We start from the raw sequence: 288358 nt of genomic DNA on the forward strand, positions 1-288358 counted from the left end.
ACCTTTCTAAATTTGTCTCCCCTGTCGCCCATATTATTCCCGAAGCAACCAGGACGCGGCAGTCCACAGCAACCAGATAATAAACATGGGTCTTAATTGGAATAAATATGGATATAGCTTATATATATAAACACGATATTTTATTTAATTTTATTCATTTATACTTACTTTTATAATGTTTTTAAATGGGATTATTGTGTTTGAATTATAAAATGTCTGCATATTCCTATGAATAATTCAGGAAAGCCAAAAAAGGAATAATTGGAATAGGAATAAGTATAAGCAAATACAATATATTAGTAATACACACCATTATGTTAAAGTTCCTGGCCTGGGCAGTTAAAATTATACTTGAGGCCAATATTACCAATAGAAGTAAAGAAGGCTGCTTTATTACCCTATTATTACTGGAGCGTCATCTCTAGGACCATTCTCACTTCCAAATGACATGCATGGTGGAAACCCTGGATCCTCATTTAACTATTGAATTCATGTCCATGACCACCTTCTCCTACCCCATATTCAGTCATGTAAGAGGTCATTCAAAAGTATTGCAGGGGTCTTCAGGCACCACATTACTCCCATTATATGCAAGAAAAGAGGGAATGTTCAACAGAGAGGGTAAAAAAATCCCAGGTGGGAACAGGATTTAGGAGCCAGGACAAGATAGCATTCTACTGATTCTGGCAATTGCCAGAGGGTCTGCTTGGTACTCATTTATTTGGCCTGTAAGAAGCTTTTTTTTGCAGTCTTTATAATGTGTATGGGGTGGGGTCCTGCTCCTATTCCTGCCCAAGGGCACCCAACCCCAGCCTTCTTGATGCAGATGCTTAAAGTAATAAAAAGTTGAAAACAACCAGCAGTAGCCTCTAGTCTCCTAACTGTTTGAAAGGAGGGTTTGCATTATGAAACAGTTGTTACATGTGCTAATTGTGTTATAGAAAGGGCTAAACAAATACACCTGCATGGCTTAAGGGAAGTAGTGTGTTCCTTTCCAAGGGCCATGTCACAGGGACTATTAATAATGCATTATGTTTTATTTTCAGGCAACTACCCAGGATTGTCCCTTGCAACATGTATTACATGCAGAGATTCCAAGTAATGTAAACGGGCAGGTATTGTCCAGTGCTTTATTAGCTGTGACAGGGCCCCAAAAGAGGAGCAGCACACAAAATATGTCATTAACATGCATTGTTTACGGGGTTACCATCATACCACTGAGTTAAAATTGGAATCGTAATCATGGGCCCCATACTAAAACTTCAATGGCACCCGATCAAAATCTTTTAACCTGGCCAATCGACAAGATGACTGATATCCGCAGCCTTTTGCAATATCGGTCGCCTCCTGGAGCCGCCATACACAAACGAGGTCTTGTACAATAATAAGGGTGTGTGTATGGCTGGCTTAAGGCTGGTTAGTAATTAATACAGATAATTACTACATGGCAGCCAATCAGCAGAACAATGGAAAGGGAGCAAGATAGCAGCTCCCAGTAGATATCAGAATATTCAAGTCTGGCTTGTGACTCTTCCAGTTACATGGAAGTAGGAGAAACAATAGGTTACCTGAAAGCAGGTCTAATGTGTAGCGCTGGCTCCTTCTGAAAGCTCAGACTCAGGCACAATGCACTGAGATGGCTGCCTAAACACCAATATTACAGCTTAAAAACTACATTTGTTGGTTTAAGAATACAATTTTAAATGGTAGAGTGAATTATTTGCTATGTAAACAGTGTAATTCAGAAATAAAAAGTACACCATAAAAATCATTACAGAATCACTTAAATATACTTGAAATACAGGGTCTATTTTGAATATCAGCCTAATTTTTCACATTTTGCACTCACTTCCAACCAACAGGCAGTACTTTAAAGTAAGAATGTTGTAAAGGTAATACACTGCTAAGGAGCAGGATCAGCAGCATGGAGAGGGTATGAGGTTCATTCAAATGAATGTGATGAATGAAGGTGTGGTTGACGTTGCAGTCAAGGTATAACTGTGCCCACTCAGCAACATGCAGGAAAGGCTTACCAGAATGTTGTTGAGTATTAGTCATTTTTGTCTCAGCTAGCCATCCAAACCTGGCCCTACCTTTTACAATATATACTGATGGCCTGCTTATTAATCCTGTGGATTCAGCACACTGCCTTGGTTAATATTACTAGCACATACTAACATCACTGATAAAACCTGTTGCTTTGTCCTTCATAATATTGGAGAGATCTATCCCTGTCTCTCTCAAGCGATTCCCCTAGACTATAACAACATATTACTAACCAGCCTCCCAGACTAATCTCTGCTGCTAGCTCTTGCCTATGAGAACCAACTCCTTCTCTGTTCAGAGGTTGCCTAGTACTGGTCACAGGTCGCTGGAAAATCTATTCAAGAGCAAATAACATGGGCACTATTAGTGATACTAATCCTTATGAACACCTCACATAAATGGAAAAACAGTTAGCTCAACGACTGGCGGCAGCAGCCCTAAAGACAATATTACATAAATGGCTATGCCCTGAAGCTCCTTCTATCACAGTAGTTAAACAGAAACTACACCAAATATTTCATATGGGTTGGATAGGAACAACTAAGAAAGAACAAAACACCACAAAATTCTCCGACACCTGGACTGTCTATATAAGCTCTTTTCCACATACTCTTAAATAATTAATGATTCACATTTTCTAGTATATAACATGGTATGACATAGAATCTCTAAAATGCAAACCACTCATTGTGGAAATGAAACAATGCACGTACCATAAGGCTATAACCCCAGGACTAACTACCCTAACTGAAGTACATTAACTATTATGTAAAGTAAACATGTTATGTTTTGTATATTAAAAGTGTTTTATTTCCATTATTGTTTATGAACGTAACAAACTTGTCTGTATGCATTTTACAAAACACATGAAAAGCTCAAATATAAACACCTTCTGCTAAACTTCACAAAGCCCTGCACCTTGCAATATTTCTTCATTTGTGTCTCCATATAATACTGGTTGTTTCCTTGTTTCTTCTCAGAGCACAATCTTACCACACCAGCCACATCAACTGCCATCTCAGCTGCACTATACCCCCTGGTATATGTGAGTTCAATAAATAGACCTTGTGTTGAAGATCTTTTTGTCTGTTTTTTTTAATTACAAAATATCCATGGTATGTGTTATTGTGCTAAAAAGAGCAAAGAATAAAAATGAAAATAATGCACATTTTACTTCCAGTTCTTACAAGCACAATCAGGCCAAACTCCATTAAAAGGCCCTCTGTAAAAAAACAAACTCCTTTAAAAGGCCCTCTGTATAAACAAAGCCCCCCTCCTCCCAGCTGCAGCCTTTGTTAAAGGAGAAGGAAAGGCTAATAAAGAGTTAATCCCAAGCTGCAGGCATACCTTAAGTTGTCTCAATAGTGCCCTTAAGTCTCCCCATATTTCTTCTGTTCAGAAGATCAGAAGCCAAACAGGAAGAAAAAATGCTGAGCTGTGTAAAGAAAGTTCCCATAATGCCTCGCTCCTGCACTGACACCGGGACCAAGTGAACATGCTCAGCTTCCTGCTGATTGGTTCAGATACACATTCCTAAGGGGGGGGGAGTGAGCTCTTAGCATTCTTGAGGGAGAGGGGAGCAGGAGAGAGCAGGAAGCTGAAAGCTGCATGTCTGTGGCAGAGGAAAACAGACACAACAAATCTTTTTACAGAGAAGTCAGTGCAGCTTTTCTGTGAGTGCTTATGGCTGTATTTACATAGACCTTTCTGATAAAGCTTACTTAGTTTTTACCTTTCCTTCTCCTTTAAGCCCTGAGATAAGGAACAGCTCATTATTGAGAGGGCTTCTCAGTGTATTGCTGATTTGCTTTTCTGGACTAAATAATAAATGTTTCCTGAGCAAAGCTGACATGGTGGCATACATAGAAGTTATGCTGCACCCATTGCAAAACCTGTCTGGGCTCTCTGCCAAAAGCCCACTTATTTAATTAAGTCTGAAAATAATGTATCTAAGTGCAGGTGAAGCTTGTTAAGATTTCTGGGCTCTCTGCCAAAAGCTTTTAGCAACTTCTATATGAGCTTAATTTTTATTTCTGTTTTTTTATAACTTTTTATTTTTTTGTTAAATGTTCTTTTTTTTTTAACAATACAGCTCAATACAATGTTAATACAGTATTGAATACCAAACATTTCTGACTCTTTCCAACTGAAGGACACTTCAGCATCAGTGAGGCTATTTTATTGCTATTGTTATTTTTTATTGCTTATGTTTCTATTTGGTCCCTTCTCTGTTCATATTCCTTGCACTTATTCTGACCTAAGAAGACCATTTTAAAAATGTGCACACAAGTTCAAACTGTGCACACAAAGGATTTTTTTTGCACACATAGTTCAGAAAAAATTAGAGGGAACAGGGAAAAGGGAGTTGCTTTTAAACCTTCTAACACTGAACAGTGGTTAACAGTATTCAAACATCTGTTTGTTAAGATGGTTTGTTCTATCTTTTTTTCAGTCTTCATTATCTTGCTGATAGCACAAATATATTTTGCATTGATGCTGTTTTCTGTTGCCGTGGCAACCTGTTTTCTTAATGATTGTCTATGGTAACAGCTATTTAACCTTCCACAGAGGCATGTTTTCAGTAGCTGACACCTACAGAATTTAGAATTGCTGGGTTGCTAAAGTAGCACATATTTGCTAGACACGTGAATTTCTTAAAATAAAAAAGGATACTATCAAATCAACAAGACAAATCAATGTTGGTTTATAAAGCAGAATATACATTTTTCAGTCTACATAGATGACGCAGAAATATACTCATCAGTTACATAGCTAAATGGTTAGATTACCTGAAGCATATTCTTAACATAGTAACACAATGTTAGCTAATGGAAGAAGCCATGCTGCATCTGCGTGCTTCTGTGCTAGCCATGCTGCATCTGCGTGCTTCTGTGCTAGCCATGCTTCATCTGCGTGCTTCTGTGCTAGTCATGCTGCATCTGCGTGCTTCTGTGCTAGCCATGCTGCATCTGCGTGCTTCTGTGCTAGCCATGCTTCATCTGCGTGCTTCTGTGCTAGCCATGCTGCATCTGCGTGCTTCTGTGCTAGCCATGCTGCATCTGCGTGCTTCTGTGCTAGCAGTGGAGAATATGCCCTATATCCCAATTTTTTTGTACATTCTAGAAGCATTTATAGATTAATAGATTTTATTTTCCTTCCCTGACCCCGTAAATGACACATTATTTTCTTTATCAATTGCCCTACCAATGATTTACAAAGAAAATACATCTATTTCATCATTAAAGAAATACTGATACCAGAAATGAAACCTTTTTGTTTACAGCTATCATAACATTGTCCTTGAATGCTATTTATAAGTTTAACCTAAAAGTATTTACCTGATGCTTTTATATTACCTGTCTGATCCCCTGTGAGAGGGCTGCTATATTTGTGCAGCTGTAGTCTGTTGCATTAGGGCTCTGGCACATGGCGACAAATTTCCCTTGTCACGGGCCACTAATCTCCCAGAACTACCATTCCACCGGCGAACATGTAAGTCGCCGGTGGGATGGTACACGCTGCGCAGACGATTTCGGCAAATCGCTGGGCCCGCTTACTTCAAATGACCAGTTTCCTTTTCCTGATGGCCGCCGCCGCAATCCTTGTCACCTTGCTGGGCCCCCTACCACCCTTAATGCTGTCGCTTTGTTGGGTCCCATACTGCCTTCGGAGCCGGCACTATGCTGGGCTTTCCACCATCTGCCTAGTACAGGAAAGATGGCCGTGCGTTTCACAGAAGAACTCACGGCCATCTTTCCCATACAAGGCAAGCGGTGGAAGGCCCAGCAGAGCGATGTCTCCAAAGGTAGTATGGGACCCAACAAAGCGACAGCATTAAGGATGGTAGGGGGACCAGCAAGGTGACTGTAATTTTTCTTATTTCTTCTGGTCCCCCGCTGCCTGCACAACCATTCTGCTTGGCCCCTGCCGACATCCCTTTCATTTTGCTTGACACCCCCACCGTTCTCCTTATCACCCTGCTGGACCCAGCTGCTCTTTCTATCACCCTGCAGACCTTCTACTTGTGTAGTGGTTTTGGTAATGTTTTTAATATATTATTTTTCTTGCTCCTACTGGCATGTGGGGTTAATTTGTTTATTTCCATATTATGAAGTGATATGGCTTGTGTGGGGTTAATATGGTCATTACTAACAGGGCTAAGATTAAGTTTCTCATTGTTCATTTCTTACTGGCTTGTCTGGGGTTAATATGTTTAATGGCCATTTCTTCATGGTATGTCTGGGGTTAATTTGCTCATTGTCCATTTCTTACTGGCATTTCTGCAGTTAATGCTTATTATCCATTTCTGCATTAATTTTATTTGCATGTGTGGGTCATTATGCCTTCAGGGTGTAGCAAAGAGCCTAAAAATGTTGGCAACTTGTTAAGCACAGTGCATGATTTGAGGTCCCAAGCTTTATTTTCACTTTAGGCCCCATATTATGATGCAGCAGTCACAGCGGCTGCACTTATAGGTTTGGTGGGCCCCTGGGGTGAGATTTTCTGGTGGGCCCCTGGGGTGAGATTTTCTGGTGGGCCCCAGGTACCCCAGTCCGACACTGAATACTGACACACTACCATGATAGGAACCTTGTTAATATCCACATAAATACATAAACACCCCAGGCCAGAATTACCTGCAAGCTTCATTAACTCCATCAAGTCCAACCCCTTTAAAGGAGAACTACACCCCCCCAGCTATAAATACCCCCTTAACCGGCCTGCCTCGACCCCCCTCACCTCTCCCTTATCGCATAGGGATAAGGGAGTGGTGAGGGGGGTCGAGGAAGGCCAGTTAAGGGGGCATTTATAGCTGGGAGGGGGGAGTAGTACTCCTTTAAATGACCCTCAGTGTATATATATATATATATATATATATATATATATATACATATATCAATACAGACCTATCATTACACATATATAAAAATGTTATAAGCATATTTATACTAAGCTAACTATAGATCTAACTGTAGCCTTGGATATTATGCTTGTACAAGAAGTAATCCAAGCCAAAGGTATAAATTGTATCTGCAAATACAACATCATCCAGCATAATATATTGCAGTTAAAACAATATACCAGGCTACAGAAAGATTTTTCTGTTGCCCGTTGAGCATGACCTAAAGATTAAAATCTCCCAGGAAGCATGTTAGAGAGTCAGGTTTAGCAGGTAAATACAGTTGAGGGATAGACAACTGGTATATTGATATGGTTCCTAGTGAGAAGGCATAACAACATATCCTTAAATGTGAAAAGTTTAGACACATAATTGTATTACGCCCCTGATATTAACATATTAACTGGACATCCATAAGACACATTTTTTTTAGAGTACTCAAACATAGTTTATGTAATGCTTCTGCGTTTAGGGGATGCATCACTGTCCACAGCAGCCTTTGATGGTTTCTCTCTCTTCTCCCACAATAGACTGTCATACTCAGACAATGTTTTTATAGGTGCAGCCTGTATTATTTGTATTTGTTATATAAAAGTGTGAAAGTAAAAAGGTTTCTAATATGCTTTACAGAGATACAGGGTCAGACTGGGGTGTGTAAAGGTCCCCATACACCATAAGATTTCCTTTGCGGAAATCTCGCAAAAAAAAATCTTGGTGATGTTGCCAAGCGAGCAGATCTTCTCCCGATATCCCCCACCTATGGGTAGGTGATATCGGAAGAAACCAGGATAATTCGATCGTTTGGCCCTGGGGCCAAGCGATCGAATTATAACGGCAGGTATAGGAAAAGTTGGTCTGGGGACCGCATCAACGAGCCGATGCGGTCCCCGATCCGACTAGATTTTCTAACCTGCTCGATCGAGATCTGCCCCATTTGAGGCCAGATATCGGTCAGGCAGGGCACTCGGGAGTGCCCATACACGGGCCGATTAGCTGCCGAATCGGGGGACCGATATCGGCAGCTACTATCGGCCCGTGTATGGGGACCTTAAGGTCCACTGGGGCTGCCATGGGGTCTCTATTGTCTTCATTTATAAAGTTACCTGCCCCTTTTCTCAAGTTCTACTATGAATGAATGACACATTCATACTAAAGACAATGCTAAGCACTGTCTGTAGTAATCATTCTACCAAAAACCTTATATTATTGTATAACCTTTTTATCGCACATTGAATTGGCCTATCAGAGTACAAGAGAATCTCCCTGTGGGCCCCAGCCTAGGATAATTTCTATTAGCTACTCCTTTTTGTTGACTGTGGGATACCATAAAAACCTATGCAATTTGGCACAATCTATATTTAATTGCTATGTGAGTGGGGCCTGGGCATCAGGTTCTCCAGGGTGCCCTAGGAGACCCGGTCCAATGCTGTTTCTTAGCATGATTTGCCTCACAGGTAAGCTCCTAAACTTGCTGTATAAACTGCCTTAAAATTACAGAGTTTTAAAAGGGATGCTCACTCTAAAATTAAGATTTAGTATCATAGTCTTAAGGTGGCCACACACATGGCGATTTTCGATCTTTTGTGTGACCATTGGTCTCACAAAAGATCATTTCAACCCTCGTCACAAAACTTCACACATTGGCAGTGCACTCCAGGTCAGCATAAAAAAGCAACAGGTGATATTAAAATCGATCAACCTTTATTTGCACATCTAAAAAACACAGCTTGAGGTCTCTAGACCTGGAGTGCACTGCCAATGTGTGAAGTTTTGTGACAAGATTTGTCCCCTGGCTACGGACTCGGGGCAGGAGCACCCGGTTCAACAGGACTGTCTGGTAAGCATAATGCTTTCTTATTTGGAAGTGAGTTATCCCTGGCCGTGAGTTTTTTCACCTGAGCGCAGGGTCCAGGGCAGGTTGCACCTGGACCAAAGGATTTGTGTGGGGGAACCTGTATTGCTTTTTCCAGACAGGCACCTGTATTTTTAAACTAATTTCTATGTTTAAATTAGCCCTCAAATTGTGTGCTGTGGATATATATTTTCTTTCGTGTGATCATTCCAACCCTCCACTGACGTTCAGGGCTGAATCGTCAGATACGGAGGTAGAAACAATAGGATTTCTACCTCCTTCTGCCGATTCAGCGCTGAACATAGATTTTGCTTGGGCGCCTTCAATGGCGCCCGATCAAAATCTTCTAACCCGCCCGATTGGCGAGACGACCGATATCAGCAGCCTCCTGCAATATCAGTCGCCTCACCGACTTGCCATACACGCACAGAATATAGTACGAAAGGTGCGTGTATGGCCAGCTTTATACAAATTATAGCAGCAGAGTGTTTAGAACAAAACCAGAAAATACAGAGTAGGTAGTACATTTTATTGGCTAATCACTAATCATTTCTCACTCAATAGAAGTCGGTGAATGTGACCTCTGAGGATTTTTGCAAGATTCTGGGTGAGTTATCATTCTGACTGGACTAATAATGAAAATAGAGAAGTGGACTATGCCTTTGAAATTCAAGTGTTATACTATATGGCACTTCCCCTGGCTACCAGGCAGCGGCTTGAATTACATATTGGTAAAGAAATACAAATTGGTCTGCACAAAAAGATATGTAATGAAAATATTAACAATGAAAGGAATAAATAAGAATAAATATCTAGCCTATTACTCAGCTTTCTGGATGTTATGGTATCTGATTCTCAGCAAGATCTCGGTATTTTACATTTTATTTCTTTATTTAACCCTACTAATTCCCTTTTTGTATAGATGAATGGTTGTTCACTTCTTTTAAAAATGTATGACATCTGTTTTTTCTATGGTCAATGTCTAAAGTTCAAAAGTTAAAAAATAAATGAAAGGGATAAAAATTAGAATTAACAGGCTTCCTGCAGAGAGATGCACAGCATTGTGTATACCAGGAAAGGTGTATGAGTAAGCACAGACTCCTAGCAGCTTAGCCTCTGTACAACTAAACACCTCTTACTGAAGGAAAACTGGCCCATAGCACATAAATATAAAAACAAATAGTAGTTAATATATTTACAAATAACTCATAAAAGAATGAAAACGTTTAACGTATATTATAAAGGTTCTTTTATTCCGCAAAAGGAAAAATGTTAGGTGGCGATCCCCTGTGAAGCATAATAATACCTGCGTCTTCAAAACCCGTGATCCATTTTTTTTAAAAGCAAGCACTACTTCCAACAATCATAGGAGGGCGCTAAGGACCCCGCTACGCCTTGCCAAGCCTCCGGTCCGGCCGCACAAGCTGGGATCTATGTGACGCCATAAGGGCACGCCCACTAGGAGAGAGATTGGGCTCACTCGTAAACTAAGCAGCGCTTCAGGGCTCGGTAGCTGAGTTGGCGCATGCGCAGCGCAAGAGATCCGGGTATTTGGCAGGATGAGAGCTGCTTTCCAAGATGGCGGCGGAGGGAGGAGGGAAGGAAATGAACGAAATTAAAACCCAATTTACCACCCGGGAAGGCCTTTACAAGCTCCTCTCTCACTCCGAATACAGCCGCCCCAACCGGGTGCCGTTTAACTCGCAGGGTTCTAATCCGGTCAAGGTCTCCTTCGTCAACGTCAACGATCAGTCCGGGAACGGGGACAGGATCTGTTTCAATGTGGGCCGGGAGCTGTATTTCTACATTTACAAAGGCGTCAGAAAGGTAACGTTAGGGAAAAGGTGCATGCTTTTGCCTGCCCTTTGGTGCTGTGCCGGGCACCGTGAGGTGCAACAGAGAAGGGTTACAGGACAGGGCAGAGGGTGTGGGGCGGTCCCGTGTCACCTGCTGCCATAGGTTGACACCTCCTTCCTGCTGGGAGAAGTGACATGGCCCCATGTGGAGCGCTCCCACTGGGTGACACAGTGCCTGCTATTAGCAATACCAGCTTGTGCTGCTCCGTATTTCAGTCGGGGTACGACATATTTCAAGCTCAGTTGCTAAAATAATTGCAAACGTGCTCTAGTGCCGTAACCCCTAGCAATCTGTTAGGGATTGGCCGTACTAGCGTGATGAAAGCTAATGCATGATTGGCCTGCCATGGGTTACACTACTCCTGCATCTCTCATTGTATAATATACCCCTTGTGCTCTAGTGTAAACATGGCTGAAACTACCGACAGCATAAAGGCAGGGCAGAGATAGTGGGACATGTAGGCCAACCACTTTGCTGTGATTCTGAGTATTGCAGTTTAACAACTTGTGTGTAGCAGGTTGGATGTCATAAGGTGGTAGAAATACCCTTTAACATCACTTCCCAGCATACTCTGCTAGCAAAAAAAAAGTGTTGGACTGAATTTGAGAAGAACATATTGAGCACATAACTCTACAGTAGCTACTGTTTTGGTTTTGCAGTCCAATAATGTTAGTGATGTCTTCTAAGGCAAAAGCACATTTCTTCTACTGGATTAACTAGTGACATCACATATTCAAGTGGAAAAGATCTTTGTTAGTACTGATACAGGGGAGATTAACCTTTGTACCTCTAGCAATTGTCACACTCCCAAATGTAGCTCATAGGGGAATTTTGAGAGTTGTAGTTACGCTTTGATTGATGTGTAAGGGACGCCTGTTTTTGCATGATTGTTTACTAAAAATCTTGAGCCTATTATGCAGAACGTCACAATTTTCTTGTAGTGTCAGATTATGTGTTAATGATTCAGAGTTGATTCTGGCTTTAGCTTTCACACTGTAGATCAGAGATTAACATAACCTGTCAAATGCTGTTAAGAGGCTAAGTTTATCCCATGCCCGTTGTAAGGAGTTAAGGTATTTCTGCCAGAGCTCAATTGAGTTGATAACAGTAAGTTTGTGTGCACAGTTAACCCTTGTTTACCTCCAAAGTCAAGTTTGCATTCCGAACATGGGCACTGTAGAGTTGCGTGCCCCTACACTGCAATCAGCAAAATGTAACCTCTTCTTTGTTTTTTTTTTTTTTATTGGATGAACACTGAACGTCTTTGTCTTCTTTTTTTATATAGGGTACATAGCTTGTTTAGTGGCATATCCTGACTTAAATTAAATTATTTAAAATAGGCACTGACATTTCAAGTAAACAGAGGCCCAGACAGCACTCAATCAGCCCAGTAAAAAGTGGCTTTCTGTGGCATTGTACAGCAGCCTCCTTATAATTTGCCAGAATTTACAGATTGCCAGTCTGGGTCTGATTAGTGGTATGTAATGTGATATCTTGATGCTGATTTATTTAGATATTAGATATTACTTACTGTTATTAAAGTGTCAAGTGTTTCATTGTTGGAAATAGCATCTTGAGATCTAAATTTTGCAAATGCTTACAAAAATATGTAGCAACATGTTATGCATTTTTATATGCAGTAGTCTGTTTCATTGTTCTATATTAAGCTTTTTCCATTAAATGTTCTTTCTATGAATCCATGGAATATATTCATGCCACATTACAATTATTTAGGCCGATTTTAATTTATTTGATATTTTATTCTCTTTTAGACAGGGTCCTCTTTACCTCTTGCATTGGTTGTTTTCTTTGTGTAATATATATGCTGTGTATATACCTATTTGTTGTATAGTGCTATGGAATGTGCTGGTGCTTTATAAATACCTGTTTAAAATCATGTTACCACTCCCAGCTGATTACCCATACCCAGAGAGGGTATGCACATTCCTAGGTTGTCCATTTGCCTTCAGAATTGTGCAGATTAAAAAATGACGGATAGCAGTGCTCTTCTCCGATAAAAAGTCACTCTTAATAATGACCAAGTAAAGTAAACAGACCCTGTTTATTAGTAATCATTTTTTTCTCCCTTTATCTTCTATGTGCTCTTTTTTGCACAATTCCAGCACTGCTTACAATCGAAAAGGTTGTTATGAGAATAAATGTTAATTTAAGCAAATCTTCAGCATGTATAGTTTTTTAAATGCTGATTAGAGCAAGAGGCCTCTTTCTCCAGTATATAGAGAGCTATATTAAATATGTTGTTGCTTTAATTCTTTAAGATTTATTCATAATACCTGAAAATGAATATGGATGTGTTGTAGTTTATATACTGAACTTACTGTTACAGGCCAGATGTTCAGGAGCCCTGTAACACTAATGATACAAGCTTTCAAAGTTGTCTACAGAAGCTTACTATCTTGGATCTTGTTAGGCCATATTTTGATTGTCAATTACGCTACACATGCTCGGTAAGCTCTGTGCTGCTTTGTTGAGAAGCATCGCTTAGAGGTCGTCAGAAATCTGGAGCAAAAAAGTAGGTTCTTCTGTCGTAGAAGCTTATGCTACAAGCCTGATTATTACATTCTGATGCAGAATGCAGTGTTTTCTATGCTGCTGTAAATTTAATTCCTTACACAGTGCAAAATCACACTCATGTCACATGGTTTCTGATGAAATTTACCTTCATGCATCTTTGCCGGCTTCAATGTGGCAAGAATGTTTTTGAGTGCTTAAATATTTTTTGTAACATAGTTCTTATGATGTTGGAATATTTAAGTAAAAGTATGGTAGCATTCCTTGATTTTGCTGGGTAAATGTGAACAATAGAAAGACCCCTTTTAGCTGATATTACAGAGTAACCCCCATATGTAATAAAAGGTACTAAGTTTGCCAAGGGGCAGTAACATACCAACCAAGATGTTTGCTTTGAAACAGGTGGCCAGTAAATGCTTCCAGCGGATTGGTTGTTATGGGTTACTGCTCCTAGCAAAACTTACTGTCCTTTATTACAGAACCCACTAAATTTACCCAGTAGCAGTAACCAATAGCAACCAGTTAGCAGGTGGCATTTACTGGTTACCTGATTAAAAGCAAGCATCTTATTGGTCGCTATAGGTTACTGCTACTGGGCAAACTTAGTGCCTTTTATTATATAACCCCATAAGTGTTTAAAGGGATCATCATAGAATTTGCTTTTTATGCAATGCAGACCTTTATTCTGTAGCTGTTTGCAGCTTCTCTCCTATTTTTGTATCCTATTTCCTTTCTATATGTATAACCCCCTCTTTATAAACTGAACTTCAAAATATCAAATGAGTGCTAGGGATAATCGCACCTGGTAACTGAATTCATTTTGACACATTTTTTCTTTTATTACTTTGTTGCTCATGACTTCCCTGTTCACCTTATAGTTAGTCTTAAACCTACTAATCAGTGGGGTCAGTGGAACCCTGCAAACTAAATCAGTGCAGCAGTTCTGCAGCCTTCCAAGAACAACATATCAGATGAATATTACATTTTCCCTGAATATCAAAAATATTTTTTTTTTAGTTTTACTCACAACATCTACAATTAAATTTGTAAGCAAGTAGGCCTATTTTATGTGAGATGTTTTCAATCAGTAGTTCTACCGAGAGTTATGATTGGCATTTTACCCCCCTATTTTTTAGTGAGAACTAAGGGTGTTATGTAATAAGTGCTCTTAAGTGATGTCTAGTAACTCATAGCAACCAAACATCTAGTTGGTATGAGTTACTAACGTGTGGGGCAAGGCTTTAAAGCTCAATGGTGGAATGTAATAATGTTCTAACAATGACCCAATGACTGTTATAACTAGTGCCAATTAGTTGAATATTATACGGTTTGTGTGCATGGCTAAATTTGCTGTTATCCAGCTGAATGGAAATCTGTTAAAGGACAAGGAAACCTCAAAAATAGCTGTAATTATTGCCTGTAAAATGTACATCGACTTAAGTATTTCTTCTATAATGTATTCAGTAATTCAGACTGATCCGTAGTTTAAAAAATAAATGAGCTGCTGTGTAAAGTTTCTCAAGCTTCTCCTCTTTTTTAAATCCACTGAATCCGGGCACACGCATGTGCATTTATTGTAAAGGAGCCCTGGGCATGCGCAGAATAGACTCCTAGTAGCGGGGAACAGTTAAAGAATTTTAAATGCAGTGTTTCAGGAGGTGGGTTATGACTTGAGTACTGTATAATTTTTGATACTCGTTCTCCTTTAAATTGCTTTGGGTTGAAGTTGCTTAATTGAGTTCTGAATTTTTCAAAAAATGTAAATTTCATTGATGATATTAGTTACTTTCTACCTCTTGACCTGCAAAATTGCTTTTCATAGATGTACATTTCTGGTATACATAGCCTAGTCATCGTACAAGTAATTTGTGTATAATTGGACTTTTTGTAACAGCTGTTTTTCTGTTTGAGCAGTTTAACATTTGTCTCACATGGTGCAATATGACTGGACAATTCTGCCTTTTTTTTTCGATGAGAGCCTTCTGATCAGCATTCAGTCTAAATGGATTAGGCAGCATAGAATAAAAATCCTATCGTTCAGTGATCTTCGTCATGGCTGAATTCCTCCATAATGCACAAGCATCCCTAGGCCAAACAACTGGATCTGTGCAGTATTGCCATCCTTTGGTGTTAACAAATTGCATATTATGTGATCTGCCTTAATTGCTGAAAAATGCTGAGAAATATATTTTTCAGTGATAATTCTAGAGCGCCACATAAGGTGTTTTTTTTACATGCGGTGATTCAAATGTAAGTACAGGGAAAGACATTTTCGGCAGATTTCCCATAGGCGACAAAAATCTCTGGGGCATATTTGTTATAATGTGTAAGCCAACCTCACCAGTGATGTTACCCATAGCAACCTATCAGATATTTGCTTTTGTTTTCTAACTTGTAGGAGGCTGTTCAATTCTAAGTACTGATTGGTTTCTACAGGCAACATTATTGGTGATGTTGGCTTACACACTAATAAATATGCCCTCTGTGTGCTGTTGTCCTTACAGGTAAATGCTTAGAACAACTTAAAAGAAGCATGCACATGGCTGCAAACACATGTAAGGCATGTGGCTGTGTTAAGTGAAATCAAACACAAGGTTTCCAGAAAGCTGTGTTGTAGGGTTATTGTACTTATGGTCAAATGCAGCAGTAAATTGACTGAGGTTAAGGCTGTGTAGCTGTCTTTTGCAGGGGTTGTTAACCCTTAAATAAACTTGGTATGGTGTAGACATTTATATTCTGAGACAGTGTGCCCTTGGTCTTGATTTTTTTCAGTTTTTCATTTATTTGGCTTTCTGTTTAGCAGTTCTCAAGTTTGTTTTTGTGTTTTTTCAGCACCTGTCTGGTTGCTAGTGTCTTATTTACCATAGCAACCAGACAGTGGTTTGAATGAGAGGCTGGAATATAAATAGGTGTGTTATTGAATAGGGAGTTAAGTAACAAAAAGTAAGTATAACCGTAAAATTGTAGCCTCACAAAGCAATAGTTTTTTAGATGCTGGAGTCAGTGACCCCCATTTCAAAGCTTAATAAAGTCAGAAAAAGAAGACGGCAAATAATTTACATTACAAAATATTAAAGACCAACTGCAAAGTTGCTAGGGATAGGACACTCTAACATACTAAAAGTTAATATAAAAGTGAACCACCCCTGTAAGGGTGCGTTCTGTATTTTTTATATCATGCACAAGAAGCATGGATAACCTGTAAGACCCCTATAAATAATACTTAGTGAATTTATATATGTAATAAGAAGTAATGTGCCCTGTGTTTAAATAAAATCATGTTGCCTTTGGCCTTTCACCTTTATATCATTACAAAGCACTTTGGGGACTTCTGATATCCAACTTTACTGCTTCCTTCTCCTGAAAGGAAAGATTGAGGCCACAGTTCATTGTGTGATTTTGATATCCATGCAGCACATTTACAGGTATAAATAGGAGTGGAAGCTGACATATTGCTTTCCTCGGCTGAGGCAATAAAAGGTAATATGCTGATAAAGCAGCTTGTGTGTGAATCTCACAAGTATATGAACACTGCATATCAATGTATTTTGCTTTTTGAAAACTCTACTGTAAAATAAATTCTCGCTGACTATTTTTAATGAGTATACATTCCTCACAATTTTTTTTATGTTCAAGGTTTTTCATTACTTGGGCGGCATTTGCTTATAAACAGTGATTTTTATTTTTTGTTGCTCATGTAGATCATTCCTAAGCAGCTTCTGGCTTAATGACCAACACACTAGTGCTAGCAACAGTGGGAAGGCATTGAGAAGTGGGTAGGTGTCTTTGTTGCCGCTGGGAGGGATCATATGCTGTGGTTTAACTAAATATACACATACTACTCCCAGGCTTCCTGGGACAAAGATTTGTTCAGGTAGCAGGTGCAGGGAGACATAATATCTGCAACTAACAGCTTGAGTGGGCCCCAAACACAACATATGCAAATAGCAGGTGTCATACCTTAGCAACTGAGAAGTTAGCTACATGAGGAATATAAGCAATCCGATGTCAGATGATACAGAGAAAAGCAAAAGAAATAACTTCTGAGATTCACCTTTACATAGGAGTAGTTTATTCTACTTTGTTATTCCTATCCTGTAGGGCAGCGATCCCCAACCAGTGGCTCAGGGGCAACATGTTGCTCCCCAACCCCTTGGATGTTGCTCTCAGTGCCCCCAAACCAGGTAGGTATTTTTGAATTCCTGACTTGGTGGCAAGTTTTGGTTGAATAAAAACAAGATTTACTACCAAATAAAGCCCCCTGTAAGCTGATAGTGTGCAAAGAGGCTGCCTAATAGCCAATTTTAGCTCTTATTTGGCACCTCCATGAACTTTTATGGTGCTTGTGTTGCTCTCCAAGTCTTTTTACATTTGACTGTGGCTCACGAGTAAAGCTTGCCATACACGCACCGATAATATTGTACAAAACCTCGTTTCATACGATATTCGGTGCGTGTATGGCAAGTCGGCGAGTCGACTGATATCGCAGGAGGCTGCTGATGTCGGTCAACTCACCGATCAGGCGGGTTAAAAGATTTTGATCGGGCGCCTGAGAAAATCTGCCTTCAGGGCTGAATTGGCAGAAAGAGGTAGAAATCCTATTGTTTCTACCTCCATATCTGCCGTTTCAGCCCTGAACGTTAGTGGCGGATTGGAACAATCTTTCATGCAACCGGTGGTTGCAGGAAAGATCGCAAATCGCCACGTGTGTGGCCACCTTAAGAAAGGTTGGGGACCCCTGCTGTAGGGATAGGAATACAAAAGGGCAGACAGAAACTGCTTTCAAAAAAAATTTATAATTAAAAAATAATACGATTAAAGGAAAATAAAGTCTGGAAGGCTGCACAGATTTGACTTTGCTTTTATTAGGCATAATTGTATTACTATTGGCTTGTATTTATCACCAAAAATATACACAGGTCTTTAAAAGGCATAAAAGACAATCTAATACATTTAGAAGCTCTTAAAATATGTGAACATACATTTTAGCGGTAGGGGCATGATAGCGGTGGTGAGGTAATCTCATCCAGTGGCTCTAATTAATGTTCCTTCCAGCGGCCAAATTATTGGGAAAAAATGTCAGAAGGCTTGCTTTGATTTGTCAATCAGCATTCTAACAGGGCTTTCAAATAGGAGTGCATTTGTTTTACTCAGAAAGAAAAGACGTACGTATAAGCATGAATATGCTAAATTCATAGCTAGTTAGTATGATGTTGCTATAACAGAACATTTTTCTGTCTAATTTGCTCAACACAGTTATAAACCCTGTACACAGTATGAGTTTGAAACATGACCAACAAGAAGTTAAGAGGCCAATAAATGTATGCAGGTAAAGACATTGCTAGTAAGTATATTTATAGAGCATCTGCCTCTCCCTCATTCCACCTGTGATAATTAAAATGGATCCTTGGCTCTAAACTATACCTGAAGATTTCCACATTGTCCAGTATTTTCACTTTAAGATTTATTTTATATGTAGAAAATGTGAAGGCTGCAGTTACTAGAGAACTAGAGCACAGAAGATAGCCATTGCCTGACCATACACAGGCTGCTAACTTGGTCCCTCCAGACTGAGTTGGAAGTTATTGGCCTGTGTATGGGGTTTACTGACAGGCCTGCCAGACTGATTTCTGCAGAAAATTAGCCAAATATCAATCAGGCAGGTTTGAAAATCCCATCAAAAAAGAGCATTGATGTGGCCCTCATCCAACTGGTCTTTGTTGGCCCATCTGAATGATCTGACTGTTGCCCAGCTACTGGATAAGCATGACTTGATAAGCATGACTGGATAATCAGACCAGAATCTGCTTGTTAGGCAGCCTTGACAAAAAAGTGAATCTGCTGCTTATGGCCAGTTTAACCCACAGGTCTCTTAGTTCAAACCACAAATGTGCCAGTAGAAAAGGCAGGACAGTAACAAGACATATGTCACAAGGACAATAAAAAAGACTATAAACACAAAGGTGGCCATACAGTTCAGATTTTAGTCTTCTTCTGATGAATTTTCGGATATTGGTCATACATTTAAGGATAAAGACGCACTGAGCTACAAGTAGCAGCTACTTTTTCATGGTTACTAAATGCCAGAAAATACCCCGCCATAAAAAATACTGCCTCTGCTAAAACACACGTAGAGACAGTTTTCGGTAAATAATCAGCATCGTCTATGTTAGTAGCCATGACAAGTATCTGCTACTAGTAGCCTTGTGCGTCTTCACACGGGGAAATGGCAACACAGTGAGGCGATTTGCTGAAGTCACCCGAAGTTTCCTCTCAAGGCAACTTCGGCAAATCGCGGCACCGCATATGCCATCCCATCAGCAATTTATATTCTAGCCAGTGGGATGGCATTGCGGGGATATTAGCCGCCCGCGACAATAAAGATTTGTTGCGTGGCGACTAATCTCCCTGTGTGTCACTGCCCTAAATGCAACTATCTGAAACATTCAGACTGAAATTACATAGTTACATAGTTACATAGTTACATAGGGTTGAAAAAAGACCTGTGTCCATCAAGTTCAACCCATCCAAGTAAACCCAGCACACCTAACCCACACCTACCAATCAATACACTCACATACATAAACTATAAATACAACCACTAGTACTAACTGTAGATATTAGTATCACAATAGCCTTGGATATTCTGATTGATCAAGAACTCATCCAGGCCCCTCTTAAAGGCATTAACAGAATCTGCCATTACCACATCACTAGGAAGGGCATTCCATAACCTCACTGCCCTCACCGTGAAAAACCACCTACGCTGCTTCAAATGGAAGCTCCGTTCCTCTAATCTAAAGGGGTGACCTCTGGTGCGTTGATTGTTTTTATGGGAAAAAAGAACATCCCCCAACTGCCTATAATCCCCTCTAATGTACTTGTACAGAGTAATCATGTCCCCTCGCAAGCGCCTCTTTTCCAGAGAAAACAACCCCAACCTCGACAGTCTAACCTCATAGTTTAAATCTTCCATCCCCTTAACCAGTTTAGTTGCACGTCTCTGCACTCTCTCCAGCTCATTAATATCCTTCTTAAGGACAGGAGCCCAAAACTGCACTGCATACTCAAGGTGAGGCCTTACCAGGGACCTATAAAGGGGCAAAATTATGTTCTCATCCCTTGAGTCAATGCCCTTTTTTATACAAGACAGCACTTTATTTGCTTTAGTAGCCACAGAATGACACTGCCTGGAATTAGACAACTTGTTATCAACAAAAACCCCTAGATCCTTCTCCATTAAGGATGCCCCCAACACACTACCATTCAGTAGATAGTTTGCGTTTATATTATTTCTACCAAAGTGCATAACTTTGCACTTATCAACATTGAACCTCATTTTCCAGTTTGCTGCCCAGTTATCTAATTTTGTCAAATCGCTCTGCAAATCGGCAGCATCCTGCATGGAACTTATAGTTTTGCACAATTTAGTGTCATCAGCAAAAATAGAAACAATACTGTCTATGCCCACCTCCAGGTCATTAATAAACAAGTTAAACAGCAAAGGCCCAAGGACTGACCCCTGCGGTACTCCACTAACCACACTGGTCCAATTAGAAAATGTTCCATTTACAACCACTCTTTGTACTCTATCCTTCAGCCAGTTCTCTATCCAATTACAAATATTATGTTCTAGGCCAATATTCCTTAATTTGATCATTAACCTTCTGTGAGGTACTGTATCAAACGCTTTAGCAAAGTCCAAGTAGATGACATCAACTGCCATTCCAGCATCAAGGTTCCTACTCACCTCCTCATAAAAGGCAACTAAATTAGTCTGGCAAGATCTGTTACGCATAAAACCATGCTGGCACAAACTAATAGTATTGTGAACTGCAATGTATTCAAGTACCCTATCCCTTATTACCCCTTCCAAAAGTTTTCCTACTACTGATGTCAGACTAACAGGCCTATAGTTTTCAGGCTGAGAACGGGATCCCTTTTTAAATAACGGCACCACATTAGCAATCCGCCAGTCTCTTGGCACCATGCCAGACCTCAATGAATCCTGAAAAATTAAGTGAAGAGGTTTGGCAATCACAGCGCTCAGCTCATTTAATACCCTGGGATGAATCCCATCCGGCCCTGGACCTTTGTTTACCTTTACATGTTCAAGTCTCTTTTGAATTTCCTCCCGAGTGACCCATGCGTCAGTAGCTAAATTACTAGAACTGGGCATATTACAAGGGAAGCCTTCATTATCTGGCTCCTCAGATGTATAGACAGATGAAAAATAAGAGTTCAAAATTTCAGCTTTTTCCCCGTTTTCATCAACCAACGTACCCCCCCGTGATAATAAAGTTCCCACCCCTTCTTGCTTCATTTTTTTACTATTCACATAATTAAAAAATAATTTTGGATTCTTTTTACTCCTAGCAGCAATATCCCTTTCCATCTCTATTTTAGCTTGCCTGATAGCTTTTTTGCATGCTTTATTTGCTTCCTTGTACCTGATGAAAGTTTCTGCTGTCCCAGCTAACTTGAATGCCCTAAAAGCACGTTTTTTCTTACCAACCTCGACAATAACACTTTTATTCAGCCATAAAGGTTTTGCTTTGCGATGCCTCTCCTTGCTTACTAGGGGGATATACTGTTGTGTATACTTGCAAAGCAATGTTTTAAAGATGTTCCATTTTCCTTCTGTGTCTAACCCCATGAAAAGCCTTTCCCAGTTGACACATTGCAGAGATGCCCTTATACTGGCAAAGTCTGCACGTCTAAAATTGAGTGTTTTAGTTACTCCCTTATAGTGCTGTCTCTGCAGCATTATCTCAAAGGAGACCATGTTGTGATCACTGTTCCCCAAATGCTCACCCACACAAATGTTAGAGATAAGTTCATTATTATTAGAAATCACCAGGTCCAAAATAGCGTCATTCCTAGTGGGTTCTTGAACTGCCTGAAATAAAAAGTTGTCATTTAGCATATTTACAAACCTACTAGCTTTTTCTGACTTAGCCACCCCATTACTCCAGTCAATGTCCGGATAATTAAAGTCCCCCATAACAACAACTTGACCCAGTTTTGAAGCCTCCTCCATTTGCAACAATAGCTGGGCCTCATCCCCCTCATCTATACGGGGTGGTTTATAACATACACCAATGATCATTTTCTTTGTGACCTTCAGCCCTACTGAAATTTCTACCCAAAGAGATTCGACGTTTTCATTGGTAATGTCTTTATTACATGGCTTTAAGTCTGACTTTACGTAAAGACAAACCCCTCCACCCTTTTTAATCTCTCTGTCCCTCCTAAAAAGTGTATACCCATTTAAATTCACAGCCCAGTCGCATTTATCATCCCACCAGGTCTCAGTGATACCTATTAAATCATAATTTTCAATACATGCAATAGCCTGCAGCTCCCCTAATTTACCCGACAAGCTACGCGCATTAGCATAAAGCCCTTAAAATACAAATCGGAGGATGTTCTGCATGAAATAGTTGGCAGACACCAATCGTATCAAAGTGACTTCCATTGTAGGTCCCCCAAGGATATTGTCAGATACACAATACATGCAAAGATTTTATTGTTATCCAACCAAAATTTTCTAACCTGGTCAACGACTAAACAACCGATTACCATGGTACAAAAATTATCGGGATGGTCTGAAAATCTTAGGTTTGTGTATGGCCAGCTTAAGACTTTCTGCTCCAAAGCCATAGAGCGGTTGGTACAAAGTTTTCATGCACATACAATTTTTAATTACTTTCTATTAGAACCGTATGATCATCTGTGTGCTGCATTTTGTTAATTGTATCAGATCCATCAGTGTAAAATTGAACGAAGCAGCCAAACTGGAATTTTATCTACAACTTCACTACTTTATTAGAAAAAAAATATATACATTTTTTGTTGCAGTACATTTTTTGTCAGCCCTCTGACAGCACTACTTTAGACTAATCAAGCCTAACATCAGACTAGTTATATGTCATAGTTACATAAGGTTTAATTGAATTGTATGTTGCACCACTTTTATGCTTTAGTGTTTTTTTTACTACAAATGTTTTCTAGTACAACCAAGCTTATCTGCTTATTTCTTGTCAGAACTCTAGTTCACTCTCATACAAAATGAGCCAGCGGTCTGCAGTCCATTTCTTGTATCATATAACAACCCTGCTGACTGATCTGCAGAAAAATTAAAGTGGCACTATACCCTATTTTAAAACAAGTTAAGTGATTAGGGCTTGTGCTATAAAATGCTACTTTACTAACACAATTGGGATTAAAGGAAAACTACCCCCAGAATGAGTCCTTAACCAACAATTTATATAATATTAAGTGGCTTGTTAAAGAATCTTACCAAACTGGAATATACAGTGGTGCTTGATAGTTTGTAAACCCTTTAAAATGTTCTATATTTTTATATGAATGTGACCTAAAACTGATTTTCAAACAAGCCCTAAAAGTAGATGAAGAAAAATTTTGATGTTCATGAGTTCACCATCAGGAGAACACTGAAGAGCAATGGTGTGTATGGCAGGGTAGCAAGGAGAATGCCACTGCTCTCCACCAAAAATATTGCTGACTGTCTAGACTTTGCTAAAGATCATGTGGACAAACCAGAAGGACTCTTGAAGAATGTTTTTTGTGGACAGATGAAGCCAAAATTTAACTTTTTTGCTTAAATGAGGAGCCAGTGGGAAGGCATTTGTAAGAGATTTGTTGCCTCTGGTACAGGAGGTTAAAGGAAAAGTAACACAAAAACCTTTTAAGTAAAAAAACTATTCTACCCTGGTTTTCAGGATACGGCAATTATTGGGGCAGGGTAGAATAGATTTTTTACTTGAAAATGTTTGTTACTTTTCCTTTAATGGTGGGCAGCTAATCTCCTAATGTGCCAGTAGCCGTAATCAAATTACCAGCCCACAGATATGTACAGTATGCATAGTTTTAATGAGTATCTGCCAGTAGAAGTTCCTAAAATATACCTTGTGCATACTAATTTTATACAATTATTCAAATTTGCTCTACCACCCAGCAAATTAAACCAAACTTAAAATTCTCTAGTTCTTCTTAAAAAAAATCACATCAAATCAAAGTTTTTTTATGGACAATAACCACACTGATCCAATGGTCTGGGTGCAGCGCCCTAGACCTGTAGCAAAGGGAGACCCAGCTGTCACAAGCACAATTTCTTCGATGGGTGCGCACTCCAAACACAGGTTGAGGTGGTTAAGAAAATGCTTTATTCACATTAATTCTGACGCATTTCGTGTCTTTCAACACATAGTCATAGGTATATTATCAAACACATAATCGCAAAAGCCTCCGGCAGCTGTTTACATTGTGCCTACCTTAGTGTCACTGCACTAGTTTTCTGAATCTTCTTGCGGAGATGTTGTTGGCTGTTGGATTCATTGTTGACTGATTAATCTCATGATATTTTCTGTATCTTCATTACACAAAAAGTGTTTTTTTTATTTTCCTATTGGAGTATATGTTCTTAAGAGATCTTTATAAGAAAACCGTTTTAGTGGAGATCCCCCCCACCTTTGCAGTCCCTGCTTTCACGGCTGTTGGGCTAGGGAGGCATACCTGTAGTGCAGATATTCTATGGGTGTACAGACCATTTTTTTGTTGCCTGCCATAGTATATATGAGGGTAGTTAATTCTCAGATGTCTTTGGGTAGGAGGTCCACCAATCTTTGAACTTTGAGGTTATTCTGCCCTTCCTTAACAGAGAGAGATATCTATAACCCAAATAAAGTATAAAAATATTCTTACTCGTTGACTAGGTTTTGGTTGAAGGATAGTACGGTCATAGTCTGATTGTTGTTTTGATCCACTCAATCACTGAATAATAGAGAATGCATAATTACAAATAAAGCAAATGTATGTACAAGATGTTACAGGAAGCATGTATAATTGATAACTTAATTTAGACCTTTTGGAGCTTCTATCTCCAGCATCTAAATCCAATACGTCTTTCTCTGGAACAACTTCTGCTCCAAATTACCTTGTTTCCCCTTTGCATCTTCCAGTACCAGAAACTAAAATGGTCACGCTGTTGGATTTCATTGAGCCCAGTTTAGGCTGATAGAAGTGTCTTTAGAGTTTGCATTATATATGAAGCTCTCATTGTTCATTGATTGTTACCAAACTTGTTTCCCCCATAGCCTGTTAACATCAGAGCATTAAAAAAATTAAATTGCATAGTTAGATATACAGATATAGTATTGCTTTAATTTGGTTTGGGTACCTTGTAGCAGAAGAGGTCACGGAGGGTATCTATTATTCCCCATATTCTAATTTAACAATGCTTAAAACTGGTCCTGTAGAGGGATGATTCGTTTTGAAGTGCCTATCTAATACTCTCTTAAAAGAAAAGATTCCTGTAAAACACACTTAGATATTTGTTGTAAAAAATCGTTAAAAGTTTGTATATAAAGTTTTTGCAGAATACAGATATATTTTACATTGGTGTACTGCTTTAATTCACTTATTTAATGGCATACTTTGTAAATACAGTGCTATTTACATAGAATTTTGCAAAACAGTGTGTTGTCTCTTTCATTTGGTAGCAAAGCTTTGGCTGTCTGGTCATACTGGAATACTACAAACATGTGCTATGGAAATGTTAACAGCTACAGAGCGGTCTCTTGTTCATGGCTTGCCTAGGCACAGATGTGGAAAAATCAAATAAAAAGCTATTCACTTTTACAGAAAAATATATCTTCATCTGTCAAGTTCCTTGTAAAATATTAAAATGTCAGTGGCTGTTTTCTACACCAATAGAGAAAATGCCACATGTGACCTTGTCTTAAAGGAGAAGCAAAGGTCAAATCACTGGAATGTTCCAATGTTAGGCAACCCCAAGTGATTGAATTCATTTACCCAATACCCCAAAATGGTTCTCCTGTTTGCAAAAAAATCTGCACTCAGCTTGCAGAGAGATGGCCAAGTTATTGGCTAATATCGAGTGTACAAAATGTTTACTTGTGGCAAAACGTTTTTTTTTTTGGGGGGGGGGTGATTTCTTAGGCTGATGTCAGGCGTTTGCTATTAAAGTGAACAGAAGGTGACTAAACTGTACTTGCTTAAATAGTGCTCATTGGCCATGAGCCTTAAGGGAATCACGGGGAGATAAGTCGCCGGTGGGATGGCACATGCTGCGCAGGCGATTTAAGCAAATCGGTGAAGTTGCCTCGCGAGGCATTTTCGGCGATTTGCCGAAATCGCCTACGCAGCGTGTGCCATCCCACCGGCGACTTAAATTTTTGCCGGTGGGATGGTAGTTCAGGGAGATTATTCACCCGTGACAATGGAGATTTGTCACGGGCGACTTATCTCCCTTAGTAGTTAAAGTGTATAGCTAATAACATGATAGTTTACATTATTTAATGTGTATAATTAAAGCATAATATGTGTCTTGTAACATGAAGAAAGAGGGTAAATGTGCATGTATATTTGCACACCTGTACAACAGGCTTCTTATAGGTTTTGACCCAAAGATTTATTTGAATTGCACCATCTCACTTTCTTTCAGCTTCTTCATTGAAAGCATTGTACATAGTTACATTACACTTTTCACAGTAACATTGTTAGTGCATTTGTGTTTTTAAATATATTGTCGAGCATACCACACCAGAGTAGTGCTTGCTTTTATATATCATTATGGGAGTATATACTTTATGTATAAACAGTGGAGTAACCTTGGGGCTGCGTCTAATTTTTTTGCGGTCCTCTCCCACATGGCCTCTGGGTCTGCTTTCCTCTGCAGTAATGCCACTTTCTATAAACTTCTGGAGCTTCTTTGGAATATTCTAAAGTCTGCGCATGGATGGACTGTCCTAAGAGAACATGGTGTTGCACCTATTGGACAATACAAGATCATCCAACTAGGAGCATAAATATAGAGGAAGCAGATTCATTGACTGCTTGGGGGCCTGACTAAGATTTAGTAAAATATTTATGAACATTTTTTTTATTCCAAAACATCCGGTCCCGGGCATTCTGGATACCTGTATTACACTTCTATACACAGCCACCTAACTTATGCAGTATCTAAAGAATAAAACCGTTATAAGCTATGAATAAAATATTCTGTCATTTTTCCCTCAGTAACCATCTCTTATGCAGGTTTCTTGCTTTTTCGCCAGTTTTTTTTCTTAAGTTATTCTTTAATTGTAAAGCATAACCTGGTTGCAAGTAGTTATGATATATTTAATTACCAGAGGAATCCAGATCCCTCCTTCCCCAACATACATGCACTGATTAATGTTATTACAGTGTGTGCATGGCCACCTTTAGTTCAGTGTATCTTGTTTACCTTGCCTTGGCTAACCCTCCATATCTGTTTTACTCTTGTTAAATCAGCCACAGGCATTTTGAACAGTAGTATGTTAAATGTTAACGAGACTTTCAGATAAACAGTATTTGAACCTGCTTTGTCCTGTGGCACACACGCTCTGATCCTGAGAGTATATCTACAGTCTGTGCCATAAAACACATTCATGCTTTGGTTGGTTGCCAGGAAGGAAATTGAATAGTCACATATGTACCAGGAAATAATTCCTTCTTGCTAGTTTAAAAAATGCCAACAACTGTTACAGCAGTAAAGCAAGACATATTTTGCAGAACCTCTCTGCTTTACATAATATAACATATTAACAAAGGTCTAGGTCAGGGATCCCCAACCTTTCTTACTTGTGAGCCACAGTCAAATGTAAAATGACTTGGAGAGCAACACAAGCACCATAAAAGTTCATGGAGGAGCCAAATAAGGGCTGTGATTGGCTATTAGGCAGCCTCTATGCACCCTATCAGCCTACAGAGGGCTTTATTTGGTTGGAAATCTTGTTTTTATTCAACCAAAACTTGCCCCCAAGTCAGTAATTCAAAAATAACTCCCTGGTTTGGGGGCACTGAGAGCAACATCCAAGGGGTTGGGGAGCAACATGTTGCCCCTGAGCCACTGGTTGGGGATCCCTGGTCTAGGTCAAACCTAAAGATATGTAAAGCACAAAAATTAAGAAATACTTTCTAGGTTTTATTTATTTTTTTGTGTGTATGTAACGGAAAAGTAAAAGCTGTGTGCTGTGCAAGAAAATCAGAAGGAAAAACGCACCTCTTTCTGTTGCGCTAACACATGCTTATCTCTGCAAAAAATGTTTCCTGCATTATTTACTCCTGACCAAGTGAATATATAGAATTAAAGGACCGGTAACATTAAAAAGTGAATGTCCTATTTTATATAGGAAGTGGTAATTAGTCTGTAGTCCCTGTAGAAAGCCATATATGACAATTCACTTCTGTTTATCCATTTGTAAAGGTGGCCATACTCGGCTCAATTACACTTGGCCCCTCCAGCAGCCCTGCCCATATGATATCAATTGGGCAGGTATTAAAACCCATCTTATGAGGTCCACAATGGTATGTTGATGCCATCCTCATCTGGTCAGCGTGATTTGGCCCTGCGAATGGGTAGCCAAACCTGGCCCAGATCCTCTTGTTTGCCAGATCTACTCATTGGGAAAGGTTGACAATGTATGGCCACCTTAAAGGACATGTAAACCCTATATTTTCCTGCCATGTATATAAGTTGGGCATATATCCCCTCCGTTTGCCAGCACCATCACATTTTCCCAAAACAAATAGCAGCTTTCACCCCATGGCCATTTTTTCTCTCTCACATCTTCAGTGACATATCTGAAAATAGCACATATGCGCTGTGCTGCTTGTTAGGAGAAAGCCACACAAGCCCAGGGTAGCTGCGAGCCAGCAATCCTCTTTTTATCTTTCTTCATTCTTCAGAATTCCGTGGCTGGCATATGCACAATAAGGTGAGAATGGCGACTTTCTTATTGAAGTTTAGCTTTTTTACTCTACTGCGCATGTGCAAGTGACACAAAGACAGAAGAAGGAAGAGGATTGCTGTCTCGCAGCTACCCCAGGCTGGGGCAGTTTTCTCCTAACAGCAGCACCAGCACGAGGTTTTAGGTAAGTGATTACAATCACTGGGGAGTGCCTAACATTTTGGCAAACCCTAGTGATTGTACCTTTCCTTCTCCATTAAGGGAATGCTGCAGCCTTACTATTTTTTACCTTTTTACTAACCTTAGTGGTAGGTATTTAAAGATTTCAAAGAGGCTGTTCAGGGTTTACATGTACTTTAAGAACTAAGGCCGTTTGTATGCAGATGGTACTCTCATCTGCCTGTGTTCAGATATACATTGCAGAAAATGGTGCCTGCACACAGCCATGCCTCTCCGTGCAGATACACGAAGGAGCAGATGAGGAAAGACCGGCTGATTCTCTTTCTGAGTTTAAATGCAGGCAGAGAGACAACCACTTTTGGCTGTCACATGTGACATGGCACATGGGGCTGTGTATTCTTTTCACGTGCTTTTTCTCCACAAGCAGAAAAGCTAGTGCACTCTCATCTGTTCCTTCCTCTATCAGCACGGTGTTTCCTGTATGCAGGTACACCAGCGAAGAAATGCCAGTGCATAGCCCCTTGTGCCACAAGCGTTGACCTTAGGCTAATGCCACAGCGGGCGAATTCTTTGCCTACGACCTGATTGCTGTGCCTGCACCTGTAGCCATTGTGGAGGCCCTTGCATAAGCAGTTTTGCGCCACTTAGTGTGCCTGTAGCTGGGCCAACACAATGCCTCTGGGTGCAGGCACAGCAGTTAGATTTTTGAAGAGTTGGGGCGGATTCTCGGCCTATGTTTAGGCTAGTGCCACATGGGGGCAGATGTTTGGCCTGCGTTTTGTGCAGCTCTAGAATCGGCCCCTCCGCTGGCACCAGCCTGCTACCTTGCCTGCACCCAGAAGCATTATCTCCACCTGGGTGCAGGCATACGTGGCAGATATTGGCTGTAAAATGCAGACTTTTTTTTTTTTTTTGCTGTTGTCTGCCTGCACCCGGGTGGACACAATGCTTTGGGTGCAGGCTGGTGCCACTAATCTCCCCGAGTTGCCTACCCCTGCCATCCCACCGGTGAACATGTAAGTTGCCGGCGGGATGGCAGACGCGGCGGGGCGATTTCGGGAAATCGCGCCGCCGCGTGTGCCATCCCGCCGGCGACTTACATGTTCGCCGGCGGGATGGCGGGTCATGGCAACTCGGGGAGATTAGTCGCCCGCGAACAGGGAGTTTTGTTGCGGGCGACTAATCTCCCCCGTGTGCCAGAGCCCTTAGGGGTGCCAGAGCCCTTAGGGCGCGATTTTGCGCAAATCGCCGAAAAAGACTCACGAGTTTTTTTCGGCGATTTCCGGAAATCGCCCCGCCGCGTCTGCCATCCCGCCGGCGACTTACATGTTCGCCGGTGGGATGGCAGGGGTAGGCAACTCGGGGAGATTAGTCGCCCGCGAACAGGGAGTTTTATCGCGGGCGACTAATCTCCCCCGTGTGCCAGAGCCCTTAAACTACTCTTTTCTGTGCATGAGCCTTTTGCTATATTCAATTTGAATGGCTGCCCCTACACAGCAGCTTATTTATATAAACTATAGTAGAGTTCTGAAGCAAACACAATTTTTTTAGCAGTGCAGGATAAAAGCACGTTATATGTAAATGCGTGTAATTATTTTTTTTTTATTGTTCTTTGTGTATATTGCCACATGTAAATATGCATATAGCCCTACCCCCCGATTTCAATCGGATTACCATTCAGTGGATTTTCATCTCTTGCCTATTCTGTATATTTACTACTTGGAGGCATTAACTTGGAGGTTTAGGGACCTGGAAAAATTAAAATAGATTTAAAAAGAAAACAAATGCTTTTTTCTCCACAATAAAACCATGCTTAAACTGCATTATTTAAAATATTATTTTTTCATTTTTTACCTTAAAAATATTTAACTGAATAGTACAGCAAATATGCGGATATTCAGTGGTAGACATGCTTCATTACACTGGGCAAAAATGTTTTTGTAGTTGTTCCTTTTCTGGTAAATTTGATTTTGTTCCAATGCTTTAGGGCTCTGAAAAATCATTAGAGTTAAAGGGATAATGATACATTTCAGTTAGTTTTTAACAGGTACAATTTACTACTCAGCACTAACTGCTCACTGCAAAGGGGATCCCCTGCTTCCCTGTACCCCCCAGTTTCTGGCCAGCTGGATGCCAAGCTTGGGGGTGAGGCAAAAATGATTCCCCAAAGCCCAGCAGCTCTGCTCGGGAGGCAGAAAGGTACTTTTGCAATGGGTGGTCTGCTCAGGGTAGGTTTTTATAAACATAGTGGCACATTCCTTCTAAAATTTGGAATGTCATCTCTTTAAAATATGCAATTTGTTTGAGAAAAAAAAAATGTTAGGAAAATTGCATATGTAAATGAAATGGGATCATCATAAAGCCAACATTATAGTAACCATTGACTTGAAGTGCAGTTATGGTTAAAAGCCTGATTTATCCTAGTTTTATTTTTTGTATAGAAACTTGGAAGGTTTGTCATTGCCGGTGTAAAACTGATGAGAAAAGGCTGATCTGTTCTGCATCTGTCTCATATATGTTAGGACAGCAATGAATACACATAGGGCAGATATTGCAAACTCTTATTTCACACGTGTGTGGGGCAGATTAGCCTTTTTCCCATGGCATAAAGAAAATGCCATGTGTGCTGTAAACCAAAGGATTGTTTTCACTGTGATCATCTCCAGAAGATCTCTACTAGGGCTGGGCGATATACCGTTTAATACCGAATACCGGTGTTTTTTTAAAAAACTATATTCATTTTTCAGATACCGCAATAACTCCTCCTGTGTTATGTTGTCTGCGGCCTTGCCTGGGGAAACTAAGCCTGCCTGATTTACCTTACGACTTTCTGTTGCCGATCCTTCGCTTGCCTGACTCTGATTTTCAATACTGCAGTAATTATTCTCTAATTTATTAGGAAATGGGGTTAACACCTAATCATGCATGGAAAAAAAAATACCGTCAAATACCGTGACACCGATATATAATTTTGAAAAATACCGTGATATAAATTTTTGGTCATACCGCCCAGCTCTAATCTCCACACACTTTTATAGTTGCCGTTTGTCTTAAGCTTTTTGATTTCTGCAGTTTTCTTCTCTTATAGGAACTTTAGTGTCCTTAAATAAAATATTTACAAAAGAAGCAGAGTACTAACTATTAATGTTACCTTTATACCAGTTATAACTTATTTCCCCCCTCCCTCCTTTCCTTGTGGGTTGATTTCCATAGCAATACCCACGTGCTATTAGAGTGACCTTGGCAGTCTATTCAGCATACTAGCTTAAGCTGCAATAATTGAAATGCAAAGTCATTTTATCTTGCACTTATTTGTTTGGAGTTCATTTATAGAATAAAGAGGGTAAAATCATCTGCTTTTTATCATGTTATTGTTTTTAAGCTTTCCATGGCAGGAGAAAATGCAAAATGTCTTAGTGTATAATACTTGTTTGTTCTTTGGCTTCAACATAGGTAAAATTTGTTGGGATGGGTTCCATAAAATGGTTAAACAGAAAATATGACTTTTGAGCATGGCTGTCTGGGTTATACGTGTCACCAAAGGTATCTGGTCTGATAGCCTTGTTCTCCCCTGATTCTGACCTACTTTTTTAGTGCAGCTCTGTAGGTGCAGACAGGTGTCATGTAGAATATGCAGGCAACCGTATTCTAGACAGGTAGCAATTGGCCTTTACTTTTTTTTAACATAAAATATTTTAATTTTGCTTTTTTATGGCTTCTCCAATATGGAATTTAAACTGCTATCTTGTTAGACTAGCCTCACAATGACTCTCCTTTCTGATTACTTTGCTGGCAGCTTTTTCTATGTAAGTTTAGAGTGAAGCAGAGCATAAAGGCAACTACAAATAAGAAAAACACAAATTGTAGTTGGTCTTAGAATATTTTTGTTGACATTTTAATAAGTTTATTTAACCCTTTAATTAGGTAGCCATTCCAGAATGCTGAAAACATGTCTAGTTTACTGCTTTTCTGCACTTGACACAGATATCTGTCTATGCTGTGATACCTCCTATAGATAACAAAAGTATTGCCTGAATTTCTAAAATATGGCTGCACGCACAGGGATAAAATCTACATGCCGAAGGCACAATGCCCATGGATAGCCACTTAGCTAATTAGATTATTGCCAGTAGTAAAGCTGAACCACATTACAATATGTTACAGAATTGCCTCTTAGCATGGAAAGAGCGCAGCTAGATCTGAATGTAGCCCACATTTAACAAAATGGATTAAACATCTGTTCTTCTCTGTAAGGGCCTTTGTGTTAGGTCAAACCCTGTAAATCTGTGGCATATGATCTTATTAGGTAAACATAGGCATAGATGTCCATATTTTTCACCTTGCTGTTTTTATTAGATATTGAGCCCTCTAAGCAACCCTGAAGTACAAGGATTATGTACTGGGGGAATTTTCTTGGCAGAACAAGTGGATCACAAAGCCTGCGATCAGGAATATTTTCATCAGTCTCTGGGTACTCTGTTCATGTGTCAAAGTCCTCATCTTGACCATATTAGCCAAAGATTGTCTGGTCAGAATAACTAGTTCTGTTCCAGGTGGCACCCATGCACAAGCAGTTCTGAGCTCAGTTAATTCTTGTGTATGTGGTTCATTAGACTCTTGGGCTCTGCTAGGAATTTGTAATCAAATTAATAGGCAGCAGAAGATACAGCAGTTGTTTAATTGTGACTTTAACTTCAAAGGGAACCATTTAGGTAAACTCTGTTGTAATCCAGTTTAAGTGATTGCTTCATCTCTTTGTTGGTCATTGAAGCGGTTCTTGTTTCATGTTCTTTCTTCTCTTCCCAACAGGCAGCGGATCTAAGCAAGCCCATAGACAAGAGAATATACAAAGGGACACAACCCACGTGTCATGACTTCAACCACCTCACAGCTACAGCTGACAGCGTTTCTCTTCTTGTGGGGTTCTCTGCTGGCCAGGTCCAACTTATAGACCCAATCAAAAAGGAAACAAGCAAGTTATTTAATGAAGAGGTGGGTTTAAAAACTGCATATATATCAGGGGGTTGCAGCTTATGCTGAAATATTGGCCGGAAAGTAAAACACTTTCGAATGCAATAGAAAAAGTTTTGTTTCTTAGTTTTGTGTGTGTTTTCTTATGAATTCTAGTTCTATTGTTGCTATTATTTTTTCAGTCGAGCTGACTGAAGTCAGGAATTCCAAAACATGATTGCTTGTCATGCATGGGCCAACCCAAATATTAGTAGCCTGGGCATGTTTCCAGCCTGACTGATATCTGGGCGATAATCTGGTGGATATCTTTTTGTGAAGTTTAGAAAATCGTGAGAGGAATATATTTGTGCCCCTGTTGGCACCCCCATAATGATCTGCTTGTTCATCCAGGGGCCTTGTGGGTCAGGAATCATTTAGAGCTCTGTCACAGATTAAAGGAAAAGTAACACTAAAAATTTTTAACTAAAAAATCTATTCTACCCTCCCCCAATAATTGCCCTATCCTGAAAACCATTTATTATTTTGAATGCTTTAGTAGAAAATACCTGTAAAAAAACTTGGCTTCCTGTCATTTGAACAAAGGCGATATGGCGATGCAGGGGAAGTATCAGGAGATGCATCAACTATGCGGCGATCGATTGATCGAGCCTAGCCTGACTTCATGCCGTATCGCCTTTGTTCAAATGACAGGAAGCCGAGTTTAACAGGTATTTTCTTATAAAGCATTCAAAATAACAAATGGTTTTCAGGATAGGGCAATTATTGGGGGCACTTGACACCTTTCAAGTCGAAAATATACACTCACCTAAAGGATTATTAGGAACACCATACTAATACCCTTCTCTGACCTCTAGCATCAACAAGGCATTTTCGCCCACAGGACTGCCGCATACTGGATGTTTTTCCCTTTTCACACCATTCTTTGTAAACCCTAGAAATGGTTGTGCGTGAAAATCCCAGAAACTGAGCAGATTGTGAAATACTCAGACTGGCCCGTTTGGCACCAACAACCATGACACGCTCAAAATTGCTTAAATCACCTTTCTTTCCCATTCTGACATTCCGTTTGGAGTTCAGGAGATTGTCTTGACCAGGACCACACCCCTAAATGCATTGAAGCAACTGCCATGTGATTGGTTGATTAGATAATTGCATTAATGATAAATTGAACAGGTGTTCCTAATAAACCTTTAGGTGAGTGTATACGAGAGATATTTTGAAGAGGTGAAATATGCAGTTTGAGGCAATGCAACCTAACAACTGTTTATTTTTTTTTTATATAATGTTTATTTCTATCAAAATTAAGGTGTGCTTGTTTTAAAATGTAAATATTTAAAAACACTGGTTATTTTATTTGAATTTTAGCGCTTTATTCAGTTATTCATGCTTTGCTTAAGTGTAGTGGCACACAGGGTCATTAGGAACATTTGGTCTTTTTGTTGCTCAGTGCATGGGTGACTCGGAAATGCCCCCATTCATTCCTAGATTAATTGGGTGCATGAATGGAGGCACATAGAATTACCCCGTGTGCCATTACTCTAGCGATATCTCAGTATCATTAGTGGAGGCAATGTGAAGCTCTCCAGTGCCTACATACAGTTGCCAGGGAATCTGTCACCCTTACATTTAGAGAAATATCTTGTCTGAGAATTATGCTACTGATAATCTTACAACTGGTCATTTAGCCATTACCAAAGCAGGACAGTTGAGGACTATTCATTTGATTCAGAGGCAAATCTAAAAATAAAAAATGTAACATGTTAGGTGTATGAATTGTCCTCTGAATGCAATTTAAAACATGATCTTGACTTGTTTGTACTTTCTTGTAGCTTATCTTGCCTGAGCTCTTCTTAACACTGATTTTTGCATCTTTTATTTTGTCTTTAACAGAGACTAATAGACAAGTCCAGAGTAACCTCTGTAAAATGGGTTCCAGGCTCGGAAAGCCTCTTTCTAGTAGCCCATTCCAGTGGAAATATGTATTTGTATAATGTGGAGCATACATGTGGAACCACTGCTCCACATTACCAGTTACTTAAGCAAGGTGAAAGTTTTGCAGTCCACACATGCAAGAGCAAGTCCACACGAAACCCTCTACTGAAATGGACTGTTGGCGAGGGTGCCCTAAATGAATTTGCTTTTTCCCCAGATGGGAAATTCTTAGCCTGTGTGAGCCAAGATGGCTTTCTTCGTGTATTTAACTTTGACTCGGTAGAGTTGCATGGTACAATGAAAAGCTACTTTGGTGGACTGCTGTGTGTGTGTTGGAGTCCTGATGGCAAATATATTGTAACAGGTGGAGAGGATGACTTGGTAACTGTTTGGTCATTTGTGGACTGCCGAGTTATAGCCAGAGGTCAGGGACACAAATCTTGGGTCAGTGTTGTTGCATTTGACCCTAATACCACTAGTGTAGAAGAGACAGACCCAATGGAGTTTAGTGGGAGTGATGAAGATTTTCAGGAACTGATAAGCTTTGGTAGAGATAGAGCAAACAGTACACAGTCAAGATTATCGAAAAGGAACTCTACAGACAGTCGTCCTGTTAGTGTAACCTATAGATTTGGCTCAGTAGGCCAAGATACCCAGCTGTGTTTATGGGACCTTACAGAAGACATCCTTTTTCCTCATCAGCCACTTTCAAGGACAAGAACACACACAAATGTCATGAATGCCACAAGTCCACCTGCAGGAAGTGGTGGGCCAAACCCAGGAAGCAATGGCAACAGTATCACAACCCCAGGCAACTCCATTCCTCCTCCTCTTCCTAGGTCCAACAGCCTTCCTCATTCTGCAGTGTCTAACGCAGGCAGTAAAAGCAGTGTGGATAGTGCCATAGCATCTGGTGTCAGCAAGTTTGCAACTCTGTCCCTCCATGATCGCAAGGAAAGACATGACAAAGACCACAAGAGAAACCACAGTATGGGACATATATCTAGCAAGAGCAGTGATAAACTGAACCTAGTTACAAAAAATAAAACGGACCCGGCTAAAACTTTGGGAACCCCTCTTTGCCCCAGGATGGAAGATGTCCCTTTGTTAGAGCCTCTTATCTGTAAAAAGATAGCACATGAAAGACTAACTGTGCTTATTTTTCTTGAAGACTGTATAGTCACTGCTTGTCAGGAAGGATTTATTTGCACATGGGCAAGGCCTGGTAAAGTGGTAAGTTTTAATCCTTAACACTGCGTCAAGATTTAGAACCTGAGTAGCTAATTATTCTGGGAAACTGACTTTTTATTTCCATTCAATGTAGAAATACTTGTTTTGTTTTTTTCCCTTTTGAGACATATTTTGGTTACTGCATGTCATACTGTTTTGAATCATTTGAAATTTTGCCACAGTATACCGTACTTGGGGGAGTAAAAAAATAAGTACATGTAATTACAAAGAGTATTGTGCCAACCAAAGAGAGAATTCCTTTACCAGAAGCACTGTACACTGTAAAATATTAAATATGCGCTTTCCCACAAAAAAATGGAAAAATGTGCAGGTAAATTTGGTGTCGGCCAACTGAATTGTAATGTCAGAATTAGCAAAGAGGTGGGCTGAGCATGGAACGGGTTGTGGGCCCCTTCACGTACATGGAAATTAAAGCACTTGTTAATGTATTTGTATCCATATTGAATCATTCTAGAGAAGGTCTAAACATGGACATAAATTTATTCTATTAAGCTAATAAGATCTGTATTTCTGTAAATAAAAAGGTTACCTTGATTTCTTTAGTATTCTCCATGTGTAACTCTTTCTTACAATACATACAACCGATATACCGAACTAAAGTTTTTAGTAGACATTGACTGCTTTGACGGTGGGTCTGTACGGTTGGTGGAATGTCAATCTGATCACCTTTTTAAGATAACAAATTGCTCAAAATATATATGGTTCTTCATGAAAGGGGTCAATTCACAACAACAAACTAACACAAAGCCATATTAATGCCATTTGGTTGTAGCATAGCCTGTAGTTGTGTCAATTTTGTTGGGCTGTGCTGTTTAGCTAGATGTTCTTACTGCTGCTCATTGTCCCAGGCTTTTATCTTAAAAAAAAAAAAAAAAATCCCTACTGGTGAATTATTAAACATTTTAAGGCTCATTTGCCAGCTTGGAACGTTTCTTTACAAATTCTCCCCTAATTTTTATGGTGTTGCATAAGAAAGTATATCACTAACTAGCAGAACTGACGCTCACTCAAAGGCACACTGCACTACTTTATATAAAGAATACTGCTTTCCTTGGAAGCTAAAGCCTATAAATGTGTCTTAACAATAATGCCATAATTTTATTTATTTATTTTTTAATGTTTACAATGGACCATGGTTTCTTTATATTCCCTCCCTTGGTAAACTCATAAACTCACCCTTTATATAGGGAAAATGAATATGCAGGGGAGCCACAGGCAGCAGAGGTTATCAGGGCATTGAATATTGGCAAAACATAAATGACCTTTATCAACCACCCTGATTTCCCACTCATCTGTTTGGATATAGTGTGATCTTATTGGTTACATTGCTTGTTTTGCAGCGGCTCACACTGCTACACAAATCTGTTGCAAACGACAGTATTTGTATGTTCAGATATGTCGTTAGTGTTATTTCTCAGTATGTAGGTGTCCAGGTAGGAAAGAGAATATTTTTCCTTTACAACAGTAAGGGAAGAATATTTTCTGTCCTGCCTGGATTCTGTACAAATGAAGCCCTTTTTCCCCATCTGCACTGTTGATTACTACACTATACAGTTTTTAAACAAATAGAACACTGTTTCAGTAGTAGCTGTATTTTTTTGTAAATAAGGTTACCTTGATTTCTTTCTTTTTCTTTATCTATTATTGCCCTATAGACAAGTCAGTAAGCTGCCAAGCTGTGCATGTCTGCTTTTTGGCTCTGTTTGCTTTTTAACTTTACTTTTGTGTCACTTGAGTGGAAAAAAAATCCATATTCATCATATTAGATTGGACTGATCTAAGTCCGCTCCTACACAGGTTTATTTAATGTTTTTAACAAGGCCTAAAATCTCATATGTTAGGTGATTTAAAAGACCATGTCCAGAGAAGCTTGCATTCATCTTTAACTATTATTTATATTAACTGTTTGCACTTACACCATCACAGCTAGGCACGGACATGGATTAAACACACCTTTAGCAAGTGTCTGGATGTTAAATAAGTTCTAGGGTTAAATATAAAGCAGGACAGAGTGTCTCTCACTGACAAGTTAGCCTGTCTTGCAGGACATAGCATCTTTCCACAGACAAGTCAGCCGGTCTCCTTTTCCCCAGTGAGTTCACTCAAAATGAACAATAGTAAATTGCAAGTCAAGTTGGGCTGCTTTTGTAGGAAATCAGAAAACCACATTTGGCTTACTCTTCTAGTTATTTTTGGACTTTTTTTATTCTGTTGGCAAATTAGTCCTAATTTGTATGTATAAATATAATTCTAGCAAGAAAATAAAATTTCAAATGTTTCTGAGAGATGAGTATGCAGTACCAAAAATGGCGCCCAGGTAGTTTTCTCATTGTATAATCATTTGCAGGTAAGTGTGTTTTTTTTCATTAGCTTTCTTTTCATTTGCACTTTTTTTTTTGTTCACAAAAACACAACACATTTTAACATATATTTTAGACTAATATATGCTCACATTTTGGAGTGCAGTGCTTGTGTGACAGTACCCTCAGCATCTGTGGCCAAGTGCAGTCATTCTAGAATATGAAGCAAGTAACCTTATTCACCAATGTGTTAATAATGTATTTAATAATGCCTTTTTATAGGGGGAACATTTTCTTTGTACTCCAGTATAGCAGACTTTATACTGTAGCAGCAGGTAGTGAGAATAGCAGCAGTTATTAACCCACCAGTTGCGTATGTTAATATTGCAAATATTTTTCTTTTGTACATGATAATGTTACAATTCATGTAAGAGGATTTTGTGCAGTGCCTGTTGTATGTCTGTCTATCTTCTAGTTGACTTAATTAGAAAAGACAATAAGTTTAAAGGAGAGCTAAAGCTCGGCAAAGAATTAATGAAGACTTTTTACACCATATTTTTAACCTTCTGTACCAGCCCAAGGCAACCACAGCCCTTTAGCAGGGAAGATCTGCGCCTCCAAAGATGCCCCCAGTAGCCCCCCATCTTCTTTTCTGCTGATTCCTTGCACAACATTAAAATTCACAACACAAGTTTGATTAGCAGTAAGTTCATATTTAAATTACATTTTGGCATAAAAACCAGTGTATTCTTCATCAGAATTCATCACTAATCAGCCCTGTATCATCAGCTATTATGACAGATGTAAGGGCAATGACAAATGGGATGTTTTGTGCCACATGTTTGTCCAGCAGCATTTTGCATGTTAGCCGGTGGAGAGGGAACAAGGGATGTTTTGTTGGCCGCTGTAGCCAGATTTAATTGTGGGTGACAAAATGCCCGGATCTGTTATTGTCCTAAACCTATTTGATTCCCAGAATTTTCTTGGAAAAAAACTCAACGCCATCTATATATCTGGTTTTCCCCTAGACTTTGCTTGGTGGTCTATAATCTCCCAGTGTTGTGCAACAGCCATTCACTAGTTATATGGAAGCAACAGTAACTATTTCAAAATGGAGCTCTTAAACAATTTGCAAGGGGTCTTTTATATTTTTTCAAATGATATAACATTTTGTTCCTATAGTCGGAATGACAAGAGCCTATACAGAAGGATACGCAATAAAAAGTATCAATAAAAAAAACTAAGTGTAGCCTCACAAATAGTGTTTTTTTTGTTTTGATTTTGTTTTTTTTTGTGGTTGTTGGGGTCCACGAAGTTAGTATTTCCAATATTATTCTTTAAAGAGATATATTGGTGAAATAAGTAAACATAGAACATGAAGATCAGTAGGAAAGTTGCTAAGGCCTTTCTACTGAAACTCAATTTAACAGTGAATGTAATATCTTAAACCATATTCTTTTAACATCCAGCTACTGGATGAACAATCAATTCACTCTGTAACCCTAAGCATTCATATAAGTAGAAGTGCTATTTATTTTAAATAAATGTATTCTCAGCATTCAGGATGAGTTGGGCGTTGCAGCACCTTCAGAGCAAGACTTAGAGACATCAGTGCATTTGTTTTAAAAATCACAAACCCATTCCTTGAGCTGAAACAAAAATGGCAACTGAGTTAAGTAAAATAAAAAATCAGAGTTAAAACTAGCACAATTTTTGCCTAACATGTAACTTACATAAACAAGCGGAGGAACATCCTGACTCCTCCCATTTATCTCCTCAATCCCTAACCCAGGCTTCTGCCCTTCTTCACATGCTGCACTTATAATGCAAACATTCAGGCAGCAACACAGAACTAGCTGCTCTACCTGGCCCGGGCCATCCTTCATTTAATAAAGCCTTGGAATTGTGTACAGACCCAAGTAATGATATTAACATAGGGGTTCACTTAGTTGTCCACTTGAACGTTAATTTATGCTAAAAGACAAAACACAGTAACATGTCCTGAAGCAGAACTTTGCCACAAGGGAAAGTTGCAGCTTTATTAGTAGTATGTGCTATTGGGGGATCTTGAAAATTATCATTTTAAAAATTAAGGGCTGCCCCTGAGATTATACTATTCATGGTGCACACAGACAAACCAAGGGCACACATACATGCTAGGCCACATCAGCCAATGAATGGACAGAGTTCTGTCCTTTACTCCCACACTACTTCCTGTTACAGTTAGAGCTGTATTATTTCCTGTCTCTGAGGGAGCACACGGACCATCACAAAGTAGTGGATCAAGGGAAAAGATATAAGATGCCAATATTTATTGACTAATATATATATTCCAGTTTGGTAAGATTCTTTAATAGACTACTTAGTAAGATATAAACTATCTGTTGGATCTCACTTAAAATATTTTGTGATCCCAGCATGCTAATGTGGATTTTAACTGTCATGTTTATAAAGCCTTATATCTATTCAGTGGAACATACCACTCTGTCAAGTTAGGACTTGGCTAGTTGCCTCCTTAGGGTGCTGTTAACCCAAGTTCTCTCTTTGTATAATGGCATTTCTGTGATTAGCATGTAGCTTTTGTTTCAAGCTGAGAAACCAACAAATCAATTGCTATACAAATTGCTGCTGCTGTTTATGCAACACTCAGCTAAGAGCGATTGCACTCTGTGTGCTTTAGAATCTTCAGCACATTTGTAGAAGGTGACGTTACATTTATCATATAAGCTGATGCCCCAAGACTGATTACTGATCAATTCTGGTGCACTGTATTGTAAAAGTGTAAGCTCGGATAACTAACACCATGTGCTGGGAATCAGCAAAAGAAATTTGGGTGCTATTGGGGGCTTAAGGTGGCCATACACGTAGCAATTTTGATCTTTCCTGTGACCGACAGTCGCAAGAAAGATCTTTGTTTTCCCCCACTGACGTTCAGGGCTGAATCGTCTGATATGGAGGTTGAAATAATAGGAATTCTACCTCCACCTCCCGATTCAGCCTTGAACGCAGATTTTGTTTGGGTGCCTTCAATGGGCACCGATCAGTGAGACGATTGATATCCGCAGCCTTTGTGATATCGGTTGTCTTGTCGATCTACCATACACGCACCAAATATTGCACGAAATGAGGTGTCATACGATATCATTGGTGCGTGTATGGCCGGCTTAATTCATACTCACGGATCTATACTGCTAAAGGGCTGTGGTGGTTGGTAGATTTGATCAAAACACAAGGTGTAGCCTTTTTAGTGTTGGTCTTTAGTTCCCTATTTTGGCCTTGGCTAGTGTTTGTGTACTGTAATGATGTAACAAACTTGGTTGAAACTGTCTTAGCTTACCTATAGCCATACACAGGCCAGTGTTCGTTTCTAACTTTTCCACTTATTGGCTCATGTATGGGGGCAATCAGACAGCCACCCAACCAATATCTGGTAAACATGCCATGAAATAAGACTGATGCACAGTAAACAGGCAATAATACTATAAAGGTTGGGTTTGTATATTCAGCATTAATTTAAATCTTAATCATACTTGCACATAGAAGATCGGAAGTAATATTTCTATCTCTTACTGATGCATCGTATGTATCAAACACTCAAGCTTTTTCGGGATGTATCCCACTCAGTTCTTTTTTTATTGGTGGCAGCTTAAACCACTGTACTATATAGATAATTATAGTGTGCTGACCTAAAATATCCTTATAAAGGCAAATCCTCTCACATGAAATGTAGGACAGCAGTCTAACACAGAAATATTCCCTTGCTCTTAAAACGAGTTACAAAACCTGTATGATTGCATGTTTATTTTTCCCCAAAGAGGCCTTTTATAATAATATTGATGGTTCTTGGGAAGAACAGTAGTATTTAACGGGCTACGCCTCATGCATAACCACACACTAACATATATATTTTGAAAGAGTAAAGCCAGAGTAGCAAACAGGCTGTAAAGATGGCCATAAACTGAAAATCCTGTTTATGGACTAAGTGGGCTTGTATGCGCATTTGCCCTACTTTGTGGCCAATATGATCCCCACATGATTTTGAGGCTTAGTCAGATAGTGATTGTGCTGGAAATGTTGCTCACCCAAGGCGTCTACACAGGCTTTCCATGTGTTCAGCCCGATCTGCCCACCGCCTGGCAAGGTCTTTAATGGTCTTTGTCTTTATAAAGATCATTTTAGCCATTGTATTTCTACTTTCTGCATTGTGTTTGCAATATTAAAGCACAAGGAAAGCCTATTACTGGGAGTGATACCAGTTTTATAGGCACCCGCCAGGGAATAAAATCCTTTTCCTTGGGCCAGGAATATTTTGGCCCCTAGTGCTACCCTGGGTGGCGTAGGAAATGCCGCCCCTCTGCTCCTAGGCTTTTTGCATTGTAGGTGGCCAGGGGCAGGCACGTTGCTAATGCAGGGAATGAATAGCACTCTCTGCAACAGAAGTTACGACGTAAAACTGAATTTTTGGCTCTTTAGCCACCCCTGGTAACTTCAAGGCACCTGCTGCCCAAGACAAGTTTCTTAACTCTCCTCATGGCAGCAGCGGCCCTGCCTTGGGCTGAGATTCTTTCTGTCGAAGAACTGGCATCTTCCCAGGGTATCCTTGTGCCTAACTTGACTTGCGTGTGCTCAGTGTAATTTCCAATTTGACTCATCCATGCCTGCGGAATACGAGTTGGGTGCAAAGGATCCCTGCTTAATGCAGGTAAGATAACAGCAGCACCTAGTCCTACTGTGTTTTCTCTTGCATGCATAGTAAGATCAATGAATGGGATCTATTGTTAATACTCGCCCAGGGTGCATTTTAGCCACAAAATGAAAAAGTTTATTCTGGCTGAATCCCACCCTGTGTTCTTATTGACAGGAGGATCACATTCAATTCTGTTACAATGCATACAGTATAAATGTGGGCACACAGGATTAGACTTGTATGCCATAGACCGAAGGCAGTATAAATTGCTGGCTAGGGCACTGCAAGAAAAGTTAGTGATTTGAAAGGATACACCCAAAACACCTTTGCTGAAAAACAAAACAAAAAAAAAACTAGTTTCCTTGTTTTGCCATTATAAAGCACTAATTTAAACACTTGCTGGCCATTTTATTCAGAGCTCCCCCTCTAAACAAACAAACCAACCCCTCCCTTCTCTAAGCAGCCTTTAAGCGGCTCATTATCAGGGGCTTTTCAGTGGACTGGTAATTAGTTTTATCAGCTCTTTTGAAGTTCTTTGGACTGGAAGTGCTAACATGGCTTCATATTAATTTCTAGTGCTGGAAAAAACAGAAACTTAGATATTTTTTAAATAAAAACAATAGACTAAAAGTATGTTCAGCACATGCCCTGTTTATTGAGCTTGTGCATAAAAAGTGGTGTATACTATCCCTTTAATTCACACGAGGTGTTGCATTAAAATTGTTAGTTATATTATGGACAAAGCAAATGCCCTTACTGGGTGGCTTGTTTTGATTTTACCACAGTGATGCAATTAGAATATAAGAGTTTCCCACACTGTGTTACAGAGCTTTTGTGCATTTGCCACAACAGTGTAACCACAGCTATAATAGAGGGCTTTCAATTTGATCTATGGCAGCTACTTAAAGAGCAGTGTAATGAAAAAGACCATAATGACACAAGATGTCATTTCATGCAAGGAATTTTGCTTCACTGTGCGTAAGCATCTATATATAATATAATATTTATAGCATAGTGGTGCTGCCATTTTGTTTGCTTAAGGTAAGGCCTTGTCCTATAATAATCAAGGGTGCACCTTACTGGTGTAGTGACAAAGTGATTGGGCATAACCTGACCAAGGCCATACACTCATTGCAACCAGACATTTACTTTCTTTATTTTAACTGTCCATTTAAATATGATATGCCACCTAGAACTGTGCCCTGCCCACAAGTGGGCACTTGATTATCCGCTAATACAGCAGCTTGCCCATGGCCTTCCTTTGACTTGCCCCTTGCATTTACAAGGACTTCCTTTAACCTAATCAATGATGGCCCGGCCCCAGCTTATGGCAAACAGCACTGCAGCCTCTCTATTTAACTGTTGCTAAACTACAGTTGTCATTGGGATTGTGGGAGTTGTAGTTTAGAAATAGTGTGGGGGGAGGGGGCTGTGAATGGATACCTAAAGGCAGCTATACCTCTTGCTATGCTCAGTGGATGTACCCGTGGAACAGGGTGATGGGTAGGGTGTGGGTTTGTTCTCAGTTGCAGAATGCCTACTTATATTGATATGATAATGAAATGAATCCTCCTTCAGCATAGGATTTCCTATCTCGATGTTATACAGTGTTTTCTTTGGAGCACCGTTATGAGGTTTATTGTTCTGGATTAATAAAAGCTGCTTTGTTCACAGGGTTTATTATCATCCCAAAACCAAGCCAATTCTCCAAGTGGAACTGTAGTATAGCCAACCCACTACCGCTTGCAAAACATACACAGGACCAGAAGTAATGGCAGAGGAGCCAGCGGCTGTTCTTCAGCAACAGAACATCCATTTAGAACATGGCAGAGTTTAAAAGTGGGATTTTGTTAAAGGAGACCAAAAAACACTAAGATCATGGAGGAAAAAAAGAGTTTCTCTAATTGGTTGTTACATAGTAATAATAACGGGTGCACACACAGGAGATACTTAATCAGAAACCCTCCTCCCTGGATGAACAACACAACCCCCTTCGTTAGGAGTCACAGTGGAATTAATAATGAGTACTTTCATCCCTAATGCTTTCTACCTTCATGTCATTTAATCTTTCTAAATATGTAGTGTAAATGAAACAGTATGTTTTTGGAGATCCCCCCCATCATACTAGATGGCTCTTGAGAATTAATTCACCATTGTGTGTATTGCACTGATTTTGTTTTAACCTGCAATGGTTAGAATGGGAATATGCCTGGGACTGCACTGACCTGACAGCAAGTCATTCTCTCTGTGACTTGAAATGGCATTCAGGAACGATGGAAGCTGCAATTTTTTTTTTCTAAGTACAAATGTTTGCACTTAAATAGCAAAATGATAGTCAAGAAATTACTATTAAAAGGTGTACAAAATTCCCAGGAAAAGAAACTGTTGTGGAGAGAAATCTACTTTGTATCTATTAAACATTTATTTTAATATTGTGGTTTCTAATGACTCTGTATTATATGTATAAATAATGTAATTCAGTGCTGGGAGATGGGGGTTTGGATCATTACACTAGTCATTTTCATTATATGAAAATAGTGATTTCTAATTAAAATACATATTAATATGAAGTCTTGCATATGCAGTCTTTGTTTTCCCTCAAACAGATTACAGTGCACTGGTACCTATATGATATGAGCTTGCTCTTCTAGGCAGTGTTGTACCCATGCAAGCCAACACATTCCTCTGCAAATGAACTGATTTCACTCTACAAATTCTCAATGGCAAGTTGTATTTATTTCCCCTAGGTTACGCTCAGCAAGCCTTGAAGTAATCTGAGTAGAATGTACCTGAGAATTATACGGCATATTGAGTTAAATTTATATGCAGAATTCCAATACATGAAATAAGTGTCATATTGCCAATATATACTTATACATATATATTGATGCAAGGCTGAAGTCACCCTGTATTTCTCTGGGCACAGGACAAGTTAAGTAACCAAGCCAAAATGAGAAAAGGTACAGTGGTGTGCAAGCCTACCAGCCAGGGACCATTTCCATTTTATTTCCACTTTATGATGATACAACACCCTTAGTACTGTCTGCATCTAATTGTGCTGATTATGGGCCTTGACTGTCAGGTTCTACAGTGGGTTCCAGGAGGCCCAGTTTAACAGTGAGCACAGGTGAGCAGAAAGCTTTTTATTCCTTCCAACTATGCAAGGATTATATTTCAAGCACTGCTGTTTCCACGCATTCCCATAATGAAATATTCCGTCAGTGGTGTCCTGACTTTTATATTTAAACATTTAGTCAGAAATAGCTCATATGCTAAACTAAAAATATACCAGAACAAGTGTTGCCATAGATAACTATGGCTTAATTAGATTTTTAAATTGCAGGCTCACGATTTCATATGTTGGTGCAAACAATCATTTTTTTAATTAGTTCTTTTTAGCCCCCCCCCCTCTTTTTTTTTTAATAAGGCATAATTGCAGGTTTTTATTTTAAATGGGGGTGGCAGTGGTTGCTGGTGATTAAAGGGTTTTGCATAAAACAAAAGGCATGACTGAGTTTTCAGCCAAAAAGGTAACAGGCGAGGCCATATATATGATTTGCACCTTGGCAGTAACTTATTACTGATTGTTTGCTGTGGGGTTACTGCTCGGGAAATGTGCCCAGTGTAAAAGTGTAAAAGAATAAGTACAGGTATAGGTACAGTATCAATGATCTTTTTGTAGTTTGGGTCAACATACCTTAAATCTACTAAAAGTTATTTAAACATAACAAGTAAACCCAATAGAATTGTTTTGCCACAAATATGGATTCTTGCAGTGAAATCAGTGTCAGAATGTAATACTTCCATGTTTAGATTTTAATAGAAAAGTTACAAATTATCATAGTTGGAAAAGATGGAAAAACAAAATCACTTGTCAGGATATCAAACTATATATATTTTAAAGTGCATTTGAGGGAAAAAACCAAAACTTTTCAAACTGTCACTTGAATGATGTTATCATTATAGTCCTGCCTTTCTCGAGCACATCATAGGTATAGCTTCACATGCAGTGGTGCCATAAGAACAATAGAGGATGTTACAGCCCTACTTCCGAAGTGATTAAAAAGGGAATCTCTTGCTGCTATCTGCACCGGTCACGTAGCTGCCATTTATGAAGAAAGGGTTGAGTGTTGTTGCATTTACCTTGGTCTCAATGTACTTCACACTTGGCAGTACTGGGAATTTCCCATTATTTCCAGGCGTAGGGAATACTGACCGAAACTTTGGCACAGGCTTTGTTATTCCAGGTACATTAAGTTTTGGCAGCTCCACTGGAAATGCAGGTACATGGTAATGGATGGGAGGTTGTGCTATTGTCCTCAATGCCTGCTTTAAAATAAAGGTCAGAGAATCAAATGTGCAGTGTCACAACAGAACCCCCCCACCCCCAAGCTCAAAAACATGGTCAAGAGCCCTTTCTTGCTCCAAGATTTTATATGTATATAAATATACTGTTACCATTCACTGGGACTAACTATCATTGCTGGTGAGGCTTAAATATGGATAAGTTACGCTGCTAAGTAACTATGGGGGCACATGGATACAGAGCAAATATCAGGTAAGCTGTGTAGGAACAGAGCTTTTATTACATAACCACAGACTGAACTATAGGGGGAAAACTGCAGATCTGCTGCTAAAAAGTAGTTTATAGGTGCCTTTTAGACATACACAAATTACAAACTAAGTATTTTAAGTCTATGGTGTAACTGGTCATATATTCAGCTGACCAGCCCGCTTGTCTGCATTAACTTATAATTTTCAGGTATGCACCAAACCTGGATTTGCTTCAAGATTTTTTTTTGGCAGGATTCAGATTTGGCCAAATCCAATTCTGAACCCTTAAAGTCGTGTGACACTTGGTCACACGATTAAGGAAATTGCAACCACATCCTCCTTCCTTGTCCCAATTTGCATATAAAAATGGCGGTTCTGATTTTGTTCAGGATTCTGAAAAGTCCACTAGCAGAAAGAAGAAAACCAAACTGCAGCCTGATGCAATATATAAATACAGTCATCTGCAGTTACTACACCTACCAACATGGCTAGGCAGAAAGGCTGCAGAACAGCACAGTCACTGATGTTTCACATGATAATATCATCTCTTGGAATATCTGCACATTTTGTTTGTGTCAGTTTCTCTGCCTCTTTCCTAATAAGCAGCAATGATTGTATTCTGGTTTATTCTGACTTTAACATATCAGATGTAAACAAACTGATACCAGGTGTGTCACTTATACCAGTTGGTCAGTATGGGGACACTTCTGGCTCTGCTCCTGCCTCCCCCCGTGCTTAACACCAATGCATGAAAGCTGAGTGGATTCTCTGTTATGTAAAGTGCTAAATATATTGACCTATTTAACTACTTCTTAAGAGGAATGTCTGCCAGGACAATTGGTAAGCAACACTGTTATGAATAAATGCAAATACAGAGTGCTAGTACACACAATATGCTACACCATTGTTTTCTACAGGGAAACACTCCCAACAGGGATAAGTGGTTGTGCAAATGCGAAGCATAATGGTGGCATCCATATTTTTGTCACTATAGTTAGTTCTGAGGCTAGCTCACAATCTATAGAACAAATGGAGTCAGCACTTCAGATGCTTGGGAAACCCCTCTAAACTGATTTATAACATGTAGAAGTACCATAGGTATCATCATGGACCAGGTACCTTTTGCCTCTCTCTTAGAACTTACTCAAGTCATTTAGGGTTCACCTACTAAATAAAATGTTTCCTTAAAACTCTTTAAAGGAGACATATCCTATAAAAAATTATGAATGTACCAGTGAATTATACTCCTCTAGATATAGAAGGAATGTGCTTAAAAAAAGTTGTGTTTCATTGAGAAATTCCCCCCAAACCCCGCTAGCCCCGCCCATCTGTTCCACTTCCTGCTGGCTGAATTCTCTGGATGTGCAGGGGAGCCGGCGGCCCTCTGTACACTGCACTGTAGGATAGGAACTAATCAGCAGCTAGGCTGACCTGATAGGGAACTGAAGCCTGTCTTTGCTTGTGTGAGTGCAAGGCTGTGATTGGCTCTCCCCCTCCTACTGTGCTTCTGGCAGGGACCGTTAGGACACGCCCACTCTTCATTTCAAACATGGTCAGAGAAGAGAGAGGATCTATAGGGAGCTCCAACAAAGGGGCCATTGTTACAGATAGGATTAATGTTTAGCCCAAAGGGAAACCAGCACCGTATATTATTCATAATTGCCTTCAATATTAGGGTTTTTCCCATTTATCCAATATGTCTCCTTTAATCTTTTGTCATGTGTCACATTCTGTGACATATTTGCATTTTACTTTACATTGTTCTGGCTTTTGAGCACATAAAACCCAGGGTCTACTCTTCTGACAAGTGAGAAGCATTAGTATAGTGTAGAACAGCTGTCAGACAAATGGTACTCAGAATGATGCAAATGGAATTTTGTTGCCTACAACGACACTTTAAACACCATAAAAATAACATTTTTCTTTTGCGTTCTATAACTATATGAAAAGCCTTGAATGAATATTCAGTAAATAGAAATATTGTGCCTGGAATGAGCAAGTTTACCATTTTTTTCTTGAAGCACTAACCTGTTTAAATCAATGAGCTCTAGCAGGCAGTTATATGCCAGTAAAGAATAAAATATTGCTTATTTACTAACAGCAGAGGCAAAACTTTCTAGGTTCTGCCTAAAATAAGTGGCACTTCAAATGGGCTGTTTCCCCTCTGTATTGTAACTAGTTAAAATGCAAAATGAAAAAAAAAAATGGTGGCACGTACTGATGACAGAATCAGACTGCTTCCTATTGTATATTCTGATATTAATGAAGAAATACCCCTGCTTGGTTGTAAAATAAATTGTATAATGAGAAATGGCTCTGAAATGCGATATACCCGGACAGAATTGGACTAGTTGTATCCTAAAATATTACTAAGCACTTCAGTAAATTTGACAAAGTACAATTGACACTTTTACAAAAGACATCACTCAAAAACATCTTTCTACAAAGACAACATTCTCTCAGCCTGGGTTTTGTAGGCAGGAATAAAAGCAGATCTGCTCTCATTCACAGCTCTGTGTAGCCTTTTAGTGAAAATATCTTTATATGAATGTGACCTAAAACATCATCAGATTTTCAAACAAGTCCTAAAAGTAAATGAAGAAAACCTAGTTAAACAAATGAAACAAAAATGGTTTGGCCATGCATTTATTGGAAAAAAAAAAAGACCCAATAACATATCTGTGTGCGGTAAAAGTAAGGGAATGTTGCTGTCAGTATTTGGTGTGACCCCTTGTGCAGCAATAACTGCAACTAAACATTTACTGTTGCTCAGTCCTGCACATCGACATTGAGCCCATTCCTCCATACAAAACAGTTTCAGCTCTTGGATGTTGGTGGGTTTCCTCACATGAACCGCTCGCTGTGTCTTTCCACAACATTTCAATTGGATTAAGGTCGGGACTTTGACTTTGGTTAAAGAAATGAATGGAATTCTTTGGTACAACAACTTGCTGCATGACCCACTGTCTCTTGAGATTCAGTTCACGGACAGATGTCTTGATATTTTCCATTTTCCACCAGAACCCTCCCACCAGCCTGATTCACAGATGGGATAAGGTTCTTATGTTGGAATGCAGTGTTTTTCATTCTCTAACTGTAATGCTCCTCATTTAATTCAAAAATTTTGGCTTCATTCATCCACAAATTAAATTCTTCCAGTATCCATCTGGTTTGTCCACATGATCTTTAGCAAACTGTAGATGATTAGCAATATTTTTAGGGGACAGCAGTGGCATTCTCCTTGTTACCCTTCCATACACACTATTACTGTTCAGTGTTCTCCTGATGGTGGACTTCATTCACCAATGTAAGTCAAGATTTCAGTTGTTTAGAAGTTACCCTGGATTCCTTTGTAACGTCTTGGATTATTGGACACCTTGCAGCAGCAGTTCGACCACTTCTGGGTAGGGTAACAACAGTCTTGAATTTGCTCCATTTGTACACAATATGACTGTTGATTGGTGGAGTCCAGACTCTTTAGAGATAGTCAAGTAACATTTTCAGCTTGATGGGCATCAACAACTCTTTTTCTGAGGTCCTCAGACGCCTCCTTTGTTGGAGCCTTGATACACATCCACAAATGTGTTGTATGTGCGATCAGCCTTTGCTGGATCCCTGATCTCTCACACCTGATTGTCATCCCATTGACAGAAAACACCAGACTTGTGTTATGATAATCCTAAGGATTCACTTACTTTTGCCAGACACAGATATGTTATTGGATCATTTGTTTTCAATAAATACATGACCAAATATAATAATTTTTGTTTCATTTGTTGAACTAGGTTTTCATCATCTACTTTTAGGACTCAGATGTTTAAGATTACATTCATTTAGAAAATATAGAAAATTTTAAAGGGTTCACAACTTTTGAGAACCTCTGTATGAATGAATGCAGTGAATTTGATCTTACCTGCCTACGTCCCTGTCCGGCAATCTGCACAAAGTAGTTCATTGATCCTGAAGTGTTTGATTTTTCTGTTATTCTTATCTTACGGTGCTGTGCTGGTCTTTCTAGTATTCTGCAGTGTGAAATAGTTTTAAAAAATTACAAATTGATTTCCATCTTAAGCTCACATTCAACATAAATTAATTAATATGTCAAAGAAAATGTTGGTGGTTGGGACATATTTTAGGTTTCAATACGAGTCATGGCTTTCCATATAACTATAATTATTTTTAGTCAGGTGCTATGGGGGTATGGGACTTGCATCAGATTTTTGTTATAGGATCAAATTATATATATATATATATTATATATATATACATATAATATATAATTCAGTCTTTGCAATGTCTGCACTCAAATGCCATAAACTTTATTTTTTGCGGGGTGCACGGCCAAATGTAATTAACACCCTTTTAAAAATTGTGTGTGCAGGTCGTGAAACTTTTTTGCTATATATATATATATATATATACATATATAGCCACATAAAAAAACAATACATAGTTTTCAGAGATAAACACTGCCTAAAATTAAATAAAAGCTTTTCGAAACTGGTAGTAAAAGTGTTATTGTTGGTTTATGGCATTTGTGAATAAAATAATAGTATCAATTAATCTCCTCAGCTTTCCATACACACTTCTCTGTTTCAGAGGAATTGTCCATTAAAATAAAGAGCAAAGTGTCTTGGGTATTGCAGCATAGGTACAGACAGCCTGCTGATTGGTTGGTCCAATATAGGAAAACCAGACAAGTAGGAAATAAGGAGTAGAAAGAATTAAATTTTCACTCTTAAGGAAGATAGTATTTGATTTGAATTACAGCAGTAGTTAGCATCTCTTTAAGCTTACCTGTGCTCTGTGAAATAAGGATGCTGAAGAGTTTGACTTGCATTAGGCCTTTCATCAGGATCATATTCTAACATCGCACACATCAAGGATAAGCAATCAGGAGGCATGTTGGGTAATAGCCGTATTATTCCTGTGCCTTTTTTGGAAGGGAAGTCAAAACTCATTGACCGTGACCTATAGTAGATGGATATCACTGTGTAAAAAGCAGCATCTGTCTTACCAATAATTTTTATTTTTTTTACTGGCCCATACTTTGGTGTAGGAATACTAGGATGTTTGTTGCTTTGATATCTGAAGTCAGGATTGTCAACCTACGAGCTGAGACCCAAAAACAGGTCCCCATGATTATTACCATTACTAAAATAACAGTGTTTTTTCAATGGATGACATTAAATAAACAAGGTATTCTATAGGGCTTGGGCCCAATGGAGAGATTAGTCGCCCACTGGCAGCAAAGTGTATTGCCAGATCATGGGCTTATGCACCACTTATTTACAAAAGATTTGTCAAATCAGTTCAAGATTTTGCTGATTTTCCCAACTTCACCTATTTGTAAAACCCCAGGCAGGATAGATATTATGGATATATTATTATTAAAGGAGAAGGAAAGGTAAAAACTAAGCTTTATCAGAAAGGTCTATGTAAATACAGCCATAAGCACTCACAGAAAAGCTGCACTGAGTCCTCTATCAGAAGAAACACAGGGTGTTTTGTCTTCTTTTGTGTAAACATGTTCTTCTGTATCAGACTTCCTCTCCTTTAGGGCTTCTTCAGGTTTGGGGCATGAGTCTGCACGGAAGCTAATGAGACCAAGCTAAAATGGCAGCTGCTATCTTAAGCAAACAGAGGGAGCTTCTAGGGCTGTTTACTCAGGCAGTGTCAGACTGAGATGGCAGGGGCCCACCAGAACAATGGGCACACTCTCAGAACTTTAATTCCTCCTCTCCTAGTTCAAACCCTTTATTATCCTAGTCTCTTTTCTCTACATACTATACTCTATTCTTCCATCTACCAAGCTTCCATGTTCCCATACAGAAATAGGGAATGACCATGAAATAGGCAAAATAGATAGAAGCAACAGGGCCCACTGACACCTGGGCCCACCGGGAGTTTTCCTGGTATCCTGTTAGGCCAGTCTGATGCTGTACTCAGGTATGGTAAAGCTTTCTGCAGAATAAATATAGCAATCATAAGCTATTGTAATCCGTTTTAAACACCCCACAGTGATAAAAACTTTCCTTCTCCTTTAAAATGGCCTGTATTGGAGATGGTGATGATAACAATCATTCATTTACAAAAACTAGATTGGCATTATTCAGCCTGATACTGGTAAGTCATGGGAGGCACAATTGTAAGCAGTATTGCATTTCTGTATCGCTTGGGAAGCTAAACCACTCATTTATCAAAATCCAGTTATTTTCTTTTTAGCACGTGGATGAGAATTTGTGCTCATTAAAACAAATATGCCATTATATGTAATGGATTATTTGCTTTTTACAATTCTTTCAATACACAAAGGATAGTAAATGGAAAAACACTGTTCTGTACAATGCTGTACAGTTTCATAATAAAGGTAATATGAAAATATTCTAAAGTAAATGATATGCTGTTAGGTTTTTATTTATGCAACTTAAATCTGAAAAGAACTTACTGTTTAAATTTCTGCAACAATGCTTGATCTGGAGTGCCGATAACATCGTGAATTTTTGCGATCTGGTCTAATTCATTGGATCCGGGAAACAGGGGATGCAAACTAAGGAGACAATAATACCTGCCATTTATTGGTTTATTTGCTGAAAAACACGCAGCCATTTTTGGCTTTTACAATTGACTTCGGATACAGCTCTTTCTGTTGACATAGCCAGATGGGAATGCTGATGCTGCAGGGATTATAACAGAGAGCTCTGGCACAGTCTGTAAAAAAAGGCCATTGCTGATCAGACAGCACAGAAAAGACTAACTGCCTATGTGCCATGCTTCATAAACAAATATGATATTAGTGAGTTTTTTCAGTTTCCTAATTTGTGTGCTTTCTCACTTTGATGCTGATACATAGAATACCTCTTTCTTGTTTTATAAGCCATCATAGGCCATACTGGGGAGAAGTACATTTAGGGGCAGATATTGCTCAAGTCTTTTGGCTTAAGCAATCAGAGAGATGCGGACCCACTCCTATATGCTGCTCCATTGATCTGCATAGCATCTGCTTGCTTGCAGGCACACATAGCGGAGCGCAGGTCGCCCTGAAAAGCCTGCTTTCGCCAGGTTCAAAGCAGTGGAGCCAACACTCTGTGGGGCCTTAAGGAGCCTTACCCTTAAGGAAACTCCACATGAGTTAAGGAACTCACACAGGGTTTTAGGAAAATAAACCTTGTTAGCTGAGGTATTTTTCCCCCAAACATGCTTTCTTAAATAAGAAAAATTTTGGCAGCTTTTAGGTGTTTTTTTCCCCTGAAACCCTACATGAGTTCCTTTACTCACATGAGGTTTCCTGCATGATTACTTGAGCTGAAACCTTCCCCCAAATAACTGTGAGATATGTTAATCACATGCAGAAAATCTGTGTATATAATCTTACCTAGCAATTTCAAAGAATACACAGCCAGCACTCCAAATATCCATTTTGTAAGTATAATACCCATCTGTAAGGAGGCACTCTGGTGCACGATACCAACGGGTGGAAATGTATTCTGTGTAAGGCTGTTTGGAAAACACACTGCGACATGACCCAAAATCACCAAGTTTGAGGACATCTTGCTGTAAAAAAAAAAAAAAAAAAAAAAAAAAAAAAAAATATATATATATATATATATATATATATATACACAAAAACAAAAGAGGAGCACACCCTATAAATAAAGTAAATGCCCTTGGTGCTGGTCAAACAATTTGGTAGACAGACAGAGTACCGCACACAAAGGGACTTTGTAGAGAAAACAAAATTATTTATTGAAAAAAATCCGACGTTTCGAGCACCAAACTGTGCTCTTCCTCAGGGACAAACCAAAAAAAAGTTGGTTTGTCCCTGAGGAAGAGCACAGTTTGGTGCTCGAAACGTTGGATTTTTTTCAATAAATAATTTTGTTTTCTCTACAAAGTCCCTTTGTGTGCGGTACTCTGTCTGTCTACCAAATTGTTTGACCAGCACCAAGGGCATTTACTTTATTTATAGGGTGTGCTCCTCTTTTGTTTTTGTATATATATATATATATATATATATATATATATATTTTTGGTGCTCGAAACGTCGGATTTTTTTCAATAAATAATTTTGTTTTCTCTACAAAGTCCCTTTGTGTGCGGTACTCTGTCTGTCTATATATATATATATATATATATATATATATATACATTTATATATACACAGTATATATCTGTCACATATACACAACTCTACGGTGCATGTGTACACTATCCACTGCTGAGGTGATGACTGCACAATTGACGCCAGAAGCAACAGGTTCATAGCAAGATAACTCAGTAAATCAAATGCACAGTTTAATGTTAAAAGTGAAGTCTGAACTATGCACTTTACATTTTTGTCTGATCTTTCTTGTAAAACATGCTCTTGATGTAATGTGAGTGTATCTGATTATATTATCCAGAAACAAGCTATACAGAAAGATTCAAATTGCATAGAAAACATCTCCCATAGAGTCCTTTTAAGCAAACAATTTTTTTTAAAATTATTCCTTGTATCTTGTACCTGATGGTAACCAAGCTACATAAATCCATACTGGTAACAAAACAATTAAATTAGGTTTCATTTATGCTTAAAGATTTATTGTATGGTGATCCAAAACACAGAACACAAAACCCCCAGACATTTCAGATAATATTAAAAAGGCATTATTAGATGGGGTGGGAAACGTATTATCCATAGTGCAGTTGGTTTTCCAATTATCCAGACCTGGGTACTGAAATTCACAACAGTATAGGTAGCAGGAGCTCTGGGCTTGGGGCTGTTGGCACAACTACCATTATAATCTACAACTGGGAACTACAATGTTTTCCTAGAGAAAGTGTCACTATGTAATGTCACAAGGCCTAACTTCTGCAGAAATCTTCTAGGTTTATAAGTGTATGCTCTTAGTTTCCAGATGGCAGTAATTACTACTACTACTACTACTATTATGCTGTTAAATTACAGATGGGGGGGTGGAGATATGAGAATAATGTACCCCCTACTGTAAAATATATGGATAGGAGTTCCATGCCTATACAAAGGCACAATGATATACGCTGAGTTCTATTAAGTTTATGGAACGCCAAGGTGACTTCTAACATTCTCAGATTTTACAATAACCGTACATTATTCCATAAAATTCATGTTTCCATTATCCATGTGACACAAGTTACATAGCTAATCTCTATTATTGCCCTCCCTCAGCAACCTTAAAATGAAATATTTCTAAGGTTTCTCATGGCACTTGTGTATTTTAACAATATTTATCAGTTAATTATGATATTTATTAATTACCTTTATTAAAATATTTTCTGGTTTCACATCTCGATGAAAGATTCCATTTCTGTTTGTAAATTAAAATAATAAAAAACACTACCATAAAAATACTGTCTGCATAATGCATAGCAATGAACATACAAAATACAACAATCCGTGTATTTACAAAAATTCATATTTTTTCACAAATGAAAATTTGTGTCTTATATAAGTATTGGTATATGTCCAAGAAGTTAACACGATAATTATAATGGAAGTCCATTTAACCTGATGTAATGAACACCTTTAGAATAGTCTTCTTGCACAACCCAAACCATATATTTCTTTATGGGCCACAGAGACTGTTTTTAACAGTAGACAGTAAAAAAACAACCAGTGTGCTATTATTGAAAAGGAATACTATGGCCAAAATTGCGGAGTAAACTGAAATTGGATTAAGAAATATTGTTAAAAGAACATCAAATTCACAAAAGCCTTACATTTTTTGTGAATATGGGATTATTATACTCTTTGGATTAAGATTGTCATTTCAGAATGCAACTTTAGTTAATCTGGAGTAGTTTGTTGAATAGTTTTCTCTTGCTTTCTTTTCCGGTGCTTCTATGGAAGGCTTAGTTATTCAGCTTTCAGTTTCAGCCCTACCCAGGACACTTCTGTCTGCAGCCATCATTACCTTTCTGTAGTATTAGATTACACTAAAAAGAAGAAGGCCTGAAAACACAGGGGCATGCACTGACATCACTGGCTAAAACAGTCAGAAATGGAAATCTTGGAATATCTGGAGCAGATGCAAACCCCAAATAACTTCTGCAGAGAGACACAAATAATGGTTTCCCCTGCACAATACCGTAGGAACTTGGCAGTTAATAAGCGTTAAGAAACACTGTATTAAGAAGTAAATAAAATAAATTTTAGCCTGCCACCATATACAGTACTATTTTGTAAAATAAAGTTACATTCCTTTTTTCAAGTCAGGCACATCTTCAGTCCTATACAATTATTATGAAACAACTAGGATATAACCTTTTAACTACAAAAGACTTGAATAACTATCTATTATAAGAGTAATCTAAGATAATGATGAGTATAGATGTTGGCCTACCTATGTATGTGTTCCAGGGACTTGCACAGCTGGTACATGTATTGCCTTAGTTTATTTTGAGGCAATGGGTGTCTTCTTCCTGTTTCAAAATACATCAAGCGAAACTTTAAATTTTAATTTTTAGTTTTCGCTCATTTTACATTTTTTTTTTGCAGCCACACCAAATAATAATGCATCTAATTTTACACCTTTTTTCTGGTCCCCTAAAAAAGGTTAACTGGTAAAAGCGGTTTCTCCTGAATGTTGAACATAAGAGCTGTTTTTGGCTATATAATTTGTAGAGTACCACGGGCATTATCTTAGGCCTGTTTACGTATCTACATGCCAGCGGTCTTAGTTCATCTCATCTCAGTGTCTCAGTCTCTCATCTGATATCATATGCAGCTGAGACAAGATTATATGGAAAATATGAAAAAAGAAGCATAAAACTAGATCTAGGCAGGGTCAATTTCTATCCGTTTAGGTCAATAATCTGCTGGCATATAACCAGACATAGGTAGGATACATATAAGAGCATTATTTCCATCCCAGACATTGAATTTTAGTCACCCCTTGGTACTTGCCTGCACGTTGGTGAGTGGATAGATTGTATTTCATTTCTCTCAATGTTATTTTTCTAACAAATTTTCTAATAAAAAATTAAGTTTAAGTGTAATCACTCTCCCATAGCAATATAAGTTACCCATAGAATGAGAGATAGGTGGTGTGGCAATAAATACAGACTGATTTGAGCAGGGTTGGACACAGAGTTGTAGTTCCACACTGCTTCTTTTTGTATATATCACTGCGTATTACACCCACTGTCACTGTCATGCGTATTACACCCACTGTCACAAAGTATTTCCACATCTGTCTTTGGCCAATTTCAAGACTGTGCCCCAAGTTTGTAACAAGTTTTAAGTTCTGTCTAAGCTGTATGTTGCCATTTCAATCGAGGCTGGCATTTTCCCAACTTGCCATCTGGTGGCTGAATCTGTGATATACTTAATACATGTCAAATCCACTTTCTTCACCTTTCCATTATGATGGTAGAAGGGAAAGATTTATCTTATATTTGTTTCTGTACTTTCTGCGCTAATAATCACCTTTTTCTTCACTTTAAAAAAAGTACATTTTTACAATTTATTATGTTTCAAAACCACTAAAACATGTAAAAATATACCACCTAAAAGCTGGCAAGGTCATATAGGTCATGTGGAAGTCAGAGAGCTGTCCTCACATTTTTTTTAATGGTTGTTTCACTGCAAGGTATTTGATTTTATCATATTTTCTGGGGAAGCTATTAGAGCTATTAAAGTAATTAAAGTTCATGATTCAAAGTATTCACTTTTTTTTTTACTTGTTTTTGTGCTTTCCCTGTATGTTTGAATCAGATTTTTTAATAAATAAGAAAACATTCAAATGTGAGTTTAGTCAATGTTGAAAAAAGACAAATATGAATTTTGATAAATCTGCCTCTAAGGAAGGTCATTGTTTAAAAATTTGAAAAAAAGAAGGCTGACAGCTTGGTTTAATCATTGTTCATAGCACTATTGTTGGTTCTATCTTTGCTGAGCCTGCTTCTTTTCTGCAACCAGCACAACATGCCAATTTGGTGAGTTTGAGGTCTGTTTGAGACCTCAACATGGCTGGCTGTTATGCAACAATGGGGAGAACACCCACCTACAAAGTCTGCATCATGAGGTAGATCTGTGTTTTAATTTTCTTTTTCATATAGTAAGATGCTTTAAACGAAAAGAAAGGTGCAATTACTGGGGGTGACATTTGGGCACCCCCCAGTGATTGTTATCGCTTACCTTATACCCCAGGCTGGTGATCCTGTTGGAAGAAAACTGCACCAGCCCGGGGTAGTTGCTAGACAGCGATCCTCTTCCTTCCTCTAAAGCCAAACTTTAACTTTAAGGACGTCAGCATTTTTATCCTAAGGGAATGCCCAGTGCAGCTACCCCGGGCTGATGCAGTTTTCAGGATCACCAGCCTGGGGTATAAGGTAAGCGATTACAATCACTGGGGGGTGCCCAAATGTCACCCCCCCAGTAATTGCACCTTTCCTTCTCGTTTAAGGCATCAGGATTCAGAAAAACTAAGACAGACTGAAAAGGGCCGCTGTCTTGCAGCTACCCCAGGCTGAAGTGGTTTTCTCCTAACAGAAGCACTAGCTCAGGGTATAAGGTAAGCGATTACAATCACTGGGTGGGGTGCTTAACATTTTGGCACCCCCGGTGATTATACCTTTCCTTCTCCTTTAAAAACCACTGAATAGTAGAACCAGTGGATTTGTAGGTGACAAAATATGATTTGTGATGTCTTAACAAGCTTAGTTACCTCTGATCAATTCGTAGATATTCATATCCATAAGTTCACAAATGAGGGAAAGACCACCAGATTTTCTGTCACTGTAAAAATATAAACCAACTTAAATTCATTCAGTGCATTTACCAAAGTAATAACATATGACATAAGCCTTATAATTGGACTACAGACAGCACTGTTATAAAAACACCACTTGCTAAGCAGAGATGATGCAATCAGCCTACACACAAATGAATGTGTGCAATAAGTTTAGAAAGGCTTGAAATGGAAATTGAATTGTGGACTGTACACATCAGCTATGGCCAGGACATCTCCGTCGTAAGGTAAGTATAGACCAAAAGCATTTATTTCATACGTGTGTGCTTTCTGGCATGATACTGTAATTTAACAGAAACATTTTGGCAATAATCTAGACATTTAAATGTGTATTAACTTAGCGCAATGCTCAAAGTCCATTATTTGGATGACAATTGTCTTTTTTGCTGTGACAGAATTCTAGTGTCACTGCAGTCACATGACCAGTAGCAATCACAGCAATTGCATGCAATCTGTCAAAACAGCTATTGCCGCAACCCACTGTGGAAATCCTAACTTACTGCCATGCTTATGGTGGCGATAATTCTTGGGTACCCTACCTTCATTGTGCACGCTTGCATACAAGTCATCAGACAGAAAAGGTGGGTGTAATGGAGCTCAAGCAACTATGCAGACATGCATGGAACATGTTTGGGTACAAGTATCTTTAAGGAATAGAGTCAATACCTGCACACAGGGCCGCCATCAGGGGGGCCCTGGCTACCAATGTCTGTGTTTCCATTGTACTGATGAGAGGGGTCACTGGGGGAGAGGCCATTGGGGGGAAGGGCGTGGGAGGAGGGGGAGCCCCGTGATTTCTGATGGCAGCCCTGCCTGCACAACTTTATCACTGAAGTACAACCAAACAATGTTGTAAATGAAGTGTTTCATCTATTAAAAAAAATGCCCTAGTTGCATTTAAACTAACTAAAATCTATCCAATACCAGTCTTTACATCATGTTAGTGTTTTTACTGCAGCTAAGGCACCTTCCTCTGACAGAATGAATAACTGAATGCCACTGAACACTTTTTAGGTAAATGTCAAAACCTGTATCAAACTGCCATCTAGTGGTAAAGGTAACACAATAACAAAAATCTAAACTGAGAAAGAGAATATAATATTCTCTGGATAAGCATCCAATGTGGCACACTGAGCAAAAGAATCACAGACACTGCTACATAATTTCACGTGCAATGGAAATTTTTTTTACATTTAGGTGGAGTTCATCTTTAATGCCCAGAATCAACAGACCTTAAATTTTCTTATTAAAGGAAATTATTAACGGGACAATTTATTTCGACTTTGTACAGGTATGGGATCATTTATCTGGGAACCCATTATCCAGAAAGTTCAGAATTTAAGAAAGACCATCTCCCATAGATTCCATTATAAGCAAATAATAATAAAAATCTTTTTTTCTGTAATAATATAACAGTACCTTGTACTTGATCCCAAGATATAATTAATTCTTATTGGAGGCAAAACAATCCTATTGGGTTTATTTAATGTTTAAATGATTTTTTTATTAGAGTATGGAGCTCTAAATTACGGAAAAGTCCAATTCCTAAGCATTCTGAATAACAGGTCCCATACCTGTATATGTAAAAAATATATTTACATATAAAATATAATACTTTCAAGAAAGAGTGTTGAATTCTTGAAACTGCAGACTGAGGGAATGTTACATGTAAATGTTTTCTGGTGTTTTCATTTCCTGGTGTTAATGGCCAGTAGCAACAGTACATCAGTTTTGCATTTGTGTACTTTTTCTACACATTAAAAAAATAACTTACAAGATAACTTCGCATAATGTTAAGATGTTTGGATGCGGACTGAGTCGCCTCAGAGCTTGCACTTCTCGCAGATTGTTAACTTGTTCAGCACTATATTAAAGAATAGAAAAAGAAAGTTTAGTTCTTTGGGGGTCTTTACCCCTGGTTTGAGAAATTACACTTGGCTTCCAAACCATATATTTGAGGCATGAACCAGCAATAGAGTAGTTCCCACAAAGGTGTTACTGGGCACTGTGTTCTTCTTCCCAAGGCTAAGTGAATATTACTGTCCAACAAAAAATGCAGGGGTAACTGCAGGGGGAAATTCACTTATTAGCAGTAAATCCTATGCTTTTACACTATCCTGTATATTAGTGATAGGTTATTTATTTCATTGGCTTCATTAATAGACTCAATACAAGAACAAACAGATATACCTTTTAAACTGCTGCTTCATCTTTTTGCATGCATAAAAGTTTCCATCTTGTAAACTTTGTGTCTTTAAAACCTCCGAAAAAGTGCCTTCACCTATTTTGCTAATTGTTTTATATCCTGGAAAAAAGCACATTCATGTAAATGTTTAGATTTTGCCCATTTTATCTGTATTTAAAACAGCAACACCAATGTCGATGATATTGTAAAACAATTCTCAAACTAAACAAACTAAAAGCAAACAGGGAATAGGAATATGGGAGTAAGGTGGTCTTTATTACAACACTTTAGGGCTGTGACAGACAGGGAGATTAGTCGCCGTGTGACAAATCTCCCTTGTCAGGGGCGACTAATCTCCCCGATTTGCCTTGAGAGAAAATTTCCGCAACTTCGGCAAATTGCCGCACCGCGTATGCCATACCACCGGCATTTCGGGAAGATTAGTCACCTGCGACAAGGGAGTTGTACCAGAGGGGGTTAGGAACAGGTCATGATGTAACTAGCAGAGCCATGCAGAAAAGGTGGCCCACAATTTGTCCGTGACTTGCTGCTAGTTATGGTTTGTTGGTTGACTTGCCATCACAATGCTACAAACGCCTATAGTAGGAATATATATATCATTAACCTCAATATTTACCTATTTTAATTTCCTCAAGTTTTATATTATCCAAATATATGATATCTACAATGTATATATCCCCCAGGGAACATGACTGCCCACAAAGCGACAAAGAGACCTGTGTGCCCTCACCCCTACAGTTTGAACTGTATTTGTTTTTGCTTATTTCCTGTCAGAACACACAGAATATCAAAAAAATGGTGGCTAAAGGTTCAAGATTACAAAATGTATCAGTTTGTATGGCAGTCTTATAAGGATATTTGATTGATAACTTATTTGAATATGTACTGTTAAGTATTTTTTTTTCTCGGAACTTGACATGCTTCCTTTTCTATAGAAAAATTAATTGTGGAACCATAAAAGGAGAGGGTAGGAGATGTATAGGGTTGGGAATGGTGTTGGATTGGGGGCATGAACTGCTGATAAAGAGAATCTGTTTGTAAGATTGGATTATGTTTATTATGACATAGTAACAATATACAGTGCTGGGTTTAATTGGGTGCTTAACTACAGAGATGCTGACTCAGTACGTTTTAAAATTTAAATTCATGTTGGCCATGCCCCCAGCTATGCATCCAGCTCCTTACACTCTGTTTTCTCATATTCTTTGGGTGTGTTTAGGGATATAACTACAGGGTAAGCAGACCCTATGGTTGCAGGGGAGACCAGAAGTGTTGAAGGCCCAGTAAAGCCCTAATTAATGGGCAATTTCAATTTATCTTGGTAGAATAAGTCAATTTACCAATGTGTTATAGCCCTAAATTGAATCTGCTGTGGGGCCCAGTAACAATTAGTTATGCCACTGGGTGTGTTTCAATGCCAGGGTACAAATGATAGGGACCGGGTGGGTGACCAAGTAAGCGAAACATGGGGAGTCAGGGACAATCTGTAGCTCGGCACACTAGGGATAACAAGACCCTGTCTCATTTACCTACATTTACCAGAAATGATATACTTTTTACATTTTTCATAGGCCAGTGTATTAACGGATGGGCTAGTAAAATAGTCGCTGGGCGAGAGGGGCAGCCCAATAAATCAGGACACATAGTTCCACCCAGGGCTGTACCGCCCTAAGCACTGGAGCTCAGCCACACACACAGGGGCTGCTGTACTACCCTAACCCCACCTGCCAATTCCACCGCTGGATTTAGCAGCAAGTATCTGGCAGAAGCAACAGGAATTTTCCCACCGCTTAACCATATAGACCCCAGCCCTAGAGTGCCTATATGGTAATATGGCCTAGTACCACCTTCAGTTCAGATGATGAGATGCCACTGGCAGGGTACATAGGGGTACATAGTGGGACAGTGCAGCTCTGTGTGTGTGTGCCAGTACATCAGAAGGGGAGGAACATAAGACAGACAGGAAGGCCAAAGCAGGAAACCTTAACTGTCCCAAAAGTGTCCCTGTGTTGGGAGGGGTGTGTGGGTGTGTGGGTGTGTGGGTGTATGGCAGGCACAGTGAATTCTTTAACTCAAACAGCACTTACTATTCATGGTATCATGAGGAGACTTCTCGCGTAGTCACGCAAATAATGACTGACTTATCTGTGCGCTGCCATCCTCTAGCTGTTCCAGTTGAACGGGCGCAATCCTATAGAGCAGCGTGCCGACACTATTAAGGCGCCGCGTTGTATATGTGTCACCTTGGCAACCCCAGGCGCGCTAACTTGCCTCACTCCGCCTGCCCTGGCCTCCCCCGGCCTGCCCCGCTCCGCCTACTCTGCCTGCCCCGCCTACTCCCTGCGCTCTCCGTAAGGCTGCGCACGCACCCACTTCTGCATTGGCTACGTCATGCTTGCCTTGCTATGGAGCCGGTGCTGCAGCTGGGGGTTTGTGGTAGTTCCCCGTGAGTAGGCTGGGCTGCAGAGAGGAGACAATTCACTGGCTCAGAGAGCAATACAATGAGGGAATTCTCTAACGGTGGGGACAATACGTAGCTGCGATCCTGGACAGATTCAGAATAGGAATGTATGAGGGGAAGACAGTGTAGCGGTGGTTACAAATATCGTTTGGTTCCGTTATAATTTACAGGTAGAGCACAGCAGTTACGCAAATATGACACGAGAGTATGCTGTCACCCTTGGCATTAAGTAAACTAAGCGGGATAAAAAAAGAAAAACGATTGACGCCCAACGTGGGGCTCGAACCCACGACCCTGAGATTAAGAGTCTCATGCTCTACCGACTGAGCTAGCCGGGCTTCATGTTGGATGTTTGAAAACTGTATGTAATATCTTATTTCATTGTTTAGCATTTTTTTGCAGTAAAATGATACCATTTATTGGCTAACTTACATACAGGTATGGGACCTATTATCCAGAATGCTCAGGACCTGGGGTTTTCCAAATAAGGGATCTTTCTGTAATTTGGATCTCCATAACTTAAGTCTGTTAAAAATCATTTAAATATTGAATAAACCCAATAGGATTATTTTGCCTCCAATAAGGATTAATTATATTTTAGTTGGGATCAAGTAGAAGGTACTGTTTTATTATTACAGAGAGGGGTGGTGATAGGGTCCTAGCCCTTCTGAAAGTGGAGTCCTGCTGGATACACAAACTTACATAACTTAATCATTTTTTGCCCTGCTACTATTGCTAGTGAACTGGCTGATGAACGTACATGTTTTACTCCTCTATGTGTACTAGTTCTTCTGCAACAACAGTGCACAGTATGGACCTTTGCCATGATTTTGCTCCACTTTCCAGCTTTTATTTGTTTATGTTTATTCAATATGTGCTTTAACAATATTGCATCAGAACCATATTTTCCTTTAACACACCATTAACTTTGGTTAGTCCAGTCTTTGATGGTCCTCAAATTACAGGTATAGGACTCATTATCCAGAATGCTCGGGACCAAGGGTATTCCAGATAAGGGGTCTTTCCATAATTTGGATCTCAATACCTTAACTCTGCTAATAAATCAATAAAACATTTATTAAACCCAATAGGGTTGTTTTGCCTCCAATAAGAATTAATTATATCTTAGTTGGGATCAAGTACAATGTACTGTTTCATTATTACAGAGAAAAAGGGAAAGCAATTTTAAAATTCTGAATTATTTGATTAAAATGGAGTCTATGGGAGATGGGCTTTCCGTAATTCAGAGCTTTCTGGATAACGGATTTCCAGATAAGCAATCGGCGACATCGGCGAAGTTTCCGCTCAAGGCAACTTTGACGAATTTGGCAAATCGCCGTGTATGCCATCCCACCACCGATTTACATTCTAGCTGGTGGGATGGCATTTCGGGGAGATTAGTATATATATGTACTGTATATATGTATTTATATATATTATTATTTTTTTTAAATAAAAATTATTTTAAATTAACGCAAAACCATAATATTTGAAAATGGCCGGTTAGCTCAGTTGGTTAGAGCGTGGTGCTAATAACGCCAAGGTCGCGGGTTCGATCCCCGTACGGGCCATAAACATTTTCTCCCTTCCCAGTACAAAAATCTTTTTTTCACCTGATAAAACGTTAAAAACTCCAGGTCCTATTCTCTTGTATCAAAATGTTTAACGTCAACATTAATCCGTCACTAATGTTTAAACTGAAACGACACAATTACACTTTTTGCAATACTTTCATACAGAATCAGTCAGCTGGCCTTAATATCTTGACTAGTACATGTTGCCATTTTACAATTATGGCTTAGGGACAACCTATCCGTCCTAAAAGTTTCTGCCATGTGGCCTCCAATGCAAAGCTATCAGCGACGCAAAACGCCCAGCGCGAAATGTTCCTGTCCCGCCACCGTACATCCCCCCCGCCATGACCTTCTCTCTATTTCCGCTTTCCCGCCAGCAAGTTCTCAGGAAGAGATAGTCGCTGGATTAGTTTGGGAGGTATGGAAAGCATGGCGGTTCAGCAGCATTACTCTGTTGCGACAGAGTTGGAACCGGATCCCGAGGAAGCGTGTGAATATGTGCAGGTTCAACTGGGCAGTGAAGTCGTAGCAGAGAAATCCCTTCCTCAGGGAATCCCACATGAAGTTGTTAGCGGCATGACGCAGGCCACAGAGGTGTACTATTTGCAGGCCGACGGGAGTCTGGTGCAAGGAAGTGAGCTGCTCAAGGACGCTGGGCTGCACTGTTCTACAAACATCAATACAGGGAGCCCCACGTTAAAGGACGCGGCCCGCCATCTTCAGGCTGCAGCCCAGCATGTTGCTCTTGGGGAGCTAGACCTAAGCACTCTCCCACGGCAGGTCAAGGTAAGCAGATCTGTGGGTGGCCAGGAGTAACCCCAATAAACAAGCTTCATTTACTTACAAGGAGCAATGGCACCAAACTGTAAACAACTTTAACATAGTTTTAAGTAGAAACTGCTACTCCGAGCTGGCAGAATTGTGCATTTGCTTCAGAAACACTAGTACACTAAACATCTAAACAGCCATGGGGGCAGTACAGTGGTTTGGGTGTTAGGGCAAGGGCCCAAGGAGCATTGGGTGCTGGGTTTTGTCAAGTTGAGAGAAGCGGATCCGCTCCTGCACTCATTGATCGTGTAGGCACATGCAGCATAGCGAATCAGAGATCGGCCCGAAAACGCACTGTAAGTGCTGGATCAAGACATACACTTTCATTTTTTACTTTATATAAAAACACTTTTGCTATTAGTGTAGCTTACAGAGCCCTTAAAATAGCAATTAAAACCAGAATATTAAATCATTTTTCCCTTAACAGCATGTCTCCTGCATATTGTTATAGATTCTGTTTTTATAGTTTCCAGAAACTTGCACCCTTGGTTTAAATTGATAATTTAGATGGTGGTATCAGTGTACCACTGCAGTCCTCATTCAACAGTATTTACCAGTGTTTTCAGACCTGCCTGATGTCATTTGGGCAGGCTGTAGGGGAGCCCCCTGTACATGGGCCAGTAAGTTTCCAAATAGGTCTGAAGGGGCTGAGCTGGCAAAATATATTTGCCTGTGTATGGCTAGTTAAATACTGTAATTGGCCTTTGTGCAATTTATTTGTAATGTTATGACCTGATTTTTTTTAATTAATTTTTTATCTTTTCATTCAGTTGCTGAAATCAATTCAACTTGAAATGGCAGATGTTCAACAACCAAAGACTGCAGACCAAGCTGCCAACCAAGCTGCCAACCAGGAAACAGAGATTCCTGTAAATCTGCACAAGCAGAACTCAAATTTGCTTGATGGACGGATTTTTCAGCTAAAGACACAGGCTGAGCATGGAAAACCAAAGCATGGGATAGATTCTGCTATCAAAATACTTGTTCAGCAGCCACACTTATCAGAAAAACCTAAAGCTAAGGACGCTAATAAGAAAACAATAAATCCTATGATGTTACTGAATAGCCAGGATTTTTCTCAGACAGTGGGTAAGAAAAATGTGTCTTGCAACCCAGAAAAGCTAAAGAAAAAAAATAAGAACAAAAAGACCTTAAAAGTAAAAACCCGCTCTGGCCGCATTTCACGACCTCCTATGCATAAAGCAAAAGATTACAAGTTTATTAAAACCGGGACACTGGCACACAGCAGTCCTTCAGATTCTGATGATTATTCAGAACTCAGTGGAGAAGATGAAGATCGTAAAATGGAGAATGTATCAATTGCCCCCCAGAGTTTTACAGTAAAGCATACACTGTTTCAGTGTGAAACATGTGAAAAGTCTTACATGGGAAAAGGAGGATTATTACGGCACTACAGACTTTATCCTTCTCATGGGCAGATGCAGTCCTCAGAAATAAATGTTTCTACGGTAAGGGGGAGAGGGATGTTATAGAATGAGCCATTCTTAGCAACTTTTCAGTTGGTTTTTATTTTTTGAATTATTTGCCATCTTCTAAATCTTTCTTCTTTTAAATGAGAGTTGCTTACCATGGCAGCCAAAAAAACTATTGCTCTGTGAGGCTACAATCTTAATGTTATATTTTATTACTTATCTTTCTATTCAGGCCTCCAGTGTTCATATTCCAATGTCTCACTTATACCACAGCTTGGCCGCTTTGGTAATTTGCCCCAAAAGCTTATTAATTTTAAAACCACATAAATTGAAGACCAATTGCAAATGGTCTCAGAATATCACTCCTCCCTGCATCATATTAAAAGTTAATATAAAGGTGAACAACCCATTTAACACTCATATATTTATCATGGTTTATATATAATGATGGCATATTCTTCTATGCTTTGATATATCCTTGACTGATGTGAATGATGCAGTTTGTTTATTAAACCATAGAAAGCAATTCAATTTAATAGTAAACACAAAGAGGGGTACAGATAATTGCTTTTATTAATGTGATTCATTTATGTAACAATTAACAAGTCTTTGCTTATGTAAAATCACTAATCCCTTAGGCTCCTGCCACACAGCATATATCTACAGGCTGCGCCTATGCTTCAAAAAGCCACACGCAGATTTCAGAGTGTAACTGCATACTCGCTCAGTAACACACCAAAATCCACTAATTATGCCTGCACCGGATTGGGATTGGGTCTGGTGCAGGCACATCAATAAACTTAATGAAGTGCTGGGAATATGCCCCTTTTGAAAAGGAGCCTTACAGGGTTCTTCACCCTAACATTTTTTAATTTCTATTTTTTACCTTCTTGTGTCTCCCTGGTGCAGCTCTGTGGGGAGGGGTTGCTGATTCTGTGTTCTAATTTGATACATCAGTTGATACATTTCTTAAAAACATTTTTTATGTGTGGCCCTGCTGAGCATTTTTCCTGAGTTTCATTGAAGGAAAAAAAAAAAAATATGCAAATTCAGGTCCATTTGATAAGATAATGCATCCAAATTTTTCTTACCTCATGTTTCCATATGTGACAGCTAGCCTGCCCTGGTTAGGAAAAATCTTAGCCCTTTTTCTTTTAGTGATGTGTGTGAATAACCCTTCTAGTTTTTACATAGTACAGTTTAATAGAAAAGATTAGTGTCTGTAGATCTGCAATGTAACAGCTTTTTTTCTTTATTTAGCCATCTGGGAATGAAGTTGAAAAGAGGTCATATGACACTCAGAAAACAAAAGCTAGTCATTTACCAAAGGGACCATCATGCCGAGGACGACAGCGAAGAGCAGGAAGAGGTGCAGCACGATTTGGACGCCCCAAAAAATCACTTAATAGTCTATCATCATATTCTGATATACAGTTAAAAAAAGCTAAAATGAAAGAGGTTTGTGGAAAGTTTTTAATTGTTACTCTCTTTTATATGTTCTTTGTCTGAGAAAATATATTTTGCTGCTATTTATTTAAAAATAGGATTAGCTCAACTAGAAGCTGCATGTTCTAGTGGGATGATCAGTTTGAATATGGATAGCCAATTTAATCTGGACACTGTATAAATACTAATGTATACTTTTCAAAGAGCAAACTCTATAATAACAAATTAATTTTTAGTCTGCATCTTAATGACGAACAATTAACCAGCACTAGCAATAATATACAGTGAAGTCAGGGTTACAGAGCAATTCAGGTAGTTTTGCAATTTACAGTATTGGCTGTGCTGAACAGCCACCACTTTGCTTAATCACCATCTTCTCCCTCTGTTCAGTTAATGCCTTCCATCTTGTATGATGCGTCTGATAAGAATAAGGACATATTTATACATTTGGGACATATGCTGCAATTCCTTGATGAAATACTGAATTCTGCAGGTTGCCACTTTTAAAAATAGCAAGTTGGTATAAACAGTTGCCTGTGACCTGTCTTGTTTCTTCCTAGTTTCTCCAGCAATATGAAAAAGAAGATATAAAGGAGCTGGTTCTACCATATGTCACACAATTTGTCAGTGTTTATGATTTTTTACTTTCAAAGGTTAGTATAATTCAATGTAGAAATTGAACTTGGATATGTTATAACAAACTAATATGCAAATATATAATTGGACAAAATAGTAGTAACAGTAATAATACCATCCATTTTCACTCCTGCAGTACCACATATGTGCAAAAGCTGCACATGCATAGTATTCATTTTAGGAATACAATTGAAGGACAGTTCCTGCTACTGCCTTGCTGAGATGATTGTGGGGGATGGATTTCTGTCCTACTTTTTAATAAATCTACAAGGATTTGAGTAATGATGTTACTAATTATTTTTCTGATACTTGTGCAAATGCTTTAATCGAAGCAGATATCCTGGTTATCATTGCCTAGTTTCTAGCTCATCAAATTCAGGCAGGCAGGCATGTTATACCTGTTGCGTACATTCAACTTCAGGCTTAAGGTGGCCATACACGTGGCGATCTGACAATGTTTCGTGCGACCATCGGTCGCACGAAACATCGTCAGATGTGCCACACACCATTCAGGGCTGAATCGGCAGGTAAGGAGATAGAAACAATAGGATTTCTACCTCCTTCTGCCGATTCAGCTCTGAAGGGAGATTTTGATCAGGCGCCTTCTATGGCGCCCGATCAAAATTTTCCAACTGGTCCGATCGGCGAGTCGGCCGATATCAGCAGGTTCCTGCGATATCGGTCGACTCGCCGACATACCATACACGCACCGAATATCGTACAAAACGAGGTTTCGTACGATATTATCGGTGCGTGTATGGCCACCTTTAGTCTCACCTTATCAGAATTCACTTAATATTGAACAATTACATAAGACTTACATTGTGTGCGTGTTTGTGTATATGTAGGTATAGAGATGTGTGTGTATACGCATTCTTTCTTTGAAATACCTGCCACACTGGTTGTCCAGAGGTTAATAGTAAGGCTGCAACATCTCCTTAATCATTTTGATTTCCTCCTTCTTCTCCTGTAACTCACTCGGCCCCCTCCCGCAGGAATTTGCTTTGATTTCTGGCTTGCCAGACATGTTTAGTTGTTCTAAGCTCAGATGTCTAGCAGGCAGTAAAGAGATGGCATTGCTGGTTCTCATAGAAATTCGGCTCTAGTGGTTTGCTTCAATTCTTCTCTCCTGAGCTCAGCTTTACCATTACAGTGCTCAAACAAAGCAGAAATTAGACAGTTTTACCTGTGTGAGCCTGTATTCTTGATGAAATGTATGATGAATAAGGGTGTTCATGTGAGAATGCGGTTTGCAGATTTAAATGTAACTGATTATGTATCAGAGGAAAAATGGCCGCCGGGTGAAAGCTTCTAGTTGCTTTATGAAAATGTGATGGTGCTAGCAAACAGAGGGGGATATATGCAGTACAAGTGATGATATTTGGGTGGGGGAGACGTGCCCAATTGATATACATTGTAGGCAAATGTAGGCTTTAAAGTGGGCCTGTCACCCAGGCATAAAAAGCATGAAACCCAAACTCCTTTTTTTATTAACACATCCATACCCATTATAAAAGCATTTAAAAATCCCTGGCATAGAGGTGGGGCAGACAATTACTTTCACTTTCAATTCAGAACTTCTTAGATGTTGCTGCTCTCCTCACATTCAATTTCCCTCCCCACCTTTTAATTTTGTAACCAGTGCATAGGCATGAGCATCAGGTCCCCCCATACTGGCACAGAAAAAAGATTTTGGCAAGATACAAAGCTTGCCTTAATAACAGTGTCCACAAAATGGAGACCATTAAAACCACTTTTATAGTGTAAGTGAAGTTTATTTTACTAGACAAACACAATAGAAACCCATATGGAATTATTTCTTAGGGTGACAGGTCCCCTTTAAATGTCCTTTAACGTGTGGAGAAAGGAAACTTTGATTTTTCATATTATATATCTATCTATCTCTGTATATAAAGTGAAAGGTGCTGAAAAAATATGAAAACCGTACTTTGTTTATTCAACAATTCAAAAAACAGATCTGCCATTTCCTTCTGTAGAAAGTTATGTACACCTTGGCTCTAATACCAGGTGCTCCCCTTTGGCAGAAACATCTTAAGTATGGTTTCTTATAACTGTCTACTAGTCTCTAATACTGACTGAGAAAGGTATCCAAACCCTCTGTTTTTATTAGCTAAACAATGGTTTTTTTGGGGGGGAGGGGTTTCTTTTTGCATACACAGACTGTTTCATATGCTCCCACAGCATTTTGGTGGGATTTTGAAACATCTTCTGATATTTTAGCCTTGTCTGTCCAGAGCACATGGTTCAGGTCTTTTTTTTTTTTTTAAAACCCTTCTCAGACTCAGTCATTTAATTTTCTTTCTAAAGGCCTTTAGAAAGGGCCTTTCAACAACAAAGATCCTCCCTAATCATTCCTACCTGACCTGGGGCACCTCCTGATTCTAATCTTAGGTATTTAAGCTAGGGATAATGTACGGGGTGTACTTACTTTCCATGTGAGAAAATGGCATTTATGTTTGTCAGTTACACAAAGGTGTCAGTATTGTTGAAATTATATCTAGGTTGAAAAATTAAAAAAAATTGCCATGAGGTGTACTTCCTTTTTTTTACATGACTGTTGATGAATGTACTAATTTGAAAAAAAAAATAAATAAAAAAAAATATATATATATTCTTTTGTTCTAAAGGTTGAAGATGATCATCCAGGCAAGTCCTCTTTCCCATTCATCTATAAAGAATTTGAGCAGTTGCACTCAATGGTTGAACTTCTAGCTCAGGAGTATCTTGCTAACAAACATGAATGTGCTGAAGGACCCCTTGAAATTAAAAATCACAAGGTGAGACATAGGTTATTGAAACACAAATTTGGTTTTGCTGTCACTAAGTGAAACATTTTGTAATTGTGTGCCCTTGAAAGGTGTCGGGTTAATAGGGATGTGGGTGGGGTTTAGTGTTGATCAGGGCTGCATCACTTTAACTGTGCATGGCCAGGGTGGATCTAGATATGGCCAGAATTATTCTAATTGTTTATTTTGTAATAAGGGTATATAATATGTGATATTCTGGTTTTATTGTAATTGCATTTCTGTAGTAATACTGCCCATTATACATTCACAAACCGTAAATATTTGTATAATCTGTTGTGTTGTATATTTTGAGGTGGCTGAATCACTGGGCATTAAAGGAGACATAACTGGAAAATATCCTTCTATTGATTTGTCAACATCTGAAAGTAAAATGCATTCCGAAACTAAACAAAAACACAAGACAGAGGTATGAGCCAATTAAAAAGCTAATAGAAGATGATTAATCTGATTTGACATACCTTCATTAGAGTTTTCCTTTTTTGTTTTGGGTAGTCCTCAGATGACGACATGCTCCCCCCGTCGAAAGTTCCAAGAGTGGAAGAAGATGTCAGTGAGCCCATGGATGAAAGTGGACTTGGTGAAATGTTTTCCAGTGTAACTGATGCAGGACAGGCAAAGGGTATTTATTTTCTCTCTATGCTCAGGAAGTATAAATATTGCTACTGGTTCTGCTTTTGAATCACCCCCACCCCCTTTGGCTGCTCGTATTTCAGTAGCATCTTGGAAAAATTCCTCTAGTTTTGCTGGTAAATGATACTAAAGTTAATACAAAGTAACAATCAGGAACTAACACACCACAGTTTTGTAGCATAGCTGTATTTGTTCAAAACCAGTCAACCTTTGCAATTAACTTTTATTATTTTAAATGGACTTTATTATGTTAGATTGACCACTGACCCAGCAACCAAAATTTTTTTTCTTGAAGCCGCATTTGTATTGCTTACTTTCCATTTGATTTTCAATGTCCTGTCTGGTTATTAGTGTAAGTGAAACCCTAGCAAACAATTGTTAAAAATGGTTGTTCACCTTTAAAGTTTTAGAATGATGTAGCGAGTGATATTCTCAGGGTCTGTGACACCCATTTGAAAGCTTAAAGGAAAAGTAACACTAAAAATTTTTAACTAAAAAATCTATTCTACCATCCCCCAATAATTGCCCTTTCCTGAAAACCATTTGTTATTTTGAATGCTTTAGAAGAAAATACCTGTTAAACTCGGCTTCCTGTCATTTAAACAAAGGCGATACGGCAATGCCGGGGAAAGTATCAGGAGACGCATCAACTATGCGGCGATCGATTGATCGAGCCTAGCTCGATCAAGCTGCTGTTCAGTTGGACTGTGCCATTTTACAACTAACTGTATCTAACAACCTGAACAAAAGACATTGTATCTTTTTATAACAGTGGAGATGTTTCTGTGATAATAGCTAGTAACGAGAAGACAGATCCCTCAAGCTGCTAATTTATCAGTTTCAGAACACAATGTAAATGTTTTTTTAAAATGGCTTGAAACTATTCTCTGAGGCATCATTTTAAAATGGTTTTAAAAGTGGCCTAAGTATACAGTATGTAATGCTGTATGAAGCAGATATAATAATTCTGTATATGTGGGGAATATTTTTATTAAATATGCTTGTTATTGCTCTTTTTAAAACATCTAGGTACGTGTTGCCACCCTGATGGTACAGTCATGCCTTGCACAGGAAATGAAAATGACAGAATTTTAGGTAATTCATCGGAGGAAATATTTTGTACAACTACCCAAGCCAAAACTCAGGATCTCGCCGGTGACTCTTACTGGACAAAACCGGTTTCGGCAGATACTTCAGAGCCAAGCCATAAAACTCAGGTAAACAGCCGTTTGCAGGAAAGCTCAATTGAACATGCCGTGGGCACACATACTGATGATTTTGAAGATCATCTTTCATCTAAGGACAATGGAAACCGTCTGATGGACTCTGAACTGTCTGAGTGCTTTCTCTCAACTGAAACACACAAATCTAGTTTTGATCAGGCCATTTGTGAGCAGGATAATTCTGAGCTTTCATTTCACAGCAGTGGGCATGCTGACCCTGTCAACAATCCAGTAGCTGCAGATGCAATAACAAGTGAAGAAACTGTTTGCTTAAATGAGTCTGAAACGGTAATAATCGAGGCCTTCCATGATGAACCAACAGCTCAGCTTTTGCAGGCGAATATTATAAATGTCCAGGTATCTTGCTTGGATGGAAAATCTGCTTCAGAAAATGACTGTGCTGACCAGAGTGGTACAAGTTTAACATGTGGTGCAGATGGGATTGTCTTGCCTGACCAGGCCATTCTATATGATACAGTAGAAGCTGACCTGTCTAACTGTGAATATCAGGCAGAGGGCATCATACTAACAAATACAGGTACAACAGACATGCAAATTGAAACCACCGATACAGTCTTACAGATGGAGACAAACTGATTTTTCCATCTGAAGATTTATTTGAACATTTACACTGAAAATGTATAATTTATTTGTAAAATTGCCTATATCAGAGTTTTTTATTTTTGTTTATAAAAAGTTTAACCTTTTCTAAATAACAATTTGCACTATATGTTATTGTTGATATACTTTGATGTTGGCTTAGATTTTTTGCACCCCTTAGTCTCCTGTAGAGGGCTTGGGAGGCTCTTCTGTGTCAGGGATCAAACCTGTGGTTTGTTTAGAACCATTGAAGCCAGCAGTTGCTATGATCATGCTCTGTTACCCAGCCCATCTCCCCTGCATTTTAGGTCACCACATTTTCATTGTGTTTTAATACCGTTAATAATTTTAATCTCTGTAAGAAAGGTTTTGGGATTGATCTGCTTCCTGGATGCAACACATGACATAAAGTAGTAACTTGCTGTCATTAGACAAGCTGATGGTGTGTTCCATTATATGGTATTCATAGTGCTGTGTTTGTCTCAGTTGGATAATCTGACACATCAGTTTGCATCCATTTTATTTGGTGAAACTGATTCACACACTATAATAAACCCATGCATAGATTGCAGTTGTTAGTTTATACTGGCAATTTTTATGTAAATAAAGACTTTCGTGAGTAGATTTCACAAAACTTAAAAGCTTTGGTCTGGATTGTAAAGGTATTCCAAAGGACATCCAGTGAATAACCTTTAAGTGTTCTTTTGCCTCTATTGACATTCTGTTCATAATTATAATTTTAAAAGAATAAGTACATTAGAACAACACTTTTTACACTGCAGTTTTTGGTAATTCTGCTCTTGCATATAAAGTGCAGACACACCTGCTGTCCTTCGGAATGCAAATTGGTTTGGAGTTGTATGTATATGCAGGTTGTTGGAAAGACTCACTAGTTGCAGGAACATGTTTTGTGAAATGCTTTTTGGCTAGCTTTAGTAGAATCAATATTATATATTTCTGAATATATACTAAATACCTGATATAAAATATAAACAAGCTGAAAGGCCGCTGTCTACTTTTACTTCTGTTAAGTACACCCTTTCCTACTCATCTGTTCCTTCTTGCAAAATGTTATTTAACATTAAATATTTTTCATTTGTTTGACTTGGTAGTCTCTGTACATGAAACGAAGTATCGCTTAATTTTCTGTACTAATAAACTACAAAAGTACATAGTTTATACATAGTTTAGGACCAGGTACAATTTTATGGGACAGCCAGAGCAAAATATATGCAACCCACAGAAGGCTGTAATAAGCCATGCCATCCAGTCAAATTTTTGCTTTTATTTAGCCTCCAGCTGGCTGAAAGGAGCCAATCATTGATTTGTTGCAGGTAAACAAACATAACTAAGGCAAGTGTACGTACACAACACAAGATTTTTCAGTTACATAGATCTCCACACATATATGGATACATACTATAAAATTCTACTACAAAAATATTTTCCGTGAAGAACAAGCTTATAACCTTCATCTTTTGCAGATCAAGATGTTAGTATATCCATTTTTTTTTAAATTTCGTCTTCTCACTAGCTTTTTTTTTTTTAATTTCTTAGATTTGCCAAGATCCATTCAAACCACTGGGCATGTCATCAAAAGTAGTTAAATGAATATGGCTTGTGCTCAACACACTTTGTTTCAATTCAGAAACATGTTTATTTTACTGCACTTAACAGGACAATGCCTGAAATGAAAGCAGTCTTACTTTCCAGCTTTCCATGGTTCTTTTGAAGCAACTGTGACCTAAGGTAGTTAATCAAATTTACAGTCCATAGATGAAACATCTGTATAATGAGCTTCTCCTTATCTCCAAACCTAACAGACTGTGGCTGGGAGAAGAGAGCTTATATGGGAAGAAGTACAGGTAAATACGAAATGATTCCTTAATGCTTTAGAATAAATTGGGAAAATATGGCTTATTTTTTTAATTAAAAGAATGACCAGAATACATTTTTAACAAAAGTCCTTTAATGTTTTCTCACATGTAGAACTGTCACAAGATCTCTAGAGTCAATAATCAAAAAACAAACATTACATTTGTGCTGAATACAGGGACAGCAGCAGAAAAGGCACTGCACTGCTTAAAGGAACAATAACACCAAAAAATGAAAGAGCTTTAAAGTAATAAAAATATAATGCACTGTTGCCCTGCACTGGTAAAATTGGTGTTTTTGCTACAGTAACACTACTATAATTTATATAATAGGCTGCTGTGTAGCCACGGGGGCAGCCACTCAAGCTTGAAAAAAGGAGAAAAGGCACAGGTTACATAGCAGATAACAGATAAGTTCTGTAGAATACAATGGTGTTTTATCTGTTATCTGCTATGTGCCTGTGCCTTTTCTCCTTTGAATGGCTGCCCCCATGGCTACATAGCAGCTTATTTATATAAATCATAGTAGACTTTCTGAAGTAAACACACAACTTTTACCAGTGCAGGGCAGCAGCGCATCATATTTTAGTTAGTTTTATACACTTTCATTTTTTGGTGTTACTGTTCCTTTAAAGGACAGTACCCTGTTCTGGTGCATTTGAATGAATAGGAACACTATCCCGGGGGCTAATGTACTAGATGTTCAGTGGTGCCTAGTACACTGGCACCCCCCTCCAGTGTATTTAACCTTTTAAGGGCTCTGCTACACGGGGAGATTAGTCGCCTGCGAATAATCTCCCCGATATGACATCCCACCGGCGATTTACATTTAAATGGTACACGGGGAGATTAGTCGCCTGTGACAAATGTCCCTTGTTGCGGGCAACTAATTTTCCCCCCGATATGACATCCCACCGGCGAAAATTGAAATTGCCATTGGGATGGCATAAGCAGCGGCGCGATTTGCAGAAATTGCTGAAGTTGCCTCGAGAGGCAACTTCGGAGGTCGCGCCGCGGCATATGCCATCCCACCGGCGATTTACATTTTCACCGGTGGGATGTCAGTCGGGGAGATTAGTTGCCCGCAACAAGGGACATTTGTTGCAGGCGACTAATCTCCCCGTGTACCAGAGCCCTAAAGGGTCCAAAACCATCAAAAGGTTCTGTGTCCTGTTTCCAGCAGCATGCTTTCAAGTAAGACTTTGATGTTGTTGTCAATATAAGGCTGGTATAACCAACACGATAAATACACCATCCGTAAGTCCTGATCTGATGTATGTGCAAGATCCCCGATAATAGTCCTTTTAAGCTCCATTTCTTTCTTGTACATATCTACCATTGTTTTGGAGGTCTCATCTGAAAGGCAATAGATGAAGAATGAAATGTTGCATTAAAAGTTAATCATTTTTTTTATAAAAATGCAATACCATAGACTGTTTTTGAGAGGTCACAGATGCTGATGAATAAATGCCATCCTAAGCCTTAACATTCATCCTGTATTCTGATAAAGCAGTATAAAATTACAGCACACCTTACTCTATTCTGAAGCACAAAGAGATATTTTATGGGAAATCTTATCACTTATCTGCCAGTTCAAAACATTTTATTAGACTCTCTTTAACAACAAACATTTTATTCACAATTGGCTAGCATGCCTGTAATCTCTATCGGGTTTCTGTAAATAAAAGGGAAGTTAAATATAATTTATTTTACTATGGAATATACAGTGAGAAGATAATATTGGATTTAACTTTGTCTTTGTAGTTTTCAAATTGTTTTGTTTACATTGTGTTCTACAGCTCTCTAGTTAAATTTAAAATGTTATCTTGCAATGATCCTGTCTTTCAGCAAGCAGTTGTTTAAATGACAATAGAAAAAAATATTATAACAGAAGAGCTGTGTAAAGGTCCCCATACACGGGCTGATAGTAGCTGTCGATAATGGTCCCTTGGACTGATTTGGCAGCTAATCGGCCCCAGGGCCAAACGATCGAATTACCCTGGATTCTCCCAATATCGCCCACCCGTAGGTGGGGGATATTGGGAGAAGATCCGCTCACCGGGTGACATCGCCAAACGAGCAGATCTTATGGTGTATGGGGACCTTTGGAGTTGTACAGCCTGAATCTGAGGTGTGAACCTTGCAGGGGGCCAGTTAAACTCAGTACTGATACCATTTCAAGCTTACACAAAGCAGCCAGACAGGTGGGGGGGCCCACACAGAGGGGACTCTCAGGCCGCCAGTTGGACAGAACTGCTCTAATAGAATGGTTTCATTATTATTTTTCATATTTCTTACAGCATAGTGTGTTATTTATATAAGTTCTACTTACAGAAAAGGGTTGTTGGCCAAGTGTGAAAATGAACTGGCTTAGAAATGTCACCAGGAAACTGATATGCTTCAAGGTCACAGATTCCTTTAAAAGTGACGGTTATCTTCTCCAGCTTGGTCCATATTTTTTCCTTAGGGGTAAAATACAATGCATATTCATTTTATTAACATCTATTTATAAAGCGCCAACATTCCACAGCACTGTACAACAACTAGATTTATACACTTAACATACAGAAATACATGCAATGCAACCAATGACTGATACAGGATTACATTATTTTGGTCTAGTAACATACCATATTTTCTAATATGTGAAGTAATTCTGAGCACAGTCTGTCCAATTCCACTTTGTCTGTCGTTATATTATCCTTATTAGGTGTGGTTTCATCCAACATGCTATCTGCAGATCTACACATACAATAAAAAAAAAAAAAAGCAAAGTTCATTGTGTCTATGTGCTACTGACACTTCCAATGCAGATTTCAGGGCTCGTCACCCTCAGGTGATAAGGATCTGTGTAGATACTGAACCTTGAATATTATATATTTTGTTTTGTCTAATATTCAATACATTAAACACAATAAGGGTGAAGACACACGGAACTACTAGTAGCAGCTATTTGTCGAGGCTACTAAAAGAGATAATGCTGATCATTTACTGATAGTTGTCTCTGCGTGTGTTTTAGCAGAGGCAATTCTCAGTATTGTCTATGGCAGGGTATTTTATGGAGTGTAGTAGCCGTGACAAGTAGCAGCTACTAAATAGCTCCATGTGTCTTCACCTTAAGAATACATCGGTGTACGTTGCCAAGGCTGTAGTTTTCAGTTGTGCATTATGTATTGAATATTAGACAAACAAAATATATAATATTTAAGGACAAATACACCAGGACTCAGTGGCAACACAAAGCCTAGGTTTTAAGAACTTCATTACTTGAACCTGCGAGACCGCACATGTTGACAGCAGGTGAAACACCTCTTAGGCACACACAAATACTTACTCAGTAATTATTTTTAGATTAACAATCTTGCTTGCTATAGTAAATGAATCATTATTATATGTCTCCCATTTAAGCATCAGATTATGCCAGTCTGCTGCATTGTCTTTGATTTTTCTTGCACTAGCTGATAAAGCTGGCTTTTTTGGTGTTACATATCCAGGACTTTTACCTGTAAAGGGAGACAGATGTTAACACCAATCTACCTTCCATAACAAACAAACATTTCATACAATAACGGTTCCCCTTGTTTCAGTAAAGATTTGAATCCATTGGTGCAACCTCTCAGAAAGTGCCAGGCTCAAAATGTGCAAGTAACAATAGAAGGACAAAAAGAGGATGCACACAAGCGATATCAACTGGTGTAAAAAATAAATAAATAATACCTTCAAAAGTATTTATTATGGAGTGCACACAAAAGCCAAATGTTTCAAGTGCTTCATGCACACTTTATCACAAGTGCACATGATTCATTGCCGGTACCCAACATACTCCAGGCTGCGTGTTAGAGTTTGACGTCATACAATCTTGTGAGAGGACAGGTGACAGTAGTGCCAGATGGAAACACTCAATGCACCCTAATGAAAATCTGTGTGCGCAATGATGTGGGTGACATCAATATGCCCAAACAGACATTGTACAGTACCAACCAAGCTGTGAACGTGGTGGCCATCTTAAATATCAGATTTAGTATCACAGTCCAGTTTTCAAAAGATGCATTCCGATAAGTAATGTGATTTATTTAACTCCTAAAAGAGAAATAAATACAGGTATGGGACCCGGGGTAAGAGATCTTTCTGTAATTTGGATCTCCATACTTTAAATTTACTAGAAAGTAATTTAAAGATTAAATAAACCCAATAGGATTGTTTTGCCTCCAATAAGGATTATTTATATATTAGTTGGGATCAAGAACAAGGTACTGTTTTATTATTAGTGAAAAAGGAAATCAGTTTAAAAATTAGAATTATTTGCTTATAATGGAGTCTATGGGAGATGGCCTTTCTGGATAACGGGTTTCCGGATAACGGATCCTATACCTGTATATTTTTTAATTTGTGTTAAATTTTTACATAGGAAAAATTCTTTTTAAGGAACTGCACAGCATATGTGCCTAACTAATTACATAAAAAAGAAAACATTTCATATATATCATGTTTCTAAAAATAAGAGATCACCTCACTTCGATTTCAAAAGGTACGACAGAGGATAAACTGGAGAGCCCCAATGTGGATAGGTATTTCTACAACACCTCTAGTTACATATTTTATAAAAACCATGATATTCAGTCTGTATATCCATCTGCTAAAAAAGTATTCTTTCTCTGTTACCATCCCTCAACTGAGATGAGTTGTGATTTTTTTCTTTAAACTGTCTAGCCACTGAGCTGTTTTTATCCAATGTAATGTCTTGTATTTTGCTGTCCTTTCCTTGGCACACTGCATAGTTTTGCCAACATAGCCAAGGCCACATGGGAATTTGAGACAGTACACAACAAAGAGTAGTAGGCCGAGATTTGGATGGCCTTGCCTGTACTTGGATGCATCACACCATGTGCTTTAATCATGCCATTACTTTGAGCACAGTTTCTACATGGGAATGTACCATTAATTGATTTAAAAAGGTTTGTGTTAATCCATGTTCAAATGTTTCCGCATGCACCCGACAGACATACAAGGTCTTTATGTACCTCGAGTAAAGTACAAATGACAGGTGATTAACGAGTACCCTGTGACACCTGTAATATACACTGCTCAAAAAAAATAAAGGGAACACAACACATCCTAGATCTGAATGAATGAAATATTCTTATTAAATACTTTGTTTTTTACATAGTTGAATGTGCTGACAACAAAATCACAAATTATCAATGGAAATCATCAATGGATTTGGAGTTACACTCAAAATTAAAGTGGAAAAAAACACTACAGGCTGATCCAACTTTGATGTAATGTCCTTAAAACAAGTCAAAATGAGGCTCAGTAGTGTGTGTGGCCTCCACGTGCCTGAATGACCTTCCTACAATGCCTGGGCATGCTTCTTAGGTGGCGGATGGTCTCCTGAGGGATCTCCTCCCAGACCTGGACTAAAGCATCCACCAACTCCTGGACAGTCTGTGGTGCAACGTGGTGTTGGTGGATGGAGCGAGACATGATGTCCCAGATGTGCTCAATTGGATTCAGGTCTGGGGAAGGGCTGGGCCAGTCCATAGCATCAATCCCTTCGTCTTGCAGGAACTGCTGCCACACTCCAGCCATATGAGGTCTAGCATTGTCTTGCATTAGAAGGAACCCAGGGCCAACCGCACCAGCATATGGTCTCACAAGGGGTCTGAGGATCTCATCTCAGTACCTAATGGCAGTCAGGCTACCTCTGGCGAGCACATGGAGGGCTGTGGGGCCCCCAAAGAAATGCCACCCCACACCATTACTGACCCACTGCCAAACCGGTCATGCTGGAGGATGTTGCAGGCAGCAGAACGTTCTCCACAGCATCTCCAGACTGTCACGTCTGTCACATGTGCTCAGTGTGAACCTGCTTTCATCTGTGAAGAGCACAAGGGCGCCAGTGGCGAATTTGCCAATCTTGGTGTTCTCTGGCAAATGTCAAACGTCCTGCATGGTGTTGGGCTGTAAGCACAACCCCACCTGTGGACGTCGGGCCCTCATTCCACCCTCATGGAGTCTGCTTCTGACCGTTTGAGCAGACACATGCACATTTGTGGCCCGCTGGAGGTCATTTTGCAGGGCTCTGGCAGTGCTCCTCCTGTTCCTCCTTGCACAAAGGTGGAGGTAGCAGTCCTGCTGCTGGGTTGTTGCCCTCCTACAGCCTCCTCCACGTCTACTGATGTACTGGCCTGTCTCCTGGTAGCGCCTCCATGCTCTGGACACTACGCTGACTGACACAGCAAACCTTGCCATAGCTCACATTGATGTGCCATCCTGGATGAGCTGCACTACCTGAGCCATTTGTGTGGGTTGTAGACTCCGTCTCATCCTACCACTAGAGTAAAAGCACCACCAGCATTCAAAAGTTACCAAAACATCAGCCAGAAAGCATAGGAACTGAGAAGTGATCTTTGGTCACCAACTGCAGAACCACTCCTTTATTGGGGATGTCTTACTAATTGCCTATAATTTCCACCTGTTGTCTATTCCATTTGCACAACAGCATGTGAAATTGATTGTCAATCAGTGTTGCTACCTAAGTGGACAGTTTGATTTCACAGAAGTGTGATTGACTTGGAGTTACACTGTGTTGTTTAAGTGTTCCCTTTATTTTTTTGAGCAGTGTATATATTTTACCAAAGGTACGGCAGGAGTTGATTCTATCCTACAACCTGTAGCAATTTTTTCTATCACTACTTTGAAGATCAACACTTCTATGTACAACGTGCCTTCACTGAATTTATACACTGGTGGTGGCGCTACATAGTCAATTGTCTTATGCTCTGTGTTGGCTCACAGGAACAGTTTTGTAGACTACCTGGATAGCTGCCATACATATACATACATATATATATATATATATATATATACATACATATACATAGATGCAGGTTGCTGGAAAGCTGCACACCATAAGAAAGAGATCATACCTGGGTGCCCGTACAGGAAGTGTAGATATACAGGGTTGGATTAACAGCACACCTGTGCTGTTAATCCAACCCTGTATATATATATATATATATTATATATTCAAATATACCTCCTCTACAGAGATGGAGTTTTTGGATGTAAAGAGACGGAAAATAGAAACCAGTATTCAAACTGACTTATACCAAAAAACACTGGAGACCAATAGTTCTCTCCAAGCCAGGAGTTTTCATCCAAAAGCTCAGGTACGTTCTATTCCATTCAGTCAAATGGCTAGGGTTAAATGGATAATTAGTAATCATGAAGTGTTACCAGAAACAATTAATGATATTAAACAAATATTTATTGACAGGGGCTACCCAAGAAATATACTATAGAAAGCAGAAAATAAATTATTGGATTTGGACAGAGGATCATTGCTTCAAAATCAAGATAGAAGTAAAAGATAATATAGCATGTGTCCAAACCTATTGTCAATATTATTATAAAATTAAGGATATTATTTGACACATTAGACACTTTAAAGAAAAAAAATCATAATTCATCTCAGTTGAGAGTTCAAATATTAGAACATGTTCCAAGACCTAAGTGGAATGATGACAGAGAAAGAATAATTCTGTAACACAAAGCCAGATGGACATACAGACTGAATAAGGTATCACCTAAAGGCCTCAATGAACAGACTGAATATCATTGCTTTTTGTAAAATATGTAACTATATTTATTTCACATTGGGGCTCTCCAGTTTGGCGAGTATTATCCTCTACCGTCCATACTGGATTATGATAATATCTCTATTGAATATTTTAATTTTATTGTTGGTTGGCACTGTACAATGTCTATTTGGGCATCATTGCACACAAAGATTTTAATTAGGTTGCATTAAGGGTTTCTATCTGGCACTGGTGTTGACTGTCCTCTCACAAGATTGCATGTTGTTGGACAACTCTGATGTGAATTTGAATGAATTACAAACGTGTCTCATCAAGTAAATGTATTTACTGTATATTGTAATTGAGACCCTAAGCTCAAGTAACTGATAGCAGTAAAGTGCATGTGATATATATAATCAAAACAGGAAGAACTGGAAGCATTCTAGAAGGCAAAAACTTTCACTGTGTTAAGGTGGTACAGAAATCCAAAGCAAAAGGCACACCATATCTAACCTAAAGAATCCCTTTGCTGTTTTAGAACTAATTGTGAATGTGACTGAATAATTTCAGAATATTCTCACAGGTAATAGGTTTCTAATATCGTTTTACTGCCTTATCCTAACAGCCTGAAAAATTCAGGCAAACTAAATCCCTAATAAAGTTGAACTATGGGCACAACCACAGTCTGTCTCAAAATTTGAATGAATAGGTTTGAGCAAATTCAGATTTTTGTATTGCGTCTCTTGTTTGAATTGCGGCAAATCAAAAATACATTATAATTTTTAATTTCATGCACTGATCAAGCTATCACTGGGACTGATACATTTGATATGGCCCTCTATGGCCCTGTCCAATTAGAACCACAAAAAAAGCAAATGGCACTCAGGGCTACAAACAAGGGAAAACCCTTAAAAAGTTTATTGCGGAGGTGCACCTCCGCAATAAACTTTTTAAGGGTTTTCCCTTGTTTGTAGCCCTGAGTGCCATTTGCTTTTTTTGTGGTTGTACTGGTTTTGGAGGGTGCCGATCCCTCCAGCAGTGTGCACCGGGCATATAATTTTGGAGCGCTAGGGTGTGCGGATAAGGTCTCTGTAGTACAATCCTGTCCAATTAGACGCACATTTTAACTGCCCAGACCTGCATCTTTGTTTTGCTGTGTAGTGGATCAGGTTGTGGATAAAACTGGAAGTGACGTTAATACAAACCTGGGAAGCCTTCAGTGTGTAAATTTTCTGCATATCCACAAAGCAGCATTATGGTCCAGCAGATGGGTAATGACTGGCCCTGCTAAGTTTATTTATACACACTGGTAGTGAGGATTTCAGAATTCTTTAGAAAGCTATGAACTAAGTATTAAATCCTCAGACCCCACAATATAGATGTCTGTAAGTATTAATGATATAGGGCAGTGTTTTTCAACCTTTTTTGGGCAAAGGCACACTTGTTTCATGAAAAAAATCACGAGGCACACCACCATTAGAAAATGTTAAAAAATTTAACTCTGTGCCCAGCAGCAGTGCCCCCCTAGTACATTGGTGCCCAGCAGCAGTGCCCCCCTAGTACATTGGTGCCAAGAGCAGTGCCCCCCTAGTACATTGGTGCCCAGCAGCAGTGCCCCCCTAGTACATTGGTGCCAAGAGCAGTGCCCCCCTAGTACATTGGTGCCCAGCAGCAGTGCCCCCTAGTACATTGGTGCCAAGAGCAGTGCCCCCCTAGTACATTGGTGCCAAGAGCAGTGCCCCCCTAGTACATTGGTGCCCAGCAGCAGTGCCCCCCTAGTACATTGGTGCCAAGAGCAGTGCCCCCCTAGTACATTGGTGCCCAGCAGCAGTGCCCCCTAGTACATTGGTGCCAAGAGCAGTGCCCCCCTAGTACATTGGTGCCAAGAGCAGTGCCCCCCTAGTACATTGGTGCCCTGCCTACGGCACACCAGGCAACATCTCGAACAGTGGTTGAAAAACGCTGATATAGGGTAAACAAAAGTCAGGCCCTCCAGATATCCCCTCTTCCCTAGTGGACCAGTTCAGAAGACATCATTGGACACAGTAAGGCATAGGTAAGGGACAATGCCCTTAAAAATCATAGCAAATGGACAATGGCTTATTTATATTACATTCTAAATTCAAAATTCTACAAAAAGTCACCCACAGTAGCCCATTACTATTACAACCACTTATATTATACAAACGTGGGTGCTATTTGGCAGTCACCCTTCAGCTATACCTGCCCCGAAAGAAACCTTCCTTTTTTAAAACGTCTAGATTCGATGTTCCACTCACGCCCGTAATAGTCACTCTGCAACCTGAATTGGCAAAAGTCTGCAGTTTTACCAAACTTCCAAAGCAACTTACTTTCCATTGTATCAGCATACATTCAGTAGCACGGTAATCTGTTACATTCTATCTCACTCTACTATGCATGCCCTCTCTCCTTGCTCTCGGTTCCCATGTGCAACGCAGTGGAACGCAGTGGAACGCACACAACAATTTCCGCTTTCCGGACTAGAACGGAAGGACCGATTCATGCTAATGTGGGCGGTACCTAAGTGGTGTCTGTACAGTGTTGTGATTATAGAGAGTGGGGAGTATGTTTTAGCTGCGTCAGGTTCCTGGATGCGAAAGGGTTTTCAAAGCCGTGACTAACACTCGAGAAACAGGTGAGTGTGGATGAAGAAGCCCCCAAATACTTTAGAGGGGGCAGGAGAAGGCTTATATAAAACAGCATTGCTTAACGTTTATTATTCACTATATTGTACATATTTGGCATAGCTTCTCTTAGTGCTACTGAGCTGAGGCTTGCCAGCTGTTGCTCATCTGCTGTGCCATCAGCACTGTGCTTAATGTGTGTATCATCTACTGTTATTAAGCAAATATATGCACTCATAGCAAAAAGAATCTAGCAGCTTTCATCACACACTCCCTGCCTTTAGATCTAACCATAAAGTACATAACATGTGCCATCTGCTGCCCTCCTGCACTGTCATTAGCGCTGGATGGCCCTAGACTAGACATGTTTTGTATATATATTTATTTATGCACATGACACACACTGATCTTGATTAGCACGCTCCAATGTTACTGAACACTTTTATCTGCATTTAGTGTACATATTTTGTTTTGATGGTATATTTTGTCCTTTTTATCTTTAAGAAGCATCCTTACTTTTTCCAGAAAGCTGCGTAATGTACATCTGGGTGATTTCATTCATACTTCTCTTCTTGTAAGAGTATCTATCTATCTATCTATCTATCTATCTATCTATCTATCTATCATCTTTTGATACATCTCATCAAGAGAATTTTTAACATCTTTACAATCACAGCTGTCCCTAAGGATATTTGACAAATGTGGTTCCTTAATGTTCCATAAGGAAATTAGGTGCTAGCCTGTCTTTTATGCTTTAAAGACTTTATATACACAAATTATATTTTTAGTTATCAAGCTGTAAGGTAGCATGTTGTGGGCTTCTTTCAAGCAGTAGAAAAGGCAACACTGAACAGGGCCCTTTTTACCTCTTGTATTGGTTGATTTTGTTGAAAAATCTATTTGTTTAATATATACACCCATTCCTTGTGCAGTGCTTTAGAATATGTTGGCACTTTATAAACACATGATAATAATACATTACAATGCCTTTTAATTTGTTGTTAGGCAGCTATATCACTTAATTGCACAGAGTTTCAGTTACTGTAGGCTTGCCCTCTTTCAAGGGGCAAAACCCCACATATCTGGGGTTAGTACTAGCAGTCTACTTTTGGCAATGACGTATTAAAAGGTATTGGTTTATTGCTTAGGCTGTTCAGGAAGACGGTTCTCTTGAGCCAGTTGCTGACTTTCTAAAAGTAATAGTAGCTTCCAATAAGAAAACCTAGTGTTACAAAGTTCTACCAGAAGAAAGGCAGTCATTATATGACTTATGACTGTGATTAAACATTAGGTTTAGGCAGGGCTGTCCATCTGGTGGCCAGTGGGCTGCATCCGCCTTACAGGTGCACTATCTGTAGATCTTTCACAAAAAAATCCTCTGTTCTGGATATTCTTCCACGAACAACAAGCCTTGCTATATGACCCTCGGGCACTAGAGCGTTACTTTTGTCTTCAGATTTCTACTTAGGTTTTTGCTCTTATTTAAACACATAGTTAGACCTTAAAGCATTATGTATTAATTTAATTATTAAAAAAAGATTTAATTCTTCATGATAAATGTTTGTGTTTGCATGTTGCAATTGTGTAAAACATCTTAGTTAAGTAATAACCTCTTCTATATTGCTTACAGCGCTTCACCCCTATCGTCTGAAGAAGTGGCACCTGTTCCAAAATGAATAGGCTGGCTGTAGTAGCAGTCCTAGAGCTGCCTATTTTGTAACTAAGGTATGATTTATTTTCAAGCCAAAGGAATGTTTCTTTCCACTTGTTTCCTGCAGTTTATTTAGTGTGCATGTTGCACCAAAGGGTTATTTTGAGAATTTTCACCTGCATAGGGGTAATAACCTATACAATCATGCTGCCTCCCTCATGAAATGTTCCACCAGTGTTTAAATCATTATTATAGTATATTTTCTGTGCTGTCTTATCAGCTGGTTAGGGAATTTAAACTGTTCTATAAGGCAATACAAAAGCACAGCACTGCAGAATATATTGGTGCTTTATAAATAAAGAACAATTTCCTGTAATGATAAAAACATATAAAAGCTGCCAGCAGTAAAGTTGGCCATACAAGTTAAAATTTTAGTCTTCTTTTCGATGAACATTCGCATGTCGATCGTATGTTTTAATACAACGATTTAAAACTAACATTCAGCTTGAAATTTTGGGAGTCCTAAAAATAACAAATCAGAGGATGTTCTGACAATAATAATTGCCATACAACAGTTGTACGAAAGTGATGTGCAAATATTTGATTAAAATGGAGTCTATGGGAGACAGCCGTTCCGTAATTCGGAGCTTTCTGGATAATGGGTTTCCGGATAAGGTCCCATACCTGTACTTCTAGTTCCTAAAACAATGTTGCAGAAGCAACCTGGAAAGGAACTGAAAATCCCATTTTCTTGTAATATGCAAAAAAGTCTTTAGATTAAAATCTGATTTAGTGAACGCTTCTTTTGAATGACTCCTTTGTAGCTGGGACTGAGCTAGCACCCAGGACATTGTCCAACAAGTGCAGAAAAAGTGGTACTGGCAAGGGAATTGATTTCCTTTTATTGCTTTAGAGCAGGGATTGAGCTACCTCTTATTTGTAGGGGTTTAGTCCTCTAAATAGAGATTTGTATACGGTCCAGAAAAGTTGATGATGGTTATAGACTGGTGGATTCACTTTTGTGCTGAACAAGTACACAACTGATCAGTTGCACTAAGTGTATTTCCTGATAATTGTGTCAGTGTATGTTATTCTTTCCACTTGCTCACAGCAGTCCTATACAGAACACATTCTGTGTTGGCAGCTGCTTCTCATTGTGATGAATGCCACGTAGCATGTCTCCGAGCTCTGAAATGCTGACTTTACCAATTCTTTTGATATCCCTCAGCGACAATACAGTGCACCGTAGCACAGCACACACATTTCTCACTCTCCAGAATGAAACAGGAGTGCTTGTAGGGAAATGCATTTTAATTTGGAGGGCAGCACACTGCTTAAGGGCTCGCCGGTGGGATAGCACACGCTGCGCAGGCGATTTGCCATCCCACCGGCGACTTACATTTTCGCCGGTGGGATGGTAGTTCGAGGAGATTAGTCGCCCGTGACAAGGGAGATTTGTCGCGGGTGACTAATCTCCCCGTGTGCCAGAGCCCTAAAAGTCCCTGTGCTATTATCTTTTTCTAACTAAAGACACATCTGTAGAGTCGCAGATCCTTTATTTGGAAGGGTTATACAGACCACATGCTAGCTGAACAAGATTTTGTGCTGTATGGTCACACATAAAACAGGATCATGTGCTTTTTGGTCACACGTGAATAACCAATAGTGAGATTGCTCTTTTCACATTTTTGACTTGCAGGATGTAGGTTGTAGGTTGTCCATTGATCTTTTTTGTACTTCAGGGGAAGCCATCAGCTGCCCAGATCTACTACTGTTTAAATGGTTTGGTAATTCTGTTCATGGCTATATCATTCAATTTAAGGTCAACTTTAGGCCCTTTGTAAGTAAGTGTTTTATTTGGTTTGCATTTTTTCGTCAGAGAATTGGATCTAAATATTAACAGAACAAACAAGGTCAATAAAATAGTTACAAAGACAACTTAAGGTGGCCATACTCAGGCACATTTCAGCAGCCGATTTGTGTCCTTCAGACCGATTTGTATGGGCACCCCTGATGGGCCTATCCGACCAGTATCTGGCCTAAAATTGAGCTCGTTGGTGTGGTCCTTGATCCGACCACCCATATACCTGCCATTTTAATTTGATCATTTGGCCCAATGGGCATATTGAGAGATGGTTCGCTTGTTTGGCGACTTCGTCCAACTTCGCACAGTATATATGGCCACCTTTACATTCAAGTTGGCTTAATGTAAAGATAAGACGAAGGATATTCCTGCCCCATAGAGCCTACAACCTTACAGATCTACTGAATGTTTGTGTCACATTCAGTGTGACACTTCTATTTACTGAAATAATGTTTCTGAAGTATTAGATACAGCTTAAGATGTTTTTGTTTTGTCTTCCTATGAATTAGCTGGGATCTGTAGTGGTTTAATCTTTTTTTTTTTTTATATCTTGCTCATATTTCAGTTCTACCTTGGCAGCAATGTGAGGGTTGGAGGTGGAAGTTACTTACCAGATAAAAATGGCTGCACAACGAGTTGGGACTTTCAAAGAGTTCTGCCCATTGTATTCCATTCTGAATGCTATTCCTGCAAAGGTGCAGAAAGGATTCCGTTCTATCCTGGTTTACCTAACTGCCCTTGATGCCAACAGTGATTTCATTGCCGTGGGCAGCAGCATTGGAATGCTGTATCTGTACTGCAGACACACAAGCCAGATGAAAAAATACAGCTTGGAGGTAATGTGTCGGTACTGCTTCATCGATATGCAGCACGTCAGATGAACACTTTTGCTTATCATTATGAAATAAGTCTTGTACTGAAAATGTATTCTACTAGTTTTTTTTATTTATATCTGCTTTATATTCCTTGTGTTGTTTTTACTGCCATTTTAATAAATTAATCTCTAGATATTTATTTTGTTGCCTTGTGTAGTTCATAAGTTCCTAGAAACAGCTGGTAGTACACTACTTTAGGGTAATTTTGTTTAAATTAACTCAATGTCATGGTCCCTTAGCAGCAAACAATATTATTGTTAGCAAAAATGTTTGTATTGCCAGGGCAAGACGGAATCTATATCTGTGGTGAAGCTTCTCAGCTGTTTTGATGACCTGGTTGCTGTGGGCACTGTATCTGGAAGAGTGGCAGTTTTCCAACTAGTGTCTCCTTTGCCTGGGAGAAACAAGCAGGTCAGTGTTATTTTGTGAAATTAAATTTCCAAGCCCCTTGAAACTGTTACACATGCAGTATATAAAACATTTACCATATGAGAAAAATTGTGGCAGAATTTATACAAGCCCCTCTGGTTCTCTGATAAATCCAACTAATGTTGTTTTCTTAGCAATTTTTTTAGTTTGTCTTTTTTTAATAGTGTTTCATTATTTACCTTAATCTTTTCAGCTTCCAGATTGGAGGTGGGGTTGGGAGTTACTGCCCTAGCAGCCAAAAATCTATTGCTTTGTGAGGCTACATTTTTTGTTATTTTCCCTTTTTATTATTTATCTCTCTATTCAGGCCCTCTCCTATTCATATTCAAGTCTCTAATTTAAATGACTGCCTGGTTGCTTAGGTAAATTGGACTTAAATTACAGAGTAGATTGGCTGAACACAAAGCTAAAAAAAAAAAGTCTACATCATACTAAAAGTTCATTTAAACATAAACTACTCCTTTAACATGGCACCTGCAGTTGTAAAAATGTCACCTTTTTTGGCTTGAATGTGGGAATGAAACTTCGTTTAGTGCGATATTCTGTGCGTGTATGGCGGCTTGAAGAGGCAACCGATATTGCAAAGGCTGCTGTTGGTTGTCTCTTTGATTGGCCAGGTTGAAAGATTTTGATTGGGTGCTATTGAAGGTGCCCGAGCAAAATCTACATTCAGGGCTCAATTGGCAGGTGGAGGTAGATTTTCTATTGTTTGTACCTCAATATCTGATGATTCAGCCCTGAATGTCAGTGGCGGGTGGGAACGATCTTTTGTGCAACCAATGGTCGCACAAAAAATTAGTATTGCTACATGTATGGCCACCTTACTAAATGTCTCATTATATCATTTATAACTGCTGTGCTATTGTTTACTTTGCCTTGCTGGGCTCTCTTATCTCAGTTACTGATAACCCAGTTATGGCCTCAAAGTCTTGCAGATATAGAGTTGCAAACTGGGTATTTTACAAGACCTCTGACCACTGGAATTTGAATTACCAGTTCACACATAATCATATGTCCCAAATTACGTATGGGTGATGAAATGCTCCATCTGCCATCACCCTTAGGCATACGAGATTATTCGCCCCTAGATTAATCTTGTCTAGCGGTGGTGAATGACCTCCTATTCTTTCATACTGGTGAAAATGTATATCGCATGTAGGAAAATATGTCATCGGCCGTAATATTCTGTAGAGGTAGCAGTAGTAACAGCACTTCATAAATAAGGATAAAGTGATAATAATGCAGCCAATGTCCATTTGCCCAATCATGCAATGGTATATTTACCCTTTAACAAAATCCTAACATATCAGCATCACAATTCAGAAACAAAGGTGCAAATAAAGGTTAAACAAGCATTATCTTATTATATTTTTTTATGCTGATTTTGATTTTGTGCTCTATTTGTCTTTCTGTTTGGTGGCTTCCATTTGTAGTTAAGAAGATTTGATGTACTTGGCATTCATAAAAGCAACATCACTGCCCTGGCCTGGAGCCCCAATGGCATGAAGTTATTTTCTGGTGATGACCGAGGAAAAATCATTCAGTCTGATCTAGACTTTGACAAGGTGAGCTTTATTTATCACTTACTGACTGTAGCAAATATGTGCAAATATTTCAGTAGGTGTGTCTCACTTTATTTCCATTTACCGTTTGTGCTGTAGGGCTTATGTAATCCCAGCCTTATCCTGGAGGAGCTGTCTTCTGTCGTACAATTGGACTACAGCCAGAAAGTGCTGCTTGTGTCTACCACTCAAAGATGTCTCTTGTTTTACACTGAGGAAAAGGCTGTCAAGCAAGTTGGAACTCAGCCTAGAAAATCGTAAGCACCCAGCAATGCAAAATGTCTCTCAATTCTTATTAGCAGCTTGCTGCATATGTTTAAAACTTATCTCTTTGCAGTCTTTAAATACATCATAGGAAAGGGGACAAAATAACAGAAATGCTAAATTATCATGCAGTGTTAATGATGATTGTAGTTTTAGCAAATGCTGTGGGGTGGAGTTGGATTGAGCTTTTCTTACAGTAATAAATCCTGTACCACAAGATGCAGGTAGGTTGGAAGACTACTATAAAGGCTTGTTTTTCTAAGCAGCAGTCATGATCACACACAGGCAGTATATTATTTGCGTGCCAATGATAAACATATTGCTACTTAAACCACACAAAAAAGGGTTTGCTGTGACCATGGGGTACAGTAACAAATCACATTGTGGTTAATGATGGGTAGGATAACGTTGTGTTACATTGCTGCTAGTTTTCACTGCAAAAAGTTGTCATTTTTTAATAGTAAATTCCCGAATATCATAGATGGTAGTAATAATGTTTAGTTGTAAAAACTAAACATAATGTTTAAAGAAAACAAATAGCCAGCAGATACCTCATAGAACTTATTGCACAAAGAATTTTCTGCTGGTGATTCTTTTTGTATCATGATCTAACTGATCTTCCTAAATGCGGCCATACATGCCTAGATTTGTTTGGGCAGTTTGACATATTTTTAACATACTGTATAGCCTCCTGGGTACCTCAGTGTAGGCAGTTTCATATGACTCTTTCATCTGCCAGTGCCCCTTCTTGGTGTGTGTATCAGGCATCAGCAGATGAGGAAGTGAAGAGAGTGCAGTTCCTTCTAACTTACTACTTGTCTGGGCTGTGAGCCAAAAAAATTTTGGGTTATAGTTCAGCACAAATAATCAGTAGTATACGGCTGCAGATTCCAGGTGTCTGTGAGCCACCCCAACAGTATATCATAAGATCAAAAAGCAAAAAGGAATCAAACAGCTCCAGGCAGCATTTCAAAACTGCAGTGAATTTAATGGCAGTGTCAGCACACTACATTTTTCGGGCAGAGCACTTACTCAAGTGTACAAGTACAAAGCATTGTGGTATTAAATACCTTAATGTGAAACAAGAAAAGCCCTTCCCCAACCCTCCTTCTTAAAGTGACGGTCAGCGTCCATTAGTGTCCTTAGTAAATCCATTATAATCCATTGGTAAATTTGACCATTATCAGAATACTTCTTTGTGAAACAACAGTGTTTCCCCAGCCTTCCTTCTTAAAGTGACGGTCAGGGGCACATTTACTAATCCACGAATCCGAATCACGAATGTAAAAAAATCATATTGGAAACGAAAATTTCGGAAGATCGCAAATATCACGAAAATGCTTACGAAAAAATCATATTAGTCACGATAATATCGTATTGACGATCCGAGGGTCACGAAATTTTCGTACCGAACAATTGTAAACAGCGGTAAAACCTTTCCGATTTTTTCGTGCAAACGTCCAAAAAAGTCGTGCGCCGTACGAAAAAGTCGTGCGGACGCCCGAAAAAATCGGCAAAAATACGCTCGAAGCGTTCGCATGAACGCTTGAGCGTTCGTGCTTTTGTAAATGTGCCCCTTAGTGTCCATTAGTGTCCTTTTGTAAATCTTCTATAGTCCATTCAGAAATCACAAATCAGATACAAGATTTATCAGGGATACTGCATAAAACCAAGCCTATCCTTTGATTTTGTTATTAGCAAAACATTTCAGAGAACAAAGGTACTGGCAACAGGGCCTACATAGGGATGCAAAAACAAGCAGCATTATAGTTATACTGTCATGCATGGTACATGGCAAGGATTGCTATCTAAATAATGCTGCATGTTTTGCATCCCTAGGTAAGCCCTGTTGGCAGTACCTATGTTCTCTGAAATGTTTTGATTTGATGTTTTGTTATAATGGATTCACTAAGGACACTAATGGACACTGACCCTCACTTTAAGAAGGAGGGTTGGGGAAACACTGTTGTTTCACAAAGAAGTATTCTGATAATGGTCAAATTTACCAATGGATTATAATGGATTTACTAAGGACACTAATGGACGCTGACCGTCACTTTAAGAAGGAGGGTTGGGGAAGGGTTTTTCTTGTTTCACATTAAGGTATTTAATCCCACAATGCTTTGTACTTGTATACTTGAGAAAGGGCTCTGCACGAAACATGTAGTGTGCTGACACTGCCATTAAATTCACTGCAGTTTTGAAATGCTGCCTGGAGCTGTTTGATTCCTTTTTGCTTTTTGATCTTATGACAAGCAATAAAGAATGAAACGGTGATATTTGTCCCTCTACACTGATGGACAGATTTACAGAATGTCTGACCTTTTAGTCTGCTGGTCATATAAATGCTATCAGAATATGTATTGATGCCTTTACCTTAACTGTCATCTACTTCTTGGTCAAGAACATTTGTCTCCAGGCTGACAGAAAGGTGTTTGGGAATTGTACCACCTGTTATTTACCAACGTGTTGCTACAAGGAGCAGCAGCCTCTTAACAATTAAATAACATGTTAAGAAAATTTGATGATGGGCTTATTATAATTACTATACATTTATTTACATTGCATTTTATTCCCTTTATGCTGCTAGCAATGGAAAATATGGCGCTTGTTTTATTCCTGGACTCTGCAAGCAAAGCGACCTGAAGCTGTTTGCATCAAGACCTGGTCTGCGCCTCTGGAAATCTGATGTACATGGATGTGTACAGTCTACTTTCATTTTAAAGGATATGTTCAAAGGACTGGAACAATTTGAGCTCTATCCCCGTGTGGAAACCTCAAACAAAGACAGTTTTGTGTTGTCTGAAAAGCATTTTGGTCTGCTGTATTGTTTCCTACATGAAGGCTGGGTTCTCAGCTGGGATGAATACAGCATCTATCTAATTGACACTGTCAATCAGGTAATGAAACTGACAACAAAAAAATATATGCTGCAGTCAAATGCCATTCCCTATTGTGTTAATTACATTTATGTATAATATAGCATCAGATTAATACATTGAGCAATACATTCTATAATAAATTCTTAAGTCGTATCTGTAGGACAGCACTCCCTTCGAATTGTGATGACCTATGTTTTGTTCCTCATTAGGGCCTTACAATATAATCTTGTACATAAGTAACACAATGTTAATAAATAGTCAGTAAAGACCGATGTTTTCTTGCTTTTGGATCATGGAGAGGAATGAATACACCTCACTCACCTTAAGGAAGGATAGCGAGCTCAGCGGTAAAAGCTCTTCTCTTCTACCTGTGCTTAATAAATACAGGACAGAATGGCAAAAAGTGATAGGTCTAATAGTGAAGTAAGGTAAGTTATAATAAATAGGTGGAAGGGAGAAAAACAGAAACAGGGGGTCCTTTCCGAGATCAGTGATACATGCTGTATGGTAATTCATAATTGTGTAGTATCTCCAACATGTTTTTCATATTTATTTCCACCACAACTTCAAGTAACCCAGTAGGTGTTGGACTGTGTTTTTCCAAATTAAAAATTATTATCTTACCTTATTAATTGTTCATTTTTTTTCAGGCTGTTATTGGTGGTCTGGAGAGTTCAGGTGACATTGTGTCTGTGTCATGTACAAACAACGAAATCTTTTTTATAAAAGGAGATAGAGAAATAATAAGAATCTCCAACATGCCAGAAGGGGCTTTATTTGGTACGTTATGATTGAAATATTCCATGGGACCTAATGATTTTTTTTTTAGGGATACATCAGATTACAAATCAGTTTTTTCATATTATTTACAGCCTTTATTTAGCCTTTACTTTACAGAACATGCCATTGAAACAGTAAATTTATAGAACTCTTTCGTAGTTTTTTTTTTTTTTTATAAGGGATTTTATTAGAGTTTTATCTTTAGTTTAACCATTTAAATATACAATGTTGTAATACACAAGCCATGAACTTCCTTTGAAACCCTTCTCTCTTTGCCCACGCCCTTTCCTTGTAACATTCAGTGCACTTTATCTGTCTTTTAATCCTTAATGCCTAAAACCAAAGTCCCTTCAGGATATGTTTCATCAGTAATTATTGGGTTTTTCTCTTAAAACATTTCCATCTTTACCATGCAGAATAGAATGCCTAAACCATTATGTTCTGTCTCTTATTGTGCTTATGCAATTACTAACTTCCCCTCTATTTGTATTGTGCCTTTAGCAAGCCTGCATAGCCCTTTCAGAGCACATACTCCAGTATTTACGGAGGATGGGAAACACCACATTGGAGCATTGTCAGAAATGAAAGAAAACAATAAAATAGATGTTCAATCAATAAAGACAGAGAAAATCCAGCTCTGCGCCATAGAAGATGAAGAAAGCCTACTGGATCAGGGGACTGATATGAGAATTAGGACTTGCTCTCTTCCTGCGGATGAGGTTAAAAGCAGAAGCAGTTCCACGAATTCTATAGACAGTGGATTCAGTCTGACTGTAACTGCAGAGCCAGGGTCTCCAAATAATGGGCAGCGGCCCACATCTCAAAGGTTTAGCATTATCAGCAATGAGGACTTTGACCAAGAGCTTGTTGTGAAGTCAATGAAGGTCAAAAAGAAGAAAAAGAAGAGATATGGTAATCCATTTCTTTTTGTGTGGTACTGAGCACATTTATATTTTAATTCACTGTATATTCTCTATGTATAGGTTATTCTGAGCCATACGCTGCCTTCCTAGGTGACTTTTTTTTTCTTATTGTCTCAGAAGGCAATATGTATATATAACAGTATTTGGCATTTGTGGAGCCTGCAATACAGGTTTTGTTATTCTCCATTTTCCTCATCCCTTTACTTTTCCTTTAATTCCCTAGATAATGGCTAAGCATAAATTTCACCATCTTCTAAAATCGCCAGTAACATTTGGATGAAAGTAGCCATGAAGCAGAGCACCCTTCTTGTTGATGAATAATGCATAACTTTTATTGTCTAACCCATAATAATAATAATTCTAAAGGTTTGCATGCCGGTTTCTGAGTGACAAAAATGGCAAATGAGCTTGCTTTATAGTGAGTGTGTAACACTTGTCAGCATTGTTTGTGTGTAACTTTGGGGGGTCTGGGTTTTGGGACTTTGGCTCCTTATGTTTGCCAGTAGCAATACAATTTAATTTTTCATTAGAATTGGAGCAAACACGGTTCTTTTTTCCAGGATTGACAAGAAACTCCTAAACCTTATTTGTAATAATGCATACTTACTCCTGGGACTAGCAGGGTTTGTAGCCATTTTATATGCACGTGATCAGTAAATTCATTGTTGAAGTGGGATGGAAAATAAAAACATCATATTTTTTTTTCTATTTCATATCTTGACAGTAGAAAATGGACTAAAAAATCAAGATGCCTGCTCTCGTGAAAGTACGCCAAGCACAGACAGCCCCCTCACTTTAAATTCAGACTTTTTTTCTGCCACTGAAATCTGCCCAGTCAGCAGTATAGATCATCTAAGCTCCCAGGAAAGTCTGTTCAGTGGGAAAAATCAGGGTGTCTTAGATAACAGTATTGACGTTTTTAGTGCTGTGCAGCCCACAGAGACCTTTCCTACTATCCTGGGCAATGGGAGTAATCCCCCTGCAAAACAAACTGAAGAACTTTTGGATGTAAACAGTGATAATAATGCCGATCCACTGCCTCCAGCTGAATGTGACTCCATATCTGCTGTAAACTTATTAATGACTGATCCTTTGGAGCTCAATGTATTAATGGTAAAAAATAATGCAGCATTTTTACCTGAAAAAGATCCTGATTACATTGACTGCTGTGCTGTAGACAAATGCCCTACTGTTTTGGAGACCCTTTCAAGTAAAAACTGTAATATCGCCTATGGTTTGGAAGAGGAGAAGCCACTTGAGAGCAACAAAGATGAAATTCTTATTCTTGATGAAGACCAGCAGTTTCAAGAAAAAAGCAGGACTTGGCAAGTTTCCTCAAGTTTCATTGAGGACAGCCCACTGAATAGTACATATTGCACTTCCCAGAGCCCCTCAAATGACAGTGAAGAACAAAGAATAGAGGGAGGCAACCAGGATCCCATGCTGGCATCCAGTGATGAGGAGGACATATATGGCCATAGGTTTCCACACTCCACCTCAGGGAGCAGTGTAGCAGATGTGGCAGAAATGACTGCTTCTCAAGATATGGCTTGTTCCACCCAAGAAGTATCTGGCTTATTGAAATCTGAACAGGTATTTCCTACTTTGTTTACTTGCAACAGTACATAGCCATATGTATGTATGTATAAGATATTTATAAAAAGGAAATTTCCTAGGAAGTTATACCAGTACCTTTTCTTTCTTCGTACCATTTCCTGTCAATCTTGACGTATATCCATGTACTGTGGATGTCGTTCTGTTTGTTGTTCAGGCATATTTGAAAATCATATCTGTGGTACACCGTGTCAACCATTGTATAATGCATTGGCAGATACAGACATGCATAGGAGCTGCACCTCCCCTTCACTTCCTTTTGTTATGATCTTTCAGGCTGTCAGTTTAGTGAGTGGAAATATGGGTGGCCATACGTGTATGGGCACTGCTGATGTCAGTGGCGTAACTATAGAGGTAGCAGATATCGCGGTCACCAGGGGGCCCGGACCATGAGGTCTGCTTCCTCTATGGTTTTTAGGACCCCAACCCCTCCCCATGTGCTCTCTTACCCACCTGGCGCAAGTGACCATAAAGTGGGGGGTAGGTGCGGTCTGCTGTAGTCCCAGTGGATGGTGTTCTAAAAGCAAGTGTCTATATATCTATACATTCCCTAGTATTATACTTGGGAATCTGTCAACATTCATGTTAAGTACACGCACAAAACAGCTTGACTCAGCTCACATAATTGAAGAGGACCTGTCATCTTAAGAAATAATTCCAAATCCCTCTCTGTTGTATTGGTTAAGCAACATAAACTTTACTTACACAAAATAAATTACCGTATTTAAATTTTGTTCCCTTTAATTCTGGAATTTACAATCCCATTAAGCATACAGGTTCCATTTTGTGGGCACTGTTATTAAGGCAAGTTTTGTGTCACCCTAAAATCTTGTGCATGCGCCAGAGTGGGACCTTATGCCAGTGCCCATGCACAGGCTACACAAGACATAGACAGTGAGGGGGTTGGGGAATGTGAGGAGGGCAGTGATATCTAGAAAATGCTGAATGGAAAGTTAAAGATATTGCCCTATGCCACAAAGGTGGGGTAGGCAATATATGATTGATTGATATGATACATTTATAATGAATATGGATGAGTATTTGGAATGTTTTATTCATCTAGGTCATGGTATAGTAGCAACTCGACCTGCTGAGTAATCATTGAAGATGTTTCACTACTCACCTGAGCTTCAGCTTCAGTTCAAATAACTAGTATGGGAAATCTTCGCCATATGAACTCTTCCACTAAACCAATCACAATGGTGCATTGTAACTCTCTTCACAGAGCTGACAATGGAAACTCACGCAGGTGTGACTCCGTGTGAGGTTACTGTGATAGGATTACCAAGGTGTCTTGCAACTCATAGAGACAACTGTTTTTTTGTGAGAGTTGCATGGATGGATGTGTGAATTCTTGTGAAACCACGAGGGTAAAGATATTAGAACAGCATTGTATGTAGCAGTAAGGTGGTGTGGGAATAGCCTCTTTTACACTCATTCAATCCAGTGGTCTTGTCTGTCCAAATTGTAAACATTGCTATCTTCAAAGTACTTTGAGCTAAAGAAACTGCTTGGATAAATAATGAAACATCTTCAATAATGACTCAGCAAGTCCTATTGCTCTAGATTTAATTATTCTAGATAATGGTTATGGATGTTTATAAAAAAAAAAAAAAAAAAAAAAAAAAAAAGAATTTCTTTTTGATCTGCAAAGGACTTTGATCCATCTCTTTATGTGTGGGTGACAGGTCCCCTTAAAGGAACAGTAACACTAAAAAATGTTTTAAAATAATTAAAATATAATGTACTGTTGCCCTGCACTGGTAAAAGTTGTGTGTTTTCTTCATAAACACTACTACAGTTTATATAAATACCCTGCTGTGTAGCCATGGGGGCAGCCATTTAAATTGAAAAAAGGAGAAAAGGCACAGGTTACATAAGAAGATACCAGATAAACTGTGTAGAATACAATAGGAATCTATGCTACTTATCTGTTATCTGTTTAGTAACCTGTGCCTTTTCTCCTTTTTTCAATTTAAATGGCTGCCCCATGGCTACACAGCAGGGTATTTATATAAACTGTAGTAGTGTTTATGAAGAAAACACACAACTTTTACCAGTGCAGAGACATAGTATATAATATATTAATTATTTTTATACACTTTAATTTTTTGGTGTTACTGTTCCTTTAAGGGAGGCTGGAGTTTAGCATTTTACTAATCATTTGTCTTTTAAATTCAATAATCTTTTACATTATAAGCATAAAATATTTTTATTTTTTACTCCCTACTGGGGGAAGCAGTTTTTTATGATATATGCCCTTTGATGTCCTGGCGTGTTTTTCCAGGATTCCCTGCGGTAGAGCATCCTCTCCAGGTGATGTCTGTGTGATGTCTGTGTGATGTCTGTGTGATGTCTGTGTGATGTCTGAAGTGGTGTCTGGTCTGGCTTATTGTACCTTCACCATTAGGTGCCAGAACTGCTCATGCTCAGGCCCACAGACAGAGGATGGGGGCTTTAATGCAACATAAGAGTAAGCGAAAAGGCCATAGGTTAACGAATACCTTGATCACTGTGCCACATAGAGGAATTAACATAATCTCTATTTCTTTATATTAAGTAACAGTAATGCAAAGGTTAGAGCATACTATGATTTGTAAAATTCCTTTTTATCTCACATTTGACTTGCAGGAATCTAAATTGTCCTTTCATTTTCTGTTTGGCCCTTCAGCTTGCAGAGAGTTGGATGGTTTACTCCGGACCCCCAAATGGAATTCTCAGCCTTGTTGTGTCAGAAAAATACATTTGGTGTTTGGATTATAAGGGATCTCTGTACTGCAGTGCTTTACCTGGCGCAGGGCTGAGGTGGCAGAAATTCGAAGATGGTGTCCAGCAGGTGGCAGTATCTCCATCAGGTTTGAACTCATCCTCCTTCCAGCCCATTCACTCATTGCAAAATAATTCTCATGGATTTACTTTAAAAATTATAAAACTGCTTATAGAATCCAATGAACTTGTTAATGGGATTCTGTCACGGTGTAAATTTTAAATTTATTTCTAAATGACACTGTTTACATAGCAAATAATTCTCTGCTACTCTACTATTTAAAAAGTTATCCTTGAACCAACAAATGTATGTTTTTAGTTGTAATATTGGTGTGTAGGCACCATCTTAGAAGGAGCCAGCGCGACACATTAGAACTGCTTTCAGGTAACCTGTTGTTTCTCCTACTCCCATGTAACTGGAGGAGTCACGAGCAGACTTTTTACTATTGAGTGCTATCATGATGTTTGACACTTTTCACAATTCAGGTGTCAGGGAGCTGCTATCTTGCTCCCTTCCCATTGTTCTGCTGCTTGGCTGCTGGGAGGGGGATGATATAACTCCAACTTGCAGCTCAGCACTAAAGTGTGACTGAAGTTTATCAGAGCACAGGTCACATGGCTGTGGCACCCTGGGAAATGAAGAATATGGCCCAATGTGAAATTTCAAAATTATATTTAAAAAAATATGTTTGCGCTTTAAAAAATGGATTTTAATACAGGATTCTGCTGGAGAAGCTCTATTAACTGATGCTTTTTGAAAAAAACATGTTTTCCACTCACAGTATTACTTTAACAATCATATTTCTAAAATAGGAATAGTTAGGGGATACCAGTAATGTTTGTTCCCCAGCATGTGACTGTAACATGGTAATGTAGCAACAAGCAAAATGCTTGCCCCTTGTTTAGCTGTAACCCATGGCAACAATCACTTCTGCTGGAACAAACTTTGTCCCTGGTATTATATATTATATCCATCCATATACTAATATCAGTATCAGTTGTTCTGGTGTCATACCACACCTCCCAGTGACAGTTCTACACCATGACCTAGTATTACTGTTTGATATAATGTTTCCTTAAGCCACCACACTCATACTGGACTCCTCAGAGAAAAAGGTCCCAATTTTGTGTTGTAGGCTGACCACAGGCAATCTATTTTTTTAAGCTTAAGGGCAAATGGCCAGGGTTCAGTATGGTAATGCATATGGGTATCCTACACACAAAGGCTTGTTTGAGTTCAAATACAATGTGCAAAGTAGTAAAAACAGAAGCAAGTTGTCATAGGTGGAGGGTGAATTTTTTGTTTGGGAAGGGTAAAGTTGGCCATACACTGGCAGACTTAAAGCTAATGTTGATGTAGAGGATTCAATGCTGGTATAAAAATGAGCACAACAAACTAAGTGGATCCTGGACGTAACACCTCCTTTAGCCATGTGGTACTCCCAGGGCTGCCTTGTACTGTGCACCCTGTACTTTATATTTGTGCACAATTTGTCACTGCAGGCTGATCCGGTTTTGGCACTACACACAAGTTCTAAGGAGTTTGTGTAAGAGTAAATTGTAATTGAAAATAGCAGTTAGGTATACAATTTTGACTGCATTGTAACGCCTGCATTTACACTCATAAATAAGCTTTATAGTGTGATGATCACTTTCCCTAGGAGGTGGATGTCTTTAAATACTTAAGCACCCAAGTATACACATGATTTTTGTTTCCTTGGCCATTTGGAGGTCTTATGAACTGCCCAATGTTATGAAAATATTTTATAGAAATCTAACAAATTCCCATCTCAAAGGAATTGTATTGCTGTCCTAATAAGAGACATGGGGCAATTTGTATAGAGTCTCACAACTTGAAGGGCCCATCTGCTTCCTTCCAGCCTAACATGACTGTACACTGACAGGCACTGCAGTAGCCTTTTAGTGTATTGAGTGCATTGAGTTTGGCATAGAAATCTGCCCACTCTGTGCACAGTTATGTTGGGGTGGAAGGAAGCAGATCTGTGATTTCTTCCCCTGATGTAAATACACCAGTAGAGAAAATTCCTTTGGAATGCTCCCCAGATTATATGTATATGTTCTTCTTTTAGGTGCCCTTCTTTGGAAGGTGGAGCAGAGATCAGACAAGGCCTTTGCATGTGGGAAAGTGACAATTAAGGGAAAGCGGCACTGGTATGAAGCACTCCCTCAGGCTGCTTTTGTAGCACTTAGCGATGACACTGCTTGGATCATCAGAACAAATGGAGATCTGTACTTGCAGACAGGTAAATGCCAATGTTCTGTGATTTACTCTGCTGTGTTTGTTTTGCCTAATATTCCCCTAAGCCACTTCACTTAATGTAAAAGGCAGATACTCCAACATATGCTGAGGAGGGGGCATATTATATAATAGTTGAGATGTCATACAAAGAAGCGTGTGAAGCAGCTCACTTTTAAAGTACCGATAATACCAGAAAGGTTTTATTTTGTAGCTAATTTGGAGTGTTTTATGTCATCATTATCAACCCAAATTAACTGAGTAAAACTCTTAAACCAACCAATGCCACTGGAATTATTAAAATAATTGGCCACCTTCATTATGCATAGTTTTTGTCACAAAGAACCTGGCCTGGTTTTCTTCATTCCAAACACAGCTTGAATGTTTCCATTTATCTACAACAATTCTGCTACCAACTTGGATTGAATTGATTTTTTCAGTTGCCAGTGAGTGGCACATAGTTACTCCCTATCACCTACATGTATATAATGCATGTATACACAAATTGCTTCCTAATACCCTATGATAATATGTCAATGCAAACTGAACATAGAACATTTTACCTTTAACTTCCTTATTTTTCCATTTCTTTTCTTAATGTCGGAATCATCTGCTAAAGGTATTCTGTCATGATTTTATGGTGTATTTTTATTTCTAAATTATACTGTTTACATAGTAAATGATTCACTCTACCATTTCAAAATGTATTATTGAACCAACAAATGTGTAGTTGTAATATTGGTGTGTAGGCGCCATCTCAGTGCATTGTGCCTGATTCTGAGCTTTCAGAAGGAACCAGTGCTATTCCTTTGAGGCTTGTTCCCCTTTTCCTTTACTGACTGAGCTTGATAATAGCTTAATAATAAATGTGAAACTTTTTTTTTTTTTTTTAAAGGCCTAAGTGTTGACCGTCCCTGCGCCAGAGCTGTGAAAGTTGATTGCCCATGTCCATTATCCCAAATCACTGCCAGGAACCATGTTGTATGGGCACTTACAGAGCAGCGAGGACTCCTGTTCAGGGAAGGAGTTAACAGCTTTTCTCCTGAAGGAGAGGCTTGGAAATGTGATCTTATCAGGTAATATCACTGACAGATAAAAAAGGATCACTGAATAGGAAATTGTTCTTCTGCACTAGAAGAGATTTTTATTATTTTATGTTCTCTCTGATCAACATTTTCTCTACATAAAGAACTAAGCAATAATTGCGAGCCAGATATATACTTTTCCATGTGTTAATTGAATTGTGAGGCAGTATTTAAGTACAGATTGTAAGTTCCACACTGTTTTTGCAGTGAAAGGCAAGCACTGGAGCCAGTGTGTGTTACTCTTGGAGACCAAGATACAGTATGGATTCTGGATGCCAGTGGTAATCTTTGGTTCAGAAGTGGAATCACAGCAAAGAACCCACAAGGGGAAGATGATCATTGGTGGCAAGTAGGCATTTTGGCAGCTTTCTTTCACTGATGTGGTATTGCCTGGGGGAAAAAAGTTTTAAATCCAGCACCATAATGATTCATCATATACTGCGTAAAACATATTTCCAAACACACATTAAATTATATTTTAATAAAGGCTACAGAAATGCATGTTGGACCTCTCTTGGGTGTTGAGAATTAAAACGAATACATAACCAACAGATAGTTTTATATTATGTTAACTGACCAATTAAAGAATCTCACCAAATTATTGCCCTTTTATGTTCTTTCCCCTGAGCCACCATTTAGTGATGGGCTGTGTGTTCCCTCAGAGATCACATGACCAGAAATAATGCAGCTCTAACTGTAACAGGAAGAAGTGTGGAAGCAAAAGACAGATCTCTGTCCATAAATTGGCTGATGAGGCCTAGCATGTATGTGCCTTGATTTGCTTGTTTGGACCTTGAATCCTATGATCCCATGGGGCAGCCCTTAATTCTTAAAATGGCAATTTTCTATTTAGGAGTGCCCAATAGCACCTACTACTAAAAAAGTATATTTTTATGAAAATGGTTTATTTAGATGAAGCAGGGCTTTACATATGGGCTTGTTTATGCAATATATTTATACAGAGACCTACACTATATGGAGATATAGTTTTCTTTTAACAAGCTGAACAGTTATTAACCCTAATTATCTGTCTGTCATCTATATGTGTGTGTATGGGACCTGTTATCCAGAATGCTTGGGACCTGGGGTTTTTCGGATAAGGTATCTTTCCTTAATTTGGATCTCCATACCTTAAGTCTACTAAAAAATCATATAAGGACAGTGGCATACGTGGAGATTAGTCGCCCCACGGTAAATCTTTGTTACCGTTGGCGACTAATCTCCTTGACATGCCATCCCACCGGCAAGAATGTATATTGCCGGTAGGATGGCATACACGTTGATTTGGTTTTCATGAAGTTGCCCTTCAAGGATACTTTGGGTGACAAAGGGAAACCAAAGCAATGCGTATGCCATCCCACCAGCAATTTACATTCTTGCCGGCGGGATGGCACTGTGGGGAGATTAGTTGCCGTCAGTAACTAAGATTTATCGCGGGGTGACTAATCACCCGATGTGCCACTGCCCTAAATATAAAAAAACCCAATAGGATTGTTTTGCCTCTGATAAGGATCCTAGTTGGGATCAAGTACAAGTTAGTTTTATTTTTACAGAGCAAAAGGAAATCACTTTCTAAAATTTGAATTATGTGTTTAACATAGAGTCTATGGTAGATGACCTACTTGTAATTCAGAGCTCTCTGGATAAAGGCGCAGGTCTTTAATGTGTGTGTGTGTGTTTGTGTTGGCTGCCTGTCAAACACTTGTCAACCAGGGACATTATATAGTGTTGGTCTTCACTTTGCTACAATACCAGCTGTTTCATGAAGGCTTTTCCACTGTATGTTGGAACACACTGCATGTTGGAACATTGTCTAATTGTTGGTGGGAATTGCTTCCATTCATCCACAAGAATATTAGTGAGGTTGGGTTCTGATGTTGAGTAATTAGCAGTAGCACTGCAACATCGCATACATCTGTATTAATGTATATATGGGAAATGTTTTCATGCATGCAAGTTATGCTCTTATATTGAGGAAAATGAATGTATATATTTTACTTAGGGTATTTTTTGCCATGAAAATGTCAAAATGTAAAACAGAACACTTGTTGTCTAACACTTTGTTGCAGAAGTATATTTTTCAGAATCCCAGTGAATTCCCCATGAATTAATCACAGTTGAAGTGCCATATTAGCCATCATGGCTGTTGATAATTACATGTCCTATGTGTTAATTAACTTACCCGTTTTTGCAGGTGAATATCACAGATTATGTGGTCTTCGATCATTACACCCTGTTTCAAACACTTTTGCAGGCCACACAAACTGTGGCTACAGTGGCTCAGGCACCCGTGGAGAAGGTGGCCGACAAGCTCCGCATGACTTTTTGGTCCCAGCAGCCACAAGGTCAGCCCAGCCTTCTAGGTGTCAACAGCAGTGGAGTGTGGATAACCTCTGGGAAAAATGAGTTTCACGTTGCCAGGGGAAACCTAGTAGGTGTGTTAACACAGTAAAAGCTTGTCATTGTTGCTGCAAATAAGCACTACTAATATCTATCTATGCTTTTTTTTTTTTTTTTTTTTTTAAAGGAGAAAGAAAGTCACTTGGGTTGCCAATTTGTTAGGCAACTCCCAGTAAATAATTGCTAAACTGCTACCCTTGGATGGTGCTTCTCATTTTCTCTTTTTTTTGTTTAAATGTACTGGCCTGGGGGTGATTTGTGTAGAATATGCAGCTCATCATCTTGCCTTTGGCCAGGCATTCCCTGCACTCTGTACAAAAATCCTGCCCAGGGAGGCATAAGACATGCCCTGGATGGAGGATGGAGGCCCTGCATTCTGCACAAAAGTACACCAGCCTAGTGCATCTTTAAAGAAGAGGAGCACCACCCCTGGTGATAGATTAGAGATTAGAAAGATTGTCACCATGCAATGATAATGCTTTTTGTTTTCCTTTTATGAACAGCTTTCAGCCTGCGCCTTTCACAAAGCAGGATAAGTAATCTGTTACAAGCTTGTGAGCCTTAATACTTACTTTCTGATATAATGAAGGTAATATGAACAGGGACAGACTTCATAAAGTGGATGTTGCAACATTTAGGTTTTGTCACATTTATTCTGCAATTACATAGTTACATAGGGTTGAAAAAAGACCAGAGTCCATCAAGTTCAACCCATCCAAGTAAACCCAGCACACCCAACCCACACCTACCAATCTATACACTCACATACATAAACTATATATACAACCACTAGTACTAACTGTAGAAATTAGTATCACAATAGCCTTGGATATTCTGATTGTTCAAGAACTCATCCAGGCCCCTCTTAAAGGCATTAACAGAATCTGCCATTACCACATCTCTAGGAAGGGCATTCCACAGCCTCACTGCCCTCACCGTGAAAAACCACCTACGCTGCTTCAAATGGAAGCTCCGTTCCTCTAATCTATAGGGGTGACCTCTGGTGCATTGATTGTTTTTATGGGAAAAAAGAACATCCCCTATCTGCCTATAATCCCCTCTAATGTACTTGTACAGAGTAATCATGTCCCCTCTCAAGCGCCTCTTTTCCAGAGAAAACAACCCCAACCTCGACAGTCTAACCTCATAGCTTAAATCTTCCATCCCATTTACCAGTTTAGTTGCACGTCTCTGCACTCTCTCCAGCTCATTAATATCCTTCTTAAGGACTGGAGCCCAAAACTGCACTGCATACTCAAGGTGAGGCCTTACCAGGGACCTATAAAGGGGCAAAATTATGTTCTCATCCCTTGAGTCAATGCCCTTTTTTATACAAGACAGCACTTTATTTGCTGTAGTAGCCACAGAATGACACTGCCTGGAATTAGACAACTTGTTATCCACTAAAACCCCTAGATCTTTCTCATTTAAGGATACCCCCAACACACTACCATTCAGTAGATAGTTTGCATTTATATTATTTCTACCAAAGTGCATAACTTTGCACTTATCAACATTGAACCTCATTTTCCAGTTTGCTGCCCAGTTTTTCAATTTTGTCAAATCGCGCTGCAAAGCGGCAGCATCCTGCATGGAACTTATAGTTTTGCACAATTTTGTGTCATCAGCAAAAATAGAAACAGTACTGTCTATGCCCACCTCCAGGTCATTAATAAACAAGTTAAAGAGCAAAGGACCAAGGACTGACCCCTGCGGTACTCCACTAACCACACTGGTCCAATTAGAAAATGTTCCATTTACCACCACTCTTTGTAATCTATCCTGATTGAACCTTTGTCTGAGTTGGCAGGTATCTAAATGGTTCCCTTTCCTGCCTGCTGAAAAATATCACATCCAGCATTTCCCATAAGAACAGTTGCATTTAGGAAGAATTGCTTGTTCTCTTTGTGCTGTGTGCTCATTTACAAATTGTTAAGCCAGTGCACTCAACAATTGGGGGGCTTGCCACAAAAATTTGCATATACGAGTATACATTACTTACAAGTATACATTAACTCAATTACAGGTATAGGACCCGTTATCCAGAATGCTCGGGACCAAGGGTATTCCGGATAAGGGATCTTTCTGTAATTTGGATCTCCATACCTTAAGTCTGCTAAAAAATCAATAAAACATTAATTAACCCCAATAGGATTGTTTTGCATCCAATAAGGATTATTTATATCTTAGTTGGGATCAATCAGAGGTACTGTTTTATTAAAACAGAGAAAAAGGAAATCAGTTTTAAAATTCTGAATTATTTGATTAAAATTGAGTTTACGGGAGACAGGCTTTCCGTAATTCGGAGCTTTCTGGGTAATGGGTTTCCCTATAAGGGGTCCGATACCTGTACTACATTCAATAATGCAATGTTCCGTGTATTTGGGTCTGTTGCTTCTGCTGTTATTCACCTTCTTGTTGAAAGTCATCTTTCTGTGCACACACATTGCACTATTTCTGTAATGTTGCACAGGGGAACTCCGCCCAAACACAACTTAAGCTTTTTGAAAAGTAAACACAATTTCAAGCAATTTTGCAATATACAGTACATCAGTTATAAAATATGCAGCCTTTTCATGATTTTTAATGTAATAATGTGGTGTGGAACAGTTACCTACACCTAGTGCCCTGTTCTCCTGCTGATCTGGCTGACTACTTTGAGACTCATAAAAAAAAAAATGTAACCGTAGTTGACTGTCCTCAGCCTGCATCTTCCAAATCCCACAACTCTCTGCATATGTGATGTCAATAAGGAAAGGAACATCACAGTGCAATGCATTGTGGGTTAGGTAGTTCCTGCATGCTGTCTGTAAGCTGTGGAGAAGTTGTTACAATTTATTCATACTTTTTGAAGGAACAGATTACAGTGATAGGTATATTAGGGTTTCTGTGTTGTGTGGGACAAATTTTGTTTCATAAACCAAAGTTCCCCTTTAAAGACATTACTGAGATATAACACACAACACACACATAGATTTAGTTGTCCACAAGTCCCCAAGTTGATATAGAAAGGCATGTCAAAGTCTGCAGAAAAGTTCTGTGCTAATAAGCTCCACATTCTAAAAAAGGACACTTTTTAAAGGAAAAGAAGGTGCGTGCAAGCTGCACTGATTATAACTTACAATATTTTCTTTTTTCCTGCAGGTACTTATTGGCATAATATTGTACCACGGGGCACGGCATCTACTACTAAATGGGCCACAGTGTCTGCTTCTGCCTCTCCTACTGCAGAAGGTATGTATCCACAAGAGATCTTATATATATTCCAAGGCTCCTTAAAATGGACCTGTCACCCAGACATAAAAAGCTGTATAATAAAAGCCCATTTCAAATTAAACATGAAACCCAAAATAATTTTTTTAATACCACATCCATACCCATTATAAAAGCATTTTAAAATCCCAGCTGTCAATCATATAATGCCTGCCCCGCCTCTATGCCTTAGGCATAGAGGTGGGGCAGACAGTTACTTTCACTTTCAATTCAGAACTTCTTAGATGTTGCTGCCCTCCTCACATTCCCCCTCCCTCCTCACCATGTAATTGTGTAACCAGTGCATGGATATGGGGACCAGGTCCCCCCATACTGGCACAGAAACAAGATTTTAGCAGGATTGCAATGCCTGCTTTGATAACAGTGTCCACAAAATGGCCCCTGCCTGCTTGCTGCAACTGTGAATTCCAAGGCTGCAGAAAATACGATTAAAATAATTTATATAGTGTAAGTAAAGTTTATTTTGCTTGCCAAACACAATAGAAAACAATTTAAAAATTATTTCTTAAGGTGACAGGTCCGCTTTAAAGGGGTGTTTCACAGTATTTTATAGAAAGGCCAATTCTAAGCAACTTTTCAATACGTCTTCTTTATTTATTTTTTATAGTTTTTATATTGCTTGCTGCCTTCTTCTAACTTTTTGCAGCTTTCAAATGGGGAGTCACTGACCCCTGCAGCCAAAAAACGATTACTTTGTGAATCTACAGTTTAATTGTTAGTGTTTCTTTTTAGAACTTATTTTTCTATTCATTTCCTCCCCTATTCTTATATCAGTTTTTCATTCAAACCACACTCTGGTTGCTAAGGTAAATTGGATCCTAGCAACCAAATACCTGCTGAAACAGGAGAGCTCCTGAACAAAAAGTGAAAGTAATTAAAACAAAATGTACAAATGATAAAAAATTTAGACCAATTGCAAATTGTCTCAGAATATTACTCTCTACATCATTCTAATAGTTAACTCAAAGGCGAACAACCCCTTTAAAAAGTGTACGAACTGGGACCCAGTTTGCTTTCTTTTTCACACCCTACTGCAATGCAACCCTTATGTGCCACCATAGTATAATGTGTAGCACTGACTGAACACATATCAGTCAGTGCCACGCATTATTATTTAACAGAACTGGTTATGAATAGTATTTGTTGTTGAAAGTCAGCAGGATGCCTGTCTGTGTAGTTAAATCCTTTCGATAACACTTTCATACCAAAACCTGATCTAAAACCAAATCTGAAATCCTTCTAGGATTCTACATGAAAGTGCAGCTGCTACTCTAGTTTACAGTGTATTTCATTTTGGTTTCATCTTTGTTAAGGTGTAGTTACAGCAAATTCATTTAAGTACCTAGGGGTATGGATCCATGGAGGCCTCACAAAATACACAGAACTAAATATCAATCCGATTATGAGATACCTAGAAAACAAAATAGATGCATGGAAGCGCCTACCCCTTAACCTAATGGGAAGAATAAACCTGTTTAAAATGGTAGTCATCCCTAAGCTAACATATATTTACAGGCAATCCCCCATAACAATTCCCCAAACAACCTTTCGCAAACTTAAAAGTCTAATGGTATCACTCTTCTGGAATGGGGAACAACCCCGAATATCCCTACAGACACTACAACTCCCAACCACTGGGGGGGGACTAGCAGCTCCAAATCCATATATGTACTACCTAGCCTCACAGCTAGTTACGGCATGGAGATGGACCTCACCATCTTCGACTAATGCAGCCACATTGCTTGAAGCACAGATTATGGGGTCACAGGAGAATTTACAAAACCTGTTATATAGGGATATAAACTCCACCAAAAAAGCCACTCAACCAATGAGAGCCACGGTTAACGCATGGAAGAAGGTATCACAAACCTCTCCGATAGCACAACCACACTGCTCACAGTATACCCCCATATGGCATAACCCTAACTTGGAGCAATTTCAAACAAGACCTGACCCTAAATTGTGGACCCGCTACAACATTAAATACATATCGGATATAATGCCAAAGGGTACACTACTCACCTTCCAAGAATTGAAACAATCCTTTTCACTACCCAACAACATGCTTTTTAGATACTTACAATTACGCCATGCCACAGGAACGCAATTTGGAGGTCAAACAGTGGATATAACCCCAAAAAACATTGAGACGCTAACTCATATAGAAGACCTTAAAAAACCTCTCTCAGTATTCTATGTACAATTGATGAGGGCAAGTAGCAAAGAGACATTCCACAGCTCACCCCCGACCAATGGGAGGACATACTAGAGTCAACATTTGAAGGGATCATTAGTAGTAGAGACAGACTAACACAGCTGAAGTACCTCCACCGTACCTATATGACACCTCAAAGATTGTATAAAATGCATCCAGACCTAGGACAAGAATGTCCCAGATGCGGTCACTCCCCGGCAGATTTCCTACACATGGTGTGGAGCTGTCCACGGTCACAACGGTTTTGGGGGAAAGTAGCAAACGTTATAAAGGACAGAACAAATCTTGTACTTCAGCTAGACCCAACAATAACCCTATTAAACCAAGTTGAGGATCTATCACCCAAAAGGGCGGAAAGAACACTACTTCAAATACTATGAATGTATGCCAAGAAAACGATTGCCCTATATTGGAAGTCGCCAGATGGCCCCAGAGTGGCAGCATGGGAATCTATGATTGATAAGGCTATACCCCTATACAAGCTAACTTACATAAGGAGGGGGTGCCCTCAAAAATTTGATAAAATATGGTCATCATGGATAGACACAGAACCCTTCTAAACATTGGAGGTTGGGGAAGACCCCACGTCCAAATCCCCCCTCAGATAGCCCTCATACATAGATACAAGGGAAAAAGGCAATAGCAATACCTCAATAAGACACAAAAAGACAAGCTATTAGCCAAAACAAAGGTTGAAAGATGAATAGTATAATGTGTAGCCCTCATACATAGATACAAGGGAAAAAGGCAATAGCAATACCTCAATAAGATACAGAAAGTCAAGCTATTAGCCAAAACAAAGGTTGAAAGATGAATAGTACACGTACTAACAAAAGAAAGACACTGCAATAGTTATGTTATTAACTTACTTTATTTACTTTATGTACAATGAACAAAGGCCAACTGAAACAAATGTTGTAAACTATGTGCATTTAATTTTCAATAAAAGAATTGTTAAAAAAAAAAAAGGTGTAGTTACAGCTGTGTGTAACATACATAACAGCATGTCCTTCCATTTGAGCAGTTGGTTTAATCAAGAGTTGTAGAAGAAGAAAACACAGTAGTGACATAGCCTTATATTTCTTTAAAGGAAACATCCTGTGGATTTCTCAAAGCAGAAAAGATCTGTTCTGTTTAAGTGATCTGAACCCTCCATATAGACCTTCTACAGTCCAACTCCCACCGGAGACTGAGATAGTCCACCTGTCAGCTTGTGGGGATGCGGTGTGGGCTCTAGATAATCATGGAGGGGTGTTTATTAGAACTCTTTCCAAAACATGCCCAACTGGAATGCACTGGACAAAACTGGACCTTTCTCAGCTTGGTAAGTCTGCCTTTGTCTCAGCTTTGGTTATTCTATCTATCTGTCTGTCTAACTATAGCTATATGTCTGTCTATCTATTACAAAGGAAGCAAATTTACTATCTTTTTTTTTTTTTTTTACTTTAATTTAGTCCAATTATATATTATCCCAGTGTATTGCTTCAGTGCATATCTACAGTAATACATATGTATGGTGACTGCTGCAAGGGAAGTCCACAGCAGCACTTCTGGTGGCCAAAAAGATACACAGCGCTAGTAAAAATGTTGTTTCCCTCAGAAACACTACTATATTTATATAAATAAGCTGCTGTTTAGCCACTGGGGCAGCCATTTAAAATAAATAGTGCAAAAAGGGCATACCTTTGCAGATAAACTGTATAGAATACAATGGATTTTGTTCTATAGGTAAATTGGTCAGATGCCATTTATGGCTCTCTACAGGAATGTAGGATAAAACCTTTTATACAAAATAAGGTTTTGCTGTTAAGAAATAGTTTATTTGTAGGTGCTTTTTGACTTTTTGCCTTTGATGCACCTTAAGGGTAGATGTTGGTAGTACGGAAAATAAACAAAACATATTCATCTTTGTAGTTTTGAATGTAACATTGTTATTTTAAAATGCCCGAGAGTGATGAAATAATCCCTCAGTGTCAGCAATTTGACAATTTGATACAGTCCCTGTATCATCCTATATATCAACTATATACTAACCTGCCATTATATTTTTTTTATTTTTTTTTAGAACTGATGTGCTTTAAAATAAGCACTACAGAAAGTGCTATTTTCAATATGCAGCATACTATTTCTATTCTATTCTGCTTGAACTCATGTTGCATATAGATGCCCTCACCCCTAGTGAACTAAATGTCTTAAGATTGTTCCTTTTCAGAAAAAAATGCACAGGCCAGGGGAAAAATAGAAAACTGTCCCGCCATTTTACTTGTCTTTCCCAGGAATCCTTTGCTTGCTCTTGTACATGCACAGTAGACTGAAGGTTTCTGGGTTTAGTTTAGTGCATGTGCACAAGTCAGTGCTAGGCATGCCTGGGACCAGTAAGTAAAATGGTAGTGTGGTGCTCTGTTACCTATTTTTCTGGGCCTGTGCACTGTCCTTAAAATATTGACCCCCACCCCATTGGATCTGGCTTTCTGTTCATTTTTTGCACAATACTCTCCCTGCGCTTGAAGAGCCAAATTTCTGATTTAAAATTGTAATTATGGTTCTTTAAGTTACCAGGAATGGCTTTTTGCCACCCCTGGAAACTTACGGAGCACTGCCACCTGAAGCAAGTTAGCTAAACTCGCCTTATGGCAGCAGTACCCCTGGCTATTGCCAGGTTAAGCTATTGTGGTCTCCATTTTATCTGCCCTTCAAATGGTCCATTGACCTTCAAGTCACAACTGCAGTTGTCCCCTCCAGCCAGGGTATCTGCTTTTGGGAGTTCAGCTCTTGTGTCATCATTTTCTGTTAAGGACTTCTTTATTTCATGGAAGCCATGGGCTGCTTGCTTGGGTCACTTAGCAGGCAACTGTCCAAAATGAAAAGGTTGCAAACTCCAAACTTCATATCGGGAGGACGGAGTGGTCGCACTGGGCCCCCTCAGAAGATTTTTTTTTTTGCAGGGAGCCTGGCACAACCAAGTTACGCTGCTGTATTTAGCATTAATTTTCTCAGCCTTTGGTATGTGTATCCCAGGGATTACAATTCCCAGGGACGTCCAAACCCTTACCAAACTACTAAATAATGCTGTTTCTGGCACCTATATAAGTTAAAAATTAGTATTTTTTAAATTTATACCTGCAGCAGCACTGTTTGTGTGTGATGTATATAAAAGCCTAGTGCAAATGCACACAGTACTACAAATGATGCACCATATGTATCTGCAGAAACACTGTGTACACAAACTGGCTGCGTCTTTGGAGTGCCATTTGTGTAAGGTTACGCTATCAGTATTCCGACTGCTAAACTTAGGCCCATTGGCTCTGCTGTGGCAGTAACTGGAGATGGTATTTGTAAATAGTACACACAATCGCTACATGGCTGGACAGAGATTGTCTGTAGTAGGAAGCCACACATATTGGTATGTTTGGTGCAGTTGTTGGACTGGGGCCCGATTAATGTGATGATTTGTTACAATTAATGATTTTAAAAACCCCACACACAGCACTAGTGCGGCACTAATACTCACTGGGTAGACAATATAGTAACACAGTAGTTATGTTGGGGGGAAAAAAAGAGACATGCGTCCATTGAGTTTTTTTTTTTTTTTTGGTCTACATGAACTACATGAAATCTTCCTGTTAGCTGATCCAGAGAAAGGAAAAAAAAAACCTTCCCCAATTTGCCTTAGAGGGGAAAAAGATTCCTTACTAAATACAATATGGAAACTGGCCCTGTCCCTTAATCAACTTGCGCTAAAGCTATTTTTAGAAACCCTGAATTTTCTTACTTACTAAAAAGCCACCCAACCCTTCCTTGAAGCTATGCAATAACAGTACAACCACTTAAGGGAGAGAATTCCACAATTTCATAACTTTTTTGAATATTATGATGGAACATATCCATGAATGCCTGAACTATTTTACAGGCAATTGAAAAAGACACATTGTGAGCCTCTGGAAGTAACCCAATTGAAAAGATTGCAAATACAAGTGTACTGTACTTTGCCAACTGTGTACTCTACAAAAGTAAATAGCACTCTGTTGTTAATATGTAGGAAGGTATAACTTCAGGCAAACGGAAGGACCTGAGGGGTCAGCCTGCCCTGGGCATACTCTATGTATGCTGCAGGGCACATAAAGGATCCACATTAACCTTTTCTTCACTTGTGACAGAAGTGTTGTTCCCAATTATGTTTTCTTTAATGAAGTGTACAAGAGTGTGTGTGTTTCAGAGCATGTAACATTCAGCAGCTTCGTAAGTGATATGTGACACCAGTCAGGCAATGACGTTGGCTTGATCTGACACATTTCAACAGCTGACGCCCATGTGACTGTCAGTGATATCTTAGCCACAAGTCACACATAGATGTGAGGCTCCGTGACTGGAAGATCTGTGAAACTGAATGTCACCGGCAGGAAAGTCATGCCTGAGGGCTTGATGATTTATACTGCACTTAAGGTTATATAACCGGAGAAACACCTGAGCACATTTCAGCCTGCCTTCTCACATAACCTGGATATTTGTATGTGTGTGCTCGCTTATAGATCTTGTTGACAAGCAGTGCTATGGCTGCCCGGGACACACTGATCAGCTGTTTAAGGTTTCATGCAGTTGACTTATAGAAGAACCAGTCTCCCTTGTAAACCTTAAACTGGTATCTAGTAGTTTCACTAAAAACTCTACAAACCTTAAACTGGTATCTAGTGGGTTTCACTACACACTCTACAGACCTTAAAGGAACAGTAACACCAAAAAATGAAAGAGCTTTAAAGTAATAAAAATATAATGCACTGTTGCCCTGCACTGGTAAAACTGGTGTGTTTGCTACAGTAACACTACTATAATTTATATAATAAGCTGCTGTGTAGCCACGGGGGCAGCCATTCAAGCTGGAAAAAAGGAGAAAAGGCACAGGTTACATAGCAGATAACAGATAAGTTCTGTAGAATACAATAGTGTTTTATCTGTTATCTGCTATGTGCCTGTGCCTTTTCTCCTTTGAATGGCTGCCTCCATGGCTACATAGCAGCTTATTTATATAAATTATAGTAGACTTTCTGAAGTAAACACACAACTTTTACCAGTGCAGGGTAGCAGCACATTATATATACTTTTATACACTTTCATTTTTTGGTGTTACTGTTCCTTTAAACTGGGGTCTAGTAGTTTCATTACAAACCTTAAACTGGTATCTAGTAGTTTCGCTTTCAATTCTGCAAACCTTACACTGGTATCTAGTAGTTTTCACTACAAGCCTTAAACTGGTATCTAATAGTTTCACTAAAAACTCTACAAACCTTAAACTGGTATCTAGTGGGTTTCACTACACACTCTACAGACCTTAAACTGGTATCTAGTAGTTTCACTACAAGCCTTAAACTGGTATCTAATAGTTTCATTAAAAACTCTACAAACCTTAAACTGGTATCTAGTAGTTTCACTACAAACCTTAAACTGGTATCTAATAGTTTCATTAAAAACTCTACAAACCTTAAACTGGTATCTAGTAGTTTCACTACAAACCTTAAACTGGTATCTAGTAGTTTAGCTTTCAATTCTGCAAACCTTAAACTGGTATCTAGTGGTTTTACTGCATAAAAGCAAAGTACAGTATAGCAAAGGAGCTGGAAACAAATCCAACCAGAAACGCATTCTCTGTTTCCAGTGACTGAGGCGTAAGAGTTTCTATGCATACATATTCTGCACAGGTGCATGTGGCAGCTAGAAACCAGTTTGCAGTTCTGACTTTTAAGCCTTCCAGTCATATGACATTTGCCGCTGAAGCACAGGGGATCCTAAAGATTGCAGGTCCCTAGTAAACTCTATCTCTGCCCTATTGTTGCCCATGGATCTGTTGTTTATTATGACGCAAAAGGGATGCATATTTGACAATTCATGCACATGTCCTTATGTGATACAGTAGCCACAATTGCCATGGATTATAATGGAAGGCAGTCTCTACTCATACCACCACTTTGTCACTGTTGCTTGTCTCAAAAGAAGCTGTGGCAGTAGAACCTCATATATGGCATCAACCTGATTTACTGCTAATTAAAATAATCTCTTGTCCAGCCAATAGACTTGGAGAGAAAACATGCACAGTATCAGAATGGCTTGGTTAAATATATGGACTTAAAGGAAAAAATTACACCTCCAGACTGAATACATAACTAACAGATAGTTTATATCATATTAAGTAGCCTATTAAAGAATCTTATCAAACCTGGGAAAATGTTAAATCAGGACAAGTTATTGTTTAATTACTAAAAGTATATAAGCTCAGGGGTCAGTTTTACTTTGAAATATAATGTTTACTGTGTTAATGACTAGTTTTAAGCAGTACAGCATTAAAGTTACACTATCAGGGGGCATGTGCAAGACCTCTGACAGATGCACAACCTAAAGCAATAAGTGACTGGTTCATGGCTGTACAAGGTGCAGGCTTGGAAATGACTATTTATTTACAGACAGAACCGTGGCTAAAACTTCACCTGCTTAGTAGTTTAAACCTCTTAATTTCCCTAAAAATAACATTCACAAAAGACAAACAGCCATTTTTAATGTTGGGACAAAATTTTGGTGTACAATTTGGGAAAGAATTATGTAAAATGTGGGAAACGTAAAATCAGGGTATGGAAAATTAAAGTTCCGCTGTATCTGTAAATATTGCTCTTTTACATCTTTTCCCTTGAGCCACCATTTTGTGATTGTCTGTGTGCTCCCTCAGAGATTACCTAACAGGAAATAATGCAACTGTAACAGGAAGCCATTAATTGGCTGATGTGACCTAACATATATGTGTGCCCTTGGTTTGTTTGTGTGCACCGTGAATCCTATGAGCACAGGAGGCGCAGCCCTTAGTACTTTGAAATGTCAATTTTCTATTTAGGAGTACCCAATGGCTCATACTACTAAAAAAGTATACTTTTATGAAAATGTTTTAGATGAAGCGGGTCTTTGAGCTGTTTTATACAGTATATTTTTACAGAGACCTACATTGTTTGGGGGGTATAGTATACTCTGCACAGAAGGGCTAATTTAGACATAAACATAGGTTCTAACATGCACAAATGCACTTAACAATCATGACCAATCAGGTCCTCGGTTTAATTTTCTGACTTGTAGTAGACTACAATTGCTTGTTGTTTGCTGTTGCCAACTGCACTTGTGCAACATAGTACCTATGTTTGTAAATTGGTCTCTGGTTGCTGGCTCACAGGAAAAAGTGGATGCTAATTGTAACTGAATAGAGAGATTTGTTGGGAGCAAGTGGTGTATTAAAAGGTGAATCTTTACTTTCTCGCCAGTTGCAAATACTAAACAGCATTTCTGGAATCTGTCACATATCTTTCTCTGCAGATATACAATTATATATTATTTAGTCCCATGAGGTAGGCACTCACGAAACAATTAGGAATCCGTTGCCTGGGTGCAGGCCTTTGCATGTGCTGGCCACCTTTGCACATCATTGTCTTCAAGGAACATTGATGTAGTTCAGTTCTTGTATGGCTTGGCAATGCCTGTTGCTGCTAATGCTAAATTTAAAGTTGGAACAGTCTTAGTTTATTAACAATTCATTTTTCATTAGCTCTTGTGAAAGGTCAGTATCTAAACATAGCGCCGCCTTATATTGATATTGATATTGGTACTGCTTGTACCAGCAGCTGGAATGCCCTCACTTATCCCTGGGATCTCTGTATGTTTTATGCAGTACCGCTGCAACTTCACATCCAAGTGCTTATCAAAAACATTGACGTACCATATCTTCTTATCTGAATGGTCTCCACACAGAGCCAAAATGGCTGCCCTTGAAGGGTGAACTTCTCCTTCATAACCAATGTACCTGCTCCTTGTAACTCTATCTCCATGTGCGTCAGGTAATTCTGCAATCAGGCTTGTATATCATGGACTTGCAGCGCTCATACTAAAATAAAACTTGATCTGCTGGTACAGAAAGTTATCTGCGCGGTGCAGACACTTATAAATAGTCTTTATAACTGGCTCGGGGCAAATTTTGTCTACAGGAGCTTACTTGCCCTGCACTGTTACCGGCAAACCAACAGTATGTGCCCTTGTGCTACAGACACATACACTGTGCCCCACTCTGTTACTGACTGCACAGCACAGCACTCTGCAACCTTGTGCTACAGACACTTACACTGTGCCCCACTCTGTTACTGACTGCACAGCACTCTGCAACCTTGTGCTACAGACACTTACACTGTGCCCCACTCCGTTACTGACTGCACAGCACTCTGCAACCTTGTGCTACAGACACTTACACTGTGCCCCACTCTGTTACTGACTGCACAGCACAGCACTCTGCAACCTTGTGCTACAGACACTGACTGTACACTGTGCCCCACTCTGTTACTGACTGCACAGCACTCTGCAACCTTGTGCTACAGACACTTACACTGTGCCCCACTCTGTTACTGACTGCAGAGCACTCTGCAACCTTGTGCTACAGACACTTACACTGTGCCCCACTCTGTTACTGACTGCACAGCACTCTGCAACCTTGTGCTACAGACAATTACACTGTGCTCCACTCTGTTACTGACTGCACAGCACTCTGCAACCTTGTGCTACAGACACTTACACTGTGCCCCACTCTGTAACTGACTGCACAGCACAGCACTCTGCAACCTTGTGCTACAGACACTTACACTGTGCTCCACTCTGTTACTGACTGCACAGCACTCTGCAACCTTGTGCTACAGACACTTACACTGTGCCCCACTCTGTAACTGACTGCACAGCACTCTGCAACCTTGTGCTACAGGCACTTACACTGTGCCCCACTCTGTTACTGATACTGCAACACAGCAAGACTACTACTACAAACACTGCTGCACTGCTCTACTATGGGCATTTCAACATCAACTTTGACGTTGAAATATATTCAACTCTTTGCTGCTGCTGCTGCTGCAAAAAAGCACCCCATTATTACCTGTTGTGTTATATAAAACATAGATATAATGTTCTATTCTTTAGAAGTCAAGCCATCAGGCTCAAATGCCGCTCCTGCTCTGTATTAGCTAAAAACGTTACACACATTAGTTGACCGTGCCATTTCATTGGTGAATGTCCTTTCATGTCCATTGCAGAAATTTCTGTGGTTATTGAAAATCTTTAATATGGTTGGGATGAAAATTAAGGCTGACTGCTACTGAAAGGCAATCTCGTTAAGGCAAACCCACTTCTATTCAGTACGGAGCTGCATTTAATTAAAAGGCAGCATGTTCTTTGTGAAGAAAAGAGACCTTGCTGTTTGAAACTCCAAGTTTACTTTATTATTATTGTCAGGCTTTCAGTGTATTAATTATGGTAATGTAACATATCTTGGGAATCTAATCTCCATCGAAGCATGCCTTCAGTTTGGCAACTAGGTTATTGGAGTTGTGAATTGTGGTTATCAGGCAGTATATGTGTATATATAGAATATACACAATGAAACTCTATTGGTCATTTAATTTGCCTAAAAATGTACAGAAAGAAGTTGCATATTTGGGTTTGTGAGGAGCAAACTTGGGACGACTGTTCTAGGTCCTACAAATTAGCAGTTGCAGGAAGTAAAGGCAGCCATGCATATACTGTGGAGTATTTTCCCACAATACACATACGGATAAAATACCTACACATAATAGAGAGGAAAAGAACCTCTGGGAATAGACTGAAGCTCTGTGATAGTCAGAAATCATGGTGCCTATGGCCTCTGCAATAGGGATGCACCAAATACAGGATTCGGTTCAGGATTCAGCCAAGATTCGGCCTAAATGCCTGGCCGAACCAAATTTTCTTCTATTTAACCCTTCAGTAATTTTTTTCTTGTATAAACTCCACCACTGGGTAAACCCCTGCCATGATAATGAGACTGTTTTACTAATATTGAGCTAACAAGTGCTAAGAAGTGAACTAATATTGAGCTAACAAGTGCTAAGAAGTGAACTGTCATACTCTGTAATATCTGTGCCAGGTCCAGTGACGCTATGCAGTTTGTCCTGTGGAAATCAGCACATCTGGGCATGTGACACCAGTGGAGTCATTTACTTCCGAGTGGGCACTCAGCCCCTCAATCCAAGTATGATGCTACCAGCCTGGATAATGATTGAGCCTCCAATACAGGTAAAAAAAATTATAGGGGGGTGGGGGTTATCTGAAAACTGCTTATTAGCCCTTTATTAACTGTGTTTGCAAACAGTTGGGCACACCATGTATTGCTAAAGACTGGTGTTCGATAAACCTCTTCTAAGGATCTTACTTCTGTTATTATGGGAGCTCCAGCATTTTTATTTAATTTATTTTTTTGCATTACAAAAACTAATGCTTTTTTTTTTGTCATTGGGTATCAATTAAAATAGTGTATGATAAACCAGGTCTCATTGCCCTGTGTTACAATAAAGTGATTTTTCGTAGGACCCTCAGAAATGTACTTCGCATTTCATTCTTAATGACCCACTAAAACACCAATTTTACAAAATCCAGCAAAATACCTGCCCAGAGTCTACACTTGTACCATCTCTCTTGGTTTTATTAATTTCATTAATTTTAACCTTATATAAAATTTTGCTAATGTTGTGCTGTCTTTCATCAGCAGTGAGCAGTATTGATATCTGTAGCAATGACATATATAAGAAAGAGGAAGAGTTTGGCTTATTTCAGTTATTTTTAGTTTAAAATGGTTTTGTTAGTTTACCCTTCAGTGCCTTTGGTGCTCTGTTTACGAAGCAAGTGCTGAGCTGCTAGTTTAGCCTTGTGTACACCACACCTCGAAGCGGAAAAATCCACCTAAAGCCACACATAGCATCGGATCTGTCAGCGAACCCACTCTCAACCTTCATTGCTGCCAAAATGATTTGCACCTCTTCAGATCTATAAGCCCAAACATTTGATGCAGGATCTGCTGTGGCCTCTGCACTCCAGAAAACAACGGGGGGATCATTTTAAACCCATTTATAAACTGGCCATTCCAGACCTGATCCTGTGCCTAAATATAACAATTCTGTGCTGTTGTCAGAACAACAAAGGGAGACACTTGTTTGAGGCTGTGCTGTGTTTCCCCTGTGCACTAGTGTTATTCTGAAAACTTTTGCATTTAAGTGTCCCTGTCGTTTCTGTAATCCATAATAACTAGCAGTTGCTTTGGTCTAGTGTAGTCATCTAACTATGACATAGTCATCTAATATAATATAGGCGTAAAATCGCTTCCAAACTATAGTGAATGATTAATTACTCTCATTCACATATAGGTTCTATAATTATTTCCTTTTTGTGATATATAAAACAGCATATAATAAATGCTTTCTACGTCATGAGCTAACTAGGGATAGTTTATCGACGTTTGTAAATTGTATATATTTCCAGCCAGTTGGAATCAACCTAATCGGAGTGTATTCCAGTCCAAATGATAAAATGCTGTGGACACTGGACAACAGATGTAATGTGTATGTTAGAGTTGGAATTACTGAGGAGATGCCAGTTGGAGTTGATTGGGAGCATGTGCCTGGTAAATATACTTATCTCTTTAATGTCATTCTGTTTTGTCTGTACACCTTTCTTTGCTAAAAACAATTTGAATATAAGATGTATGGGGAGTGGTAATATACCTATATGGGTGCAGTTACAGAAGTTGTTTGCCCTGTAAGTATGTCTGCCCTTTAGAGATGTACAGCTGCACCTGCATTATACATTCTCCCACTGCACAGAGAAACTTGCAGTGTGACCATCTCTTTATAGATTTACAAAATACTGTTATGTATATTCCGGTATAGTAGACTGACAGGGTGCCAGCTATGCAGGTACAGAGAGGGCAGACCTGGGCTTTTTTTTACAGCGCTGCGTACATAAGTAGCGCTTTATAAATAAAGATATACATACATACATACATACATAGGCCGCAGGGAGCAGAATTGGCCAAAATTGCTCATTCCCTGCCACATGCATGGGAGCATTTTGCATTTGCCCACTTTGTATTTGGGTACTTGCCTACTTGTGGATTAACCTAGTGATCCGTAACCAGTGGCTCATGAGCAACACGTTGCTCCCAGCGGCATTAAAGTAGGTGCCGGATTTCTGGCTTGTAGGCAAGTTTTGGAACCAAAGAGATGCAGTTTTACTTCAAGCAGAGCCTTCTGCAGGTGGGCAGTTTACATGGGGCTACTAAATAGCAAATAACAGCCCTTATTTGGCATCCCAAAGATTTTTTTTTTTACTTGTGTGGCTTCCCAACACCTTAAATTTGAGTGTGGCTCAGGAGTAATTTAGGTTGGGGTTTCCTGGATTAACACATGACTTCAGCAGCAGCATATGACAAAAGATTTAAATGTAATAAAGCAAATTTTTTTAGATCACACTGAGGAAGTAGGACAAGGGTTAGACATTTTAGGTAAGATATTTTTAGATTGTGGTGTTTACTTATTAATTCTGCTTTTACAGAACATTTTTTAAAAAAATCAGTTTTCCATTTTATCTAGTAGAATTAAGTCTAAAAACAACTGGACTTTTCTGAGTTTTTCTTGAAAACGTTTCACCACTCATCCGAGTGGCTTCTTCAGTTCAAAATTATAGTTTTCCATTTTCTTCCTACTACAAAGGCTTGCAGGCCTGTCAGCTGGCTGTGAGCATGAGAACAGTATGGGCAAGGTGTCCAAATGGGGACATAGCAAGGCGCTATGGAATTACAGAGAAGAATTCAGCAGGAGATTACTGGAAGAAAATTCCTGGAAATATGGCTTGGTTTACAGGTTAGCACTATATATATAATGTAAATCCAGAATCATGTAAGCTGCCATTGGGGTACTCTTGAGCTGCTTTTTTTTGTCAATTTACTTCTAGAGCCAGACTAGAATACTGCTTTTGAAGCTTGCACTAACAAGCACAGGGAATCTTGTATAATTCCTAAACAATTAAATTTGCTAATATATATTACTGCAGTAAATACAAATTTATTGTAGGAGTAACCACTTGTCCTGCTTCAAAATATATTTCCAGATCCATCTGCTTAAAATTGCAGACCATTAAACAGTTAATGGAATGAAACACTCAATAAAAAGTTAGCTAGTTTCCTGTGAATACTCGCTTTTCAATGAACCACCTTGATGCAGATTTATCAAAGGTTGAAATGATTTTTCCATTAAAATTGTTAATTTTTCCTGCAGTTTAGATATTTTTCACATTTAAAGGATAACTAAACCCTAACCCATCCACAGCCCTGCCCCAATGCCCTCCACTGTCCCCCCTCCCACAACACCTATTCTGTTTTAAAGTGTCCCTGTGTGATGACCTGCCATAAATCTGCAGCTAAGCTAAACAGCTAAGTTCAAAGGTGCCATCTTCTCCTGTCTTCTGATCTTTCTCTGTTAGCCAGCTGACAGGGATCTTGCACGACCATGTGCAGCCAAATCTGAATCAGCTCAGACTATACATGCTCCAGCAAGATCTGTATAGGAGAACTGACAGCAGAGGTAAGTAGTCGGGGGAAATGGCGATTTTGGACTCTACACTGAGCTGCAGATTTTTGGCAGGGTGGCTCACAGGAAATTTAAAGAAAATATATGCTGCGGGGAGGGAGCTTGGAAGGGAAGCAGTGGTGGAGGGTGGAGGACAGCTGAAATGGGCTAGGGCAGGGGCAGGGAACCTATGGCTCGTGAGCCAGATGTGGCTCTTTTGATGGCTGCATCTGGCTCGCTGCCAAATCTTTAATAAAAAAAATAATAGATGTGTTCTAAGCCTTAGAACACATCTTCTATCCGCCGAGCACAGGCCACGCCCTCCTCCGCATGCGGCATCCTTACCGGGTTGCACTTGAACCAGGGCCCAGGGAACTGAGAGGGACATTGGAGCAGAAACCTGTGATAGTTCACGCTTGAACTGAAAATAAAATGTGGCCAATATGTCTCTGGTGGGGCTACAAAGAGAAGCCAACTGTGCACTGTGCTAGGTAGCCCTCTAGTTATACCACTAACAAGCCATATTGAACAGCTAAAGATGACACCCACCCTACCTTGCCCCGCAGCATCCGCGGCCAAACGGGCCTGAAGCCGCATCATCCTCCACAGACAGCCACAAATTGAGGCCTCGGCTTCGGCCTAGCTCCCGTCGGCCATTGTATGGCTCTCACGGAATTACATTTTAAAATATGTGGTGTTTCTGGCTCACTCAGCCAAAAAGGTTCCCGACCCCTGGGCTAGGGTTTAGTTCTCATTTGAAAAAAACTATTCATACCTTTTTGCCAAAAGTCAATAACATTTTAATGATCTGATCAATTATCACAACCTTTCCCTACTTCTTCAACTGGCAATATTGTTTTGTCCAGGTGAAAAACATTCTGTGCTGTGGCCCAAAAAGTTGCAAGTCTGTTTCAAATAATGAAAAGTTATTCATGTTTATGGAAAATGTATCACAGTGCAAAAGAAACTCATAGGCACAACACAGTTCAATATAGATTTGATTTCACTCAGGAGAAAATGCTAGAAAATACTAATAATCTTCTGTGTTCCCTACCTACGTTTAAAATGGGCACTTATGAGGCAGTGATAACAACTGGAAACTGCAGCACAAATTATACTCCTTTGGGTGTGTGTAAGTTACCCACCCACTTAAAGACAAGTGGAAGGAGCCCCAGCTCTGTAAGCTTACACTCTTAACACTTACTAACTAGTTAGTACTAGCTTACTAACTCTAACACGCAATGAATGCCACTGTATTTTTTATTTACTTTTATTTTATTGAGCCATTTTTGCTACGAAACAGCAATATCTGTGCAAGTAGCGCTATCTAAATAAAAATATATGTACATACAGTCACATTCCAAGGAACACTGCAAGATTTTCTGCCCATAAAACATACCAAGGAATATATAATGTTACAGTTCTGCCTGTGTTTTAATGATCCCCCCATATTGGGGTTCTTTGTCTTATATTCTTAGTTACAGGTAACATGTTAGGGCTGCTACCACCATGGCATGGAACAACGTACTAGAAATCTCTAGCCACATACCAAACAATACCATAGTAGGGTCTCTGTCCACGTTCTGAGAAACACTGGGTTGGGTTTCACTGCAAAGAACACAATGCTAGGGATCTGTATCCATATTTCATGGAAAACTGCTAAGATTTTCTAGCCACATTCCATGGAACTACAGGTCATTTATAAACACTGGGCAAATCTGCACCTGGGCAGTGACCCATGGTAACCTATCATACATTCGCTCTTATTGGGGGTCATTTATCAACAATGAGCAAAATTGCCCATGGGCAGTAACCCATGGCAACCAATCAAATTGTTGCATTCATTGTTCTACCTGCAGCTGGCTGAAAAAAGCAAATTACAGATTGGTTGTTATGGGTTACTGCCCAGGGGCAAATTCGCCCAGTGTTCATAAATGAGCCCCATTGTTTTACCTGCAGGTGGCTGAAAAAAACTGGTTTCTATGGGTTACTGCCCAGGTGCCAATTTGCCCAGTCTTTGCAAATGAACCCCATTTCATGTTGGGGTTCACTGTCCACATTCAAAAAAACCCTGTGTTAGTGTTTCATACCCAGATCCTAATTCAAATCATGCTGGGGTTCTCTACCCACATTCCATGGTAGATGATTATTGGGTTCACTGCCTATAACCTAGGAACAGCATGTTAGGGTTTGCAACCCAAATTCTAAGCAATACTGTTACAGGGTTTCTACCCACAATACAAGAAATACAATTCTAGGGATTTCTACTCACATTACAGAAAGCATTGTGCTGAGCATTGTATGCCCACATTGTGTTGAGCGCTATGCTTCATAATATCTCGGAGTACATTATCCACATTCACATCCACATTTCCAAAATGCTGTCTTGGGTATTTCTACCAATATTTGAAGAAACGTTTGTGTAAAGAATTAATTGTGCACAAAAAACCCAGTAAATTCCAGTAAAGTCCATACTAGTTTTTTCTACATTCTAGTAATCATCATTCACACGTTCTCTACCTAATTCCAATAACCACCATGCAAGCATTGTTACACTCCAGTAAATACCATGTATGAGTTCTCTGTCCATATTGCAGGGCATACAAGGTTTTATTCCCCTTAAAAGAACACTCTGTGCTCCTCATAAATGACCCCTGTTTCTCAGTTTTCTTCTCACATTTTTAAAGGTCACCACTTTTTCAAGAAATGCAGTGCTGAGCAAAGCTACTCTTGGTTCCCTGCCAGCCTATACTGTGCATCATATGTTACAGTTGTAGACATTTCCTTGTCTGTGTTTTAATAAAGCCTTTGGGTATCTTACTGCAGCTTGTCATTCAAGATACCTGCTGTATTTGCAGAGGGGATGATGTTGCTGGTATTTAGACTGTTGGTTTTGCAACTCCTCTTTCACAACACAGAAGCCCTTCCAATTTATGACTTCTATTATAGCCACATTTATGACAAAGAATCAAGTCACAAAAGCAGGGGAGTAACTAAGCCTTGATAGGCTGTGCAACCTTGGTGTCCCCAGTGCTGGAGTTGTTTTTCTTCAGTGATGAAATATCTAATTATTTGGGCCCAGGTGTAGTTGCTGGTTATGAAACAAAAAGGTTATCATACGCTAAGCAAAGATAGAGAAGGATATCAATGGTAGTTTCAAAATCTGTAATGTTATGAAAAGGTGATACATTGTTGTGTATATGTAAGTCAGTGCTTATGGTCTAACCCTTTATTCTTGCAGTGACACCATTGGATGAACTGTGGGCTGTGGGGAACACAGGGTATCTTCTACAGCGTCTAACAAAGACCTACAGCCATTATCCTAACATTCCAAAACATGACAGTGTCTTAGTCAACTCTGACTTTGAAGATGAATGGGAAGTCATCTGACAGAAAACAGCCAGTAACAATGTAATATTTGAAATGCTGCTAAAAGCCTGTGTTGTCCTTCTTAACTTATAAAAGCACCTTGCTCTATTCAACATATTTCTACTTTGCTGTTAGACACAAGGCAGTACAGTTTGTACGACTGCTGTTGAGGTCACCAAGTGCATGGATGGAATGCAAATCCCACACCCAACAGATTTTTCACACTGCATGCTCCACATCTAATAACTCAATCCACAAGCTGTTGTTTATCAGTAGCTATACAATGTAATGATGTTTCACCATTATGCTTGGAGCTGTGTTTGTCTTTTGAAAAGAAGCCACAGAAGAAGTATAGGTTGCTCCCAGGGAAAGCGGGTGTTGGATCACAAACGTGAGTCGCCATTTGCACTGCGTTACAGGACCTAAGACGTTTGATATAAGTGCTGGTTGGTACTGCAAAGCTAGTTTTCTTTTGCACTTTCTGTTCTTTTACTCTGTCAACACCGTATTGAAAGTAGAACATAGGCAGAGTGAATGAAAACTGCCTTCTGTATCTAAAGTGCATATGTATTTCAATTTTCATGAATGAATCTTCCCACCTGCTACTAGAAGCTCTTTATTGTTTTATTTTCTTGCTATTAAACTTAAACCATTTCTGCCTCCATTTCCCTGCAGCTTCCAAAATTAGAAGTTAAAAAGAAAAAAGATCTAAACCAATTCTGCATTTGGCTGAAGTGACAGAATTTACTGGTTTGGGTGAGGCACATGAGTTGTATGATTATGATTTGCCTTATTTAAGATGAAACAGAGAACAGATTTCCTCTCCTTGCTTGCATAATCCCATATCTTTTTATGAGATATTCTGGATTTACATTGTCACTGTAACTGAGTTGGAACAGTTTCACCTCCATGCATGGACTTTACCCTGCTATAAAGTACTATGCATATCCATCAATGTGGCCCTTTGAAGATAAAAGCAGTGTAATCCTTAGCCCATGTATGGGATCTCTGACTCCTAGGGGTTTGTATCAGCATGCACTTGCTTTCATCAGTTACTCTCCTTTCCCTCCTTAATGGGGATTACGCCACCTTTCACATGCAACCTTTACATTTTAAGTAATTAGTGCCCCCTAGGATGGCATAACAAATTGCTGTGTTTTCCTGGACTTTGATTTCTGCATAGACATTTAGCTTTTCCATATTCCAAAGTACAATATCATAACTGTAGTTTGAGACAATTCAATAGGTTAAGTAAGGTAAAAATGGAGCTATCCTGGAAGCAGATTTAAGAACAGTTTTCCAGATATGATCTTGATTCATAAGGTGAACAGTCCTGAAAGCCTCGGTTATTGGGATTTACATGGTTAAACTCCTAGCCCAGACACAGGGTTCTGCAGTACTGAGCCAAAGTGAGTCTTTGATCCATAGACTGGTTAGAGAAGGGCAAACAACATAATGTAGACTCTAAGCACCAACATACCTTAATTCTACCTAACAGTACTGACCCTTCATCTCTGTGCCCTAGTACTTTGCTCATTTATTGATTTGCTGTGTTTGGTAGCCAGAAATCTCAAAGCAGGATCTTTCTCTAAGCTGTTATATGAAAGTACATTTTACTGCCCTGAAATGAAAGAATCCAGTATACTAAGGTGCCCAGTTTAGCAACTGGAAAAACTGCCAAGAGGTCCAAGTAGGACATAATCTAGAAACAATAAAGGGCCACTATATATATTTCTTTAATTTAACAGAGCACTTCTTAAAGGAGGCATATCATATAAAAATTAAGAATGTACCAGTGAATTATACTTCTCTAAATATAGAAGGATTATGCTTAAAAAAAAGTTGTGTATCAGAAATTTCCCCAAAACCCTACTAGTCCCGCCCATCTGTTCCACTTACTGCAGGCTGAATTCTCTGGGTGTGCAGGGGAGCCGTGGTCTCTCCGTATACTGCACTGTAGGACAGGGACCAATCAGCAGCTAGGCTGGCCTGATAGGGAACTGAAGCCTGTCTTTGCTGTGATTGGCTATCCCCATCCTACTGTGCTTCTGGCAAGGACACGCCCACCCTTCATTTGAAACACCGACAGAGAGCTGATAAGATCTATAGGAAGCTCCAATAAAGGGGCCAGATAGGATTCATTTTTAGCCCATAGTGAAACCAGCACCATATATTATTCATAATTGCCTTCTAAATTCGTTTTTTTTTTAATTTATTTAATATGTCTCCTTTAATTCAGGATATTTGTAAGGTGACTAAATGTTCTGATTTCTTTGTTATGGCAATAAGTAAACTTAGATACTTCAGATATGCATATATGAACCCATTATGGCTGTTAGCAGCTAGTCACATCCCAGGAATGCTGGTAGAAAGCCCCTAACCCACTGGCTTCTTTTAACAGGATTGCTTTAACTTTTATGAAAGCTACCATCTATAAAAACCCCAATTTCTATTATAAAGAAGATGTAAAGGCAAAAAACAACATTGCTGTACTGATTGTAAACCCAAGAAGCATACTTGCTGTGCACTTCATTTAGAACTGTTTATCATTTCTTTAAAGTAACCAATTCTGTGCAGCTGACTTCACTGAAAGAAAGAAAACTATCTGCATTGCTCTGTGTCCCGAAGGGCAGGGGAGCAGAGCGGGGTTGTTTCATTTGCTTATTTATCGTTGAGGATACTCTAAGGGGCACATTTACAAAAGCACGAATGCTCCGAGTGTATTTTCGCCAAATTTTTCGGGGCATCCGCACAACTTTTTCGTACGCTGCGTACTGCTGTTTTCAATGGTTCGGTACGAAAATTTTGTGACTTTCGGATCGCCAATACGATATCGTGACTAATACAATTTTTTTCGTAAGTATTTTCGAGATATTTGCGATCTTCAGAAATTTTCGTTTCCAATCCGAATTTTTCTCATTCGGGATTCGAATTTGTGGATTAGTAAATCTGCCCCTTAGTCTGAGACAACTCTGATTCCCTGCCCTTCAGAATGCAGAGCTGCGCTGATAGTTTTCTTTCTAGTCTGGCTGGCCAGAAATGGATTCCTGTACACAGCTTTAATAGGGAGAAGAGACGATTAGTAAAGTCATCTGCACATAATCTGTTATTTTAAAGAAATGGTACAAATTTCTAATTGAAGTGCATAGCAAATATGCTTCTTTTGAGGTTTACAATCAATACATGCAATGTTGTTTTTTGCCTTTACATCCACTTTAAAAATCTAAAGGTAAAAGGGTATAGTGGCCCTTTAAGCTACTTTTAGTTTTTCTTTAAACTTATAGTGGAACTAAGCCTACAAACATTGTGTACAGTGTATACTGTAACTTGTTCTAGATATGTTTGTGTACTACCTTTTATAGAGGGTTTTAGTGAATCTAATATGCTAATGTATTATTTAAGACACGCATTCAACTTAATTAATCTTATTTTAAAAGTATTTTATAGTTGTTTAAATAAACAAAGACTTATGTGAATCTTGTGTTACTGAAATCTGTATTGTTCTGTTAAAATCCAAGGTGTTTTCTCTGTAATAATAAAACAGTAGCTTGTACTTGATCCTAAATAAGATTTGATCTGTTTACAGGTCTTATGCATCCTGGGTAGTCAGGTGACCCAATAGGGTACAGGAGAAGACCTGTAAATAGGACAATAAATTCACTAACTGATTTCACTTTTGGGATGAAATTCTAAATCATCTCAGTTGTTTAAAAATGTAATCTCCTGCAATATGGGGTGTGTGCTCAGCCTGTAGATCAGGGATCCCCAACCTTTTCTACCCATGAGCCACATTTAAGTGTAAAAAGACTTGGTGAGCAACATGACCATGAAACATGTTCCTGGGGGTGCCAAATAAGGACTGTTATTGGCTATTTGGTAGCCCTTTTGTGGACTGCCAGCCTATAGGAGACTCTGTTTGGCAGTACACCTGGTTTTTATGCCTCCAAAACTTGCCCCCAAGCCAAGAATTCAAAAATAAGCACTTGCTTTGAGGCCACTGGGAGCAACATCCAAAGGGTTGGAGAGCAATATGTTGCTCACGAGCCACTGGTTGGGGATCACTGCTGTAGATAAACACGGACCAAAAATCGAACCCTATGCTCCAAAGAGCTTATTGTGCCTGAGCTCGAGCCGTTGCATTGGCCGTTGCATCTGCGGCCACACTTAGCAGGATGGAATTGAAAAATGACTGCAAACTGCCTTGCTCAGCTGCCAGTAGGGATAGTACCTTTCATACCCAAGGGAAACTGACTTCACTGGGTGAGAGGATACGCTCAGCCTCAAAAACTCATGACCAGATACTTATTGCGTTGGATGTTGGATGTAATGTTCTCTGCTATGCTATCTAAAAACAGCATTGGTGACAACTTATTTTTGTATGTAGGTTAAAGTAATGAGCCATCTGCTGGAACCCTCTCTGACATTACAGGGAATTCACCTACGCTGCACTTAAGAAGGTTGTTCATGATAAGAATTGAAAATCTGCATACGGCCATTCTAAGACCACAACAATCTGAAGTATGTCCGTAGGCAATATTTGGATTAATAAATTAATGAATGAAAGATTTTTTTTCCCCTTTAAAATAAATAGATCTAGGATCTCACCACAGGATCATTTATCAATGCTGCCCATATTTACACCAGGGCAGTAAACCATGGCAGCCAGTTACATGTTTGCTTTCATTGTTCTACTGTAGCTGACTAGAAAGAGACCTGATAAATGATTGGTTGCTATGAGTAAATGCCTAGGTGAAAATTTGTCCATTACTGATGCACGAGTCCTACTCAATAGCTAACTCAGGGCAAATTTGCTCCTGGGCAGTACCACATAGCAACCAATCTATATTTAACTTTATTCTGTCAGCTGCAGGAAGGATAGTAAAAAGCAAGAATGTAATTGGTTGCCATGGGTTACTACTCAAAGATATGTTTGTTTGTTTATTTATTTAATAAGCATTGAACATAGATATGGAAATGTTAGCCACTACTGCAGATACATTTCAATAGGACCTCAATTCCAGTTCCTACTTGCACCACTGGTTTTTGATTCAAAGTATTTTTTTTTTATCAATGTGAGTCAGTTGGCAGCTGTAGAGCTAAGGGTGATCTATAAACGTCAGCACTCTCTGGAGGAATGTGGTTGTCAGAATAACATGGCAGGTGTGCATTTGCAGCAGCTGCAGAGCTGAAGGTGAGCCCTGACTCTCCCTATAAAATATAGTAGATACCACAATAGTGACTTCACCAAGAGCCTGCTGGGACATGTAACTAAGCAACCAAAAGCTTGTCACGCAACAGCAAGAGTCCTACAAAATCTGATTTCCCTTGCAGTACTGCAAGTTGGATCAGATAAAGTGGGCTGTAGATCTTAAGATTTACAGTTAATGTAGGTATTGGTATATATAATTTACATATGTGAGTGTATACATAGGTCTGTTTATACATGTCATAGAGGTGTATTGGGGTTTGTTTGGAATGGCTGAATATGATGGACTTTTCTTTTAGCAGCCCAAATTATTTAACTATGTACAGGTATGGGATCCATAATCTAGAATGATCAGGACCTGGGATTTTCCAGATAAGGGATCTTTCCATAGTTTGGATCTCCATACCTTAGGCCAGTGTTCCCCAACCAGTGGCTCGTGAGCAACATGTTGCTCCCCAACCCCTACAATGTTGCTCCCCGTAGCCTCAAAGCAGGTGCTCATTTTTGAATTTCTGGTAAGGAGGCAAGTTTTGGTTGCATAAAAACCCAGTATAATGCCAAACAGAGCCTTCTGTAGGCTGCCAGTCCACATAGGGGCTATTAAGTAGCCAATTATAGTTCTTATTGGCACCCCCAGGAACATTTTTCATGCTTATGTTGCTCCCCAACACTTTTTCCATTTAAATGTGGCTCACGGCGTTTAAAAGGTTGGGGTTCCCTGCCTTAGGCTAATGTCAGACAAGGCGACTGGCGTATATTTTCGGCAAGTGGAAAAGCGCTTGTCGAAAATACCGCCATTCGCCTCCTTACCTGTGCCTGCACTGGAATGAATGAGGTTCATGCCTGCACCGGAGCGTATCTCATTCATTCCGGTGCAGGCACAGGTAGGAAGCGGATGGCAGTATTTTCGGAAATCGCTTTTCCGTTTTCCGACATTAGCCTTAGGTCTACTAAAAATAATTTAAACATTAATAAAACCTAATAAGATTGTTTTGCTTCCTTAAGGATTACTTATATCTTAGTTGGGATCAAATACGTGGTACTGTTTTGTTATTACAGAGAAAAAGGAAATAATTTTCTAAAAAATTGAATTATTTGCAGATAATGGAGTCTATGGAAGATGACCTTTCCGGATATTGGATCCTATACCTGTACTGGGTTAAACAATTGACCATAAATGTCAGTCAGTTGGGCTGTTTACAGTAGTTTAGTGGTTTGCATTTATGTCATACCAGGTTTGATTCCAGCCAGGCCCCTAAAGCTGGCCATAAATGTACTGATACAATCACAAGAAACCTAGTTTTGTATGATTCTTGGACCACGTGTGGACTCGGAATTATCATCCAGGTAAATTTCGTGCCATGGCGATTGGCCGTTTAGTCAATCGGCCAGGTTAGAAATTTTCGGTTGGATAATAATAAAATCTGCGCATGTATTGTGTATTGGACAATATACTTGGGGGCCTACAATGGAAGTCACTTTTGTACAATGGTACAATGGTCTGAATGTTAGTTTTCAACTTCGGGCGACTTCCGGAAATCGTGGCAATGCGTATGCCATCCCACCAGCAATGTACATTCTTGCCGGTGGGATTGCATTGCGTGGAGATTAGTCTAAACTGCCCTAAACGTACAACCGATATCTGAATGTTGGTCGGAAGAAGACTAAAATCTGAACATGTGTGGCCACTGTTAGATTGTAAGACCTACTGGAGCAGGAACTTTTGTATAATCTCTGTAAAGCAGAATATTAATCTTCTAATTGATAATAACAATAGTTTATAAACTATCCCAATCCCAATTACAAAGGCACATAAAACATGTTGAAGAAGCAGAAGGCGCAAAGGACAAGGTAACAGCAAAAGGGAATGGGACGAATGCAGCAGAACATAAAATAGAGAGGCAATTAAAAATAGAAGGGAAGCTGTAGTAAAGTTTAAAAACAAACAAGGCCATATGTTTTAACATAATCTACTTTAAAAAAACAGGTCCCATTTGGTTGTGCTTTCCAGTGTGAGGGAAAAACATGGTTGCTTTTAGCTGTTTTTCTGTGACAACTCAGAATGTAATGGTTTAAGAAAGGGTGTTTTCCAAAAGATAGCACGCTAACTACTTCCATAGGAAGTAAACAACACACATGACCAAATGGCGTGTAGAGCTTCTGAATGAAGCTTATCTCTCTGCAGCAAGTATCTGCACTATCTCTGTAGGTGGGGCACGGGTGGGTAGTTCCATGAAATTTGTGACGGAAAAGAAAGGAATTCACTAAAAACAATGTTGTTATACCCAAACTCATGTTTTACGTTTCATTCATATTTTGAATGGCTGCTTGAGCTGGTTATATTAGTTCACCAATATGAGGTGAATCGTTAGTTCTATGGGAGACATTGGTCATTTCTGTTAAATGTTCTACATTAGCTCAGAGTGATGTGTGCTATTGTCATACATACGTGACCTGTTCTTACATTACAGTAATATAACTGAGCCGACCTATTATTGCAAAGATTCAAGTGCACATAACCCCTTTCTACTTTGTATTTCTGTTACAAGGGGTATCCTATAATTAAGAAGCACTTCAATTGTAAGCTCCATGGGGCAGGGATCCCCTTTCCTTGAAATTTAAAGGAAAAGTAACAGTAAAAAAAAAATTGAAGTTTTTTTTAAAGTAAATGAAATATAATGTACTGTTGCACTGCACTGGTTAAAGTTGTTTGCTACAGTAACACTAGTATAGTTTATATAAATTCAGTCAGCCCTTTAGACCAATTTGGCAGCTTAATCTGCCTGTGTATGGGCCCCCAACAGCTCTATCCAACTGATATCTGTTGATTGGGCAGGACTGATTTTCAGGGACCGCATTGGCTCATTGATATGGACCTTGGCCTCATGGCTTCTATACTGGTTGTTGTAATTGGATCGTTTGGCCAAATGATCAAATCAGCCCGATATTGGGACAATATTGGGATAAAATGCATTTGTTTGGCAACCTCGCTAAACGATTGTACCTTAAAGTGTATGGCCACCTTTAGCTGTTAATCTTTAATGTAATTGTACTTCATATTTATTATTGTAATGACCTCTGTTTGTTTTGTTAATTTACTGTTCTGCTGTGCACATAAGTAGTGCTATACAGGTCCTTTTCAAAAAATTAGCATATTGTGATAAAGTTCATTATTTTCTGTAATGTACTGATAAACATTAGACTTTCATATATTTTAGATTCATTACACACAACTGAAGTAGTTCAAGCCTTTTCTTGTTTTAATATTGATGATTGTGGCATACAGCTCATGAAAACCCAAAATTCCTATCTCAAAAAATTAGCATATCATGAAAAGGTTCTCTAAACGAGCTATTAACCTAATCATCTGAATCAACTAATTAACTCTAAAAACCTTAAAAAGATTCCTGAGGCTTTTAAAAACTCCCAGCCTGGTTCATTACTCAAAACCGCAATCATGGGTAAGACTGCCGACCTGACTGCTGTCCAGAAGGCCATCATTGACACCCTCAAGCAAGAGGGTAAGACACAAAAAGAAATTTCTGAACAAATAGGCTGTTCCCAGAGTGCTGTATCAAGGCACCTCAGTGGGAAGTCTGTGGGAAGGAAAAAGTGTGGCAGAAAACGCTGCACAACTAGAAGAGGTGACTGGGCCCTGAGGAAGATTGTGGAGAAGGACCGATTCCTGACCTTGGGGGACCTGAGTCTGGAGTAGAAACATCCAGAGCCACCGTGTACAGGCGTGTGCAGGAAATGGGCTACAGGTGCTGCATTCCCCAGGTCAAGCCACTTTTGAACCAGAAACAGCGGCAGAAGCGCCTGACCTGGGCTACAGAGAAGCAACACTGGACTGTTGCTCAGTGGTCCAAAGTATGTCATTTGGAAATCAAGGTGCCAGAGTCTGGAGGAAGACTGGGGAGAGGGAAATGCCAAAATGCCTGAAGTCCAGTGTCAAGTACCCACAGTCAGTGATGGTCTGGGGTGCCATGTCAGCTGCTGGTGTTGGTCCACTGTGTTTTATCAAGGGCAGGGTCAATGCAGCTAGCCATCAGGAGATTTTGGAGCACTTCATGCTTCCATCTGCTGAAAAGCTTTATGGAGATGAAGATTTCATTTTTCAGCACGACCTGGCACCTGCTCACAGTGCCAAAACCACTGGTAAATGGTTTACTGACCATGGTATTACTGTGCTCAATTGGCCTGCCAACTCTCCTGACCTGAACCCCATAGAGAATCTGTGGGATATTGTGAAGAGAAAGTTGAGAGACACAAGACCCAACACTCTGGATGAGCTTAAGGCCGCTATTGAAGCATCCTGGACCTCCATAACACCTGAGCAGTGCCACAGGCTGATTGCCTCCATGCCACGCCACATTGAAGCAGTCATTTCTGCAAAAGGATTCCCGACCAAGTATTGAGTGCATAACTGAACATAATTATTTGAAGGTTGACATTTTTTGTATTAAAAACACTTTTTTTTTATTGGGCGGATGAAATATGCTAATTTTTTGAGATAGGAATTTTGGGTTTTCATGAGCTGTATGCCACAATCATCAATATTAAAACAAGAAAAGGCTTGAACTACTTCAGTTGTGTGTAATGAATCTAAAATATATGAAAGTCTAATGTTTATCAGTACATTACAGAAAATAATGAACTTTATCACAATATGCTAATTTTTTGAAAAGGACCTGTATAAATAAAAATATACATATATACAGTTCCACATTGGGCCCTTGCCCTTACAGCTATTGCATGCAAGGCTTTTTAATTGCCATAACAGAAGTAAAACATGAGTGGGTGTGGGTGACATTCCATTGAAAACAAAGGGAAAATAGGTAGCGCCCTGAACCTATTATCCCCTCTGAACACAATGTGTGGGTTATGAATCTGTAGCAGGTCTGGACTGGACTGTAGCAGGTGTGTACTGGGATTCAAAATAGGGCCTGGAATTTTAAGTACAAATAGGCCCGAACAGCCCACTGCAGGCCCATTAAATAGTGACTGTATAGATCAGGGATCCCCAGCCTTTCTTACTCGTGAGCCACAGCCAAATGTAAAAAGACTTGGGGAGAGTGCAGAGACGTGCAACTAAACTGGTTAAGGGGATGGAAGATTTAAACTATGAGGTGAGGCTGTCGAGGTTGGGGTTGTTTTCTCTGGAAAAGAGGCGCTTGCGTGGGGACATGATTACTCTGTACAAGTACATTAGAGGGGATTATAGGCAGATGGGGGATGTTCTTTTTTCCCATAAAAACAATCAACGCACATTTGAAGCAGCGTAGGTGGTTTTTCACGGTGAGGGCAGTGAGGTTGTGGAATGCCCTTCCTAGTGATGTGGTAATGGCAGATTCTGTTAATGCCTTTAAGGGCTCTGGCACACAGGCGACTAATGTCCCCGAGTTGCCATGACCCGCCATCCCACCGGCGAACATGTAAGTTGCCAGCGGGATGGCACATGCGGCGGCGCAATTTTCACAAAATCGCGAGTCTTTTCCGGCGATTTCCGAAATCGCCCCACCGCGTCTGCCATCCCACCGGCGACTTACATTGTCGCCGATGGGATGGCAGGGGAAGGCAATTCGGGGAGATTAGTCGCCCGCGAACAGGGAGTTTTGCCGCGGGCGACTAATCTCCCCGTGTGCCAGAGCCCTTAGAGGGGCCTGGATGAGTTCTTCAACAAGCAGAATATCCAAGGCTATTGTGATACTAATATCTACAGTTAGTATTATTGGTTGTATATATATAGTTTATGTATGCGAGTGTATAGATAGGTAAGTATAGGTTGTGTGTGCTGTGTTTACTTGGATGGGTTGAACTTGATAGACTCTGGTCTTTTTTGAACCATATGTAACTATGTAAACTATGTAAACACAACCATCCTAAAAGCTCATGGAGGTGCCAAATAAGGGCTCAGATTGGCTATTAGATAGCCTCTATCGGCTTATAGGACTCTGTATTTGGCAGTAAACCTAGTTTTTATTCAACCAAAACTTGCCACCAACTCAGGAATTAAAAAAATAACTACCTGGTTTGGGGGCACTGAGAGCAAAATCCAAGGGGTTGGTGAGCAACATGTTGCTCACGAGCCACTGTTTGGGGATCACTGGAGATCTTCAGTCACAGACATATTAATTACTATGGTATGTGCAGCTATCCATGATGCAGCCAATTGGAATGAACCGCCAGTAAGTTAGAGATAAAGAGTTTATGATTAGAATGAACCAGCACCCAAAATTGGCTGCATCTTTCCTGAAACAGGTAAGTAGGGTGCTTAAGTAACGTGCAGTTTCCAGGTTCAGTGAATAACTAGAAGTATTGTTTAAAACAGAAAGACCAGACACACTGAAGGCAGGTGTAGAAGAAACATACCTGTCTGGCACTTGAGAACTTCACACCCTTCACAACCCAAGTATCCTCCCTTCTATTGTTTCCTCTGATCCACCAAATACTTTTATTTCCCCCCCACATTCATTCTAACTTTCTCTCTCTTCCTTCCCATCTCTACTGATTTCTCATTCTCTCCCATTGCGATTTGGCTGCAGCCAAAAAACACAGTCTTCAGTGTTTGCCCCAGTGACTATAACAGCGTTAGGCTGATGCCACACGTGGCGTTTTTACGCTGCTTTTTTTCTCAGCCTAAAAACGCCGCACAAGCCACACAGCCCCTGACTATGGCGTTTTTCAGCCTAGTACTGGTGACGTAAGCAAATCCCGTTTCCATGGTGCTAATAGTGCGAAATAGCAAAAAACGCCCGCGTATTTCCGCTAGGTCTGGCAGCTGCCTTTGCGTATATATAGGAATAGCTTGCTTTGCAAATACTGGCGTATTTCGGCCAACGCTTGAAAAATCCGTGGTATGGCGTTTTCTAGCGTATTTCCGCATTGTGTGGTTTGCTTCGAGTCTTTTCAAGTTATTTCTATGGATGATGATATCAGGCGTTTTTCAGCCGCTGAGAGAATTAGAAAATACGCAGCGGAAAAACGCCACGTGTGGCATCAGCCTTAGTGAATTGAATATGCGTGCAATGCAATTAATTACAGTCAATCTTTTTCCCCACCTGTAGTTTTAATATAGTAGTGTGATTTGCTGAGCAGTTTACCCCATTTCCTAGTTTTCTGCCTTGCTACTACTACCTGCGCTTGCTAAAAATAACATATATCTGAAGTGCATGTGGCATATGTGTGAAAATAATATGTTATACTAGGACCAATCCTCCCTTCCTTTACTCACACAGAATATTCTCCTATCTTCCAGTCGTTTGTACAGTAAGAAGGAAGGGATAAATGAGAGCATAAAGATAATTTGCCTTTCATAGACTATAGTTTCCCTTTCTAAATAGCATATAAGATACCCACAAGTGCTGCTGATTATACAATTTCATTGTTTTGTAAACTACCATTATAAATGGCTTGGGGTAAAAGTGATTTTTAGTGCAAACAGCAGGGAGACCTTTCCAAGTTACACCCAGAAATCATACTAGGATATGAATATGTATTGCAAATGTCTTGTATTTGCATAACTTACATTTATCAGTGCTACAATGGAAACAGAAACTAAATACACATCATTTTTGACAAATACAGTACCAGTAAAGTGAGGTAAGCAGAGATCTCAGTGTAGCAGAGACATGATTGTATATGTACATCAGTATAAAGTGCCCTGCAGTATATATATATATATATATATATATATATATATGTGTGTGTGTGTGTCGTACATCCACTGCCTTCTTCTGAACAGTGCAGATCCCGAGGCATAGTATGTTGGCTTATATGTGAGCATTCATAATGAATGAAGTATTTTACACGGCAATTCTTATTTTGAGCTTGTTTCTTCCTCAGTATCTTTGTAGATAACATTGCTATAGCAAACGTTACAGGCTGAGAATCATGCATTAGAAATCATTACTGAGAATAATAGATTCCTGGAGAAGACAAAAGGGCACATTTATCACTGTGTGCAAGCGAGAGATTGCTCTTTAATATCTATGTCCCTTAAAACCTGACAACAGTAAACTGAGAGCTGTGAAATTTCTCTGCTGAATTGTAGACAGCTCTACGTCACCCTTAAATAAATATCCCCAATAGAACTGGTTTGGTGGACACAACTACAATCTGCTTTATAATAAGTGTAATGGAGGTTTAAGTCTACTGATCTGCAATTCTTTTAGAAATAAAGAAACTTGTTCTCAGACTTCTTTTTTAACACTATGAATAAAGAACATGTTAATTGGCCTGTTTGCTGGGAAGGTGCCTCAAATGAATGCATGCAGGTAGTCTTATTTTTACTGAGGCTTTCTCTTTAAACTGGTTGTTTACCTTTTAGTTACGTTTTAGTATATTATAGAATTACAGCATATTCTTAGCAACTTTGCCGTTGGTGTTCATTTTATATAGTTCTTAAATTATTTTCCTTCTTCTTCTACCACTTTCAAGCTTTCTATACAAGCCCTATTCTTTTCATCCTTTTATTCTTCCACCTCTCCTTGGTTGCTAAGGTAAATAAACCCTAGCAACCTGATAGCTGTTAATATTCCAAGCTGGCAGGCTACTGAGCAAAAAGCTATTGTTTGGAAAATTCAAAATGAAGACACATTGAAAGGTGCCTCAGAATATTACTGTCTACATTAAACCAAAACCGCACCTACCCCTTTAACACTGGGCCAAGCACAGACTGTTTTATCGATTTAAACTCACAGAACCAGAAAGCCCATCAGTGCTGCCTTTTGGTATAATGCAGTAACTGGTGCAATATGTTCTCCAACTCTATTAATCCATAGCAAGCAATAAGCTGTTTAGAGTCATACAGCAGACTGGCAAATACTACCTTTTGACTGGTTGCTATGGGTTACTTGGTCTGAAAAAAAATTGCACCTGTAATTACATTACTGTTATTTTCTGATATAAAATACACTTTGATCAATATTATTTCCCTCTTTGTACCTCTGCCTTTTTGTATTGGCTGAGAGCTGAGCACCAAAGTATGTTGTTGGATATATGAGTGACTGTATGAGTGGCATAAAGCCAGTGAGCATGCACTCATTATAACCTTGCTTCCCAAACCTGTAACGCAGTAATACTGAACTGGGAAACACATAGCGCTGCTGCTGAACCGGCCACACAGGAAAATATGGGCAACAGTGTAACTAGGTGTTGGGAGGATGAAAGGCTCCTCTAGGCCAGGCACACATGGATGTTGAAGCTGGCATATACAATGTGTGCCTAGAGAATTTTGTGTGCTAGCACAGCATTTAGTACACGGTCGGGCACACTCGCTCATACTCTAGGGTACACTGGTTTGTAGAAGTGTGCATAAAAGACAGTTTGCATACACAGCCCAAAATATATTAGAGGGAATGTTGGGAAGATTGCTGGTTACTCAGGATCCCCACCAGCCCCCTACACGTTGCCATTGTGCAAGCACATAACCCAGATTTGTATTAACACCACCCATAATGGCACCTCTGGATTGTAAACTCTCACTGGTAGGACCCTCTCATTTGCTTGTTTGTTGCATTGCTTGTGTTTCCACCAATGCATTATACTGCACGGAGGAATATGTTGGTACAACTACATTGTAATAATAGTAATAATACTCCACATAACTGTGCCACTATTTGCATAGCCAGGGACTTATTTCCATTGGTACAGTGCAACTATGTTTCAATGCTTATCTAATATTTACCCTGAAGTGCTTAGATATTTTAGCTACACTAAAAGCCTAACCTTCTGCTGTCCAGCTGTTGTTGAACTACATGTCTCAGTCACCCCTGACAGATTTCTGCTATTGGTTCTGTATTTACACAACAGCTGAAGGGCCGCAGACTTGACATCCCTGAGTAACACTTAGCGCAGCACTTAAATAGGAACCGAGCCACAAAATACCACATAGCTGTGCACTTGCAGATCCCCCCATGTATAGAGAGCAGGCCAACCCCTTGCAACACTAGAAGGCCCCAATGGCTTGCATATCCATAAGCGTTATGTACTACTGCTCTACATAAGTCCCACTGTGTTTAATGATCACACATTGCTCATTCCCGGTGCTGCTGGCTCATTTGCAGGGCTGTTTTCTCAAGGCCTGAGGCTTTAGGAAGTCTGGCAGGGAGAGCTCTTCCAGCGCCTCTGGGAATCTGTGTGCGGGGAGGGCCCTGAGTAAGTTGTGCATAGAGAGGGCGAAGAGGGGGGGCGGGGAGGTGCCAGCCAGTCTGCCATACAAGTCCTGTCCCACCAGCTCCTTCCAGGCTGTCGGCTCGGCGCGCAGCTGCTCCCTCAGTTGAAAGGTCAGTCCTTCGGGCAGATAGAGCAGCAATGAGTCCAGACAAAGTCGCTTGAGTCGCAGGTCTCGCTGGTTTCCCCAGATAACGTGAAGCAGGGTGTCCAAGGGAGTGTTCCCGCTTGCGTCAGTGATATGCGGGCAAGCACCGTGTCCCAGTAGGAGGATCAAGCAGTCCGTTTGGTGCAGTTCGCACGCCAAGTGCAACGGTGTCTTTCCGCCTTCTACGCGATGGCACCCTCTGCGATTAATGTAGCCGGCCAGGCTGCTGTGCGACACCGCCCCCAGGGTGCGCAGGATATTGCGAAGGATTGCAACCCGCCCGTACCTGATAGCCATGGCGAGGTGAGGGGCAGATGACTGGCAGCAGCTGAAGCTTGTACTGGGCATGGCCAGCGCCTCCTGCGGGTAGTGGGCGAGCAGGTATTGGGCATAGGGCTGGTGATCGTGCACCAAGGCGTACAGCAGAGCTTCGGAGGGCGAGTAGCTACTCACCTTGCCCCCCTCTTCCCAGTGCAGCACCTCCATTATCCGCATGTCCTCCAGCACCCACACGGGTAACAGGTCCCTCACTGCCTGGTAAAAGGCAAACGATGTTTTCTTGCATTGTTTCTGCGACTGGTAATCAGCATTGCTGCGCTCTGACCAACCCACAGCGCCGGGCATGTCGGGATCCAGGAGGGGTGGGAACTGTCACTGTGCGGAGCCTAAACATCCAGCAGCGCTGCACATGAGTCTGTCCAGGGATGCCTCCAGCCTGCCGGCTCCTCTCCTAAAATGGCAATTGACAAGTCAGTCAGAGCAGTACCAGTAGTACCCCACTCCCAGCCCACAGTAGTACCCCACTCCCAGCCCACAGTAGTACCCCACTCCCAGCCCACAGTACCCCACAGTAGTACCCTACTCCCAGCCCACAGTACCCCATTCCCAGCCCACAGTAGTACCCCATCCCAGCCCACAGTAGTACCCCACTCCCAGCCCACAGTACCCCATAGTAGTACCCCACTCCGAGACCACAGTACCCCACAGTAGTACCCCACTCCCAGCCCACAGTACCCCATAGTAGTACCCCACTCCGAGACCACAGTACCCCACAGTAGTACCCTACTCCCAGCCCACAGTACCCCATTCCCAGCCCACAGTAGTACCCCACTCCCAGCCCACAGTAGTACCCCACTCCCAGCCCACAGTAGTACCCCACTCCCAGCCCACAGTACCCCACTCCGAGCCCACAGTAGTACCCCAGCCCACAGTAGTACCCCACTCCCAGCCCACAGTACCCCACTCCCAGCCCTCAGTAGTACCCCACTCCCAGCCCACAGTACCCCACAGTAGTACCCCACTCCCAGCCCACAATACCCCACAGTAGTACCCCATCCCAGCCCACAGTACCCCACAGTAGTACCACACTCCCAGCCCACAGTAGTACCACACTCCCAGCCCACAGTAGTACCCCACTCCCAGCCCACAGTACCCCACAGTAGTACCCCACTCCCAGCCCACAGTAGTACCCCACTCCCAGCCCACAGTACCCCACAGTAGTACCCCATCCCAGCCCACAGTAGTACCCCACTCCCAGCCCACAGTACCCCACAGTAGTACCCCATCCCAGCCCACAGTAGTACCCTACTCCCAGCCCACAGTACCCCACTCCCAGCCCACGGTACCCGGCTTTTGTTAAACCACTATACGCACGATTCGTGGCGCTACCACCATCATATCTGTGCGAAAGCGGTAATGTCCCCAAACTGGCAGAGGGGGCGGGATTATTGGGACATTGCATTCTGCGCTGCTGCAGAACTTCTTGGGAGTCAGAACTGATTGTTTTATACTTGAGTTTTTCTGCGCCAATAGTATTTTCTAATTCCCAAATGAACAAACTGAATTTGACCAGACGTTAGCGAGTATAGCGACTGGCAGGAACCCCATGGTGTGCGCACCGGGGTGAATATTATTGCCCCTAGTGGGTGACTGTATGACTGCGTTGCGCAGCGCTGCAGCATTTCCCCTGTATTATGCAGCTAGACACATACATTATCCTGTAGGGACTCTATACACTTCTACTCATTGATTTGTCCGAACATACAGCGCAATTGTGAGCGACTTTACTCACCTCTCCCGGCCAACAGCTCCGTCCTTCCAACTCTTTGCCCTACTTTTTCGCAAGAAATGTACCTTGCAACCCGACCTGTTTCCAGCCTGCAGTTACAGATTAAGGCTGCAAGCTACTACTCACTGATATCCCTTTGCGCTGCACATACTCCTAATCTGTTACTGCAGCGCAGCTATTATTTTTCACTCAAGTTATCAGCGGTCTCCCCTGATCTATAACAGCAGCGCTCGGCTCGATCACTTGTTCTCCCAACTATCTCGGCTGATCCGTTCTGCCCCCTACTAATGAAATCAGCCCGCACTGCCTGGAGCCCTTCCTCCTAGTGCAACCGGCATTCAGCGCATCGCTGCAGCAAACACTCATTCACTTGTTTCGGCATTTTTATTTCCTTCTCTTGAAGGTCGTCAGGACCGCGGAACTGTCCGCTGTGCGCTCATTGGCTAGCTGCCCATTCCGCAGTTCTTACTGGCTGGAGCGCCGGCCGAGCCCTCCGGTGCTTGGTGACGTCACAGTCGGGCAGCGGGCCAAGAAAGCGGCTCTTGCCCTGAGCGACAGGGGGTCGGGATGTAGGGGCAGCTCTCCCTGCTGGTCACATGCCCTCAGGGGAAAACTACTCCAGATATCTGTTATCGCTTGGCTAGGGGGCAGGGGCCCATGCAAGGATTACTCTAACGTTATCTGGCGCTGTACTGGCCATATGTAAAGGACTGTTACTTGCTTATAACTGTTGGGGCCAGAGAGGGGCTATTGTCTGCAGTATTCAGTAAAACCCCAAAAGGGGCTTATTCACCTTCTGGTTCCGTTTTCTATGATACAAAAGGCAGCGTTCTTAAAGGTTACCTGCAGTTAGAATTTTGTGTATTTTATATGTACATTCATTGCTGTGCAACTGAGAGTTGGAACATCAACTGCTCTGTGGTTGCTAGGGCAACCAGCTAACACTTTAGAATTTGTTTTTGGCTGCAGGGGTTGGTGACCTTAGCTACCAGATAGCATTTTCACTTGCAGATTAGAAATAGGCAATAGTATTATAATGAGTATGGGTCCATCCATAGGTCCAATGGGTCCATCCATAGGCAGATGGTTTTGAATGGGGGGGAAAGAAACTGCCCACGATCATAGGCAGAGGGTGATTTTTTTGTTTGGGGAGGCTAGTAGATGTACCCTACTGTTGGTTTCATTGTCAACCTGTATGAAAATTCACCCATATAAAATAAACATAGTGTCATTTTGAGTCATAATGCCCCAGAATACTGCATAAATGCAGGGCCAATGTCATGTGTATTAACCTTTAAACATATAGTAGAATATATGCAGTTCTGATGCCATCTATAATCTCACCTGAACACACTGCAGGATAAATATATTGGCAGTTTAATGTTTAATGCCTTTAAAGGATGTGACAGACTAGCAAAATTTTCTTGTTTAATACCCAGCAACACAGAAGAAACTGGGCTTCAAAGCAAATAATTTTAAAACCCTTTAAACATTAGGATATAGACAAATATATAAATATGGTGCCAATTCCTTGTATAATACCCCAGAACGCATGGCAGACAAAAACAGTGCCAGTTCCATGTATAATACCCCAGAACGCATGGCAGACAAATACAGTGCCAGTTCCATGTATAATACCCCAGAACGCATGGCAGACAAATACAGTGCCAGTTCCATGTATAATACCCCAGAACGCATGGCAGACAAATACAGCGCCAGTTCCATGTATAATACCCCAGAACGCATGGCAGACAAATACAGCGCCAGTTCCATGTATAATACCCCAGAACGCATGGCAGACAAATACAGCGCCAGTTCCATGTATAATACCCCAGAACGCATGGCAGACAAATACAGCGCCAGTTCCATGTATAATACCCCAGAACGCATGGCAGACAAATACAGCGCCAGTTCCATGTATAATACCCCAGAACGCATGGCAGACAAATACAGTGCCAGTTCCATGTATAATACCCCAGAACGCATGGCAGACAAATACAGTGCCAGTTCCATGTATAATACCCCAGAACGCATGGCAGACAAATACAGTGCCAGTTCCATGTTTAATACCCCAGAACGCATGGCAGACAAATACAGTGCCAGTTCCATGTATAATACCCCAGAATGCATGGCAGACAAATACAGCGCCAGTTCCATGTATAATACCCCAGAACGCATGGCAGACAAATACAGTGCCAGTTCCATGTTTAATACCCCAGAATGCATGGCAGACAAATACAGTGCCAGTTCCATGTATAATACCCCAGAATGCATGGCAGACAAATACAGCGCCAGTTCCATGTATAATACCCCAGAACGCATGGCAGATAAATACAGCGCCAGTTCCATGTATAATACCCCAGAACATATGGCAGATAAATACAGTGCCAGTTCCACGTATAATACCCCAGAACACATGGCAGATAAATACAGTGCCAATTTCATGAATAATACTAGCAGAACGCATGGCAGAATAAAAGCAGAGTCAAGTTTATATGATTGATGTCACTGAACACATAGCAAAGGCAAAAATCGTGGATTTTTTTAAGATAGCACATAAAGTAAGCAATGGAAAACTATAAATGGTAATATAGAATTATAATAGGGAGTGGGTGACAGAAGGGTTTATAATACAAGGGAGCATAAAGCAGATTCCCAATCCTACTTACTTTTATTGCTACACAGTAGGTGGGAACATTGGTATAATTTTCCCTTGCAGCACAGTTATAAACCTTGCATTATTAAAAAGTCCGAACACCTCTACAACAGATATTGCAGACTGTTGCTAAATGGCAACTGAACAAAATGTTGGCGTATTCTGTATAATGATAAACTTATATCAGATGTATCAGATGGCAAATTGTTTTGCAAAACTTCTGAGAAAATTTGGGGCCGAAAAATTAGTCGCGCGTCAAAAAAAAGTTGCGGTCGCATCAAAATAGGCGCAGCTGCATAAAAATGGGCGCGGATGACAAAAAAAAGATGTGTATGACAAAAAAGGTCTTGCAACAAACACGTTTCATGGATTTTACTGTTGTTTTGTGAATTTTCCGCCAAAACTAAACTGGACAGATTCACTCATCACTACCCACAGCACACAGTTTAGGATAAGCAGATCACATAGAAGTTACTATTTAATTCCACATTTTCCTGTAAATTTCAATCAAATTCTTACTAGAAATAGTTAGAATCAGTTTTCTCATAAAGTCACATCGCATTAAGTCCATTCCAAAAGGTTCAGATGAAAGGTTTAGGCCTACAGGCTCTTGAGGAGTTGTATAGGGGATGTATATATAGTTACGAATGATCTTCAGGTTGCCAAAGCCAAAGGTCACCTTTCTATATTAATCCTCCTAGATCTATCGGCTGCATTTGATACGGTTGACCACTCCCTCCTGATGCAAATTCTGCATTTGATTGGTCTCCGTAGTCAGGCTGTATCCTGGATCTCTTCTTACCTCTCTAACCGTTCCTACGCTAACAAAACCTCATCTCCAGTTCCTCTTAATGTGGGGGTACCTCAAGGCTATGTACTTGGGCCGTTGTTGTTCTCCCTTTACACGCTGTCTTTGGGAGATCTTATCCATTCATTTGGCTTTAAATATCATCTGTATGCTGATTATATCCAAATTTACTTTTCGACCCCTTCGTTAACAGTTGAAACTGAGACTCAAGTCTCTAACTACCTCCTAGCTATCTCTAATTGGATGAACCAATGCCACCTCAAACTGAACCTAACAAAAACTGAACTAATGATCTTTCCGCCTAAGCCTGGTCCTACCCCACCCTTCTCTATCTCTATTGAAGGCACTTCTCTATCTCTATTGAAGGCGTTGTTTGGGGGTGATCTTTGACTCCTGCCTCTCCTTCTCTGACCATATTAACACCACTGTCAAAACCTGTCACTTGCGCAATATTGCGCAATATTGCCAAAATCCGTCCCTTTCTCTCTACTGCAACCGCTAGGCTGCTCATGCATGCTCTCATCCTATCCCGACTTCACTACTGTAACCTGCTACTAACCGGCCTCCCTAACTCCCATCTTTCCCCCCTACAGTCTATATTAAATACTGCTGCCAGAATTCTCCTCCTCTCATCCAGGAGAGTTCAGGCCCTTCCCCTGCTAAAATCCTTATCGTGGCTTCCTATTAAACAAAGAATATCTTACAAACTCCTTCTCTTAACCTTCAACGCCCTCCATTCCTCTGCTCCTCACTACATCTCTTCCCTTGGGTCACCGTACGTTCCTGGCCGACTCCTTCGTTCCTCGCAGAGCAATCGTTTGGTTGCGCCCCCCACTACTACTGCTGTTTCCCGCCTTAAACCTTTCTGCCTTGCTGCCCCTTACATTTGGAATGGCCTCCCTGATTTCCTCTGGAGAGAATCCTCCCTCAGTCTTTTTAAAACTAAACTAAAACTTTTGGAGCACTCGCCCAGCACCTGACCAGGGAACTAGCACTTATATTGTAATGTCACCCACTGTGACCTACAGCACTTATATTTGCCTATTTGTGTCTGTAAGTTACCCTCCCATATAGACTGTAAGCTCTAGGGGGCAGGGACCTCCATCCTCTTGTGTCTTTTTTCTTATTACAATCGTATCTTTTATTTATTTGTGCTTATTGTAATACTTTATATTTATCTATTTTAATACCCCTGTTTATATTAATGTATTCTACTGTACAGTGCTGCACACATAAGTAGGGCTTTATAAATAAAGTTATACATACATACATACATATATAGGTATTTTCAGCTGACACAGATGCATCCACTCATATGGTTTGAAATTTAGTAACATTGAAACTTTCTGTCACTAGCAGTAACAGGCAGATTCATTAAAAAATTGCAAATTCTATGGCTAACGTGGGCTCCCAATTTATTTCTGTTTGACCCCAGCTGCCCCCAGCCTAGTGATAGTTAAGAGCATTGCAGGAACAACGCTGCTATCATGCTGGTCTGGAGGTGGTGATATGCTTCCCTAGAACAAATGAAAACCGTACTCCACCTTAACAACGCTAGCAGAGAATTCACCCTGTTTTATTGTAAGCCTAAAGGTGGCCATACACGCACCGATATTATCGTACGAAACCTCGTTTCGTACGATAATCGGTGCGTGTATGGCATGTCAGCGAGCCGACCGATATCGCAGGAAGCTGCTGAAATCGGTCGGCTCGCCGATCGGCCAAGTTAGAAAATTTTGATCGGGCGCCATAGAAGGCACCTGACCAAAATTCTCCCTTCAGAGCTGAATCGGCAGAAGGAGGTAGAAATCCTATTGTTTCTACCTCCTTACCTGCCGATTCAGCCCTGAATGGTGTGTGGCGGATCTGACGATGTTTCGTGCGACCGACGGTCGTACGAAACATCGTGAGATCGCCACGTGTATGGCCAGCTTAAGGATAATTCCACATGGGCCTGATTCTCAGCCTTCAGATAATTACAGGCTGAGAATCAGCCCCTACACTAACGTACACTTTCTTCCTTCCCTGCACCCAGAAGCACTGCGTTGGCCCAAGTGCAGGCACTGTCAGTTTTCGATGCGTACTCATGCATTTCCGCAGCCCTGCTTGTCACCTTATAATACGCAAATTAACATGTTTATTGGGAACATTTTTGCCACAATGCAAGAAACTGGATAGAACTAAGTTTGTATACATTACAATAATTACAAAGTACATTTAATAAATGCAGCATCATGAAGGGAGCAGAAGACAATTAACAATTATGTAAATCAATACAAAATGCCCTCAGGCTTAAACAGTATTAATAAAACTGGTATTTACAGGGAGACTTGCTTCTATTGTTTGTTGTTTTTCTAACAGAGTGAAAAGATACCCTGCTTTTAAGTGCTAATACAAAGATATGATTTGTTTTTGTTGTGTGTTGCTCAGGAAAATGAGGCAGACAATCCACACAAAGGAGATGGTAGCATTAGTGTTAACCCTGTGAGTGCAGACACACACTACATAGTGCCTATATTTTGTTAACTCTGTCTTGTATCATCAGCTGATAAAGATATGAAATACAATAGCTAACAATAACATGGATGGAATTTTCTTTTATAAATCACGATGCATCCATGTATCTTTAACTCATATTATAGCTTAGATTTGAGAACAGGGCAGAAGTAAACTCTTCACTTATTGCTTTGTGCCACTGTTTCATCAAACTGAATTTTGAGTGACTTGCCCTTGTGTAAAGGTGGAGTCGCAGCCTACTGGCCCACATATGGTTCCATCCAACATGCCTACCTGTCTGACCAATATCTGGTGAAAAATGGAAAATGTGGCTCTGACCAACAACTAGATTACAAACAAAATAAAAATAAAAATCTAAAAACCTCTACTTAGAGGGGAAATATATGCAAGCTTAAATGTACTGCAAAATGGCAGCACCTCAATTATGTAACCAGGATTATACTTCTTAAGCATTATTATGGGGCAGCCCTGCTGGCACAGGAGAAATCTGACAACCATCTGTGGGGGCGTGTGGGGAGAGACCGGGTAACCTAGAACACCTATGAAGTAGGAACCATAGAATTTAATTGAGTTGTATGATGTCTTGCAACAGTCTGAGTACTGAGTTAAGGTGGCTGTATCAGGCAAGTTTTTGATTTTCCCATCAGTTCGGGAACTGCATTGGCTTATCGATGTGGCACTTATACCCGCCCTTTTAATTTGATCAGCATACTGGGAGAAAATCTGCTTGTTTGGCGACTTCACCAAATGAGGGGGGTCATAGCATGTATGGCCACCTTTAGTGAGGCTGTGTAGTTTCTATATTTGTTGGAGCAGAGAGCCCTAACAAAGACAGAGGGGCTGGTACTCTGAGAACTAGAAAAGCAACTGATTAAGGGAGAGAGGGCAAGCTGATGTGCACTAATCCAAGTAGCATTGCCGGGGGTGGCAATACATTTTGGCCTAGCTCTGAATCAGCAAGTAACATTTACTGGTTGCCTGTTTAAAAGCAAACATCTCAGTTGTTGCCATAGGTTACTGCATTTGGGTAATCTTTGTGCTTTTGATTATATATGGGAGTGTTTTTTCCTCAGTGAACTTTAATCTGAGTAATGCAAGCCAGTGGTGTAACACCTTGTTCCCTGGGTCACAGTAATCTATATATACGATCTAAATACAAAGTCTACGGAGATATAGTTTCCTTCGTGAAGGAACCTGTAGTTTTGTTTCTCCCCAGGGGCTGCTTCAGCAAGTTTCCAGATCTGTTTGTCCATATGATGTTCTTTGACACTAAATAACATCAACTGCAGTTTGTTCAGCTGGGTTAAAAATATTTTTAAACCATAGACTAAATATAGAAAGGCAGTGGGGACAGCCAGGAATAAGGTCACCAGAAGTAACACTGACTTCTCTAACCCAGACTTGGACAGGACATTTGCTCCATACACAGTAAATGTTATGAAAGGGATCATTTCATTTCAACTATTTACATCTCTAAACATTGCACTGCTATTTTCTATTACATTATTTCTATACAGTTCTATACTTAAACATAAAATTGGTATTGTTGTAAAGTTTCAGCTAAGATTGAGAAAGCTTAGATTTAGTCATTTAAGAAAGATGCAAACCATCTGTAACTGCTGATCCAGGCATTTATTTTGGTTGACAAATGATGGTTATTTACAGGCTAAAAGACTACTGCATAAGCAGGCAGTTTTCATTAAATTCAGTGAGAGGTGGCACAGGTGGTTTTGGTTGGGTTGGCTAATTAGAGCAATTTAGCAACAACCCACTAAGAAAAAGTGGATGAAATTTTATGCAGCTAAATCAGGGGAGTGACTACATAGGAAGCAGATCCTTCAGGTGCAGGGGAACTCAGGGGTGTAGGGGGCTCAGGAATGGCCTAATTAATGAGCAGTTTCAATATATCTTACCAATGTTTTGAGGCCCTAAATTAAACTTGCTGTGGGGCCCAGTCACCTCTAGTTATGCCACTGAGCTAAAGTGTTTACATGAAGCATGGATAGTGTGTCCATCACCCAGTTTGAAAAGTATAATCTGGCAACCCTTCAGCCAAAACACCTGTAGAATACATATAGCCTAGTATAATGATAAATGGTTCTCCTGTGCAATGTATGTCTTCATATGGACCACTGCAGTCTACAGTATGAATAAGAGTTAATTTATAGACAGCCATGCATGGCTGGGGTTTTTTATAGGTGAACTAAACTAATTCAGGTTAATAAAGGTTAAATAATAATCTGAAACACACTATTTGACTATTTACCCATCTGGGGTTTAAAGTTTCCATGAAAAATGTCACCTTATTTAGATTCCCAATTTGGGAAGGTGAGACAAGGAAAAGTAATTGGGCTTCAATTGAAACACATTTGAAGCGTGTGTCGCCGGAGAAGAGAGAGAAGTGTGACATCTAGGAAAGAATGAAAACCAAGACAGGGTTATACTGCAAAGACTAAAGGAAAAGAAAATGCCATGTAAGGAGGCGGCTAAGTTTGTTAAACATAGCAGAAGGGTCAAGGACAGTAAGTATGACAACTGCCTGGGGTAGTGATAAAATCAGTACCTAGACTTCAAAAGGTCAAAAAATGAGTTTTTAGTATAACTAGATTATATATTAAATGTATATAAAAAAATTTGCATAGAGAAGGTTACATTAGAATCACTTGGAATTATCTGAGAACAAAAAAATACAACGTTCTGTTGTACTTTAAATTCACACAAACCAAGGCTACTGCCATACAAGGCTGTTTCTCCAACCCCCATTGGCTCCTTCTTGTATTTGACAGGCACAGTGTTGGCCTAGAGCACTAATTCCCAACCAGTGGCTCATGTTCTTGTAAGCAACATGCCCAAGTTTTGGTGGCATAAAGACCATGTGTACTGTCAAAGAGAGCCTCTTGTAGTCTACAAGTCAACATGGGGCTACCAAGTAACCAATCACAGCCCTTATTGGTCACCCCCTTGGAACTTTTTTCATGCTTGGGTTACTCCCCAACTTTTTTTGTTGATTTCCCAGGTTGGGAGCTATGTCACGATGATCAGAGATTGGCCGTTTACTACGTCAATCAAGGAAAGTCCTGTCCAGTTTTCCAAATTAGGGAATCCAGACAGGCAGTTTTGGCCCAGACAGCGCTTCTGAAAACTAGGCTGTTTGGGTAAAAATCGTATGGGTGGCAACCCTAATCAGGGGCATGGTCTTGCATGCACTGCTTATTTTTCAAAAATAAAAATTGGCACCCGAGGGGGCACTACAGAACTTGCATTACACCATGATTCCTGATGGCAGCCCTTTTGGATTAAATTGGGAACATAAGCCTAAACATTAGGTGTAGCATTCACTTTATGGAATTTGCTCTATAAGAGCAGTCTATTTTATTGCATTATTGCACAATTGTTTCAAGCTATCACATTATTATTAATGTTAAAAAAGAGCAGTACCCAGCTTATCTGTTATCTGCTATGTAACCTGTGCCTTTTCTCCATTTTTCCAGGCTGCCACCATGGCTACACAGTAGATTTATTTATATAAACTATAGTATAAAATATATAAAATATTTTTATATATATATTTTTCGTGTTACTGTTGCGACAAAGCACCTACAGTGGTGTGAAAAACTATTTGCCCCCTTCCTGATTTCTTATTCTTTTGCATGTTTGTCACACAAAATGTTTCTGATCATCAAACACATTTAACTATTAGTCAAAGATAACACAAGTAAACACAAAATGCAGTTTTTAAATGAGGGTTTTTATTATTTAGGGAGAAAAAAAAATCCAAACCTACATGGCCCTGTGTGAAAAAGTAATTGCCCCCTGAACCTAATAACTGGTTGGGCCACCCTTAGCAGCAATAACTGCAATCAAGCGTTTGCGATAACTTGCAACGAGTCTTTTACAGCGCTCTGGAGGAATTTTGGCCCACTCATCTTTGCAGAATTGTTGTAATTCAGCTTTATTTGAGGGTTTTCTAGCATGAACCGCCTTTTTAAGGTCATGCCACAACATCTCAATAGGATTCAGGTCAGGACTTTGACTAGGCCACTCCAAAGTCTTCATTTTGTTTTTCTTCAGCCATTCAGAGGTGGATTTGCTGGTGTGTTTTGGGTCATTGTCCTGCTGCAGCACCCAAGATCGCTTCAGCTTGAGTTGACGAACAGATGGCCGGACATTCTCCTTCAGGATTTTTTGGTAGACAGTAGAATTCATGGTTCCATCTATCACAGCAAGCCTTCCAGGTCCTGAAGCAGCAAAACAACCCCAGACCATCACACTACCACCACCATATTTTACTGTTGGTATGATGTTCTTTTTCTGAAATGCTGTTACTTTTACGCCAGATGTAACGGGACACGCACCTTCCAAAAAGTTCAACTTTTGTCTCATCAGTCAACAAGGTATTTTCCCAAAAGTCTTGGCAATCATTGAGATGTTTTTTAGCAAAATTGAGACGAGCCTTAATGTTCTTTTTGCTTAAAAGTGGTTTGCGCCTTGGAAATCTGCCATGCAAGCCGTTTTTGCCCAGTCTCTTTCATCGTGAACACTGACCTTAATTGAGGCAAGTGAGGCCTGCAGTTCTTTAGATGTTGTCCTGGGGTCTTTTGTGGCCTCTCGGATGAGTTGTCTCTGCGCTCTTGGGGTAATTTTGGTCGGCCGGCCACTCCTGGGAAGGTTCACCACTGTTCCATGTTTTTGCCATTTGTGGATAATGGCTCTCACTGTGGTTCGCTGGAGTCCCAAAGCTTTAGAAATGGCTTTATAACCTTTACCAGACTGATAGATCTCAATTACTTTTGTTCTCATTTGTTCCTGAATTTCTTTGGATCTTGGCATGATGTCTAGCTTTTGAGGTGCTTTTGGTCTACTTCTCTGTGTCAGGTAGCTCCTATTTAAGTGATTTCTTGATTGAAACAGGTGTGGCAGTAATCAGGCCTGGGGGTGACTACAGAAATTGAACTCAGGTGTGATAAACCACAGTTAAGTTATTTTTTTAACAAGGGGGGGGCAATCACTTTTTCACACAGGGCCATGTAGATTTGGAGTTTTTTTTCTCCCTTAATAACGTAAACCTTCATTTAAAAACTGCATTTTGTGTTCAATTATGTTATCTTTGACTAATAGTTAACGGTTTTTGATGATCAGAAACATTTAAGTGTGACAAAAATGCAAAAGAATAAGAAATCAGGCAGGCAAATAGTTTTTCACACCACTGTATGCTTTTAAACTCATGTTACCACATATATGTATATATACAGACAGCAGTGCCACACAGTGGACATTTGTGTATGTGGCATCTTGCTTTAACAAAATCAATTCACTTTTTTTACCCATAGCACTATATATAGCACTGCAGCAGTAAATTCTACTATGGAAATATTGGCTACTTGTAAGAAATGTTAGTATTCTATTTATTTTCTCCAAATCCAGCAAACTGGTTATGCCACTGGTTGTGTATACTTACACTGAAAAGGGCTGCTCAACCAAATATCAGACTGAAATTGGCAATCAGCTATACCTACCGCAGCTACCTATGACTGGATAAATGACATGCTTACATGCAGACTGACAAAATACCCAAAATAACGGTAAATTGAAAGTTGTAAAAGAAGAATGTCTTTTGATAAGCAGACTATAGAGAAGCCATTGTTTTTAAATACTGTTTTAATTTGTAGCATTATATCAGCCTAAAATGCATATTACTATATATACAGTAAACTGAAATTTGCTTAATCAGGATCATTCCTATTGATAGCTTGTCAGAAAACAATTGTAGGAAATACATAATATATACTATATCAACTATATATAGGTGAGAACCCAAAAGTAGATTCAATTTTCTTGCCACCAACTATGCAAAGTGAAAATCCATATGACTATATTGTGTCCTGCTGAGGCTATTAACCATAGGCTGCCTAATCTGTGCTCTGAGAGGTTTCACCCAGGCAATGGATTGCCATGTATCACATTCCCTCTGGATAACTGTAAGAGGATTCCCATGAATCATATTGCTAGTGTGTGCTTGTTAGTGTGTGTTTAAATGGTATTGGGAACTCCTTAGTTACCACTGGGCAGTGACTGGTATGAATGATCTCTGTAAAATGCTTCTTAGCATGTACCATATAAAGGATAATAAATTAAGTAAAGAGGCAGGAGATATTTAGCCAAAAGACTTAGGACATATGCCCACATCAGCATTTCACCACAGGTTGCTAATTGGTAGTTCCAGCAATGGCTGACCTGGGTTTTACTTAGCCCTTTTCAAAGGTGGCCGCATAGCCTAAATGTTCATAATGCTTAACAGACTTGTCTGGAGCACAAGAATGATGTGCTACAGGATGGCAGAATCCCTTAAAGTGATACTACTCTTCAAAATATTAATGTACATTAAATTTTACCTATAGGCCATATTGATAATTTTTCACTGATAGGGCTGATTTTGTAAGTAATTGTTACTTTAAGTTCCTGCACCTGACTGTTTGCCAACCTGACTGTTCCTTCTTAAACTGTCAGTTAGAGATTCTAAAGCTAATGGACTACTGCTGCACAAATATGGCAGCCCCTCATACAGGAATATCCGGGATCAGTAATGTAAAAGCTTTAATCAAATACATTCAGGCAAAATTTTAAAGCTCAAGTAAAGACAATGTTTTGATAGATGTAAAAAAAGGTTTAGGAACATCAAAGCCCTGCACTACCCTACAGATACTATTTAGGTGGCAACACAAATTAAGAATTTTCTCACCTTAATGACCAATTTTAGTGCGATCCGACAAATCCCTCAAATTATCATAAGGTTAGCGGGCACCAAATGATCATAAGGATTTTTTATCTGTCATCAGAAAAAGCGATTGGGCAGGTTTGAATTTTTTGCCATCAATGAAATGTATTCATTATTTAATTGTTTGCAAGCAGGCAGCTGCCCACAGTTTCCCTAGATTCAACTGGACAATGTTTTAAATGGTCATTTTCGTTGATGGATAAATCATACTTTTAAATAATCGTTTCAGGATAAGCTTGGTCCTATGATAACGAAAAGATCTTTTGAAAATCTTGTATGGCCAGCTTAACTCAAGGACAAAAATTGCATGACAGTCTATTTTAATGATAGCCCCTGATATATTTCTGTTTCTTGTCAGGTTTCTTCAATATGTAACTACCAGTTAGGTGGAGCATTTGTCTCCCTATACACATGCCATTTCTCTGGATTATTATGATTTATTTAGCAGTGCTGCTTTCTGTAAGAGAACAGTCTGTATCAAGCCTTGCTGGAAACATTAGCAGTCACGCATTCGAGAGATATGAGGATACATTATGACCTACCAGTCATGAAATGAATAACACACAGAATAAATTGAATTGTCACTGCAAAACTGCCAAAATATACAGGGGAACCTCTATAATAAGTGTGATCATGTTTGGCAGATGCACCTTTAGGGAAGGTTTGGTGTCGTACATGGGATTGGGCGAAGTGGAAACATTGCCGAGAGAATGTTTAGCTCTGCTTTATCCAGATATTCTATAAATGTACTGTATGTGTAGATACTGTCCACAGACTTGTATGAATAGTGGTTCCTGTCCTGTCCAACCAATGGCCCAACCCCTGACAGCTTTCACTTGTTCTTGAAACTTCCCCTCCCCTAATCCTGTGTCCAGTTTTCCTCTATTTATATTTCTGAGGTGCCATTTTACCCAAGCTCCCTTAAACCTTCCAATATCATTTTGTGATAGAAATGGCGAGACTTCCCTTCACTTCCCTTCAGATGCTGTTGGACTACAATTTCCAAGACCAGCTCCAAATGAGCAACCAGAGAGAAGGATGCTGAAAGCAGTATTTTAATAATAATTGGAGGTTAGCAGGTTGGATTTCCATTTTCTTACTTGCAGTATTTTGCATCTGAAGTAACCATAATCTAGGTGCCAGAGGCAATGGATTCTTCCATTCAAGCATTAAATGTGCCAATAAAGTAAAACCAACCCCCCCAAATCTGCACTCCTTTACTCAGTATTATAATATGATTGCACAGCTTACAACCTTTGTAATATGATAAACCTTTATTATGTTATTACTTTATCAACATACAGATACTATAAACCTGTAAATATTGTTTAATATAAGATATCACACTCTCAAACAAGATGTTATCCACTCTCACCGACTTATAGTTGTGGAACCTCAGTCTGTCCCTTTGTGCAATATCCACATACAATAGAGTAGAAGCAAGCACACCAATTTGTTTTAATATTATAGATAGGAACGTGCAAAACAGTGCATGGTGTGTTTGTCTCTACTATTTTGCATATCAATATGAGATATATCAGCTAGTTTGAGGATAATATACTAATATGACTAAAACTGTATTTAATTACTGAGTAAAACATGTGTAGAGACCCATAGGGTTAACATGCCCCAATGGCTTTAAACCCTACAACTTCCTAGTTTATGCTGTTACTGGGCAAAGACCCATGTATCCAGTTTATAGTTTTGCATATGTGCCTTATTGGTTTACAAGTTGACTCCACCCTTTGCACTCCAATATAGTGTTTAGCAAAGGGGTGGGTCTTCCTCTTTGGCTGCCTCTGTGTCTCAGGTGGAAGGCCCACTGAGCCTGGGATCAACAGGGCCCCAGTAAAGCTATCTCTATCCTAGAGTATCCACCTACACACTAGTGAAGTCGGGGACAGGGACCCCGTGAATGAGGACCAGTTATATAGTTATACTCTGTCGAGCACTTTCTAGGAAAGTGAAGTAATTAGGTGAAGGAAGCAAGAGCAGTTTTCGGCTCCATCCAGGAGGTTAGCTGGAAGTACCCTTCAATACAGACACTGTTGCCATAGCATAAGGCCACGGTTAAGACGCAGGATACAGGCTAGTACCTTAACCCTGATCCACAGTCGGCTATAGGACTCTTTAAGCTAAAGATATTCAACCTGAGGACTGAGGTATCAATCCAGACTGCCCTCCAAAGTGGTGCCGTCAGCGCCGGATTTCTACTGGGAGCACCCCGAGACCGCCCCCATTCGGCGCCCCCCTATCCCCCCTGCCATGCGAACGCGCATGCGCAAGCGCCAAAGTTAAAACTCACATACAGAGTACTGAGGAGGGGTCCCCATTGCTCCAGAGCAAAATTTTAAAATTTTCCTGTGGCCCCTATGTTTGTGCCGCCCTAGGCCTGGGCCTTTGTGGCCTTGCCAGACCAGGTGCTTTACCCTGCCCAGTCTCCTAAAAGAGGTGGGATAAAATGGTGGCATGCTCTCTTGTTGTCCTCGGAGTGTACACTGCTATAACATCTGCATTGTGAGTATATATGAGCTAACCCTGTGCACTGAATTATCTTGGATAATAAACCCAGTTATTATTTGTTCACCATAACGAAGCTTCTGGCATTGCTATTTTCTTTGCACACAGTTATATAGCGAAGGCCCATCCTGTCTAAGAGAGTTGCATGTACCCCATGCTCTAACCTATTCTTGCTTGGGTTTAATTATTTTACAGCCAAATAGGGGTTACAAATGCTTTCTGTAAAAATATTAAATTAACCACGTGCCAGCTTTAGATTGTAAAATCTGTGGTGCCGGATTTCAGGGACCTGTCTTGTGCTGTACATTTTAGATTTCCAACTGCTCTTTGATCTGTGCCGTGCCACACATTGTATGGCATCACATTGCGTGACAAGATCAAAAAGCCTATGCAGGCATTGGCTCATTTGCCAATAATTTGAATGCAGCATTTTGCTGTACATGTCATGTGCCAAAAATGTAGTACTACACTCATGTCCCATAGCAGAGCAGAGCACAAAGGGACTGTTTTTGGATACTTTGAAAAATCCCTGCTTGCATGCAGTTGGCACAAAAGCCCTTAAGTATTCACCAGATGTAGGCTGCCATTAGGTACAGGACTCTGCTGCACTGCTTGGTATTCCCTATGTGGGAGTGCGCAGGGCACTTACAGTACAGCAAATGATCACGCACCTGCAATAACTCTACATAGTACAGAAATGTCAGTGAACTGCATCAATAACTGAGCTCCACCTGCGCCTGTGTGAGTACAGCCACATACAGAAATTTGGAATACGTTCCTTCCTGCGCTCCCCTGTGTTCCACCTCAGGGGAATGCAGAAACAAACGCTTGTGAGTATGAGCCCTACAAGAACAGCACTGCATTACAGAGTTTGGTTAAGGTCTCCCCACAATGCTTTGCTCTCTGGAGGATTGTTTACAGAGGAATTTGATATTTCTCAATGTGCATTAAATTGTACACATAATGAAATGTAAGCATTGTTTATTCTGTGTTTGTGATAGAACTGTAGTGAACACATATGCAAATAGAGGCACTTGGCAGCTGCATTTGAAGACAATTCAATAGCATATCACAGACTAAACACTGTATAGTAAAAGCCATTTATAGGGCTGGTATACAACTGTAGCTTTACAGATTAAATATTTAATCTTTTAAATCAGTCCATATGCCAATGGCAGTTTTCATATAATACCCCCCACACTGGCATACAGACACACAAATTTGGTCTGAATCAAATTCAGGTCTTTGTTCCAACATGTATTGTATACTACTGTGTTTGACAGATATTCAATAAACCAATAATGCAAAGAAAGTCATGTACTGAACAAAAAGGGGCACGCAGCAGTCACTTACATGAAATTCAAATTAACTTCAGCATACCTGAAGCACATGTATATTGATAAATAGACCTAAGTGGTTTATTCTAGATGTATTCATATATACTTATAATGGATCTAAGACAGCAAAAGGGTTGACAGGAAAATGATAGTAAAAGAGGATGCTTTTAGGGGGTAAATCTTAACTGAGAAGTCAAGAGTATTGTTTACATTAAAGGTGCAGTTTAAATGCCCCTTTACATTATTTTGGTTCTTTCTATTAAAACATGATTGCTGCAGTCTATATTTCTGATTTTAAAATTAGTTTACCATCACCTTCAGTATGTTGACTGCCAAACAACTTTTCCTATGCTCTTTATTTGTGGCTTAATCCTGCTTATTATGAACATCAGTGTCTTCAGTATCAGCTACTAATTAGGCCTCAAGGGATATGGAAGAATTGCAGATTGTATCATACACATCCAAGTCAGTCTAGACTTTCTGACCTAACTGATGAACATGTAAAAAGAAATCAGCTGCATGCAATTCAGCAGGATAGAAACCATTTAGTTATGTCTTGAACATGATGGAGGTAAAATCATGGAATGTTCCATTCATATTGCTGTCTAAATTGCTAATTAAATGCACATTGAGCTATAACACACCCCAAAACAGTCTTCATCATTGCAAACACAAAAAATCCAGTAGGCTTCTCTCAGTGTATGCTATACATGCTAGCAGAGAACAGCACAAAGGATAAATCACTTGTGCATGTAAGTGGTTTGCATTTTTAAGAAGATCCAGTCTGAATAATCCCCCAGCAGCCGATCATCAGAACAATGGGAAGGGAGCAAGATAGCAGCTCCCAGTAGATTTCAGAATAGCATTTAGTAGTAAGAAATCCAAGTCTGGCTTGGGACTGCTCCAGTCACATGGGAGTAGGAGAAACAATAGGTTACCTGAAAGCAGTTCTAATGTGTAGCACTGTCTCTTTCTGAAAGCTCAGACTCAGACACAATGCACTGAGATGGCTGCCTATACACCAATATTACAACTTAAAAAAAAATACACTTGTTGGTTCAAGAATAAAAGGTCTTTGTGAGGTAGATACCTGTATTACCAGTGCACAAATTATCCTCTGCTTAATTGTCTCCTGCTAGCAAAACAGTCACAGCAACGAGCAAAGGGAGGGTGGTACATACTTGTTATCTACCTCACAAGGACCTATCATTTTAGCTTCATGGTAGCTTTTTCATGATTAAAACACTGGACAAAAGCACTACTAGCCAGCCCTAATGAGTACAAGCCCTATTCCCTATCATTAAAGGGGAACTTAAGCTTCCAAACCAAAATGTGTTAAAGAATCCCACACAACACAGAAGCCCTAATATACCTAATATCACTGAATATCACTGTAATCTGTTCCTTCAAAATTTATTCTAAATGTAGCCCACCTGTTACTTGCTTGTGTGGCACTACCTGCTGGAGCACTATCCTTAGCGCTACAGGAGTCCTGAGCCCCCGCTTACTATGGGGGTTTACAAGGGATTCTCCCTTAAAATGGCGTGCCTCCACCCAGGGATGGTGTTGTGGAACTATAATCCACCCCCTGGGAACTTAATAGACTTGTTATGCCCCTCTTGGGACCCACGTGCTCCTGGCAGATGTTCCCCACCCTGGGGTTATTCCTTACCAGCTGGTAGTGGTCCTCTGGGCTTGGCAGATACTCAGATATGCAGACACAATCTTGTATTTGAACTAAATGCACGGTTTATTTAGGCAGGTTCCTCTCCAGGAGTGGCAAACATATTATTGGTACACAGTGCAGGGCATATCTCCTTACTACTCATTGATACTCATTTTCTGTTGGACTACTTCACGGTACTCCCGCCACATGCTCCCCTCTAGGAAACCTTCCCGGTACTCTCGACAGGAGGCACCCCCTCTTGGAGCCCTCCCCGGTACTCACGCTAGAAGCATCTCCACAGGGACCCACACCGGTACTCACACAAAGCATCCTCAAATCCGAGATCCTGGACTAGTGGTGCCTTGGTACACCTTCCCTAGCCACTTGTGGCCCTGCACTCCAGCAGATGTAACGCTGGGAGGTCATAACCTCACTACCACTCCTGGAGGGGTCAGGTCTGCCCATTCTAACCTATGTTGTACTACATATTACTCCTAGAGCAATCTATTACCATAACTTCTGACTAAGCTGTACCTGGGGTACTCCTGCCTGGAGCAGTGCCCAAAATGTCTCCCTACAGCACATGGCTGCTATCCCTTATATGGGCCTATGCACCACCCTGTGGCCATAACCCGAACTACAGGTGTACACCCTTTTAACTATTGACAACCCAGTCATCCCAGTGTCCCTGTTTCCCAGCACCACCCTGTGGCCTGTCCTAGGGGTTCCTGTCCTAAGGGCCCATTTTTGGTAAACCCCTACATAAATAACATTTTATATGCTGAAATCGAGCTGCAAAACAGTTCTTCTCTTTCTGCATTTGAAACCCTGGCAGGGGAGGAGGGACTAAAACATTTTACAGATTGTAGCAACTATTCCACAGCTTACAGACAGCTTGCAGGAACTACATAACCCACAATGCATTGCACTGTGATGTTACTTTCCTCATCACATGTGCAGGGAATAGTGGGATTTGGAGAATGCAGGCTGAAGGCAGGCTGAGGACCGTTGACTGTTACATTGTATTTAAGTCTCAAAGTAGTCAGACAGATCAGCAGGAGAACAGGGGGTCAGGCTTAGGGAACTGTCCCAAACCATATTATTACATTAAAACTCATGAAAAGGCTGCATATTTTATAATTGATGTACTTGCTAAGTTGCTTGAAATTATGTTTACTTTCCAAAAAACTGTTGTGTTTGGATGGAGTTCCCCTTGTTAGCTGTCCCTTTAACTAACTGTGTTTTAAATAGTCTGTACTTAATAACAGTACTCATTGTGCCCTAGTTTTGTGTTTGTAGCCAGCTGGTTCATCTGTTACCTCTTATTGTTGCATATTTGCAACATAAAATGTCATGGGTTAGAGCTGAGATTCAAAACAGTAAATGCTTAAAGTGGACCTGTCACCCAGACATGAAAATCTGTATAATAAAAGTCCTGTTCAAATTAAACATGAAACCCAAATTCATTTTTATATTAACACATCCAAACCCATTATAAAGGCATTTAAAAATCACAGCTGTCAATCATATATTGCTTGCCCCGCCTCTATGCCTTAGGCATAGAGGCGGGGCAGACAGTAACTTTAGCTTTCCATTCAGCACTTCCTAGATGTCACTGCACATCTCACTTTTCTCCTCCCTCCTCCTTATCTAACTGTGTAGCCAGTGCATGGGCCTGGGCATCAGGCCCCCATTCTATCACATAAATAAGATTTTGGCATGATACAAAGCTTGCCTTAATAACAGTGTCCACAAAATGGTGCCTGCCTGCTTGCTTTGATTGAGTAATTCCAAGACGGAAGGAAACAAGATTTATATTATTTATATAGAGTAAGTAAAGTTTATTTTGCTCAACTAACAATATAGAAAATAATTTGGACTTATTTCTTAGGGTGACAGGTCCGCTTTAACCTTGCTTAGCAGACACTGAGGAAACTTATTCTACTAAGCTAGAAAAGCCATATACAATATATTATCTGTAAGTGGGCAATATAATGTAGTCTTCTTAAGGGCTCTGGCACACGGGGAGATTAGTCACCCGCGACAAATCTCCCTTGTCACCTTTAGGTGCTTCCCTTGAAGCATATTTCCCAAAAAGTAATAAAAGCCAGTGTAGCGCTTTGTGATGGTACAGACATGAATTATACCTCATTATCAGGGTGAAATTAATGGTAACATTTTTTAGTATCTAAAATTAATTAGTATCCGAAAGCACTTTCTCAAATGAGAGCATCTTGTTTTGTGTTTGATGTTTGGCTTACTGAAGCCTCTCTTTGTTGCCAATTAGTCTGCAGTCCTGGGCCACAGCTGGCAATACAGGTTTCTAGGTTTTCTCAGGGACAGATAGCAAAGCTCATGATTCAGTCTGCAGGGGCTTCCCCCGCCTGTCTGTCGCTGGGAAAACATCAAGATATCAATCTGTATTGCTGGCAATGGGCCAGATCTTTCTAAACAATGTCACTGCTGGAAGCCCCAAGAGCCAAATCTTTGAGGCAACAAATGCATGGCATTCTGGTGGATTATATGAAAAACGCAGTTATTTGTGGCAAAGTGACCCATTTAACATAATAATCTCACGTCTCATTTAAATACAAAATGAAGTTTGGGTTTCACATTTTATGCAGCATGGATTTAATGGGTAGAGATTTTAGGGTTTATTTACAAATAGGAGGGCAGGGTGCAAACTGCAGAAAAGAGGAGCAACCCACCATATTTTGCCCCCTGTCTTGTATCCTCTGGTAATTCAATTTGTATCCATCATGAGGTTGCAGAGTAAAGCAAGACCCTGGATGCAAGAGCGTTTTAAAAAAGCTTTTGATGTAACACCCCATGTTAGAGTCAGCAGCCGGCCTGCTGGGCATTTTGTTTGTCTTGTTCTGGATTAGCTTGTAGAGTTTTGGTAAGGTTGGTAAACAGTGCAGAACAGTAAAATTAAAAACCATTTAATTTCACACGTCTTCTAGATATCACTTGAGAACAATTATGAGGGGCACAGGCAGCAATTTCTTCCCCATAGACCAATAAGAAAAATAGGGCTCATTTGCATCTGCAAGTGCTATTGTGGTCCTTTCATTAAAGGTACTTGCATTAAAATGTCCCACTTGCACTTCTGTATAGTTGTGCTTGGCTCCGCTCAGTCCTTCCTGCCTTCCATTCCGAATTGAGCACTGCCGTACCTACTGACACAGGGGAACCCTGGAGCTACCACGACCTCCTGACCAGGCGGTAGCTTCAGGGTTTCCAAAGCGCCCTGCGTTTATTACCACAGTTCAGTAGCACTGAAAGAATAAGGCACACATGGCACTTGCGCACAGAACACCAAAAATGATGCCAGTAAGCACCAAAAATTATGCCAGACAGAAAATATTCAGCATCAAAAGCATCACCCCTTACGACTACAATAATTCCAGAAATGTGGAAAAAAAATAAGGTGATTGTGCTCAGAATTGCACTTTGCACAGGCATACATGTGCCCCAATGTGTCATTAATCTGCCATAAGCAGGCCTTAGGTGGGAACAGAAGGTATATCTGAAATATACTGTCTGGCAGGTAAGATAAAAGCACGTGTGCTTAATAATATTTAAACAGATACCCTTATTGGCTTCAATTTATCATCAAATTTCTTTAAGTAAGTAAAAAGAAATAATTCTTAGTTACCTGGGTACTGCTTGAATGAGACCCTGCATGATAACGCAATTAATTCTGTCGTGACACTCCTCGTACAAAATTCAAGTAGGGTTTCCAAGTGCAGCACTTGTATCGCTATGGCAACAAACTGTCCACCAAATTAATGGCTGCTATGTTCACATTTCCTACACTATAATGTGTGTATAAAATTACTTAACTTGTTGTTTTCTGGAGAATCTGCAGATTCTACCACACTGATGCAGCAGTAATCGGAAATTAAAATGATATTTATTCCAAAAACTGAGTGAGGCTGGAAGTGAGTGAGGATTATTAAAGTGCATTTAAAGACTTCCTAGTGCCAAATATCTTTATTTTCTCAACTAGAAAGACTACAGTGTCACATAAAGCTGTTTTTTTAGCTGGAGGTGCTTTGTTCATGTTCATATAGTGCCAGAATAAAAGTAACTATTACTGATACAGTTGCACTATATCAGTAATACAATAATAATAATAAATTACAATAATTTAATAAAAATAATGCTTTTAAACAAATTTCATTTGTAATTTTTTTATTATTTTTATTACACTGAGAATAGGCCATTCTATAACAAAAGTTATCTCCGAGTTTTAAGCAATCTGGTAACCTTACCACAGATCAATCACCTTGAACAATTCCAGTGGCTATAAATGCACCCAGTTCATTTCTATATTTAGCCACTGGATCAGCTGGTCCAAACACCCTTAGCAAAGAATGATCATACTGTAAAGTATGCCTTCCTATGATTTTACCTCAGTCTCCTTTTCTATAAATACAAATGATGGGATTCCGTTATTTGTACCATCCTTGGAAAGAAGGTTTGACTTGATATTACCCCGTACCTTTTATATGCATTTATTTAATCAGATTAATCATATGCCTGCAATGGCATCTTTCTAAAAATATTTACTAGGGATGCCTTTATAGCATTTTCTGTACTAGTTTCCAAACATGAACTCAACCAATCCCAGTGCAGTTTAACTACTGCAAATCCTTTTGGTGCAACAAAGAGCAATAACCAGTAGCGACCATTCATGAAGTGGTTTTAACTGCTCTTACAAAGAGAGGATATAGAAAGCAAAATGCCTAACTGGCTGCTATTAGCTACTGCTGCAAAACTGCATGTTTAATACAAATTATCTCCAGCCTACTGGCACTCTCTGTGCGGCAGAGGAAAGCAGATGTGCTTTAATACGCTCCTTCCTGTAGCTCTATTATGGACCTACACTGAGTGGATATTGGTGTGGAAATGCAAAAGCATGCATTTTCATGCCCCATATCTGCCTAGTATAGCTCCATAGAGGCTGATGCCTGTGGAGTGGAGCTACAGGAAGGAGGGCATTACAGCACATCCACTTTCCTCTGCCTGCGTACAAAACACAACAAATTCTATAGCGTGACAGAGTTGCTACACAGTAAATATATTTTCTGAATATGTGCCAGAACTGTTCATTTCACCCTGAGATTCTGTTCTGTATGTAATCTGTATGTTTGATGCATGCAGCCATTTATTGCACAGCACTGCTGCATATGTTTGCACTTGATAAATAATAGCAATAACAGTAATAATAATAACTGCAGGAATTATTTTATAGTCTTTAATAGAAAAACACTTCAAAACATTTTTTTTTAATTAGCTACAGTGTGGGAGAGGTGCCAACCCCATCCAAGCACAAGGCTACCTTTACATTTGTATGTGCAACCATTTTAAATCTGGCCATATAACTGAGCTTTGTAATTCGGTGCATGTATCGTGGATTGACGAGGTAACCCATATCATAACATATACAGTATCAGTTATACAAACTAATTATATAATAGTAATACTAACAATATGATACAGGTATGGGACCCGTTATCCAGAATTCTCAGGACCTGGGGTTTTCCGGATAAGGGGTCTTTCCGTAATTCAGATCTCCTACCTTATGTCTGCTAATCAAACTATTTAAACAGTAAATAAACCCAATAGGATTGTTTTGGCTCCTATAAGAATTAATTATATCTTAGTTGGGATCAAGTACAAGGTACTGTTTTATTAGTAGACAGGAAAAAGAAAATAATTTTTAAAAATGTAAATTATTTGATTATTATTGGAGTCTATGGGAGACGGTCTTTCCGTAATTTGGAACGTTCTGAATAACGGGTTTTCTGGATAAGGGGTCCGATACCTGTACTATGTATGTATATTATTGGGAGTAAAGCTCTGATTTAACAAGACCTCCAACTGTAAAAGTGAGGGTGAGTCTGTAATTATATAGCATTCTCTTTAAACTGTTTATGCAGACATATTTTTCATTCATATTTTTGACTTTTGATTTTTGATAGGTATATAAGGGTATACGGTTCACAGATCCAGCTCACTCTACAGTTAACACAGCACATTTTTCTGCAAGGTCAGTGAATCAACTTTGCCTCACACAGATGTAAGTAAAAGCTTAGGGACCTGGTTGTTCTTGAGCTCTTATCATGGTAGCAACGCTACCTTGCTGTGAATGGCATATTTTCATGAAAATATTCTAAACATAGCAAATGTGAGAAATAATGCTAAATGCTGTCACTCTATATGACATAAAGAAAATGAATATCACTCACATCTTACATGTGTACAGATATTACTGTGGGATTTGATTGATAGGATAACAAGACTAATATTTCTTGTTTTTTTCTGTTCAGTGCTCAGTTACTGTACAGAACTTCACTGATTGTTGGAGCAAGAAAAAGGGCAGATTTTGCCAGCTGTTACCCCAATCAGGCAGTGAGCCAGGTGCTTTAGTGGAAGCTGACAGACAAGGCGCCTGGTGCAATGTAGTGAGGTAATGGGTATTATTATCATATTGTGTGTTGTTACATACATCGTTTTTTTCAAGTACAGCTTAAAAAGTCCTTTACTGATATAAAGATTTTGCTCCACTGTAAGAATTTCAGTTTGACCAAATCGGGGCCAAAAGAAGGCTTTAGGGAGGACAGAAAAGTGTCAGCACTTACTATGGGCAGGGGAAAAGTGCTTATATATAACCTGCCTAACTGCTAGTTGATCCAGAGGAAGGCAAAAAAACTCATCTGAAGCCTCTCTAATTTGCAGCAAAGGGGGAAAAATTCCTTCCTGACTCCAAGATGGTAATCGGACTAGTCCCTGGATCAACTTGTACTAAGAACTATCTCCCATAACCCTGTATTCCCTCACTTGCTAAAAAGCTATCTAACCCCTTCTTAAAGCTAACTAATGTATTAGCCAGTACGACTGATTCAAGGAAAGAATTTCATAACTTTACAGCTCTCACTGTAAAAAACTGTTTCTGACTATTCAGACATAACCTGCTTTCTTCTAATCAGAAAGAGTGCCTTTGGTAAATAAAGCATTAGAAAAATTATTATATGATACCCTTATATACTGTATTTAAACATGGTTATCTTATCACCCCTTAAGTGCCTCTTCTCCCGTGTAAACAAACCCAACTTGGCCAGTCTTTCTTCATAACTGAAACTTTCCATACCCTTTACCAGCTTAGTTGTCCTACTCTGGACCCTCTCTAACGGAATAATGTCCCGTTTGAGCATTGGACAAGATACAAGAGAGCCTTCTCTTTAATGCCTGCTACCTTATGAATGCCTGAATAGCATGCAAGGTAGGGGCATTCCAGCAATGCCCACACAGGTATCCACCACTCCAGTGCTAACAGGTGCAAGTATTTGAGCTCCATACAAAATTTTGCACCTAAGCTGGACGGCCATACACACACACACCAATATATTTCTATGACACGTAATTTTTTATGATTTTCGGACTGTGTGTGGGCTCCAAATTATCGTCCTGACAATTTTCGTACCAGGGTGATTGGTCGTTTAGTTGATCAGACAATTTCTTTTGGATAATAATAATATCTATGGGTGACATACAATGTATTTCCGGGACATCACTTTCATACGAATGTTGTCTGCTAATTATTAATGGTCAGAACATCACAAGTTTGTTACTTTTAGGACTTTAATCCTACAATATCAGTCTGAATGCTGATTTTAGATCATTGCATTAAAATGTACAATCAATATCCCAACACTAAAATCTAAACGTGAATGGCCAGCTTAAGAGTGCAACAGATATAACCTTATTGTCCTTTTTGGAAAATGTCAGAACTAAGGATAACGTGACTCTATGGGGCAGATTTACTAATCCACGAATGGACCGAAAGTGTCCGAATGCGTTTTTTTGTAATGATCGGTATTTTTGCGATTTTTTTCGTTGCCGTCGCGACTTTTTCGTATATTTCGCAACTTTTTTGTCGCCGTTGCGAAAAACTCGGATTGTTTTTTCCGCCGTTTACAAACGCTCAATACAAAAAAAATCGCAACGGCAACAAAATAGTTGTGCAAAATACGATAAAGTCACGACGGCGACGAAAAAGTCGCGACAAATATGAAAAATTGCGACGGTGACGAAAAAGTCCCAAAATTTGTGTTTCCAATACGATTTTTTCCCTTTCGGGATTTGGATTCGTGGATTAGTAAATGTGCCCCTATGTGTTGCATGTATCTATGCACACAGTGGCAAGTAGATATTCTACGTGTTGCTTTGTTTTCTGAAGTTGCGCAAAATGTACTCCTGCAGGAAGCTCTGGGCGACTTTGGAAAACGAAGTGCTGCATATGCCTTCCCACCGGTGGTCACTGAGATTTACCATGAGCGACTAATGGTTCAAGGGCATTTACTACATGTTGCATTAACCTATGCAACCCTCTACTTCTGTCTGCATGTTCACAGAAACTTCCAGAGTGTCAATGAATGTAAATAGAAGACTGAAATTACTATTTCCAGCCAATACACAAGGCTCCTAAGGGACAACTGACCAAAAGTTATAGACAATCTATATCCAGAATCCAGAGTGTCTCCTTTTAGTTATTGCCCCACTATTGGAAGTCTCTCACCCATTTCTGTGCTCTGGCAGTTTCTTGCCACTCTTATGGGCAGATTTATCAAATGTGAGTTTAGCGCTTAATATATAAAATTCACCCACGTTCTATTCATTCCTATGGGATTTTTAACTTTCACTAATGGATAAATACGCTTATTACTTAAATGCTGTTTGTGGCTCTGTCACATGTTCCAATAAATTGAACAATGTCTGAGAACTGAGAAATGTTGATTAACTTTTTAAGAGAATTAAAGATTCATGATTTGTTTTTTTATTCCTCACGTGAATTAAAGTGAATTGCAGTGATACTCCTAACGGTTTTAGTATTTTAAAGGGGACCTGTCACCATAAGAAATAGCTCTAAATTCTTTTCTATTTTGTTTGTCAAGCAAAATAAATATTACTTACTCTATAAAAATTGTATAAATCCTTCCTTCAGTCTTGAAATTCACAATCACAGCAAACAGGCAGGCGCTATTTTGTGGGCACTGTTAACTCTTGTTTATGTTCCAGAATGGTGACCCTGATGTCAATGCCCATGCACAGGCTACACAGTTACAGACTGTGAGCAGAGAATATGAGGAGGGCAGTGACATCTAGGTTTTGCTGAATGGAAAGTGAAAGTAATTGCCTTCCCCGAGACATAGAGGTGGGGCAAGCAATATATGATTGACGATTGAGATTTTTATTACCTTTAAAACAGGTATATTTAACAAAGAATATGTGGGTTTTTTGTTTACTGTGAAAAGTACTTTTCTCAGCTTATATCTGGGCTCCTTGAGTGTTTAGGGGAAACCATTCTGATTATATTATATATCTGACTTATATTGTACTGTCACCCACTGTGACCTACAGCACTTATATTTGCCTATTTGTGTCTGTAAGTTACCCTCCCATATAGATTGTAAGCTCTACGGGGCAGGGACCTCCTTCCTCTTGTGTCTTTTTACTCTTAACTTATTGCAACTGTTACTGTATCTTGTATTTATTTGTATTTATTGTTATACTTTGTATTTATCTATTATCTTATAGTTTGTATTAATGTATTCTACTGTACAGCACTGCGTACATAAGTAGCGCTTTATAAATAAAGATATACATACATACATTAGAGTGAGAATTACCAAATATCCCTTTACATTGCAAGACATGCAGTGTAAAGAAAGATTTACTGCACAACTTAGTATTTCTTTGCTTTAGTTTTTAGTTTGTACAGTCTGATGTATGGTATATTCTAGGTAACTGGCATAGTATAGTTTGTATATAACATAGCAAATGTCTAGCATGTGCTTACCAAAGGAGATTTGCCTGACTGGCTTAATTGCTCTATGGTTAAATGGGGATGAATACAAATCTCATGATTATTAATCAAATGAAGACATTTTAGTAGCAGTGAGAATGTACTATAAAGATGTGTACTGACCTATTGTTTCCAATTAAAAGTATTCTGGAAAACAGATCAGTCTTTGAGAGGTTTGGTTACTTTGTCACTATCTATCAATGGATAGTAGCCGCCATTTCCAAAGTCCTACTTCTGCATGGGTCAATCCAGTTAGTGTTATGTCTGCTAACAAGGGAAAGCTGCTTCATGCTCTTTATACAGTTTTGTATATAGGTAGAAGAAAAGGATTAAAGGTCGTATCTGTTTTTCGCTTCTCTATAGGGCCAGTGGCACACTATGTATTTTCTATGACTGCAGAAATGCAGGTGGGGAAAAGGCCAATCTGCTCTCACCTGCCCTGTGTTATCAACGCACCGACAGGCACAGCATCGGCCTGGAAATGCACACATGGAGGTGTTTATTATCAATGGAGACAAACATCAACAGTGATGTTGCCCATAGCAACCAATCAGATCTTTACTTTTCTTTTCTAACTTATAGGTGACAGTTCAAATTTAATTGCTGATTGGTTGCTATGGGCAACTTCACTGACGATGCTTGTCTCCGGTGCTAATAAATACACCCCCTTGGAGCGATTATGGAGCTAAACTACATACTTTTGCAATTTATCAAGTGTGTCACTTGCTATAGAGTATAGAATTTGCAGGCAAAAAAATAAAACTATGGTAAATAAGGAAAAAAACTACTCTTTCACTCTCTGCAGCAGAACATTTCCAAGGGTCTTATAAATCAGAAGTAACATGTTAGTTTGTAAACACATCATATTTTAAGCTTTGCCATCTAAATTTTCTTGCCTCATTTATACTTATTAATGTGAATACGACTCAAGCCACAGAATACAGGTGAAACAGGTGTAAAGTACTGAGCCCCTCTGTGTGCAATTTGGGTGGGTGAAAGCATACAATTGTGACATGCCAATGCCATACTGTCATGGGTGCAACTTGCTCACAAATTCCTAGCACTTACAAACACAGTGCCTATACCATTGATTATTTTCTGTGCATTGTAAAACCACAAGTGGTATTTTTTATTGCATTATCTTGTATTTTTATGCAATAGAGACATTTTATGCAGAGCTTTGCCATTGTACCATTGTCAATTTCTGTACTCATTTAAAAGCTGCTAAAGAATTTACAGTGAAATGGTAGACTATTTCTTACATTCTGGTAATAGGTTCACTTTAAAATCAGCATTTAATTGCCAGTTCAATGTAAAAATAAACAATTTCAGCTGTAGGATAATTGTGCTTCAATGACCATACCACAAGGTGGAGTAAGCGTCCATGTAGATGGTTAATGCCCTGGACTAGGAACAAGTATTACTGCAATATTTTCCTGCAGCGTGATTCTTCTGTAAAACCCTTCATGTTGGCCTCTTACAGCTCACAGTCGGTCTATTCATTTCTACACAAAATCTACAATCAGACTTCTAGTCTTCTGTTACATGTTTTTGATGTGAAGGCACAAAATTAGGTCTTCTGTAATGAGTGAGCCTCGCTATTAAACCTATGTCACATTCCTTTGCATTATAACTACATATGTCTTCAATTAGCCTCAGTTTAAAATTCTTTACACATCCTCCATTTTAGTTTGGAATGTGTTCCTGGCAGCATGGGAACAGCTCATACCCCTAATAGCTTGGCTTGGGGGGTTTCGCTGCTAATCACATCACATTTGTTTTTTGGCATAGCTGCCCTTATAAAATGTATTTATTTTATTGTTCCACCTCTTATATATCAGAATATACACTCAGGGATCCTGCTAGACATCAGAATATATTTAATTTATTGTGCAGTTTGTGGTATATCAGAATATAATACTCAAGAGTCAGGAATAACTTGTATCTTTATATACAGTGTTCAGTGATGTCATCAGTTTTAATCAGGTCTTAACGGTATAACTTGTGTCACATGATTCATTAAAAATGTATGTGTTTTAAAACATATTGTACCCCCCGTTGAACTCTTTAGTACCAGAGAAATTTCTCCCATTTTACCTGAGGAGTTCCATGATCATATAAAGGCATAAGATCTCAGTGATTTCTAATACCCTTATATTTTACATTGGGACGACATTGTAAAATATGAATGGACACAATGCCACATGCAATGGGTACAGAGATTTTTGTTGATAGAAAGGTAGAAGGCTTAAAGGGGGCTTATATTACTTTATATGTTATACTTACCTGCCCTATTGCAGGTAGTAAGGACAGGACTACCTTGGTTCCACCGCTGCAATAAAAATCCAGTATAAGCTGCAGAGTGCAGCATGACCCCAGACACAGGTGATTGTTAAGGGGTGCATTTTTGTACCCCCTGGGTGCTCTAACACTTGCATCATGGTAAATTACCATTCATAAGTGCTAGGGGCAATGGGAATTCTATAACAGAAACAGCTGGGTGGGCACAGAATTGACATTCCTGATTACGCTTACCACCTGGATGGCAGTTTACCCACCTGCCCGGTAAAATATGATGCCAATGTTATTAATAGGGAAGACAACTAAAACAGTAATATGGCTGATAATTTGTACCAGGTGTCTAGTCTATGGTTCTAAATTCTGTTCTGTTAGAGACAGACCTGGCTGATGGTAAATTGTTGTCCAGTTGCTAGGGTCAGTTGCACCAACTTACCAGCCAACCAACCAACCAACCAACCAAGAAGCAGGTTGTTAAGTTTTCTTAGAATATATAATTGTCTGCAACATACTCAAACATAATTCACATCAATTAAGAATACTAAGAAGAAGCATGGAAATAAAAGGAAAATAAAGAAATAGGACTAACTTGCATTTTAGGATTTCTTTTTTTTCTTAAAATTATGTGGAAAAAAATCCACCATATGCATCAGAAGTCACAGGCTCCACCCATTGGAATGTGGGTATGGGTCTTACTTTGGCATTAAAACAAATTTGGCGTGGACTGGGCAAGTGGGGCACATGGGTGCCACACAACTAATGGCTGGCATGATGCGCACATAAATGATGTGCTCTATATTAATTTATCATTCTTATGTCAGGTGAAGAGGAACACAGGCAGTTTCTTGGTCTGGATTAAATGTCCTAGTCGCTGGTCAGTGTGTCTTCATGAAGTTCATTGTCTGTGTTCCTTCATTTTCCACATTGTAGAGGCTACAGTTTGACATCTGCCTACCTACTTTCCCCTGCCAAGATATCAGCAGTGATACCCTTGAAGAGGACTTTTCCCTACTATGCCTCTGTCAGAACTGATGTGATTGATTCTCAGCCCAGAGTAACATTTATAGCAGATCTAATTTTGAAGGTCAAAATTTTCCACTGTGCATTTAGCATTTGTCAATAAATGTAGTGCATTTTTTTCTATTGTGACCCAAACATCTTCTAGAATGACATTTACACATAAGCCCCAGTGACCTAGCCTAACAATTTTATGACTCATTGAGACGTAGAGCTAAAAGCTAACTAATTGGTGCAGGGTGTTGCAAGTGGCTGTCAAATACTAGTATCAATGACATTTTATTGTGCATTAGACAAAGGAGTCTACTTACCTGATTGTATTACTGAATTCATTGGTTAGTTTTGTTGTAAGGATGCACTAAATCTGACCAAATCTAAAGCAAGTATCTAACATTGTTCACTCTCTATGGGAGAGTAGGCAGAGAAATCAGGGGCATTTTAAAAGGGATATTTGCCTAGGGCTCACAAGAAAAGGAAGGCTAGTAGATCTTCTGCTATAACTTTTGACTGAAACATCCTCCAGGAAATAACAGACCCCTTATTCTAATTATCTCAAAGATCTTTACATCTTTATCATTTTAATCCCTTTACTTTTTCTTATATAGTAAATTAGTAATTTAGGTTGAAAAAAGACACATGCCCATCAAGTTCAGTCTTTTTAGCCTTAAAGGAACAGTAACATCAAAAAGTGTTTTAAAGTAATTAAAATATAATGTGCTGTTGCTCTGCAAAAAAATGGTGTTTTTGCTACAGAAAAGCTACTATATAAATAAGCTGCTGTGTAGCCATGGGGGCAGCCATTCAAGCTGGAAAAAAGGAGAAAAGGCACAGGTTACATAGCAGATAACTAGTAGATAAGCCCCATATAATGGGGGTTTATCTGTTATCTGCTAAGTAACCTGTGCCTTTTCTCCTTTGAATGGCTGCCCCCATGGCTACACAGCAGCTAACTTATATAAACTATAGTAGTCTTTCTGAGGCAAACACACCAGTTGTAGCAATGCAGGGCAACTGTACATTATATTGTTATTACTTTTATACACTTTAATTTTTTGGTGTTACTGTTCCTTTAACTGCTTAACTACTAGTTTATCTAGAAGGCAAAAAACCCATACAATTTGCCTCAGAGGAGAAATAAAATCCTACTGTAAAAAAGTTTCTCATTGTTTTGTGGATTTTTTCTCAGTTTCACCGAAATGGGACAGATCTGCTCATCACTTACTAAAAGCTGTTTTCAATAACCCTGTACTGACATTTTACCTCCTACAATACAAATATGTCAGAATGGCAGTAATTTTATTGTGATATCGTAATGGCACAAATATCTTTCTGATATATCAAAAGCACAAATATCTTTGGGATGTCATAATGGCAAATATATCTTTGTTATGTCTTAATTGCACATAAAGTTAGAAATATAATTGTGATGCCATAGTGGCACAAATATCCAGTATGAGGTGCAGAGTAGAATACTGCCCCTGCCACAAGGAAAGAGTAAAGAAACCATGGGGACCAATTTTTTTCACCCCATAGGGTGATAGTGACGGATCTCTCTCTTGCAAATGCTTTGCCACTGGCAATAAGGTCCTTCTGTAGTCATTTGAAGTTTTCTCACTCGCCAACTTTGGGCATCTTTGGAAAATGTAAGCAGCGCGTATGCTTTCCCATTGGCAATTTACCTTATTTCTGGTGGGAAAGCATTTGCAGGAGATTAGTCACCCACAGTTATGAAGATTTATCATAGGTAACTAATCTCCTCATGTGCCATGGTCATTAGTGCTCCTGGACTTGCAACAGGGGCTGTTGTACAGTAACCCTAATGTTTTGGTCACAATAAAGTGAATGTTATTAATAGGGTAGATTACTTGGTAGTAACGAAGTGATGGCTTTAATGAAAGACTGGAATATAAATAGGAGAGGACCTGAAAGAAAGATCTTAAAAAGTTCCAATGCAGAGTTTGTGGGTCTGGTTTGGCAGACCTGCACCGAACCTGACCCTCTTATCCCCAATTCAGACCCGCTGGCTCAAGGCCCAAGTTTTTCTGAAAGAGGAAGTCAGATACCCGAAGAACATGTTTACAAAAAAGGAGAAAAGAAATCCTGTGTTTATTTTGATAGAGGACTCAGTGCAGCTTTTCTGTGAGTGCTTATGGCTGTACTTACATAGACTTTTCTGATAAAGCTTACTTAGTTTTTACCTTTCCTTCTCCTGTAAGTAATGGAAATGACATCAGTAAGGGCTCTCAGAGGGGCCCGGCACACAGCTGCTTGAGATTCAATGTGGATAAATGTCACACACATAGTAAAAAACAAACATTTAAATGCTATACATTTAGGCAAGTTATCTATGGAAAAAAGAGTTTAAAGGGGCCTCCAACAGAAAACTATTTTTTAAATGTAATTGCTGTTAAAAACAGTATGCCACAGTCAGGCACTTACATAATGAGCATATGCCTTAGTTTGCCCATTATTCCCATGTATGTGAGCGTGAGCTCAGTGTATAGAACTTGTGAGGAGGTTTTACTGAAGAATTACAAGTATGGGACCTGTTATCCAGAACCTGTGGTTTTTTTGGAATTTGAATCTATATGCAGGGCCGCCGCTTCCTATAAGCAGAGTACTCAGTCTGCATAGGGCACCAACTCCCAGGGGGGCACCATCCCAGCTGCTCCAAAAAAAAACATTTTTATATATTATAACATACCCCCCAACACTGTCCCGCCGGTTTTTATAGCGCATCCCGCTGTCCCGGATAGTTCAATCAATCTATGGGGGCTATTGGGGGCACTTACTATAGGGGCATTGTCTATGGGGGCAATTGGGGGCACTGTGTGTGGGGCCCCTATAGTAGGTTTTTTTTTATTATTTTATTTTTACTTCCGTAATATTTGGGGGAGGGGGCACAAAAGTAAATTTCTGCTTAGGGCACCCATTTGGCCAGCAGCGACCCTGTCTATATGCTTTTTCTACTAAAAAATAATTTAAACATTAATTAAACTCAATGGGACTGTATAGCCTCCAATAAAGATTAATTATATCTTAGCTTGGATCAAGTACAAGGTACTGTTTTATAATTACAGAGAAAAAGGAATAATTTAAAAAAAATGTAATTATTTGAATAATATGGAGTCTATGGGAGATGGTCATTCCATAATGCAGAGCTTTCTGCATAATGGGTTTCCGGATAATGAATCCCATACATGTACTATTGTTTCTTCCAAATGTAGTTTGGGCTCTGTTAGCCTCCACATCTGGTGAGGGAAACAAATTTGACGTGCTATGTGTCCTTTAATATGTTTCTTTGGCTCTTTCTGCGCAAAAGCAGCAGAGGAATCAAGCAACTGGAGTAACAACAGCTGGAGGAGCAAAACACATAATCAAGTATGATAACTAAGCACTTAGTAGACTTAAGAGGAGAATGGAAGTCCTTGGGGAGTCTCAGCAGATGCACAGTGTGAGGAAGTGTGACTGGCATGCAGGAGAGCCGCAGCTGAGTCAGGAAGCCAGCTGGAAATGGCAGCAGAGAAAAGAGCCTGGCAACATTGCCAAACAAGCAGATCTTCTCCCGAGGCCACCTTTAGAATAGGAAAGGTGGTTCACCTTTAAGTTAGCTTTTACTATGTTATAGAATGGCTAACTTTTGAATTATTTGCCTTCTTCTGACTCTCTAGCTTTCAAATGTTGGTCACTGACCCCAACATCTAAAAAACAAATGCTGTATAAGGCTACAATTGGAGACCTCTCCAATTCATATTCCAGCCTCTCATTCAATCAATGAAAACCAATTGCACATTGTCTCAGTATAGCACTCTCTTTATCATGCTAAAAGTTATTTTAAAGGTGAACAACCCATTTAAAAAAACACAGGGACAGTTTAACTTCCACAAGAAAACTTTACTTTATGGTTTATCAAGTGAAAATGTATGGGCGAGATTTAATTTAAGGAGAAAAAACTTTCCTTCTAATTCAGTTCTAGTTTTTCCTGTAAATCACAATGGAATTTTCATGTGATAAACAATAAAATCAGTTTTTCTCACTAAATTGCTTGTACTTGAACTTGTAGAGGCTACAACAGATTCCATTGTGTTCTGTGGTGGTATTCTAATCCAGTTTGCTGTCCATGTGGCACACACCATAGAAACCAATGAAATGTTTTTAGACTACTACAAGTAGATGACTACTAGTTGATTGTGTGACATATTCCAGGAAAAACATATTTGTGGTACAATACTGACACCAGAAATTAAACCTCTTTTTTATATCTCTCGTAACATTGTCTTTGCATGATATTTATAAATTTCCCATTAAAGTATTTGCCAAATGCTTTTAAATCTTTTAAATCTGATCCCCCATGTTTCTCTATAAGGGGGCTGGCATATTTGTGCAGCAGGAGTCCATTAGAATTAGGTTGATAAAGGGACAGTCAGGTTTAGGAACAGTAAAGCTGGCCATACACGGGCCGACTATAGCTGCCGATATCGGTCCCTTGGACCGATTCGGCAGCTAATCGGCCCGTGTATGGGGAGAGCAGAGCGGCCTGGCCGACCGATATCTGGCCTGAAATTGGCCAGATCTCGATCGGCCAGGTTAGAAAATCTGGTCGGATCGGGGACCGCATCGGCTCGTTGATGCGGTCCCAGATCCGACTGCCCCATTGCCGCCCACATAATCCGATCGTCTGGCCCCAGGGCCAAACGATCGGATTATTATTTTTTTTACCTAAATGGTCCCCGATATCGCCCACCCGTAGGTGGGGATATCGGGGGAAGATCCGCTCGCTTGGCGACATCGCCAAGCGAGCGGATCTGCTCGTGTATGGCCACCTTAAGTAACAATTACTTACAAAAGCAGCCCTATCAGCAAAAAACAATCAACATGATCTATAGGTAACTTTTATTGTACATTAATAGTTTGATGCCTAGTTTTAGTAATAGTATCACTTTAAATGTAGTGCATTGAGGGCATTATTCTTCCCAGTGCCGCTTACAGCAGCTGCCAATGAAGACAGAAAAAGTCTGAAACCCACATAGCAAGGGAACGATAAAGACTGTGAAGCAGAAAGTACAAACACTGCAACATAAAAGGCTTTTAAGGCAAAAGCTTGATGTGTGTGCTGGGATGCAAGCAAACCTCTAGGAGACCAGCCTTCCCTCTCTAGTAGAAAAATAGGCAGGATTTTACAGTTGTTTTTTGAAGGGGGGTATAGATTCTTGAAAAGCTAACATGGAGAATATACCAACATAAAAGAGTACTGTAAAGGTATATGTTTATAATGCACGAGAAACTGCTCTGAGATAAAGCTGTGTGCCTACTGATTTTGTGGCCAAAAACAGATTTATTGATTGATTGAGCTGCTGGTGGTGGTTGTGTGTGCAATATTCACTATTGCTGGTGGATCAGGTGGTCCAACACCGTGCACATCAAAAAGCCAAACGGTGGTTTATACGGTGTCAGTTAATTCCAACACACTGTAGTGGGGACATAGGCACCCTTTGCTTCAGTTTGTGCTGCTTTAGGGCAAGGGAACACGCAGCATATTGCCAGCCTGTGTTTCTCTTCTTCGCGGATATCGACTGCATGTGCCTGCACCAAAGTGGATTCAATGCTTCTGGGTGCAGGCACATTGAGAAGATTTTTTGAAGCATACGGGCATATTGTCAGCCTGCGCTTATCTGCTGACAATATGCGTACTGGAAATGCCAGGGCCTATTTTAAATCCCAGTCCAGGCCTGTCTTCTGGTTAAAGTCAGAAAGAGGTACGAACAGGTGCCCAGGACCAAAGCTATGAGTAGGCAAAACAGGCGGCTGCACAGAGTGCAATGGGGTGTGGGGTGCAACTAGGAACAGGAGTAAGTTAGTTATTAACACTGGGTCTGTGACTGAGTAAGTAAGCAGTAGGAGGAGGTATATGGCAGAAGGGGGGGGGGGGGATTCCAAGCAACTGGCAGGATGGATGGACGCCAAATCTTGGGTGCCAATAGAAGTTGGCCTGGCACTGTAGTAAAATATACCAGAAAATGATTACATGATATGCAGGTTAGGACTACAGGCAGGCAACAGATGTGACTGCTTAGGCTGCAACAAGTGTGGGGAGGGGCAGAGATGCATCTGATGGGGGTGGAGGTAAGGGAGCAACCAGCAGTGGCAGCAGGGGGTGGTGCAAACAATCAGCAGGAAAGGAGGTAAGTGCACGACCAGTGGAAGGGGGGGGGGCATGCATTGGGTGCCAATATAAGTTGGCCCAGAACTAATTATATTTAAGACACTTATCAGTTCACATGTTTGTACATAATGATCTAACATAAACCTCTCCAACTATACTGGCTGTTTTGCTATAGCAAAAAAAGGAAAGTTGAACTCAACTACATGTCGGTGTATTGGGACCTCCCTGACTGATATCTGGGCGTAAATCAATCAGCTGTTGATCAGACAGGCTTGATTTTCCTGTTGGATCGAGGACTGCATTGGCTCATTGATGTGGTCCTCTCTCTGGCAGCTAGTATTCTCTTTATTTTAATAAGATTGTTTGAGCCTAGGTTCATTTTGGTTGCCGCAACTGGATTTTTAGAAAAGTTGCGGCAACTAATTGTCCCGTCTGTCTTCGCCCTGAAGGTATAAGCCTGGACAACAGACATCATGCCATAAAACTACACAACAATCCTTGCAGCTACAAAATAGTCTATATCAAAGAGATGTAAATGACTGTACACACTAGTGTGGGTGCTGGGATAGTCAAAGTTCCCAAGGAAAGGAGACCTAGCTGGCTCAACAAAGGGATACCTGAAGCATTGGACTCTACAGTGCAACCTATCAAGTTCTACCTTCCTTCCTGACTGAGAAGAGATGAATCATCATAAAAAACTAAATTTGATCTGATTGGTTAGGACTGTCCTTTGGGTGTGTATGGGTTATGCTCAGTTGAATGGTCTGTCTCATGTTTATGTAAAAGCTCTGTAAACACATTGTTAGGCACTTATGCTCTCCCTTTCTTCCTCCCTCTATCTTAGCTAGTTCTCTTGTTATTTTATACTTTGTAATTCTTTTGTAAATAAATATATCACTTATTTAAAGATAAGGCTGTCTCAATTCAATAGCCAGGCACTCCCCAAAAATACAGCAGATTAAATGGATCACTGTTAAAGGAATACTGTCATGGGAAACCATTTTTTTAAACACATCAGTTAATATAGCTGATCCAACAGAATCCTGCAAACAGTTTTTTTTATATTTAACTTTGACATTTCACATGTGGCTAGCCATATTCTTGATTTACCAGGGTGCCACAACCATGTGACTTCTGCTCTGATAAACTTCAGTCACAGTATACTGCTGAGCTGCAAGTTGGATTAACCCCCCCCCCCCCCCACTTCCAGCAGCCAATCAGCAGAACAATGGGAAGGGAGCAAGATCAGCGCACCAGAGGTCACCCCTATAGATTAGAGGAACAGAGCTTCCATTTGAAGCAGCGTAGGTGGTTTTTCACGGTGAGGGCAGTGAGGTTGGGGAATGCCCTTCCTAGTGATGTGGTAATGGCAGACTCTGTTAATGCCTTTAAGAGGGGCCTGGATGAGTTTTTGAACAAGCAGAATATCCAAGGCTATTGTGATACTAATATCTACAGTTCTACAGTTAGTATTACTGGTTGTATATATATAGTTTATGTATGTGAGTGTATAGATTGGTTAGTATAGGTTGTGTGCTGGGTTTATTCGGATGGGTTGAACTTGATGGACAATGGTCTTTTTTCAACCCTATGTAACTATGTAACTATGTAACTATGTAAGATAGCAGCTCTCAGTAGATATCAGAATAGCACTCAATAGTAAGAAATCCAAGTCTGGCTTGGGACTCCTCCAGTTACATGGGAGTAGGAGGAACAATAGGTTACCTAAAAGCAGTAATAATGTGTAGCTCTGGCTCCTTCTGAAAGCTCAGACACAGGTACAATGTGTTTGATGGCTGCCTACACACTAATGTTACGCCTAAAAATACATTTGTTGGTTCAAGTATACATTTTAAATGTAAGAGAATTATTTGCTATGTAAACAGTGTAATTTAGAAAAAAAAGTATACCATAAAAATCATGACAGAATCCCTTTAATGATTATTAGGATTTAATGTTTGGTCTTCTCCTGGATATATTATTGTACCAGTTAGCTGATATCAGTGATGTTGTTAGCTATAGTTCACCGACTACATAATATATGTAGCCATCACGACAGAAACTTGGGACTGTTTGCGTGCACACAGTAGATACTGTATTTATTGATATTTAGCTCACATAAGCTTCCAATTTCCTAACAATATAAGGATAAATAAATGGGCGTATACAGTGAACAGACAGTAAACTAAAGTTAAATTCCATATTTTTGATACACACAGCCTAAAATCTAAATCTAATTTACCCAATTACAGAGCAAAACGTTAAAACAGTTTGTGTGTCCCCGTGCTGGAGAAGCCGTGCCCTCATTCTGAAATAAACTGTGCATGCAAAACCTGTATTTCTTGAATCCTACCCGCAGTGCTCTGTTCTTATTGATGTCAGGGCACGGCACCAAAAACATAATATAGTGTACCCTGGGTGGAAAAATAAGAGGAGGAGGTGGAAAACTCCCAGTTTTCCCAAAAGAAATTTAGCCCATTTTTGTGCCTTATAGAGCAGACTCAATAAGGTAATTATATATGATCAAAGAAAATGGTTCATTTATGCTGTTTTGGAATCAGCAGCACCCCTTCTTCCCTGCTCTTACCGCTCTGGCATTGGGGTGGGTCATTGGGGGGGCAGTATCACTAGTGCAGAGAGTGCTATTGTGCTTTTTGCACTAGAAGAGCTAAATTTTCATTTTAAAAAACAGTATTCAACCCTTTCCAAACGCAGTTTATTGAATGCATAACGTGGGCAAAAATATCATATTTTGTTAATTCAGCACGCTGCCTTGGGGTTATCCTTGACCAGTCACTCTCCGTCTCTAAACATATTAATAATACTGCCAAAACCTTCCGCTTTTTCCTCCGCAATATTGCCCTTATCCTTTCCCACTTAGATTACTGCAATCTCCTACTAACCAGCCTCCCAGACTCCCACCTCTCTCCCCTGCAATCAATTTTAAACTCTGCTGCCAGGATCCTCCTGCTCTCTCCTAAGAGGGAACCTGTTCAGTTTCAATTAAGCTCTCTAGCATGGCTGCCTATAAAGCAAAGGATAGCATACAAAATCCTTCTACTAACAGTCAAAGCCCTTCACTCCTCTGCTCCTCACTACATTTCTTCACTGGTCTCCCTGCACATTCCTGGTCGTCTTTTCCACTCCTCTCAGAGCCTCCGTCTGTTTACACCATCCACACCCACTGCGCTCTCTCGTCTTAAACCTTTCTATCTCGCTGCTCCTTACCTCTGGAACTCTATCCCTGAATCCCTCCGTAGGGAACACCCACTAACTCTCTTTAAGAAAAAACTCAGCTGTTACCTTCTGGAACACTAAAACATTATTTTGTCTAGTTCTGCGCTTAAGGGCAAATGCCCATACCTGGGGCACTTTCTTCCAATTTGTGCCTGTATGCTACCCAACCACTTAGCCTGTAAACTCTACCGGTCAGGGACCTCCTTCCCACTGTGTCTCATACCATATTCTCTGTGTATTTATACATATTTATTGTATTTATTACAACACTTGTCCTCCCTCTATGTAATTTTGTATTTTCTAAGATTGTACAGCACTGCGTACCCTTGTAGCACTTTATAAATAAAGTTATACATACATACATTTTCCCAGGGGCATCAGATCTCATGCATCAGATGCAGGGAACACCTCTGCATGCTCAGTTTAGAAAGGTAAATGGGCTCAGTACAGTGCAAACACAGGTTTCTGCAGACCACACAGATTCACCTGGTCAGGAATTGGGATCCTTATTATTAGCTTGAATTTGTTGGCAGACTCTCTTCAGCTGGCCATACATGGGTAGATTTAAGACTGATCAGGCAGATATTTATTAGGCAGGTTTGATCTTTTCAGGTGAGGACCACGTCAGACCTTGATGTGATCCAGTCTGCAGGCAGAGGAAACACCAATCTGCCCTGCTTCTGTCCCATATTTAAAGTGACAAGAATTTATAGACTTAAGGGTGGCCATATATGATGTGATCTGCTCATCTGGTGAAGCGGATTTTTTCCCAATGTGCCACCTAAGGTGGGCAATATCAGGCTAATATGCCAAATGATCAAATACAAAGAGCCGATGTGGCCCCTAATCCGATGGGAAAATCAAACCCGCCTGATTAAGATCTGGACAATTTTAGGCCAGATGTTGGTTGGGTAGGCCTGCTGGGGGTGCCCATACATGGGCAGACAAGCTGCTGAATCCATCTGAAAGACCCAAATCGGCAGCTGAAATCTGCCCTTGTAAACATGAACATAAACATAAATATGCTTTTATTGCAGTGGCTTTGCTATCAGCTTTGCTGTATTCAGACATCTTATATCTGTTGTCTATATAATGCTTTACACTCTCAGTGGAGCCATAGATAAAGCATATTCATAAGCTTTGCCAACCCAATCCCAAAGGTATTTTTAGATACATATAATATTAAGCATCCCTGAAATAAAGCAGTTTTTCAAAAAGTGCTGATACAGCAGACATAATATATAAATGTGTTCAGGATATTTTTATTTCCTGATGTTACTGGCCAATTAGGGCAATGGCACACATGGTGGTTTGAAGCAATCATTTTTACTCTAGGCTCTGCAGATAGCCCTATACCTATCCCATTCTCAATACTCAATACTCTGCATGTATGAGGACTGTTAAGAAATAACCCTTAAATAAGCCATAGGCCAAAAGAAGGGCATAGCATCTGGCATGCACACAAAACACTAAAGGAGAGGACAGCATATGTTCTGTTTACTAATGTATCCCTATTGTGACACTAATTTAAACATTCCCAAACCAGCCTGCCATGGTTCCATGTTGCTAGTTTAGCTGGCTTCAGGAAGCAAGGGCCTACATTTTTCCCTAAGCAATGGCAGGAAATGAAACATACAAGTATGAAAGCCCTAAATCTTTGCACATTAACCCTTTAGGCACAGAAGGTATTATATTACTGAAGCATTTATAGATGCACATAAGTGTGCTGCTACTGTCTGACCTAAATAGGATGGCAATTTTTCATTCTATTCCAGAATAGCAGTCCTTGCTTGAAAAGGTTGGTTTCTTTTTTTCTTGATCATACGGCTACCAGAGACTAACCTTGAACATTTCTGCAAGTGCATACTCTATGATGTGTATATAAATAGCTTTCATTTATAAAGGACTAGGGCAAAAACAATCTGTTCCCAGCAGCAGACGATGTGCTGCCTACAGCTTGCCTAAACCCTTCTAACATGGCAATCTGTCTGAGGGTGAAACTATACTTGTCGGTGTGAGGAATTTTATCTATTAACACTGTTATTTATTTGTTAACACTGACAATGTATAATAGAAATCTAAAAATGACAAAGGAGCACAATGGATTTCCTTAAAATACCTATTCTCAAACACTAGTCCAGTAAATAGAATGTGAGTGGAGAATGACTTTTAACTTTTAATTCACTTTTATTTTAGTGCAGATTAATAAATTCTCATTTTACACTTACTCCCTCAGCAGAATAAGATAAGAGACAGCAATGGGGGAACTGGGGCTTAAAATGCCTAAAAATGAATATGGCTAGAAATTCTGTATATTCGGGCAAAATCAGGATCCCAGAGTATGCCTACAGAGACTCATTAGCCAAGCACCTCACACCAACATGGTCCTTGCCAATGGCCCCATAGAGGCCTGGACTGGCAATCTATGGATTCTGGCAAATGCCAGAGGGGCTGCTGTAAGACAGTCACAGACAGCCATAGACATTCACTATTTATTGGGCTGCAGGGGGGCTGTTTGGGCCTCTGTGTACTTGAGCTTTTTTTTAATTCCCAGTTCAGGCCTGGCCTGTACACTGTCCAATAAGCTCCTGACTTGGACTGAATTGGCCTGGTCATCTGCTTTAATTGGACCATATATGGCCACCTATAGTGGTTTCCAAAAATCATAAAGCCAAAAAATATGATTCATTTCTTGTAGAGGCTGATGCTACAGAAGTGATATTTATATTCTGCAGAACATACTAGCTTTTGATCTGCCATATTATGTAAATCTAAATACATTATTAATTACCCTTGAACTTTGACTTTTAGATTCAATTCCATTCTCTATATTCTGTATCTTGTGACTGAGTTTATAAGCTCAGGCAACTATTAAAGGGCATCACTTCCAGTTGTGGCAGTGAGTGGATGCAGAGGTGAAACACACGAGAGAGGGAGATGCCGGAAGAATCCATCTCTTCTACTGCAAAGGTTCACTTCCATTATCTGCATCATAACACTGGAGAAAGTGACCGTCTGATATACGCTCAGAAGTGCAATAAGTTTTATAACATTTTTAAAAAATAAAGGCAAATTAAACTATGGGTGCTGTCCCTGCTTTTAATGTCTTTGCAGAGAAAAGGAGTACTCTGAAGTTGGTACTGATATGCTGTTTGGAAATCAGGAATCTTGTAAGTTGCTAATCCCGCAGGAGAGTGGAGAAGCCGCATTCTGAGTTTTGTTGTTTGGAAAAAGCACTATAGCACTTTGCCTTATTTAATTTTATTTTTTGAAGAAAGCACTATAGCACTGTTTTGTATCATTTTATGCCTAGAGGAAGCACAACAACACTTGGCAATAATCACTACAGCACTTTAAAACACACAGAAAAATCTGTGTATAGACTTTCTGGTTCTGGACACACAGAATTGTATTGCAACACCCTGGTGTTTGTACAGAGTGTTAACAATATTGTGCTTGGTTCTGTTATTTGTTCTTTTCCATAGCCTATGACACTGATCTGTATTATGTTTTGAGTTGGTGATACAGTGGTGCAAAACAGATTGGCAAATAAAAACATTCTGAGGGTTTACTTTCCCTTTAATCTTGCAAAAGAATTTTTTTTTCTCTTTTGCATTTCAAATTTTGTTATACAACTGCTAAAGGGCTGCTGTAGCCATTGGCTGGTAAAAAGCCCAAAACACGAGTAGCATTTATAGTCAACACAATGGTTTCGTTCTCCTCTAATAGGGGCATTAACAAGGATGCACTAAATCAAGAGCTGTAAGAGAGGGGCTAGGGAGTATGTATTACTATTGTATTACTAAACAGCAGATCCCACGGTTTGGGTCCCTCTGTTCCCCAGACACCCCCCACCACTGCTGTATTGTAGTTACGCCACTGGAGTTGCATTAAAAACACAATATATCAGGGGTCCCCAAACTTTCTTACTCGTGAGCCACAGTCAAATGTAAAAAGATTGGGGAGTAACACAAGCATCATAAAAGTTCATGGGAGTGCCAACTTAAGGCTAAGATTGGCTATTAGGCAGCCTCTTTGCAGACTATTAGCTTATAAAAGGCCTTATTTGGTAGTAAATCTTGTTTTTATTCAACTGAAACGTGCCCCCAAGTCAGGAATTAAAAAATAACTATCTGGTTTGGAGGCACTAAGAGCAACATCCAAGGGGTTGGTGAGCAACATGTTGCCCCCGAGCCACTGGTTTGGGATCACTGCATTATTTGCAACTTAGAATGCCTATGTTTTAGGGGCCCTAAGTGCTAATTAGTGAGTTGGATTACAATGATCAGGCTGCTTGAACACAGAAAATAGGGCACACTTAAGTGCTGTCCCATTCTCAGTATACTGGGTCTTGGGTATGGTCAGTAATGTCAGTTTTGTGTGCATTTTCTATAATTTATTTGAGGACAACTGTCATAAGGCATATTAGTGCTGCTAAAGTTATTCTTAACAGAAATCTTGGCACCCAGAAAGCATTTTCAGTTGCAGATGGGTAAAAGGCCAAATAAGGGTAAAATTATTTATTTAAAATATTTATTTAAACATTTATTACAAACATTAAAATGATTTACTGAATTGTTGCTTAGAATAGTTTCATATTGCACATACCTTCAGGCTTCTAACTGCAGGTTCTTCACTGCTGGCTGTTAATTCAGATAGACACAGCTAGACATAAAACACAATCTGGTGATCTTCTGATAGGGCCGGTCCACCAAAACACCTAGCAGTCTTTGGTGCCACTGGGTTTCTGTTATCAGTTCTGTGATCATTCAACCTCTCTACTCTCTCTACATCCATGTTCTCAGACACCTTTCACATGCTGTTTGTTATATACCTGTATTTATAAAGTGGCAACATATTCTGTAGTGCTCTAGCCTAGAGCTTAAGTGATCAGCGTTTGATCATGGATGAGATGACACAGAGTTACTTGTGTTCTGGCATACTGAGTGTGCCTATCATGGCTTCCTTGATTATTATTATTATTATTATATTATTATAGTGAGTCCCTTACCAAGCACTATATATATATATATATATTTATTTATTTATTTATAGCACTCCAGCAGAACTTACAAGGTAGGGGTCAGTTTAATCAAGAGCCAATTAACCTTTAAAGCAGTGTGGGAGGAAACCAAAACATTTAGAAGAAGCCAATGCGAAAGCATGGAGATAACATACATACTCCTTGCAGAGAGTGCCCTAGGGTAAGATTCTTATACTTAACAAATCACATGGTCTAATTTAGTAATTCATAACCCTATTGAGATTATTACATAAGAGTAGCATGGAGGGAGGAGGAAGACAGAAAAAGAAACATGGAGATGGGGTGTAGCAGAGAAAAAGTTTTGTAATAATATTGCCGTCAGGGATAAAATGTGGGTGTCTTTGGATATTGTACCAATCAATATACCAGGGTCTGAAGAGCAGTCAGTGTTGTCAGTCAATTAAATTTTAAGTAACTTTCAGCAGAGATAAAACAAAAAAACAGACATAACCAGTGCAAAGCTGCAGAGAATACTAATAGGCAGCAGGATGGGCAATGGTCACAAACTAAGAAGGTGCTGGTTTAGGAAGCAGTGGCATTCAGTGCCCAAACAGAGAGTGATCCAAGCAAGCTGTTGTCAAGGCTGGGATACACAGGATTCAGGAAAGAAGGTAAGTGGAAAACAAATCAAGAGAAGAACACAATGAAAAGAGAAATAAACAACAGTTACTGGAAGGAAGCATGGGAGACATTGAAGAGGAAAGGAGAAACAAGAGAGCAGGTTACCATGTGTGACATTGTGGTTAGGAAAAACAGCATTCTTTCCCAAAAATGTAAGAGAAAGTATACATTTGAGGTGTGTGATGTGGACTGCAGGGGGATTTCATGTGCAGACAGGGTTAATAATCCCTCTCAGTCAGCTAATTAAGAGGCAGCTGAGAAAGGAGCTGCCTGGAAAAGGAAAAGCGAAATGCCAGACGAGGCGTAGGGCGGATATTTTCAGCAAGCGGAAAAGCGCACCCTACATGTGCCTGCACCCAAATGAATGAGATACGCTCGGGTGCAGGCACATGTAGCCGATATACGCACGGAAATGCGAGACTTTGCATTATCTCGCGTTTTCATGCGTTTATCGGTTACATGTGCCTGCGTATCTCATTAATTCGGGTACAGGCACATGTAGGAGGCATAGGGCGGAATTTTCAGCAAGCGCTTTTCCGCTTGCCGAAAATATCCGCCCTACGCTTCGTCTAGCATTAGCCTAATGCCACATGTAGCGTATGGTGCATATTTTTGGCAAGCCGAAAAACTCTTGCCGAAAATACGCTTTATATGCTCCTACCTGTGCCTGCACCAGAATGAATTGAATACGCTTGGTATTGTTGCTTGATATGTAGCCCATATCCGACACGACAACATGCAAAGTCTTGCGTTTTAAACATATGGAGTTAGGAGCGTATGGAGCATATATTCGATAAAACATTTTTGGGCTTGCTGAAAATATGCGCCATACGCTACGTGTGGCATTAGCCTAAAAAAGTGTGTGCTCCCACACCTGGGGGCTGCTCAGTGTGAAAGAGTCACTGAGAGTAAGGGGGAATTATTATGTGTATTATGTTAATATTACAGTATGCATGGTTAGAGTTATGCTGTTCTGCTACTTCCCTGAATTACACCACATTTCAGTTACTAAAGCTGGCCATACACTGAAAGATCTGCTGTCAGAGAGAGGACAGCATCAAAGAGCCGACACGCTCCTCTCCCCAACTGGATTTTTAAACCTGCCCGATCAACATCTGACCATCAGCCCAGATATCAATTGGGCGTGTCTGTCTGAGGGCCCCATAAACAGGCCGATAAGCCTGTCAACAGCTTTTAGAGGCTCATGTATGGCCACCTTTACACATCACAATCACATTCCAGATTACGTCTTATGAAATATCCATTGATTTTGTCCACTTATCAGGATTTTACACTCCATGTGATCTGAACACAATCACACACAAAACTGTGCACACCAGTGCGTGCATCAGACTGTTAGGTAACACAATCAAGGTGACTGCAGTCTCAGGGAGTTAATTGCAAGAATGTATTTTGCCATTGAACTTTAGTGAAAGATAATGAACTTGCTTGGGAATCATTACTAATGTATTGGGGAATTGTCTTCTTGTCTGTTCCTAATTATACATCATCAACTTGTATAGAAAAGATATAAAGGCCGCAGATCCATAGTGCGTACTATTCAAAAATGTATTAATAAATATTAAAAATTACACTAATGATATTTGTAATAACACATGTTCACCAAAACTGATCCTGAAAGGAGTTGTCACCAGCAATAACACCAAATGCAATATACAGTTGGAACTTGAATTAGTGGTAGCACCACTGACACCAACCCCACCAGGATATTACAGACTTATACCAACACATTCATTAGATGGATCCAACTTTCTCAGTATTACAGACTCAGAGCTTATCTGCTTGCTTCCCCACTTAGGTGAATATGTTCCTGGATGTCATTCCAGTCTTAAGCTAGGAACACACTGAGTGCTTTTGCATATTTTATTTATCTACCTGCAGTCTGAACAGCTGGATATTTTTCAGTTTAGTTATGCACAAATGTCCAGATTATCCAAATACAATCAACATTTGGTGGATTGACTGAGTGCAGATGATGACCAGTAGTGATGAGTGAATCTGTTACATTTCGCTAAGCCGTAAAATTCGCAAAATGACCAGAAAATTGGTGGGAAAATGGGGGAAAATCTGCGAAACTTGTTTGTTGCGCAACTTTTTTGTCACCTGTGGGTTTTTTGCTATTTTGCCTCAACCGCAACTTTTTGGACACGCATCGAATTTTTCCGTGGCAAATTTTCACAGAAGTTTTGTGAAACATTTTGCCAATGGTGAAATGCCGAAATTCACTGCGAATCCATGCCTGGCAAAAAAATTCACTCATCACTAATGACCAGCCATACATGCTTCATAGTGCTCAACCAGGTTTGGTCAGTCTGTTGGGTGCAAATTTGCCAATGCCAGTGCAGACTAAACAAATATAGAACATGTTCCTTTGTGTGTTATATGATTTCATAAAAAATGTACTGAATAACCACTATAAAGAGCTATAAAGCTTAATTGCACAAAGAAATACTGAACATGCACAATGGAATGAGGCTGATTATCAGTACTTTTAACCTATATACAATGCACCATTTTTATGATTCTGAGCATCAGTGCATTGACACTACATATACTGCAGAGTGTAATGATGCCAAATGCCAATGCTATGAATCTGTACTGTGTAGTGATGACAAGTGGCACACTAACTCTATATGGCTTGCACTGCGTAATAATACTGAGATTCATATACAATGTGTTATGATTTTGTTGTCAGTGCATTGACACTAAAGATGTTTAATTTTATAATGGTGATAAGTATCACTGCAGTGTTAGCGGTCTGTGACAAAATAATGCAGACTTATAGGAGAACTAAAGCTCAACTAAAGAAGTAGGCTAGAAATGTTGTCCATTATGTTTTGAGCTTCTGTACCAGCCCAAGGCAACCACAGCCCTTTAGCAGGGACATGTTCTGTGCTGCTGAGCTTAGGGACTGATGCATAATAAACTGAATAAATAGTATATAAAAGTTACAGTACAAGGCTGATTAGTAATTTATTTAGTTGCACATTACATGGCAGCTCTCATACTAGTGTAAGTAGCATCAGAATTTAATAATCTGCCCTGTAGCATCATCTTATATTACAGGTGTAACAGACTGACACTTCTAACTAAAACCAAGATGGAGAACTCCTTAGATAGCTGTGAAGGTCTGAATCATTACTTCTATAGAGATGCTGAACCTTTGGGCTGGTGCATGAAGCATTTTTAGCCATATTCATTTTAGGGTTTAGTTCTCCTTTAATTAATGTGCAGGATATCCAACATTTGGTTCCATGCAGTGATCTCTCCCTCCCACTTCGACATCCCAGCATCCCAGAATGTGTGCCTCATCCCAGCTTCTGAGGCCGCTTGAATTGGCAGGACAACATGTGCAAATGAATTTTTCTTTCCATCTTCAGGAACACTGAAGTAAAGCTAAAAATGACCCAGAAATTATAGTAATTACCTGACAGTTTGTATTGTCTGTCAGACAGACATTAATATGTAGATTTAATCACAGATAAGTAAGAAGTAACTGAATGTCAAGAAATTTGAAAAGGAAGGGGGGATGAATAGGCACCGAAATTGTAAATCCAGAGTTGAGTGTAGAATAATTCTACTGATCAGGAATATTTTATGGAAACTGCAAGGGGTATTTCCAGGCCCAGAGGCTTTCTTAGCCTATCTAGCTCTCACTGTTCCTGGGTATTTAAGCTGAATTTTTCCAGTTAGTTTTTTCTTTTGTATTGGTTTACTATAAACTAATGGGGGATTCATTTATCTTGGGCATTCAGACATGCTTATTCCCTTTTTTCACCCTCTAGTGGTAGCTTGCTGGAAGCTGCAGGATGTTCCCAGGCCCACAGTACTTTCCAACCCACCTAAAGCTGGCCATACACAGTAAGATCCGCTCGCTTGGCGAGGTCGCCAAAAGAAAAGCGGCCCTTGTATGGCCACCTTAAAGTTGGCATTTTACTGCCAATAGATTTGCAACAATAGTGCAAGCTAGAACACTATATTTATTCTGAAGAAAGCTTAACCATACCTGAGTAAAGAGCCCTAGAAACTCCCTCCGTTTGTTCAAGATAGCAGCTGCCATTTTATCTTGGTCTCTCTAGCTTCCTGCTGCAGCTTTAGCCATTGGTAGCATAGACCACACATTCTGATGGGAGGGGGAGTGAATTTGTATGCATAGGCAAAAATCCAGGATTCCCCTTGAGAAAGGCTCTTTGCTGAAACGCTGGGCTAATTCTCATCTTTGGCAAGTGTATCTGCTAACCTGTATGTCTCTTTTTGCCTATGCACATTTTTGTGGTATGTATTATCTTACAATTTTATGTGTTATCTTCTGTAATTTTGTAATTAAAATTGATTGTTGTTAAACCCTCTGTATAATATATAAAGGGTTACTACTTTTTTAATACTACAACTGTGCTTGTGTTTTCTGTGTGCATACCCTTACTTCATTCAAAATTATTATCTTAGGTACCCTATATGTGGGTAAAATTTTTGGGTTTTCTGCACCAAACACCTATATTGTTTTTTGACTGTGAAGTGAGTGCCCTCTATTTATCTATATTTATTATCTGTTATATTTGGTAAACCTGCTATGGACTGGCAGCCCACAGGAGGCCTTTTCAGTACACCTTGGGGCATATTTATTTATATCACACATTGCCAGGCTTCACTCTGTAAAAAAACGGCGTAAAATCCCTGTAATTTTTTAAACGTTTTTTTTTTCCGCCGGAACTTACGTAAAATAACTGTGTCAAATCTGGCGTTCAGAAGGCAATGTTCTTCATTTATTTTACACAGCTTTTTACAATGTTTTTTTGCCCAATTCGTTTTACACAGCATAATAAATATGCCCCCCTGTATCTATGCAACCACAACTTGCATCCAAGCCAGAAACTCAAAAGTAAGCCCTGCTCTGAGGCCACTGGGAGCAGCATCCAAGGAGTTGATAAGCAACATGTTGCTCACGAGCCACTGGTGGGAGATAACTGATCTAGAAGCTTGCTATATCTTTTACTACCATCCCATAGCTTCTGATGGCCTCTTCCCTGTCTTGTTCTATTGACCATTCAAAAAACTGTCAGTGCTTACTAGGGGTCAGAGGTCACTTACTGGGTTTGCCATGTGTCTGGTTTTGGGTCTGAGTTGGGAGGTTTTGGGTCTGTTTGGTTAGGTTTCAGTATTGTAAAACTCTAACAAAAATCTGGCTTATACGTGTAATGTCAAAACTCTGTCCCCCCATATGCCATGACCCCCAGCCCCATATTGCACCAATCCACACCCACCATCACTGCTCTGACCTGACTCCAGAGGTTACAGCGCGTCTCCTTGTCTGGATTTTGCCTAAAGGTGGCCATACACGCACCGATATTATCGTACGAAACCTCGTTTCGTACGATAATCGGTGCGTGTATGGCATGTCGGCGAGTCGACCGATATCGCAGGAAGCTGCCGATATCGGACGACTCGCCGATCGGACAAGTTTGAAAATTTTGATCGGGCGCCATAGAAGGCGCCTGACCAAAATTCTCCCTTCAGAGCTGAATCGGCAGAAGGAGGTAGAAATCCTATTGTTTCTACCTCCTTACCTGCCGATTCAGCCCTGAATGGTGTGTGGCGGATCTTACGATGTTTCGTGCGACCGATGGTCGTACGAAACATCGTCGGATCGCCACGTGTATGGCCACCTTAAGGTGGCAACCCTCTCAGCCACCCACCAGCACTGTTCGACATCTGCTCTTATCTGTGTACCTGTCTCTATAAGGTATTTACATAGTTACATTGTGGGCAATTCATTCTGCATTTAATCACTGCAGAAAAGTCTCTGTGTTGCTCAAATGTTTAGTCACTAATTAAAAGAATCTTAGGATATCTAATAATGCCAGAGCCTAGCTGATGGGGAAGAAATAGTTTGTACTTTCCAATTAGAAAACTAACCGTATGTTTTGAATGCAAAGGAATTGTAATAGTATATATAATTTTACACCTTAAAGCTTATTTGCAATCAGTAGGTGCTAAAATGGTGTAGAATTGCCCCCATTAAAATGCCACCCCAAATATCTACAATACATTTGAGCTCTTTAAGATTAAGGTGGCACGAGGGTGCTGATATCCAACCCTTGCCTTAGCAGGCGCTACATTTATTTTTACCACTCACTATTGGGTAACTTACTTTCATGTGAAAGCCATGGAAGTATATACTCATTTTCCTCCTGCATTCCACCTCTTCATCACAACTTGGTGCTCATTTACATTTAAGTTACTATTTTGTATAATTACACTAAAAATCTAGAAAGGAATATTGGTTTGCAGGGAAAAATCATAGCTATTGTATATACAGATTAAAAAAAGATTTGGAAATGCCTTTAGCTAAATTAGTTAAGTGGCTGTTATAAGCTTTTATTCCTGTTTGTACTTCTTCTATTGTTTCAATATTCCCAGTTGTAAAGCGGCGACAAAAACAAAAAATCTTGTGTTTTAAAAGATAACATTACTGAACTCTTGATACTTTACCCTCAGGAATAAGCTGCCAAGGAAACAAGAGGCCACATTAAAAATAGGGACATTGTAATAATTCTTTCATACAAATTGAGCATAGGTAAAAGTAAAGACAAAAAGGAACACCAAGAGCCCCAATAGTGTAATATGTTTTTACAAGGAGTAATGGTAGAATAAACAAATCAATACTCACAAGCCAGGGTTACCAATAGGCAACCACTGTATAGGCAGGTGGGGAGATTGTCCTGACCCCACTCAGGAATAAGAAGTCGCTCTCTGTAGAAGGAAGAAAAATGGGGATGACACCCCTCCACTCGGGGTGGACTCGGTATAGTGATAAGACAAGACAGAGGCGCCAAAAGGATAAAATTAGCTAAAAACACTTACCTCCTCCAGGCAGACACCAACAAAGGTGGTAATTTTCAGTAATAGTTTATTCACAACAATATTGCAACGCGTTTCGCAGGCATTTCCTGCTTCATCAGGCAATGTAGCTTATTCTACATTGCCTGATGAAGCAGGAAATGCCTGCGAAACGCGTTGCAATATTGTTGTGAATAAACTATTACTGAAAATTACCACCTTTGTTGGTGTCTGCCTGGAGGAGGTAAGCTTACTACTACCTCCTCTGAATTACCCATTGGGTTTTTAAGTGTTTTTAGCTAATTTTATCCTTTTGGCGCCTCTGTTTTGTCTTATCACTATAAGTAAAAGTAAATTAGAATTAAAATATAAGTTTATAAGGGTTTTGTAAAGAATGGCTTATTTTTCTAGAGGCCAGTGATACCCAAGCATGATATATAGTGTGCATTACAGACACCATATACTGTTTGCTTTATACAACCTTTAGTTGCTTCCTGGGGAAAGAAAACCTCTTGCACTGGAACTTGGCATATTGGTTGTATAATGCTTGGCTCCTGATATAGATCTTACAGATAAATAATTCAAGCAGTTTTAAGGGATGGTATTTTCATATTTTTTTTTATAATGTCTTTTAATTTTACACAGTTTTTAAAAAGATCTGCCATTTAGAGTAAAACAATTTTGTTTGTTTATGTATGTGAAAAGGCTGCTGTGTCACTTTTATAGCTCACAATATTACAAATACAAGATCAGGCCAATCTTTAATCTGCTCCATTGTACCCACACTCAGGCAGAAGCTGTACATGTCACTGGAGATACAGGGAGCCATGGAAGAGAGCAGATTCACTTCTCTCCGCCTGCTTAGAAAATGAAGACTGAGAGCAGTGGACCCAACTTTCTGTGTGCTCTTGCCCTTGGTCCCAAAAATAGTTTCCATTGTTGGCATATGTAGGGGTTCATTTTGCCTGGGGCAAAGAGAATGAGGCTGCAATCCTCATGGCCAAGGGCAAATCTTTGATTTAAAAAATAATCTTAAATTAAATTTACTTTTAATCCTTGATCTAGTCTACAGGACCTGAGCACCGAAGGGGACTTTGGCAGGAGACCCCAACTGAATCATGGCTTCCTGTTTATAGTTTGTACAGTATGGTTCCTATGCCCCTATAAGTATGGGCTGAACTGCTATTGTAGGACTTATCCAGCTTTTGTAAAAAAATAAACAGTGCTATAGGGGGTGAAATCTGCTACACACCCAGGGCCAGAATTAGGGGTAAAGAGAACAGGCACATGCCTAGGGTGTAACGATGGTGGGGCACTAGGCACATACCTCTTCTGTCTGCCTAAGTTTAGTCCCACTGGCTTCACTTGTTTTCTGTAGCTACTACTGCCAGGGTGGCAAAGCAACCCCAGGGATACATAAGTGCTAGTAAATGAGTTGGAAAAAGCTCACAAGCCACAGCTTTTCAAAAGAAATGTTACCAAGGAATATATAAGGAATTAAGAGAAGGAATTCAAAGAGAGTTTATGTGTGAGACTTCTTCCAGTGGATTAAAAGGGAGAAGGGAGTCTGCCTTTTCTGGCTGACGCATTCAAAACTTATTGCAAATGAAATGCCCATTGAGCCTATTAAATAAAGCATGCTGGATTTTGTAGAAAATATGTCCACAGAAGTAAGCAACCTGGCATCTCCAGTTAATGTTATAATTGTGTTTCAGAACATTTTCATATAAAGTGAACAGATAATTTGAAACCATACGTCACTTCTACTTAAAGCAGCTATCAGAGTGCCCATCCCCCACTAGGTACGTCACAGGGTCATTAATACCTGTATAGAGAGACACATTTCACCCCATTTTTGAAGGGTCCCTGCATTTTTAGATGAAACATTTCTTTTAGAACTTAAACCACCCCAACATTCAGTAACGTGGTGGATTACAAATATATTATTTTTATTTGTTGGAAGACTAAAATGGGCAAACAGTATACCAGGGATCACTAGGCCACAGTTTATACTCTTTCAGTGGATTTCTGGGTGAAATATTTCTGCTTGATACAGAACAGCTGCTTATTTATGCACATCAGATGTTGAATTGAGGGCAACAAGCACAGGCTTCTCCTGAGACTAAAAAGGACCCTTGACGCAGTCTGAGAGACTTGACCAATTTGACTCTTTTGTTCAGTAAAATCCTCATTTATGCCATTCAACAACTGAATTGCAGTGTGTAGATCCTACTTGTTGTGCAGAGGCTGAGCTGAATGGAAGTGGTTAATAGTGCAATCACTTTGTCCTACTCTGGGCTCACGCCTACATCTTTCTATGGAACTCCTCCTTGTTCTCTGCCTGAATGCTGTCACCTGCTCTCCCCTCTCCCGGCGGTAACTCTGACTAAGCCACTCCCGTGCAAACACTCTCGGATTTGTTCTGTGTGACCTCACAGCTCCGGCTTATCGCTAACAGGTGCTGCAACTGATTGCCTTTTGTCACTTTTGCCCCCAATGTTGTGTTTTTTTAAAGATCAGTTCCCTTTAACTATATGGTATAATATGTAATATCTTTAATTATCCTGGAAAACTACCCAGCAAAATGCATGAGATGTAAAATCTAATACAGATAATTACAGCACCAATAGAATATCCTATTTTAGCAAATTTGCAATTGGTCTTCATTTTTAAAAAAAAAGTTTTTATAGTTTCTGAACTATTTGTCTTCGTCTTACTCTCTTCAGCTGTCAGACAGGAGCCACTGACCCTAGCAGCCAAAAACCTATTGCTCTGTGGGGCTGCAATTTTATTGTTATTTTTACTTTTTATTACCTGTACTTAACTTTCTATTCAGGCCCTCTCCTATTGTTTTTCCAGTCTCTTAAGCTGGCCATACACGCACCGATAATATCGTACGAAACCTCATTTCGTACGATATTCGGTGCGTGTATGGCATGCCGGCGAGTCGACCGATATCGCAGGAAGCTGTTGATATCAGTCGACTCGCCGATCGGCCAGGTTAGAAAATTTTGATCGGGCGCCATAGAAGGCGCCTGACCAAAATCTGCCGTCAGGGCTGAATTGGCAGAAGGAGGTAGAAATCCTATTTTTTCTACCTCCTTATCTGCTGTTTCAGCCCTGAACGGTGTGTGGTGGATCTGACGATGTTTCGTGGGACCGATGGTCGCACGAAACATCGTCAGATCGCCACGTGTGTGGCCACCTTAATTCAAAGCACTGCCTGGTTGCTAGACCCTAGGAACCAGATAGTTATTGAAATGCCACACTGGAGAGCTAGAACTGCTGAACAAAAGAAAAAACATACAATACAACAGACAGCTGGGTTTTATGTTATTTTTATATGTTATCAGGCAGCATCATGCCAGTACTGCCTGAAGCCCCCCTCCTGTCTAGCCATGATGGTGTGTACAGTGTCAGAACATGTCTCCACCAGAGAACCTAACAGTTAGGACTCATTCTATACAGCATTAGATATAAAATGCATTACACTGAATCTGTAAAACACAGCTCTGTGATATATATATGAAAAAGCTGAAAGGGCATCTATAGAAGGAAATTTGTTTCTTACACTGGCCACCTTGTAGAGACGAATATATTATGCCAGCCTTTGTCTCATACCTTGTGACTCATTGGATATTGCAGTATGGGTGTGCATACAATGACATTTATTAACTTGAATCGAAGTCTGAACTTCTGATAATGTGATTGGGCTGCATACCTCAACTATTGTGGCAACAGTGCAAGTGGGAACACAATACCACATGCCAGGCCTGGATTTGTAGGAAGGCCACCAGGCCCAAGTCTATGGTGGCAAGAATCAAAGGCTGCATGCTGCCCAGTAACTGCACTGGGGACTAGGGACACACCATTTAAATCCGGCCTTGATGGCAAGTAAGTGGTTAATGTAAATACATATCTGCATGGGATCTAAAAGATACTGTACCATGCATCTGTATATTGCCACATGGGAATTTATGAGTGCCTTGCTTAGGGTAGTAAGATTTGCATTGCAGTTTTCTTATATAACTGTACTGCAAGAAAAAATACTCTAAAATGTTTGTGTCTTGATTTAGGTGTTGTGGTTTATATATAAGTGGGGCAGTGGTTTGGATATAAGACTCAATCATTTCCTATCTATAGAGGAAAAAAATGCATATAAATTGCATTTACTTCCAGACTGAGATGCTAGACAATCTTTTACGGTCTACACTAGTGTTTAACCTTCTACTGCCACACAATGACAGCAGATGGCATTCAACTCTGTTTGATATGTTTTTAGATGCTTCATGTGCAGATTCAGACTGGGCTGGCGGGACACCAGGAAAAACCACAGTGGGTCCTGTCAACCCAGGCCTGCCCCTCAGCCAAGACTGTCCCCTCTCACCCCAATCATAGTCGCAAAGTAAAGAAGAATGGAATGGAGATACGTGGTATGTGGCACTCAGGGGAAGGGGTGGTCAGGCAGATGTCAAGAGGAGGGCAGTGGCATATGCAAGGAGGGCCCTTAAAGGAAAAGTAACACTAACATTTTTTTAGTAAAAATCTATTCTACCCTGCCCCAATAATTGCCCTATCCTGCAAACCATTTATTATTTTGAATGCTTTAGTACAAAATACCTGTTAAAACTTGGCTTCCAGTCATTTGAAGAAAGGCGATACGGCGATGCAGGGGAAGTATCGGGGGAAGCATCCACTATGCGACGATCGATTGATCGAGCCTAGCCTGACTCCTTCCTATACAGAGTCAAGGCTAGACTTGATCAATTGATCGCCGCATAGTGGCTTCCCCTGCATCGCCGTATCCCCTTTCTTCAAATGACTGGAAGCCAAGTTTTAACAGGTATTTTGTACTAAAGCATTCAAAATAATAAATGGTTTGCAGGATAGGGCAATTATTGGGGCAGGGTAGAATAGATTTTTTTACTTAAAAATTTTTAGTGTTACTTTACCTTTAAAGTTGCAGCCTCGGTGGGCCCCGGATGCCCTAGTCTGACCCTGTTTGTGTGACTACATAAAGTTAGTGGCTTGGTGATTCTGTGGTTAGCATTTTTTCATTGCAGCACTCAGATCTTGACTTTGGTTTCAAGCACTATATGCCTCGCCTCCCCCCACCATAAAAATATGCAAGTCACTTATACCCTTAATGGGACTGCACTAGTCAAATCCATTGTGGAAAAGGACCTTGCAGATAATAAACTTGGCAGTAGCAAGCAATGCCAGGCAGCAACTGCAAGGGCTAACAAGGATTTGAGCTGTATCAAAAATATGCTGTGCAATTTTGGTCTACAGTGCTCAAACGTGACATGATTGAGTTAGAGATGGTAAAGAGAAGGGGGAACTAAGCTGGTAAAGGGATGGAAAGTCTCAGTTATGAAGAAAGCCTGGCCAAGTTGGGGTTGTTTACTCTGGAGAAAAGGCATTTAAGGGGTGCTATGAAAACTATGTATAAATATATAAGGAGGTCATATAGTAATCTCTTTATTGCTTTATTTACCTGTAGGTCATTCTAGCAGACACAAGGGCATCCATTCTGATAAGAAGAAAGGAGGTTCTGTTTAAATATTCAGAAAGGGTTTTTTACAGTGAGAGCTGTAAAGTTGTGGAATTCTCTCCCTGAACCAGTCGTACTGACTGATACATTAGATTGATTCAAGAAGGGGTTGGATGGCTTTTTAGCAAGTGAGGACATGAGGTTATGGAAGATAGCCTATAGTACAAGTTGATTCAGGGACTAGTCCAGTCACCATCTTGGAGTCAGGAAGAATTTTTTCCCCTCTGTGATGAATTAGAAAGGGTTCAGAAGAGTTTTTTTTGCCTTCCTCTGGATCAACTAGCAGGTAGGCAGATAACATAAATCCATAAAAGTTTGAACTTGATGAACATGTGTCTTTTTTCAACCTAAGGTATTATGTTACTATTTTAGCAGTACTGTTTGCAGCATTCAAATCAGTTTACAAAAGCATAGGCATGTGTATGTATTGCAGATACACGTGCAACAGTCTACAAACACCATTTACATTGTGACAACATCAGTCGTCCTCCTTTCAGGAGAAAACCAGTGATCAAAATACCCTTCTCTGCCTGTAGTCACTTTCTATTCAGTTACAAGGAAAATGTGCTAGATGTGGCATACCTGTATTAGCTTACAGAGCAGAAGTTTCTAGAACTAGTCTCTAGAAATTCTCATCTCAGTTGCAATGCAATGTAACTTCCAATGTAGGCATTGGAAGCAGTTGCTGGCAGAGAATGTTGTGCCTCCTATTGCCAGTGGGCTCCTGTATAAAAAAAAGCAAGGTAAAAGTTAAAGTTTATACAGGAGCAGTGGCCAGCTCCATGTTGTAGCTCCCACCCTTTCCAGCTACAGGGATCCCAGTGGAGCCAAAAAAGGGCAACCATTTGGGGGTTTTAACCTTGAAAGCAAGTAAGTTGCAGGTAATACTCAGTCCCTTTGTTAAATATATATTAAAGCAGTAGAATTCTTAATGAATCAGATAAGTAAGTGTAGGACTGGCCAGAAGGGATGACTTTGACGTAGTTGGCCAGCTTGAAGTATATTGCAATGTATGGACAAACAATCCCTGTTTCACTTAAAGGGGAGGGCATTTCTTGGTAGCTTAATGTACAGAATGTCTATATATATATTGATAATGGGTGAGTGCAGAGGATCTCTTGTTGTTGCCTACTGACTGGGCTCCCACCTCTCCCCTCATTGGTGACTCTTTCCAGGTTCCTCATTGTATTGCTTCAAAATGTTAGTTTGTTAGTGAAAATCACTTGGCAAATAGACCTCTTACCATTTATATGAATGGCTTGGCAAATAAAAGCTCTTAGCATTTATGTTAATAGAAAACTTGCATTAAAGCCGCCTTCTGCTTTTTTCTTGCTTTCAAATAAGGGTCAGTGAACCCCGGGAGCCAAAAAGCTGCTGCTCTGTGGGTCTACTACTAATTTTGTTACTACTATTATTAATTTGTTTGTCATTCAAAGAAATTGCCTGGTTGCTAGGGTAAACTGGACCTTAGCAATCAGGAAATTCCCAACTAGAATGTAGCCGAACAAAATTTATATGATTCAAAATCCACAAAAATAAGAAATAAAGACCAATTGCAAATAAGTCTATCACAAACTAAAAGTTTCTCTAAAGGTGAGTTATTTCCTATTCAAATACATGGGAGCCACATGAAGCAATCGCTGGCCCATTTCACCAGAAGCAAATGATGGGTGGAAAAGTGTCCCATGTGTATGTATGTATGTATGTATATCTTTATTTATAAAGCGCTACTTATGTACGCAGCGCTGTACAGTAGAATTCATTAATACAGACAGGGGGGTTAAAGATAATGGATAAATACAAAGTACAACAATAAATACAAATAAATACAAGGTACAGTTGCAATAAGAGTCAGAAACACAAGAGGAAGGAGGTCCCTGCCCCGTAGAGCTTACAATCTATATGGGAGGGTAACTAACAGACACAAATAGGCAAATATAAGTGCTATAGGTCACAGTGGGTGACATTACAGTATAAGTGCCAGTTTCCAGATCAGGTGCTGGGCGAGTGCTCCATAAGGTAGTCTTTAAGTTTAGTTTTAAAAAGACTGAGGGAGGATTCTCTCCAGAGGACATCAGGGAGGGAATTCCAAATGTAAGGGGCAGCCAGGCAGAAGGTTTTAAGGCGGGAAACAGCAGTAGTAGTTGGGGGTGCAACCAAACGGTTGCTCTGCGAGGAACGAAGGAGACGGCCAGGAACGTGCGGAGACACCAGGGAAGAGATGTAGTGAGGAGCAGAGGAATGGAGGGCTTTGAAGGTTAAGAGAAGGAGTTTGTAAACTATTCTTTGTTTAACAGGAAGCCATGATAAGGCCTTTAGCAGGGGAGGGGCCTGAACTCTCCTGGATGAGAGGAGGAGAATTCTGGCAGCGGTGTTTAATATAGACTGTAGGGGGGAAAGATGGGAATTAGGGAGGCCGGTTAGCAGCAGGTTACAATAGTCAAGTTGGGATAGGATGAGGGCATGCATGAGCAGCCTAGCTGTTACAGTAGAAAGAAAGGGCCGGATTTTGGCAATATTGCGTAAGAAAAAGTGACAGGTTTTGACAGTGGTGTTAGTATGGTCAGAGAAGGAGAGACTGGAGTCAAAGATCACCCCCAAACAACGCATGGAATTGACAGGGTTGATGAGGGTGCCTTCAATAGAGATAGAAAAGGGGGGAGTAGGACCAGGTTTAGGCGGAAAGATCATTAGTTCAGTTTTTGTTAGGTTGAGTTTGAGGTGGCGTTGGTTCATCCAATTGGAGATAGCCAGGAGGCAGTTAGAGATTTGAGTCTCAGTTTCAACTGTTAATGTGACATTACTTTAAAAGCTGTATCAATAATACTTTTTTAGACGCTAGGGGGAACAAAACAAAATAAGTTTTGATGCTTGCCCCCGCAAGTTAGGCAGGTGTGTGGGGTCCCTTTGTTCATTACAGAAACTATGCTTACGCCTATAGAAGGATCACACCACCCCCAACCCAGTACTCTGGGTAGAAAAAGGCCCTTTAATTGACACATGTTAAAGGAATGTATAATGTACCATGTACCATTTGATAACAGAGTAACTTGTATTTTATAAATACAATTTACTATGCCAAAGCATTTCTTCTTCCATTTAGTGTCACCCACAGTAAGCAGCATTTCCAACTGGTCACATGGCTAAACAAGACAGTGGGTTGTAGTTCACAGCAGGTGGCGGGTAGCTCATATTAGTTGCTAGAGAATAAATCGTCTCAAGGGAGTGAAAATAAAGATGCTAGTGTGCAAGCAGAACATATATCATAAAGTTGGCCTGCAGGCCTGCCTGACACAAAGTGGTTAAAATCTGTATAGTTGTTCTTTATGGAGTGTCTTGGTTGCCTAGTAAATAATTCACCAGGCAGATTGCTTGCTGTCCTAGACAAGGATGTATTCTGAATAGCTGTAAAACCACAGGAGGCTGCAAGAATATGTACTCACACAGGGACAGATGTGGGCTTGGAGGCACAAAGGCTCTATGTGTGTGTGACAGAGAGGCATAGCATGTGTATTTAGTTGAACTACATGTGTGTGCTTTCAGATTCTCTGAATCTCTGCATAAGTGAGTATCTCTGCATAATGTAAAACTTGTGGTGTCTGACTCCAAATACATTTATTTACAACAAGCTAATAGTTCATATATGTACATTTCATTTCCAAGCCACAATAGTTTAATCTAATTTTGAGACCACATTTTGGTTGTTAAGTTAATCAAGTGGGAATAACACCCCAATAATGTCCCAGTTTCTGGACAGCTGTGCTTACTACCAAGATAACCTATACCTCGACACGACTGAACTAATAAGCTAAACAGGGGGAACTGAGATTTGCTCCTTAAAGGAGAAGGAAAGGCAAAGTCACTTGGGGGTGCCAAAATGTTAGGCACTCCCAAGTGACTTAAATTGCCTACCTTTTACCCCGGGCTGATGCCCCTGTTCGGAGAGAACAGCACCAGCCTGGGGTACCTGCAGCGCTTCCTGTTTCCTCTTTCTCGTGCGCGCACATGCGCAGTAGAGTGAATATTGGAACTTTAACAGAAAAGTCGGCTTTTCACTCTACTGCGCATGCGCCGACCGCTGGCATTCTAGGTAAAGGAAGCAGGAAGGAGGAAGCGCTCGCTACAGGTACCCCGGGCTGGTGCTGTTTTTCCTAACAGGGGCACCAGCCTGGGGTACAGGGTAAGCGATTAAAGTCACTTGGGGGTGCCTAACATTTTGGCACCCCCAAGTGACTTTGCCTATCCTTCTCCTTTAAAAGGCAATTTCACCTTATTAACAAAACTGTAATAACAAAAAAAACAAGACCCCAAAACTCCCAGAAATGTGTTCAAACTTTAAATAACCTGCCAAATTTAGTAAAATGGGAGTGGTATTTAGGGGGTGTGGTCACCAAAAATGGGCATGGTCAAAAATTTCACTACAGGCACCACTTCTTTTTGTTGCTCTTTGCATTTTTCAAATGTTGGGAGGTATGCTGTATTAGCTTCTAATCAGCCTTATATTGTGACATTTGAATTTTATATAAACAGTATATTGTTCGTTCCCTAACTCAGTAAGTGACAGCAGCACAGGGCATGTGCAGGGAATCAGCAGAAAAGAAGATGGGGAGCTATTGGGGGCATCTTTGGGGGCACAGATCTTCCCTGCTAAAGGGCTGTGGTTGTCTTTAAAGGAAACCTATACCCCCAAACAATGTAGGTCTCTATAAAAATATATCTCATAAAACAGCCCATATGTTAAACCCTGCTTCATCTAAATCAGGGATCCTCAAACTACTGCACATGGTAATTTACCCAGCTGCGTCCTCACACTGGCAGCGGGGAGCGGGGGAGCTGGGAGAGAGAGGACAGTGCGGGGAGTGGGAGCACACAGCAGGGAGTGGGAGGACGCAGTGGGGAGCTGGGAGAGAGAGGATGGAGTGGGTAGACGGAACAGGGAGAGGGAGGACACAGGAGCGGGCCATAGTTTGACCCTGCAGCAGGGAGCTGGGACCAGGCAGCGAGAGTGGGCCGTAGTTTGAGGACGCGGGGGAGGGCCGTAGTTTGTGGACTATAGTCTGGACGCCCAATAGTCTGAGGGACCATGAACTAGCCCCCTGTTTAAAAAGTTTGAGGACCCCGATCTAAATAAACCATTTATAAAAATATACATAATAATATGTGTCATTGGGTAATCCTAAACATTTTTTTGCCATTTTTAGTACTCAAGGCCGCTCCCTGGAATTGCATGATTCACATTGCACACAAACAAACCAGGGGCACACATACATTTTAGGTCACATAAGCCAATTAATGGACAAAGTTCTGTCTTTTACTTCTGCAATTCTACCTGTTACAGTTAGAGCTGCATTATTTCCTGTCAGCTGATCTCTGAGGGAGCACACAGCCCATCACTAAATGGTGGATCAAGGGAAAGGATGTAAAAGGGCAATATTTACTGATATATATATTCCAGTTTGGTGAGATTCTGTAACAGGCTACTTAATATGTGTACTATGTACTCATTCTGGGGGTGTGGTTTTCTATTAAAGTAGAAGTCCTTCTGTCATTGCTGCATGTGCTTTAGGCACAATGTTTCCCATAAATTAATATGGGAATTGATAACATGCATTCCTGCTGCACAAGAAAGGCTCCAGAAGTGCCCTGTGACTGCATCAGCAATGTGTAAGGTCTGCAGCTGAAAATTATAATAGACTTTTTATGTTTTAAAAAATATAATGTAGTAGAAATAGAAATAGCACAATATTGCCCACCCAAGGTGGGCATATCGGGGAAAAGATTTACTCGTTTGGTGACCTCACCAAACGAGCAAATCTTACTGTGTATGGCCACCTTAAGGCTACTGCACTAAACACGTGAATATGTATTTTTGCACAAAAATCTGCTCCATAAAGCATATCAGACCAATGGGCAGTTTCTTGGCTTTATATGGAGGCTAAGAAAACACTCCATGTGGCAGTAGCCTTACACTGAATCAACTTGTAATTTGATTCCTAGAGATGCCATCAGCAGCTGGAGGTCTGTAGATTGAGCACACCTAGATTTATAGCACAAATAATAATAATAATAATAAATAATAATAAATCTCTAACATTTTTTACTTTATGCCAATTGTACTTTTTGCTATATATTCCTCCTAGGGACCCTTCTGATGCTGGTGGCCAGGCCAAATGGCATCTCTGCCCTACCATAAGGCTGGCCACAGACAAGATGATACTGGTTGCCAATTCTGTCACTTTAGGCTAGCCCATGCATTGTGCCAAAGATGCAAATAACGCTTCTTAAATAATTCAGTATTTAAAGCAGCATTGTCTAAGTTACAACTGTTCAGCTCTTGGGCTTCAAAATCAGGCAAAGATCAGATAATTTGGCAACCTCAGCCAACAAGTGCATCTACTCATGCATAGTCACATTAAAACCAGACCTGTTTTAATCCAGTTTTGCCACATCATATAGATATCTGAAAAAGTTCACACCAAAGCTACACTTGGGGGCACATTTACTAATCCATGAACATCCAAAAAGCGTCCGAATGCGTTTTTTTTTCCGCAATGATCGGTATTTTTACAAGCGCTCAATATGAAAAAGTCGCGACAATATACGAAAAAGTCGTAACTTTGTAAATGTGCCCCTTGGTGTATCTGAACCATAGCCTCCATCCTGGCTTATATGTATTATCATAAGTTTTCAGAAGAAGAGGGGTGGTGAGCAAATATGTGTGAAAAAGTTAACCTGCTCAGACCACTGTGACAATTCTGTGACAAAATCTTTTGTCCCGCACGATCAACGAGACAACCAATATTGGCCATCATCATCATTTATTTATTAATTTAAACAGGGATCTTAAAATGTTTTACAAACAAGGGTATACTGAGTAACAATAGGATCTTGCTTGCAAGAGTTTACAATCTACAGGGGTACACTGAAACAAAAGGAATGTGGATAATGATTGATGATTTATGATACATATATAAATGTCTGATCAGTTTAGATACAATGAATATGCTTCCCTAAACAGATGGGTCTTTAGGGAGCATTTGAAAGTTTGGAGGGAAGAGGAGAGTCTGATGGGTCAAGGCAGAGAATTCCAGAGACAGGTGGAAGCCCGGGAGAAGTCTTGCAGTCGGGAATGGGAACAAGTGATGAGAGGAGAAAGGAGGCAGAATGTAGATTGCGTGGAGGAGTGTATTTTGGGATTAGAGCTGAGATGTAGGGAGGGGTTTCATTAGTAAGGGGTTTCATTATATGTAAGTGTTAGTAATTTGAATTTTTGTTCTGGAGGAGATTCATCTCATCAATCCACCATACACGCAAATATTGCAACAAGCTTCAATCTTCACATATTGTGGGGATATATAATTAAAGTCATGCACAGAGAAAATTGCAAAATTTATTATTATTATTAAGAATAATATTAATATTATTAAGAATTTTGCTATGTAATATTCAATAGACAGGTATTAGTTTGTAATTGTGTATGATATATATGAGTGATCATATATATTTGCCTGATTGCAGTGGCAATCAGGATGACCAGTGTGCTTTTAACCTTATCACGTTCCATCATTAGCTTGTAAACAAATGTTGACCTGGACAATTAACAAGTCAATGAATGCCATTAAATTCTGAATCTGGGGACACGCTGAGTTTCTGCAGTAGTTTGACTGTGGTGGAATGTTGCAGCCACATATGCCATTTGATACACTTTAATGTCATATTTTCAAACTTGATACATTGTAAAGCAAAATATCAATCTAAATTTCTGTTTGTAAATTCTCAGGTTCTCACTTATTGTAATAGTGTAATACATTGTATCCAGTGATTTCTATGTAAGTTAGATAAATTCTTACTCCAGAAATTTGCATTTCTCAGTGTTGAACACTATTTCTCAGTTTCTCAAATTACTCCCCACCAATATGTTGCATGGCTAATTACTAATCAGTCTGGATAAATGCTGCAGACTGAACTGGTTTCAGCCTTATAGCATGTGTACTTTTTAAAAGAAATTATAAAAAGAGGCCAATGTACTTTTAAATACATAATGATGCCCCAGATCATACAAAGGTAAAACAAATGTTTAGTTATTCATTCACACTAGTTGTGGAACTATACTGTCATTCTCACCCTAACAAAATCCTGAGAACAAAACTGCCATGAATTGAAACTGTACGAATGCTAGGAATGAGAACACGCTGTAGGGTGTATGTCTGCTTTAGAAGGTAACTGAGATATGTATTATTTATCTCTCACAGGGATGGCAAAGCTTTAGCTTTCTGGCTATTGATAAGCTAGAATTCCAAGTGGACTGCTAAGGCTAAGAACCCATGGAGCGGTTCAGTTGCCCGCAATAAATCTCTGCTATTGCGGGTGACTAACCGCCACTGGCAACAATAGGAGTCGCCCTTTGGCGACTTGGGAAAAACAAAGTGATGCAAAGGGCTTTTCTCCGGCAACTCCTATTTCGGAACAGTTAGTCGCCCACAATCTATCGTGGGCGACTGAACCGCTCTGTGGGTCCTTAGCCTAAGGATCACTGGAGTTATAGTTTAACAACCTAAGAACACTAATATTTTTATCAGTGGCATAACTTGAGATCTAGGCACATTGGGGAGGGGGGGGCAAGAGAGGAATAGTGATAGTGGGAAGTGAGCCGGAAGAGGGATTCGTTTGTGTCATAGGTATTTGCCAAGCCCTGCTCACTGGTAGACTGGCTTCTTATATCCTGCATCAGGCATCCAATTGTGTTTATAATCTCATTGTAAGACAGAAAGGGGCATGACCTATTAAGGGGGGCAGGGGAGATCTGACATGGTATCCTTCTGGTTGTGGTCAGTCAAACAGGGTTCTCAGAGCCTATACAAAGAGGCAAACCCTCTTCCCTTAAATGAAGGTCCATGGTCTGAGCTACCAGACGCGGGGTGGGGGGGGGGGGACTAGGGCAGTGGGTGCACTACTGTAAACAATCCCAGAGAATGTGGCTTCAGATACCTGCAGAGGGGTCTGAATGATCAGACTTACCTTATGTTTTTTACCTTCATAGTGATTTCAGTAGTAATTAGGCAAAATTCTGCAGGGCCATTTCAGGGTATAATGGCTGTTTAATAAAACTGGTCAGTAATCTGTTTCCATTTTAACCTAGGGTGCCAAGTATAATGTACATATTTTCCACAAGCATCACTGTTTTCTCAATTTAAGCAGCATGCAACAATAGCTTAATAGGCCACACATGCCTTCTCCTGTGCACACTGAGCGGATTTCAGCACCAAAATTTGCTGCCAAATTTTACAGCCAAGTTTATTATCTACAAGGACTCCAAGGTCCTTCTCCATTATGGATTTGCCTAGTGCAGTCCCATTAAGGGTATAAGTGGCTTGCATATTTTTACATCCCAGGTGCATGACCTTACATTTATCCACATTAAATCTCATCTGCCACTTAGCTGCCAGTTTGTCAAGATCCTGCTGCAAGGATGCCACATCCTGGATAGAATTGACTGGTCTGCAGAGTTTTGTGTCATCTGCAAACACTGATACATTACTTATAATACCCTCCCCCAAGTCATTTATGAACAAGTTAAACAAAAGTGGACCCAGTACAGAACACTGAGGGACCCCACTGAGAACCTTACTCCAAGTAGAGAATGTACCATTAACAACCACCCTCTGTACCCGATCCTGTAGCCAGTTTTCTATCCATGTGCAAACGACTTCATTAAAGGTGGCCATACACGTGGCGATCTGACGATGTTTCGTACGACCATAGGTCGCACGAAACATCGTAAGATCCGCCACACACCATTCAGGGCTGAATCGGCAGGTAAGGAGGTAGAAACAATAGGATTTCTACCTCCTTCTGCCGATTCAGCTCTGAAAGGAGAATTTTGGTCAGGCGCCTTCTATGGCGCCCGATCAAAATTTTCAAACTGGTCCGATCGGCGAGTCGTCCGATATCAGCAGCTTCCTGCGATATCGGTCGACTCGCCGACATGCCATACATGCACCGATTATCGTACGAAACGAGGTTTCGTACGATAATATCGGTGCGTGTATGGCCACCTTAAGACCAATAGACCTTAGTTTAGAAAGCACTATTGTTTCCCTTTATTTACCCAATGCCTGTGACATATTTTTATTTCAACTAAATCTGACTAAGTTGCTGGTGAATATCAGACAGGAATATAGAGGGGGGCTTGTGAGGGGAGGGTAGACAAGTCCCATTTTGTTAATTAAGGACCTCAGGGGCCACCTAGTTCAGCAAGCACTTGAATTATCTTTGTCTGTGGGCTGGGCTCTAGCTGCAGAGGGAACTACATGTGTGATTTCCCATCATACACATACAGACAGCAGGAAACTGATACCCAGGAGGCAAAGCATACTGTCTAGAATAGTATTAAAACGGTATTAAATATGAGGATGGGTAATTTAATACATATTGATATAAACTGGAGATCTATGTCCACATGTGCACACGGTACGCCTAGATTTAAAGTATGATACTGCTGGTCAGGATAAGCAACAAACAATGCACAACTTTTTGTATCTAGCAAATCTATTGCTTACACTACAGAGAGAGTATGTTCTGCTGCCCATATGAAATAAAGAGCACCAATTACATTGTTTAAAAATAAGCTCATAGAGGTTACTGCTGTGAGTTGTTGATGACATACCATTTATCTGACAGAGCTGCCATGTGGATTACCCTGTGCATTACCCCCTGTACTTGGCCTGGTCTGCACTGTATATTTAGTTGCTGAATGATAAGTGCAAGCTGTGGCACTTGACATTAATCCCATACATTATTATCTTCCCTTTGTCTAAAAGGGTTTTAATCAATAAATTCTATAATTATATTCTTCTAGTCAATTCTATTTTTCCAAAAGTCATTTACTTGGCTCTCGGATACCTTAAACTGTGCGTTTTCTTTTCAAGATAGTTTGCATGTCCAAGGTATTTGAAGACATACCATTTTTCCATGTCAGGGTGGCAGTCAGCTCAAGTTTAAAAATTTTGGTTTGTTAATGTGCATAGTAGTGTGCTGAATCTATCTTGAACCACCCTACAATATCCTATTGTTTCTTCCTTGATATGTGGTAGAATTTGGTCCTTACATAATGTGTATAGCCAACTTCACACTTGATATACTGATATACTGACATGCACCTCTAAAATTCTGGAAAATGTCAATATTACAAAAATGCAAAAAATTCAGACAATTTATTTGAAATGACTAGAATATATAGTATGTTATATATATGTTGAGAGTGGGGCACTGAGCCCTCCAGAATGATGGGTCCTGAACAGCTACCTTAATGAACAAGTCAACCTAAAGTATAATTTTTAGGTAATAAAGAAAATATAATTCTAAGTAACTTTGCAATATACATTCATTACAAATTTCCAATGATTTTTGACTTATTTGTATTTATAATTGCTATTAGAAGTAGTGTATGCCTGTCCTTACAATGTAACACAAGGCAGCAGACTGACAGACCTGTCTTGCTGGAGGAGACTGACCTTTGCAACTTTGTTTAAAAAGTAACAACCAGGAGTTCAGCAAATGCTGCTTTCAATAGCAATTACATTTACAAATATCTTTGAAATCAGTAAAAATTTTGCTTGGAATTATGTTTCTTTTATTAGGCAAAAAAAATATTTTTTGTGTTGATGTGTCTTTTAAAGGAGAACTAAAGCCAACAAAGAAACAAACAAGAAGGGTGTAAATGCTTCACATTATGTTTCTGTTCTAGCCCAAGGTGTTCAATGCCTTTTAGCAGGGAAGATCTTCTGTTTTGGAGGATGCTCCAGTAGCAGGCCCAGACTGGAAATCTGTAGATTCTGGCAAATGCCAGAGGGGCTGCTGTAAGATGCCATAGTCACTATTTAGTTGGCTGGGGGGGACTATTTGGACCTCTGTGTACTTTAAAAGCCAGGGCCTATTTTGAATCCCAGTCTAAGCCTGGCCAGTAGCTCTCCAACTTCTTTTCTGCTGATCCACAACATGTTCTCTGTTCTGCTGTCAGTTAACTGAGCTTAGGATTCAAAATAAACCACATACAAAGAATATAAAAGTTACACTACAAGTCTAATTAGTATTTAATTTAGATTTTCATTACTTGGCAGCTCAGAAACCAGTGCAATTTGCATCATAGTTAAATATTCAGCCCTGCTGAATATTTACAGCTGCTATATAATCTGAACCTCATTTGATGTTTGATGATTTGCAATGACCCCTAAGCTGTGCTTTTCAGCAGCTGCCCAGAGCATATTGAGCATGTGACTGTCACTGACACTCCTAACAAAATCAAACACAGGGAGCTCTGGTGCACATATTTGAAGTCCTCAATTATAACCTTTATAGAGATTCTGAAACTTTAGGATGGTAAGTTCAGTACAGGTATAGGATCTGGGTCTGTTATCTGGAAACCCATTATCCAAAAAGCTCCAAATTACAGAAAGAACATCTCCCATAAACTCCATTATAATCATGTAATACATTTTTTTAAATGATTTATTTTTCTCTGTAATAAAAACTGTTCCTTATACTTGATCTCTACGAAGATATAATTAATCCTTATTGGAGGCAAAACAATCGTATTGGGTGTATTTATTGTTTAAATAATTTTTTAGTTGACATAAGGTACGAAGATCCAAATTACAGAAAGATCCCTTATCCAGAAAACCCCAGGTCCCGAGCATTCTGGATAACAGCTCCAATACCTACACAAAAAATCTGGCATTTCTACCTATATTTGTTTTAAAGATTTAGTTCTCCTATATTATGATTCACCATTGGCTAGGTGGATGGTTGGCTGGCAGAATGTGGTTTTGATCTGTGGGGACCGGGAGCATGACCAAAATGGTCTGTTTTCCAAGGGACACATCTTTGTTTTTTTGATTTACCATATCGAAATTGTGGTGGAATCTATAAATAAGGTATTACAGGTATAGGATCCGTTTTCCGGAAACCCATTATCCATAAAGTTCCGAATTACAGAAAGACCATCTCCATAGACTCCATTTTAAACAAATGATTCTAAATTTTAGAAATAATTTCCTTTTTGTCTGTAGTATTAAAACAGTGCCTTGTACTTGGTCCCAACTAAGATATAATTAATCCTTATTGGATTGAAAACAATCCTATTGGGTTTAGTTAATGTTTATGTAACCCTTTCTTGGCTGTAACAAGCCAACAGCACGGCTAGATAGGCCTTGAGCATGGGGTACACGTGACTCAATCCTTCAGGATGGGCCTTCGCTATGTGGAAGTAACCAAACGGAGCTATGGTGTAGTGCAACTACAACCTACTGTAACTGTGTGCAGTGCAGAATAACAAATGGGCGCCAGAAGGTTCTTGCTGTTTAACAGTAGAACTGGTTTATTGTCAGCAACAAGCAACTTGCAGGGTTATGCAATATACTCACACACATCAGTTAGCATAGCAGTCTCTGAGGACAACACAGAGAGGGTGCACACCCGCTCCTCCCAACTCCCCTTGAGCCTAGGCAGGATCAGTGCCACCGGTTCAGTTGCTCACTCTGTGGAACAGCTAGCTGGATACCACACTCCTCAGGCTCCACGGCAACTTTGGATCAGGGTTCAATCTACCTGCCTCCTAGGTCAAAACCGTGGCCCTACACTAAGGCAACAATGCCTGTCTGGAAGGGTACTCCCACAGCTACTTTCCTCTGAGCCAAACTGCTCGTGCTCTCTTCCCTCGCTATCTCACTTTCCTAGAAAGTGCTCCACAAAACTTGCTATCTAACTGGTCCTCATTCACGGGGTCCCTGTCCCCGACTTCACCAGAGTGGCTGACACACTCTGGGGCACATGGCTTTACTGGAGGCCTAGTCTTCTCCCTCCAGGCTCAATGCTCCTCTCTCTCAGGACACAGGCAGCCAAAGAGACAGACCCACCCCCTGCTAAGCACTATATCAGAGTGCCAAGGGAGTGGTCTCCCTGTGAACCAATAATCACACATCTGAACTCAAAACTGATACAGGGGTCTTTGCCCAGTAACAGCACAATACCAGGAAGCTGCAGGGTTTAAAGCCATAGGGACTAGTTAACCCTATGGATCCCTACATTTAAATTATTTTTTAGTAAACTTAAAGCATGGAGATCCAAACTACAGAAAGATCCCTTATCCGGAAGACCCTAGGTCCCGAGCATTCTGGATAACAGATCCCATACTTGTACTGACTCTCAAAGTTGTACAATAGAGAAATGAGGTTCAACATAGAGTTTCAGTTATTCACTGAAAAAGAACATGAATGTGATTAATAAACTAGATGAAATTTTCTTTGGGTCTTCTTAATTGAAAAGAGTTTGCAAGTATAGGCAGTCTCCAGTATCCAATAGAGGCCATGTCACCCCAGGAATTTTTTCCCCTGGCGTAGATACACTGGCAGAGAAAACACTGACCCACTTCATTCTTCTCCAACATCAGTATGTACTAACAGGCATGGCATCAGCACAGCATTGGCCTGTGAGCACAGACAGGGTGGTCTAAAGCGCAAAAATGCACACTTGCACATTTCCATGCTGAGAACTGTCCAGTCCAGCGTAGGAGTTTAGGATGGGGAGCACTGCAGCACACAGTTTAGGATGGGGAGCGCTGGAGCACACAGTTTAGGATGGGGAGTGATGTCGCACACAGTTTAGGATGGGGAGCACTGCAGCACACAGTTTAGGATGGGGAGCACTGCAGCACACAGTTTAGGATGGGGAGCACTGCAGCACACAGTTTAGGATGGGGAGCGCTGGCACATACAGTTTAGGATGGGGAGCACTGCAGCACACAGTTTAGGATGGGGAGCACTGCAGCACACAGTTTAGGATGGGGAGTGATGTCGCACACAGTTTAGGATGGGGAGTGATGTCGCACACAGTTTAGGATGGGGAGCACTGCAGCACACAGTTTAGGATGGGGAGCACTGCAGCACACAGTTTAGGATGGGGAGCACTGGAGCACACAGTTTAGGATGGGGAGCACTGGAGCACACAGTTTAGGATGGGGAGCGATGTTGCACACAGTTTAGGATGGGGAGCAATTTTGCACACAGTTTAGGATGGGGAGCGCTGGCGCATACAGTTTAGGATGGGGAGTGATGTCGCACACAGTTTAGGATGGGGAGCGCTGGAGCACACAGTTTAGGATGGGGAGCACTGGAGCACACAGTTTAGGATGGGGAGCACTGTCCACACAGTTTAGGAGGGGGAGTGATGTCACACACAGTTTAGGATGGGGAGTGCTGGAGCACACAGTTTAGGATGGGGAGCACTGGAGCACACAGTTTAGGATGGGGAGCGATGTTGCACACAGTTTAGGATGGGGAGCGATGTCACATACAGTTTAGGATGGGGAGCAATGTCGTACACAGTTTAGGATGGGGAGCGATGTCGCACACAGTTTAGGATGGGGAGCACTGGAGCACACAGTTTAGGATGGGGAGCATTGGAGCACACAGTTTAGGATGGGGAGCACTGGAGCACACAGTTTAGGATGGGGAGCGATGTCACACACAGTTTAGGACGGGGAGCGATGTCGCACACAGTTTAGGATGGGGAGCGATGTCGCACACAGTTTAGGATGGGGAGCATTGGAGCACACAGTTTAGGATGGGGAGCACTGGAGCACACAGTTTAGGATGGGGAGCACTGGAGCACACAGTTTAGGATGGGGAGCACTGGAGCACATAGTTTAGGATGGGGAGCATTGGAGCACACATTTTAGGATGGGGAGCACTGGAGCACACAGTTTAGGATGGGGAGCACTGGAGCACACAGTTTGGATGGGGAGCACTGGAGCACACAGTTTAGGATGGGGAGCATTGGAGCACACATTTTAGGATGGGGAGCACTGGAGCACACAGTTTAGGATGGGGAGCGATGTCACACACAGTTTAGGATGGGGAGCGATGTCACACACAGTTTAGGACGGGGAGCGTTGTCACACACAGTTTAGGATGGGGAGCGATGTCACACACAGTTTAGGATGGGGAGCGATGTCGCACACAGTTTAGGATGGGGAGCGCTGGTGCTCACAGTTACTGGCGAGGGGAGTAGGCTAAAGAAGTGGCTCTGGGTGCAGGTACATCAGAAATCAGTTAGGAGCGAATGAAAGGATTCTCTGCCTCGTTTATCCACAGGCCGAGAATCTGTGGCATTAGCTTAAAGCTGGCCATACACGTCCTGATAAAATCGTACGAAACCTAGTTTCATACATTTTTTGAACTATGTGTGGGCTTCGAATTATTGTCCCAATAATTTTCATACCATGGTGATCAGTCGTTTAGTCAGTCAGGCAGTTTAGAAAATTTCGGTCAGCTAATGAAAAAATCTGCGCATGTATTGCGAATCGGACAATATCCTTGGAGGACCTACAATGGAAGTCACTTTCCTACCATTTTGTATCTGCTAACTATTTCATGTTCAGAACATCCTCTGATTTGTATTTTAAGGGCTTTATCCTACAGTTTCAGTCTGAATGTTAGTTTCAGATGGTTGTATTTAAATGTACGACCAATATCCAAACGTTCATCGGAATAAGACTAAAATCTGAACATGTATGGCCATCTTTAAAGTGATTAAGTATTTCTTGTATAAGGGCTCTGGCACACGGGGAGATTAGTCACCCCCAACAAATCTCCCTGTTCGCGGGCGACTAATCTCCCCGAGTTGCCTTCAGTTGGCATCCCACCGGTGACAATGTAAGTCGCCGGTGGGATGGCAGACGCGGTGGCGCGATTTTGGCAAATCGCCGAAAATGCCTCGTGAGGCAACTTCTGTGATTTGCCCTTAATTTATTCACCTTATAGATATGTAGTATACACATAAAGATCAACAATGAGATAAATGTAACCTGACTACTTTGTCTTTCTTTTTATAGATGCCGGCAGCAGCTTCTGTAGACTCTTCTAGCCATAAACCACCCTTTTGCTGCAAGCAAAATACCTAAGGTTTAAATGTCTGATTTTGGAGTTAAACTCATTAAAAGTTCCATCTGGGCTTTATGTATTTGCATCTGTATGTACAGCCTGAACTAGAAGAATGAAATACAACCCATTCGATTTTATTGTACAAGACAATACAATCATGGGCGTCCACAGAAGGGGGCAAGAGGGGGCACTTGCCCCCCCCCCTGGAAAAGTAGCAAAAAAACCAAAAAAAAACCCCAAAAAACCTTACTCCGTTTCTGCACTGTCCCCTCAAGCCCGTTTTGCTGTGCTCCGATTGGATCTTTCTTCTTGTGGATTCTCCAATCAGAGCACAGCTTCCTTGACAGACAGTAAAATTGACCAATCAGAGCACAGATGCACACAGGGATTGGGAGATTTTGCAAACTGGAAACAGAAATGAAGACTGAAAAGAAGAATCTGCAGCTGTAACTTTACCTAAGAACCAACTCTCAACTTTTGCTGCAGTTTTCATCCCACAGGTACTATACACAGGTACTATACCCAGGCACTATACACAGGCACTATACACAGGTACTATACAGTTCTAAAGAATCACTAGCTGACATTAAATTGTTTTTTGCCTGACCTGACATCTATAATAATTTATAATCTATCCCCTACCCTAACAGATGGAGGGTAAGTTAACTCTTTCCCTCTGAAAAAGCTCATTGTGTGTTTATATATTTGTTGTTGTTTTTTGCACTTACTTTGTTCATTTATAGTAAGTTACAGTGGGGACAGTGCTGTGTATCAGTGCCAGTGTTATAGTGCCAGGGCCTGAATATCTGCCATCAGTACCCACTGTGTTTCACTGTATATAATGTGCTGGTTTTGTAAATACGGACTGCGTCTCACTGTATATAATGGGGAGTCAGTATCCACTGCCTTTCTTGCTATAAAACTAACATAAACACATCTAAAGGGGTGGTTCACTTTTAAGTTAACCTTTAGTATGTTATAAAATGGCCTATTCCTAGCAACTTTGCAATTGGTCTTCCTAATTAATTTTTTTGAATAATTTGCCTTTCTCTTCTGCCTCTATACAGATTTCAAATGGAGGCCAAAAAATATTGCTCTGTGAGGCTACAATTTTATTATTATTATTATAATTTTGTATTACTTATTTTTCCAAGTAGGCCCCTTAACTATTCATATTCCCATCTCTTGTTTAAACCACTACCTGGTTGCTAGGGTAAATAAGACCCTAGCAACCAGATAGCTGCTGAAATACCAAATGGAGAGCTGCTGAACAAAAAGCTAAATAACTGAAAAACCATTAAAAATAAAAGTGAATTCGAATGCGAACTACCCCTTTAAGCTAACTGATCACAAACACAAATGTTTGCAGATCCCCTAACAGAAGTGCGCGTATGAATACTTTTACATACTAAACATTTTAGGGTAAAAAAAAAAAGCACCCCCCGCACTTTTGTACAGTATCCCTGGGAGTCAGTGGGAACGGCAAGAGGTAGTTGGGAGGTTAACTTTTTACGCCAGCAGCGAATCCACTAAGTGTCAAATTAGCTGTAGGTCAGTCTGTGTATGGGCCATCTTTAGCCTCCCCTAGTATCATCCTGCAAAAAAAAAAAAAAAATATATATATATATATATTTGTCTGTTGCAGGATGATGCTAGCTTACTTGTCCCCCCTTGGAAAATTTTCTGCAGACGCCCATGAATACAATTAATTTTATCAAGGTACTGAAACAGACAAAAAACAGACTGAAACACTGAGAAACTGATAGTCGTCTGCTTTGCTTAAGGGCTCTGGCACACGGGGAGATTAGTCGCCCGCGACAAAACTCCCTGTGCGCGGGCGACTAATCTCCCCGAGTTGCCTTCCCCTGCCATCCCACCGGCGAAAATGTAAGTCGCCGGTGGGATGGCACACGCGGCGACGCAATTTCGCACATATCACCGAAAAAGCCTCGCGAGTATTTTTCGGCGATTTCGGGAAATCGCGCCGCCGCGTGTGCCATCCCGCCAGCGACTTACATGTTCGCCGGTGGGATGGCAGGGGAAGGTAACTCGGGGAGATTAGTCGCCCGCGAACAGGGAGTTTTGTCGCGGGCGACTAATCTCCCCGTGTGCCAGAGCCCTAAAAGAACTCCTTATCATTTGCAACTGGTATTGATTACTTATTTATTTTACTTTTGTTCTACAGCTTTCCTGTCTGGAATTTGAACTGTTATCTAGTTGCTGGGTCCCACTCTATTACGTAAGCAGAGAAGTTTGAAAGACGGTCTGGAATATGAAAAGAAAAGGACCTGAAAGATAAGATAGCAGTAAGTTGCCTCATTTGGTTTATTGGCTTAACCAACCAGATAGCAATTTGGAAAGCCAATTTGAAAATAAATATATAAAAATAAAAATGGGCAGTTGCAAAGCTGCTCATCATACAAAGCAAGGTGTCGTATGATATTCATTGATTTTCATGCAGATATCTGTCAGGTTGAACCGTCTGAGGGCACCATACATGAGCTGACTAGGTCCGTCATCAACTTTTATTGGCCTGTGTTCAGCCATCTCTAGGTTGACTATACGTGGTAGTCACCAAACAAGCAGATCTTTACCCTGTTTTGCCACAAACATAGTGGGACTAATTAGGATTAGGCAACAGATCAGATCACAGTGGGAGCCTACAGAAATAGATATTGATCAGATAGGACCTCTCAAAGAACACATGCATGAACTGATATGCTGCTGACTCAGTCTGGAGGGGCCCAGTCGGCAGCTTTTATCAGTCTGTGTATGGCCAGCTTAAAGCCGGCCATACACACACCAATATTATCGTACAAAACCTCGTTTCGTACAATATTCGTTGCATGTTTATGGCGGCCTAAAGAGGCAACCGATATCGCGAAGGCTGCAGATGTCGGTCGTCTCGTCGATCGGCCAGGTTAAAAGATTTTGATTGGGCACCATTGAAGGCGCCCAAGCAAAATCTACATTTAGGGCTGAATCGGCAGGTGAAAGTAGAATTTCTATTGTTTCTACCTCCATATCTGATGATTCAGCCCTGAACATCAGTGGAGGTTGGCAACAATCTTTCGTGCAACCAGTGGTCACATGAAAGATCGTTATTGCTACGTGTATGGCCACCTTCTGGATCCTCATTGGTGACTGTATCACTCTATCCAATGTAACTAGTGTAACTAGCTGCAGTTAGGACAGTTATATGCAACAAAATTTCAGGAGCCTTAAGGGCAGTGGCACACGGAGATTAGTCCGATAAATCTTCACTGCCGCGGGCGACTGATCTCCCTGAAATGTCATCCCACCGGCAAGAATGTAAATTGCTGGTGGGATGGCATACGCATTGTTTCGGCTTTCCGAATTCACCCGAAGTTTCCTTCAGAGGCAACTTTGGCCAACTTCGTGAAACTGAAGTGGCACGTATGCCATCCCACTGGCTATTTACATTTTTACCGGTGGGATGGCATTTCGGGGAGATTAGTCGCCCACAATAGCGAAGATTTATCACAGGCGTCTAGTCTCCCCGTGTGCCACTGTCATAAAAGTGTCCCTAGGCTGCTCAAGGGCTTAGTTATTATCAGGTACAAAGTACTGTTTTATTATCACAGAGAAAAGGGAAATCACTTTTCAAAATTAGATTTTTTGCTTAGGATAAGGGGTTTCCAGGTCAGGGATGCCATGTCTGTATAATTCTGCAGGAAATTTTCAAAGCTTAGTTAACTTTAAGGGCTCTGGCGACAAAACTCCATGTTCGCGGGCGACTAATCTCCCCGAGTTGTCATGACCCGCCATCCCACCGGCGAACATTTAAGTCGCCGGCGGGATGGGACACGCAAGTATTTTTCGGCGATTTCGGGAAATCGCACCGCCGTGTGTGCCATCCCGCCGGCGACTTACATGTTCGCCGGTGGGATGGCGGGTCATGGCAACTCGGGGAGATTAGTCGCCCGTGACAAGGGAGATTTGTCGCGGGCGACTAATCTCCCCGTGTGCCAGAGCCCTAACATGTTGGAAAATGTAGAATCTATGGCGCTGACACAGAACTATCAGTGTTCAGAGGCACCAAATGTATGGTTTTGGGTTTCTCTTTGTTCTGCGTTTAACAGCAACAGGCAGCACAGGATAAGAAGCACTGGCATTAAAAGGATTAACTTATGGAATTACTTAATTGTGCTACTTAATTGTGGTCTTAATTGACCCAATTATTCCAGTTAGAATTTGTCCTGGAAAAGTCATCTTCTGTGGCATGAAAAAGATCTTAAAAAGTGGTGCACAGACAGCCAAATTAATATACAAATATTCTAGTTTATGATTTGACGTTAGTCATTTGTGTAGAGCAGCCATTTTACTATTCTATTCTCCAGTCTCTCTTAACTCCAGTTTTGGGAATTTTCCAGAAACTGAAAAAAGGGTGATCAGCCAAGTTATTTAGTTTTTGGACATGCTTGGAATCAAGTTACACCACCGTTCCCAGTCTCAGTCACCAGAGAACCAACACTGTTTGCTGCACTGGGACCAATGGTGATTATGACTAAGGGGAATACGACTCCAACTGATGAAAAATAGAAATTCCATTGTTTTCATGGACAACTTTAACAATGTTTCTGGTCTCATCCTTCCTCAGAAAGCATAATAATTTTGGATGGTGGAAAATGCCATGTCTGAGAAACTAAATCTATCATCATGGCCCTTTATTCTGTGCCCTCACGGGGGCCCCTACATAAGTCAGTAGCAGGAGGAGTGAATGGCAACAGTGAACATACACAAGGCAATGTATGTTTCCAGTTATGTGTGGAATTTACTTGCTTTCTGCACTAGTGTTAGGGGATGAGTTTGGAGTTTTTCTTCACAGTGATCATGTATTGATTTAAATAGAGCCATTGGTATAATATTGATATTAAAGGTTATAATCATATTTACAATTATATAAAAAATATATACAAATATTCAAGGCTCATTTATGTCTTCATGTGAACTGGGCAACTTGTGCTTTCTACCACAGAGAGTTGTGCATAAAACCACTTTACAGTTGTGCTTGGTGCTGCTTAGTCTTTCCTGCCTTCTGTTCCAAAGTGGGTGCTGCTGTGCCTATTGCTACAGAGGAACCATTTTGCTACCACCACCTCCTGTTTAGGGGTAGCTCCAGGGTTTCCTCAGCTCCCTGCATCAAAATGTGCAGCACACTTGTGGCTAGAGAATTGGGTGTCATTTACATGTCGCACACCAGAAATGATGTAAGGCAGACTTATATATTAAGTGCAAGTGGGCATGATTTGTGTCAAAGTGCAAATCCAGCTGTGTCCATTTTGGCAAATTGAACATAACTGTGCTGGATCCAGAGCTAATGTGTCAGGAGAATCACCCATTTGTGTCTGCAATGACACCAGAATTCTTGGGAAAAAACGATAAATGTGGGGGAAAAACATGGTGATTGCACTTTGCACTTGCACACTGCATCTAGGTAAGCAAATGTGCCCTTCTGTATTTAGAAAAAGTGTAGGGTTATGGTCTCACAATTTCTGTGCATTTTAATTACGTCTGGATTTGCAAAGGGCATCGGGAGAATATGTAGAGAGGAATACAGAATGTATATTATACTCTGTATTAGCATATACACCAGGTATGACCATCCTGCTGCCCTCCAACTGTTATTTACCTGCAACTCTGACTGTTGATGAATGCTTGGTGTTACTGCAGAACGGTCAACTTTAACCATGGGGGTGTGAATTCCTTTGAAGACCGGAAGTGACATCACAAACTTTGGTGTGTGCATATGCATTTGCTCCAGAGAATTCTACCTGCGCAATATGGGGGATTGATGGCTCTGTTTTTGTTCTACAGCAGCTGGAGGGGTGTAGTCTAACCCCAATCTATTTATTAACCCCCACCCTAATAGTCTTTCTGCATCGCCTGGGATCTTACATTATTATGCCCCCCAAATAAAATATATAATGCAAATTGCTGCAACTCCAGTTGCATATTGAGTCAAATATGAAGTGCACCACAGATTTCAGAGTGTCTTGTGGAATCTGCTTTGTAGTTTGTTGTTTTGTAAGTTTTTTTTGCTTTATTCTGTTAAACTTAGCAAAAAGGGCAAATAATAGTTTTGTTATGGCGTGAAAAAAAAAAGCAGCTAAAATAAACCAAAAATGTAAAACCCTGGATTTTATAGAGCTGTGTTACTGTGTATTTTATAATAATACGTAATGGACAGGCAGGGTCTTTGGGAGGGAGGCATGTTGCCCCTGGCAGCAGAGTGATAGATTTTCCAGCTGTTTGAATCTTAACTTATGACTGCCCTGTTTAGTAAAGTGACATCAAACCATTTTGTGTTGTCATTTCTGGAAGATATATATATATAATTATTTGTGTGTTTCTATTAGTAAAAATTTGCTACTTTTTTCTTTGATTTTCTGATGATGCAATGAATGAGGGCAAGCACTTGCGCTTCAGTACTTTCTGACAAAGGATGTAAAATCACTGATTAAATGAAAAGAAATTGTCCAGGCATTATTCTCTAAGTGATTCCAATGCAAATCAATGCAATCTGACATTATTTCTAGCAGCTCAGAGATTTCATCACAAATGCTACATTGGCAAGTGAGTGTGCTCTTGGAGATAGCCTAAGAACTTTACATCATAATTTTTATTTTCTGGAGGCATGGCACTGAAAACAAACTATATATATATATATAACCCTAATGCCTTATTTTCAAGAGTATTGTACAAGGTTTATAGTAGCACCACATTATCATAGGATTTGGCAGTGACAGAATTTCTGGATATGTTTGGCAGGAGTCACTATGTGGGTCGGCACTCCCCCTAGCCCCTTCTCCCGCTCTGTCTGCTCATAAGACACCCCCATTGCTCCTCTGCACAGCAGACTTATACCAGTTCCTGTCTGCAGTGACTCCCCATTACCCATTTGTTGCCTCCCTGTTGCTCTTCGCTTGGTTGTTCTCTCTGCCAGTTGCTTCCCCTTTAGTGCACCCCACCCCAAAAACACGCCAGTGGCCAGGCCAGGCCCTAGTTCTGGTCTTACTTCATGGAATTTATCTAATAAGCAATATCATCTGTTTTTCTGCACTAGAAGACAGGGTGTAATGTTGTGTACCCGGGCCCCCAAGCAAAAAAAATGTCCTGTAACCCCAACCCCATCCCCCACTCCATTTGTGTACTTGGGAATGCAACTTACTTAGAGTGGGACCCACACTTTCCTGCCCCCCACCTGTCTCCAGAGGTCTGTCCCTCTGATTTTTAATTTTCGGTTGTCGGAAGGTATGCAACTAAATCATTATGAATTTCAAAAATGAGTATATAACCTTACTTGTGCCCTTTCTGTACCCTGTTTTACTGGAATGGAGAACATGGAAAATGTATGCCCCAAACCTCTGCATGTCACCAGCATAATTATAGAGGAAGCAGACCCCGTGGTCACAGTGGGAACCTGGGGAGAGTGGGTCTGCTTCCTCTATTGTAAACAAATTCTCCCTCCCCAGCTGCTTTCCAACCTGTGGTCGGGGGTTTCACCGACTAGTTACGCCACTGCTGCTTGCAATAAAGTTAACCCTTTAAATTATATGTTTGTATGTTATTGACCTATTGGTCTGTTCTTATTGGTCTTCATTTTTTATAGTCTATAAATTATTTGCCTTTCTGTTTTCTTTATCTCCATGAAAGATTTCCATGAAAGTTTTTAAAGCTTCAAATTTCAAGTGGTCACTAACCTTGGCAACCATAAAGCTTATACTCTCCGAATAATTTTATTTATATATTAACTGCTTGTGTTTATTGCCCTGGATAGACCTTCTCCTATCCATTATCCATTCGGACTTCAAAACCTCTGCCCGGTTGCTATGGTAAGTAGGACCCTTGTGCACAGTCACTTAAATCGTAAACTCAAGCACTACAGAACAAAAAGTTAAACAGTTCAAAAAGCATTAATTATAAAATAAATAAATATTGTCCTAGAGTATAATTTTCTAACACATATCAAAAATTAATATGATGGAGAGTTTAGCTTTTAAGTTGAACATACCTGAAAATTATTATACCCTTCATCATGATGTGCTTCTGACCAAATACAAAGTAATACAAAGAAATGTAATTGTTTATGACGTTCATTGGACATGGGGGCTATGAGATTAAGGGCTAAGTTTGGGATGATTTATTTTCCATATTTTACACAAGGCAGGTGGCAATCCTAGGAACAAAGTACTGCAATTAGCTGGAGGCAGTGCAAAATAGTGTACAGAGAAAGAATTCTATGGTACAAAAGGGTACATAAGTTGGATCTGTGTAGTTAAGTTCTGAGATATAGGGTGGAGTATAATGTGAACTGCTTTTGGCATCAGGGTCAGTTGATGAACTTTATGCTTAATGGTAGCCTAAGCCAACATAGGGACAGAGTGGTATGGCAAACGTGGTTATTAAGCTATACAAGTCTGGCAGGAGTATTTATTACGAACTGGAGTGTAACAGGTTGAATTATCCATTATTAAACTGGTTATAACTCAAAATAAATAAAAAACAAAGGGGCAAAGGGGATACTTATGTTTTATGAACTGACACAAAGGTAATGGTTGGCCACAAGCAATGGTTGGCTACAAATATGGGTAAGATTTGTATATATTGGGCTTGTCTCCATAAAAATCATAAAGAATAACTGCCTGACAACAGAACATTCAGAGTTCTTTTCAGCGACACATAGGTTCCTATGACCTTTAGTAAGGGTTGCCACCTCACCCACCAGCCACCTATTTAATCCACGCCCTGCGTGGCTAGTTAGCAATTAATTTAGACGCATGCTGCACATAAGGAGTCAAGCACATGGGTGTTTTGCCCTGCGTTCTCCTGAGGTGGATTTTCTGTGCGTTCCAGCGCAGGGGAGAGCAGGGCGAAATGCAATATCTGCCCCTACTGACAGAGGTGCATCTAAGAACTCAGAAAAACAACGGAACAAGACATGATGCATTGCGTTCCACTGCAGAGGAATGCAGGGGAAATGACTATGTGGAAGATATCTGCCAAAAAAGCAAGACTTTGGTTGGCGGATATTGATTACATGTGCCTGCACCCGAGCATATTCAATGCTATCGGGTGCAGACACAGGTAGGAGGATTTTTAAGCGTACGCAGCATATTCTTGGCAGGTGATTTTTGGCTTGCCAAGAATACGCTACCTATGCTACGTGTGGCATTAGCCTAAAGGATTGAGGTGGCACTGCCTAAAAGTTCTGAACTGATTTTAGATCATAAAATTGTTTAGATACTTATGTGCAATTGGCCATTAAAAAAAGGTTCATTTTCTGCAATAAACATTTCTGGGGAGGTGAGTTCAAACTGGGATTTGTCAAAAGAAATTGTAGACACCTGGCAACTCTGGCCAATGCAAGAATTGGCTGCATTCTCTAGCTGTTTTAATGGGGGCTCTGCCATTTCTGAGGGGTGGGACATACTATATGCTTCATTCAATAGTTATTGCAGTTGGAAAAACCACCCTTTGCCCAATTATTAAAGCAGCCCTGACCAACAACATAAGACAACCAATGAGCAAAATCAAATAAGTGCGGGATCAAATAATAATACAAACTCCGTATATGTATTTAATCCAGAGTGAGTAAATGTAATCAGGTATAGTGGAAACTGCTTTGTCAGTGTATCTCTGAGATTATGGGGCTGTTTACGAGCCTTGTATCAACCTGCTATGCAAACACTGTAAGCATGCAACACAAGTATGGCTAAAATGTTGTATGTTTTCAGGTCCTTTTCTTATACCGTAGTTAAACTGAGACAAGCGTAAATAAGAGCACTAGATGATAGGCTTGTTGAGACTGAACTTTGCATTGTTCCACATTCTGGAAAGTGGCTAATGAAGTGGGAAGACCGGCTTCTTATTCATTTGTTTCCCTGGAATAGCCCAGTAATGCACATGTATGTGCCTAAACACAAATATCCTCATTCCCTTGGATGGTCCATCTACAAGAAGCTCCATATGCTGTGTTCCAGTGCATAGTTTCACTTTACTGTAAACAGGAACACTTAACCAATTCACTGCCATTTGGGGACAAGGATTAATGGTGCACAAAAAAAAAGCCTTATTAACCTTTCCTTTTTTTGGGCACAAGTACATGCCATTGGGACTAAACCTCCTCCTAATTGCTGCTGCTGCGGTTAAGGTGTGTGCTTAAATCATAATTTAGCAATGCCTTCTCAAGCGTTGCCTAGTATAACACAGGACTGAGCTCTAGTCGACCGGGGAGAGAAATCAGAAAAAAAGGTTCATGCTGCACAGGAAGTCTTTACATATTTTTGCTGCTGAGAGCACTTTAACCCCTTTCCTACTGGAGACTCCAAGAGCAGCATGTGCTGTTGGTGACGGAACATGTGACAACACCGAAAGGAGAGTCGTTAATTGGAGCTTGTCAGTACAGCCATGTTATATTCACATTTCACAACGTCTTTTTCAGAGATATAGCCAGCAGCCGTAGGTAACACCTTGCAGTACCACCCACTTCTAGGCCTCCCCAGCAGAGGGGATAAAAAAAATGGTGGTGGGGGAGGTTGTGTGAAAACTCTCTGTCAGGCATAGGCAGGGCCAGGATTTGGGTAGGGCAGAAAGGATATTTGCCTTGGGGCCCTCTGCATCACAGGGGCTCTTTGCAGGGGAGAACTGTTGATAAAGCACTATTGTTAGATCTATTCAGTATATTCATAAGGATGTCCAAGCTTTTGCCCTCCAGCTGGCATTGAATTGCAGATCCCCAGAAATGTAGTGTAATGTTAGAGTTGTAGTTCAACAATAGTTGTGGAGGGTTGCAAGCCAGGCATCACTGATCTATTTATTTAACCCCACCTTCCTGAAAACATTTGCACTTGCAAATAGAACGAATGCTGGGGCTACCACATTGAAGTTAATGGATGGGTCATTTATTAATACAGATTTGTGTTTCAACAGTTTTATTAACCCTTTAGAAGCCCATGCTGAGAACATAAAAACACATATATTGAGAATCTATGTATATTTACACCCCAGTATGTTTTTGTAATTTCCAAATTAAATGCAACCCTTTATTCAATTAGCGATGCACTTAGGCTGATGTCAGATATGGCGTATACTCGGCAAGCCGAGAAATGCTTGCTGAGAATACACAGGGCATATTCTCGGCAAGCATTTTTCAGCTTGCCGAGAATACGCCACGTCTGACATCAGCCTTAGATGCACCCAAACCTGCGTCTCACCATGTGTAAGATCCCTAATGGCTTATACAGATGCAGCAACATGCAGCATTTGGCGCTTACATGTGCCTGTGTTAGTACAGCCCCATGAGAAAAAATTGGAAGCATTTCTTCCTGCACTCCCCTGAGGTGAAATGCAGGAGAACGCCACCAAGGGGGAGCGCAGGAAGAAATGTTCATCTGTACAAGCCCTAAGGCTTCCTAACAACTTACACGTCAAGCACAAGAAAATGCAGCACGTGGTGCCTGTAAAACGCAATGAAATGCAAATGCCAAAAAACACAACTTTGAATATGCTTGAGTAAAACCAGGCATAATATAATGGAGTCAATTAGCTGAAGCTGTAGGTGGATTCAAACATGCTTCTAAAACGTGTGTCAAACACATAAAAAAACACCTGCGGCACCTTATTGACCTGTGTGCAGGGCCCTCCAGCAGACCTACCTGACATCTGGCCAAAAATTGGACAAATGCCGATTGCGCTTGTTTGATTTTCCCATTGGATTAAGGACTGGATCTGCTTGAATCCAACTGCAATTACGATTCAGTGGCTTTTTCTCATTCAGCAAGCCCTTTGAAACACAAACAAAACACCGGTGTGCTTGAGCCCTTAATTGGCTCCTTCCATTTCACTTTATGTTGCCATTAAAATATTTCCAACTATGAATAATAAATCACACAAGTACAAAAGTTAAAAAAGAATGCGCCCCATCAATTCAACAAATGTGGCGCCCTCTGGTGGGGGAGGGTATATGACCTAAGACGATCTGGCTTGCTGCCCTTCAGCTGTTGTTTACTTAAAATTCCCTAAATCCTCCCAATAGCCTTTGTCTCTGATGATTATAACAGAATTAATATAGTAATATAATAAACTAGTATGATGTATAATATAAGGGTCTCTTTTCACTACCCTAGGCACTGCATCTCTATAATTTGCGGTAGTTTTCCTGTGTGCAAAAGTATCTACGGCATAAAGAATGGCCACTAGCCAGTTATTCTATCACAGCACTAAACTCATTAGCCTCTAACTTGTGCCAGTGGTGATCCAAACAAATAGCCCCAGAGTCTCATATCAGCTCATCATTTATTTTACAATCTCTAGTTATTATACCAAGGGAAAAGTAGACTGATGCGTGTGTTCATCCGCCATCCAGAAGAGAAAAAATAGTCCCATGAATATATAATTATTTTATGTCGGTCGAACTCTTTTCATGCATCTCTAGTAAGCCACTTTGTAAAGCTTTTTGAGTGTGTACTATGATTTAATTGAAAAGGCTTCATCAATAGTTAAGAGTATAGCCCCTTCCAAACACAAGGCAAGAAGCTAGGAAAGAACCTGGTATCATGGGGCGTAGAGATTGCAAACCCCAAACCCACGTACAAGAGGAGATGCGAGTCAACCAAACAGACAAACGGAAACGCCGGCTCTTGCCTGAGTGACAGGAAAGGCAACCAATGCAAAGGCGAGTTCCCTTTCCAAAATTCGCCGGCAGCCAATGGGACCAACGCATCAAGTTTGGTTGTTCCCTAGCCGCTGTGCTGAGCCTGTTGTAGTGAGACAGAGTGGCCAGTGCGGGCGGCGATGTGACGGAAAGTTGGCTTGTTCTTTATAGCGGCTACCGCGTCCCCCGGAGGTAGCTCTAGGCGGGCATCAGCGGGACCGAGTCTCCCGTGGAAACTGCTTGGTCTATTCGGTCCCTCCTCTTATACTTTCGCTGCTGATAAGGGGTACCCCGAATGCCAGCCATGATCGAGAAAGGGGCAGAAGTATCGGGCAAGAGAAGGGGCAGGAATAATGCTGCCAACAGCAAAAGTTTGGGCACGAGTGTGAATGGCAGTAACTCGTGGGAGGAAGGCAGCTCGAGCTCCTCAAGCGATGATGAGCAGGGTAGGTCAGCTCCATGTGGTAGCCTCGAACTCACTCCCCTTCCCATGCCCTTCCGAGCCCTCCTCCTTCCATCCAACCTTCTGGCTGCACTTTATGCTCCTTCAGATCATCCTCCCCTGCCCCTGTACCCCACAAAGTCGGAAGGTTCAACCTGCGGCCCCCCAGCTTCTGGCCAGCCGCAACACTGGGTACCCCCGATAACCAAAGGCATCCGATGGCCATGGGGAATTAAACGAGTTGTAGTTTAAGAGACGGATGAATGCCTTTAACTGTAGCTGTTTAGTATTGCTGTGCTGTGCGTATTACCCACCGGGATCGCCCAGGTCACCCCCCCCCCCCCCCCCCCCCCCCTCTCCAGTACTTCAATATACATTATACCCTGTCCCATTGATCTTCAACTGCCCACTTGTTGCTAAACTACAACACTCACCGTCCTCCATCAGGGGTTCTGACAGGGAATCTTGGGAGTTGTAGTTTAAATTTTCTGATCTGCGCAGTTCTGTAAAGGAACATAAAGTCGAACGTTTCTTTTGTTCCATTGTAGCAGTGCCCTAATGATTCCTTACTCCAGCTGTTAATGTAAATATAATGCTGTGAAGGGCTGCATTATCTGTACTGTCATCTATTAGAGGCTCTTATTACAACTCTTAGAAAAAGCTTTAATTATAATTGTATGTTATCTACTTGGCAGCTTCACCTGCAAACTACCCCTTACACTTATTTTCTCTACTGTCTGGTCATTCAGGTGGTGGGGGCATGCGGGTTGGCCTGCAGTTCCAAGCAGTAGTGCCTGAATTTGACCAGGGTAAGTGACATCTCTTGTTCCACTTCCTTTACTGCTGTACTATTGTTGGCTGTGATAGCCTCAAACTCACCTTTGCTACTTAAATTGTTCATTTATTCCTAGCCTGGTAGAAACTTTGGGACCTGCAATCTATCTGATCAGTACCTGAGTGTCTGTGCCATTATATGAGAATGCTTTCTGGTGAATGCCTATTATTGAAGTTAATTTCTAATTTTACATTGATGAAATAGCAACTTTTTCCTCCTACCACATCATACACCTACTGTTTATAGGAGGAACAGCAGGGAGAAAACGTGTTCTGCAAACGTGCTGCCAGACTTCTGGAAAATGAAATGTTCTTTCAGAGAATCCAGGAGTGGATCTGTCTGGCTACTCGCACAGTAGCCCATGTGTATTTACAGTCATCTGGCTAATAGAATACATTGTAATGGAGGGTTTAATGAAACAGTTGCAGATATGGTTCAATAACTATATACTATAATACACTATAAATATATACTATAATACAGATCTGACAACATTCAGCAACAAAGGATGGAGACGATCTCACTGGTAGTTTATATACCACGGATGGCTAACTTGTGGCTTCAGCTGTATTGCAGCATATAATGAAGGGTCCCAGAATGGGAGTTAAACATTGATTGCTTTGACATCAGATCTTAGTGCAGTGCTTTTGACATTTAAATGAATTGTTTGGTTTTTATAAACCAATATATAATATTGTTTGGTTTTTGTGAACAAGTATGTTTATATATTGTATTATATACTCCTCCAGGAATAGTTGGGGGAAGATTGCTTTGTGATGCACGATTCTAGGCTATTGGGTGTGGGTTGGCTAAAGTTAAGAATGAAATATTTGCATCTGTTGTGCAGCCAGCTTTAGTTTTGAAGTTCATTTTGAAATTGCACATTTTTATGAATCTCTAGATATCAAGAATTTAAACTTATCTCCGAATAATTTATAATACCAATATAGGCCATACAATTATGGATGGACCATTGCAAGGATACACTCCATTCTTTTATAGTTGTGGTGGAGCAGGGTCCCCCTGAATATGTAGTATTGTGTTGTGCTTCCAGGAAGGGAAGTCACTCTGATACACTGGCAGTCTGCTGTTGGAAAACTAGGGCATACGAATATATACACTTCTTTTAATGGTGCTTCTTTTATTTTATTGATGGTAATTCTAAAATACCTTTTTTTTGCTACTCCCTTTGTTAAAGGGGTAGATAACCTATCAATTAAATTTTAATATAATGTAGATATTGATATTCTGAAACCTTTTACAATTGGTCTTTATTTTATATTTTTTGTTTTTTAGTTATTTAGCTTTTGTTCAGCAACTCTACATTTGGTGTTTTAGCTATCTGGTCACTAGGGTCTTATTTGCCCTAGCAACCAGGCAGTGGTTTAAACGAGAGATGGGAATGGAATAGTAGAGGGCCTGCATAGAAAGATAAGTAATAAAAAGTAACAATAATAATAAAATTGTAGCCTCACAGAGCAGTGGTTTTTGGCTGCCGGGGTCAGTGAAAGCTAGAAAGAGGCAGAAAAGAAAGGCAAATAATTCAAAAACTATAAATAAAATAATGAAAACCAGTTGCAAAATTGCTAGGAATAGGGCATTCTATAACATTAAAAGTTAACTTAAAGGTGAACCACCCCTTTAAGGATTCTCTACTAGAAAGAGGGGAAATGTTCAACGTCCTAGTGAATGGCAGAACTATATGTATTTGTTATTAGTCCACTAAGGTTCTTTGTTTTGTGTTTTTTCAGTTAATGTGCAATTCATTTGTGCAACTTTTTTTTACTAGGCTTTATGAGCGTTTATTGCTAAAGGTTTTGTTAGTGTTTGCTGGCAGGTAGATGTATTCTACAATGTGACCAGATGTGTGCATACTTTTATAGGAGGAGAAATTTCACCTCCCATTAGTGCCATCTGCTGCCCTCCGCCAATATCTTCAGTAGGATTGTGCTTGTCAGTGCTGGATATGCACTTTGTGCCCGGGTTGTAGAAGCCTAGAGCTCATATAAACCACAGTTACCACTGCATGTGAAGGTTATAGGTGGGCAATCCAGACAACATCCTTGTTTCACTCTGCAGAATATTTATGGCTGTGCAATGTTTATCATAATTACTTGCCTTGCTGTTAAAGGGGTTGTTCACCATTTTTTAAAATACTTTCCTGATTGGAGTTGCTTAAAAAAAATATATTTTTTTTTTTTTAATGAAAAGCAAGCACTTACCGAAATCAACAGAGGGGAAAGACGGAAAGCTTAACGCTGCTACGTCCTCACGTTTTCTCATTTATTTGCATAGCACTAATACAATTGACTGAAAATGTAAGCAAATAAGTGATGAAGCATTAGAACATGCACAGGAGTGCTTACCCTTAAGTGGTTCACAGTAGTTTCTCTGAATGCGCTGCTGATCTCTGCGTGTTCATAGAAGAGGTGGGAGCCTGCGACCCCAGAGAAACAGCGAGAGGAGCTTTAAGTAGGCACTTATTTTAATTACTGATGGAACGTAAAGTCCAACCAATCTAGGAAGACTTCGCAAAAGGTGGGCAACCCCTTTGCTTGCACTTTGAGTTATTACTCAGATTTGGGTGGAAAAGCCCTGTGCAAGCTTCCTCTTAATGGCATATTTCTATTGAGGCTTTGACAAAGTAGCCTGAAATATTTTCATGTATGTAAGTTTGGTACAAAGATTCAAATTGTTTTGGTATTTTAAGCCAATCATTTTATACATATTTGTTTTAGGATATATATTTTTCTATACTTTATATATAGATTTGGAGAAACAATGTGTGATGAAATGTACCCAACTTAATGCACTGTTTTGAGAGATTACTGCTGTAGAGATGCAATGTCTGTAGCTGGGACTGCTGGTGCTCTTGTTTCCTGGGCTGTGTAGTACTTTTCATGATTCCCATTAAATACAGTGGAAAGGGAATGCTGTTGATTCCAGTTATTTCTGTGATGTCCTGAGGAATGCTGAGATAGTTAGTAGTTACTTAGCAAAGTAGAGTTTGCAACTCTGAGTTTGCCGTCCCATAGAAAGAAATGTAGAGAAATTCTGAAAAGCTGTTTGGTGTATAAATAGGTTTCTTTCTTTTGAATGGTATGCCATGCATTTACCAGTCCTTCTCAAAGCTTGCTCTGGCTCACATCATGGAAATTAGCAAAGGAAAATGCCAACACCAGTGAGTTGTGTGTAATCCCTCATTCTCACTTACTTTGTACCTCATACTCCATGAAGCATGGACTCCTGGCAATGTGCCACCAGAACAGTATGTATATTTTGTTATATAAATAGCTATTGTTAATTATGTTAATTATCTTAGAAACTAAAAAAACACACTGAGCTCTTAGGTATAATGTTAAATTGCCAAATGTATTTTTAATAGAAGTTTTTAAAATAAAAGCGCTCACTCTCATGGGAAAATCGGTTTTGAGCTTGCACCAACATCTCCAATGTAAACAGTGATCAGGAGCAAGTTTAGTGCAGTTGGCAATACAGGTATAAGACCCGTTATCCAGAATGCTCGGGACCAAGGGTATTCCGGATAAAGGGTCTTTCTGTAATTTGGATCTCCATACCTTAAGTATACTAAAAAAATTAATAAAACATTGATTAAACCCAATAGGATTATTTTGCACCCAATAAGGATTCATTTTATCTTAATTGGGATCAAATACAGGGTACAGTTTTGTTATTACAGAGAAAAAGGAAATACATTTTAAAAATCTGAATTATTTGATTAAAATGGAGTCTAAGGGAGACAGGGTTTCTGTAATTCCATAATCCGGAGCTTTCTGGATAACGGGTTTTCGCATAATAGATCGAACACCGATATGGTTTTGCTTAAAGCTTGCCATAGCTGCTTAGTAGCTAAATTAGGAGAAGTAGGAGAGAGACTGAATTTGAAATTACATCCTATTTTGGTAACAACATGTTCAACCACTGTTTCCTGTGCCAAGGTGCTCCCCTTTATATTGGAAAAACTGATAATTGAGTTGTATGAAACAAAAAACACAGAGCCCACTGGCCAGTTAGATAAATGGTATACCTTTTACATAAGGCCCTATATTTTAAGCAGGGTTTGTGTATTGTTTTTCAGACACTCCTATTTGCTTTTATATGAGTAGCTGCTACATTGCTTGTATTTGGTTAAGGAATTTTCAGTGCTTTATGATGACATTGGGTGAAGCTTGCAGTCTGTGGCAAATGCCTCTGCCGATGTATCTAAAGTGGCGTGCCCTGTTCATGTGTATGGTGGCAAAGCTGAAGGGAAGAGTTTACTGCAAATAAATTAAGCTGCTTCCTTGGTATTTATAAATGTAGCAAGAGGGTACCCAAATAGCCTGCCTGCAGTGTCACCAGAGACACTCATTGCTGAATGCTGTTTCCCTGTAGACACTGGTTGGAAAAACAATACCTTGCAGTACTGTCTGCCGCTGGGATCCATTCAGGGTTGGCAGCTGTGACTTTGGGGTGCACTCTATTCCCTGCTTCTGATGCAGCACTCTGTAATTTTGTATCTAGTTGCAGTCAAGGGAGAGCTCTCCTGTCCCTAATATGATTTCAGGATCGAACCTGAGCCAAAACTAGTCTTAATTTGTGTTTTTAAAAATAAGTTTGACTTATATAATCAAAATGTATTTATCAGATTTTAGATTGTCTCTGGAAAAACAAAACTTGCAAAATAAATATTTGATAAATATGTGTATAAAGTACCATTTTTGGGGATATCTCTGAAAAGAGTTTAAAGACATATTATAGTTTTACATTTACCCCATTCACCTATATTGATCACATTAGTGGCAACCGGCAACACTAAGGGTGAGGGCACAGTGGGGGTATAGTCTGCTTCTCTCTGCCTGAATATTGTAGGCAAGCGTAAAGAAGTGAGTCCATTCCTATCCACCCCTGTGGGTAGCTCCACTGGTGGGTACAGTGTTGGACTACACAAAGCAGAGATCGGCCTCAAAAATGGGATAGCATGCATTTTCGTGCCAATCTCTTTCTGCTACGTATAGCTGCACTCAAGCTGACAGTGTGCCTGTCTGTTCAGCTACACATAGGATTGGATTCCTCTCTCCCTGCCTAGGTGTTTTTTAAACGTAGACAAAAAAAAGGGGACTGTATGCCCAGTGTGCCTTTACCCTTAGGCAATGCCATAAGAGGCACAGCCTACGCTTCTCTAGGCCTTCTGCTTTATTTTCCTCCAGACCCATTACCAGGGTACATACATGGAGAAAATCAATCCAAGGATACAGGCAGACTATGAAGCAGGATACAGTTGTTTGCAACTATTGTGGTGATTGTGCCCTAACCCACAACATATTTCAGTAATCAACCACTTAACGCCATAAGTAGGTTCCCACCTCTTCATTACATTTTCCCATTTTTTTTGTCTTCAGAGCAGTCCTAATGTAATGGCCAGTAACACCAATGCAATTGAATAAAAAAAATGATCAATTCATTGCTTTTGAAATGTTTAGAGTTATTTCATATATGTAGACAAGATGGGGCCAGAGCCAAATATCCTGTGGGTGTGCAGACCACAATGAACAGCATTTAACCTCTTTGTTATACAAATCTGACCAGTTCAGGTAGTAAAAAGTTGTATAGTGAATTGCCTAGAGCCGTGCACCTCTGCTACAAAGACAAACAAAAGCAACTTTACATTTAGTGGGCCAAGTATTTGCCATATTACTATGTTTAAGGCTGGATTATATTAAAATGATGTCTATGAAATGTGTCATCTCATGAGCAGAGTTGGGGCCTCCTTAAAAATTCATGGGAGGGCTGTATTCTGACCACAGGCCTCCAGTAGGACAGCCCTGGTTTCATTTTCAAACGTGCAGGAGGAGTTGTAGGTAAATATATTATCTTGGTTCGACAGATAAGAGCCCAAATCAGATTTTGCTGTTTTCCATTGATTTGAATCAAATATGGGCAGCCTTATTTATCTTGCTTTTTAAGCCCCAAAGTGTTCTTTTGAGCATTTGTATGCTAAAAAGCACCAGTACCACTGTTGCCTCATACATTTCATTGATGTGATTAGGATTTGGGAGTGGCTGACTTCTCTGCCATGTTGATGCTGTGTTTTTTTTTTTTTTTAAACTGTTTATTGTTTTTTACAATAATAGGATGCTTTTTGGTTTTATTTTTTATCTTTAAAGACTGACCATACATTCATTAGCATTGTCTGTTAGATCATTGCTGTTCAGTTCATTGCCTGCATTTCCTTCCTTTTATATCAATTTCTACAGACTATCCTGTGAGCTAATTGAAGCTAGTCTGTCTGTATATAAATTTCCTTTAACCAAATACTTCCTTTGGCACATGTGGGCCGCACAATGGCTGACCTGGAGGAGATTGGGGTGCGCCTTCTATACAGACTTTGGCCCTAAAGCCAAATTAGCTGCCCAAGCAGGCCCAGATATCTTGCAGGCCAGCTGCTGCAGCCTCTTGTTATTGTAAAGTAGCAGTTTCTTTAGCATTGCTGTCCATTTTATCCCTGGGACTTTTGATTAGTCTTCTCCTTGGACACACTGGTACCTTAGCCAGGAACCCATTCCAGTGATAACTGGCCTCAAGCAAGGGCTTGAGATAGGAGGACCACAGGAGTAACAGATTAGTTCACTTTATAAATTAGGGTTACTCAATGTTTTGCTGTAAAAACAGTGTTCTCAAAACAAGGTATCTTAGTTACCATAAGCCTTTATTTAAGAAATTAAAGCATGTATAAATACTAAAAAAGGAGAAAAAAATGTATGCTCACTAGGGGGTGGCAATTTTCTGCAAGTATTGGTATGTTCTTTCTTTCCTTGTGTGGGTTTCCCATGGGTACTACAATTTTCCTCCCTCATTCTAAAACATACAAGACTGTTAAATGAGGCCTGGTAATGTTGACAACAGTGTGTGAATGGTAAGACCTTCAGAGCCACTCAGGCAGGGACTGAATGGTGTATATGTTAAGCACTGTGGAAGCTTCAGCGCTGTGTAAAAAAAAAAATAAAAAAAAAAATAAAGAATTTTAAACTGTTCTGTAAGGTACTTGTAGTTATAATGCTGTTCAAGTAAGTGGGTAGCAGTCTGTGTCTTTAACTTTATATATATATAATGTTCAGTTTGCAGTTTTGAAAAATGTACAGTTTCTAGGATGCAAGATTTTTATGTGCATGTAGATTTTCTGGTTGGGCTTTTTTTTTTTTTTACTGGTCTAACTGGCTTATTCCAGCATTAATCAGCAATGTGCAGTGCGCTACTGACAAACAGCATGGTTGAGTTGATTGCAGTAGGGGAATAATGTTGGGTTGAGGAAGCAAAGGAGTCATTTAACCCCTTAGGGGCAAGACATTGTAAAATGTATTTCACTGGTAGTAATGCCATAGATTTTACTGCAGCAGGAAGAAGTGTGAGTGTAAAAGACAGAAATCTTTTCCATTCAATTGCTTATGTAACCTAGCATGTATACTTCCTTTGGTTTGTGTGTGAATTGTATGAGCCAGTGGGTAGAAGCTGGTAGGCCTGTGCACTTTCTTTGTTGATGTGCATAGCAGTATTTTGGTGCTTATTTTTTTTTTTTTGTTGACCACTCCTTTCCCCCCCACCCCTGACTGGCCAGGTTTTTCTTTTATTGATGGGGAGAACACTGCTGTATTTAGATCTGCAATGTTGTACCTATAGGCTGTTCAGGAGTATAGTTTCCCTTTAAGGAATCTGCTCTTTCCATTAGGGCGGTGGCAGGTTTTGTCACCTTGGTAACAGCTCCATAGGCAGGCCACGAATGTTGTGCATCTGGCAAGCGCTTGGACCTGCAAGTCCACCCACATGTGCCCAACTATTGGCAATGAAAACAGCTAGGTTTGCCACCTGTGTCCATTTTTTACATGTGTTGTCACTCATGGGCTACTGTCATAGGCCCACCCTGTGGCACCAATAACCTGGCCACAAATGTTAATGCCCCTCTCTCCCCCAGATCTTTCATAGATGGAAAATGGCAACCCTAAATACACCAAGGATGTGAGTGATGCAATGCTTAGAAACTCTTCCAAGCATTACATTACCCAGACAACAAAATTCCTTCAATTATCGCGTGCCATTGCCGTTAAGGCTGCTGGGCAGTGGGTAAAACAGCATGGGCAGTCTTATAGTGATCGGTCACTTAGTTTCAGTGATTGTTTTAAGTTTGTGCTGCTTACAATGAGTGCCATGTGTCGTAGAAGGCCCGTTGCCACATTTTAGCAGCCCCCTCATAGAGAAACATGGGGGTTCAGATAGGTAATGTTCAAGCATCAGGCAAACACTTTTAAGGTGATATTATAAATAGCATGCAAATATGATGATAGATGTAAAAAAAAAAAACAAGTTGAATTTCTGCTGTATCTCTTTGGTGCTGGCATCTTTCTGGCCTGTATTACATTAGATTCTCGGTAGCCAGTTGCTCAGGCCTTTTTTTTTTTAGACCAGTAGACTGTATTTTACTATATGTTCCCAAATTCAGAGTAATTTCAACACCTCCAAGCTAGCAGCTAATATCAGGTCTCTGGAGAATAGAGAAGTACAGTACTATTCCTGCTGTGTTCTGCAGATGCTTTTGAAATGAATATTATTTTTAGAACTGTTCTATTGCTAATTCAATAACCTAAACTCTAAAACAGCATATTCCCAGTTTACTGCATAAGATCTTGTGCTGGAATTTTCCCTAGGAAATAAGTGATTCTAGAAATGGCTTTTCTGAGATTTTCCATTCACTTGTGTGGTGGTGGAGTTTTATAATATTCATTTACTGAGTTATTGTTTTTTTTATTTTACAAATTGTTGCTGTACAGGTATGGAATTCCTTATCCAGAAACCCATTAATCATAAATCTCCAAATTACAAAAAAGCTATCTCCCAACAGAGTCCATTTTGATCAGATAATTTCAATTTTTAAAAATGACTTCTTTTCTCACTGTAATATAACTATAATATGATCCCAAGCAAGATATAATTAATCCTTATTGGAGGAAGACATCATATATAATTTTTTTTAGTAAACTTAAAGTATGGTGATCCAAATTACAAACCTGTTATGTGGAAATCCACAGGTTCCGGTATTATGAAAATCTGAAATTTTTTCAGACCAACACTGCTGAATCAAGCAAAGATAAACCTAAGGCTGGACTTGCCAATAGGTGCACATAGACTCCTGCACCTATACATTTTGACTGCCTTATGTACAATGATTGCATTTAATTCCTTTTCTGCTATGTGCACCAAAAAATGATTTTGTGTGCACATTTTAAACTTTTATGTGCATTTTTAAAAACTGTGTACAAGATTCTTTGTGCGTACCACAATTTCTTGTGTGCGCTGTCCCTAACATTTGTGTACTAGTGCACAGCTTAAAGGGAACAATGCCTATGCAGTGCTTCAGTACTGAGTGGCCTGCTGTGTGAAGCTGCAGCTAGCCATCATTTTTTTTCTTGCTGTGCCCTATTGAAGAATGCTTGTTGTACATGACAACTACTAGAGGATTTTTTGACCCATGAGAGCATAAAGACTGGTGTGCAGAGAAGAATATAGCAACGCCCCTCAGCTCTTGAGGATAGGCAGGAAGCAGGGCAGTGTTTACCTATACAGTCTACACTTATTTCTTTTCAACATGAGCACAATACATAGAACCTATGCTGACAATACATTCTGCCTGTTTTATTTTATTATAAAGCAGAGACAGAAATGTTTTGCTTTATCACTTACTACCTCCCCTGTTGTTATTTGAGTTAATTTAAACAGAGATAATGAGCTCTAAATAAACAAATTTATGTGGGTCCTATACAAATAACATTACACTGTAGCACATTGCAGGCTGTGCCACTCACTCATGCAGATCTGTTGCTGTAGCTTTGCCCGAGACAAGTTATGATGACAAAAAAGCCTGGAATTGTCTCCAAGAAAAGTATATTATGTTATAAATATTATCTGTTATTCTTTATGTAGCACTGGCATATTTATATCTCCCGATAGAGTTGTTATGCATAAGTGGGTAATTATTGCCAATATAATTCTGATTGCTTTCCAACACACTTTACTAGTAGACAATCCCAGGTGTTTAGGGTCACACTAACAAGTCATATGTAACACAGGGCCTTTAGGAATTTATATCTCAATATACTAAATATTCAGAGGTTCTGCGTGCATCTTTATCCAGCCTGGTCCTGATGTTAGAATCAGAAACCCTTTAAGGCTATATTAATCCAAACGTCTGTTAGTTGCAGCTGCATCACTTGCCTTTGACGGCAAACAGGCATTAAAGGGTGATAATCATCCATACATCCTACTTTTTCTTGATGTCAGTGGGAATTACCTGTATGGCATGTACCCAGCAACTTGATAACTGCTTCATTAATGTTCAGTTTTATATTGAAAGAAATCCTATTATCTACGTGGGTTTTTGCCTTTGCCTGTTTTTTCTTTAAACACCCATAATTAGAAGACAGCCGTTGTGCAAAGAACTTTGGATTATTTCTGATACCAATGCTAATGAGCAGAAGCATCACAACTGTGTCTCTTGTGTGAAATCCTTATGAGAGACAAGATTCCCCAAAGCAGATGGGAGAGTCTATAATTCCCCATGGACTGCAGTACTTGCAGAAGGTTACAGCTTTACAGTATTTCTCCTGTACATCCCAAGTCTGCTAATTTTTTTTTAAGTGATTGCGAGAATTATGGCAATTTGTTTGTGCCAGTTTCTTTAATTCTAATGCCAGATATGGCATGATATATGATAATTAATCATTAAGATCATGAAAAAAATTGACAATAGTTATACTGAAAGCTCTTGATTTATAGTGCCCTATATAACAGACCAGATAACAGATAATTTACATTGCTCCTAAAGTTCATTAACAGAGTGAAGAAAATGGCTGATGTTCCTAAATGGGAAAGCTTTGGGGGTGACCCTGCATTTGCTATGGGTCTCCCCACCGCTATCCCAAATCACTTAATCCATATTGACTCACTCTGATTTTGTAAGGGGGGGGGGGGGGGGCATTTGTGCTTTTTTTAAAAGACCGTTTTAATCACTTCACACTTGTGGTTTTAGAGAAAATTAGTTTTTGTGGTTTCCAGAACCACGAAAATGAGAAAGTTGAAAAGTTTTGTATTCATTTGTGTATGTGGTACGTAAATACATTTTTTTACTGCAGGTCAAGGTGCAGTGGGATTAAACAGCATCTCTGTGCAGGACAGGAATGCCCTTTAGCCCGGAATCTAACCACAGCAGCAGTGACGTAACTGATAAGCGAATACCTAGCATTGCTTATCTCTGCAGTGATCAACAGAGGCAAGCAATGCGCTTCCATTGGTATATATATATATATATATATATATATATGTGTGTTCAGTGTGCCCAGTATACTGTCCCCTTACATTGTTTCTTTATGTAAATGTAACCTTTATTTCAGATCAATAGCTACCTTCCCGGACTAGTACCAGTAGAACATAGGTTACACTGTACTGTCACCCAGAATGGGCCTTCGCTAAGTGAAAAAGGAAGGTGAGGGTGTTGTGCAACTACATCTCACTTGCTCTGCCATACCCCATAGTGTGGACCTCCACAGGGAATTCCCTATCCTGATTCCCTATTCACTGGTATCCCTACACTACAGGCAATATGGCCTGGGAGAGATACCTCCAAAACTACCAGTCCTATGTAGGAGCTCAGAACTGCTCTTTCTAGCTCAACCCTAACTGCCTTACACCCCTAAAATACTATAAAGGGAGCTACACCTGCCACTATCTAATGCCTTATTCACAGGGCCATGTTCCCCAGGCTCACAGCAGCCATCCACCCTGTTCCTCAGGTGGAAGCAAAGAGGCAGGTGCCACTCCTTTCCCAGCACTACACCAATGTGAGGCAGGTTGTGGTCACCATACCTGCTAGCCAATAGTACACATATGTAGATGAACTTAGATACATTCCCTTCCGCCCAGCAACTAAGGGAACTGAACCTGTAGGGATTTAAAGCCATAGGGGCCATTTAACCCTATGGGTCCCTACATAAATATAAAATAATATCCATAAATGTCATTCCTTTCCTTAAATTTAATTTTTCACAATTGACCATAGTTGCTAAAATCTATTGTTAGTCTCTAAAACCCACCACTTGCTTTACTGAATCAGTACAGTAAATGGCATCTACAGACTAGGCAGCAAGTTACATATAAAGTTTCCCTGTGGGTGCTGGTATAGACCCCTAGCTAAAGAGAAAACTCATTTCTATAGCCACAATCTGATACAGGCTGCTTTGATTCATGAGGGGAGTATTGCGCAGCATGGGAACAACTGTGAAGGAGTGCTGGCTCCTGATATACCCCTAGTGTAGTTCCTGCTGTATTCCAGGATGACCAGTGCCCTTCTAAAGTACCAGTAAATGGGCTTGGTAGGTGTGAGATTCACACTGGTCTGGCATTGATGGCCAGGGGCATTGCTTTTTCTGTGGCAAGCTTTATAAGCCTGGTTTCCTTCTAAAATTGAATTTCTAAAGCATTTTGTTTGTTGATGCTATTTTTAAAATATCTAATGAGAGGGAACTTGGCAAAGGAAGTGCTGCCAAAATAGCTATCATTTAAATGTGACTATTTGGCTGCACACTCTTGAACACAGGCAAAAAGGAAGACTGCATATTGGATATTTTGGTTTTGGTATTCTGAGGAGATTGATGGCAAATTTGATTGGACTTGATATGTTTAATTTTCTTTGGATTTTAATTTATTTTCCATGTATTTTTTCTCCACTATGTATATCAACACTGAGCAAATTCTGTGGTCAGGTGCCTAATTCTTGGGTCCTCAGATGTTGAACACCCAGAATATTTTACACTTTCATTTTTAGTTTAATTTCTAATTGTTGGAAGATGCTGGCAGTCGTATTCCCCACATTTGGGGAGACATGGTTAAGACTCAGGGATATAACTGGTTAACACCCCCCCCCCCCATTTACCTGGGCTATATTTATATACAAATACCAGACCAATAATGATTTTCATTTAATGGGATTCTTTGAGAAAGAAATGGCAGTTCTGCTTCTTTCTGAAACAAAACAATGATGGCGTGAGGTGGGTTCCCTCATACAGCTACTTCTAGGTCACACAGCATCTACTTCTAGTGAATCCTGGCACAGAATCTGAGGAAACTGCTGTGTTTCACAGTGACCTTTTGACTATGCTGTCATTGCCTTAAGAAGTGAAGCAGGCCTTATAGGGTACCGCCGGACTGAACCCGAATATCAAGTCCATAAAGCAAACCTGTAGCATTATTATATGATGATGTCTCACATTTATATGTTTAATAAAGTGAGCTTTCACGGACACAGATGTGGCAGAACCACAAGAAATTATTATTTACAGTGTAATTACGCTAGGGCTTATTTACTTACACTGGGCAAAATTTAACCTAGCAGTAACCCATGGCTACCAATTAAATCTTTGCTTTCTTGCAGTGGTCTGAACAAATACTGCTTGGTTGCTTTGAGCTACTATTGAATAAAATTTGCCCAGTGTTGGTAAATGATCCCCAGTACAGTCTGCACATAAATAATAGTAACGCAACCTCTAACTTCTAATACTTTAAAACTAATGTTCTGTTCATACAATAAATATAGATTGTTTAAGCACTTACTGCCTACCAATAACAGCGATGAATTGTGGTAAAGGCTTTGTCTATAACAGAGGATTGGCAGTTTTTAAAGGCTTGTCTTAAAGTGGTACTAACATTATTTATATTTGAAAGTAGTAGTATGGTTGAGGTTTATAATTCTGTACTATGTCCAGGCCCTCCTGCTGGTGCCAAGCCTAATGTATATGTACATGCTGATTTGGGGGCACAGCAAAGCTTGGATATGCAGCATTAGCAAAGTAGATTGATGTAATTTACATTAGACTCTCCCCCATTGAAGCTTACAGTTTTGGTCTATATATATATATATATATATATATCACATTTGCTCTGGTTAATTTTATCAGGAGCCAATTCACCTGCCTCTGCTTGTTTGAGTTTGGGAGGAAACCCATGTAGACATGGGCAGAAGATACAAACTTCTTGCAGATCATGGCCTGCCTGGATCTGACCCATGGCCTCATAATCTTGTCATCTTGTGAGTTTTGTGATGGTGCTTGGGGGTGGGGCAACATTCCGATACGCTGTCAGATATCGGATATGGGGCAGATATCGATCGGGCAGGTTAAAAAATTTTAGTCTGATCGGGGACCGCATTGGCTTGTTGAACGACTTTGCCTATACCCTTCGTTATAATTCGATCGTTCGGCCCTAGGGCCAAACGTCCGAATTAGCCTGGATTCTCCTGATATTGGGAGAAGATCCGCTCGCCAAACGAGCGGGTCTGAGGGTGTATGGCCACCTTTACTCTCCTTCAAGCCATGTCAGAATAAGCGGTAAGCTAAGGAGAGGCAGGGGGCATCTCCATGAGCAAACATTAACAGCCCTAGGGTTTATATAGGCATAATGTTGAAATTGGACTGTGTCACTATCCTTTTGACTAAAACACATCTCTTCATTGTCATTATGCCTTCTGACAGCCATTCTGCTTAGTTTCAGTAACCCATAGCAACCAGTCATAGGTTTTCTTTCATATTTTTACTTGCAATTTACTTTACCAAACCTGTCTACAGATTTGAAGCTACGAATTTCTGCAGCAGCGCATATTTGCCTAGTGTTAATAAATTAAGCCCTGTGACTATGAAAACAAAAATTGAACCAGACACGGTGTCCACAACCTAGTGCCAATCCTGTATACTGTTTTACTCTAGCAAAAAAAAGAGACACTGCAGTCACTGCAATGAGAAAAAGCATTTTGTGCAATTTGAGTTTTTTGCTATTCCCATAGCAGAATGAAAAGCTTGCTGCAGTTTTGGCAAGCACTTTTGGCTAGGTTTTCTGCTTAACATGCATCTCTGTATAATTTAATTGATGATCTAAGATAGGTTAACTGGTAGTTCTAGGGTCTGTCTGTCTATCTACCCATACATATATACTTGCCTATTTTTACTGATCAATTACAATATTTATAAAGTTTTTTTTGTTCTTTGTAAAGCACAAATATTTGCTTTGTTTTCCCTTTCTACTGCTCCCTCCCTATTGCCTGTAATCAGCAGAGTTTGCTTGATCCATCCAGCTGGAGGCCTGCGGGCTGGTTATGGCCTCCGTTAGATTCTTAAAGGGGTATTAAAGCGTAACAAAGAAGGGTATAAATGCTGCTTATGTTTTAAGCTTCTGTACCAGTCCAAGGCAACCACAGCCCATTAGCGGGGAAGATCTGTGCTCCCAAAAATACCCCCAGTAGCTCCCCATCTTCTTTTCTGCTGATTCCCTGCACATGCTCTGTCCTGCTGTCAGTTACTTCAGTTTAGGGATTGATGTAAAATATACTGAGTATATTGAATATAAATGTTACATTACAAGGCTGATTAGTAATTCAGTTTCTCATTGCATAGCATCTCAGCAAGCTTTGCAATTATCAGAACTTTAAGGAATACTGTCATGGGAAAACATGTTTTTTTCGAAACGCATCAATTAATAGAGCTTCCCCAGCAGAATCCTACAAACCGGATTCCAAAAAAGTTGGGACACTAAACAAATTGTGAATAAAAACTGAACGCAATGATGTGGAGGTGCCAACTTCTAATATTTTTATTCAGAATAGAACATAAATCACGGAACAAAAGTTTAAACTGAGAAAATGTACCATTTTAAGGGAAAAATATGTTGATTCAGAATTTCATGGTGTCGACAAATCCCAAAAAAGTTGGGACAAGGCCATTTTCACCACTGTGTGGCATCTCCCCTTCTTCTTACAACACTCAACAGACGTCTGGGGACCGAGGAGACCAGTTTCTCAAGTTTAGGAATAGGAATGCTCTCCCATTCTTGTCTAATACAGGCCTCTAACTGTTCAATCGTCTTGGGCCTTCTATGTCGCACCTTCCTCTTTATGATGCGCCAAATGTTCTCTATAGGTGAAAGTTCTGGACTGCAGACTGGCCATTTCAGTACCCGGATCCTTCTCCTACGCAGCCATGATGTTGTGATTGATGCAGAATGTGGTCTGGCATTATCTTGTTGAAAATTATCTTCCCTGAAAGACATGACGTCTGGATGGGAGCATATGTAGTTGTTGAATATCTTTTTCTGCATTGATGCTGCCTTTCCAGACATGCAAGCTGCCCATGCCACACGCACTCATGCAACCCCATACCATCAGAGATGCAGGCTTCTGAACTGAGCGTTGATAACAACTTGGGTTGTCCTTGTCCTCTTTGGTCCGGATGACATGGCGTCCCAGATTTCCAAAAAGAACTTCGAATCGTGACTCGTCTGACCACAGAACAGTCTTTTTCACACTGCATTTTAAATGATCCCTGGCCCAGTGAAAACGCCTGAGCTTGTGGATCTTGCTTAGAAATGGCTTCTTCTTTGCACTGTAGAGTTTCAGCTGGCAACGGCAGATGGCACGGTGGATTGTGTTCACTGACAATGGTTTCTGGAAGTATTCCTGAGCCCATTCTGGGATTTCCTTTACAGTAGCATTCCTGTTTGTGGTGCAGTGTTGTTTAAGGGCCCGGAGATCACGGGCATCCAGTATGGTTTTACGGCCTTGACCCTTACGCACAGAGATTGTTCCAGATTCTCTGAATCTTCGGATGATGTTATGCACAATTGATGTTGATAGATGCAAAATCTTTGCAATTTTTCGCTGGGTAACACCTTTCTGATATTGCTCCACTATCTTTCTGCGCAACATTGTGGGAATTGGTGATCCTCTCCCCATCTTGGCTTCTGAGAGACACTGCCACTCTGAGAAGCTCTTTTTATACCCAATCATGTTGCCAATTGACCTAATTAGTGTTATTTGGTCTTCCAGCTCTTCGTTATGCTCAAATTTACTTTTTCCAGCCTCTTATTGGGATTTGTTGACACCATGAAATTCTGAATCAACATATTTTTCCCTTAAAATGGTACATTTTCTCAGTTTAAACTTTTGTTCTGTGATTTATGTTCTATTCTGAATAAAATATTAGAAGTTGGCACCTCCACATCATTGCATTCAGTTTTTATTCACAATTTGTTTAGTGTCCCAACTTTTTTGGAATCCGGTTTGTATATTGAAATCTATTTTTTTTTTTTTTTTTTTTTTTTAAAGCACAAACAGGTTTTTCAAATTTGAAATTTTACATGGGGCTAGCCATATTCGTCATTTCCCAGGGTGCCACAGCCATGTGACCTGTCCTCTTATAAACTGCAGTCACACTTTACTGCTGAGCTACGAGTTGGAGTGATATCACCCTCCCTTTTTCCCCAGCAGCCAAGCAGCGGAACAGTGGGAATAAGCAAGATAGCAGCTTCCTGACACTCGTATTGCTGAAAGTGGTAGATGTCAGAACTCAGCGCTCAATAGTAAATCTGGCATGGGACTACAGCTACATGGGAGTAGGAGAAACAATAGGTTATCTAAAAGCAGTAATAATGTGTAGCGCTGGCTGCCTACACGCCAATATTACAACTAAAAAATACATTTATTGGTTCAAGAATACATTTTAAATGGTAGAGTGAATTATCTGCTATGTAAACTGTGTAATTTAGAAATAAAAAGTATGCCATAAAAATACAGTATCCCTTTAATAATCAGCCCTGTGTCATTACATAACATTTTTTTTAATGTTTTCTGCTGTATGATTTGTGACAACCTGTGACAACTTTAAAGTGATACTGACACCAGAAATTAAACCTTTTTGACATCTTTCATAACATTATCTTTGCATGAGCTTTATAATTTAGCAATAAATGTATTTCCTGATGCTTTTACATTCCCTATCTGATCCCCCATGTTCCTCTATGAGGGGGCTGCCATATTTGTGCAGCAGGAGGCCGTTAGCATTAGATGCTGTAACTGACGGGCTGAGAAGGGACAGTCAGGTTGGCAAAACAGTCAGGTTTAGGAACTTCAAGTAACAATTACTCACAAAAGCAGCCCTGTCAGTGAAAAACGATCAACATGACCTATAGGTAACTTTTTATGTAGATTCATATTTTAAAAAGTAGTTTTTTCGTGTCAGTATCACTTTAAAGGCATGAATCATTACTATTATAAAGATGCTGCAAGTTTAGGCTGGTGCATTTATTATTTGGGTTTAGTTCTCCTTTAAGACTGCTCAAGAGTTCCACTGGCCTCTTTGGATAACATCATCAAATCTGTATTAAAGTGTATATTGAAACAGTTTGAGAATGCTATGATGGATAATGAACTTTGTTTAAATAAGCCCCTCCCTTCCCCGTCTGCATTCTGTGCTTTGGGTTTATAGGAACAGAAATATCAAAAAATGAAATGTGTATCAAAGTTATTTAAATTTTATGTACTGTTGCCCTACACTGGTAAAAGTTGTGTGCTTGTTTCAGAAAGACTTCTATAGTTTATATAAATAATCTGCTCTGTAGCCATGGGGCAGCCATTCAAGCTAGAAAAGAAAGAGAAAAGGCACAGGTTCCGTAGCAGATAACTGATTAGCTCTGTAAAACAACATTGTATTCTACAGTGCTTATGTTACCTATGTAACCTGTGTCATTTAGCCCTATTTTAACTTGAATTGCTGCCCCCATGGCTACACAGTAGAAACTATAGTAGGGTTTCGGAAGCAAACCAGTTGAGGGCAGTAGTACATAATATTTTAAGTACATTGATATAAATTCATTTTTTTTTGTGTTACTGTTCCTTTAAAAGGAACGAGTTTGGCACACAGATTTGTCACCTTCGGGAAATCTGCTCTGTCTGCGGGTCACAAACCCTTGCATTAGTGTGATTGGGAACTACCAATGCTAAAACACATAAATTGCGAACATGGCCCTTGAATAAAGCAAGAGTCTTAATGGGAATTTAACTCCAAATAGCTTTAAATAATCACAGGTATATAAGCTTTATAATTAAGAAGGCACCCCCAGATGCAGTTGATCAGGCATTTTGGAAGCATCATAGTCATGGTTACTCCAAGTGGTTCTGAGACTCTTAGATCATAACCCTGTGCTGTGAATTACACATAGGCAACAGTTCTGTTCAAGTAGCTCTAGTTTGTATGGAGCATAAAGCTGACCTTGAAGGGGATGTTCACCTTCAGATAATAGTCTGAATTTGAACAGCCCCTGTGAGGGAAAAAAAAACATTTTTGTAATTCATCTTTATTATTTAAAATGTTTAGTTTTGAAGAAACAGACCAGGATCAGTGCTGCTGACAGGCTCTCTCCTGTGTCTTCTGAAGGGATTGCCGACAGCTTGGACAGGAAGCCGACACTAAACTGCACATGCCTTCCCTCTCCTGCTTTATTTGCAATTCACTGATCGGATTGGCTGAATCTTGCCAGCCAGTGGTATCAAAGATATGCAAATTAAGCAGAAAAGGGAAGGCATGTGCAGTAACAACTTTAGTGCCAATTTTTATTTATTTTTTGGCTACCTGCTAAGTCTTCATCTGGAAAAATCTCCTTCTGAGAGCAGAGAGAGATTAGTGAGAGCTTGGCAGCACTGATCCCAATCTGCATGTTCAAAACTATACATTTTTAATAATAAAGATGCTTTACAGAAATGTTTTTTTCTCACAGGGTCTGTTCAAATTCAGACTATTGTCTGAAGGTGAACGTCCCTTTTTAAGCGGCAAATAGAGGAATAGTTTGTTTTTTTGCAAAATCAGACGAAATAAATGCAGCTCTCACATTCACTGTAATGTGCTGAAATAGCTGCTGGCTTGTAAATGAATTATCTTGGGAAATTCTGCAGTGCTACAAATATATAATGGCAGATTGTTTTGCTATATGATCTATGCATCATGTGATATTAAAGGGCCACCATGCGTTTATCTAAAGAATTGTACATAATGCAGAGGAGTGCCATTGCTCACATATTTGTGAAGGCTAAGAGCAGCTTGGCCAGGGGGTAAGAGGTAGGATCCATGCTAGTTTTTAATTTTGTTTTTGTAGACTTAGGGCTCTGGCACACGGGGAGAATAGTCGCCCGCGACAAATCTCCCGTGCCTCGGGCGACTAATCTCCCCGTGTGCCAGAGCCCTTAAGGTCTGGAGATCTATATTACATAAAAAAAATCCACTTTCCAAGAATTTTGGAGAATAGATTTGAAGCCTGTACTGGAGTAAGAGGAAGCATTCCCTGTTCCCTGAAGCACACAGCTATGGGCAGCTGGTGTTGGTCACAAATAAAGCACAACTTAAATAATAATAACTGTGAAATATTTTTTAACTATGAAATTACATTAAAAATGTTCTTTTCTTACAGAAGTTGCCAAGACCTGCCAGGAACGAGAGAATCTTGGCATGTTGGTGTGGTCCCCAAATCAGAATCTCTCTGAGGCTAAATGTAAGTAACAGAAAAAGGCCTTATAGTTATATTGTGTTCCATAGCTTTTTATCTTGTTTCGCTAGAGATTTTATAAGTTCCTATCATCTAAGTCTGCAATCCAAACAGTCGCTTGTACAAGGAGATTTGTATTTTAAAGGCATTGTTTACCATTAAATTAATATAATATTGACATTGTGTGCATCTATTAGGGCAGTGAGACATGGGGAGATTAGTCTCACCCGAAGTTTCCTCTAAAGGAACTACTGCAAATCGCAGCGCCGCGTATGCTATCCCACCGACGATTTACATTCTAGCCGGTGGGATGGCATTGCGGGGAGATTAGTCGCCCGTCTCTCCGTATGTTACTGCCCTTAGGTGTAGATATTCTGAGACAACTTGCAATTGGTTTTTGTTTTATTTTTGTTGTTTTTTGAATTGTTTACCAGCAGCTGCTCACTTTGGAGTTTAGGCAGCTATCTAGTTACTAGCATCCAAGTTACCCTAGCAACCAGACAGTGGTTTAAATAAGAGACTGAAAGATTAATAGGAGAGGCCTCCTTAGAAAGATAAGAAATTAAAAAATAACAACAAAATTGTAACCACAGTGCAGTTGGGTTTTTTTTTTTTTTTTTTTTTTTTTTTTGCTTCTAGGGACCCCCATTTAAAAGATAAAAAGAGGCAGAAAAAGTAAAAAAAAAAAAAAAAAACTGAATAAACTCTAACAAATAACAAAGATTTACTGAAAAGTTGCTAAGGACAGGATATTTCTATAATATACTTTAAAGTGGAGAATAGAATTCTGTGTGCTGTTGGTGAGATACCACATAAGTCTGCTAACCCCTTCTTGTCACCGTTGGATCTTAAAAAGTTTTTCAGGTGATATGAGAGCATGGTGCTTCTCTTTGCATGTTTTACCAGCTCCAAGACTCCAAGTCCTAGTTTCTAAAATTTGTCCTCCAGTTCACTTTTGCTGCCTTTGTACTGACCATATGAACTCCAGGTTTGGATGTTGTGGAAACTGATTAAAGACCAGCAATGGACCTTATTTTCTTTGTTTAGCTAAATAGCCAAGATGCACTGAGGGGGGTCAAGAATTTAGTTTTACAGTAATACGTTTGAAAACCCAGGGATAATGGGAAATGCAAACTAGCTCAGTCAGTAATTTAGCCTAGGGGTGGATCTGTCTACAAGAAGGAAGGTGTGGGTTAAAGGATCAGTATACACCTAAAAACACCATTTGCTAAAATGGACGCTATAAATAAACACAATAAATATTGTTTTGACATTTTATTTTCCTATATTTTTATTATAAAGTTGGGTTATTTTCACTAAACTCCCCCCCCCCCCCCCCCTTTGTTTATAAACAGGGCAATCTGTTCAAACAAACACCTCCCTTCTCAGTTTCTCAGTGGACTGGTAATTAGTTTCATCAACTACCCTTGTGCCCTTCAGAATCAGGAAGTGACAGATAGTACTAAAGTGAAACTGGCTTCATATTCTTGTTTAGTGCTAAAAATAACAGAAGCCATATATATTTCTTAATTAATAAAATAGGCACAAAGTCTGTTCAGCACAAGCCCTATTCATTTAACTGTTAAAAAGGGGTGTCCCTTTAAAGGTCTCTATAAAAATGTATTGCATAAACAAGCTCATATGCAAAACCCTGCTTCATCTAAATAAACCATTTTCCTAAAAATATACTTTTTTTTTTTTTAAGTTTTTATTTTTGCATTTTTCAACTTAACATAAAAGTGCAAAAAAGAACAAAAAATCAGAGGGGAAGCAGAGTGAAAGAGTAAGAAAGAGGGAAGAGAGGCAGAGTGTAGAGCTGGGGAGATTGGAACCAGTTTGTCTTCATTGTTGTGGTATGCGGTCTATGGAGTTTTCTGGGGTTTCATGGAAGATCAACCAAGGGCCCCATATTGCATCAAATTTTTTAGGACAACCCTGTGCGAGGTAGGTCAGCTTCTGGTTGGTATAAAGGTGTTGTTGACTAGAGTTCTCCAGAACAGTAGGGGGGGGGGGGGGGGGCTAAGGATTTCCATTGTAAAAGAATGGCTTTTTTTTTTTTTGGAATAGTAGAGAAGCTGGAGGTAGCAAAGTCTGGAGTGGTGTTTAAGTCCCAGGTCCTCTGCCACTCCCAGTATGCAAACAGTTGGTGATAGGATCTGGGGAAAGCTTAGGGGAATCGGAGATATAGTTGGCGATTTCTCTCCAAAAGTCCTGCACAGCTGGACAGCTCCAGAACACATGCATATATGAGCCAGTATCTCGGTCACATTTTATACAGGTATCTGGGGTGTGAGGGAACATCTTGGAAAGCCTGTGTGGTGTAAGGTGTACCAAAGTAAAGCTGGCCATACACGTGGCGATCTCACGATGTTTCGTACGACCGTCGGTCGCACGAAACATCGTCAGATCCGCCACACACCATTCAGGGCTGAATCGGCAGGTAAGGAGGTAGAAACAATAGGATTTCTACCTCCTTCTGCCGATTCAGCTCTGAAGGGAGAATTTTGGTCAGGCGCCTTCTATGGCGCCCGATCAAAATTTTCTAACTTGGCCGATCGGCGAGCCGACCGATTTCAGCAGCTTCCCGCGATATCGGTCGGCTCGCTGACATGCCATACACGCACCGATTATCGTACGAAACGAGGTTTCGTACGATAATATCGGTGCGTGTATGGCCACCTTAAGGAACTTCATATCTTCATATCTATTGATATTGTCAGGTCTGGAATTTGCTTTAAAGCATTGATCCACATTTCTTCAGTTAAGCTAGGGATGTCACGCATCCATTTCTCACTTACCTTGGCCAGGGGGTCTGTGTTAGCCTGCCAATGGTGTAGTTCCAGGATAGGGGCTTGATAATATTTTCCCTGCATACGTATTTTTCTTCGGTGGTGTCTTTCATTTCCACCAGTTTGGTGGGAGTGAAAAGCGTGTCTGAGTTGATGGTAATTGAAGTGCATTGTTTGCGGGATTTGGTGGCTTTCTTTGAGCTCTTGGAATTGTTTGAGGTTCCCATTTACTAGTATATCTTGCAGCTGTTTAACCCCCTAGGAAGCCCATTAAAAATATACTTTTTTAGTAGTATGTGATATTGGGTACTTTTAAATAGAAAATTGCAATTTTAAGAATTAGGGCCTCCAGAGATCATAGGATTTACAGTGCACACAAACAAGCCAAGGCACACATACATGCTAGGCCCCATCAGCCTGTTACAGTTAGAGCTGCATTATTTCTGGTTACGAAATGGAAAAGGAAAGGATGTAAAAGGGCAATATTTACTGATATATATTCCAGTTTGGGGAGATTCTTTAATAGGTCACTTAACATAATATAAACCATCTTTTGGTTAAGTATTCATTCTGGGGGTATAGTTTTCCTTTAAGAGTGCATAACTCAGTATGATTTGTGACAGTACAGCAAATACATCTTCAGAAATAAACTGAAGTCTGTTAGCAATTTGGCCACTAGGTGGCAGCAGGCACAATATGTGGTGGTGAAGACCAGTATAATGCAACATTGTAACAGAGAAAGATAAAAAAAAAAAAACATCCAGCAAATGTGTAGGGTTATAAACAGGTAAATTCCATACTTGTTTCTGCTGTCTTACTGCTAATTCATGTTAATAATGCATTGAGATTCCGAAGAACAAATCCCATTGCATGTTTGAACTAATACTAGAAAATATTTTGTCCCCGATAGTTAGAGGATTCTTGTCAGTGTTTAATGGCTCATTTGCATGTCAGCCTTGCCACTGCCTGAGGGAATGAGAACTGCGCTGCACTGCACATCCCAGAATAGTGATTAACCATGTATAATTGAAAGGAGAATGCGTTCTGCAAATCACTGGTTTTTCGCATGTACTCTGTTTTGCTAATTGCCTCCTCATCCTATTTCCTCTGCAATCTCTAAGGTCTCTTGTTTTGGAGCAGTCTCTTGTTAGCCACCAAAGCTAAAATTCCCTCCGCTTTTGTTAATACATTTCAGTTAAATGAATGCTATTATTAAAATATAGCACAGGGGCCATAATCCTGTTGTAAGGCATTTCTAGTTTGTTCTGTACAGATATATTATCTGGAAACCATGATCCAGAAAGCTCCAGTGACATTTGCTGCAAAAGTGCTTACTGATTTCCATCCAGTTGTATTTTGTTTCCAAAAAAAAGTGTTTTGTAGTAGTCTTAAATGCTCCCAGTGCTAGTTACCAAATACCAATTTGTAAAGTTGCCAACACATGTCCTGTTGTAAATAAGTAAAATATTCAGCAAAGCAGTGTATACTAATGGAAATTTCTTTTACAGTGGATGAGTATATTTCAGTTGCAAAAGAGAAGCACGGCTACAACATGGAGCAGGTAAGGCACAGTGACATGGCAAGGTTGGTACAGGGTACTAGAATAACTCTGCTGGTTCATACAGAAAGATACAATAAAATTATGGTATGATATTTTAGTATGCAAAGAGCAGTGTTGTCCAACACATTTTTTAGTTTGGTGACGTTCCAGAAATATTGGGGGCTACTTCTGGCCTCCGGTTGGACAGCCCTGTTTTTTATTCTTTGTGTATTGGCCAAAATAAAACTCACAAGCCTTTAGATATAGAATGGTCATTGGAATGGTAAGTTCATAAAGTACCCTTTTATGTTTACAGAAGCAGGCTAAAGCATGTCTTTTTTAGCTACTGTTGTGTATGTTATGTTATATTTTATACAAGTTGTTTCAGTAAGAGTAGATAGCTAACCGCACAGGATACAGTAGAAGATTGTTTTCCCAGCTACCTTAAAATAAGCCAGGCCACATGTCATTAGTGTTAAACTGCATGTATCTACAGCTTGCAACTGCTCATTTTATTTTCACTTTTCTTTCAGGCTCTTGGCATGCTGTTTTGGCATAAACACAATATTGAAAAATCATTGGCAGACTTACCCAACTTTACCCCATTCCCAGATGAATGGACTGTGGAAGACAAGGTTTTATTTGAGCAGGCTTTCAGCTTCCACGGGAAAACGTTTCATCGCATCCAGCAAATGGTATGTTCTGGGTTATTGAGATCTTGCCCCCTAGCACAGAAATGATCCTTTAAGCCAGTTATGCAGACGGGGTTAAATGTAATATTATATGGATATGTCTGCTCCAGGCTTGCATTGTTATATCATACAGCTTTAGATACAAGTGAAATCTACAGTCATACCATATTTCTGTGTTTGTCCATGACTCACACCTTGTTATATTTGTAGCACCTTTTTTTTCCTGTTACACTTACAGGACCAACAAACATTTGTAAAGCATCTGCTCATGTATTTGAGTATGTGTTGTAAAATGGTATGTTTGCATTCTGGGAATTAGATGTATGTACAACAAATATATAAAATTCCTTTCTTGACGTATGTCAAAGGTAGGATCCCATATAATTCCACTGTGCTCAGACTTTTATCTCTACATTTACTTTCTACAGCTCCCTGATAAATCTATTGCAAGTCTTGTAAAGTTCTACTATTCATGGAAAAAGACTAGGTCTAAAACTAGTGTGATGGATCGACATGCTCGCAAACAAAAACGGGAGCGAGAAGGAAGGTAATTCTCTCTAAATTACCATTTAATGATCTTGCACATGTTATCTCTTGAAAGCAATTGCTTTAGTTAATCCCTCCAGTATGCTAGGCAAAATATATCTGTACCAGCAGTATTATCTAAAACCATCATTATAGTCTCATAACTAGTGGCCAGAGGTGCTTAATAATAGATGGCTTGGTGGAGCTGGGCAGCACTGAGGCTCAATGGGTTGCATTGAGCCACACACGTGGCGTTTTTCTTGGTCGCACAAACGATTGTTCCAACCCTCCATTGACGTTCAGGGCTGGATCGCCAGATATGGAGGTAGAAACAATAGGAATTCTACCTCCTTCTGCCGGTTCAGCCCTGAACATAGATTTTGGTGCGTGTATGGGCAGCTTTAGGCACTGTGCAAGGAGTTTGTATGAGTTTGTATCTCCCTGTATATTGCAGATACTCCAGTTTCCTCCCACATTTAAAAAATATGCCTGCACTGTATCAGATACGCGTTATTAAAATCAAAATAGTTGTTGTTTTTCTTGGTGCTGAGGATGGTGACATACATTATCCTGTTAACGTTTACAGTGGCGATGAAATAGAGGAAGCCAATGGTGCTAATCCAGTGGATATTGAGATTGAACAGCCAAAAGAAGCAAAGAAAGAGGTATATGAAAATGCAGATACAGAAAGTACAACTGAATGTATACCACTGAAGTTTCATTAGGACACAACTCAACTACTAAATATTAAACACAAGATGTTAAGCATGATAAACATGACTTAGAAATCAAGATATGTGTAGTTAAATGAACAGAACTCTGGTATTTAGAATTATTATGCCCACTGAAGAACTCCCAATTGAGGTTTGGACTTAAAAAATGCACTTTATTTGATCCTAAAAGCTTGCCATAACTTGACTTGCAGCACCAGGCTTGCTGTTTTTGGCTTTGCTTTGGGGGTGTGCTTGCATTCTGTTCAGTTCAGTTGGTTGAGTAAACCTCAATAAAACATCTGTTCAGCATAAGAAACCCTAAGCATTCCTGTAATTGCATATTCTTGTGTTATTCAGTTATACCCTTTAAAATAAATTAAAAAAGAAAAAAATGTTTGGGGACACTAACATGAGGCATTATGAAAACAGTTTATGTTAGTAGGTTAGTAAATGTTTTTCCGTAGGTTTAAGGTCATATTTATCCTGGATCATTTATATTTATTATTAATATTCTTTTTTCAAAGCAGGTTCCAAAACCAGACACTTCTCCTCATATAAAAAAAGAGAAGCATCCATCGCAAGCAAAGAACCGTGCAAAGAGAAAACCCCCAAAAGGCATGTTTCTTTCCCAAGAAGATGTTCAAGCTGTATCGGCCAATGCAAACGCTGCGACTACTGTTCTCCGACATCTAGATATGGAACTGGTCTCGATAAAGAGACAGGTACATTTCTCCAAACCATTTATTAGGCTTTCCTGCGGCTGGGGCCACTCAAACACAGTTTCATTCTGTAACCATTGTAATAAGGGCTTGTTTTAGTAGCCGCCTAGGATATATCTTTCCACCCGCATGGGCTGTGTTAAACCACCATGTTCTCTTTCAGATTCAAAATATCAAGCAAACAAATAGTTCTCTCAAGGAAAATCTTCAGGGAGGAATAGATGAATACAGAATTCAAGAGGTAGGATTAAGAATCCTTATTATGAATGCTTTATTACTTTCTAATGTAACCAGTAGGTATAGTCCTCTTGCACATAAACTAGCATTCTAGCATATGACTGTATTAGAAAAACTACAATTATTTATGGGGCGTGCACTAATAATTGATAAACTGTAAAACATAAAGATACTTTGCTCTTATCTGTGAGGAGAATTAATGTGTGCTGAAGGTACCATGGTGGCTAGGAACATGGCTAGTTAATGCAACCAGGCTAATAATATGCAGGTTGGGGGAAGCAGAAGTAGAAGCAATAAGGGCCCATGTTGAATACTCAGAAGCTTTTAATAGTGATATAAATCATCTGTTGGGATTTTCAGCAGGCTGTCATGGGAATCTCTTTTCCTCTTGGGTTACTGTAACTGATCTAATGAATATAGTTTTGTTTAAAAATTAAGCAACAGCTGTAACTGTACACATGTAGAGCAGTTTAAGCATGATTCCCCAATACATGACAGTAGTTGATTGTAGACTGTAGTTAATGATATATTTATTATTTGTGTAATTGTAGACTTAATGCCATATAAGCTGAAAGTGACTAATAGAATTTAAAAGATGACATTAAGTTCACTGTATTCTTTTGTCTTTAGGTCAGTCAGAAGTTAAATGCTCGTTGGACAACAGAGGAGCAACTTTTGGCAGTGCAAGGTATGAAGTTAAATCAAGGAAGAGATATCTTGTTAATATGGAATAATTGTACTCATTTCCTGTAAGTGGCAGCAACATGGTCTTCATGTTTAGAATTCTTTTAGACTGTATGGGAGGTTAAGGCTTTCTTTAATACCGTAATGCTAGGTTTGCTCTGATGAGAGCAGATTTTGCATTAAATTATAGGTACCTGTGAAATAGAAAGATGACCATTCTAAGGAGGCACATCTTATTGTGCCATTACTGTGAGGTTTTGGTCCAGTTGGGTGCTTTTATATGCTACTGTACCATGGTATATTTATATTTTAAACAGATACAGCAATGAAAAAAGTTAGAGAGAGTAGTTTCTATCATTTAGGATTTTTCTGTATTGCTGACAAGCTCTGAGCTAATTTTTTCACAAATAAACTCCAATCCCAGCATTACCAGGTTCTGCTGGGCTTGGGGGGGGGGGGGGGTTACTTGCACAAAAGCAAGCTTATTGTAATTGAAATGTTTCTGGCATTGCTAGAGATGTGCCATTATCACTTTAACGAGAATTAAAGCATAAAATAAATTATGGCTTGAAGTGGTTTATTTTATATAATGAATTTACTGTACCAACCTTGAGATTCAGCACCAATCTAGTAATGATTCGTGCCATCAAATTTGTCTAGGGCAGGTTTTTTAATCCTGTGCCATTTTAGGTGTTGTTAAAAATCATTAAAACATTAGCAAAAGTAATGTTTTATCTCTCTGCTTCTGCTACTGGGATCATTAATCATGTGAAATGCAGAAAGGTTTATGTGCTGCCATGTAATGTGAATATGAATCTGAAGGCGAACTCTGACTTTCAAACCAAAATTTGTTAGAGCCCCACACAACAAAGAAACCCCTTATATACCTATCGCTGTAATCTGGTCCTTAAAAAAAAAAGTATGATTAAATATCATTTTTATATGCTGAAATCCAGCTGTAAAACAGTTTTTCTCTTTCTCCATCATTTTAAATCCTGGCAGGGGAGGACGGACTAAAACACTGATGTTACAAATTGTATTCAGTTTAATGTTACAAATTAGATATTTTTCTTCTCTTCACCCCAGCAATCCGAAAGTATGGGCGGGATTTTCAAGCTATCTCAGATGTTATTGGAAATAAATCTGTGGTGCAAGTCAAAAATTTTTTTGTGAATTACCGGCGACGCTTCAACATAGATCAAGTTTTACAAGAGTGGGAGGCAGAACACGGGAAAACTGAGGAAAATGGAGACTGTACTCAGAAAACTGTAAAGTTACCAGAAACTGCTATTAAAATGTCAGATGAGGAAGAAGAGGTGGGTACTGCTAGGCAACATTTTGCACTGCTCCACTTTCAAACACAGTTATGGTAGGATGCAGATATAACACATGTTTATTAGACCCCCCCCCTTGTATATCATATATGTTCTGCCATGATATGGCAGTGTCCCTTCCAGCTATACTGCACATACAGTACAAACTGAAGAGCTGCATAAATATTTTTTTTTTTTTTAATTAAAATGTTAGGTTTTTTTTTTTGTCCTATGTCATTTAGAAAGTTAAGGCACACATCCTAATTAGAGGTTAATTAAAAGTGAAAATATAATTTTTGTTCAGCTGAATATCAACCAGGCAGATTAGAAAGTCTTGACAAACAAGTAACTAACTAACTATAAGCACTTTGATGCGGTTCTCTCCTTGGCCCACGTTATGATCCAGTTGGGGGGCCTGAGAGTTGGCTGCTTGACAGGCAGGTGCCCACATATCAATGGCCACACAGTGTATCTAATCATGTGATTACAATAAGCTTATACATTGTGCCTTATTATTTTTTTTCCGTTTTTCCTGTATGTACCTATTTAGTGTGGAATTACTTGTCCTCTGCATATTTTTGTAAGTTCTTGTTTAATCTTACCCTGTAGGCTTCACTCCTTGACATCAGATACGCATCTGCGTCTTGAGGAAAACCAAGAACTATTAGTGCTGACTACTTAGGTTTCCCGGGTTATCAGGTATTACCAAACCTCAGACAGCCGCCTGCATCATGCTTGTGGACAAGCAGCTATTTACCAAAAAAGGCAAATACTTCCAGCCCTACTGTACATCTGCCTTAATACTGTCCAGTATCCACACACTCTTCATTCTCATCCATGAAGCCAGAGATGGATTTAACAGTCGATCATCTCCAGGCTCTGCAGCACGATGACCTGAAGCCTGTAAATACCTCTAATGCCCCTGCCTCTGCAGCTGCCAGTGATTGAGCTGTATTAATGCTGTATGCATGAACTTGTGAATTTTCCTTTTTTTGCTTTGAATGTTGCATAATTAGTTTAGCATTGAGAACTTCCTGTATATGGAGGGCAACCCTCTTTTTCTCTCTCCAGCTATCAGTATAATGTGCAACTGAAACTTAAGATTTGCTGGACCATCTCACTCAAGAATGTGCATCTGGGATCTGTTAAATTGTATCTATTCACTATACCTGCATTTCATGTTTCTTGTTGCCGTGACTCTTCTTCCCCTTCTTTTTGTCTGTAATCAGTTTAGGAATTTGACTATGAAATTTTAGGGATTTGATGTATGCGAGCAAATTTGTCTACCTTTGATTGATTAGCAGAAATGAACCTTTAAATTACACATTCAGAATCTTTTCCTGTGCAGGATACAGGAGCAGACCTGCTAACCTTCAGCTATTGAACTACAACACTTTAACCGCTGAAAATGAATTAGAGTTGTAGTTCGACAAGAGCTTTATGGAGCAGGTGTGGAACACCCTCTGTTTTAGGGATTGTATTGATACTTAAATTACTAGCTTTTTAAAAGTTATTTGAAGTGGACAGTTCCACTGATAGCATTGCTGTCAGCTAGGCCACTATAAGGAGATCTGTAATTTATAAAGCAATCTTTATCCCCAGGGATTATATTTCATGACATTTTTTTATTATTTTGTACAAATTCTCTCATTAGGTCAGGAGGCCTTATAGTCTGGTTTACGTGTGCCTTGTAAAGGTAGCCAGTTTCGCCTCTAATAAAGGCTCTTCTCAGGGGTATTGCATCTAGTTTTGGTAGTCATAGCTATGAATGATCATATAGATGAGCAGAGTGTTCCTCACAGTAAAAGGGAAACATGAATATCTGAATCATATTTCCTGCATTCCGAAATGCCATAATCCAGGCAAGCCATCAACCCCTAGGCCCACTTCATTATAGAGAATATATATAAACACTGGCTTATGTATAGGCCATCAAATTCTGATTTGTTTTTAAATGAGGGCTCCTTTTCCAGCATAGGAACATATATAGACACATAATACTGGCATAGTCCTATCTAATGTAGTATCTCTCATATACACTAAAAATACAGCTTAGCACATTTTTTTTCAAGCACAGACCTTTAGCATCACTGGCTGGAACTAAAGTTTTCCACTCCATATGTTGCCAGGCTTTGATAGTTTTGAAATCATGTGTACTTTAGTTTTCTAAGCCATACTACCCAGCCCTCCAATGTAAAGCAGTACTGTATAGTTTTGCACCCTTTCAATTGCAGAAGGGCAGTAGGTGGTGGTAAGCATGAGCTGCGCTACATTGCATGCCAAACCAGTCCCTTTATTAGATATCAGTATCATTTTTAAATGGTTCTCTGCATTTATCTATACATACAGGTTACAATTCCTTTGTGACAGATCACCATTAGGGAAAACAAATTCTGAGCCATTTATGTCCATAAAAATTGCTCTTTGTACAATTTTCTGGAAATACCTTATCAGTAGACTGTGTCTATTTCTTGCCTGCAGTGTGCGCACTTGTCTTCTATGTGCCTTCACCCCTTTTACTTGCTAGAAGTGCTAGATACTTTAATTTATTATTAAGCTTGATTTTTTTCCCCTCTAGAAAAATGTATTCCAACATTCCCCCCTTTTTTTAAAAAAATGTTTTTAATGTAAATTAAAATAGAAAATATATGATTTTATTTACAATTTTATTTTACACACATTTTGTTGCATGAAAATGTAATTCATAGGGTGTTGCACCTTTAAGGAATGGATCCTTTGCTTAATTAAAAACAAAATGGTTCAAATAACCAAATATCAGTTTGCGGGGAAGTGTAAACTATGGGATCTAGAAAAGCCAGCTCTGCATTTAAACAAAATGTGCATCCACATCTGACTTATTCACCTACTTACCAATGGATAATGATAGACTTCATAGCACTTGCCAACAGTATTGATCGTTTAAAAACATACATTTCCAGCAGAAAAAATAAAATGAGAACTTGTTGAAGCTTTTACTATCTGATTTTAAAGGGAACATTTACCCTCTTATAACAATGTAAAATTTGCTCATTTTCTGAGCACTTTTGCAACCTATATTTTTTAAAGTGGACCCATTGTGTAAAAAAAAAAAAAAAAAAAAAAAAGAATGCACCATTGCATATTCTCCTAAATATAGAGGGAATGGGCTTTAAAAAAAAAAAATGTTAGTGGCTGATTTATTGAAAATTTCTTCAAAAACCTAGTAGTCCCACCCATCTGTTTCACTTTTTTTCCCCCAGGCTGTGCAGGGGAGGCGGCGGCACACAGCACTGTAGTATAGGAACCAATCCGCAGCTTGGCTGACCTGATAGGGAACTGAAGCCTGTCTTGTGACTGCAGGGCTGTGATTGGCTATCCCTTTCCTACTGTGCTTCTGGCAGAGGCCATTAGGACACAACCAAGCCTCATTGAAAAACACAGACGGGGCAAGTTTTAAAGATTATGATTGAAGCTGGCACAATATATTATTAATTGTTGCCTGAATTATGCAATATATCTCCTTTAAAACTGATTTCAACCTGATGACTTTGCCCCTCTAGACTAACTTGGCAGCTTATTGACCCATGTATTGTTGCACCTGGGGCCTTGTGAGATTTATAAATCTCCCTGATAATTATCTGATTTGTGCAAGAGCCCACCACACTGTTTGGCTGGTAGATTGCCTTATTCTTATTGTGACAATATTAACTGAATATCTTGGCATATATGACACTGAGTCGTGTAGTTCTGACTTACCATTTTGCACTTGGACTGCAGATGGTATATTTAAACTGAATTTCCATCTGCTGATGTATCATCTTGGTACATAGCCTCATAGTATAGTCATCTGGGCTTTCCCCTCAAAGAAATGCAAAAATGTTACTTGACTCTTGTCTGACCATTTGGATCCCTGGCCCATATTTGGTCGCAGTAAGCAATCTATGGCTCTTCAGGATATTTTTCCTACAATTGCACAATACAACATATATGTAGTATAGAGGCCTTTTGGTTTTTATTTTTTTTTTTTTTTTATATAATGAAGTCTGAAGGCCATATCTTGCCCCAATCTAGTGCAACTATTGCACTCCATGGTCTGGTATCTGAGTATATTGAGCTTTAGGCTAACACAAGTCTATAGAACAGGGCAAAGGTGGAAGTGAAATCTGTTAAAAAAAAAAAAAAAAAAAAAAAAAAAACCATGATACCCATGAAAAGCTGAATACAGGGTTCTTAATAGCTGATGGCTACCATTTGTTTCATGCTATTGCTTTGTTTCCTTTGTTACTCCCTTAATGTCAGAGAGGGTGCAGCCTCTAGTCCTGGAACATGCAGCCTGTGACTAAACTACAGCAGACTAAAGTCCCAGCATCAGCCATTGATATTAGCTAGATGCTTGGAGTTGTATATCGTCAGCTGGTCAGTCCCTGATCTATTCCCTTAATTTATGTACATTTATATTTGTTTGTTGGAGATATTTGTGTTTGGTTTGCATTTCAGTGAAATGAGGGTTCATAGATCTTTGCCTAATATATTCATCATTTTTATTGTGACAATTATCAATGTGAATGTTTCAAATTATATATTTTGGTGAAAGCAGGAATGTATTTCTCATAGCTATATAATAAGTTATTGTGCAAGATATGATTATAGCTTAGGCTACCAATAGTTTTTCTTGGCTTAGTAATAGATTTTTGTAAAATATAACTGAAATTGTATTCCTTTTTTAAGTATGTATATGTCCTTCCTATCTATCCTACTGAACTTTGTATTTCCATGCATCATGGATGCAGTTGTTCAGTCTGCCTGTCTCTCCTGAATGGACTGTAATTGCATTGTATTTAAATGGGATGGGGCAACATTCAGCCCTCCTACAACTCCCAGAATACCTCTGGCAGCAGAAGGCTGCTGGGGTGCGTTAAAAATGTGTTCAGTTAATAAAATAGCATTACCATAAGACCTCTTTTTAGAACTATCAAAACATTTGCTTGAGCCTAGAATTTTTCATGCAGTTCCTTCTCAGATTAAACTATTGCTGAGCTCTGCCTAAGTGGGAATTTTTGGGAAGAAATAACAGAATCCTGGCACCAAGGGAAAAAACCACAAAGCACCTTTTGATTATCATCAGCATAACGAATCGCCATAGGCTTTAGCAGTAGGTGATGAAAAGTGCCCCCCCCCAAAAAATAAATGAATAGCCCTTAAAGTGCCATGTGCAATCCCAAGGGCAGTAACAATATGCAACTTTCATTCTGTCCCTGAATAAGCACAAGGTGAGTCTCTTAGATTTTGTTCAGATCATGGCTTCCATTCCAAAGTGGACTGTATGATCGCCTGTTTGTATTCGCCTATTTAAAACATTTTGATTCAGCTGGTACCCCTGGCACCATTAAACTTAGCTGATCTTCCAAAACAAAGAACCTAAGGTTGGATAGGTCATAATATGACTGTCACCTACAGTAACTGCTTAAAAAGTTTTACTTGTACAGGTATGGGATCTGTTATCCAGAATGCTTGGGACCTGGGGTTTTCCGGATAAGGGATCTTTCTGTAATTTGGATCTCCATAACTGCTAAAAATCATTAAAATATTGAATAAACCCAATAGGCTTGTTTTGGCTCCAATAAGGGTTAATTATATATTAGGTCAGATCAAGTACAAGGTACTGTTTTATTATTACAGAGAAAAAGGAAATCATTTTTAAAAATTATTTGGTTACAGTGGAGTCTGTGAGATGGGATTTCCGTAATGCTGAACTTTCTGGATAACAGGTTTCCGGATAAGGGATTCCAAACACAATGCATCCTCATGCACATCAGAAACTTGCTACGGAATGTGCCAAAGCGTTGCATTTCAGTTGAGAGAACAATAAAATTGTAGCATCACAGATAAATATTTTTTGGCTGCCCCCCCCCCCCATTTGAGAATTGGAAAGGGAAGAAAAATGCAAATAATAATACATTATCTTGACTTGAAAAGTTAATTTGAAAAGTTGGTTAAAATCAGCTAATCTATAAAATTCTAACCATTCATTTGATCAGCATTGTCTGCTCCTGTGTCTGTACCCAGTATTGGGAATATTGTAAAGCAGAAATGCAAAGGAATCTGAACATTGCCCCGCAGGTGACCACTTTTCACAAGTGCCTCCTCAGACATACGCCCAGTCTACTGGGTTCTGCCGAGCTATGCAACCAGACAGTAACAGATCCATACTGCAGCAGTCAATCCCCTTGCTCTAATCCCTACAGACTAATTAGCTCAAATCCACACTCTTCAGTGCAGCAGTCATTTTAGAGCTACAAACTCCTATATAACAGCAATGATGTTTGTGTGTCGCCTGTAAGGAACGGGTTGTGTGTTACTAAATTATTTTCTAACATATATGTGCCGCAGAAGGATGCCTCTGTCTTATCTGGCTGTGGCTCAGATATACTTCACTTGGCAAACAGGAACTGCACTTCTGCATGCAAGCAGAAAAGGATTTTTTTTTTTAATAAACTTTTTATAATACTTGGCTTTACACTGGGTTTGCCATCTTTTTTTAAAGTAATGATAGTGTTCCTTTGAAATGACAATTTAAACGTTATAGCTGTTTTTAAATACATTATATATTTAGTCCTCCCTATACCAACTTTTATTTACATGTGGCTGTGGTACATAAGTTATTCAATGGCTTTAGTTCTCCTTTAATCAGCAGGAGCGACAGGTATAACTTCACCTACTCATAAAAAGATTGATAACCTCTTCATAGCAGTAGGTCATTGTGTCCCCAATACACTGGCTCCCTCTTGTCTAATTGGTTAGTTATTTACGGAACAGTGTTCTTTTATAGCTATAAGATTATTATAGTCATTTTGCCATACCAGTGCTGTCAATTGTGCAACAATGATCATGGAAATCCTACGGTCAGTCAAGATGGCCTTCCTTCCTACATTTCTCAATGGGCTTTAGGCAAAGGGTTGTGATTGGTTTATTAGTAAAGGGATAGCAGTGGGTGCCTCATCATTTCCTTACAGTTACTACAGGCACTGGGAATTATGAAATGAACTCCTCCTGCCACACAGTCAGTGCAATTTTTATAGGCAGAAAAGCACAACTGCAGCTAGGATTTGTATGCTGGAGTTCAGCTGTGACTATGCATGCTGTATAATAATGTGTTTACATATATTACATTTCTACTGGGAGTGTGTCCTATACCATTTTACCAGGCTGAACTACATGAGGAAGGTTCTTCTTGCCTGTAGGGTTACGGAGCTGAAACATACAATGCTTATAGAATCCTAGAATAGTACAGATGAATAGCCACATAAGGGTTAACAAAGTGTGTGTCTGTGCTAGTTCTATTTTATGATCTCCTGCTTGTGTTTACTTCCACCCCACACACCAATTGTATTTTTTTTTGTGTGTGGGGGGTCCTTTAAATAGGAAGTCTGCCACAGTTTTTAATATTTTACTGTAAATATAGTGAAAGCTGAATTTATTTGTGAACTCCTACACAATTAAATATATTCTTTGTATATGAATTATCCCAATTTTTTCAGTGTCTGTGTATTGCCTAGCCCCGTGTGTCACTTGCAAGATTGTATTAAACAACAGGCCTCCATGAGAAGCACTCATATCCTGTAATTATGGAGAAGCATTTGGGAGTATAATTTGCACACACTCTTCCTTCTGCATATATAGAACTGAAAGCTCATACACATTTCCATAGAGTATAATACAACAGAACTCCCCAAGATAAGCTATTATTTAGTTTTGATTGTGGAGAATGCCCAGTCGCACTGCCAGAAAGTCTGCCAACGGTTGCAGTTTATGAGACCAAATATGTGTACAGCTACCTCTCCTGCAGATTACTCTCTCATATCTTGCATATTAGCTACAAATACACTGCTTCTGGCCTTCATACAGCATCCCCTGCAAGCACACCAGGAAATCTTACATTATAATGTGGGGCTATCCAACTGGGGGCCTATAGGCTGGCTCTGAGGAAATGCGTATGAACTTTAGGTTTAATAATAATAAAAAAAAAAGACTTGTGTTTTGACTTTATTTGGATAACATTTTTGGCCTTCAAGCAGCAATAATAAGGATCCAAAGCATAATATTAATAGTCACTTTAGAGTCCCATGACCTGTTTATGATAAATATGTCCTTTTAGTGGCACCAAAAAGGCAAGCAAGGTGCTGAATGCTGCTTTTAAATCAGGTATAGTTTTTTATTTTTCACTTATTCTTGTGTTTGATCCCTGCAGTTATTTGTGGGCCCCTCTCTGGAACAGACCTGTTGGGTCCCTAATTAATTTGGGCCTTTGCACTGGGAACATCCCAGCAGTATTAACAGCACTATGTTACCAACCTGTTGTCTGGTAAGCATGTAGTATAAGTTGCTACCACTAATCTCCCAGCAATAAAATGCTCTTGCACCCGTTGGACAAGTGTTTTCAGTATCAACAACCGCTGCTACTAAAAACATTTTCTTCAGTGGTACTTCATTAGAAGGAAGTTTAGGCATGAAGCACTATGCACACTTGTCTGAAAATCCCCTTTAAGTATGGTCCATCCATGCTGAGAGCTGGGTAGTGCTAAAGGAGTGTTTTATTGAGGGCTTATTTTCCCTTTAAACACAATGGAGTTATTTATAATTTTCTGCTTTTAATCTCTCCTTTAAATTATCAATATATTACCATTCTCTATTAGTTTTGAAAGACACAGACACATATTCCCCTTACCTAGAATCTGTTCTATCCTCTTGGATTAGAAAAACTGTGGTTTCTGGCTGAAATGTTAACATTCCCAAATGCTGATTGTAACACATGAGGGCAGTGATGATGCAGAGGGGATCGCCAATTGCTTGGAAAGATCCCAAGTCCATGAAGGGAGGGAATTTAGCTAACAATGGCAGATGATTTGGCAACTAACCAGTCTCTAATAAAGTCTGGATTCACCAACAGGCATGTTTATTATTGGTATATAGAGTGTTCCTAAATGTCTTGTTCAATGCATAATATAGGTACAGTTGTTTTAGCATCGAATAATTTTAAGTCTGTAACCAGAATGCATTGTGGGTTTTGTAGGTCCTACATTTTGTCTGTAATCTGTTGAGAAGTTGTTACAATTTGTAACCTCAATTTAAGTCCCTCCTCCCCTGTCAGGTTTTTAAATGATGCAGAAAGAGAAGAACTGCTTTGATGCTGGATTTCAGTATATAAAAATGCTATTTATTCAGAACAGATCTTTAACAAATTTTGGCGGAAGCTGGAATTCCCTTTTAAGACTATTAAAAATGGTGGCTTTAGTTTTAACTAAGCACTTGTGAGTTACTTAACCCCCCCCCCCCCCCCCCCCCCCCTCCCTTACAGACCTGTCACTTCACATGCTGAGCCTGAGCCTGAGCATGCACATATTCCCTCTGTGGCATCACTTACTGCGCATTCATGCTGGAACTTGGGTGAAAAACTTTGGGAGAATGGGCAAAAACCTTGAGAATACTATTGTGTTACTGAAGACCGTGGAGACATCCCAAAAATCAGGTAACTCCTGAAAAAATAGGGGAAGTTTACAGCTCTATGTTTAGCCATATGGACTCTACTGCCTTGTTGGGGCTGGGGAATGCTTGTCTCACTGCTTAAAAAGTATATAATTTTCAATCACTGTAGTACAGGCTGTCCTTTCCATCTAGCGTAGCTCTTAAAGTTACAGCAGGTGGGTACTCCACCTGTCCCTGAAATAATGGCACTTGAGCACAGGTGCTGGTCATGCCTCTAATGCAACCCCCCGAAGAGGCAGCCAGTTGCAGAAAGGTCCCTGTTGGTTATACATTACACATGAATGAAGATGAGTCTTCTAGAGCAGTGCTGTCCGGCTGGCGGCCTGTGGACCCCCACCTGTCAGGCTGCTTTGACTGCTTACCTTTGTGTAAGCTTTAAATGGTATCAGTACTGATATTAACTGGCCCCCTGCATTGTTCACACCTTAGATTCAAGATGTAAACACCTGTATTGTTTAAATATGTAATCCCCTGTACTGTTCACACCTTTCAATCCCTGCATTGGTCACCCTCTGCATTTTTCACACCTCAGGCTCAGACTGTAAGCCTGACATTGTTCACACCTGCACACCACAAAGACTGTAGGAGCAGTAGAAATCCACAAATAAACCCTGCACAGTATAAAAAGAACATATAATGAGGTGGTACTTGTGGTTATTGTGCAGACTATAGGAGCAGTACCAGCATTGTGTCACTGTATGCTGCCTTTGTGTGCCATTCTCTGCCTGCCCTATGCTGCCTGTGTGTGCCATACATACAGGCAGGGTAGGGCAGGCAGAGTATGGCACACAGGCAGGGTAGGGCAGGTAGAGTATAGCACAAACAGGCAGGGTTAGGGCAGGTAGAGTATGGCACACAGGCAGAGTATAGCAGGTTTTTGCTGTACTACCGCCATTAATATGGGTATGGTCATGTGATAACACAGTGTGGTTTCAAGTGGGTGTGGTTTAAAAAGGGGGAGTGGTCAATACTGGCTTCCCTTATCAGCCCTCCACCATGTAGGCCAGAAAACTTCCGGACCTCGGTACCACAGAAGTTGGACAGCACTGTTCTAAAAGATATTGTTCTGCAGATGTTCTTATTCCTTCCCACTCACACCACCTGGATCTTGCTAACAGCTGTGAGTTTAAATGAAGAGAAGGTACTGAACTGGGACAAGGACCTGTTGGAGGCTATATTGTTGTTGGTATTTGTGCTTCTACTCCTTTTTGCAGGCAATACAATCTGAAGATTTTGGCAAATGTCAGAGGGGCTGCTGTAAGATGCCATAGACAGTCACTGGGCCTATGTGGGCTTCTCTAAATTGAATATAATTCCAGATAGTCCACCAGTCTGGACAATTCTGGTGAATCAAAGAGTTTGTATGTTCTCCCTGTGTCTGCAGGTGTTTTGCCTATTTTCTTTGGCTGATGAAGTTGACCATAGTGTTGGTGACTGTGATAGGGGCTTTAAAGGGAATATGTCATGATTTTTATGGTGTACTTTTTATTTCTAAATTATACTGTTTACATAGCAAATAATTCACTCTACCATTTAAAATCTTATTCTTGAACCAACAAATGTATTTTTTTAGCTGTAATATTGGTGTGTAGGCGCCATCTCAGTGCATTGTGCCTGATTCTGAGCTTTCAGAAGGAGCCAGCGCTACACATTAGAACTGCTTTCAGCTAACCTACTGTTTCTCCTACTCCCATGTAACTGGAGGAGTCCGAAGCCGGACTTGGATTTCTTACTATTGAGTGCTATTCTGATATCTACTGGGAGCTGCTATCTTGCTACCTTCATCTAAAGGACTGATATCGGCCACTGAAATCGGCCCATGTATGGCCATCTTTAGAGTGTAACCTACAGTGGTGCAGGGCATGATGTGAATGATGAAAAATCACTGTGCTACAGTGCATATGACAGCACTATATAAATAAAGGATAATCTGCACTATTAAAATCTATTTAGTACTGAGCAATAGGTGCTGATAAATCATTTAGCCAATAATATCACTGTATGCATATTATCATCAGTCTAATGCACTGCTGCCTGTTATTCATTAAGGCAACTGCCATATGCCCAGGTCTGGGACTCTCAAACACTTTTTTTTTTTGCAGGAGAGGAGATTCACGTGTGCCACACTGCCCATTATACATGCTACTAAATAAAAGTCACCTTCCTTGTTGTGTCTTGTACATTGCATGCAGACGCTGGGAATTTAATTGGCATTCATCAAACAGAATGGATATGAGAAATGTCAGGAGAGAATAGAAATAATCCCAGAGCTGGAATTTATAAAAAAGTTAACCATTAAGCAAATCCAAAACAGGACTACCAGGTCTACTATACAGTATTTACACTGCTGAATATTATATGTAAACACAAGTTTAAGGACCCTTAGTAAAATAAACAAATACCGTTATGCATATGTAGGGTACTAACAGCTAGTGGTTCCACATGGGTACAATGCATGAGTTTTCCACCACCCTATAATGTCACCATTATCTGCAAAACAGCTGGGTAGGCCCTGTTAGCTGTGTAGGGATGTTAAACATTTAAAACTGATCTATTTTCAATCTTTGGACAAGAAGGAAATTAACTTGCTATAAAAAGGTATGAAAGCTTTGTGGCTAAATCCTGACAGGGCATGAGGCCGTGCAGAGAGATCAACCAATTACATGTTATAAGGGTGATAATGATCCACTCCTGGCTTTCCTTCATGTTCCCATTTAGTTTTCAGAGGAACTTAGGCATAACAAAATTCAGGACTGGATCCTTATCACTCTAATGATCTGGGCTGGTTACTCTCTTGACTGTGGGGAGATGGGTGGACAAGCCTGAGCCCTGGTGTCTTACCTAATGGGAAGTTAAATAAGTTTAGTGCAAAAAAAAAAAAAAAAAAGACTACATTTTATTGCATTTAGAGTTATTTCCCTTCCCATAGGTTACAGACACACTTCAAACATGAGCACAGTTTACTCCAATGTGGTGAGGGCTTCAAACTGCAGCAAATGTTTTAATACACGGCTGTCCAACTGGATGTTGCGGACCAGATGTGGCCCTCCAGAGGATTTTTATGGCCTCCAGTTTACTCAGAGGCTCTGTAGGCTTTATTATGTGACAACATCAGTTTAATTGAATCCAGGCCTCCAACATGTTGTATGAGATATAATTGGCCCATGACTTTTAATAAGTTTGATAGCACTGCTTTAAAAAATACCCACTCCAAGAATGTGTGCATAGTAGTCAGAGGTGTAACTTGGTTGCACTGGGTCCCCCCCAAGACCTGTCCCTCCTTTCCCACCACCTCTCCCGGCCCCAACTGCACCACTATATTTAAGGTAGGAAAGGGACAGGGGATGGGAGACAAAGGTACAGCAGACCATGTGGTTGTGACTGCAGTTACACCGCTGATAGTATTGTACAAGGGTGTAGCTTATAGGGTGCATATGATACCTTGTAGGAAGCTGCCTTCAGGGAAGTGAGTCAGTTTAACATCAGTGCAAGGTGCCTGCAGCTTAGATCCAAATGGACAGGAGAAACATGGCCTATACCAAGCTTGCTCCCTAAACATTTCCACTGCGTGCTCTTAGCAGAACAATATTTCAAGGGTAAGGTTATCTACTTATAACTGTAAGTAATTAATTGTTTTTTACACCATGTGCTGCAATTCAATCCACACATATCCCTCCATTCCCATAATTCGCTGCATGTTTATTCACAGGTCTGTTAATAAGATGCTTTCTGCTGCACTGTTACAAAAGTGAGAACCAGCTGTACAGATAATAGAAAGAGATGAGTGCTGCTTTCAACTGCAATTCCAAATAGAAATATCAAAACAATTAAAATGCATTGATATATACCAAAAAGTTGCTTAGAATAACATTTGTTGTGTACAGTAACAAGCAGCATGCTGCCCCATGCCAATTTACTCCTGTGGGAATCCAGCCATAACTACAGGACACCGAAGACTTTTGCCCACTAATAAATTTAACATTTACGCTCATCTAATTTCTCTTCTATGACTGTTCAAGTGTGAGTTATTTTCTTAATATACACTGAGGAGTTGTTTCGAGACACAAATAAATGATACTTTTAAAACTGCAATCTCTGGGGGGATTTTTTCTCCTTTTAAGAGCCCTCTAGTGTTCCAGTGTATGAACTGCATTTGTTAATGTTAATGTATCAAGCAGCAGGTTGCCATGGGGATCCAATTAACCCATGATCCAAGTGCTTTCTGCCGTTCAGAACATCTGAGCAAAGCAACAAAATATGAGAGATCAAGGAATATGAACCAAAATACCCTATTATCATTATGCCCTTAGCCTGTATTTGTTACACATTAAAGGATTTGTCTTTATCCCACCTTATCATAATCTGAATTGGTACACTGTGATTCATATGTCATGTAATGGGCTGTATTGCCACCTTTTTTCCAGAAAAAATACTACTAATACAATACAATTTCCCTCTATTCCATTTGTCAAATGGAAGGAGGACTGTGTATATATTTTCTAAAAATACAGAACCCCCATTTTACATTTTTCAGAGCCACATTTTTGCAGCTGCCATTTTAGCTTGGTCTTCATAGCTTCCTGCTGTATAGCTCTAGCCTTGTAGCTCAGATCACACATTCCTAAAGGAGGGGGGAGCAGGAGAGGGGAGAGAGGAGAGAGCTGCGCAGACTCCAGAAGAGAGGTAGTCAGATACCGAAGAACATGTTTACAAAAAGGAGACAAGAAATCCTGTGTTTCTTTTGATAGAGGACTGAGTGCAGCTTTTCTGTGAGTGCTTATGGCTGTAATTGCTGTAAATTGTGCTCTCTTCACTAATAGACTTGAATTTCCAGTTTAAAATACAGAAATTTGGCTCTTAAAGTTACCAGGAGTGGCTTTTTGCTGCCCTTGCTAACTTCGGGGGAGGGGGGGGGTGCTACCAGCTGAGGCAAGTTTCTCAACTCGTCTCACGGCAGCAGCGCTCCTGGCTGGGTTAAGCCGGCCAGGCACCCTAGGCAACCTGGCTGGGGGGGATTTACAAGCGGCAGTGGGGAGTGGGCAGAACAGTGAATGTGTTCAGGACTTAAGTGCCCTGCCTATCACCCTCACCACCACTGTGTCCTAGGTACATATGTGCCTCTTCTGCCTATTCCTAGTTCTGGCCCTGCATTCAGAGCCCCTCTCACCATCGTCAGAATAAAGTGATAAATGGTAATAATCTGAATAATATGAATGTAAGTACAGTTATAGCACAGTCAAAAGAGACCACTTTACTTTCCTGCTTCCACCCCCCAAGAGGGAACTACTAAAAACATTTGAACATTAAAAAAACTGAAAAATAGAACTGTTAGTGCCCTTAACATCAATATGTTGAATTGCCATGCACTGTTTGAGAAATAGCCTGAAGTGTTGCTGCTACTGATATAGCCTGATCTCTGTTTTATTAATAAACAGAAAATGAGTTTAGAAAGCACTGGATGGAAAGTCAACACTGGGATTTAACTGGGGAACAGCACTCAGGTAAAATTAAAATGGCTTTACATTGCAGCTCTGACCTCGAGGGAGAAATGGGCTATGCTCATGGAAAGGCAAAGGCTGGGGAGAGAATAAGCCTTTTTTATGAATGTTTACTTTAACTCTAAGGAACAGCATAGCTATGCTCTTTACTTGTGCAAGATGCCTGGCTACTTCCTGTTAAAGGAGAACTAAACCCTAAAAATGAATATGGCTAGAAATGCCATATTTTATATAATAAACTGACTGCACTGGCTTAAAGGAGAAGGAAAGTCAAATTTTATGAAGCACACTATTAAATAGTTCTACTATTGCTGAGTAAAAACGCTATATTCCTGGCTTGCCTAATGAAAGATTTACAGAGATACACTTACTAGAACTACATGCTTGTTTCACTGAACGGCGCCGCCATCTTTAAAATGGCCGCCGCCGGCTTCTAAGTTCACTGTGCCTCACTGTCTGGATATGCATCCTTCGTGCCTCTCCCCCCTGTCAGCACCACTGGCCCGCTCGGTTCCCTCCCCCCTGTCAGAACCACTGGCCCGCTCGGTTCCCTCCCCCCTGTCAGAACCACCGGGCCGCTCGTTTCCCTCCCCTCTGTCAGAACCACCGGCCCGCTCGTTTTCCTCCCCCCTGTCAGCACCACCGGCCCGCTCGTTTTCACTCCCCCCTGTCAGAACCACCGGCCCGCTCGTTTCCCTCCCCCGTCAGAACCACCGGCCTGCTCGTTTCCCTCCCCCGTCAGAACCACCGGCCCGCTCGTTTCCCTCCCCCCTGTCAGAACCACCGCCGCTGCTTGTTTCCCTCCCCCCTGTCAGCACCACCGGCCCGCTCGTTTTCCCTCCCCCCTGTCAGAACCACCGGCCCGCTCGTTTTCCCTCCCCCCTGTCAGCACCACCGGGCCGCTTGTTTCCCCTCCCCCGTCAGAACCACCGGCACCGCTCGTTCCCCCCCGTGCCTCTCCCCCCTGTCAGAACCACTGCCACTGCTCGTTCCCCCCGTGCCTCTCCCCCCTACCAGCACCGCCGCTTGTGTCCCCTTTTGCCTGTGTCTCATGCTGCTGCTGCTGCCGACGCTAGGGGGAGCTTCCTGTTTCTGCGCATGCGCCGCCTCAGTTCTAAGTCCTCAAGTCTGGGGAAGAGCGTTGCATTATGGGAATCTTCTCTACCCTGCTTAGCGTTTTTTCTTCCTGTTTGGCTTCAGATCTTCTGAACAGGAGAAATATGGGGAGACTTAAGGGCACTATTGAGACAACTGAAGGTATGCCTGCAGCTTGAGATTAACTCTTTATTAGCCTTTCCTTCTCCTTTAAAGTTTCAGCATCTCTATAGTAGTGGTATAGGTCTTTACATTTGTCACAGGAGCTTCCCATCCTGAATTTTGTTAGAACTGTCCGGGACAGTGCACATGCTCAGTGGGCTCTGGGCAGCTGTTGAGAAACTGAGCTTAGGGGTTGTTGCAAATTATCAAGCAGAAAATGAGACTGGCCTGTCATATAAACTGAGGCTACAGGTCTGATTATTAAATTCTGATGCTAATTGCACTGGTTTCAGAGCTGCCACATTATGTGAATCTGAATGAATTACTAATCAGCCTTATGCTGTTACATTTATATTCTATATATACAGTATATTCAGAGTCAATCCCTAAGCTCAATAAGTGACAGCAGCACAGAGCATGTGCAGGGAATCAGCAGAAAGGAAGATGGGGAGCTACTGGGGCATCTTAGTAATCACAGATCTTCCCTGCTAAAGGGCTGGGTCACTTTGGGCTGGAACAGAAGCCCAAAATGTAATGTACAACATTTCTAGCCTACTTCTTAAGTTAAGCTTTAGTTTTCCTGGAGGTGGTGCCACTTTAAAGCAACTCGAAACTACAAAAAATGATGGTGCTATTTGTACTTATACTTAGGGATAGCAATGCCACTCATAGTTAAGCTGTTCTCTGTACTGGTTTTAGGCATACTTTTGTGTTGCACAGGTTGATCACTGTTGACTGGCTACAACCTGTGGTATAAATAACAAACCCTTAGCCATGAGACTTTATCCAAGTGTAACTTTATCAAGCGATTAAGGAAACTGCCAGGGTGGCGCTAAGAAGAGTCATTAAAGGGGTAGTTTAAATTTAAACTACCGTATATACTCGAGTATAAGCCGAGTTTTTCAGCACGAAAAATGTGCCGAGTACTTGCTTGTACTTATTATTATTTCTCTTGTGTTTTTTTTTTTTAATTGCATGTTTTCAGTTTTTTTATTGATTTATCTCTGGTATTCTGTCTCGACGACGAGACGTATGATGACGTCATCTCCACTTTTTCCCGCCACTTTGTGCTTTTTTAGTTAGTCTCCTCTTTAATAAAAATAATTTGTTTTTATAAGTCCTGTGAGTGCTGACCCTCTCTCAAGCACCTTCAACATTATTTGGACCTGCACCCAGGCAACAGCAACTTATCTATACGTGAGTGCCGGCATTTACTTGGAAGTTTATAAATATATATATATACATATATTCCACTGTATTATTGCTGAATAACTCTGTTTTATTTTGTAGTGATTGAAGGAAAATAACATTTCACTATGTTAGTCAAATGTCATGCAGAAAATGGCAATCCGCTCTGTTCCTGTGCACGTTCCTGGTAGATTTCAGTCAAAAATTCACACTTTGGCCCTATCAGCTCAATGGAACAAAATGGCAGCAGAGAAAACACTTAGCTTTATTGTGTACCACTACCTTTCCCTTATGACCTTTGTCTACCCTATTGTTAGACATTCCTGTTTAAGTGTTAATAGCTATTGTCTTATCCATCAAAAGCTAATTATAGTAGAGGGCAGTCCTAACTGATGTGTTATATTAATAAATATATGTATATATTACATTAAAATCATTTCGCTGTGGGGCAGAGTACCCGCTGCTTATGCCACAGTAGTCTGTAAGTCCAACAATGTGGTATATACAAAGGCAAGTCACAATGAAAAGAAGGCATCTCTAGTACAACAGGCTTAAAGGCATATTCACCTGCCATTATATATAATATACTTTCCTGCATACTCCTTCTGCCTGCCATAGCTAAACAGGTCAAATATAGTTGGGGTATTGGAAG

General features: G+C 40.0%; 7 protein-coding genes and 2 non-coding genes across 15 annotated transcripts; 5 read left to right on the top strand and 4 right to left on the bottom strand.

Annotated features, from left to right (window-relative positions):
* Positions 1 to 10264: 10264 nt before the first annotated feature.
* On the top strand, positions 10265 to 46836 carry wdr20 (WD repeat domain 20). 2 transcript variants are annotated; one of them, XM_012968324.3, is made up of 4 exons: positions 10265 to 10625; positions 33935 to 34117; positions 35987 to 37261; positions 45941 to 46836. In XM_012968324.3, the coding sequence occupies exons 1-4, from the start codon at positions 10377 to 10379 to the stop codon at positions 45992 to 45994; spliced, it is 1761 nt and encodes a 586-aa protein (XP_012823778.1). In that variant the 5' UTR covers positions 10265 to 10376; the 3' UTR covers positions 45995 to 46836.
* A 1225-nt stretch (positions 46837 to 48061) lies between these two features.
* Positions 48062 to 66077, bottom strand: mok (MOK protein kinase). Of its 3 annotated transcripts, none has more exons than XM_012968638.3 (11): positions 65884 to 66076; positions 63781 to 63895; positions 63365 to 63454; positions 61507 to 61577; positions 59182 to 59260; positions 58098 to 58146; positions 56196 to 56374; positions 55269 to 55370; positions 53618 to 53791; positions 52734 to 52842; positions 48062 to 48595 (listed from the first exon to the last, which is right to left on the bottom strand). In XM_012968638.3, the coding sequence occupies exons 1-11, from the start codon at positions 65888 to 65890 to the stop codon at positions 48326 to 48328; spliced, it is 1245 nt and encodes a 414-aa protein (XP_012824092.2). In that variant the 5' UTR covers positions 65891 to 66076; the 3' UTR covers positions 48062 to 48325.
* A 445-nt stretch (positions 66078 to 66522) lies between these two features.
* On the bottom strand, positions 66523 to 66595 carry trnak-cuu. The gene has a single exon. It is a non-coding gene; the product is annotated as a tRNA-Lys (tRNA).
* Positions 66596 to 67754: 1159 nt separating this feature from the next.
* On the top strand, positions 67755 to 67828 carry trnai-aau. The gene has a single exon. It is a non-coding gene; the product is annotated as a tRNA-Ile (tRNA).
* Positions 67829 to 68208: 380 nt separating this feature from the next.
* znf839 (zinc finger protein 839) lies at positions 68209 to 78559 on the top strand. The gene is given in 8 exon segments (NM_001367978.1): positions 68209 to 68617; positions 69430 to 70128; positions 71353 to 71550; positions 72099 to 72191; positions 74823 to 74972; positions 75295 to 75408; positions 75495 to 75621; positions 76662 to 78559. Coding segments are annotated over 8 exon segments (2538 nt in total). The 5' UTR covers positions 68209 to 68251; the 3' UTR covers positions 77453 to 78559.
* Positions 78560 to 80402: 1843 nt separating this feature from the next.
* On the bottom strand, positions 80403 to 89386 carry cinp (cyclin-dependent kinase 2 interacting protein). The gene is made up of 5 exons (XM_002936579.5): positions 89261 to 89386; positions 82664 to 82832; positions 81960 to 82071; positions 81662 to 81791; positions 80403 to 80685 (listed from the first exon to the last, which is right to left on the bottom strand). Exons 1-5 carry the CDS (start codon positions 89280 to 89282, stop codon positions 80483 to 80485), a joined length of 636 nt encoding a protein of 211 aa, XP_002936625.1. The 5' UTR covers positions 89283 to 89386; the 3' UTR covers positions 80403 to 80482.
* A 63-nt stretch (positions 89387 to 89449) lies between these two features.
* Positions 89450 to 136675, top strand: tecpr2 (tectonin beta-propeller repeat containing 2). 3 transcript variants are annotated; one of them, XM_002936586.5, is made up of 21 exons: positions 89450 to 89565; positions 91185 to 91279; positions 93635 to 93905; positions 94227 to 94355; positions 95807 to 95938; positions 96035 to 96192; positions 98790 to 99099; positions 99732 to 99861; positions 100363 to 100773; positions 101509 to 102377; positions 105070 to 105253; positions 107255 to 107428; positions 108317 to 108497; positions 108714 to 108855; positions 110701 to 110941; positions 114051 to 114140; positions 117485 to 117718; positions 126359 to 126507; positions 127747 to 127888; positions 128976 to 129125; positions 133072 to 136675. In XM_002936586.5, the coding sequence occupies exons 3-21, from the start codon at positions 93690 to 93692 to the stop codon at positions 133218 to 133220; spliced, it is 4191 nt and encodes a 1396-aa protein (XP_002936632.2). In that variant the 5' UTR covers positions 89450 to 89565; positions 91185 to 91279; positions 93635 to 93689; the 3' UTR covers positions 133221 to 136675. The 3 variants fall into 3 exon arrangements, with proteins under 3 accessions (XP_002936632.2, XP_012824722.1, XP_004917231.1); XM_012969268.3 differs by having other exon boundaries at positions 110761 to 110941; XM_004917174.4 differs by having other exon boundaries at positions 101512 to 102377.
* Positions 136676 to 145899: 9224 nt separating this feature from the next.
* Positions 145900 to 150955, bottom strand: ankrd9 (ankyrin repeat domain 9). Its single transcript, NM_001102746.2, is given in 2 exon segments — positions 145900 to 149456; positions 150798 to 150955. A coding segment is annotated over 1 exon segment (888 nt). The 5' UTR covers positions 149351 to 149456; positions 150798 to 150955; the 3' UTR covers positions 145900 to 148462.
* An 88272-nt stretch (positions 150956 to 239227) lies between these two features.
* rcor1 (REST corepressor 1) lies at positions 239228 to 275193 on the top strand. 2 transcript variants are annotated; one of them, XM_012968554.3, is made up of 12 exons: positions 239228 to 239798; positions 240544 to 240603; positions 260955 to 261035; positions 265327 to 265379; positions 265892 to 266053; positions 266479 to 266597; positions 267162 to 267240; positions 267816 to 268010; positions 268171 to 268248; positions 268875 to 268932; positions 270015 to 270244; positions 270851 to 275193. In XM_012968554.3, the coding sequence occupies exons 1-12, from the start codon at positions 239648 to 239650 to the stop codon at positions 270887 to 270889; spliced, it is 1305 nt and encodes a 434-aa protein (XP_012824008.1). In that variant the 5' UTR covers positions 239228 to 239647; the 3' UTR covers positions 270890 to 275193.
* Positions 275194 to 288358: the final 13165 nt, after the last annotated feature.

The sequence above is a fragment of the Xenopus tropicalis genome, chromosome 8 (genome assembly GCF_000004195.4).
Source record: "Xenopus tropicalis strain Nigerian chromosome 8, UCB_Xtro_10.0, whole genome shotgun sequence".
Classification (NCBI taxonomy): domain Eukaryota; kingdom Metazoa; phylum Chordata; class Amphibia; order Anura; family Pipidae; genus Xenopus; species Xenopus tropicalis.

What these genes read in the sequence shown, in the direction of transcription:
- wdr20 (XM_012968324.3), top strand. Translation starts at nt 10,377, where the DNA reads ATGGCGGCGGAGGGAGGAGGGAAGGAAATGAACGAAATTAAAACCCAA. An exon ending in TTTACAAAGGCGTCAGAAAG is followed by an intron (nt 10,626 to 33,934) that starts GTAACGTTAGGG and finishes TCTTCCCAACAG; the next exon opens with GCAGCGGATCTAAGCAAGCC. An exon ending in GCAAGTTATTTAATGAAGAG is followed by an intron (nt 34,118 to 35,986) that starts GTGGGTTTAAAA and finishes TGTCTTTAACAG; the next exon opens with AGACTAATAGACAAGTCCAG.
- tecpr2 (XM_002936586.5), top strand. Translation starts at nt 93,690, where the DNA reads ATGGCTGCACAACGAGTTGGGACTTTCAAAGAGTTCTGCCCATTGTAT. An exon ending in GCCAGAAGGGGCTTTATTTG is followed by an intron (nt 99,862 to 100,362) that starts GTACGTTATGAT and finishes TTGTGCCTTTAG; the next exon opens with CAAGCCTGCATAGCCCTTTC. An exon ending in AAATATGGCTTGGTTTACAG is followed by an intron (nt 129,126 to 133,071) that starts GTTAGCACTATA and finishes TTATTCTTGCAG; the next exon opens with TGACACCATTGGATGAACTG.
- rcor1 (XM_012968554.3), top strand. Translation starts at nt 239,648, where the DNA reads ATGCCAGCCATGATCGAGAAAGGGGCAGAAGTATCGGGCAAGAGAAGG. An exon ending in CTCAAGCGATGATGAGCAGG is followed by an intron (nt 239,799 to 240,543) that starts GTAGGTCAGCTC and finishes CTGGTCATTCAG; the next exon opens with GTGGTGGGGGCATGCGGGTT. An exon ending in AGTGCCTGAATTTGACCAGG is followed by an intron (nt 240,604 to 260,954) that starts GTAAGTGACATC and finishes CTTTTCTTACAG; the next exon opens with AAGTTGCCAAGACCTGCCAG.
- cinp (XM_002936579.5), bottom strand. Translation starts at nt 89,282, where the DNA reads ATGTATGCTGATACAATGGAAA. An exon ending in GTATGCTGATACAATGGAAA is followed by an intron (nt 82,833 to 89,260) that starts GTAAGTTGCTTT and finishes CTCCCTTTACAG; the next exon opens with GTAAAAGTCCTGGATATGTA. An exon ending in TTGGCCAACAACCCTTTTCT is followed by an intron (nt 80,686 to 81,661) that starts GTAAGTAGAACT and finishes ATTGCCTTTCAG; the next exon opens with ATGAGACCTCCAAAACAATG.
- mok (XM_012968638.3), bottom strand. An exon ending in ATGAAGCAGCAGTTTAAAAG is followed by an intron (nt 63,455 to 63,780) that starts GTATATCTGTTT and finishes TCTTTAATATAG; the next exon opens with TGCTGAACAAGTTAACAATC. An exon ending in TATCTACGAATTGATCAGAG is followed by an intron (nt 59,261 to 61,506) that starts GTAACTAAGCTT and finishes ATTTTGAAACAG; the next exon opens with GAAGAAGACACCCATTGCCT.